This window comes from Acinonyx jubatus, chromosome A3 (genome assembly GCF_027475565.1).
Source record: "Acinonyx jubatus isolate Ajub_Pintada_27869175 chromosome A3, VMU_Ajub_asm_v1.0, whole genome shotgun sequence".
NCBI classification, from domain to species: domain Eukaryota; kingdom Metazoa; phylum Chordata; class Mammalia; order Carnivora; family Felidae; genus Acinonyx; species Acinonyx jubatus.
Window position 1 is genome coordinate 50,697,914 of NC_069388.1, and position 244,208 is coordinate 50,942,121.

At 37.1% G+C, this 244,208-nt stretch overlaps 2 protein-coding genes, 2 non-coding genes and 2 pseudogenes across 19 annotated transcripts; 1 reads left to right on the plus strand and 5 right to left on the minus strand.

Moving 5' to 3' along the window:
• Positions 1–8,960: 8,960 nt before the first annotated feature.
• CCDC138 (coiled-coil domain containing 138) lies at positions 8,961–144,648 on the minus strand. Of its 12 annotated transcripts, none has more exons than XM_053200344.1 (15): positions 144,324–144,626; positions 142,872–142,905; positions 141,298–141,418; positions 139,239–139,366; positions 130,165–130,349; positions 124,682–124,840; positions 117,935–118,054; positions 103,353–103,430; positions 103,148–103,255; positions 99,875–100,039; positions 86,477–86,593; positions 71,571–71,763; positions 50,365–50,541; positions 11,181–11,319; positions 8,961–9,458 (listed from the first exon to the last, which is right to left on the minus strand). In XM_053200344.1, exons 1-15 carry the CDS (start codon positions 144,414–144,416, stop codon positions 9,293–9,295), a joined length of 1,983 nt encoding a protein of 660 aa, XP_053056319.1. In that variant the 5' UTR covers positions 144,417–144,626; the 3' UTR covers positions 8,961–9,292. The 12 variants fall into 12 exon arrangements, 11 of the variants coding, with proteins under 11 accessions (XP_053056319.1, XP_053056318.1, XP_053056317.1 ...); XM_053200343.1 differs by having other exon boundaries at positions 117,935–118,051; positions 142,872–142,929; XM_053200342.1 differs by having other exon boundaries at positions 142,872–142,929.
• On the plus strand, positions 80,284–80,390 carry LOC113602610 (U6 spliceosomal RNA). The gene has a single exon (XR_003424094.1). It is a non-coding gene; the product is annotated as a U6 spliceosomal RNA (small nuclear RNA).
• LOC128311336 (ubiquitin thioesterase OTUB1-like) lies at positions 100,055–102,229 on the minus strand (annotated as a pseudogene).
• Positions 144,649–147,011: 2,363 nt separating the features above from the next.
• Positions 147,012–222,950, minus strand: LOC106977302 (E3 SUMO-protein ligase RanBP2). 5 transcript variants are annotated; one of them, XM_053200341.1, is made up of 31 exons: positions 222,746–222,869; positions 211,926–212,062; positions 203,361–203,428; positions 201,861–201,972; positions 201,215–201,367; positions 195,939–196,169; positions 195,451–195,596; positions 193,162–193,354; positions 189,044–189,131; positions 186,314–186,523; positions 184,508–184,689; positions 184,245–184,420; positions 183,922–184,045; positions 182,853–183,014; positions 182,446–182,583; positions 182,220–182,366; positions 180,310–180,489; positions 180,143–180,226; positions 176,022–176,157; positions 172,606–172,700; positions 167,021–171,644; positions 166,342–166,419; positions 163,380–163,550; positions 162,635–162,727; positions 161,944–162,122; positions 155,201–155,405; positions 153,204–153,305; positions 149,562–149,707; positions 148,596–148,869; positions 147,919–148,253; positions 147,012–147,526 (listed from the first exon to the last, which is right to left on the minus strand). In XM_053200341.1, exons 3-31 carry the CDS (start codon positions 203,420–203,422, stop codon positions 147,221–147,223), a joined length of 9,132 nt encoding a protein of 3,043 aa, XP_053056316.1. In that variant the 5' UTR covers positions 203,423–203,428; positions 211,926–212,062; positions 222,746–222,869; the 3' UTR covers positions 147,012–147,220. The 5 variants fall into 5 exon arrangements, with proteins under 5 accessions (XP_053056316.1, XP_014930267.1, XP_026925203.1 ...); XM_015074781.3 differs by lacking the exon at positions 211,926–212,062 and having other exon boundaries at positions 222,746–222,947; XM_027069402.2 differs by lacking the exons at positions 166,342–166,419; positions 211,926–212,062 and having other exon boundaries at positions 222,746–222,946.
• On the minus strand, positions 210,838–210,974 carry LOC113602635 (small nucleolar RNA SNORA42/SNORA80 family). Its single transcript, XR_003424115.1, has one exon. It is a non-coding gene; the product is annotated as a small nucleolar RNA SNORA42/SNORA80 family (small nucleolar RNA).
• A 4,907-nt stretch (positions 222,951–227,857) lies between the features above and the next one.
• LOC113602615 (uncharacterized) lies at positions 227,858–227,954 on the minus strand (annotated as a pseudogene).
• Between the last annotated feature and the right edge of the window lie 16,254 nt (positions 227,955–244,208).

Genomic DNA, 244,208 nt, shown 5'->3' on the forward strand with positions numbered 1-244,208 from the left:
GGTATGAGCTGGTCCAGGCACAGTGGGGTTGAAGGAGGCAGGCTTGTTTGTGTCTATCTCTTGTGGCTCTGGTGCTCCAACAAGTATTCCTACAGAACATAAAACAAGACGATGGTGAAAAGCTTTGCTCAGGCCTTCCTGAATCACTTTTTTAAATAGCTGACTAATACACACTTCTTCCCACCATACACCCCAGCTGTGTAGATCTAAATTATTCTTCTCTGCAAGATACCTGAAGAGGCAAGAACATGGTCCTGTGTGGAACTCTGTTCTTCTCCGTTCCAGTGACTGCGGTTATTCCTTGCACTTGGGTCAGAATGAAGTTGAACTACAGTTCAGGCTCATGAAGAAGAGGCAAAGGGAAACCAGACCATCACTGTCAGAGCTTTCCAGCACAGGGATCTTTCACATATCACTCTCTGTCACTGATGGAGCCTGGACAGCCTTTATACAATCTCTCATAAAGGCCCTTCATCAACACAGTCTCAAGGGCCACCAAGCACAAAAAAAATCCTACTGTTGGTGTAACAGCAGCCTTACCTATGTCTGCATGATGGTGAAAAATATTTGGGGAAGAAGTTAACAGTGTACCTGTAGCACAATGGATAACTGGACTGGACATTTCCCTGTGCCCTTGGTCTCAAGCCTGCTACTTGCCATGCTGAGCTTTGAGTCTGAAAGCCCAGAGAATCACAGAAAGTAGAAGGGCTGGGTCTGCTATTCAGCTCTTCCCCTTACAGCTTACTTTTCTGAGACTCATTTTTTTGCATCAGGAGGATGGGGATTCCTATGATTCTTCTTCATGAGGTGGTTGTGAGAATAGATGAGATCAAGTATGTGAATGTGGTTGAAGACTGTAAAATGGAGAGATTAGGAATCCCAATCAGTGCCAGCACTTCTTGCCACATGGCTGGTGGGGCTGTTCTGCCTGCATCCCCTTCCTGTGGGTGGGCTTATCACTGTGATTTTCAAAGGAGTCTGACCCTGGGAGTCCCTCCCTTCTCCATTCCCCCCCACCTGATGCTGGTCAGTTCTCACCAGCTTCAGCCAAGCACCTCTCACCTCGACCCTGACCATCCAAGGACTCAGACATTTCCACTGTGGATGCATTACACAAAACACTTTGCAGGGCAGGGCTGCACAGCATATCCACTGTGCCATGTGCATTTATTTCTCTTTACAGAACAACCTAGTGACTCTTTCCTTCCACAGACCACACCTAGAAATTCCCTTCCTCCCCATCCCACATCTATATATGTGTGTCTGTGTATACATATATACATATATGCACATATACACATGTATATACACAAATACTTTGTATAAATTTACACACACACACACAGACACACACACACTACACTTAACACAAAATAGTGGAAGCATTTCTTTTAAAATCAGGAAGATGCCTGGGTGGCTCAGTTGGAGCCAAAAAGAAGCCATTACAATGAGTAAGTAAAAGTATTAGGCAAAAAGAAAGATAGGTTCAATGGAGAAGATTTTTGGAGAAACTAACTTCACTGTCAACAGTAAGATTGGAAATGATACACTGGAGCACTAAATGAGTGCTAAAGTGAAAACTAAACAAAATAAAGGGCCCCTGAAAACACTATGAGTGAATTCCCAAGTTTAAATAAATGTTGGGTACTACTTTGTTCCACTCCTTAAAGGAACAAAATTCAGGCTGGCCAGGGACTTCCTACTACTTTTCACTCCTATTAATATGATACTTTGTGTTGTCTTTTTCTCGTGGACAATCTTGTCAGAGATTTGCTTTAGTCTTTCAAAGCACCAGCTTTCAGTATTGATCCTTTGTTACATTGCTTATCTTTTTAATATTCCTTCCTTCCACTTTATTTATACTTACTTTGTTGTTCTTATTCCATCTTCTCTATATGTTTGGTTCACATATTTTCAGCTTCTTCCTTTCTGATAATTCAACCCCACAGTTCTGTGGAAAAATTACTTCAGTTAGTTGCATAATACAAGGTCTGGCAAGTAGCATATCATCCTTTAAAGTATTTTCTAATTTCCGGTATGATTTTTTGATCTTTCAGTTATTTAGAACAATGTCAATGCTCTCAATGTATGAGTATTTACATTATCTTTTTGTTACTGACCTCTAACAATTGCACATGGTCAGAAAATGTGCTCATTTTGAAATTGGTTCTTTGAAACTTAAGACTTGATTTATGGCCTAATACATGGTTAATTGTAGGAAATGTTCTGTGCACATTTAAAGAATGTGTATTTTGTTCAGTCAACATTCCATATACTCTTATATTAAGTTTATTGTCTTGTTCAAATCTTTTATATGCTTAGTACTTTTTATGACATGATTTATTGATTACTGAAAGAGATGTATGAAAATCTCCCCTTATAATAATGACCTATTTCTGATTTTCAAAAATTATTCACACTACTTGTATTTTAGAGTTGTACTTTTTTTTCCCCTTTTTCTTTCTTTTTCCTTTCTTTTTTTTTTGGATATGTCTTGTCAGCGTATCTTTTTTCTCCCACTGTTTTATTTTCACTCTTTCTGTGTCCTTATGTTTTTAGAATGGCTCTTGAAAACAATTTATAGCTGAATTTTTAAAATCCACTCCAATAATCATTGCAACTGGTGAGTTTAATCCATTTATATTGATTGTGATTACTGATGTAATTGGATTAACGTCTACTATCTTATTTTATATAGATTTCCTTTTTTCCCTTATTTTTTTCATTCCTTCATCGGTAGAGTCCTCTACCTCTTTTATTAGTATAGAAATTATTGTTTTTAATCTTTTGGTGGTTTATCTAGAAATTTTAACATCATGTTTAATATAAAAGTTTGAGTTACTTTGGTAAGCAACATAATAACTTAAAACACTTTAACTTTGGGGCACCTGGATGGCTCAGTCAGTTAAGCGTTCTACATCAGCTCTGGACATGACCTCACTGTTCGTGAGTTCGAGCCTGGCATCAGGCCCTGTGCTGGGAGCCTGGAGCCTGCTCCAGATTCTCCCTCCCTCTCTCTCGGCCCCTCCACTGCTTGCACTCTCTCTCTCAAAAATAAGTAAAAATTAAAAAAAAATTTTTTTTTAAACAAAAGAACATTTTAACTCTAATTCTAGTTACCCCATTCCTGAGTTGCTGTTCATGTCCTGGGTTTTAGTTCTTTTCTAACCAAATTAAATATGGCTATTTTATAAGTCGCTATAGTCACATTTACCATTTTCTTTGGTGTTATCTCACCTCTTCAACTTCCAGAGAGCGTTTTGCTTCTTCCTAAAGTACATCCTTTAGAAATTCCCCTAAATGTAGTTTATTGGTAGTAAATATTTAGTTTCTCTGAAATGTCTTTATCTTGCCACTGTTCTTGAAAGACATTTTGAGGAGTAGGAAAATTCTACTTTGACAGTCATTGTTCTTTAGTACATTGAAAATAGTCCACCATTTAATGGACCAGTTGTTGTTGAAAGTCATTTTTGATCTATGTTGCTGCTTTGAAATTAATCTGTCTTATCTCTGGCTGCTTTTAAGTTTCTACTCTGTCTTTGTTGTTCTTTCATATTCTATATGATGTTTTTATATCTTTGTTTTATCTTTCTATTGATTCATTCGGGTTCTTGAACTAGGGATTCATATTTTTCATCAGTTCTCAATAATTTATTCTCAATCCTTATCATTTTTTCACACATTATATCTGCCCTATTCCCTCCTTCTGGAACCCATTTAACATGTATATTAGATCTCCTTATGCTTTTTCCTTCATTTATTACATCTTTTAGATTTTTGTTTCTTTATAGGCATTCTGTATAATTTCTATAACCAATTTTCTTCTAAACCATATCCATTGAATTTCTAACTCAATATTTTCACTTCTATGAAGTTACTTTTCAAAACTTACTAGCCGTTTTTTCTATCTTTTGTTTCTTCATTATATTTCTAATCACCTTGTTTCTTTAAACCTATTGAACGTACTTTATGTTGTAATTCGGTATCTCAATTGTGAGTCAATTTCTGCTCTCACTTATAGCTTTGTGTGTGTGTGTTCACTGTGAACTCATGTTGCTCTGCACCTTACCTGAGTAAACTTCTAAGGTCTGGGATGCTTCTTCGATCAGGCACCTAAGGGTAACCAGTCTGGGACTCATTTCAACCAGATTCTCTGCTTAACTATTTTGACTGCCAACAGATTCAAGTCCCATGTCGATGTAAATCTGGACAGGTAGTTAGGAATTCCAGGAGAAATTTCCTTCCCAGAGTCAAAGCTGAGACAGGCATTCCCACTTTCTCCCTCTGCAGAGTAGGGCTTTCCCTAATTCTATCACACACACTGTCCTTCAGGAGTCCTAACTTTATGCAGGGATCACTGGTTCAATCTACCATCTTGATCGTTTCAAGTCTTTGCCTTCTGCCCCATATGCCTACCCTGGCTACTAGTGATTGGCAGGTACCTGAGGGGAAACACTGGGCTCCAGTCTTTAATTACCCTTTTGATTTAATATTTATCATCATTTTGGGCCTCCAAGGAATTTTTTTACTTTGCCATTTGCTCAGGGGTGTGTGTGTGTGTGTGTGTGTGTGTGTGTGTATCCTCAACATTCTTAGCGGTACTGCACTTGGAGGATAAGTGTAGCATACCACACTGCTGGAAACAAAAATTTTCTATTTAACTTTATGTACTTTAGAAGTATTTCTTCTCTTATTCCCACAGAATTTGGATGTTGGGAGAGAAGGAAAATGCACGGCCTTGAGCCACAAGTATAATATGGGTAAAAATCTTGTATTGACTTTGTCCCCATTATCTCCCTTTGTGTAGATTACTTCCAGTCATATAAGTAATAGTGGCTTAGTTTAGCCAGCCTCTCAGGTCTCCCCGAGGCTGTTTCTTTTCCAATATGTAAACTGGCAATGATTGTAAGACCCATCTCAAAGTGCTTATAAGGATTAAATCATGCATTTAAAAATGTAGATCAGTGTCCAGTACTTAAAACAGTTAACAAATATTAGCTATGATTATTTTCAAAAACTTCTTTCTCTAATATTGCCTGGTTATTTGAAGTCCAGATACGCTTTAGAATTTTTTTTTCAATTTCTAAAAAGAATTCTTTTAGAATTCTGACTGAAATTAATTTTGGTTGAAATATAGGAAGTAATTTGGGGAGATCTGACATCTCAACAAAATCAAGTCTCTTCATCCAGAAACATGGTATATCATTAAGTCTTCTTTGATATTCCTCAGCAAACATTTGGCAGTCCCTCATTTAGGTTTTGGACATTTCTATCATGTTTGTTTCATATTTTATAAAAGTTTATTAAATTATTAAATGCATTATAAATAAAAACAATTTCTAATTATTTATTGCTGGAATATATAAAAGCTTTTGCTTTTAATGTGTTTATTTTACAATTGGGTATCTTGATGAAGTTTTGTAAGAATCTTACCATTTTCTGGATAATCACATTTATCTGCAAATGATTGTTTTTTTCCTTTCCCAAAGTTACACTTCCTCACTGGACTCCTTAATTTTATTCCTAACCTTAAGCATGTATGTAGTGCTTCATAAATTTGTTGTTGATTTCATATTCCTTTAAGCATATATCAGGGATAGGAGTTGAATTATAACCTTTTAGGCATTTATTAAGACTGTGTGACTTTCCCCCTTTATTATAAAAATATACTAAAATATATTATTCTTACCAGAAAGCCAACTTTGTATTTCTTTTTTTTTTATAGTCAATGATATTTTACTTTATTTTTTTTAATATGAAATTTATTGTCAAATTGGTTTCCATACAACACCCAGTGCTCATCCCAATAGGTGCCCTCCTCAATACCCATCACCCACCCACCCCTCCCTCCACCCCCCCCATAAACCCTCAGTTTGTTCTCAGTTATTAGAAGTCTCTTATGTTTTGGTTCCCTCCCTCTCTAACCATTTTTTTTCCTTCCCCTCCCCCATGGTAGAACACCACTAAGTTAAGTTTCTCAGGATCCACATATGAGTGAACACATATGGAGTCTGTCCTTCTCTGTATGACTTATTTCACTTAGCATAACACTCTCCATTTCCATCCACGTTGCTACAAAAGGTCATATTTCATTCTTTCTCATTGCCACGTAGTATTCCATTGTGTACATAAACCACAATTTCCAACTTTGTATTTCTAGAATGCATGCTAGCCTACTTGGTCATGGATTGTTCTGGTGATACATGTTTGGTATTGACTTGTTCATAATTCTTTAGGCTTTTTAATCTGTTAAATTCTTTCCTACTTCCTTTGACAATTTTTGCTACTGGGTTCATGCTAACTGTATAAAATGAATTAGGATACTTTTTCTACATTCTGGGACAGTTTGAACAGCTTTAAATATTTTCACCTTAAAATGTTAAAACAATTCTCCTGTAAAACACCTGGACTTGATGTCATTTTTAAAAAGAATTTTGGGATGCCTGGGTGGCTCAGTCGGTTAAGTGTCCGACTCTTGATTTTGGCTCAGATCATGATCTCATGGTTGTGAGATCAAGTTCTGTGTAGAATTCTGCACTGACAGCACAGAACCTGCTTGGGGTTCTCTCTCTCCCTCTCTCTCTGCACCTCCCTTGCTCCCCACATGCATGCACACACTCTGTCTCAAAATAAATAAACTTAAAAAGAATTCTTCCATAATTTTATCAAAGACTTCAATGATTTTCTATTGCATATTTCTTAATTTTTTTAGTGTTTATTTTTGAGAGAGAGAGAGACAAGAGTGTGAGTGGGGGAGGGTCAGAGAGAGAAGGAGACACAGAATCTGAAGCAGGCTCCAGGCTCCAAGCTGTCAGCACAGAGCCCGATGTGGGGCTCAACTCACAAACCGTGAGATCATGACCTGAGCCGAAGTTGACACTTAACGAACTGAGATACCCAGATGTCCCATATTGCATATTTCTTGATATGATTTTTATAAATTGTTTTCTAGAAAATAGTTTATTTCATCCAGATTTTCAAATTTATCAGAACAGGGTAATAAAGAATTTAAAATATTAAAAAAACACTTTTATTTATCCTAATAAATATTTTTATTCTTTACAAGTTCCTGGCTTCTATTTTTTGGCTATGACTATGTATTTTCTTTTTCTTCTTCAGTGTTTTGAGAATATTGATCCTGCCTTTAATAGTAGTTACCTTGACATTTTTGACAAACATGTCTTTATCCTTCTTTTCTCTGTCAAAGGTAATTTTGATATGGAACATTTTGACTCTATTTCTCATGAAAATATGGAAGACTTTACTCACTAGCTCTTCCATCTGTGCTTCAATCTCTGGGCTCCATTAATTCTCAGTTTTTAACATCAGTTTATATAGTTTATCCAAATATCACTAAATTATTGCTTTTCCCATTTTTTACCCTTTTGAAAAATTTAACACTTCATTTTACAAATTTACAATAATTAATTACATTTATTTATGCTTATGTGATTTCAGTTTCACTAGTCTTGTGGTATGAGGTGGATTTAATAAATCCAATTTCCCTTCATGTCTAGGTTGGTTGGAATGATCTAAGTAAGCAGCTTCTTGTGTCAAGACATGGTATCCTTTCTAAACACTTACATATCTGAAAATGTCTTTCTTCCATTGTCTTCATCTGTGAAAGCATCTTCACTAGGTATAAATTCTTTAAGTAAAACTTTCCCTCTCCAAAACATGAGAGGGTAGTTTCCTATCAACTTCTGGCATTGCATGAGGCTAACTTGGTTTTTCTTCTCTTGCAGGTAACTGGCTTTTGTTTGTTCTTGCCTTTATCCTCATAATACTTAGAATTAAATTACAGTTCATTTTTAAATTATAGGATGCATCTAATTATAGAATGCTTTTCTCATTGATTTTTCTGGAACAGGATGTGCTCTTTCAATCCATACATGCAGATCTTTCTTTGGTGCCCCAAAATCTTTGTTCAACTATATCTCTGAGCAGTACTTTTGCTCTATCTGTTCTGTTCTTTTCTTCAGAAACATCAAATACGCCAGGCTCAAGTGCCAACCTTTGCTCTTCCATTGGCTGTCCACTCTCTCGTTGGTACCATCTCAAGGTACTTGTGAGAGCTACTCTTTTTTCTCGTGACACTGATTCTATCTTTTGCCATATCAGTGATGGTATATTTTTGTGTCTGCTGTGCATTTCTCCTTCTGCATTCTTTAGTTCCTAAAAGTGTCACCATACTCAACCTGTTCTCTCTTTATGGCTTTCTGTTTCTGCTTCACAAACAGCACATTTTTTATACTCATCTGAAGAGGCCCAAGTGTTTCCTGAAAATTTCTCCATTTCTGGAAATGAGAATATATACTGATACAGCATAATTTAGGACAGTGCTCCTTTTCTGTGTTTCTCAGTATTCTGTCCCAACTCCCACCATCTCCATCCACCTCACCCAGACCTGTGGCTACTTCACCCATCTTGGGTTATATAGCAAGAGATATCCCTGGGTGTTGGGAGACTAAGATATTTTTATGTTTTGTTTTGTTTTGTTTTTTTAAACCCATCTATGGTACATATATAGTTTGGTGATGATTAAATTATTTTGGAAAAAATAATAGAAAAAATTCTTTGTGAACAGCACAATAAAAAATCAGTTTTTGTGAATCTAGGATATACACAAAAGTTATGGTATGATGATGGCAGTTAAAACATATACTTTTGGGGCGCCTGGGTGGCTCAGGTGGTTAAGCTTCCGACTTCGGCTCAAGGTCATGATCTTACGGTTTGTGGGTTCCAGCCCCACGTTGGGCTCTGTGCTGAGGCTCAGAGCCTGGAGTCTGCTTCTTATTCTGTGTCTGTCTCCCTCTCTCTCTCTACCCCTTGCCTCCATTCATGCTCTCTCTCTCTCTCTCTCAAAAATAAACATTAAAAAGATTTTTTTTAACATATACTTTGCTTCTGAAAGGGGAAATTGTTGATATTTTGAGAAGGAATGACAACATGATCTAATCCTCTTTCCCACATAAACACCAATTTTATTCCAAATAATCACATAATTTAAAAAATTTTCCTAAAACACTCTTACAAAAAGTAACCCCAGTATCACTAATTCTGGAAATTCCATTTTGTACATTAGTAAGTACTACCTCAACTGAACTGAAACAGTCCAAAAATTCCATAGCTTCTATAGATTCAACTTAAAAGTGAAAAAAAATTATATTTTTCATGATAAATGATGCTACTGATAACTTTACTTGGTAGACTTTTAGTTACTTTGGTGATTTTTACAATCTTACAAATAAGCAACACATATATAATTTATATAAAATAATATTAAGCTATTCTAATGGCTTGCACTGGAGGCCAAGGAGTTGCATTTTGTTAAACCCAAATTGAACAGAGTTGAATTTAAGTTAATACAGAGAAAGGCATGCTCTGGATGTGTTGTCCTTTGCATTTCTTGAAGCATCAGATGAATTGTAAAAAGTTCAAAGAGCTTCTTATTACTCCTGGAAGAGAATGAATACATTAACTTAATTGCACACACTTAGGGAGTTTATCTGGAATGGCAATGAGCAATCATTTACTTGTAAATGTGGGCAAATGGCACCTGGTTTTCAACATAGTGCAGAAAATATGTAACTAAAGGATTAATACGTCAAGGCAAACAAAAAGGGGTTTTAGGAGAGAAGCCTAAAGTGGAAAACTATTCAAGGAAAAGAAGAATATGCTCTATGATCCTGAAAACTGAACCCTATTCACCATTAAAATGCTTGAGAATATTTCCTTCCTCACAGTTAGAAAAATTAAAATACTTTATCATCTTATTTTAAGTAAGTAGCAGAACATTGGGTTACTTTTGACTTAGGTCAAAAATACCTTTTCAACCAACCTACCTGTAATTATCAGTCAGTAATTTCATTTTCAATCAGAATAACATCTGAAACATTTTTCTCATTTCCTTGTCTATATATATTTACCTCCTGAAAGAAATTATCAAATAACCTATATAACCACCTGCTAAATACAAAATGATTCACATCTTTGTGGTTTTAAAGATTTACTTCAAGACCTGCTTGAGCATCAGCTATTCCCAGCCCTCCATTTAGAGATTTGTTCTAGCTCTTTCTCTCAGTCTGAAATGAACGTAAGCTATAAAACACATCGAGAATAGTAAAATGCTTTGGCTCAAGGATATACTTGCACTTTGGGAATACATAAACATAAACCCGTGAATTAAGAGCCAAGAGCAAATTAAACCCAAGTAATGTTACTGCAGCTTCAAGGCACTACAGGTAAACTACAACATGTCTTCCTGAGAATTTACTGATTACAAATCAAGATAACCATGGTACCGTCAGTCTGCAAATAAAGAAAATTAATTGATAAGTTTACCTGACATTTGTCCCAAACTAATAATGTATGAGGTTTTATTTTGACAATTAATAACTTACTGTGGTGTGGTACAGCGTACTAAGCACCAAGCAGAACATGTGGACCTACTAGCACACATCTACAAATAATTTTAAGATGTATTATATTTACTATTCAAGTACACCAAGGCCAGATAAAATACCTAGGTTCATTACCATGCAAATCACAGGGGAGAGGAAAGGAATGGGGCAGTGGAGCTGAACCAAAATCAAAATTTTACCATTATAAACATGGGATGAGTCAGGTGTTTAATTTGCCTCAAAAGAAACACCAGAAAATACCTCAAGATTAGGAAAATAACGCTTAAAATCTATGTCCTTTATTTATAATTTAGTAACTGGTTATATCGAAGTTTGCATCAGGGGAAAGAAGAAGAAATGCAAAAGCCCTTAATTCTCACAATAAAATCCAAATTAGTGGCGTAACAAGCCCATAATTCTGCTTCATTCTAATTCCCTAAATTCGTTTCAATACATCAATAAAGATTTGCATATATACTTTTATTACCTTTTTTATTTTCACCTGTGGTATTACAGAGTATCCGTGTGCAGTAAGTCACTCTGATACTACCACCTAGTTGCTAAAAACTGCTCTTATTTTTACATACCCTGTGGTACCTAAAGTTTGTTTAGCAGAAATGAACTATGGAAACAAGACGTTTCTAGATGGATACTCCAATTCTCATCTGTTACTGAGTATGTATCTTGGACATGCATTAATATTTTATGATTCTCAAGTTTCTACATCACAATAATACATCTTTCAATACAAAATTTTAGAAATAAAAAAAATCTTACTTGATTTTGGAAAGTTTCTGCAGAATAATACTGAGCTTTTCTAGTATTTGAAGATCAAGCTTAGGGGTTCGAAGCAGCACTGAGCAAGTACGAAAAAATAAAGTGTTGCTACAGGCTTCCAGGAAAGGCTGCAAAGATTCTGCAAAACAAATTACCAGTGCTTTACTGTTAGGGAGTAGATAAAAAAAAATTAAAAACAAAATAAACCTGAAGTATATGGGGGTATTCATAAATATTGGTTTGGATTTTCATTCTTTTCATACTTTGGGCAAAAATATCATCACTTGAAAAATTAAAGTCTCCACTGGCTCTTGTTGAACAATGCAAACCAAAAATAAGATTATTTTCCCTAATATCCAACTTCCATTAGTCAGCACTTAGCAGAAATTCCATGCTTGAAAGAATCGGGGAAAGTCATTTCTTCAGTAAGTTCATAATAGTAGACTGAGTTTAAACAATTAGCAATAAGAAATATTTTTGGAACAGCAATTTTTTAAAAAACCCTACCTTTAACAATTTCATTTGTGTGTTAATGACAATTTACATAATCAATGGCTAGGGAATAACGTTTTAACATAAGAGCAAAAGGGTGAAAAGACTGAAAATATTACAAAATAAAAAATTTTTCACGTCTATGTAAAAAAAATTACAAAATTTAAAAAGCAAAAAGTTCTAAAAAACAATAGCAAAAAAAAAAAAAAAGGAAATCTCAAACTTGAGGCAGAGGGATCGGGAGGAAATCCCCTTGTAATATATTTGCCAGAAGATTGATACTTTTTTTTTTAGACTGATACCATTTTTAAAAAAGCTTTTATAATCAGTAAGAAAAGGATGGACCTAATATTTTTTTTAGTAATGAGCAAAGGGCACAAGCAAGCAATCATGACAGAATAAATACAGAAAACATATTCAACCTTAGGAGGAATAAAATAATTAGAACTTGGCAAATGTGTATCAAAAGTCTTGAAAGGGTATATCCTTCGATTCAGCAATTCTGCCTCTAAGCCTGTGTTGGAATCAGATGTATGCAGAGGTTTGTGCATATGGGCCACAGAAAAGTCTGTAATAGTGAGAACTGAAAGTTCTGCTAAAGTGGTTATGAGCTGAACACAGTAACGTATAAACATACTAAGATGCACATCGCTAGTGGGGCACCTGGGTGGCTCAATTGGTTAGGTGACTGACTTCGGCTCAGGGCATGATCTCGTAGTTTGTGAGTTCCAGCCCCTCATCGGGCTCTGTGCTGACAGCTCAGAGCTGGAGCCTACTTCAGATTCTGTTCTCCCCCTCTCTCTACCCTTCCCCTGCTCACGCTCTGTGTCTCTGTCTCTCAATAATAATAAATAAACATTAAAAAAAAAGATGTACATCACTAGTATTGGTAATTAGGGGGGCTTGAAAAGAAGCAAAAATCAGAGATTTTTAGACCATACATTATCGCCTTTAAAATAGGTAAATTCCCGTGTAAAAAGCCTCTGTAAAATTCAGAGGCTACCACAGTAAATACAGGACTTTATTTCACACAGGTAAATAAGTCCATAGATACAAAGGACAAAAAAATATGAGAGCTTTGTATAATCATTATTTTTGAATCCACAAGAACAGCTTGAAAAACTGTCTTTACTGAGCAAAATATTCAATAATGAAACCAACGAAATCCATTCTAGTAAAGTCAGAAGAATGTTGTGATAACAGATGAGAGGTGATACAGGCTGGCAATGGAGCATGATGACAATGGTCACGTGTCCTCTGCATATTACCATGTGGTAAAAAGTAGGAGAAAAAAATTAATACTTTCCCCAGTATTACAGCAGTCTAACCCAAGTATGGACTAAACTGACTTCACCAAGTCCTGTGTTATGTGTGTGTGTGTGTGTGTGTGTGTGTGTGTGTATGCCTATGTGTGTGTGTGCATGCATGTGTATCTCAGTTATAGAATCTTTTTTTTATTTGATAAAGAATATGAATGTTTAATAAACCAATATTCAAAATAGTTACACACATCTGTTTTCACTTTATGTGAATTAAAAAAAAAATCACATTGTGACAAATCTTATAACCTTAACTTAAAATACACGAATATTAACATTTACTAATATGTTTACACATCTTATTTACATCATCAACAAATCTGATGAAAAACAGCATATGTTATTTTAACACAGCAGATTTTGATCAGTCTTTGAAAATTGATCCAGGAATGTGCACTGCATTTAGTTAAAAAAACATTTCAACCTTTCTGAACTCCTAGAAGTTACCTACTCACACAAAATATTCCAAAGCCTCTGTTTAAAAATTAAACAAAAACAGGAGCAGCTGTATTTCATCTTAAAAGACTATAAAACTGCTTTGTTTAAAAATATGAAAATTCTTATGGTATTTTTTAAGTGTATGCTTTTACTTTTTGCATCAAAATTACTTAAATGAACATTAAGCATCTAATAAAAGTTATAAATATTCTATCATCTGTGATATTGTGTACTTCATGATTTGAAACAGCTACAAATTAGTTCTCATATAATACCTTTATGAGGTAGGGCCGGTAGTAATCCCATTTTACAAAGGAGGAAAATGAGATGTGCCTATACGCTACTGAAAAGACTGAAGTTAAATTTCTTTTCTTAAAAACCACACTTTCTTATTAGCCTACCTAATTTCTTTTACAAGTGAAAAGGCCTGTTTCAAAGCAGGGGACTTGAGAGGTTGGGAGAAGTGTGTCATTCAAGTATTTCTCAGCAAAGTAACTTCTATGTTGTATACTTAATTAAGGGGGGAAAATTAGGATTATGGGTTACCTGAATGCATCTACCTAATCAACGGAAGTTACTAACAGAACTGCAAAATCCTTCACCAACATGGTACTTTACGCTTTTTAATTTTTCCTGAAGTCGAAATACTGTTTCTTTTTTTACTCAGAGGTCTTCTAAAATTAAGATCTGAATTATAATCCTGATGGTACACCAAGAGCTCTTTAGTGCATTTTACTGCTCTAAACTTTAATTAGATACCAATATATTTCCCACCACTGACCACTAGGTAAGTTAATAAAACATTATAAAAATACATTAAAAAAAAAACAACGAAATGAGATCTCTTCTCAGGTTCGTCTCTGCACAAAGATGTTTCTGTAAACACTTTTAAACCAGTATCTTAAAATTCCAAATTATTCAAGTATCTCTTTAAACATATGTCTACACATTAGTAAAAATTGGGGCAAATATGTAAAGTCTTGAAATTCTCATCTGTAATTCCATGGAAATCATTTACAAAAAGCTATTTGCCTTTTTTTAAAGCCGTCTCAATACCATTTCTTGAGAAGCAGAATTCCATCTTGCATTACTATTACTTTGCATTGCAAGTTTTAGCAATTTCTATTGGGTATTTAAACTAATTTTTCCTGAATTCTCCCTTCCCATTTTCTCCCTCTCATCATTGCATCATTGTCACACTGTTACTAGCTGACAAACACTAGGGCTAGTGAGACTCATCTTTCTAAGAAATTAAGTTAAAGGCATGGCACTTTTTCTTCATTGCAAATGCTAAATACAAGGCCAAATTCACCTTCCAATAAGGAGTTTCTTAAATGTGCTCCCAATAGAGGGGTGGGGGGTGGGGGAGAAGCTCCACTGCTACAATATAAACATACCAGAAAAGAAGATCCAAAGAACTGTGAATCAAATACAAGCAAGCATAATTCTTAAGATAGTTCTATTATCCTGGGAAGGGAGGATCAGTTACAGAATCTTCTTAAAGAATGAAATATAGGTTACAAATATAGCACACATAATCTACAAATAGCATTAAAAACAGCTTCATTAAAAGCAGCTTCATTAAAAAAATGCACACAGTTTTATTTCAGATCCTAAGACATATGATTCATGTCAACTCTGAACAGGAAAGTTATATATATGGCTAATATACTTGAAATTAATGGGTAAAGAACAATCATATAAGTCACTGCCAGAAAGACCACTGAGGGTTCTTAACATACCTATAATTTACAATATTGATGTTTTCAATTTAAAAGCGTAGAAACCACATAAGAAAACTATAATGGTTTTTTGTATAGTAGACCCTTCAACTCGGATTTGAACTACACAGGTCCACTTACACACAATTTTTTTTCAATAAACGGTGCAGTACTATAAATGTATTTTCTCTTCCTTATGATAGTCTTAGTAACATGTTTTTCTTTAGCTTACTTTATTGTAATAATACAGCACATAATACATATAACATACAAACTACGTGTTAACCAACTGCTTACATTATCCGTAAGACTTCCAGTCAACAGTAGGCTATTAGTAGTTAAGTTTTAGGGGAGTTAGTTAGAAGTTCTATGCAGATTTTCAACTGCTTGGGGGGTGGGTAGTGTAAAGGCATGAAAGAGTGTATCTTCCTTTATTTTACTACACTGTAAATGTAAATCAAGTCTTGGAATGAACAAAGCACACACATTTAAGGGCTATTACTAAAAGCCCCAAGTAAATATTGCCAAATAAAAGTGAACTTCCTTGTATGACTTCTATAATGGAAAAAAAAACCAAGACCATCCAAAAACTTTAATACATCAGCATACTTAAAATGTGAAGCTTGTACAGATCTTTTAAAAGTAAAAGAGATTCACTGGTTTGATTTCCAGTCACTCTTAAACCTATGAGAAAGCCATAAAATAAAGAGAAAGGAAATTCTGGAATTCTTTATGTACTGGGTTAGGTTTAACTGTATGACTGAAACTCTACAGTTTTAAGATTTTTCAATTCTACAATGTTCAAATTAAATACATTTTTTTAAGCTTAGAAGAACTTCAATTTGAATAAAGGTGGCTAGTACAAGAGTGGGAAAAAAAAATTGAAGGCCCAAAAGGCCAGGTGACTTGTCTTCTAAAATTCATGTAACACTGGACAAATTACTTAGCATGTCTTCACGGATTTCTACATTAAAATGAAAAGATAATGACTGAGATAATTTCTCTCCCCTAATACCTAGTCGTATTGATCAAAAATTGTAAAAAAAAAAAAAACCAGTCCCCTCAAAAACCTCTTACCTATAACAACCAAACACAAACACAGAAACAGAAAGGGGCAAAAATCAAGGTCACAAACTTAAAAAGTTCTCGCAAATGGTCTAGGATAAAAACATAAAGTTCTAGAGTGGAGAAGAGTTAGAAGTGTGGCCAGGATCCTAGCATACCTTCATCATCCTTCTTTCATATCACACACTGGGGTTGACAAAATCTTGGGAATTCTCACTAATAACCCCCAAATCTGAAGAGGAGCAAATAAAACAGCTGTTACCTTTTCATTCTTCTGATTGGGAAACAGAGAAAGGGGTTACCAGGGTCAATTTGAAAATGATGTTCCTGAGCACACACTACACTGGGGAACCAGTCTGAAGCCAAAAGAATTTCTCTGTGGGAATAGGATACTCATACCTCTCACTTTCCTAATTAGGTGAAATAAACCCAAACAAAATATTTAGCCAAATCTCAGAAGTGAGAACACAGTCCTGATAATCTAACAGCATGTCATTACTACACCCATGGGCCACAGAAAAAAATGTATATATTAAGGAAAATGGCTTTTAAACTGTAGCTCAAAGGAGAAAAGAAAACTGGACTTGGAGAGGATGGTAAGAAGACAGTGCCTCACACCCTTCTATGAGGACACACACAAAGTATGGACAAGGAAGTCCAAGCAAGAACAAGATTGATTTAGAAACAGTATGGCAACCTGGCATAAATATTACATCAATCAATCAATCAATCAATCAATAAGAAAGGAACAAAACAAGCACAAGATAGTCAAATGTAAAAGAAGACACAGCTCAAAGAACAGAACAGTTTTCCTAAGAGTTTTGAGGTCTATATTAACCTAATAAAAACATGGCTAATCAATAAAATAGGAAGAGATGACAAACAAGATTTTAAAAAGAAAAATTTTAAACCACCATTAAAAAACTGGTAAATTTAAAACATCACAAAACTGAAATGATACAGCTGAAAATTATATTACTATCATAAAAATCTGAGATAATTATAGAGAATACAAATGAAAATGATGGAAATAAATAATCAGAAAGAAGTCAATATATGGAAGACCAAAAAAGATCCAAAATAAGATTCAAGAAACAAAAAAGATGAATATATAGGAATGGGGGCGAGGCGGGGGGGTGGGAGGACAAGAGAGGGAAACAAACCATAAAGACTCTTCATGATAGAGAACAAACTATGGGTTGACAGAGAGAGGTGGGTGGGAGATGGGCTAGGTACATGATGGTACTAAGGAGGGCACTTATGATGAGCACTGGGTGTTGTATGTAAGTGATAGATCACTGAATTCTACTCCTGAAACCAATATTACAGTGTATGTTAACTAATTAAAATTTTAAAAAATAAGGAGTTAAAGTTAATAAAATAATATATATTACAGTTGACCCCTGAATAACATGGGGGTTGGGGTGCTGACCACCCCTGCACAATCAAAAATCTGTGTGTAACTTCTGACTCCTCAAAACTTAACTATTAACAGCATATTACCGACCGGAACTCTTACCAATAACAAACAGTTGATTAACACATACTTAGTATGCTATATACATTACATACTGTATTCTTACAATAAAGTAAGCTAGAGAAAAAAAATGTTAAGAAAATCATAAGGAAGAGAAAATACATTTATAGTACTATACTGTATTTATTGGAAAAAAAATCCACATAGAAGTACACAGGCATAGTTCAGGGGCACCTGGGTGGCTCAGTTGGTTGAGTGTCCAACTTCGGCTCAGGTCATGATGTCACAGTTTGTGAGTTTCGAGCTCCACATTGGGCTTGCTGTTGTCAGCACAGAGCCTGCTTCAGATCCTCTAACTACCCCCTTTCTGCCCCTCCCCCACTCACACTCTGTCTCAAAAATTAACATTAAAAAAAAAGTGGACAGACAACAGCTCAAACCTGTGTTCTTCAAGGGATCAACTGTATATATGAAATACTAAATGAACAAAGAAATGGATCTGCAGATTGAAAGAGCACAATAGTGATCCAAGAAAATTTGCTTCAGAACATTCAACAGCAAGATATACCCTAAACTTCATAGATAAAATAATTGTTAGCCAACCAAGCAAAACAATAAATAAATTACCACTAACGGAAAAAACAGGTTGTCCTCTGACTTCTCTGCAACAGTAAAAGCATGGTTTACAAAGTTTTGAACAAAAGAAAGGGAGATCTAAACTTACTCTACTCAGACAAGATCTTGTTAAGTACAAAATGCCATCATTTTCAAACATGAAATGACTCAGCACCCCGCAAAGCACTTCCTAAATTGGGGAAAGGGGAGTGTGGGACACACATGGGGGAGGGAGCAATTAAGAGATTGTTCAAAATTATGAACAAAGAAATGTAGAAGTTACAGTAAAAGAACTTGAATAGTGAATATAATTGAATGTAAAATTAAAATAAAGCAAAATAATAAGAAAACTAATATGAAGCACATGTACAAATTGTGGTCACAGAATGAAAAATATAAACTGTGATAATGTAAAAAAAATAATGTTAACTATAAAAATACTCAGAAATGGAGAAAGAGAGATTGAAAGTGCACTATTGCTGATGTCTTCATCTTTTTTGGCTGGGAGTCAATACTGTCTAAAACTGAAAACAGTATTTAAAATCCAGTATACATTTAAAAATGACTACAATGATAAATTTTATGTTTTTATTTTATAATAAAAAAAAGACAATGCTTTTTAACTTTTTTTTTCAATTTTTTTCATGTTTTATTTATTTTTGAGAGAGGATTTTTACCTTGTTCTTAACAGAAGGAATTTTTGATACAAAATATAACTCAAATCCATTTCATCTTTCCTATTAAACAGATTTAAGTATGTACACTAAATGGTTTTAATGTTTATTTTTTTTATTTTTAAAAATTTTTAATTTCTTTTTTTAATTTACATCCAAGTTAGTTAGCATATAGTGCAACAATGATTTCAGGAGTAAATTCCTTAATGCCCCTTACTCATTCAGCCCATCCCCCCTCCCACAACCCCTCCAATAACCCTCTGTTTGTTCTCCATATTTAAGATTCTCTTATGTTTTTGTCTCCCTCCTGTTTTTATATTATTTTTGCTTCCCTTCCCTCGTTTTCATGTGTTTTGTATCTCAACGTCCTCATATCAGTGAAGTCATATGATATTTGTCTTTTTCTAAGTTCGCTTAGCATAATACCCTCTAGTTCCATCCATGTAGTTGCAAATGGCCAGATTTCATTCTTTTTGATCGCTGAGTAATACTCCATTGTATATATATACCATGTCTTCTTTGTCCATTCATCCATCAATGGACATTTGGGCTCTTTCCTTTTTTTTTTTTTAATTAAATTTTTTAATATATGAAATTTATTGTCAAATTGGTTTCCATACAATACCCCGTGCTCATCCCAAAAGATGCCCTCTTCAATACCAATCACTCACCCTCCCCTCCCTCCCACCCCCCATCAACCCTCAGTTTGTTCTCAGTTTTTGAGAGTCTCTTATGCTTTGGCTCTCTCCCACTCTAACCTCTTTTTTCTTTTTTTCCTTCCCCTCCCCCATGGGTTTCTGTTAAGTTTCTCAGGATCCACATAAGAGTGAAAACATATGGTATCTGTCTTTCTCTGTATGGCTTATTTCACTTAGCATCACACTCTACAGTTCCAACCACGTTGCTACAAAGGGCCATATTTCATTCTTTCTCATTGCCACGTAGTACTCCATTGTGTATATAAACCACAATTTATCCATTCATCAGTTGATGGACATTTAGGCTCTTTCCATAATTTGGCTATTGTTGACAGTGCTGCTATAAACATTGGGGTACAAGTGCCCCTATGAATCAGCACTCCTGTATCCCTTGGGTAAATTCCTAGCAGTGCTACTGCTGGGTCATAGGGTAGGTCTATTTTTAATTTTTTGAGGAACCTCCACATGGTTTTCCAGAGCGCCTGCACCAGTTTGCATTCTTACCAACAGTTCAAGAGGGTTCCCATTTCTCCATATCCTCTCCAGCATCTATAGTCTCCTGATTTGTTCATTTTGGCCACTCTGACTGGCGTGAGGTGATATCTGAGTGTGGTTTTGATTTGTATTTCCCTAATGAGGAGCGACATTGAGCATCTTTTCATGTGCCTGCTGGCCATCTGGATGTCTTCTTTAGAGAAATGTCTATTCATGTTTTCTGCCCATTTCTTCACTGGATTATTTGCTTTTCGGGTGTGGAGTTTGGTGAGCTCTTTATAGATTTTGGATACTAGCCCTTTGTCCGATATGTCATTTGCAAATATCTTTTCCCATTCCGTTGGTTGCCTTTTAGTTTTGTTGATTGTTTCCTTTGCTGTGCAGAAGCTTTGTATCTTCATGAGGTCCCAATAGTTCATTTTTTTAAATTCCCTTGCCTTTTAATTCCCTTGCCTTTGGGGATATGTCAAGTAAGAAATTGCTGCGGCTGAGGTCAGAGATGTGCTTTGCTGCATCTCAAAGCGTTTGGATTGTTGTATTTTCCTTTTCGTTTGTTTCCATATGTTTTTAAATTTCTTCTCTAATTGCCTGGTTGACCCACTCATTCTTTAGTAGGGTGTTCTTTAACCTCCATGCTTTTGGAGGTTTTCCAGACTTTTTCCTGTGGTTGATTTCAAGCTTCATCGCATTGTGGTCTGAAAGTATGCATGGTATGATCTCAATTCTTATGTACTTATGAAGGGCTGTTTTGTGACTTGGTATATGATCTATCTTGGAGAATGTTCCATGTGCACTCTCGAGAAGAAAGTATATTCTGTTGCTTTGGGATGCAGAGTTCTAAATATATCTGTCAAGTCCATCTGATCCAATGTATCATTCAGGGCCCTTGTTTCTTTATTGATTCTCTGTCTAGATGATCTATCCATTGCTGTAAGTAGAGTATTAAAGTCCCCTGCAATTACCACATTCTTGTCAATAAGGTTGCTTATGTTTGTAATTGTTTTATATATTTGGGGGCTCCCATATTTGGCACATAGACATTTATAATTGCCAGTTCTTCTTGATGGATAGACCCTACAATGATTATATAATGCCCTTCTTCATCTCTTGTTACAGCCTTTAATTTAAAGTCTAGTTTGTCTGATATAAGTATGGCTACTCCAGCTTTCTTTTGACTCCCAGTAGCATGATAAATAGTTCTCCCTCCCCTCACTTTCAATCTGAAGGTGTCCTCAGGTCTAAAATGAGTCTCTTGTAGACAGCAAATAGATGGGTCTTGTTTTTTTATCCATTCTGATACCCTATGTCTTTTAGTTGGTGCATTTAGTCCATTTGCATTCAGTGTTATTACAGAAAGATATGGGTTTAGAGTCATTGTGATGTCTGTATGTTTCATGCCTGTATCAACGTCTCTGGTACTTTGTCTCACAGGATCCCCCTTAGGATCTCTTGTAGGGCTGGTTTAGTGGTGATGAATACCTTCAGTTTTTGTTTGTTTGGGAAGACCTTTATCTCTCCTTCTATTCTAAATGACAGATTTGCTGCATAAAGGATTCTTGGCTGCATATTTTTTCTGTTCATATTAAAGATTTCCTGCCATTCCTTTCTGGACTCCCAAGTTTCAGTAGAGAGATCAGTCACGAGTCTTATCGGTCTCCCTTTATATGTTAGAGCACATTTATCCCTAGCTGCTTTCAGAATTTTCTCTTTATCCTTGTATTTTGCCAGTTTGACTATGATATGTCGTGCAGAACATCGATTCAAGTTGTGTCTGAAGGGAGTTCTCTGTGCCTCTTGGATTTCAATGCCTTTTTCCTTCCCCAGATCAGGGAAGTTCTCAGCTATGATTTCTTCAAGTACACCTTCAGCACCTTTCCCTTTCTCTTCCTCCTCTGGAATACCAATTACGCATAGATTATTTCTCTTTAGTGCATCACTTAGTTCTCTAATTCTCCCCTCATACTCCTGGATTTTTTTCTTTTTCTCAGCTTCCTGTTTTGCCATAATTTTATCTTCTAGTTCACCTATTCTCTCTGCCTCTTCAATCCGAGCTGTGGTCACCTCCATTTTATTTTGCAGTTCATTTATAGCATTTTTTAGCTCTCCTGCTGTTTCTTAGTCCCTTGATCTCTGTAGCAAGAGATTCTCTGCTGTCCTCTATACTGTTTTCAAGCCCAGCGATTAATTTTATGACTATTGTTTTAAATTCACTTTCTGTCATATTGTTTAAATCCTTTTTGATCAGTTCATTAGCTGTCACTACTTCCTGGAGATTCTTTTAGGGGATTTCTTCCATTTCACCATTTTGGATAGTCCCTGGAGTGGTGGGGACCTGCAGGGCACTTCCCCTGTGCTGTCTTGAATAACTTGCGTTGGTGGGCGGGGCTGCAGTTAGACCTGATGTCTGCCCCCAGCCCACTGCTGCAGCCACAGTCCGACAGGTGTGTAACTTCTCTTCCCCTCTCCTAGGTGCGGGATTCACTGTAGGGTGGTGTGGCCCCTGTCTGGGCTACTTGCACACTGCCAGGCTTGTGGTGCTGGGGATCTGGCGTATTAGCTGGGGTGGATCGGTAAGGTGCACAGGGACGGGAGGGGCAGGCTCAGCTCGCTTATCCTTTGGTGATCCGCTTCGGGGGGGGGGGGGGGGGTCCTGCAGCACCCTGAGGGAGTCAGAGCTGCCACCGGAGGGATGGATCCGCAGAAGTATAGTGTTGGGTGTTTGCCAGGTGTAAGCAAGTTCCCTGACAGGAAGTGGTTCCCTTTGGGATTTTGGCTGGGGGATGGGCGAGGGAGATGGCGCTGGCGAGTGCCTTTGTTCCCTGCCAACCTGAGCTCTGTCGTCTGGGGCTCAACAACTCTCCCTCCTGTTGTCCACTAGCCCTCCCGCTCTCTGAGCAGAGCTGTTAACTTATAACCTTCCAGATGTTAAGTCCTGCTTGCTGTGAGAACACACTCCGCCTGGCCCCTCTGCTTTTGCAAGTCAGACTCGGGGCTCTGCTTTGCCAGTGGGATGCCCCTCCACCCCGGGTCCCTCCCGCCAGTCCATGTAGCACGCACCGCCTCTCCGCCCTTCCTACCCTCTTCCGTGGGCCTCTTGTCTATGCTTGGCTGCAGAGAATCCATTCTGCTAGTCTTCTGGTGGTTTCTGGGTTATTTAGGCAGGTGTGGGTGGAATCTAAGTGATCAGCAGGACGCGGTGAGCCCAGCGTCCTCCTACGCCACCATCTTCTCCCCTCCTCTTTAATGTTTATTTTTGAGAGAGAGAGAGAGAGAGAAGGAGGGAGGGAGGGAGCCAGACCATGAGCGGGGAAGGGGCAGAAAGAGAGGGAGACACAGAAACCAAAGCAGGCTTTAGGCTCTGAGCTGTCAGCATAGAGCCTGACACAGGGCTTGAAATCACAAACCGTGAGATCATGATCTGAGCCAAAGTCAGATGCTTAACCAACTGAGCTACCCAGGCACCCCTTAACTAACTGGAATTTAAATAAAAACTTGAAAAAAAAATAGATTTCATTAAGTAACATGTATAATAAATCCCATTTCTGTAAAAGTATTTCCATCTGCTTATCCATTCATCCATATTTTCACATGTACACAACAACAGAAAGGTGCCCGAAATAACATTTACTTAATGTTAATGATGGGTTTTTTTTTGTTTGTTTGTTTGTTTTTTTTTTAAGGTAGGCTCCACAGACAGCATGGAGCCCAATGACAGGGCTTTAACTTAAGACCTGAGCTAAGATCAACAGCTACAGATGCTTAAGTGAGCCACCCAGGCACCCTGATTGTCATTTCTAAATGATAAAGTTTATGGTGATGCTTAAACAACAACAACAACACGCTTTCTACACTTCTTCTTAACTATATTTTTTTCCTTTAGCTCTAAAAGTTATTTATATTTAATATAAGGTTGTGGTTAAATATGCATAAAACTTAACATTTTAACCATTTTTAAGTGTAGAGTTTGTTAGTGTTAAATACATTCACATTGTTGTGCAGACATCCATCTCCAGAAATTTTCCATTTTTCCTAACAGAAACTGCACCCATGAAACACTAACACCCACCTCCATGTGTTCCCTCAGCTCCTGGCAACCAACACTCTACTTCTCTCTTTATAGATTTGGTTATTCTAGGTATTTTGTGTAAGTAGAATCATGTAATATTTGTTTTTTTATGTCTGGCTTATTTCACTTAACATAATGTCCTCCAGGTTCATCCAGGTTGTAGTAGGTATCAAAATTTCCTTCCTTTTTAAAGCTGAATAATATTCCATTTTATGTATAAATCACATTTTCCCTTGCTGCTTTCAAGATTCTCTCTTTGACTTTTGACAATATAATTATCATGTTGTCTTTACTGTAGGCACTTTGAGTTTATCCTGAAGTTCACCGAGCTCTGGAATTTGGTGAACGTCTTAGATTTGTAAAACCATGTCCTTCCTCAAATTTGATAAGTTTTCAGCCATTATTTCTTCAAATAGATTATGAAGAGGCAGATTATTCTACTCTTTTCTCTCTCTTCTTCTGGAGCTACCATGTGTATATTGATTTACTTAATGATGTCTCATAAGTCCTTTAGGCCCTGCTCTGTTCCTTTTTCTTCATTCTTCTTTTTACTCCTCAGTCTCAATAATGCGTCTTTTTAAAAAAAATTTTTTTTTAAGTTTTTATTTCTTGAGAGAGAGAGAGAGACAGAGACAGAGAGAGAGAGAGAGAGAGAGAAAGAGAGAGAGAGAGAGAGAGTGCATGCAAACGCATGAGCAGGGAAGAGGCAGAAAGGGAGGGAGAGAGAAATCCTAGCAGGCTCCACACAGCGCAGAGCCCGATGCGGGGCTCAAACCCATGAACCATGAGACCATAACCTGAGCCAAAGTTGAGACACTTAATCAACTGAGCCACCCAGGGGTCCCTCAAATGCTCTGTCTTTAAGTTCACGGACTCTTTCTTCTGCCTGTTTGAATCTGTTGAAGCTGTCTAGTGCTTTTTCAACTCAGTTATTGTATTTTTCAGCTCCAGAATTTCTAATTGGTTCTTTTTATAATTTCTACCTCTTTGTTGAAATTTTCACTTTTTCATAGTTTTCCTGATTTCTTTTGGTTCTGTGTTTTCTTTTAGCTCTTTGAGGATATATAAGGCAGTTGCCTTACAATTTTTTTTAAGTTTATTTATTTGAGAAAAAGAAAGAGAGGATCCCAAGCAGGCTCTCTGCTCAGCATGGAGGCCAACGCGGGGCCCGACGTCACAACCATGAGATCATAACCTGAGCCAATATCAAGAGTCAGATGTTTAACCAACTGTACCATCTAGGCGCCCCAAGACAGTAGTTTTAAAGTCTTTGCTGAGAGAATCTACTACATGTTTCTTTAGGGATATTTTCTCAAGATTCATTTTGTTTTGTTTTGAATGGGCCATGTTTCCTGTTTCTTTGTATGCCTTGTAATTTTTGGCTGAAAATTTATTATTTGAAAAAACAGTCACCTTTCCTAGTCCTTGCAGACTGGTATGGAAGATCTCCTTCATTAATTAGCAGTCCTCTGGGACCTTGGGAACAGTGTTGGGTATAGGCCTAAGGTCTTCTCTGGTCTTTTTTAGGCATAAGTCCTGTCTGGGCCTGTGTGTGTGCTTTTTCTTTTCCCAATTTCCCCTGACTGCTTTTACATGTCTTAATTTTCCAGAGTCTCACCCCAGCTTACTCTTGAGACATTAAATGTTATACTGTATTCCTCTGTCCATAATTTCTTGTCCCATGCATCTGTAGGTCTACAGTCCCCCTGCAACTTTCAAGTGCCATGGTGCCTACCACTGCCTTTCTCAGCCTTCAGTCTGAGATCCAAGCTATTAGCAAACATCCTAGTCTGTACCCTAAGTCAGGCAAGAGAGAAACCAATCCTTTGGGCAACCGAGATAGGCCAGAATACTGAAGATTAGTTCTACCTTGTCTTTTCTGTCCCAAGGGAGGGAGCAAGGAATTGAGCCACTTCCTCCCATCTGCCCTGTACCACTCCAGGGATGGGATGGTGCAGAGGCAACAAAAAGGTAACAAAATTTCCTATAATTTTGATTATGGCTTTCTTGAATGTGTATTAGGTTGAATGCTACAGATCTCTGACTGGTTTCCAGAGCTCCTATAAAGTTAATTTAGTCTGTAGTTGTTAAATTGGTATTTATGGGAGGAATGAGGGCCTGGAGCACCCCAGTATCCCATCTTGCTGATATCTATCTTTACCTGAATTTTAAAATAATAAACATATACTTTGAATCCCCCAAAAAAGACTTTAAAGAAAACAGAATTTTTAGAGAGTAAAATGAAATTCAGTCTAAGTATGAAATAAAGTATATGTTGATTCAGTTACAATGTAACAGAAAGTCTAATTTGTAGTAGCTTAATCAAACAGATTATTGTTTCTCTCTTAAGAGGTAGGCACTTCCTAGAACTGGTCAGGTACAAGACTATGCTATCAGAAACCCAAACTTTTCATTTCAGACTCTTTATTTCTTCAAGTGTAATTCATGATCAAAAGGCTCTAGACAAGACAAAAAGAAGGATGTAGACTAGGAACAGTGCCAATCATCTGTTCCTTCTTATCAGAAAATCAAAAGCAAAAGGTTTCCAGGAAATTCTCAGTGAACTTCTAACTTCCCCTTCACTGACCACATGTGTGTCATGCATGTGGCCATTCCTGCCAGCAAAAGAGCTGAGAGAAGGTGAAGGAGAAAGAGGAGAATGGTGATGGGGCAGCCAACCCATAATGTTTGCCACAAGGGGCTAAATTAAATTACCTCTTGAAAACAATTTTTTTCAATGTTTTCTTGAGTCACAGTATTTTATGTAAATTTATACTCCATACACTTGGTGGGAGGTGTTTAAATCTTCAATTTGAGAAAGGATTACCTAAAGACACAATCTCAGTGACAGGTTACTTTCAATAGTAAGGGGAGAGTGGCATAAGAACTCCCTACACCAACATTATACTAATATCTGACAAAATACTGTATTAGTGGGCAACTTAAGACAATAACCACATTCTTATAAATTTAAAAGTCAATCACTGAAATCTCTCAAGAGAATTATTTATCCAAGATCTGCCAACATTTCTAATCGTGGTATGTTTTTAAAAAGTATGTCCTATCAGCAATACAGCACAGTCTTTGATAAGGAATATGTCTGCAAATATTAGACATCAGCTTGTTGATAACTGACTAGAATACTTTACGCAGTTTACACACTAAGAATTTAAGTCTGTATTTCCCAGGTAGCAGCTATTTTAATCTTTTCAGAATTCTAAGGCAAAGTGGTAATCAGAATAAAATTATTTCTAAATCAAACCCTCAACTCTCAGACATATTAACAAGTTATTACATGGGACAAAATGTGTAATATTTTAATAATAAGGCTTTTTTACTTCTAGTTCTGATGGTTCCAAAGTTCTAATATGGCAACATTCAACACCAGCCAAAAAAGTTCAGCTGCCCATCCTTGCACTGAATAAAGGTCACTAATACTTAAACAGGAAACAAGAGCAATAGTAAGAAGGACATGCATAGGTAATCTTTCGAAAACATGCAACTCTACATAAACTCCCCCCTTAAGTATTTTTTCCAAGTCCACCATCATTCTTTTTTGGAACAAGGCAGGTTGTAAAACACACTGAAGATTATTTCATGAAAGACGAGAGGGAGTCTGTCATGGGCCTGAGGTGGGGAAATGTACTATAGTCCAGGGACAAGATCTCTCTCTGGAACAGGACAATCCCACACAAAGTGCTCAAATCCTTGGTCCTCCTTCTACTTCTTCATTCTTGAGAGAATTCCAAAGTTTCCTCCCATCCCCTTCTTTTCTTTCTTTTTTAATCCCTGGAACACAGTAAATGCTACCACCACTCTCTGCTCTGAAATCCCTTGGTTCTGGGGTCCTCAGTCCAAGGGAAGTTTCTCCCTTGTCTCTACCTTCTCCTTCTGAAAGACATTTATTCCTCATCACTGCCCTGGCCATAGCCATGTGATGTGAAACAAGTCACATCATTTCTCAGGGCATCAGGTACCCATTTATCTACAGGAATACCATGTTTTATTCACTTCATTGATTTCACTGATACTGTGTTTTTTTACTAATTAAAAGTTTGTGGCAAGCAAGCCTATCTGTGCCATCTTTCAACAGCACTTGCTCACTTCATGTCTCTGTGTCACATTTTGTAATTCCTGCAATATTTCATTATGATTTTTGGCTATTAATATATTTGCTATGGTGATCTGTGATCAGTAATCTTTGATGTTATTTTAATTGTTTTAGGGTGCCACAAATCACACTCGTATGTAAGACGGTGAACTTCATTGATACATGTTGTGTGTTTTCTAACTACTCCACTGACCGGTCATTCCCTCGTCTCTCCCTCATCTCCTCAGGCCTCCCTATTCCCTGAGACACAACACTATTGAAATTAGGCTAATTCATAATCCTGTGATGGCCTCTACATGTTCAAGTAAAAGGAAGAGCTCAGGAAGGAAGGCATGCTGAAACCAAGATATGCCAAAAGCTAGGCGTCTTACACCAAACAGCCAAGGTGTGAATGCAAGGAAAAGTTCTTGAAGGGAATTAAAAGTACTACTCCAGTTAAGTACATGGATGATAAAGTAAAACAGCCTTATTGCTGATATGGGGAAATTGTGGTCTGTATAGAAGATCAAACCAGCCACAGCATTCCCTTAAGTCAAAGCCTAAACCAGTGCAAGGCCCTAACTCTTTTCAATTGTATGAAGGCTAAGAGAGGTGAGGAAACTGCAGAAGAAAAGTTTGAAGATAGCAGAGGTTGGTTCATGAGGTTTAAGGAAAGAAGCCATCTCCATAACATAAAAGTACAAGGTAAAGCAGCAAGTGCTAATGTAGAAGCTGCAACAAATTACCCAGAACGTCTAGCTAAGATAATGAAGATGGCTACACCATACACCAGATTTTCAGTGTAGATGAAACATCTTCTATTGGAAGAAGATGCCATCCAGGACTTTATAGCTAGAGAGAAGTCAATGCCTGGCTTCAAAGGTTCAATGGATAGATTGACTCTTTTGTTAAGAGGTAATGCAGCTGGTGACTTTAAGTTGAAGCCAATGCTCATTTACCATTCAAAAAATCCAAGGGCCTTTAAGAATTATGCTAAATCTACTCTGCCTGTGCTCTGTCAATAGAACAAAGCCTGGATAACAGCACATCTGTTAACAACATGATTCAGTGAATATTCTAAGCCTATTATTGAGACCTACTGCTCAGGAAAGAAAATTCCCTTCAAAATATTACTGGTCATTGACAATGCACCTGGTCACCCAACAGCTCTCATGGAGATATACAACATCCATTTGGCAGCCCATGTATCAAGAAGTAATTTTGACTTTCAAGTCTTATTATTTAAGAAATACATTTTGTAAGGATATAGCTACCATAGATGGTGATTCCTCTGATGGTTCAGGGCGAAATCAATTAAAAACCTTCTGGAAAAAATTCACCACTCTAGATGTCATTAAGAACACTCATGATTCAAGGAAACACATCAAAATATCAATACTAACAGGAGTTTGGAAAAGGTTGATTCCAATCCTCATGGATGACTTTGAGGGGTTCAAGACTTTGTGGAGGAAGTAACTACAGATGTGGTAGAAAGAGCAAGAGAACTAGAATTCCAAGTGCAGCCTGAAGATGTGACTGAATTGCTGCATTCTCATGATAAAACTTGGAAAGATGAGGAGTTGCTTCTTATAAATCAGCAAAGAATGTGGTTTCTTGAGATGGAATCTACTCTTGGTGAAGATTGCTGAAATGGCAACAAATGATTTTAAAATATTCCATAAACTTAGTAGATAAAATAAAACAGAGGCAAGGTTTGAGAGGACTGACTCCAATTTTGAGAGAACTTCTACTGTGGGTAAAATGCTACCAAACAGTATCACATGAAGGGAAGAGTTCATTGACGTGGCAAACTTCATTGTCTTATTTTAAGACATTTGCCACAGCCACCCAAAACTTCAGCAACCACCACCCTGATCAATCAGCAGCCATAAACATGGTGGCAAGACCCTCCAACAGCAAAAATACTACAACCTACTGAAAGCTTAGATGATGGTTAACATTTTTTGGTAATATGTAATATATATCTATATATATCTATATATATTAGAGTAAATGAGGAGGGAGGGGCAGAAGGGGAGGAAGAGAATCTTAAGCCAGCACAAAGCCTAACACAGGGCTCGATCTCATGACCATGAGATCATGACCTGAACCCAAATCAAGAGTTGGATGCTAAGGGAAGAGCCAGGATGGCAGAACAGCATGGAAGTCTTTTTGTGTCTCGTATCCATGAAATACAGCCAGATCAACACTAAACCATCCTGCACACCTAGAAAAGTGAATGAGGATTAACACAACAATCTGCACAACAAAATTCAGCAGGTACATGGCGTGGGGAGGAGAACTGGGGGAAAGAGAAGCCGCAGAGGGCAGGGAGCTGTTTTTGCTTGTGGAGAGAGAACAGAGACAGGGGGAGAGTACAGGAAAAGCACTCCCCACTCCCCACCCCCCAAAGCAGCTGGAGAGAAAGTAGAAAAGAGGAAACAGCCACAGGGACTGAACTAAAAAGGGAGAAAGGAGAAAGCAAAGGGTGTAAATTCCATTAAGACTCTACAAAGAGGGGGAGTGCAGAGTCTGAAACACCGCAGCTCAGTACCTGGTGGTGCTCTGGTGGGAAGGGCAAATCCCCAGGAGAAGAGTGAGATCCGGGGATCCTCAGGCTACACAGGAGAGGCAGTTCCCCTGCTGGGAAGACATCTGGTAAAGGCTGTGTGGCCACCCCGCAGGCAAAAGTTCCACAATCACTGAACAACCACATTCACTGGTGCTGGAACAAGGTCGTTAAGGTTTGTGAAGCCTGGCGCTAGATGTGTGTTGTGATTTTCCATAATCCCTTAAACACTGCTGCTACATGATCCTATGAACTTTTTCTGAGGCGGGTTTGTACCCAGCAGCAGTGTCTGGGCATCGGTAGCAGCACGTTCCTGCAAACATTCCTGGGTGTGGCCGGCATCTGGCCATTGCTCAGTGAGACTCTCCCTCAGGAGGTCTGAGCAGGTCAAAGTTGCAGTCCCTTAGAGTGAGGGGTCGGGAAACACAGCTGCATCTGACAGAAAACTCAGGAGGGAGGTGCCGCCTGGGAACCTGACAGTTTGGTCACAGACAGTGTAAAAGCAGGGGGCAGGTGGAAGCTGAAGACAAAGGACAGGTGTGTGATTGCTGAGCGGGAAGGGCACAGAGTTCTGATACTAGAGACAGGGTAGCTGGGTGACGCATTTTCACCCCTCCCGCACATGAGCACACATGCCTACAAGCCCCACAACAATCCACCCCAGTAAGCTAATAGAGCCATCTAGTGGAGAATGGAGCTGTTACACTAAGCCCAGCCCAACTGGGCCAACCTCACACTTCAGGAACATCGCAAGACTCTCCGCCTGCTTAGTTAACAGACTACAAAATGCTTCAAAGTTTGACTTTTAGGGGAAAACGATGTAATTTCAATTGTATTTCAGTCTGTTTGCTGGTCCATCTATTCAATTTTCATTTTTCTTTCTCATTTCTTTTCTTTATTACAGGACTAGAAAAAACAATTTTATTTCAATTTTTATTAAAAATATTTTTCTTTTTTTCTACTATATTTTTTACTTTTTTCGTAAAGTTTCAAATTCCATTTTACTTTCATCATTTCATTTTATTCTATTTCACTGTATTCATTTTTTTCAAATTTTCAAATGTTTTCCTTTTTTCTTCCCTTTTTTTCTCTAATCTATCAATCTCCTTTTAACAGCCAGACCAAAACACACCTAGAATCTAGTGTTTATTTGATTTTTATGTGTTGTTGATAATTTTTTAGTTTCAATTTCTTTTACCTTATTAATTCCTTTTCTTCCTTCAAAATGACGAAATGAAGGAATTCACCCCAAAAGAAAGAGAAGAAAGAAAAGACAGCCAGGGACTTAATCAACAGAGATACAAGCCAGATGTCTGAACGAGAATTTAGAATCATGACACTAAGAATACTAGCTGGCATTGAAAACAGATTAGAATCCCATTCTGTAGAGATAAAAGAAGTAAAAGCTAGTAAGGAGGAAATAAAAAATGCCATAACTGAGCTGCAAACTCAAATGGATGCCACAGCGGCAAGGATGGATGAGGCCAAAGCAGCAAATCAGTGATATAGAGGATAAACTTATGGAGGATAATGAAGCAGAAAAAAAAAGAGAGAGACTAAGACAAAAGAGCACATTTTAAGAATTAGAGAAATCAGTGACTCATTAAAAAGGAACAATATCAGAATCATAGGGGACCCAGAAGATGAAGAGAAAGAAAACATGGTAGAAGGGTTATGTGAGCAAATCATACTGGAAAACTTTACTAACCTGGGGAAAGACACAGACATTAAAATCCATAGAGCACAGAGGACTCCCAGTAGAGTCAACAAAAACCGACCATCAACAAAGCATATCGTAGTCAAATTCACAAAATACTCAGGCAAGGAAAGAATCATGAAAGCAGCAAGGCAAAAAAAAGTCCTTAACCTACAAAGGAAGACAGATCAGGTTTGTAGCAGACCTATCCACAGAAACTTGGCAAGCCAGAAAGGAGTGGCAGAATATATTTAATGTGCTGAATCAGAAAAAATATGCAGCCAAGTATTGTTTATCCAGCAAGGGTGTCACTCAAAATAGAAGGCGAGATTAAAAGTTTCCCAAACAAAAATTAAAGGAGTGTGTGACCACTAAACCAACCCTGAAAAAATTTTAAGCGGGACTCTCTGAGGGGAGAAAAGACAAAAAAAAAAAAAAAAAGACCAAAAGCAACAAAGGACAAGAGAACACCACCAGAAACTCCAACTCTACAAGAAACACAATGGCAGTAAATTCATATCTTTCAGTACTCACTCTAAACATCAGTGGACTAAATGCTCCAATCAAAAGACAGAGGGTAACAGAAAGGATAAGAAAACAAGATCTGTCTATATGTTGTTTATAACAGACCCACTTGAGACCTAAAGGAACCTTCAGATTGGAAGTAAGGGGATGGAGAACCATCTATCATGCTAATGGTCGCCAAAAGAAAGCCAGAGTAGCCATACTTAGACAATCTAGACTTTAAGACAGGCTGTGACACACTCAAATCAATGGAACAGAATAGAGAACCCAGAAATGGACCCACAAACGTATGGCCAACTAATCTCTGACAAAGCAGGAAAAAATGTCCAATGGAATAAAGACAGTCTCTTCAGCAAGTGGTGCTGGGAAAACTGGACAGAAACATGCGGAAGAATGAACTTTCTTACACCATACACAAAAATAAACTCAAAATGGATGAAAGACCTCAATGTAAGACAGAAAGCCATCAAAATCCTATAGGAGAAAGCAGGCAAAAACCTCTTTGATCTTGGCTGCAGCAACTTCTTACTCAACACGTCTCCCGAGGCAAGGGAAATAAAAGCAAAAATGAACTACTGGGACCTCATCAAAATAAAAAGCTTCTGCACAATAAAGGAAATAATCAGCAAAACTAAAATTCAACTGATGGAACGGGAGAAGATATTTGCAAATGATATATCAGATAAAGGGGTAGTAACCAAAATCTATAAAGAACTTATCAAACTCAACAGCCAAAAAACAAATAATCCAGTGAAGAAATGGGCAAAAGACATGAATAGACACTTCTCCAAGGAAGACATCCAGATGGCCAATCAACACATGAAAACATGCTCAACATCATCACGGAAACACAAATCAAAACCACAATGAGATACCACCTTACACCTGTCAGAATGGCTAACATTAACAACTTAGGCAACAACAGATATTGGTGAGGATGCAGAGAAAGAAGATCTCTTTTGCACCGTTGATGGCAATGCAAGGTGGTGCAGCCACTCTGGAAAACAGTATGGAGGTTCCTCAAAAAACTAAAAATAGAACTACACTATGACCCAGCAATTGCACTACTAGGCATTTATCCACAGGATACAGATGTGCTGTTTCAAAGGGACACATGCACCCCCCATGTTTATAGCAGCACTATCAACAATAGCCAAATGTCTATCGATGGATGAATGGATAAAGAAAATGTGGTATATATATACAATAGAGTATTAACTCAGCAATCAAAAAGAATGAAATCTTGCCATTTGCAGCTACATGGATGGAACTGGAGGGTATTATGTTAAGTGAAATTAGTCAGAGAAAGACAAAAATCATATGACTTCACTCAGGAGGACTTTAAGAGGCAAAACAGATGAATATAAGGGAAGGGAAACAAAAATAATATAAAAACAGGGAGGGGGACAAAACAGAAGAGGCTCATAAATATGGAGAACTGAGGGTTGCTGGAGGGGTTGATGGAGAGGGGAGGGGCTAAATGGGTAAGGGGCATTAAGGAATCTACTCCTGAAATCATTGTTGTACTATATGCTAATATGGATGTAAATTTTAAAAAATAAAAAATAAAATTAAAAAAAAAAATAAATAAAATAAAAGAGACTTGTCACAAGAGATGAAGAAGGGCATTATATCATAATTATAATAACTCATTGATAATAATACCATAATAGTAGGAGACTTGAACACCCCACTTATAGCAATGGACAGATCATGTAAACAAAATCAACAAGGAAACAATGGCTTTGAATGACACACTGGACCAGATGGACCAAACAGATATATTCAGAACATTTCATCCTCAAGCAGCGAAATATACATTCTTCTCCAGTGAACATGGAACGTTCTCCAGAATAGATCACATACTGAGACACAAATGAGCCCTCAACAAGTACAAAAATATCGGTATCATAACATGCATATTTCCAGACCACAATGCTATGAAACTTGAAATCAACCACAAGAAAAAATGTGGAAAGATAACAAGTACTTGGAGACTAAAGAACATCCTACTAAAGAATGATTGGGCTAACCAAGAAGTCAAAGAGGAAATTAAAAAGTATTTGCAAGCCAATGAAAATGATGACACCATAGCCCAAAACCACTGGGATGCAGGAAAGGCAGTCACAAGAGGGAAGTATATAGCAATCCATGCCTTCCCAAAGAAGGAAAAAAAGTCTCAGATACACAACCTAACCTTACACATTAAAGAGTTGGAAAAAGAACAGCAAATAAAACCCAAAATCAGCAAAAGATAGGAAATAATAAAGATCAGAGCAGAAATCAATGCTATCAAAACCAAAAATAAACAGTAGAACAGATCAATGAAACCAGAAGCTGTTTCTTCAAAAGAATTAACAAAATTGATAAACCACTAGCCAGTTGGATCAAAATGAAAAAGGAAAGGACCCCAAAAAATAAAATCAAGAATTAAAGAGATCACAACCAACACAGCAGAAATACAAATAAAAAAGAATATTATGAGCAATTATATGCCAATAAAATGGGCAATCTGGAAGAAATGGACAAATTCCTAGAAACATATAAACTACCAAAATTAAAACAGGGAGAAATAGAAAATTTGAATAGTAAAGAAATTGAAATAGTAATCAAAAATCTCCTCCAAAACAAGAGTCCAGGGTCAGATGGCTTTCCAGGAAAATTCTACCAAACATTTAAGGAAGAATTAACACCTATTCTCTTGAAGCTGTTCCAAAAAATAGAAATGGAAGGAAATCTTCCAAACTCTTTCAATGAAGTCAGCATTACCTTGATTCCAAAAACCAGATGAAGACCCCACTAAAAAGGAGAACTACAGACCAATTTCCCTGATGAACATGGATTCAAAAATCCTCAATAAGATATTAGCCAACCAGATCCAACAAAACATTATAAAAATTATTCACCAAGACCAAGTGGGATTTATACCTGGGATGCAGCGCTGGTTCAGTTCAATATCCACAAAACAATCAGTGTGATTCATCACATCAATAAAAGAAAGTAGGGATAGAAGGATCATACCTTGAGATCATAAAAGCCATATATGAAAGACCCAATGCTAAGATCATCCTCAATGGGGAAAAAAATGAGAGCTTTCCCCCTAAGGTCAGGAACAAGACAGGGATGTCCACTCTCACCACTGTTATTCAACATAATATTGGAAGTCTTAGCCTCAGGCATCAGACAACACAAAGAAATAAAAGGCATCCAAATCGGCCAGGAGGAGGTCAAACTTTCACTCTTCACAGATGACATGGTACTCTATATGGAAAACCCAAAAGATTCCACCAAGAAACTGCTAGAACTGATTCAAGAATTCAGCAAAGTTGCAGGATATAAAATCAATGCACAGAAATCGGTTGCATTCCTATAAACCACCAATGAAGCAACAGAAAGAAATCAAGGAATCGATCCCATTTACAATTGCACCAAAACCCATAAAATACCTAGGAAAAAAATCTAACCAAAGAGGTGAAAAATCTATACACTGAAAGCTATAGAAAGCTTATGAAACAAATTGAAGAAGACACACAAAAAAAGGAAAAATATTCCATCCATGCTCCTGGATAGGAAGAACAAATATTGTTAAAATGTCAATACTACCCAAAGCAATCTACATGTTCAATGCAATACCTATCAAAACAACACCAGTATTCTTCACAGAGCTAGAACAAACAATCCTACAATGTGTATGGGACCACAAAAGACCCCGAATAGCCAAAGCAATCTTGAAAAAGGAAACCAAAGCAGGAGGCATCACAATTCCACACTTCAAGCTGTATTACAAAGCTGTAATCATCAAGACAGTATGGTACTATCACAAAAACAGACACTCAGATCAATGGAACAGAATAGAGAACCCAGAAATGGATCCAAAATCATATGGCCAACTAATTTTTGACAAAGCAGGAAAGAATGTCCAATGGAATAAGGACACTCTCTTCAGCAAGTGGTGCTGGGAAAACTGGACAGCGACATGCAGAACAATGAACCTGGACCACTTTGTTGCACCATACACAAAAATAAACTCAAAATGGGGCACCTGGGTGGCTCAGTCGGTTGAGTGTCCAACTTTGACTCAGGTCACGATCTCGCGGTCTGTGAGTTCAACCCCATGTTGGGCTCTGTGCTGACAGCTCAGAGTCTGGAGCCTGCTTCAGATTCTGTGTCTCCCTCTCTCTCTGCCCCTCCCCTGCTCATGCTCTCTCTCTCTCTCTGTCAAACATAAACATTAAAAAAAATTTAAAAAAAAAAAACTCAAAATGGATGAACGACCTAAATGTGAGGCGGGAAGCCATCAAAATCCTCAAGGAGAAAGCAAGCAAAAACCTCTTTTACCTTGGCCATAGCAACCTCTTACTCAACATGTCTCTGGAGGAAGGGAAGCAAAAGCAAAAGTGAATTATTGGGACCTCATCAAAATAAAAAGCTTCTGCACAATAAAAACAATCAGCAAAACTCAAAGGCAACCAATGGGATGGGAGGAGATATCTGCAAACGACATATCAGATAAAGAGTTAGTATCCAAAATCTATAAACAACTTATCAAACTCAACAGCCAAAAACCAAATAATCCTGTGAAGAAATGGGCAAAAGGCACAAATAGACACTTCTCCAAGGAAGACATTCAGATGGCCAACCGACACATGAAAACATGCTCAACATTACTCATCATCAGGGAAATACAAATCAAAACCACAATGAGATACTACCTCATACCTGTCAGAATGGCTAACATTAACAACTCAGGCAACAACAGATATTGGAGAGGATGCGGGAAAGAGGATCTCTTTTGCACTGCTGGTGGAAATGCAAACTGGCGCAGCCACTCTGGAAAACAGGATGGAGGTTCCTCAAAAAATTAAAAGTAGAACTACCCTACAACCCAGCAATTGCACTACTAGATATTTACCCAAAGGATACAGATATGCTGTTTCGAAGGGGCACATGCACCCCAATGTTTATAGCAGCACTATCAACAATAGCCAAAGTATGGAAAGAGCCCAAATGTCCATCGATGGATGAATGGATAAAGAAGATGTGGTGTATATATATACAATGGAGTATTACTCGGTAATCAAAAGAATGAAATCTTGCCATTTGCAACTACATGGATGGAACTAGAGGGTATTATGCTAAAAGAAATTAGAGAAAAACAAGTATCATATGACTTCACTCATATGATGACTTTAAGAAACAAAACAGATGAACACAAGGGAAGGGAAGCAAAAACAATAATAAAAACAGGGAGGGGGACAAAACATAACAGAGTCTTAAATATGGAGAACAAACAGTGGGTTACTAGAGGCATTGTGGGGGTGGGGGAGGGCTAAATGGATAAGGGGCATTAAGAAATCTACTCCTAAAATCATTGTCACACTATATGCTAACTTGGATATAAATTTAAAAAATAAACTAAATTTAAAAAAAAGGGCTTGATTCTTAATGGAGTGACTGACCCAGGCACCCCAGTAATATATCTTAAGGTATGTACATTGGTTTTTTTGGGGGGTGGGGGATATGATGCTATTCCATACCTAAATGGCTACAATATGGTGTAAACATAACTTTTATATGCACTAGGAAACCAAAAAGTTTAGGATTCAGTTTATTGCAATATTCACTTTACTGCAATCTCTTTGCCAGCCTGCAATCTCTTCTATATATAAGTAGCTGAACTAGAGGAGCAGTTCCTAATTCAGTGACTCATGCCATCTTTTTATAATAAACATTTTATAAAACATTTTAAACAGTTCCTTTAAAACACAAAGGAAAGGGCGCCTGGGTTGCAGTGGCTCAGTCAGGTTAAGTGTCTGACTTTGGCTCAGGTCATGATCTCTAGGTTTGTGGGTTTGAGCCCCATGTCAGGCTCTGTGCTGAAAGTTCAGAGCCTGGAGCCTGCTTCATATCCTAACCACTAGCACCTGTGAATGTGCTAGTGCTTAGGATGAAAAGGCAAAGACTTTGCAGATGTGACTAAATTAAGGATCGTGAGATGGGGAGAGAGAGTTCCTACAGATACTAAATGATCTGCCTGTGAATGCATCTTCCATATGCAAACCAACCAATCTACAGCCCATGCCCCCCAATCATCTCTTGTGTGGTATTACACTTCAGACCACTATCCACCTGCTCTAATCACTCTCAGGACAGGTACCAACCCCTGTGCCCCGGTACCTACAGAAATTATTCAAAATAGCCAATCCTAAACCCGCTTATTCTGCCTTGCCCATACCTTCCCAGGGGAAGCCAAATAAAGGTTCCTGTTCACAGTTCCCCGCCTTTCCCTTCTCTGCCTGCTGACTGACCTAGGTGCTTCCTGTGTGGCCCCCTACAAATGGTGTGCCCGTTTCAGTTAGCCACTGTAAGTACAGGGGCACCTGGATGCCTCAGTCGGTTAGGAGTATGACTTCAGCTCAGGTCCTGATCTCATGGTGTGTGAGTTTGAGCCCAGTGTCAGGCTCTCTGCTGTCAGTGCAGAGCTGCTTCAGATCCTCTGTCTCCCTCTCTCTCTGCCCCTCCCCACTCGCTAAAATAAATAAACATTAAAAAAAAAAGAAACTGTAAGTATAAAGGATCTTTTTAATGGCAGTTATTTTACATATTAAATGTGACCTAGGAGGCAGATATTAATGATGTAGCCACAAGCCAAGGAATGCTACCTGCTACCAGAAGCTGGAAGAGACAAAAAGCAGACTGTCCCCTAGAGGCTCTGAAGAAAGCATGGCCCTGTCAATGCTTTGATTCTGGCCCAGTGAAACTGATGTCAGACTTCTGGCTTCCAGAACCGTGAGAGAATAAATTTCTGTTGTGTGAAGGACCAGGTCTGTGGTAATTTGTTAGAGCAGCCATACAAAACTTATACAACTAGTAACATGTCCACATCCCAGAGCTTTACACATAAAGTACACTTTACACATAAAGTAAAATAGAAAGAAATAAAACTCATTATTCAATTGTTACAGTAAACATAAATGCTAATATTCAGTCTAGAATTTTGAATGGGTATCATAAATGAGACAGGTTGATTATTTTCTTTTGTGATGCAAACAAAATCAGCAGTAAAGTATAAGAAAAACATCCCATGACTAAATGTAGTTTATTTTAGTAATCTAAAGATGGTATAAAGTCACCATTTTAATTCCCTCTATTGATCACATGATCCTTTTTTGATATATCAAACTCCATAAATACTAAAAATTCATTTGACAAAATTCAACACGCACTCTGTAGATGAATATTTTCTTAAAATGAGAAGACGTATGTATTTCAACCCAAGCCAGCAACATTTTGCTGAATGAAACAACACTAGGAACATTCTCATTAAAATGAAGACTACTGGGGCGCCTGGGTGGCTCGGTCGGTTAAACTTCCAACTTCGGCTCAGGTCATGATCTCATGGTTGGTGAGTTTGAGCCCCATCTCGGGGTGTGGGCTGACAGCTCAGAGCCTGGAACCTGCTTCAGATTCTGTGTCTCCCTCTCTCAGCCCCTCCCTCACTCATGCTCTCTCAAAAATAAACATAAAAAATTTTTTTAATAAATAAAATAAAATGAGGACTATGATGAAAATGTTTACTACCATTGCCATTATTTATCATTGTACTAAAGGTGACTGGGTGTCAATGAGACAAGGCAAAATAAAATTATAAAGATTGTTAAGGAAGAGATAAATTATTTACAGATAATATGACTGTATATCTGGAGACACCAAAAGAATGGAATGAAAACCATTACAAACAATTAGAGAATGCAGATAAACTTTAAATACTCTAAAATAGACTTTCTAAACAAAGGGGGAAAGACAGTTTGTGGAATAAAGGGTGGGTAGCCATCTAGAAAAATAGTTTAATCCATAACACCTCATAGCTTTCACTAAGATAAACTGTAAATGAATCAGAGATCAGTGCGTGTGCATGTACATATGTCAGGTAAGCATTAGAGGATACAATAAAATGGAGTAAGGGGGATAAGGAAAGTGCATGGGGCTCAGTTACATAGAACAAAGAAGGACTCTCTGAGGATGTGATATTGGAGCAGGGACCCAAAGGCATGGAGGTAAGCAAGCCTTGCCACTATCTGGTTGAAAAGTACTGCAGGTGGGAGGATCAGCTGCAAAGACCACTGAGGAAGGAGCAAGTCTGACAATTGGTGAAAGTGGTAAGACATGAACTGAAAAAGGCAGCCAGAGGCCAGACCTTAACAGGCCTTGTGGATCATTTCAAGAATCTCACCTTTTATCTACAACAAGAAGCTACTTGGGGAGTTCTTACACTCATGTTTTTCAAGGGAGTGACATACACTTTGGTGGAGGCACAGAGAATGCAGCGAGAAGAGTAGCAAGGGGGGGAAGCAAGGAAATCAGTGAGAAACTACTGCAGTAGTTCACATAAGATATGATAGTTTGGCAATGGATGGTAGTAAGAATCATAAAAGTACCAGAAAAAAGCAAAAACACACAAGAATTCTATTTTAAACCACAAAACACAGAAGGATTAGCTAAAATCTATAAAAGAACAGAAAATCTGACCTGATTAACCAAGACTCAAAGTAAGATTAAACTTTTTCCTTTCTTAATAATTTGTCTTAAAAGATATAAAGGCAATCTCCAACTCTGATTTTCTAACAATGGCACAAACACTGAAATGGCCATTTCAGTTTCACATATCCAGAAATCAGTCACTGTTCTCTCAATGATCAGCAGACTCAAATATCAAGAGGATAAATAGGTCTTTGAAGAGGGACAGAGGAGGATATAAAGGTGTGCTACTAATACCATTTTGGACTTCTCAAGAAACTACATTTCTGTAACATTATGGTGTCTGGATTTAAATGAAGCTTATAAACAATTATTTTAAACTACAACAAATTCAGATGTTGAAAACAGTTTACATGTTGCTTCGGTAGCTGAATCTGCTTTGGGAATAACCTAAACCAAGGTGTTTTTGTTTTTGTTGTTTGTTTCTTTATTTTTGAGAGAAAGACAGAGCGTGAGTGGGGAGGGGCAGAGAGAGAGGGAGACACAGAATCTGAAGCAGGCTCCAGGCTCTGAGGTGTCAGTACAGAGCCCAACGTGGGGCCTGAACTCATGAACCATGAGATCGTGACCTGAGCAGAAGTCAGACACTTCAGCCAGTCGCCCCCTAAACCAAGTTCTGACTGTTATTTTCTTATAGTGTTGCCTTAATTTCAGTACAATTTCAAACATTGTTGTTCACTCTGATGACTGTTGTTCACATTTGATGACTAAAACCCAAAAATTTAAAACAGGCTCAAACAGATATTTGTACACCTACATTCTTGGTAGCATTATTCACAATAGGCAAAGTTGAAAGCAAGCCAGGTGTCCATCAATGGGTTAATTGATAAAATGTAGCATAACCATCCATACAATGGAATATTATTTAGCCTTTAAAAAGGAAGGATATTTTGACACATGAGGACATTAAGCTAAGTGATTTTCAATCCCAAAAAGACAAATACTGTATGACTCTACCTATGTGAAGTACCTACAGTAGTCAAGTTCATAAATACAAAGTGAAATGGTGGGTACCCAGGGCTAGGGGGAGGGGGAAATGGGGAGTTAGTGGGTACAGATTATCAGCTGGGGAAAATGAAACAATTCTGAAGATGGCTGGAGATGGATGGTTACACAACAATGTGAATGTACTTAACACTAACAAACTATATACTTAAAAATGGTTAAGATGGCAAATTTTATGATATATGTACTTTACAATTAAAAACCTATTTCAAAGAAAATGAACTAAAACTGATATGTAAGTGGCATTTTGGAAATGCTTTAGAAAAGAGAAGAAAAACCTGCTTTTCACCTGTCCCCGATTAAACTTGAAATAAGATGTCTACAGAGGCAGTCCTCAGCCTCCAAACATTGTATCTGGAAACCCCCCAGACTACCTCCTGTACTTAGACTGCTGTGCAACAACCACTGAGAAGCTCAGAAAGCCAAAGTTTCCATGTCAGCAGCACTGCTGTCTTAGCTGGGCAAATGGGCTACCTTCACCCATTCAATGCACTATACTGAGTAGCAGGTAGATGGATTTAGGAGTAGGGAAAGAAGGAGCAAAGAGCTGAAGTGGTAGGGAGGATGGAGTCACATAAAGAAAAGGGTATGGGGTGTAAGAGCTGCCTGAATTATCCATATCACCATACCCACCTATATACTCAATTCTTACGTCTCTGAACTACGAATTATTAGAAAAAATCATTTTGTAAAACATAAAAAACAAAGTAAATGAATAAACAATTTTGTAACTGCCTTTTTGACTTCCCTGTTCTTTTTCTTTTGTTATTTTACCTACTTTTTACTCCATGTCATTCTCACAATCTGATAAATTTTCTTTTGATCCAACAATTCTACTTCCTAGGTATCTATTCTTCTTTCTAGGTATCTATACAATTCAAATAAGCTCCCACATGTGCAAATTTGTTTTTGTATAAAGAAGCACTGTTTGCATTAGTAAAAGCCTAGACAACCCAAATATCTGTGAAAATTAATAAAAGGAAATCTCATTTTGAATGGGGTCAGAAGGCCAGCAGAGGGCGCTCTCTGCCCTAACACTTGTGATCAATTGCAGACCCAACAGAAAGAGATATACCTTGCACATGGATACTTCTTTACTAAGCCAGAAGGTGGAAGAAAGGTTTCCTCCTTCCACAGCAAAAGCCCAGCCAAGGAGAAATGGTCACAACTCAGTAAATGAAACTCCCCTTTACTTCCAACTCCCAGTTTACTCAGATGAGCTTTTTGTTTATAACAGCCCTCCCACCCATCCACCCTCCCAACCCCCCAACCACCAGCACCACTTTCTTGTATTCAGAGGAGAGCTTTCCTCTCCTTTGTTCTCTGGTCTTGCCTGTGGTTTTCCGGTAGCTTGTTTGTTCTGTATTTCAATTCTCTGCTCTTACCAAATAAACCCATTTTTGCTGATAGAATTAACTAGTAGTTTTATTTTTTTAAGGTTAACACATCTATCAATGGTCATCTTAAATGAGTAAGTTTTCATTGAAGAAACTCTTTATGTACTAATACAAGATCTCTAAGATGTATTTTTCATAACACATATAGTATGCTAACATTCTTTTGAAAAAAATGAAGGAGTAAGAACTGGCATGTGTGTGTGTATGTAGAGAGACATGGTACACCTATGAAATAATTTGGAAAAAGCTAGCTAAATTGCTTTCTCAAAGGAAGGAAAAGAAGACTTTTCACTTTTGTACCTCTGAAATGATTAGCTATGTGAATGTGTTATCTTTTAAACAATAAATGCAGTGTTGAAAAAAAATCCTTAAGTTAAATACCCAGAGAACTTTTATTTAAAAAAAATAAATAAAAATAGTATATTCATTACCTGTACATTTAATTATTTATTTGATTTCTTCTTGGCTTCCTCTATCATACTAATTGGCAGGTGGGATTTTACTCCCTAACATACACACTGGTTTCTTTTGTTGTCACAAAATATTGAAACAAGTTTCCTCAAGACAGGCTATATATAAAATAAACCTAAACCTGACCAAAAAAGGGCTCATTGTCATCTAGCGTTACACTAGGAAATCCAGGCTTAGATCTAAAAAAAAAAAAGAAAAAAAAAAAGATTCTCTTATAGTGTCAGACTAGGAAATGGAAACATCATTAAAGCAATAAGCAACTTATAATATACCTATGAATCTGACAGCATTCAGACCACTATCAAATGTAGAGCTACATGTGAACATCAACTGACTCTTAAGTGGACTTCAAAAGGTCATGCAAGGGTCTACTATGTTAGTTCCCTGTGCCACATATCCCTCATGGGGCTGGCCACAAACTACTTGAAAGCTCTTTGATGGTGGGATGGAAGACCAATGAATTGATTTTCTTATCAAATTTCATACAAACTTCCCACAAGAAATGTCTTAATAAATGGTAACAATAATAAATGAATATTACATAAATACATAGTACATGAATATAATGAAAATAAGCAAAAATAAGGGCTATGCAGAAATATACCCAAAAAAGGTTCATAATATGACATTCAACAAAGTGGAATAGAAAGGGAAAGCGTCAGGAGTTCTGGGTTTTTTAATTTTTAAGTTTATTTATTTATTGGGGGATGCAGAGAGAAAAGGGGAGAGAATATCAAGCAGGCCCCATGCTGTCAGCACAGGGCCTTATACAAGGCTTGATCTCACAAACTGTAAGATCATGACCTTAGCTGAAACAAACAGACACTTAACCAAATGAGCCACCCAGGATATTCCCAGGGGAACAAAAGTCCCCACGTCTCACTAATGGGCAACAAGGCCCTTCTGAACAAGTGCCAGACCCCATCTTCTGATTCTTCTACTACTCTGCTTCAGCTACACTGACTTCCCTGCTGTGTCTTGAAAATATCATACCTAATAACTAATACCTACCCTAATGTCTTTACTCTAGCGGTTCCTGATCCCTAGAATAGTTTCCTGAACCTCTGCATGGCTAACTCACTTACCATTTTTATAATTCTATGATAGTAGTATTATTATCATCCCAAGTATACCAGGAATTTGACAAAAATCAAGTAGACAAGAAGTTCCACGTTGACAGGGACTTACTTATCTTGTTCTCTGCTGTATCCCTAAGTGCCCCACTCAGTGCCAGGGATAAATGTGCAGTCTACAGACAGATATTTGTTGAATGAAATAAATCTGTATTTTCTAATCTTTCTATAATGAATATGCATTTCTTATAAAACAAAGTATGCATATTATGATTGCAACTATTTGCAAACTATGTGTTATCAAGGTGGTGGAATTAAGAGGGGTGTCAAATTCTTTTAGACTTAAAAGATTATTATATATTCTTCAGTTATTAAAAACAAATCTTCCCATGGTGTTTTGTTATAGAGAACATCCTTTCATTTGAAAGCTTTTAACGGAGAAAACAGGTTATATGCATGAGGGATTCATGACTAGAAACATGGGTGTGTGCATACTAAGTTGGTACACTATTGGAAATATCACATATACCATTTCATTGAAATTACCCTTGCTTTAATCTCCTTAAGAATAAAAACATAATAGAATGACAGCAAGAAGGGAAGAAATATTGCCCAAATCAAGAAAAATCAAACTGCCAATGAAAAATAGCACCAAACTAAAAAATATAAACACATAATTTCTAGATCCATAGAACAAATTTAATGCATGTAGCATAGTCCAAAGTATTTGATAATTCTGTGCTATCTTTATTATATTTTTTACACATATTCACAATTTAAACAAACTCAAGTATATTTCTTTGCAAAATACCCTAATATTTTCCTGTATTTTGGTATTTTAGACAGATAAACAGAGACTGATACAACTAAATGTACACTAGAATTTAACCATGCTAAACAATGGAAAAGAAAAGAAATACCCAACATCATAAAAATTGTTCATGGAAAAAAAGAGAGAAAGTAATATTCATATGAAGTAAATGTAGGTATCTTTGGATAGTAAGACTTTTTTTCTAGCTTGCAGTTTTCCAATTTTCTATTATTTTTGTAATAAAAATAAACTTCAAAAAGTATCTGCAAAATATACTCAAAAACATTATTGCAATTCAAGTGTTAAATGGTAGCATGTTATCTTAGACAAGGCAGTTTTTAGCCACAAAACAGAGTGAACTAAATAATACAAATACAAACTTAAATCCCTCTATTTAAACTAAGTCTGACAAGAAAAGGAAAGTATTCTTTGAAATAAAATAAGACTCAAGTTCTTACCCAGCTAAACCCAGGTAAATGAATAATAGCTTTTAACCACTGACAGGAAAAAGAAAAAAGAAACCACAAAGTAATTTTCTAAAAGCAACATTACTAAGTTATTATATGATATACACTCACACCCAAAAGAGATATTATCAGAAGCACTCAATCTTAAAAAAAAAAAAAAAGTATTCATAACATGTGTTGAGGTAAATCAATGTACCGATCTCAATTTATACTCAAAGAAATGCATTTTAAAATAGATCTAGGGGTGCCTGGGTGGCTCAATTGGTTAAGTGTTTGACTTTGGCTCAGGTCATGATCTCACAGTCTGTGAGTTTGAGCCCCTCTGTGCTAACAGCTCAGAGCCTGGAGATGCTTCAGATTCCGTGTCTCCCTCTCTCTCTGCCCCTCCCCGGCTCGTGCTCTCTCTCTCAAAAATAAACATACATTTAAAAATCTTAAAATAGATCTAGATTTTTAAAAATGCATTTTACCAGCTTTCAAAAAACAGTAAATACTTAAATAGCATAACACTTCTCATATCTGAAAAGATGAATCTGGGGGAAGAGCACAAGGGTACAAGAGAAAAACCATCAACTATAGCAATACAAACTATATCGTGGCTTAATATGAAATATCAAGTAGAGATGGAGTATCCTATTGCTCCTCAAACTACTGTGGGTCAGCACCAGTCTGAGATTTCCAATCCAGCACAGAGAATATAACACACTTTAACAAAATACGGTTTAAAATAGTTAAACAAAGAGGCTATTACACTGAAGAGCTCTCATGGTACCCTACCTAAACAAATCAAATTCTAAAGCAGTCAATGTTCTTCAATCTAAGAAAACAAAACCCAAGAAAAACTACTCATCAACAGTCAACTAGATTTTCTCAAATCTAGGAAAATGAACCTCAAGAAAAACTATCATCCGGCCAATTAACTAAATTTTCCCAAACAAAGCAAACATTTAAGTTAAAACCAATTAAATAATTTTTTTGTTTTGTTTCCCTGTCTTTTCTATTAAAACCTCTGCCCTAGGCCCCACAGGCAGAGCACATGTAATCATTTCAGATTTGGTGCTCCCCACTAGAATTGGTGTTTGCTCAAATAAACTATTAAGATTTATCTTTTTACAATACCATTAAAAAACACTAGAAATGAAATAAAACAAACATACAAAATAAGGGTCCAAATGTATTTTTTAAATGTTTATTTATTTATTTTTGCATAAGCAGGGGAGGGACAGAGAGAGAGAGAGAGAGAGAGAGAGAGAGAGAGAGAGAGAGAGAATCCCAAGCAGGCTCTGCAACAGCGCCGTCAGCGCAGAGCCCAGCACGGCACTCAATCTCACCAACCCTGAGGTCATGACCTGAGCTGAAATCAGGATGGACCTAAGCCAACCAGGCACCTCACAAGTCCAAATGTTTTAAATTATTATTGAGTTTGGCATACAATTAGTAACTTGACAACTACTACACAGGTTTTGAACACTATTTCTATACTAACCTGTGTTAGAGAACCAGTCCTAAGCACTTTGAGTACTCCCAGGCTAGAGCTTGGTCCACTGACACCTTCCTCCAGCCTTTCTCCAAAGCCCTAAATGGACACTGAAGGAAGCCATAAGGTTCAGCCAGTACTGCAAACACAACACTTGAAATATGTCATCATATTGGCACAGAGCCCAACATGGGCCTAGAACCCATGAACCATGAGATGAACCAGAGCTGAAGTCGAATGCCTAACCAACTGAGCCACCCAGGCACCCCAAAGGTTTACTCATTTCTAACCTTCCAACAGTTTCCCATCACTAAAAATGACATGTCTTTCTAGCACTCTGCATAAGAAATTGCTTTATTTACTCAATTTGAACAAGAAAGGATAACGTTGGATTTGAGAATAATTTGAACAAAGGAAAACATGAGTGAATGAACTGAACATCTGTTGACTTTTTATCTACTATATTTCTCCAAATATGAATGTTACAGTGCCATAAAGTCATTTTACCCAAGTAGGCCCACTATTTCATAAAATTATATTTAGTTTTCCTTTGCATGCTAGATTTCATCTCTGTTAGAAATGTTCACACAGTTTTGTTTCTAATAAACAGACATTTGCGTCTGGTAAAATTTTTGTTCTCTTCATTAAGAAAAATCCTGTGAAACTTAACTGTAAATCTACCCACTTTAAACAAGTAATCTTGGGTGGCTGTGTCTCATTTTACTAATTTTTCACTTTTTTCCTCTATACCTTACATTAGTTAATCAAGATACAAAACCCTGACGTTACTTATCTAGGTAGACACCCAATAGTCAAAAATGGCTAAAAATATTAAATATGTCAGAGAAGACTTGACATTTCGCAGCAGGAAAAAAGCCTCTGGAAAACCTAATCACAGTGCAACAGTAGAATTGTACCTTGTTACATCTAGAATCAGACCTGGTTTCAAGTCTAAGTCCTACCTCTGCCTCACTGTGGAACCATGGACAAGTTACCTAATTTTTCCAGGCCTCAGTTTTTCTATACAGGCCCTTCACAGGGATGTTGTAAAGGAAAAAACAAGAAAGTATACAAAGTGAATTGAAAATGTGAAGCCATACACTGAATGTACCTAGTTAGAAATATAACTATGGTTTATACCCAGCTCTTAGGAAATCGCCCACAAGCAGCATCAAATTCCACAGACTGCTTACTACCACACTGAGCAATGGCTTTCCAATTTTAGTTTCCACCTTCTGAAAGGCATAAACATTTCATTTTTAGAAGTACTGTAGAAGGAAGAAGGAATAGGGAAGAGGAAAAACTAAAGTGAAAAAGAATTACTGAGGCAAAATGGTTGCTTGTTACAAGTCAAGGGGTTACTTGAGTTTCAAAGAGTAATACCAACCAAAGCAAATGAAAATATTTATGTTCAACATCCCCATATATATCAGGGCTAAATTAGGAACCATCAAAATAGTAAGTTTGAAGAACTTGTTATGCCAATATAAAAACCAAAAAGGTCAAATAAATCCACAGGCTACAAATGTTACAAATATGCATGAAAAAGAGTACCCACATATATAGATGAGTGCTCCCCCAACCCCCAAACTCCAACAAAAACAGTAAGGTTGAAGAGGCAATGAGTAGCTTTGTCATTACTCTCACTTTAGATGGAGATACACTTGAACATCTCACTCCCTTTGAGCAAACAGAGAATACAGGGTTACATATGTCAGAATGATTAGATGGGAGAACAGACAGAGAAGCTCAAAAACATGACTAACAATGCAGAATATATCTATATAACTGAAATGACTGAATATTGGAAATTGTGCTTAGTGGAAATCTAGACACATAACTCCTAGTAATGTTATTAATGACTCTACTATACAGCTGCCAAAAGTACATTTAACCATTTCTATTATAAAATACAGTATGTCTAGGTAGAGTTATACATTCAGAACACATGAGGAGAATCATCTTACTGTCCTTTCTTTGTGTATCTAAAAACTTTAAAACTTACTAGATTCCACTGTCATCTGAAGCAAACTATCAATGACATTGGAGAGGAGTCCTTTACTGGATATTCTTAGATGATTTAGTATTACTGGAACAGCTTGATACTCCAAAAACAAGATTTTTCCTTCATCTGTCTTCAAGTCTAAACACAGAGAATCAAACGCCTGAGCCAGGTAGTCAGCTGAAAAAAAAATACATAAAATCAACTGCTGTTATCAGTCAGGAGTGTAGTTGGTAATCAAAAAAAATAAAATAAAATAAAATAAAAAGAAAATACCATCACTTAAATTCAAAAGGGAAAAAATAGATTTGAGGAGGGGAAGATGGCGGCGTAGGAGGACACTGGGCTCACCGCGTCCTGCTGATCACTTAGATTGCACCTACACCTGACTAAATAACCCAGAAAACTGCCAAAAGACTAGCAGAACAGATTCTCTGGAGCCAAGAGCAGACGAAGAGGGTAGAAGGGCGGAGAGGCAGTGAGCTCTACACGGACTGGCAGTAGGGACCGGGGCGGAGGGGCAGCCCTCCAGCCAAGCAGAGGCCCTGAGTCTGGCTTGCAAAAGCAGAGGGGCCGGAGGGAGTATGATCGGACAGCAAGCTGAACTTAACATCTGCTCAGAGAGCCGGAGGGCTGGAGGACAACAGGAGGGAGAGTTGTTGAGCCCCGGACAACAGAGCTCAGCTTGGCTGGAAACAGAGGTGCTCGCCAGTGCCATCTCCCTCGCCCATCCCCCAGCCAAAATCCCAAAGGGTACCAGTTCCTGCCAGGGAACTTCCTTGCACCTCGCAAACCCCCAACGATGTGCTTCTGCGGATCCATACATCCGGTCTGACTCCCTCCCGGTGCCGCAGGGCCCCTGCTGAAGCAGATCACCGAAGGATTAGCGAGCTGAGCCTACCACTCCTGCCCCTGTGCACCTTGCCTATCCAACCCAGCTAATACACCAGATCCCTAGCACCACAAGCCTGGCAGTGTGCAAGTAGCCCAGAAGGGCCATGCCACCCCACAGTGAACCCCGCTCCTAGGAGAGGGGAAGAGAAGGCACACACCAGTCTGACTGTGGCCCCAGCAGTGGGCTGGGGGCAGACATGAGATCTCACTGCGGCCACGCCCACCAACGCAAGTTATACAAGACAGCACAGGGGAAGTGCCCTGCAGGTCCCCACCACTCCAGGGACTATCCAAAATGACAAAACGGAAGAATTCCCCTCAAAAGAATCTCCAGAAAATAACAACAGCTAACGAACTGATCAAAAAGGATTTAAACAATATAACAGAAAGTGAATTTAGAATAATAGTCATGAAATTAATCGCTGGGCTTGAAAACAGTATAGAGGACAGCAGAAAATCTCTTGCTACAGAGATCAAGGGACTAAGGGACAGTCAGGAGGAGCAAAAATTGCTATTAATGAGCTGCAAAATAAAATGGAGATGACCACGGATCAGATTGAAGACGCAGAGGAGAAAATAGGTGAACTAGAAGATAAAATTATGGCAAAACAGGAAGCTGAGAAAAAGAGAGAGAAAAAAATCCAGGAGTATGAGGAGAGAATTAGAGAACTAAGTGATGCACTAAAGAGATATAATCTATGCATAATTGGTATTCCAGAGGAGGAAGAGAAAGGGAAAGGTGCTGAAGGTGTACTTGAAGAAATCATAGCTGAGAACTTCCCTGATATGGGAAGGGAAAAAGGCATTGAAATCCAAGAGGCACAGAGAACTCCCTTCGGACGTAACTTGAATCAATCTTATGCATGACATATCATAGTGAAACTGGCAAAACACAAAGATAAAGAGAAAATTCTGAAAGCAGCTAGGGATAAACGTGCCCTCACATATAAAGGGAGACCTATAAGACTCGTGACCGATCTCTCTACTGAAACTAGGCAGGCCAGAAAGGAATGGGAGGAAATCTTTAATGTGATAAACAGAAAAATATGCAGCCGAGAATCCTTTATCCAGCAAGTCTGTCATTCAGAATGGAAGGAGAGATAAAGGTCTTCCCAAACAAAAAATGAAGGAATTCGTCACCACTAAACCAGCCCTACAAGAGATCCTAAAGGGGATCCTGTGAGACAAAGTACCAGAGATATTGCTACAAGCATGAAACCTACAGACATCACAATGACTCTAAACCCATATCTTTCTATAATAACACTGAACGTAAATGGACTAAATGTGCCAACCAAAAGACATAGGGTATCAGAATGGATAAAAAAAACAAGACCCATCTATTTGCTGTCTACAAGAGACTCATTTTAGACCGGAGGACACCTTCAGATTGAAAGTGAGGGGAGGGAGAACTATCATACTACTGGAAGTCAAAAGAAAGCTGGAGTAGCCATACTTATATCAGACAAACTAGACTTTAAATTAAAGGCTGTTACAAGAGATGAAGAAGGGCATTATACAATAATTACAGGGTCTATCCATAAAGAAGAACTAACAATTATAAATGTCTATGCGCCAACTACGGGAGCCCCCAAATATATAAAACAATTACTCACAAACATAAGCAACCTTATTGATAAGATGCGGTAATTGCAGGGGACTTTAACACTCCACTTACAGCAATGGATAGATCATCTAGACACACGGTCAATAAAGAAACAAGGGCGCTGAATGATACATTGGATCAGATGGACTTGACAGATATATTTAGAACTCTGCATCCCAAAACAACAGAATATACTTTCTTCTCGAGTGCACATGCAACATTCTCCAAGATAGAGCACATACAGGGTCACAAAACAGTATACAAGAATTGAGATCATACCATGCATACTTTCAGACCACAATGCGATGAAGCTTGAAATCAACCACAGGAAAAAGTCTGGAAAACCTCCAAAAGCATGGAGGTTAAAGAACACCCTACTAAAGAATGAATGGGTCAACCAGGCAATTAGAGAAGAAATTAAAAAATATATGGAAACAAACGAAAATGAAAATACAACAATCCAAACGCTTTGGGATGCAGCAAAGGCAGTCCTGAGAGGAAAATACATTGCAATCCAGGCCTATCTCAAGACACAAGAAAAATCCCAAATACAAAATCTAACAGTACACCTAAAGGAAATAGAAGTAGAACAGCAAAGACAGCCTAAACCCAGCAGAAGAAGAGAAATAATAAAGATCAGAGCAGAAATAAACAATATAGAATCTAAAAAACTGTAGAGCAGATCAATGAAACCAAGAGTTGGTTTTTTTGAAAAAATAAACAAAATTGAGAAACCTCTAGCCAGGCTTCTCAAAAAGAAAAGGGAGATGACCCAAATAGATAAAATCATGAATGAAAATGAAATTATTACAACCAATCCCTCAGAGATACAAACAATTATCAGGGAATACTCTGAAAAATTATATGCCAACAAATTGGACAACCTGGCAGAAATGGACAAATTCCTAAACACCCACACTCTTCCAAAACTCAATCAGGAGGAAAGAGAAAGCTTGAACAGACCCATATCTGGCCAAGAAATTGAATCGGTTATCAAAAATCTCCCAACAAACAAGAGTCCAGGACCAGATGGCTTCCCAGGGGAGTTCTACCAGACGTTTAAAGCAGAGATAATACCTATCCTTCTCAAGCTATTCTAAAAAATAGAAAGGGAAGGAAAACTTCCAGACTCATTCTATGAAGCCAGTATTACTTTGATTCCTAAACCAGACAGAGACCCAGTAAAAAAAAAGAGAACTACAGGCCAATATCCCTGATGAATATGGATGCAAAAATTCTCAATAAGATACTAGCAAATCGAATTCAACAGCATATAAAAAGAATTATTCACCATGATCAAGTGGGATTCATTCCTGGGATGCAGGGCTGGTTCAACATTCACAAATCAATCAACGTTATGCATCACATTAATAAAAGAAAAGAACCATATGATCCTGTCAATCGATGCAGAAAAGGCCTTTGACAAAATCCAGCACCCTTTCTTAATAAAAACCCTCGAGAAAGTCGGGATAGAAGGAACATACTCAAAGATCATAAAACCATTTATGAAAAGCCCACAGCTAACATCATCCTCAATGGGGAAAAACTCAGAGCTTTTTCCCTGAGATCAGGAACACGACAGGGATGTCCACTCTCACCGCTGTTGTTTAACATAGGGTTGGAAGTCCTAGCATAAGCAATCAGACAACAAAAGGAAATCAAAGGCATCAAAATTGGCAAAGATGAAGTCAAGCTTTCACTTTTTGCAGATGACATGATATTATACATGGAAAATCCGACAGACTCCACCAGAAGTCTGCTAGAACTGATACATGAACTCAGCAAAGTTGCAGGATACAAAATCAATGTACAGAAATCAGTTGCATTCTTATACACTAATAATGAAGCAACAGAAAGACAAATAAAGAAACTGATCCCATTCACAATTGCACCAAGAAGCATAAAATACCTAGGGATAAATCTAACCAAAGATGTAAAAGATCTGTATGCTGAAAACTATAGAAAGCTTATGAAGGAAATTGAAGAAGATATAAAGAAATGGAAAAACACTCCGTGCTCATGGATTGGAAGAATAAACATTGTCAAAATGTCAATACTACCCAAAGCTATCTACACATTCAATGCAATCCCAATCAAAATTGCACCAGCATTCTTCTCGAAACTAGAACAAGCAATCCTAAAATTCATATGGAACCACAAAAGGCCCCGAACAGCCAAAGTAATTTTGAAGAAGAAGACCAAAGCAGGAGGCATCACAATCCCAGACTTTAGCCTCTACTACAAAGCTGTCATCATCAAGACAGCATGGTATTGGCACAAAAACAGACACATAGACCAATGGAATAGAATAGAAACCCCAGAATTAGACCCACAAACGTATGGCCAACTCATCTTTGACAAAGCAGGAAAGAACATCCAAAGGAAAAGAGACAGTCTCTTGAACAAATGGTGCTGGGAGAACTGGACAGCAACATGCAGAAGGTTGAAACTAGACCACCTTCTCACACCATTCACAAAAATAAACTCAAAATGGATAAAGGACCTGAATGTGAGACAGGAAACCATCAAAACCCTAGAGGAGAAAGCAGGAAAAGACCTCTCTGACCTCAGCCGTAGCAATCTCTTACTCGACACATCTCCAAAGGCAAGGGAATTAAAAGCAAAAATGAACTACTGGGACCTCATGAAGATAAAAAGCTTCTGCACAGCAAAGGAAACAACCAACAAAACTAAAAGGCAACCAACGGAATGGGAAAAGATATTTGCAAATGATATATCGGACAAAGTGCTAGTATCCAAAATCTATAAAGAGCTCACCCAACTCCACACCCGAAAAACAAATAATCCAGTGTAGAAATGGGCAGAAAACATGAATAGACACTTCTCTAAAGAAGACATCTGGATGGCCAACAGGCACGTGAAAAGATGATCAATGTTGCTCCTCATCAGGGAAATACAAATCAAAACCAGACTCAGGTATCACCTCACGCCAGTCAGAGTGGCCAAAATGAACAAATCAGGAGACTATAGATGCTGGAGAGGATGTGGAGAAACAGGAACCCTCTTGAACTGTTGGTAAGAATGCAAACCGGTACAACCACTGTGGAAAACAGTGTGGATGTTCCTCAAAAAATTAAAAATAGACCTACCCTATGACCCAGCAGTAGCACTGCTAGGAATTTACCCAAGGGATACAGGAGTGCTGATGCATAGGGGCACTTGTACCCCAACGTTTATAGCAGCACTCTCAATAGCCAAATTATGGAATGAGCCTAAATGTCCATCAACTGATGAATGGATAAAGAAATTGTGGTTTATATACACAATGGAGTACCATGTGGCAATGAGAAAGAATGAAATATGGCCCTTTGTAGCAACGTGGATGGAACTGGAGAGTGTGATGCTAAGTGAAATAAGCCATACAGAGAAAGACAGATACCATATGTTTTCACTCTTATGTGGATCCTGAGAAACTTAACAGAAACTCATGGGGGAGGGGAAGGAATAAAAAAAGAGGTTAGAGTGGGAGAGAGCCAAAGCATAAGAGACACTTAAAAACTGAGAACAAACTGAGGGTTGATGGGGGGTGTGAGGGAGGGGAGGGTAGGTGATAGGTATTGAGGAGGGCACCTTTTGGGATGAGCACTGGGTGTTGTATAGAAACCAATTTGACAATAAATTACAAAAAAAAAAAAAAAAGAAAGAAAATGGATATTTGAAAAAAAAAAAGGGGGTAACAATTAAATGACCAGAGATTGCTGCTAAATTTAGAATCTGTTAAGATTCAAATGCTTCAAAGGAAGAAGAAAGAGGAATTACACTATGATAGGGTAAATTTCCTTCATATTTTAACACCGAATTAATAATAATATCTATTTTTTATTATAACAGCTGATGTTTAATAGTAAACACCATAAGTAATGTTTATTTTCAATATCTGATAACTACCATATGCTTCCAAATCTTAAAACAGAGCCCTATGTAGGGCTCAAACTCACAACCTGTGAGATCATGACCTGATCCGAAGTCAGACATTCAACCGACTGAGCCACCCAACTGCCCCTAGAGATTGTGGTTTTTATCGCTATGTATTTACTTACTTCAAAATGTAACTTTATGCAAACTTTTAAAGGACTATTTTTGTCTCTTAATAAGGATTAAACAGCCACTGAAAGACTTCAGAAGACTGAATATGCTTTGGTGTTTTACTTTTTTGTGATATACCTGCCATTAACACAGTGAAGTTTTCTCAAGGCCAATATTATGATGACACCCACTAGATCAGACTCCCTGGAACTCTCCTAACGATGTTCTACAGATGACTGGGAAGCTTGCAAAGCCAGAACTGAGACTAATTTAACCAGAATAAATGCAAATGAGATAGTAAGATACTTATATTGTTATACTTCAATACACCAAACAACCCAATCAGTACTCTTACAACAATTTTACATTGCACTTTCAAATGTATAAGAATATTTCAGTTTCCTAAACTCAATATACTATTGAAAGAAAAAAAAAAACTGTTCATGCTGTTCAAATACTAGTGAGTTTTCTCCTGAGATTTGTTTAAAGAAGGCTGAAGAGTACTTTGAAAATATGAACAGAAAATATGACAGAATCTATCCATTAAAATTTACTGTCTTCGGGGCACCTGGGTAGCTCAGTTGGTTGAACATCCGACTTTGGCTCAGATCATGACCTGGTGGTTTTGAGTGCAAGCCCCACATAGAGCTCGCTGCTGTCAGCTCAGAGCTCGCTTTAGATCCTCTGTCCCCCTCGCTCTGTCCCTCCCCCACTTATTCTCTTTTTTTTCTCTCTCACAGATAAACATTTAAAAAAATTTACTGTCTTCTGGCTGATGTGTTACATTTCATATTTGCTGCATCAGTTTACATACACTAAAGATGTAATTTAAGATCCTAATTATCAAGAATAAGAAGCTGAGGATAACTGTGTGAAATACCTATGAAAGAATTGAAATACATACACATTAAAATACATATGAAAGAATTTTGAGAAATTAAAATCTGTGCCTCTAGATCAATTTATAGTACACTCTATTCTTCCTTTCAGTAGAATTTAATTCAAGGAACACTGCCATTATTGTACTTAATTTTTGTAATTTAACAAAATAAAACACTGCAAATTAATGTGTATTTAGGTTAAGCAAAGTTGCTAGATTCTGTTCATATTTGTCTTATTTAGAAACCTACCATTATTTAGCAAAAACTCAGGCAGAAGAGTACAGATGAATCCTGAACTCAATTCTTCACAAAAACAGAAGTTTTTATCATAGTGCCACCTACTGTATTTGACACAGACTTCATTTCTAATTAATACATCATCTGAGATTAAATAGGCTAAATGCTACATGATGCAGCAAATTTGTAAATTTAAAAAATTGTCCTTTATTGAATTTGGGGAGAGGAATAGTATTTGGTTACATTTAAAAAAATTTTTTTTAATGTTTATTTATTTTCAAAGGAGAGAAAGACAGAGCGTGAGCAGGGGCATGGCTCAAACTCACAAGCCGAGAGAGCATAACCCGAGCCAAAGTTGGACACTTAACCGAAGAGTCACCCAGGTGCTCCTATTTGGTTATATTTTTTAAGTTGCCTTAAGTGAAAATTAAATTCTTATTTTAATTTCCCTAATAGTGAAGATTGTCTAAAATCAAGAAAAAATTAACTTTAAGAGTATTTAAAGAAATTTGAGTTATCAATTGTACCAAAGCTGGTTGTTGTTTTAAGTAAGCAACTAAGTATTTGGTGGTTTATTATGAACCAACAGAAATCTAATGCAGTCTAACAGACCTCAATTCTGATCTCAAGTAAAACCAACTCTTAGATGTTAAACAAAAATGTTTATGATGATGATAGCAGCTAGCACTTACTATATGCCAGACTCTTTACTAAACCTTCATATTAATTCTCATTTGTTCTTCAAAAAATTGTGGTGAAACACAGAAAAGGGACATGCCCAATGTCACATAGCTGGTGATGGGACTGAGACCCAAATGTTAGTTATCTGACTGCAAAACTAAAGTTCTTAACTACTACACTGTTCCTGTTATCTGAGAATGGCAATAATGCCTTACATTTCTTTGGGCCTAAAGTATAAATAACTACATAGTTTATAAATATATAAATCTGCATAAGTATAATAAATATGCATAATATATAAATCTGCCAAGTGTTGAGAAGGGCAGTACAGCAGAACTAGCTCTGATGCACACAACTAAAGAGAAGAGAGAGTATATTTAATTAGTAAGACCAGAAATTTGTCCCTAAAATAGTTCCATCAGGTAAGATTCTTTTTTTCTATATGTTTTTTAAATGTTTATTTTTGAGAGAGAGAGAAAGAGAAACAGAGAGAGACAGAGTGAGAGCGGGGGAGGGGGAGAGAGAGGGAGACCCAGAATCTAAAGCAGGCTTCAGGCTCTGAGCTGTCAGCACAGAGCCCAATGCAGGGCTCGAAACCATGAAGATCCTGACCTGAGCCAAAGCTGGATGCTTAACTATCAGGTAAGATTCTTACTACCGCTTTCAGTTCTCATATCTTTATACTGATGAAATTAATGTGTACTGCAAGTTTTATTAATTAAAATGTTTTACATTGATTCCCACATCTGCATACTTAAATCTGTTAATGACACACAACATTCTACTGTCCTCATGATGATATTGTTAAAGGCCTGATTACTTAGGGTCAAGAAAAGATCTAGGTCCCTTACAAGTGCCTGACCCTCCATTTGCTCTTCTGTAAAAATGACAATACTATTTCCTAAGGTTACTGCTAGGAAAAAAATTGAAAAAAATGAATGATTACAAAAATGCCAACAACAGTACAAGAACTCCTGTCCTTCACTACTTTAATTGTGGATTTGTCAATTATTTATCCTTTATCATTATTACAAACAGCACATTAACCCCTTTGAACTTTTTCCTTTTTGAATTATTTCCTTGCAGTAAATCTTATTAAAGGTTATGATACATTTTGGTGACTCCTATAAGCAGAATGCACTTCAGAAATGGTTAAGTTACAATACAATCAAAATTGTACCTGTTTCGACTCTTAACTATAGAGAACAAACTGATGGTTACCAAAGGGGAGGTGGGTGGGGGGATAGGTGAAATAGGTGATGAGGATTAAGGAGTGCACTTGTCTTTTGAGCACTGGGTGATGTATGGAAGTGTTGAATCACTGTATTGTACACCTGAAACTAATAGAACACTGTATTTTAACTAACTGGAATTAAAATGAAAAGTTAGGGGCGCCTGGGTGGCTCAGTTGGTTAAGCATCCAACTTCAGCTCAGGTCATGGTCTTCCGGTTGGTGGGTTTGAGTCCTGCATCAGGCTCTGTGCTGACAGCTCAGACCCTACAGCCTGCTTCAGATTCTGTCTCCCTCTCTATCTGTCCCTCCCCAGCTTGTGCTCTCTCCCAAAAATTAACTTAACGGGCACCTGGGTGGCTCAGTTGGTTAAGCATCCAACTCCAGCGCAGGTCATGATCTTGTGGTTCATGAGTTTAAGCCCCACATCGGGCTCTGTACTGACAGCTCAGAGACTGTAGCCTGCTTCAGATTCTGTGTCTCCCTCTCTCTCTGCCCCTCCCCTGCTCGTGCTCTGTGTTTCTCTCTCTCTCTCTCTCTCTCTCAAAAATGAATGAAGATTAAAAAATAATAAACTTTAAAAAATTATATAAAAAAAATAAAAACTTAAAAAACCCATATTTCTCAAGACAGTTTTGATTTTATATTTAAATTGTAATATTTATATAAATATTACATATTAATCTTACAAGTGAACTATTGTAATTTGAAGTGCTGCATATTGAAATACTGTATTATTAAAGTCAAATATACATGCATTTTACCAGTATACTTTTAGCTGGCAATGACTAAAATTGTACCTATTTCTTCTCAGCAATACATTCTATTCAATCATTTTATTTTTCTGAGTGTAATGGAGAGGTTATATCTTACAGTTATATTTTATTTCAGAGAATCAGTGTAGCACAGTAAGAATGCAGACTTACCCTCTTTATGTCTCAATTTTCTCATTTATAAAATTGAGATGTTAATACTGACATCTCATAACCTTGTTATAAGGTTTAAATGAGTTACTATATGTAAAGTGCTTAGCCTGTAACATAGTAAGTGCTATGTAAGTATTATTATTTCTTTGATTGTCTCAGGAGCACTTAATCTTAGGAAGTCACACAAAGGGTCAAGAGGGTGGGCTCTAGAAATGGAGAGAGGTGAGCTGAACCAGACTGTCCAATACTGGCTGTGTGGCCGTGACACAATTATCTAACCTCTATAAACTAGTAACAACTAATATGGGAACAATAATATTCAGAGACAATCTATAAAGGGCTTAGCATTATAGGGTTAATCACACCCAGTATTATTATCTTTTTGAACAACATATTTGCACTATCCAGTCAATGGAAACCAAGTATCTTACAGATCTATATATATTTGGGTACCAAGTATTTATTATTATGTATATTAACCAACACATTTATCTATTTTTGTCTTTAATTTTTATACTAAATTTATCAATCTTGTAAGGGATACTTTTCTTTTATAAATAGCAAATAATCTTCTTACCAGAGTTAAGACAAGTATTCTAAGTTTTTCCTATGTGTAAATTTTTAGTTCTCCCAAAGTTTGCTGTAGCACACCATAAGACAGGTATATCTTTTATTTTGCTCTATACTTAATAATCATTTCTCCTAATTTTATTTAATACATGTCATCTCTTTCTTTTTCTGGTTCTTCTACCTGGCTTGCTTTGCTGATCCAACAGCTGCCTTTCAACCCTCAGCCTACTGAACTTGTAGAGCACCAGACAATGAAGACAAAAACCACAAGATCAAAAAGAAATAGTTCATCAGCTCTAGAATAGGATACCGATGTGAATTTCACCTTTCAGCCACTCACTTTTCTTAACATTAATTTTCTCTCCTTGAAAGTGTTCTTCAGGATAATGTTAACCTTCATAAGGCATTACACTGGTGCTTTATACACTGTAGGACAGTGTTTCCCAAGTTGTTCTCAGAAAATTAGTGCTATATATCACTCTTCCAAAAGGATTTGGAGATTAAATAAGTTTGGGAAATATTGCATATAGTATATTTGAGTTTTAGTGATTCATAAAGCCCACTGGTAATGAAATTAAAGTATTGGCATTATTAAACTTTAGTTATCCTCAAATTTCTCAAAGGTTTTTAACTACAGACCACAACTCTCTGTTTTTTGAGTCACATCTATTATTTAACCCACAGAGCTGCTTTTCCATGACACAGACTGCTATGATGTTCTAGGAAAACATGCAGATGTCTTTTAAAGTAATAATCGAAGTATCTGGGGCCCTCTCTAGGTTCTCACTCTACTTCCTATGGAAGTTCGCACAGTTCTTAAGTCTCTCAAAGCTTCCACTGGAAAAATAATTTTTAATTTCAAAAAATGAATTCTGAACTATACACCTAGAAAAATGGTATAAAAGATGCATATGTTAGGGCACCTGGGTGGCTCAGCGTCTGACTTTGGCTCAAGTCATGATCTCATGGTTATGGGTTCAAGCCCCACACTGGGCTCTCTGCTGTCAGTGCTGAGACTGCTTCAGATCCTCTGTCTCCTCCTCTGCCCCTCCCTAGCTCAAGTACTCACTCTCTCTTTCTCTCTCTCTCAAAGATAAACATAAAAAAAAAAAAGACGCACATGTTGTATTTCCACATACACCTAGCAGCTCTTAATATTTTGCCATAAACACTTCTATTAAAAAAGAAATAAATTGTTATAGAAAAAAGTGAATTGAACAAAAACTAACCCCAGATGTGTTTGTCACAAATGGAAAATTAGGGATAGTTTTACAACTTTAGGAAAACATATTTGTTGCTTTATGTGCTTTGTCAGTTAATCAAAATTAGGAGAGAATCATGGGTGGTAAGTTTTATACACCATAGGGCAATATATAACTTTTTAAAAAAAGTTTATTTATTTTTGAGAGAGACAGAGACAGAATGCAAGTGGGTTAGGGGCAGAGAGAGAGGGAGACACAGAATCTGAAGCAGGCTACAGGCTCTGAGCTGTCAGCACAGAGCCCAATGCAGGGCTCGAACTCACAAGCTGTGAGATCATGACCTGAGCCGAAGTTGGATGCTCAACCGACTGAGCTATTGATTAGATTTTTAATAACATACCCAACTTATTTTCAGTTAATCATACTCATTCTGCCTGTTTTGTAATGACTTAACTGATTTTTGAATTTTGATTCCAGCTCTCAAATCTTGTCTGATGCCAAATTAGACCTAACAGATTATTTTCAATCATCAATTTATATACAAATACTTCTGGAATCTCCTATGGGATTCTTAAAAACAGCTTTAAGATATATTTCTAAGTGAATTCTGAGAGATTTCTCAGATATTTCTTTAAAAAAATTTTTTAAACCATTTCAGAATCAGAAAAAACACCTAAACAAATAATTTTTCAAATTAAACAAAGAGCATAAATTGTGTATTCACAGATTTAGATGAAAGATAATAAACTTATACAGTTCTTAGTTTCTTAAAATAAATTAATGGGGAGTTTTGTCTAATTTTTCAACTTTCATTTTATATACTAAAGATTATACTTAAAAATATACACACTTTTCAGAAGTTATTAGCTTAGAAATTGGACAAAACTCATAACAAAAACAAACAAGACAGTTATGAGGTGACGAGGATGGACAAGAGATACCATAATGTGAATTCTGGCTAGAAATTTTATTACCAAGTAACACACAGAGCTTAAAATTCACCACACATTGTGCCAGTATGAATGAATTGTAAACACACTGTTAACTAAAAATGGTTAACCATGTAGAAAAACATGGTATAATCTCTGTATGTTTTTCAAAGAAGATAAACCAAAAGTAATGTTTTAAGAGGTTGATATAACACCATTTCAGAACAGCTGTGACCCCAACAAATGTTTTCCTGTTGAAATAACTCACTGGTCTCCTTGTATGTCATGCTTTTCCACAGTTTCAAGCACTGGCTCATACTGTTCCCTTAGGAAAGGTCTTTCTCTTTATTTTCTGCCTATGAAATCCTACACACCCCTGACAGTCCAGTTCAAATGCTAACTGCTTATTCTATATCGTCTCCTGATCCCCTCAATCATACCACCAAAAGTAATTTATCATCTCTCTTTTAAACAGGAGCACATTATTTAAACATCTGTGTGGAAATTATATGATGAAGCAGAATTAAATATTTATAATCTACTCACCCACCAGACTCTAGTGACTTTGAAAGCACTTACGATTCCATTCTTAAAAAAGTGACTTGCACAAGGAAGTCACCAAATTCACTAATTGTGTCATTTCATTCCTATTGCCCTATTTTGAGGTTTTAAGTTAAAATTACTCCTTTTTATAATCTATCATGATTAACTAAAATTTATTTTTTCAAAAATATAGTTGACATATAATGTTACATTAGTTTCAGCTGTATAAAATAGTTATTTGACATTTAAATACACTACAAAGTGCTCACAATGATATTTAGATACCATCTGTCACCAAAGTTATTAAAATATTATGGACTGTATTCCCTATGCTGTACTTTACATTCTCATGACTTATTTTTTTAACTAGAAGTCTGTACCTCTTAGTCCCCTTCACCTGTTTCCTCCATCCCTCTCTGGCAACCACCAATTTGTTCTCTGTAAGTCTGTTTCTGTTTCGTTTATTCATTTATTTAGTTTTTTAGATTCCATGTAGAAGTGAAAACATGTAGTATTTGTCTTTCTATGACTTGTTTCACTTAGCATAATACCCCCTAGGTCTATCCATGTCACCAAAAATATAAAGATTTCATTGTTTTTTTTATGGCTGAGTGATATCCCTCTGTGTGTGTGTGTGTGTGTGTGTGTGTGTGTGCACGCACGGACACCACATCCTCCTATCAATTCATGTATCAATGAACACTAAGGTTGCTTCCTTATCTTGGTTATTGCAAATAATGCTGCAGTTAGTAGACAGGAGTCCACATATATTTTCAAACTACTGTCTTTTTTTTTTTTTTTCAGGTAAATGCCCCAAAGTGGAATTGCTGGGTCATATGGTAGTTCTAGTTTTAATTTTTTGAGGAACCTCCACACTGTTTTACATAGTGACTGCATCAATCTACATTCCCACCAACAGCATACCAGGGTTGCCTTTTTTCCACATCCTCACCAACACTTACTATGTCGTCTTTTTTTTTTAAGTAGGTTTCATGTCCAGTGTGGAGCCCAATGTGGGGCTTGAACTCACAACCCTGAGATCAAGACCTGAGCTAAGATACAGTGGGATACTTAACTGACTGAGCCACCCAGGTACCCCACTTGTCTTTTTGATAACAGACATTCTGACTGGTGTGAGATGATACCATCTCACTATGGTTTTGATTGCATTTCCCTGATGCTGAACATCTTTTCATGTGTCTGTTGACCATGTATGTGTCTTCTTTGGAAAAATGTTCCCATTCTCAGCCTGCTTTTTAATTGGATTCGGTTTTTTTTTGTTTTTTTTGTTTTTTTTGGTGTTGAGTTATAGTAAGTCCCATATATATTTTGGATATTAATCCCTTATCAGATAGATCATTTGCAAGTATCTTCTCCAGTTCAGAAGGCTGTCTTTTCATTCTGTGAATGGTTTCCTTCACTATGCAAAAGCTTTTTAGGTTTGATGTAGTCTCAATTGTTTGTTTTTGCTTTTGTTACCCTTGCCTGAGGCATATTCAAAAACATATTGGTCAGACTATTATCCAGGAGTTTATTCTTTTAGTTTTATGATTTCAGGTCTTACATTTAAGTCTTTAATCCATTCTGAATTTATTTGTTTTATATGGTATAGTAAACTGGTCCAATTTTCCAAGCACCATTCATTGAAGAGACTGTCATTTCCACCATTATATATTCTTGCCTCCTCTGTCACAGATTAATTGACTATGTAAATATGGGTTTATTTCTGGGCTCTCTATTCTGTTCCATTGATCTGTGTGTCTATTTTTGTGCCAATACCAGTCTGTTTTGATAACAACAGTTTTGTAATCAAGTTTGAAATCTTTTCAGAGTACAGGTCTTTCACCTCTTTGGTTAAGTTTATTCCTAAATATTTTATTGGTTTTGGTGCAACTGCAAATGGGACTGTTTTCTTAATTTCACTTTGTGCTTGTTCATTATTGTGTTCTTGATCTCTGATTCATTTTTATGTCTGTGTTAAGATGTCTTACGCTTTTTTTTAATTTTTAATTTCTACATTTTTTTTTTGTTTTTACCTCCATTTTTTTCTCAAGTCCAGTGAGTATCTTTATGATCATTACTTTAAATTTTCTATCAGGCATATTACTTACATCCATTTCACTTAGGCCTCTTGCTGTGGTTTAGTCCCGTTCTTTCATTTGAGACACATTTCTCTATCTCCTCATTTCGTCTCTTTGTCTGTTTCTTTGTGTTAGGAAAGGCAGCTACTTCTCTTGCTCTTGACGATAGCAGTCTTATAAAGAAGAGGTGATATAGTGTCTTGTGTCCCCTGTTCCCCAGGGCCTGGCACTCAGGGAGTGTGTCCTATGTGTGTTGCATGTGCTCTGCTGTTGAGTGTTAGTTTTTTTGTTTGTTTGTTTGTTTTACTTCAGTCCAGTTGTCTGTAGAGACTCTTTGCCTACTGTGTGCAGTGTTTGGTCCCCAGCGGGGGTGGGGAGCATTTTAACGTGTGCAGTGGTTTGCGTGAGAAAGGAGACCTGCCCCTGCCACCAGTGGAACTGAGGTCCTTCAGACATGTAGGTTAGGAGATGTCTTGGCAGGGTTTGTACTGGTCTTCTGGGGGGGAGGGACTGCAGCAAACTAAGGCAAGTGTGACTCGAAAGAGTGGATCCACCAAAGTGGGAGGCCACAGGCTTGGTGTAACGAGTTAGGTAAAAAGTGTCGGCACTGCACTGGTTTTGGCAGATGGCTGTTTTGTTTTGTTTTGTTTTGTTTTATGCAGGAGGGAAATGTGCCTGCCAGCTTCTTTGCTCCTGGAGAGGTCTCCCCATGATCCCTGTCTCTCCAAGCCATGCTTGAAGATGAGCAAATCACTCTCCCTCCCATCTGCCCCTGGAGTTTTTCAAATTGATGGTTCTATGCTGTTATTTACACCAGCTGTCTGTCCTGCTGTCACGTTAATGGTAGACTCTACTTCCTAATGCCCTCAAGGCTCCCCCAGAGCTGAGATGCTGATTTTTAAAATTCCAGGTGTTAAAGGGCACCTGGGTGACTCAGTCAGTTAAGCAGCTGACTCTTGATTTCAGCTCAGGTCATTATCTCAAGGTTCGTGAATTCAAGCCCCTCAGTGGGCTCTGTGCTGACAGTGCGGAGCCTGCTTGGGATTCTCTCTCTCTCTCTCTCTCTCTCTCTCTCTCTCTCTCTCTCTTTCTCTGCCCCTCCCCAGCTTGTTCTCTCTCTCAAAAAATTAAATTAAATTAAACTAAATTAAACTAAATGAAAATGAAAATTATAGGTGGTAAGTCTCACTGGTTGTAAGAAGTCACGAAGTTTGGCCCCTCTTGCTTTCAAAGGCAAATGTAATGGGGATTCATCCTTCCCATTCGTGGGCTCCTCAGTGTGAAAGTCTGTTTTCAACCTTCTCTGTACCACTGGCTCCCTCCCCACCATAGACAGCCATGGTCTGCTTTGCTCCCAGACCATGTCTTTGCCCTTCCTACCTTTTTTAATGTGGCCTCTTTTCTACCTTTAGTTGTGGAGTTTGTTCTGCCAGTCTTCAAATCATTTTTTGGGTTATTTACGCTGATGTGTTCTCCAGTTGTATCTAGGGGATGAGGCAAGCTTAGGGTCCCCCTACTCTTCCATCTTCCCAGTCGACCCTCTAATTTTTTACATTTTAATTATTACATTTCTTGGTGTGGATTCCTTTGGGTTCCTCTTATTTGAGGTTCTCTGTGCTTCCTGGAACTGGATGTCTATTTCCCGCCCCAGGTTAGGAAAGTTTTCAGCTATTATTTTTTTCAAGTAAGTTCTTTATCCCTTTCTCTCTCTTCTCCTTTAGGACCCCTATAATGAAGTTATTAGTATGCTTAATGTTGTCCTAGAGGTCACTTAACCTATCTCACTTTTCTATGGTCTTTTCTCTCTTTGCTGTTCAGCATGATTTCCACTACTCTGTCTCCCAGATTGAAAAGCCACCCAGGCACCCTGTTCTTCTGCATCCTCTAATCTGCTGTTGACTCCTCTAGTGTGTTTGTTCTCCCAAGTTCAGGAGTCCTCTTTATGACCATTATTTTAAACTCTATCAGGTAGATTATCTATTTTGTTTAGATCTTTTTCTGAGGTTTTGTCTTGTTCTTTCATTTTGAACATATTCCTCTGTCTCCTCATTTTGTCTGTGTTTCTATGCATTAGGTAGATTAGTATATCTCCTGATCTTGAAAGTAATGGCTTTACATAGAAAACATCCTGGAGGGTCCAGAATTACAGTGTACTCTGATCACCAGAACTCAACCCTCAAGCAGTGTATCTTTGTGGGCTATGTGCACCTACCTGTTGTGACTGGGCTGCAAATGCTGTGCCAACTGGTGGGTTGAGGTGACCACTGAACCAGCTGCCCACCAATGCCCAGCCATGACTACTATGGACGTACTGGTGGGAGGGTCTGGCCCTGGCACAGCTGGATGAGGGGACCAGCTGTCGATTGCTGCAGGTGTGCTGGTTGGTGGGGCCAACCACTAGTGTGAAGAAGGGCAGGAGGCGCTTTAAAAATGTGCCTGCTCAGGCAAGTGCTTTGGGATGGGCATATTCACAGGGGAACACTGGTAGAGAGCAAGCAGTGCCATTAAGGTAGATAGGGAGTGTCAAAAGACATGCCAGTATCATGCCTTGCTAGGCTGAGGAGGGCAATAAAAATGGCACCTGCCAGCACTTTGTTCCTAGAGAAAGTTCCTATAGATCCCTATCCCTCCAAGCAGATGCCCTATAATTAGTCAATAAATCTCCTTCATTTATGGCCCAGGTGCTTTTCAAACTGTTTCCCCGTGCTTTGTCTACATGAGACTGTGCATGGGCACTTTAAGAGCAGAGTCTCCATTTCCTATAGCCCTTCAGCACTCCTAGAGTTATGACCCACTGTTTTTCAAAGCCAGACATTATTGGGCTCATCTTCCCAGTGCAGATCCTTAGGGTGGGGTGCCCAATGCAGGGCTCGAACCCCTCACTCCTAGAGAGGTCTCTGCACCTGTGATGTCCTTCCTGATTCTTGACCACCACAGCATGTATTTGGTTCTTAAACAGACCATGTCTCTGTCCCTCCTACCCTTCTTGATGTGACTTTTTCCTTGTGTCTTTAGCTGTGGAATAGCTGTTCTCCCTAGTCTTCAGGCCATTTGCAGAAAGAATTGCTCTATTTGTAGTTGCAGCTTTGCCATGTCCCCGAGAGGAGGTAAGCTCAGGATCTTTCTAGTCTGCCTTCTTCCTGGACTCTATCAAGGTTGCTTTAAAATCTTCTCAGGGAAGCCATGACCCATGTTGCTGTTTTACTTGTTTTAAATGATCACATTCATTTCAAGTGTTTTTTCACCTTTCCTGACCACTTTCTCAACTTAAACTATAGTTGAATTCTCATTGGTATTATTACACTACGTCACTTGGAGTATCTTATAGTTTTTAAAATATTTATAAGGAAGAATAAAAGTCCCTTATTTATGTCATTTAACTTCATCTATAATCTTTATTACCCTGTTCATTCATCCATTATTTACCATATCTTTATGCCCTATTATATTTCACAAAGGGTTAAGTTTACAGACACCATACTAGACATATCCATATTTTACACTTTTTGTTTTGTTTATATTAATAAGTCTTTTTAAAAAATATATTATTGCTATTTGTTAGTGATATTCATAGTAGTCATACTATAGCCATAGATAGTCATAGATGGTAATGATAGTTATTGAAAGTCAATAGACTTTGTGAATTTTCTTTGATTTTCTGAAACAAATTCTATCAGGCTGCTATAGCAAATACCACAGACTGTGTAGCTTATATATAACAGATATTTTATTGCTTACAGTTCTGGAGGTGGAGAAATACAAGACAAAGTTGCCAGTATGATCACTTTCTGGTGAAGACCCTCTCCCTGGTTCACAGCCTACAACTTCTTTCTCACTGTGTCCTCAACATGATGTAAGGGGCTAAAGAGAGAGATCTCCATGGAGTATCTTTTATAAGGGCACTAATTCCATTCACAAGGGCTCTACCCTCATGATCTAATAAGCACCTCTTAAAGACCCCAACTATTAACAGCATCAACTCTGGGGGTTAGTATTTCACCACATGAATTTCTAGGGGACACAAATATTCAGATCATAGCACATTATATTCAATATATTTCTTAGCTAGTCTTATTGGATGGCCTCGATTTATAGAGAGTATCCACAAATGTAATAGTTTTTTATTAATAGTTTAAGACTATTAATAGTTTTCTGTATTCCTTTCCAATATTCATTTCTTTCCTTTTTTTTAATGGATCTTGAAGACTGTCAGCATGTCCAATATTGAATTCCACAGAAGGTGACAGAGAGTACCCATTCTCTCTTGTTTTATCTCTATTGCATTAGTTTTATCAGTGATCATTTTATCAAATGATGTTGTAATGTATGTTGGTATGTGGTGAACTTTATTTTGGGCTAATACACCCTTCTCATAAATGACCTTTCAAACCGTTGCCAATGTGTTTAACTATGAGAACCATAAACATAAGGAAAAAATAATTAAGAAGATAGTTATAGTTTCATATTGTTGTTGTTGTAAAAGTCCATAATCAGGTGTAACTAAATCATACACACTTTCAGATATAGTAGTAAAGTTAAGTTATTGCCATTTCCCACTGAAAAAAAACCCCTACACTGAGTTACATAATTTAACAAATAGGAAAGATAAAAGGATGCATACTTAATGTCTGACTATATTGGTATGGCTTACTTTAACAAGAAATCACCTGTTTAGTAACCCAAAAACATAACTCCTTACAGGTATATATCAAAACTATATATAAAATGGTCAACTTTGATTGAAACATTATTTTTAATCCATTAATTTCCTATTCACTATTATACATCAAGCACTATGCTAGTTGCAGGGGGATACAGTAGTAAACAAGGCAATTTTTCTTCAGTCAACTTACAAACTAGTGTAGGGATTGACAAAATTTTGCTGTAGAGGGCCACATAATAATATATGCATCTAGGGGGCCATATAGTCTCTGTTGTCAACTACTCACCTCTGTTGTTATAAGACAAAAACAGTCATAGACAACGGGTAAAAAGTGAGCATGCATGTGTTTAAATAAAACTTTATTTACACAACAAGTGGTGGGGCCAGATCTGATCACTAGGCTATAGTCTGCCAACACATGCTCCAGTAAAAAATAACATATTAGGAATTTCAATACTTTATGGTGAATACAATAATATTATCATGGGAACATGATCTAAGAGAATCAACAAAGTCTTCTGGGAGGGGGCAACAATCCAACTGACTAATCCATTTTCTCAAATTTAGCAAATAAAAGCTTACTATAATATGCCACCATTATAAAATCTCATTCTAAAAATGGAAAACATATTTGACTATGTAAGAGTTGCTTCATTATATAGTATTCTCTTCTACTTGTTTATGAAAAATTATACCATAAGCACATTTGAAAGCTTACCTTGAGTGACTGTTTTGAGAACAATTAAAGTTGATAAAAATCTCAATGGTAAATTGGAGCTCTTAAAGAAAGCAGCTGTCTTTGGTTTATTCTCCACTGAATGGTCTAAAGAATTATCCTGAATTCCCTTAGTTACGACTCCTTTGAATATGTCTTCACCCAGTCTCCTCAATGTTGATGTCATAGTTGAATGCTGTTAAAAATATGTATTATCTTAGTATATTTGTCTATATCCATAATATATTTCAAATACTACAATCAAATATAGAAACTAGAAAAAGTCAAATTTTTTCTAATTAAAAAATGGATTAGAAATATACAAAATTAAAAAGTAGTAATTTTACAATCAACTTTTAAAAATTATTTCTGATTACTTTTCTAAAAGAATGAGCAGTCTGGGGCACCTGGGTGGCTCAGTCAGTTGAGCGTCCAACTCTTGATTTTGGTTCAGGTCGTGATCTCACAATTCGTGAGATAGAGCTCCACACATCAGGCTCCGTGCTGCCAGTGCAGTGCCTGCTTGGGATTCTTTCTTTCCCTTTCTCTCTGCCTATCCTCCCACTCACACACACATGCACTCTCTCTCTCAAAATAAATAAACATTCGAAAATAGAAATAAGCAGTCTACAAGAATTAAGAAATTGGAAATGGTACTTTTCTATGAAAAAAATTAGGAAAACTGAGAATTTGAAAATATTTAAGAACATAATATGATATGTATCTGGCACAGAGAAATCAATTGAGCAGAGAGGTAGACAACTATAGGTTCTTCACTCCTCCAACATTACTGATAAATAGCTTATCGGGTGTGTATCTTACAGTGTTAGCTTATAAAGTGATCATCTAGGGCCTCACTGCTTTACAACTCAGTATGATTATAACCATCACAGTGATTTTGATAACTTTTTTAACAATTGCAGAATAAAATACATGGTTAGAATCATGGATGATTCTCATGGTGAATAAAGACAATGGGCAAAACACACATACTGGCATAAAAATATTTCTAAAATAACACAAGCTTTTATGATATTCGACATATATATTAAGAACCAAATAAAGGAAAACCATTTCACACTGCTGCAGATGAGGGTACATACCCACACTTTGAAGTAACTTAAATATGGGTAACAAGTATTTGTTTAGAATTTCTACATATTAAAATTAAAGAGGTATATGGAGGTTTTATGGGTATCAAAAAAAACAATGATTGGGTGGTGAATGGCGTAACAGATGCAATCTAATTTATTTAAATATATGGTCAGTAAATTCTAAATCAAAAAAAGGAACCCTCATACACTGTGGATACGAATGTAAACTGGTATAGCTACAGTGGAAAATAGTAGGGACATTTTTCAAAAAATTAAAAATAGAAATACCGTATGATCCAGCAATTCTGCTATTAGTTATCTACCCAAAGAAAACAAAAACATTAACTCAAAAAGGTATGTGCACTCCTCTGTTTATTGCAGCATTATTTATAATAGCCAAGATATGGAAGCAACCTAAGTGTCCATCAACAGACAACTGGATAAAAAAGATGTGGCATACACACACACACACACACACACACACACACACACACACACACACACAGGAATATTATGCAGTCATAAAAACAGATGAGATTTTGTCATTTGTGACAACATGGATAGACCTAGAGAATATTATGCTAAGTGAAATAATACTGAGAAACACAAATACCATCTGATTTCATTCATAATGTAGAACCAAAAACAAACAAACAAACAAACAAAAAGAATCAATCTTCAAATACAGAGAACAAATTGATGGTTGCTGGCGGGAAGGACAAAATGGGTAAAGGAAGTGGGAGATATAAACTACCAGTTATGGAAGGAATAAGTCCTAGGAATAAAAAGCACAGCACTGGAATATAGTCAAGGATACTGTAATAGTGTTATATGGTGACAGTAGGTAGCTAATATTTGTTGTAGAGCATAGAATAACGTATATAAAAGTTGAATCACTATGTTGTATACCCAAAACTAATATAAGACTGTGTGTCAATTGCAGTCAAATGAAAAACAATTTTAAATAAGCTTTTAATATCATTAGGAAAAGATAATACATATATGTTTCAAAACCTTGGTATAAAAATAGATGAAAATATTAGAAATTCTAGAAGTTTCTTGATGCCTCATATTTCCCAGACTTGCAGCTGAAAGAGCTGGCAACCTGGAAACTGCAGACAAAAAAGCCCCAACATAAGCCTGCTCTCTCTAGCCAAAGGGCTAAGAAAAGAGCAGCTTTGCAAGACAAGAAACTTTTAGACAAAACCACAATTCAGCCAAACACCACAGAAAAATCTGTGGTCCAATATCCACTTAGATGAACAAAATTTCAAGGACAGCCTACACTTTCCAGGAAAGCCTAAAACCAGGCAGTAACAAAGTGTCCAGGAAGGACATGTGAGGGGTAGTAATGAGGCACTCCATCCCTCCCAGTTAGGGAGGTATCTCAGTGAAGGCCTAATGGGGAATCAGAACTCCTACTTAAGTTGGCAATAAAGAGGAGCCACCCTGTATTTCCTCTCTGCAGGAGCAGTGTCAAAGCCAGATAAACAGAGATCCAAAGTTTTATAATACCAAAATGTCCAGTTTTCAATAAAAAAATCACTAATCACACGAAGAACCAGGAAGATCTTAAACGGAATGAAAATCAGTAATTGGCAATACCAATAGCACAAAGATGTTAGAATTATCTGACAAACAGGGGCAGTTGGGTGGCTCAGTTGGTTAAATGTCCAACTTTGGCTCAGGTCATGATCTCACGGTTCATGAGTTCAAACCCAGAGTTGGGCTCTATGCTAACAGCTCAAACCTTGGAGCCTGCTTCAGATTTTGTGTCTCCCTCTCTCTACCCCTCCCCTGCTCGTGCTCAGTCTCTCTCTCAAAAAAATAAACATTAAAAATTTTTTAAAAAAATTATCTGACATTTTAAAGCAGCCGTGATAAAATTAGTAATTATGCATTTAAAAAAAAGAAAAATAGAAAACTTATCAAAGAAATAGAAATCCTTACCAGAGAAAATATAAAGAACCAAATGGAAATTTTATAACTGAAAATACATTAACCAAAATAAAAAAACCAATAGGTTAAACAGCTGAATGGAGAACACAAGGAAATAATTGGTTAACTGGAAAATAAAACAACTGAATTTACCCAATCTGAACAACATAAAAAAAAAAAAAAAACAAAACTGGAGGGAAAAATAAACAGAAATTCAAGGAACTGAGGAACTCAAACAAAATATTTAACCATCATGTCAATCAGAATCCTGAAAAGAAAAAAAAAATCAGGGGGGACTGAAAAAATATTTGAAGAAATAATGGCTGAAAACTTCCCACATTTAGGGGCAAAAAAAGAAGGTGACCAAACCCCAGAAAGGATAAATCCAAAGTAACCAAGCCAAATTAATCAAATCCAAGATACATCATAGCCAATTTGTGAAAACTAAAGAAAAAGAAAAAAATTGAGAGCAATAACAGAGAAATTAACATATATGAAGAAAACAATTCAAGTAACAGTGGATTTCTTATTGTAAAGCCATGAAAATTGGCTAAAAGAAATTAGCACAACATTTTTTAAGTATTATAAGAAAATAACTATCATCTCAAAACCCCATGCTCAGTGAAAATATCCTTCAGGAATGAAGAGGAAACTAGGACATTCTAAGATGAAGTAAAACTAAAACAATTTGTTAACAGCAGACCTCTTCTAAAAGACTTCCTGAAAGAAGTTCTCAATGGTGAAATGAAATAATAAAAGAAGGAACCCTATAATATCTGGAAAGAAGAAAGAACACAGTAAGGAAAAAATATGGGCAAATTCTGAGTTTTATGTTTGACAGTAGAAGCAAAAATAGTAACACTGTCTAATGTGATTCTAAATGTATGTAGAAGAAATATTAGCACAGTAGTATTATAGAGGAGGTTAATTAAGGGATGAAAAGGCAAGGTTTCTCTATTTTAGTCAAACTGACAAAATGAAAACACCAGTAGACTATGGTAAATTATTTATATACAATGTGCTACCTAGAAAAACTAATAAAAAAGCTATAAAAAGAGAAATACTCAAAATTCTATAAATGAACCAAAATGGAGTTTTAAAAAATGTTCAAGTAACCCATAGGAAAGCAGGGGGAAAAACCCAGAGAAATGAAAAAGAGAAATGAAAACAAACAGTAAACACAAAATAAAGTCAACAAACTTAAACCCTAACATATCAATAACTACATTAAATATAAATGGCCTAAATATACCAATTAGAACACAGAACTTGATAAAGTTGAGTAAAAAGAAAATCTAGCTATATGCTATCTATAAAAAACTCATTTCAAATATAACATTACAAGTAGGTCAAAATTAAAAAATAGAAAAGGACATTATAAATCTAAAGAAAGCAGAGTGGTTGGTCATATTAATATCAGAAAATAGATCTCAGAGCAAGGTTAATTACCAGGTACAGAGAGAGACATTACATAACGAAAAAAGAGTCAATCCACTAAAAAGACAGAACAAGCTTAAATTTATATGTGCAAAGCAACAGAGTTGCAAAATATATGAGGCAAAAAAATGATAATACCAAATAGGACAAATATATAAATTCACAATTATAGCTGAAGACTTCACTGAACACTTGATACAACTGGACAGAATATTAACAAGGACCTAAACTAATTCTAAAATACCATCAACCAGTAGAATCAAATCCACATTTATAGAACACTCCACACAACAACAGCAGACTACATATCTTCAGCCAAACAACATCAACAATACAACCAAACCCAAAAAAACAGAAAGGTAAAAGCGAGATCTATGACAAACTTCTAAATAAATCATGGGCCAAGAGGATGTTTGAAGGGAACTTTTAAAAATACATTAAATTGAAAGTAAATGAAAATGGAACATATCAAAATTTGTGGGATACAGTTAAAGCAGTGCTGAAAGAAAAACAGGACTAAAAATATCACTATGTTAGAAAAAAAGGAAGTCCCAAATCAATAATCTGAGTTTTTACCTCAGTAACCTAAAAAAGAACAAAATAAATCCAAAGCAAACAGAAGATAGGAAATAATAAAGATGAGATAAAAATGAAAACTATGAAACAAAGAGATAATCCTTTGGGGGAAAAAAAAATCAATAAAACAAACAAATTTCTGTCAAGAAAGCCAAAAAAAAGTGACACAGTATCAATACCAGGAACGAAAGAGAGGGCATCACTACCAACACTGAGAACATCAAAAGGATAAGAGAATATTACGAAAAATTTTACACATATATATTTAACAGCTTAGACATAATGGGTCATTCAATTCCTTGAAAAGCACACACTTCTATAAATCACTTATATGAATCACCTATTAGAATATCCTTATAACTATTAAGGAACTTGAATCTCCCAAAAAAAGACATATTCAGGCTGAGTTTCATAGAAGAATTCTACCAGATGTCTGAATAAAAATGAACACTAATTCTATCTAATTTCTTTTAGAAAAGTAAGAGGATGGTACAATTCCCAATAAATTTTATGAACATAGTATGACCCTGATACAAAACCAAAGACAGTATAAAAGAAAACTGTAAATCAATACCCCTAATGAATATAGATAGGAAACTCTTTAACAAAATATCAGGAAACAGAATTCAGCAAATATAAAAAGAACTATACAACATGGCCAAGTGGGTTTTATTTTAGGAACACATGACTAGCTCAGTATTTGAAAGCCATTTGAAAGCCACATTATCAGGTTAAAGAAAAAAATCACATGATCCTATCAGTAAATACAAAAATCCATTTAAAAAACATTTTAACACTCATTCATGATTATAAAAACTCAGAAAAATAGTAATAGAGGGGAACTAAACTTGACAAAAAGCATCTATAAAACTATAGCTAATATTAATAGCGAAAGGACTATTTTCCCCTAAGATCAAGAACAAGCCAATGACTTCCATTATCATTCATATTCACCATAGTCCTAGATATTGTAGCTTATGAAAGACAAAAATTGAAAGCATGTAGTCAAAAAAGGAAAACAAGAAAACTTTCTTATTCATAGATGCATGACTATATACAAAATCCCAAAGAATCTTCAAGAAAACTCCTAAAACTAATAAGATTATGGTCATAGGATACAGAATGAACAACAGGTACAACAAAATTTTAAAAATACCAACTTTAACCACTCAAAAACACTAAATATGCAGCTGAAAATCTAACAAATAATGGACAGGAATTCTATGCTTAAAACTACATAACATGGATGAAAAAAATCAACTTTCTAAAAAAATGGAGAAATCATGTTTCTGAACTGGAACACCCAACACTGTAAAGACGCCAATTTTTCTTAAATTTGTATACAGGCTAATGCAATTTGTATCAAAACCTCAGCAAGATATTTTGTAGATAGTGAAGATTATTCTAAAATGTATAAGTAAAGGCAAAGGAACTATTTATAAACATTTTTGAAAAACAGGAAAATGAGGGGGCACCTGGGTGGCTCAGTCCATTTACTGTCCAATTTCAGCTCAGGTCATGATCTCGCAGTTTGTGAGTTTGAGCCCCATATCAGGCTCTGTGCTAACAGCTCGAGGCCTGGAGCCTGCTTCTGATTCTGTGTCTCCCTCTCTCTCTCTGCCCCTCCACTGCTCATGCTCACTCTCTCTCTCTCTCTCTCTCTCTCAAAAATAACCAAACATTAAAAAAAATTTTTTTTAATTAAATAAAAGAAAAACAGGAAAATGGGTAAAAAAATCAAACTACTCAACTTCAAAACATATTTTATTTTTTTCTTTTCCTGAAATTTATTGTCAAATTGGTTTCCATACAACACCCAGTGCTCATCCCAACAGGTGCCCTCCTCAATGCCCAACACCCACTTTCCCCTCCCTCCCACCCCCCATCAACCCTCAGTTTATTCTCAGTCTTTAAGAGACTCATGTTTTGGCTCTCTCCCTCTCTCTCTTTTTTTTTTTTCTCAAAACATATTTTAAAATTATAGTAATCAACAGTATGGAACTGGTGAAGGAACAGACATACAGATACATGGACATAACAGAGAATCAAGAAAGAAGCCCACATAATTATTCCCAACTGACAAAGGTGCAGAGAAAGGAAAGCCTTTTCAGTAAAAGGTGCTAGAATAACTGGGCATTTACAGGCAAAAATGTAATCTTGATCTAAGTCTCACACCTCATACAAAATTAACTCAAACTGTACACGGACTTAAATGTAGAAAATGCAAACGTAGAAAATTTTAAGAAAAAAACCAGGAGAACACAATTTAGGGTTAGGCAAAAAATCCTTACACTTGACCCCAAAAGCAACATCCACAAAAGGAAAAACCAGTTCACTGGAAATCATCAAAATTTAAAGCTCTGCAAAAAGACCTTGGTTGGATGAAAATACAAGCTACAAAAAAAGAAAAATAGTATTTCCCAATGACATATCCAACAAAGGACTAGTACCTAAAGTATGTAAACAAGTCTCAAAACAATGGAAGACAAATAATCCAATTAGAGAATGGGCAAAAGACAGTAACATACTGAAGAGCATACACATTTGGAAAGCAAACACATGAGAAGATACGTTTAGCCACTGGAGAGATGCAAATGAAAACTCCAATGAGAAAACAATACTACCAGAATGGTGAAAATAAAAAATAGTAACAACATAGTGGTGCCTGGGTGACTCAGTCAGTTAAGCTTCTGACTCTTCGTTTTGGCTCAGGTCATGATCTCACAGTTGGTGGGTCCAAGCTCCTTGTCAGGCTCCACACCGCTCCTGCAGAGCCTGCTTGGGATTTTCTGTTTGCCTCTCTCTGCCCCTCCCCTGCTTGCAATCTCTCTCTCTAAAATTAAAAAAAAACGTAAAATAAAATAACAAAACAAATAAAATAAAATATAAAATAAAAAATAAAACTTAAAAAAATAATAAAAACACTAAATGCTGGTGAGGTCATGGAGAAACTAGATCACTCATATATTGCTGGTAAGAGCATAAAATAATAAAATCACTCTTAAAATTTGGCAGTTTATTAAAAAAATTAAACATGGAGCTACCATACAACAACTACACTCTTGGACATTTATCCTAGAGGAATAAAAACTATTTATACACAAAAACCTCCACATAAATGTTTACAGCATTTATAATGGTTAAAAACCAGTTTCCTTTAACCAGTGAATGGTTAAAATGTGGTATATTCCTATCATGGAATCAATAAAAAGAAATGCCACAACTTAAATAGATCTCCAGCAAATTATGCTAAGTAAAAAGTCAATCTTAAGGGGTTACATACTATATAATTCCACTCATATAACATTTGTGAAATGACAAAATCATAGAAATGGAAGTTCATGGCTGGAGGGATTAAAGAGGGGGTAGACCAGGAGGAAAGTGGGTATTGCTATAAAAATGCAACATGAGAACTTCTGATTTCTGGTTAGGCAGGTAAGGGGGTTGGAAGTTATCACTCCATCCTAACAAAAGTAAAAAGCTGAACAACTGAAAAATTAAACTTTCTTAGATCCAACAGAAGTGAGAACACAGGGCAAAGCCCAAATTTGGAGACAGACAGGTGAATACAGAGAATTACAGCTTACTGCAGCAGAAACCCATAAGCTGAAATCTCTGTGGGAACTGGTACCAGGGTAGGAAAATATGAACCATAACCAAAAATTGCTGGAGTGCTTGCTTCGGCAGCACATATACTAAAATTGGAACAATACAGAAAAGATTAGCATGGCCCCTGAGTATGGATGACATGCAAATTCATGAAGTGTGCCATATTTAAAAAAAGGAAAAAGAAAAGAAAACTGCTGGAGGCCCAATGTGAACAAGTCAGAGTTAAAAATGCTGGCTGTGGCCAGTCACAAGGGAGTTCTCAGATTTTGTTGGTTTTAGATGAGGAGCTCTAACAGTTCTCACAGTGAAGACTGGAGAAAAATCCCCTCATGCTTCAGGTAGGGGGGGTAAAAAAGTAACCATTTGGAAATATGACACAATTTTGTCCTTGTTAAAAAGATCTGTCCTCAAGAGAAACTACCTTACCAGAGCTTAACCTACTGAGATTTTATAAGAGTCTAACAGACCTAGCAGAAAGGAAATACGAAACTCCAGCCCACTCTAGCAATCCTGCCCCACCTCATGGGGAGAAAAACTGAGAGGCATTTATGAAGTTCACAGCCCCGAGACACAAGCTCACCAAATGACTGAGACTGAATTACACAACTACAGAACACTTCCCCTTCCCACACATCTTACCATAGTATTGAAGGCTCATTTACAGCAGTCACTTTTACATAGTACATCATGTCCAGATAACAAGAAAAAATTACAAGCCATGCTAAACGGCAAAAAACACAGTGTGAAAAGACAGAGCAAACTTCAGAATCAGACTCAAATATGGTAGAAATGCTGGAATAATCAAAGAATTTAAAACAACTATGATTAATATTCTAAGAGCTCTAATGAAACAAGTAGACAACAGAGAGCAGAGAGATGGAAACTCTAAGAAAGAATCAAAAGAAATAACAGAGGGGCACCTGGGTGGCTCAGTCAGTTAAGCGTCTGACTCTTGATTTTGGCTCAGGTCATGATCTCACGGTTCTTGAGATTGAGCCCAGTGTTGGGCTCTGTGCTGATAGTGTGGAGCCTCCTTGGAATTCTCTCTCTCCCTCTCTCTCTGTACCCCCCCAAAATAAATAAATTAAACCCCAAAAAACAAAAATACTAGAGATCAGAAACACTGTAAATGCAGAATACTTTTGGTGGGCTCATTAGTAGACTAGACACAGACAAAGAAATAATATCTAAGTCTGAAGGCACATCAACAAATTGGAACACAAGGAGGAATACCCAAACTGGAAAAAATGGAACAGAATATCCAAAAATTATGAGACAATTACAAAAGGTGCAACACATGGGTAATGAAAATACGAGAAGGAAAATAAACAAAGGAATAAAATAAATATTTGAAGTGGGGATCCTAGGTGGCTCAGCTGGTGAAGCATCCCACTTGGGCTCAGGTCATGATCTCACGACTTGTGAGTTTGAACCCCACATTGGGTGATCTTGAGCCCTGCTTTCGGTGACCTTGAGCCCTGCTCTGGACTCTGCACTCTGTCTCCTCTCTCTCTGCACTTCCTGGGATTCTTCCTCTGCCCCTCACTCACTCACACGTTCTCAAAAAAAAAAAAAAAAAAAAAAAAAAAAATATATATATATATATATATATATATATATATATGGAGCAGTAATGACAGAATTTCCTCCAAATTAACACAAGAAACAAACCCCACAAAACCAGGAAGCTCAGAGAACACCTAAGAGGATAAATACCACACACACAAAAATGCATTAAGGCATATCATATTCAAACTTCAGAAAATAAAAGCTTTTTTAAAAAATCTTGATAGAAGCCAAAAAAGAAAAAAAGTTATTTACAGAGAAGCAAAGATAAGAATTACATCCAAAGTCTCCTCAAAAACCATGTAAGCATGAAGAAAATACAATGAAATGTTTAAAATGCTGAGGAAAAAACCCCACCATACTCTGAAATTATCTACATACTCTGAAATTATCTATCAAAAATAAAGGAAAAATAAAGATTTTCTCACACCAACAAAAATTGAGGGATTCTGTTACTGAAAGTAATATTAATAAAAGTTATTTAGAGACAAGGAAAATTATATAGCTTAGAAACCTGGATGTACATAAAGAGCATTAGAGAAGGAATAAGTGCTTTTATTTGTTATTAACTGATCTAACAGATAAGTTTTTTGAAAACAATAGCAACAATGTGTTAGATTATGGATGCCTGTGTGTCTGTGAGCATGTGCATGTGTGCCTGTGTGTGTATGTGTGTATACACAATTGTATTATTGATCATTGTATCATAGACGTAGATATAGATATATACGTTTATGTAGGTTAATGTGTAATGAAATGAATGACAGGAATTATACAAGGGAATAAGAGACAGGAGGAAGACATCAGCAGTATTTTGTTATAGTAGTCCCCCCTTATCACGGGACATGTGTTCCAAGACCACAGTGGATATCCAAAACCATGGACAGTACCTAACCTTTTATATACTGCATCTTTTCCTATACATACATACCTACGATAAAGTTTAATTTATAAGTTATGCACAGTAAGAGGTTAACAATAATAAAACAGATTACAACAACATACCATAATAAAACTTGTATGAGTGTGGCCTCTCTCTCTCTCTCAAAATATCTTATTTGTACTGTACTCACCCTTATGGTAATACTGTAGATGCTAAAATGTCTACAGGATGAGACAAAGTGAGGTAAATGATATAGACATTGTGACACTACTTAGCATTAGACTATTACTGACCTTTGACAATACTTCAGAAGGAGGATCATCTGCTTCCAGACTTTGGTTTACCATGGGTAACTGAAATCGCAGGTAAGGTGAGTCTACTGTATTATAAGATACTCACACTACATGTAAAGCTGTATAGTGTAATTTGAAAGTGGATTTAGAGTAGTTCTAAGTGTATATTGCAAAGTCAGGGCAACCACTAAAAAATGTAAAAAAAGAAGTACAACTGAAGGTTAAGAAAGAAGGGAAAGTTAGAAGCATATAAAAGGTCCAATTAAAACCACAAAAGGCAGGAAAAGACTGAGAGAACAAAACAGGAACAAAGAATAATTGTCAATAAATAAAAAACAGTGACAACTATGGTAGATATTAATCCAACAATATCAATAATCACTTTCAATATCAATAGTCAAAATATACCAATTAAAAGAGATTATCAGACTAAATCAAAATACAAGACCCACATTGTCGACAAGAAACCCACTTTATTTTTTTTTATTTTTTATTTTTTAAGAAACCCACTTTAAATATAAAGACAAATACAGATTGAAAGTAAATGGATAGAAAGATATACCATGCAAACACTAATCAAAAGCTAGCTGGAATAACTATATTAATTTCAGACAAAACAGACCTCAGAGCAAGGAAAGTTACCAGGGAAAGAAAGGCATTACACAATAATAAAGGGGTCAATTCTCCATGAGTGTGTAAGATGCTAGATACAATAAATACTTTTTAGATACCACACTAAAGGCATGATGCACAAAAAATAACTGAGAAATTGGACTTCATTAAAATTAAAAACCACTCTGTCAAGAGAATGAGAAATGAGAAACAGATTGGGAGGAGAAAATATCTGCAAAGACACATCTGATAAAGAACTGTTATCCAAAATTTAGAAAGAATTCTAAAAACGCTATTGTAAGAAAACCCAATTTAAAAAATGGGCAAAAGAACCTGGAAACCTCACCAGAGAAGATATACAGATGGCAAATCAGCATATGAAAAGATGCCCAACAGTATGCCATTAGGGAATTGCAAATTAAAAGGAGACTTGACTCTACACCAATTAGAACAGCCAAAACCCAAAACACTGACAACACCAAATGTTGATGAGGATGTGGAGCAACAGAAACTCTCATTCACTGCTGGTAAAATGCAAAATGGTATAGCCACTTTGGAAGGCAGCTTACAGTTTTTCAAAAAAATTAAACATACTCTTACCATATCTATCTAACAATTGTGCTCCTTGGTATTTACCCAAAGGAATTGAAAATTAATGTCACACAAATCCTGCACATGGATGTTTATATTATTCATACGTGCCAAAATTTGGAAGCAATCAAGAGATCCTTCAGTAGGTGAATGGATAAACCGTGGTACATACAGACAACGGAGTGTTACTCAGCACTGAAAGAAATGAGCTATCAAACCAAGAAAAGACATGGAGGAATCTTAAATACATACTGCTAAGTGAAAGAAGCCAATCTGACAAGGCGACATACAGAATAACTATATGATATTCTGTAAAGGGCAAAGCTATGACATTATGTAAAAAGCAAAGAGTAAAAGGATTAGTGGTCTGCAGGAATTAGGGGTGAGGGAAGTATAAATAGGCAGAGCACAGAGGAATTTTAGGGAAAACTATTTTTAGTATCAAATTATTCTGTAAATGATGGTCATATACCATTATATTTTTGTCAAAACTCAGAGAATGTAAAACACCAAAGTGAACTCTAATGTAAGGTATGGACTTGGAGTGGAAGGACATACCAAGATAGGTTCATCAAGTGTAACAAATTGTAACAATTTGTAACAAATTCTGTTGCAGGAAGCTGATAGTGTGGTAAGCAGTACATATGTGGGGTCAGGGAGTATATGGGGAATTTCTGTGCTCAATTTTACTGTGAACCCAAATATTTATACACACACACACACACACACACATACATAAAAAAAGCAACATGAAGAATCTCTATGGTGATATAGAACTCCTACTATTTTGACTACTATCAATTGTGGCTGTGATATTGTACTAGTTTTTCAAGATGTTACCATTGGGGGAAAGTGGGTTAGGGACACAAGTGATTTCTCTGTAGTAGTTGTATTACTGAGTGAATCTACTATTATGTCAAAATAAAAAGCTTAATTTTTAAAAAGTACATGAACTCAGAGCCTGGACCCACTTCCAGTTCTGTGTCTCCCTCTCTCTCTGCCCCTCCCCTGCACACATTCTGTCTCTCTCACTCTCACAAATAAACAAACATTTTTAAAACTTAAAAATAAACATTAAAAAGAATGAAAAAGTATTTGCAATCAGACAACTGTTAAAACTGAAATATTAGAAATCCATCAATGCTGAATAAAGAAACAGGACCGTGGCAAGAATGCTACTTTTCATTAGAAACATAGATGCAGGCTAGTATCTGTCTAGAATAGCACACAGAGTAGGGTGCAGAGTATATATTTGTAGATAAAAATAAGCTATAAATTATCTGAAGGAAAATGAGAAGAATATTTGGAAGGAAGATAAAGTAAGATTTCATTCAATTTCTGAGCCTAGCCTTTTGTGGCTGAGAGCATTCAGAAACCATTATACAAACAGCAAAATAAAATTTTAAAAAGAAGATAGCAACATTACAAGATCTGATAATCAATATAACTTTGTTTAGTGAGAAATGTAGTTAAGACTAATAAATTAAAAATGATATTCCATGGGGCTGGGGGGTGTGCAAGCACATGTGTGCATTTATGCTCCTGTGTTTACTTGTGCAACACAGAGGCAAAATATATGGAATACCACCTCAGGAAAGATATTTTTGCTTAACCTTAATCATCATACTACATAATAATCACATGACTCAATACTACTTAATCATAAGTACCACACTGAGTGATTTAGCTATGTGCTTCTATAATTCCATAGGACCAAGATTACACTACCCAAGCACAAATTCATTTTTCTCCTTTAAGTAAATGAAAGCTATAACAGCATTTATCAATACTAATTAGGGAAATAAAATTTTACAAACCTAATACAGCTCATAGCACAAATGATTACATATGCATGACATAATTTAAATTGAATGAACCTTATATGAACAGATAACATATAGCATTCATTTTATAATATGCTAGAATAATTTTTTTGCTCTGATTAGGCTATTATAAATATTATTATCTAATTTAGCTAATATGTACTTATTGGCATAAACACAAGAAATCTTACATTTTTATTACCTTCAGTAAAATATGAAATATTATAAAATATAGTGGGGAGGGGGCAGTAGGTTTTAACAATAACCGAACAGTGACACTTATTACATAATTTTGAAACTCAAAAAACAATTTTACATATTGATTAAAACCTATGGCACTGAAAAACAGTATTTATAAAAGGATAAAGAGAAAGTAATAAATAAAGCAGAGAAGGCAAAAAGTTCTGAAATGTAAACAGAACAAAAAACCTGTAAAAGAACAAGATCAAGAAAAATAATTAAAAAACATAGACTATTAATCAATTACCTGTGTTCCAGCATCGAGCTGCCTTAGAGACCAATATATAAATTTTACAAAAGGCTGATGAAGTTTGGCATTCACAAATGGCATCCACTGTAACTGCTCTGTAATCACAGGCAAAAGCTAAAGATAAAATGATGGAAGATAAAAAAGCACAGTAATTTTAGATGTATGAAATCAAATACCACAATTTTCCAAAAATTATCCTTTTTCAAAAGAAAAAGAGTTCTCTAACAAAAACCCTCACTTTGAAACCATAAGCAACACATGTAGAAATATATATTTGAAAATTTAAATACCTATATCCCTTAACCCAGCAGCAGTACACTAAGATTTTAAATGAGATGAACCTATACAAACATATTATCTGGACTTTAAAAGATTAAGTAATTTTAAGATACACATGTAACCACTAAAAATTATAATGGAATCTGTTATTTTATTTAGATGATAAAAGCGGATTACAAAAAAACAAGTGTAATATGATGCCATTTATGGTTTACATTGAAAAAGATATATGAAAGAATATTTTTTAAAAATACTATAAAATTTTAGCTATTGGGGTAATACTTTCCTCTTAACAGGTGTGACTTGCATAAATAATAATTAATAAAGTCAATTTGTAAAAATAATCAAATGTTTAAAAAAGATGTCTATGGGGCATCTGGGTGGCTCAGCTGGTTAAGCATCCTACCTTGGCCCAGGTCATGATCTCATGGTTCGTGAGTTCAAGCCCTGCATCAGGCTCTGTGCTGACAGCTCAGAGCCTAGAGCCTACTTCTGATTCTGTGCCTCCCTCTCTCTCTCTGCCCCTCCCCCACTAGTGCTCTGTCTCTGTCTCTCAAAAATAAAAATATTAAAAAAATTTTTTAAAAGATGTCTATGAACACTGCTTCAAAAATATGTCATTTTGCTAGAAAATGTCAAGACCACAAAGATATATTCTAAGCCTTTGATGGAATCCTACTTCTGGTATAGTAGCCTAAGAAAAACACCTAAAATACACCCCTTCTAAAGCATATGAGGTGCTTCAAAAATGTAGAAGTATCTTAATTACTTAGCAATAGGGAAATGGTTAACTCGAACTCCACACCCAAAAAACAAATAATCCAGTGAAGAAATGGGCAGAAGACATGAATAGACACTTCTCTAAAGAAGACATCCGGATGGCCAACAGGCACACGAAAAGATGCTCAACGTCGCTCCCCATCAGGAAAATACAAATCAAAACCACACTCAGATACCACCTCATGCCAGTCAGAGTGACTAAAATGAACAAATCAGGAGACTACAGATGCTGGCGAGGATGTGGAGAAACGGGAACCCTCTTGCACTGGTGGTGGGAATGCAAACTGGTGGAGCCGCTCTGGAAAACAGTGTGGAGGTTCCTCAAAAAATTAAAAACTGATCTACCCTATGACTCAGCAATAGCACTGCTAGGTATTTACCCAAGGGATACAGGAGTGCTGATGCATAGGGGCACTTGTGCCCCAATGTTTATAGCAGCACTTTCAACAATAGCCAAATTATGGAATGAGCTTAAATGTCCATCAACTGATGAATGGATAAAGGAATTGTGCTTTATATATACAATGGAATACAACGTGGCAATGAGAAAGAATGAAATACGGCCTTTTGTAGTAACGTGGATGGAACCGGAGAGTGTTATGCTAAGTGAAATAAGTCATACAGAGAGAGACAGATACCATATGTTTTCACTCTTATGTGGATCCCGAGAAACTTAACAGAAGACCACGGCAGAGAGGAAGGGGAAAAAAAAAGGTTAGAGAGGGAGGGAGCCAAAACATAAGAGACTCTTAAAACCTGAGAATAAATTGAGGGTTGATGGGGGGTGGGAGGGAGGGGAAAGTGGATCATGGGCATTGAGGAGGGCACCTGTTGGGATAAGCACTGGGTGTTGTATGGAAACCAATTTGACAATAAATTTCATATTAAAAAAAAAAGTGTATATCCACTCTGTGGACTAAAGATTATAAACAAGAAAAATATTAATAATTAAGTAAAAACAATAAAAGCTAGGATACAAAGTCATATGTAATTAGACCACAGATATGATCAATAGGTACAGAAAATAAACATACGAGTTTGGAAGGACATATGTAGCCTTTCACAGTACCATCTAGGCACTACTGACTACTTCCTCCTTTGGAAATACTCATTGGCTTCTGTGACACCAATTTCTCCTAGTTTTCCTTCTACTTCTCTAGTCACTATCAGTCTTTCTGGCCGGTTCATCTTCACTCACTTGGTCATTAAATGTTGGCGTTCCTCAAATTCAGTATTAGCCAACACAGACTAATTAGCCCATACAAACTAATGACTCCCATATTTACATATTTAGCACAGACTCCTCTTTGTGTTGAGCTCTGGTCCCTTATATTGATGTCTATCAGACACATCCATTTTGGTATCTCAAACTCAGCTTGTCCAGAACTTACCAGATTAAGGAGGCTCAAACCCAGATGTACTCCAATATTTCCTATTTTGAGAGAATGCTACTGACATTCATCCAGTTGCAAAAGTCAGAAACCTGGGAACCAACTAGACACCTCAACTTATATACTAGATCCATTACGAAGTCTCATCTGTTTTACCTCCTAAATATTTTCTCAACAGTCTACTTCTAATTCCATAACCATGATTCTAATGCAAATTACTGTCTTAATTCATCTGAACTACTTAAGACTTTCCTAACTGTTCTCCAGCATCTGCTCTGGAGCCTTCACTGCAGTGAAGGATCTTCAAAAGCATAAATCTGATGCTATTTTCTCCTTAAAGATCTTCACTGGTTTCCTACTAGTCTTAGTTATTATTTTCTGGAATGAAATTTCAAGCAAAATTGAAAAATTAGACACCTCAAGGAGAAATGTCTAAACTGTATGTTTATGGGTAAATGGAATTTAATAACTATTCACTATCTTAAGGCCATAATTCCAGTAAAATCTTCTATACTTAATCCCCTTCCCCCTATATTTTAATATGAGATTTAAAATTGGTAAAGAATCAAAGTGATTTGGGGCACGTGGCTGGCTGAGTTGGTAGAGCACGTGACCCTTGATCTTGGGGTTGTGAGTTCCAGCCCCAAGTGGGGAAGAGTGGGAGGAGAAGGAAGAGAAGTATCATCATCATCATCATCATCAAAGTGATTTTTTTCAGAGTGAAATCTTTCAAATGAGACTACACATATGTAGGCAAGATAGAGTACACAGAATTACCTATAAAGCATTTTGCCACACAAGTTACATAATACCAAAAAGAAGGATGCAGAAAAATTAAGAATGTGAGATACTCAACTGAGCTCTTCCACAAACTACCATAAAAATGGGAGGCAAGAAGGATGGTGGAGAAAGTGAAGTATCTTAAGTTTAAAGAGACTCGACCAAGACAACCACAAAGGCCTGGTTATATTTCTATTTTTGTTGTGGTGGTGAATTTTTTGTTAATACGTTTATTGAGACATAATTCATACACCATATAATTCACCTATTTAAAGTGTACAATTAAATGATTTTTAGTATATTCACACAGTTGTAAAACCATTATCATAATCAGTTTTAGAACATTTTCATCACCTACTCCCAAAAAACCCTAACCATTAGCAGTCATCCCAATACTGCCCCAACCACTGATCTGCCTTCTCTATATAGATTCACCTATTCTGGATTTTTCATATAAATGGAATCATACAATATGTGGTCTTTTGTGACTTGCTTCTGTCACTTTCAATATTTTCTTTCTTTTTTTTTTAAGGTTTGAGACTGGGTTCATTTGTTGTTTTTTTAAATGTTTATTTGAGAGACAGAGAGAGAGAGAGAGAGAGAGAGAGAGAGAGAGAGAGAGAGAGAGACTCAAAGAGAAAGGAAAACAGAGGATCTGAAGCAGACTCTGTGCTGACCAGAGAGAACCCAATGCAGGGCTTGAACTCACGAACAGTGAGATCACGACCCGAGCCTAAGTCAGACACTTAACCAACAGAGGCCACTCAGGTGCCCCTACTTTCAATATACTCAAAGTTCATTCATGTTGTAGTATGCATCAATACAGCATTTCTTTTTACCACCAAATAATATTCCACTGTATACATAGACCATATCCATTTATCCACCGATGGACACTTGGATTGTCCACTTTTTGGCTATTATGAATCACTCTGCTATGAACATTCCTGTACAAATTTCTGTGCGTACATATGCCTTCATCTCTCCTGTACATACCTAGGAATGGAAATGCTGACTTACATAGTAATCTATGTTAAATCTTTTCAGGAACTGCCAGACTATTTTCCAAAGGTGCTACAGTTTTATAATTTCACCAGCAGTATAGGAGTTTCAATTTCTTCATTTACATTTTGGTCACAATTAAGATTACCCAGTTTTTTGTTTTTTAATTTGCCATCCTAGTGATGGGATGTGATATATCAAAATGGTTTTGATTTGCATTTCCCAAGTTAGTAATGTTGAGCATCATTTCATGTGCTTATTGACCAACTGTATATGATTTTTACAGAAATGTCTACTCAGATCCATAGTGCATTTTTAATTAGGTTTTCGTTTATATTACTAAGTTGTAAGGCTTTTTAAAATATATTTCAAATGGAAGTCCCTTATCAGATATATGATTTGAAAAATACTTTCTCTATTCAGTTGAATTGTCTTTTGACTTTCATGATGGTATCCTCTGGAGCATAAAAGTTAAAAAGAAAAAAAAGTTTTGTCTTAAATTTCATTTTTATTAGTTAGAATATTCCCAGCAATGGAGGTTTTTTTATCTTCTGGTTTGGTCTTAACAACAATTAACATTTATTGAATATGTGTTTTTATCAGGCACTGTAAGAAGCTAGGGCTGTAGAGATGTAGAAGCCAAATTTGTTGGCAAAACTCCAAAGATCACCATGATTCAACCCTGCTTTCTTCTCCCACTACTACCCATTACTTTCTTCACATCTGGTACTCCAGCCATCCAGACCTTCTGTAAATAACTAACATACATTGCTCTTTTCCCCAATTCCATGTTTTCTTTCATGTTATTTCCATATACCCTTATTACTAAGATAAGATGAGCAAAACTGAATGTATTTAAGGTGTACAATGTGATGTTTTAATATATGTATACATTGTGAAATGGCTACCACAACCAAGATAATTAACATACCCATCATCTCACACAGTTACCTTTTATTTATTTTTGGTGGTGAGAAACACTTGAGATCCTAACAGGTCTGAGGTGAGATATCACTGTAGGTTTGTTTTAATCTGTGCTTCTTGCTCTGAACAATAGCCAAATTATGGAAAGAGCCTAAATGTCCATCAACTGATGAATGGATAAAGAAATTGTGGTTTATATACACAATGGAATACTACGTGGCAATGAGAAAGAATGAAATATGGCCTTTTGTAGTAACGTGGATGGAACTGGAGAGTGTGATGCTAAGTGAAATAAGCCATACAGAGAAAGACAGATACCATATGGTTTCACTCTTATGTGGATCCTAAGAAACTTAACAGAAACCCAAGGGGGAAGGGAAGGAAAAAAAAAAAAAGAGGTTAGAGTGGGAGAGAGCCAAAACGTAAGAGACTGTTAAAAACTGAGAACAGCTCTCTCTCCCTGGTATCTCACCACTGCGTCAGTGCAGTTAGGCATCAGCAAATTAATGAGAGGAGAGAGGAGGCCCCTGCTCTTGAGCACCTGCAGGAACTTACTCCAGCTCCAGACACACCGTAAACACTTTCATCTAACGGAAGATAAGCTGTGAAATCGGATTTCTGAACCACAAGACACTTGTGTAAAAAACTGCATTCCATGCCAGGCCTGAAATGTTCCAAAGCTCAGTTCGTATTTTCTTTTAGAAATTATTTTGGCGAGGAGAGAGGGAAGATGGCGGCGTAGGAGGACGCTGGGCTCAACGCGCGTCCTGCTGATCACTTAGATTCCACCTACACCTAAATAACCCAGAAAACCGCCAGAGGATTAGCAGAACGGAGTCTCCGGAGCCAAGCGCAGACGACAGGCCCACAGAAGAGGGTAGGAAGGGCGGCGAGGCGGTGCGCGCTCCACGGACTGGCGGGAGGGAACCGGGGTGGAGGGGCGGCTCGCCCGCCAAGCAGAGCCCCCGAGTCTGGCTGGCAAAAGCGGAGGGGCCGGCGGACTGTGTTCCGACAGCAAGCGCGACTTAGCATCTGGGAGGTCATAAGTTAGCAGCTCTGCTCGGAAAGCGGGAAGGCTGGAGGACAAAGGGAGGGAGAGCTGCTGAGCCTCCGGACGACAGAGCTCAGTTTGGTGGGGAACAAAGGCGCTCGCCAGCGCCATCTCCCCCGCCCATCCCCCAGCCAAAATCCCAAAGGGAACCAGTTCCTGCCAGGGAACTTGCTCGCTCCGCACAAACACCCAACGCTGTGCTTCTTCGGAGCCACCCCTCTGGCAGCGGGTCTGACTCCCTCCCGCTGCCACAGGGCCCCTCCTAAGGAGAAGCGCCCCTCCTGCCCCCATGCACCTCGCCTACCCACCCCAGCTAATAGGACAGATCCCCAGCACCACAAGCCTGGCAGTGTGCAAGTAGCCCAGATGGTCCACACACCCCACAGTGAATCCCGCCCCTAGGAGAGGGGAAGAGAAGGCACACACCAGTCTGACTGTGGCCCCAGCGGTGGGCCTGACAGCAGCCCCGCCCACCAACTCCAGTGATACACCACAGCACAGGGGAAGTGCCCTGCAGGTCCTCACCACTCCAGGGACTATCCAAAATGACCAAGCGGAAGAATTCCCCTCAGAAGAATCTCCAGGAAATAACAACAGCTAACGAACTGATCAAAAAGGATTTAAATAATATAACAGAAAGCGAATTTAGAATAATAGTCATAAAATTAATCGCTGGGCTTGAAAACAGTACAGAGGATAGCAGAGAATCTCTTGCTACAGAGATCAAGGGACTAAGGAACAGTCACGAGGAGCTGAAAAGCGCTTTAAACGAAATGCAAAACAAAATGGAAACGATGACAGCTCGGATTGAAGAGGCAGAGGAGAGAATAGGTGAACTAGAAGATAAAGTTATGGAAAAAGAGGAAGCTGAGAAAAAGAGAGATAAAAAAATCCAGGAGTATGAGGGGAAAATTAGAGAACTAAGTGATACACTAAAGAGAAATAATATACGCATAATTGGTATCCCAGAGGAGGAAGAGAGAGGGAAAGGTGCTGAAGGGGTACTTGAAGAAATTATAGCTGAGAACTTCCCTGAACTGGGGAAGGAAAAAGGCATTGAAATCCAAGAGGCACAGAGAACTCCCTTCAGACGTAACGTGAATCGATCTTCTGCACGACATATCATAGTGAAACTGGCAAAATACGAGGATAAAGAGAAAATTCTCAAAGCAGCTAGGGATAAACGTGCCCTCACATATAAAGGGAGACCTATAAGACTTGTGACTGATCTCTCTTTTGAAACTTGGCAGGCCAGAAAAGATTGGCACGAGATATTCAGTGTGCTAAACAGAAAAAATATGCAGCCGAGAATCCTATATCCAGCAAGTCTGTCATTTAGAATAGAAGGAGAGATAAAGGACTTCCTAAACAAACAAAAACTGAAGGAATTTGTCACCACTAAACCAGCACTACAAGAGATCCTAAGGGGGATCCTGTGAGACAAAGTACCAGAGACATCACTACAAGCATAAAACATACAGACATCACAATGACTCTAAACCCGTATCTTTCTATAATAACACTGAATGTAAATGGATTAAATGCGCCAACCAAAAGACATAGGGTATCAGAATGGATAAAAAAAAACAAGACCCATCTATTTGCTGTCTACAAGAGACTCATTTTAGATCTGAGGACACCTTCAGATTGAGAGTGAGGGGATGGAGAACTATTTATCATGCTACTGGAAGCCAAAAGAAAGCTGGAATAGCCATTCTTATATCAGACAAACTAGACTTTAAATTAAAGGCTGTAACAAGAGATGAAGAAGGGCATTATATAATAATTACAGGGTCTATCCATCAGGAAGACCTAACAATTATAAATGTCTATGCGCCGAATACCAGAGCCCCCAAATATATAAAACAATTACTCACAAACATAAGCAACCTTATTGACAAGAATGTGGTAATTGCAGGGAACTTTAACACTCCACTTACAGAAATGGATAGATCATCTAGACACACGGTCAATAAAGTAACAAGGGCCCTGAATGATACATTGGATCAGATGGACTTGACAGATATATTTAGAACTCTGCATCCCAAAGCAACAGAATATACTTTCTTCTCGAGTGCACATGATACATTCTCCAAGATAGATCATATACTGGGTCACAAAACAGCCCTTCATAAGTTTACAAGAATTGAAATTATACCATGCATACTTTCAGACCACAATGCTATGAAGCTTGAAATCAACCCCAGGAAAAAGTCTGGAAAACCTCCAAAAGCATGGAGGTTAAAGAATACCCTACTAACGAATGAGTGGGTCAACCAGGCAATTAGAGAAGAAATTAAAAAATATATGGAAACAAACGAAAATGAAAATACAACAATCCAGACGCTTTGGGATGCAGCAAAGGCAGTCCTGAGAGGAAAATATATCGCAATCCAGGCCTATCTCAAGAAACAAGAAAAATCCAATACAAAATCTAACAGCACACCTAAAGGAACTAGAAGCAGAACAGCAAAGACAGCCTAAACCCAGCAGAAGAAGAGAAATAATAAAGATCAGAGCAGAAATAAACAATATAGAATCTAAAAAAACGGTAGAGCAGATCAACGAAACCAAGAGTTGGTTTTTTGAAAAAATACACAAAATTGACAAACCTCTAGCCAGGCTTCTCAAAAAGAAAAGGGAGATGACCCAAATAGATAAAATCACGAATGAAAATGGAATTATTACAACCAATCCCTCAGAGATACAAACAATTATCAGGGAATACTCTGAAAAATTATATGCCAACAAATTGGACAACCTGGAAGAAATGGACAAATTCCTAAACACCCACACTCTTCCAAAACTCAATCAGAAGGAAAGAGAAAGCTTGAACAGACCCACAACCGGCCAAGAAATTGAATCGGTTATCAAAAATCTCCCAACAAATAAGAGTCCAGGACCAGATGGCTTCCCAGGGGAGTTCTACCAGACGTTTAAAGCAGAGCTAATACCTATCCTTCTCAAGCTATTCCAAGAAATAGAAAGGGAAGGAAAACTTCCAGACTCATTCTGTGAAGCCAGTATTACTTTGATTCCTAAACCAGACAGAGACCCAGTAAAAAAAGAGAACTACAGGCCAATATCCCTGATGAATATGGATGCAAAAATTCTCAATAAGATACTAGCAAATCGAATTCAACGGCATATAAAAAGAATTATTCACCATGATCAAGTGGGATTCATTCCTGGGATGCAGGGCTGGTTCAACATTCGCAAATCAATCAACGTTATGCATCACATTAATAAAAGAGAAGAACCATATGATCCTGTCAATCGATGCAGAAAAGGCCTTTGACAAAATCCAGCACCCTTTCTTAATAAAAAACCCTTGAGAAAGTCGGGATAGAAGGAACATACTCAAAGATCATAAAAGCCATTAATGAAAAGCCCACAGCTAACATCATCCTCAATGGGGAAAAACTGAGAGCTTTTTCCCTGAGATCAGGAACACGACAGGGATGCCCACTCTCACCGCTGTTGTGTAACATAGCGTTGGAAGTCCTAGCATCAGCAATCAGACAACAAAAGGAAATCAAAGGCATCAAAATTGGCAAAGATGAAGTCAAGCTTTCGCTTTTTGCAGATGACATGATATTATACATGGAAAGTCCGATAGACTCCACCAAAAGTCTGCTAGAACTGATACATGAACTCAGCAAAGTTGCAGGATACAAAATCAATGTACAGAAATCAGTTGCATTCTTATACACTAACAATGAAGCAACAGAAAGACAAATAAAGAAACTGATCCCATTCACAATTGCACCAAGAAGCATAAAATACCTAGGGATAAATCTAACCAAAGATGTGAAAGATCTGTATGCTGAAAACTACAGAAAACTTATGAAGGTAATTGAAGAAGATTTAAAGAAATGGAAAGACATTCCCTGCTCATGGATTGGAAGAATAAATATTGTCAAAATGTCAATACTACCCAAAGCTATCTACACATTCAATGCAATCCCAATCAAAATTGCACCAGCATTCTTCTCGAAACTAGAACAAGCAATCCTAAAATTCATATGGAACCACAAAAGGCCCCGAACAGCCAAAGTAATTTTGAAGAAGAAGACCAAAGCAGGAGGCATCACAATCCCAGACTTTAGCCTCTACTACAAAGCCGTCATCATCAAGACAGCATGGTATTGGCACAAAAACAGACACATAGACCAATGGAATAGAATAGAAACCCCAGAATTAGACCCACAAACGTATGGCCAACTAATCTTTGACAAAGCAGGAAAGAACATCCAAAGGAAAAGAGACAGTCTCTTTAACAAATGGTGCTGGGAGAACTGGACAGCAACATGCAGAAGGTTGAAACTAGACCACCTTCTCACACCATTCACAAAAATAAACTCAAAATGGATAAAGGACCTGAATGTGAGACAGGAAACCATCAAAACCCTAGAGGAGAAAGCAGGAAAAGACCTCTCTGACCTCAGCCGTAGCAATCTCTTACTTGACACACCCCCAAAGGCAAGGGAATTAAAAGCAACAATGAATTACTGGGACCTTATGAAGATAAAAAGCTTCTGCACAGCAAAGGAAACAACCAACAAAACTAAAAGGCAACCAACGGAATGGGAAAAGATATTTGCAAATGACATATCAGACCAAGGGGTAGTATCCAAAATCTATAAAGAGCTCACCAAACTCCACACCCGAAAAACAAATAACCCAGTGAAGAAATGGGCAGAAAACATGAATAGACACTTCTCTAAAGAAGACATCCGGATGGCCAACAGGCACGTGAAAAGATGTTCAACGTCGCTCCTTATCAGGGAAATACAAATCAAAACCACACTCAGATATCACCTCACGCCAGTCAGAGAGGCCAAAATGAACAAATCAGGAGACTATAGATGCTGGGGAGGATGTGGAGAAACGGGAACCCTCTTGCACTGTTGGTGGGAATGCAAATTGGTGCAGCCGCTCTGGAAAGCAGTGTGGAGGTTCCTCAGAAAATTAAAAATAGACCTACCCTATGACCCAGCAATAGCACTGCTAGGAATTTACCCAAGGGATACAGGAGTGCTGATGCATAGGGGCACTTGTACCCCAACGTTTATAGCAGCACTCTCAACAATAGCCAAATTGTGGAAAGAGCCTAAATGTCCATCAACTGATGAATGGATAAAGAAATTGTGGTTTATATACACAATGGAGTACCATGTGGCAATGAGAAAGAATGAAATATGGCCCTTTGTAGCAACATGGATGGGACTGGAGAGTGTTATGCTAAGTGAAATAAGCCATACAGAGAAAGACAGATACCATATGTTTTCGCTCTTATGTGGATCCTGAGAAACTTAACAGAAACCCATGGGGGAGGGGAAGGAAAAAAAAAAAAAAAGGAGGTTAGAGTGGAAGAGAGCCAAAGCATAAGAGACACTTAAAAACTGAGAACAAACTGAGGGTTGATGGGGGGTGTGAGGGAGGGGAGGGTGGGTGATGGGTATTGAGGAGGGCACCTTTTGGGATGAGCACTGGGTGTTGTATGGAAACCAATTTGACAATAAACTTCATATATTGAAAAACAAAATAACACTGATGCAGTGACAGAAACAAAACAAAGCATAAGGCGGGGGTGGGCGCCTGGGTGGCTCAGTCAATTAGGCGTCTGATTGCTGATTTCAGCTCAGGTCATGATCTCATGGTTTGTGGGACTGAGCCCTGCACTGGACTTCTGCTCTGTCAGGAGCTTGGGAATCCCTGCTTGAGATTGTCTCTTTTCTCTCTCTGCCCCTCCCCTGCTCACTCACTCACTCTCTCTCAAAATAAAAAATACATATATAAATACATAAATAAATAAATAAGAAAGGATATGGGCTTAATTACACAAAAATGTAAAACTTTTATACAACATAGACTACTACTCATTCTAAAATTCATATGGAATCTCCAGGCACAGTGAACAGACAAAAAACAATCTTGAAAAAGAACAAAGTTGAAGGTCTCACACTTCCTGATTTCAAACTTGCTGCAAAGGTACAGTAATCACAACAGTGTCATATTCACATAGAGATATAAAAACCAATGAGACAGAGAGCCCAGAAATAAGCCCTCACATACATGGTGAAATAATGTTTGTCAAGGGTGCCAAGACCACTCAATGGGGAAAAGGACAGTCTCTTCAACAAACGGTGAGGGGAAAACTGGATATTCACTTGTGAAAAATGAAGTGGACCCTTATCTTACACCAGAGACAAAAAACTAACTGAAAATTAATCAGAGCCTTAAATATAACTAAAATTGCACTAATTTCTAGAAGCATTACTTGGCTTATGGCACTTTTCTTCCACCTTCAAAGCTAGCAAACATGGGCTGAGTCTCTGACCTGTTCTTCTGCTTTGTCTGGTTAAAAATTCACATGACTACTGGACCCACTCAGACAACCTGGCCAATCTCTATTGGAAAGTCAGCTGATTAGCAAACAGTAATTCACTTCTGCCATATAACATAACATATAGAAAGGTTCCAGGGATTAGGATATGAGTATCTTGAAAGCCATTATTCTGCCAAGCAGAAAAGGCATTTAGAAGAAACATTTTAGTTACGTAAAGATGAAAACTGGAAATAATTTTGTCAAATGAAACCCTAGCCAATATTTAACAATTATATAATTTTTTCTGAAAACACTAAACAAACAACTTTAGATGTCTACTGTTCAAAGTTTTAATATATTTCTTGTAGAATGTAGTTGTCAACCTCTAATGACCATATATACTAACTAGAAATCATGAGTACTAATATCCAAATTAATGTCTGTAACTTAAGAAAATGGTCATTTCTTTTTGTTAACGAGAAGCCCCTTACAAATAGATTTTTCATCCCTTCATGACAAAAAGTAAAACAAAATTATTTTAGTGGAAATCATGTGTTATCAATCAGGAATTGTTCGTATCACTGATCATTTGCCTAACTCTAGTATACAATTATTTTGCCATTTCTGGATTAAGATGTTAACTTCTAGTCTCTATCTTTAAAAAGAATTCCCATTATTTTAAGAAAAATAAAAGTATGAATTAATTTTAATTAAGTCTGAAATGAATCTTTTCAGAACTATTGGTATGGTCAATTTTCAATCAAAAATATTTTCAATATTTTTTCCCTTATAACATATACAATAGGCTTTCCAGTTTTGATCTTCATAAGTCATATATATCAAATCAAGAAACAAACCTTTATACACTTCTCCTGAATATCATTTCTCTGAGAAGCAAATTTCAGTAGGGGCTTTTCACCATCCATTCCAGATTCTTCGCTTTTTAGTTTACTAAGGTGGTGATCTGAAATCCAGTCCATGAAGACAGTTAAAAGTTCATAAACTTGTGCATTAAGTGGTACCTATATGTAAAAAATTAAACCAAACATATATTTCAGTTCACAACCTGATAAAATTTCAAAGACAAGTTTTAAATTTGGGGATTATAGAAAAAGTTACCTAAAGAATGCCATTAAAATATTTATTGAATGACAAAGCTTCCCCAAACAAAGGAAATTCCAAATCAAACACTTCCATTTAACATAAGAAACACGTTAAATGATGGCTGAGACAAGGGGAGAAAATTCATCTTAAAAATGAAATTGAAAGAACTTTGCCTTATTACCAAAAAAAGAATTTTCATAAAAATTCTTTACCTAAGTTTGATAACATAATAAAATTGGCCTTAACTCAAAAGTACATACCATCATAGCTAAAATATTTTAATAAATTTAAAGATTTAGAAAGTTAAAACAATTTCCACCAAAGAACTTCGTATTTTCTTCTTCCCAAAAAAGTTGTTTCTTTGTTTTTATAACATTCTATAAACAGGATATGAAAATTTTCCTGGAAATCCTCCTCTCTGAGTGTCTATCAAAGCAAAGTAAAGAACAAAATGCCAGAAAAATTTATAGATTCAATTACACTGATTTTAGTATTCCTTCAAATCACTTTTAGTCAAATTCTACATTTACCACACATCTACCTTAAACAGGGAACTACACTAGATTTAGTTTTTTAGAAATCTGAAAAGACAAAGAAACAAAAGCAAATAAATAAAAAAGTAACATTAAGCAGACAGCAATCTACAAAATCAGAATGAGATTAGAGTTACATTATTCTGAACGAGTAATTTTAACCTGTTTTCCTCAAATGGAAACTTTAGATAACTTCAGTCATCATTAAGTACCGAGTAGAAATAAAACTGAGTTAATACAACATGGAAGGCTGTATAAGAGGAAAAAGGTCAGAGTGGGGGTATGAAATATTTCCATTTACAACCACAAAAAATATTTCTGAACATATGTGCTGCCTGGCAGAGGGCAGTGGCAGGCCAGGGCAGTGGCAGACAGGGGCAAGTCCTATTTGTAGAGGAAATCGTAGTTCCAGGAGGTAGAGAAGGTAGATCTTAGGCCCAGAGACTTCAGGAAAGATGTGCAGGTTGGTGCTATACCCTCTGTGCAATCTCCTTCCACCCACCTGGATGGAACCCTGAGGGCGTGGGCCAGCATGATGACAAGAATGTGGTTACTATCCTCATATGTGGCCTCTACCTCCTGGTGGCAGAATTCCTTTACAGTGCACCCACCTTCACTGAAGTGCTCATACTACAGGAAGCCTGAGGTGAACAGTTGCAGGTAGACTAACAGAAAGTCCAAGGTCCTCTGGTTATTGAAGGAGGGCAGCAAGTTGGCTACTTAGGTCTGCTTCTCCATCTGCTCAGTTAGGTCTATAAACATGGTGTGGAAATCTTCAACTGTGAACAGTGAAGCCCTGGGAAACCAGGTCTTCTTTGATCTTGGCAGATACGGGCTTGAACTGCTAAAACTCCCTGCTGACATCCAGCAGCATTTCCACGTGGAGAATTCAAAACCTCGATAGAATCTGTTCATATAAGGGCATCTGGGTAGCTCAGCAGTTAAGTATCCCACTTCAGCGTAAGTCATGATCTCCCAGTTTGTGGGTTTGAGCCCTATATTGAGCTCTCTGCTGGCAGCACGGAGCCCACTTTGGATGCTCTATCTCCCTCTCTCTCTCTGTCCCTCCCCTCTCTCAGAAATAAATAAACATTTAAGAAGAAGGAGGAGGAGGAGGAGGAGGAGGAGGTGGAGCAGCAGCAGCAGCTGCTCACATAAAGCCTGGTCTTGCAGATATATGAGAACTTTTGGTGGAGGTGCTCAATCTTCCAGTGATAGATGTCATCCAGCATATTCCCTGCATAGGATGGTGAGTTCTAGTAGCTCCAAGAAGAGAAGGTTCTGCATAGCAATCTTTTGCTGAATTTCGTCCTGAGTCATGATGTCTTCATCATAAGCCAGACAGTTAACACCTTCAGAGTCACACTGCCCAATGGTGGCTCCTGATTTTACTACTCAGATTCCACAAAAATCTTTAAACAGTGCTGTGTTCCCACTTTATGAAAATAAGTAGAGGATTTATAAAAATTATTAAAAGCCCACATTGAGATATCACTACTCACCCACCGAAAAGGTCAAAATGAAAAAGACTGAAAACAAATGTTGGCAAGGTTGTGGAGCAATCACAAAATTCATAGGAGTATAAAATGGTACAACAGCTTTGGAAAACTGGCAGTTTCATGAAAAGTCAAATATCTATGACCCATAAATTCTGGCCTTAGTTGTATTTCCAAGATGAATGAAAACACATGTCCGCTAAAAGCCTTGTACACAAATATTCTTAACAGCTTTATTCATAATAGACAAAAAATAGAAATAGCCCAGGTGCCTATCAACAGAAGAATAAACAAATTCTGTGATACAGTCATACAATGGAATACTACTGACCAACTACAGAGGAACAAACTATTGATACACCCAATGTTATAATGAGTAAAATAAGCCTTACCCAAATGAATGCATACTATACAATCTCATTGACCTAAATTCTAACATAGGTAAAATGAATTCATGGTAATAGACTGCAGATTAACAGCTACTTCTTACAAGGAAGAGCTGAGAAAGGACAAGGGAACTTTCTAGAGTGATGGAAATATTCTCTATCTAGTTGTAGGTTACAGGAGTATAGGCATTCTTCAATACTGACCAAACTATATACTTAACAATATACATTATGTTACTGTAATTTATGCCTCAATGTAAACAAATCCTTAGGAAAAAATAAATAAATTAGAGCTCATTCAGGTGTGGACTGCAGTCTTGACAGAAAACATTGAAAGCTTATGGGTTCTTAAAACACAATGAATAATAAAGCTCTTATTAAGCTTAAGATCCTGTGATCTGTCAATGTTACTAGGCCTGAAACACTACTGAAATACTTTGTTTTGCTTTTGTAAATAGAAGCGTATTAGAAACATTATACAGCTATTTCTCTGTAAATGAATTATTATGGTGAATCTTTTCATATCAAAAAGGATAGGGAAAAAAAGGTTCAAGAACAAAGAGAAAAAATGTCTTTGCCTTCTATTGGAGAAATTTTCAATCACATCATACCTTGTGAGTTTTTGAGACTGGTACTTTTTCTTGTCTTAAACTTTTCATTTCGTTAGCAGCATGGGAATTTCCTTTCAGTCTCTGTATTGTCATAAACTCGTATTTCCTCTGCAACAGTGCATATCCATGAATTAAAACACAATTTTATTAAATGTGAGAAAACCCAAAGGCAATTATTTAAAATTCACTTGTGCAGGCAGCTTACCTGTAAATTATCTAAACGAGCTTGAACTCTCTTAGCCTGAATCTCCATCTTCTTGTTTTCTTCACTTACTTCATTTAACTACAGTGAGAAAATATTAAATATTTCAATATAAAACTTAAGCTGACTTCATACTAAAGATTTCCAAAATAATCTACTATTTTATCTAGTCTGCCTAACCAAACAATGTAACAAAACAGAGGTAGCATTCATGATTAAAGAAAATCACAGCTGAGGGTAACTAGACTTATCTTGGAAATCATTTTGAAATGTATAAAAATATTGAATCACTATGATATACACCTGAAATTAATAGGATATTGTACGTCAATTATACTTCAATAAAATAATATAAAATTTTTAATTAAAACAAAACACACCTAAAAATCATCATTAGTCCTCAAAGTACTAACAGTATCTAAGTTTACTGCATTCTATAAAAATCTGTTAAGTCTCCTGATATCTTACAAGTATATGTTTTAATGGGAAAGATCTTTTAATTGAACTATTTATTGAACTATAATGTGTGTATAGAAAAGTGTACAAATCATTAAAGCATGCAGTGTAATAAACTATTGAAATAGGATTACTATATAAATTTGGGAAGAACTGTCATGCTTAAAAATATTGAGTCTTCCCACCTATGAGCATAACATAAACTTCAATTTATTTAGGTCTTCTTTATTTTAATAATGTTTTGTACTTTTCAGTATATATGTTATACACATCTTTGTTTAGATTTAACCTTGATAGCTAATATTTTTTGATATTATCTGTATCGTTCAATAAATAATTTATTATCTGATTTTTGGTATATAAAAATACACCTGGTTTTTGTTGTTTTATTTTTTATTTTTTTTATTTTTATTTTTTTTCAATATATGAAGTTTATTGTCAAATTGGTTTCCATACAACACCCAGTGCTCATCCCAAAAGGTGCCCTCCTCAATACCCATCACCCACCCTCCCCTCCCTCACACCCCCCATCAACCCTCAGTTTGTTCTCAGTTTTTAAGTGTCTCTTATGCTTTGGCTCTCTTCCACTCTAACCTCCTTTTTTTTTTTTTTTCCTTCCCCTCCCCCATGGGTTTCTGTTAAGTTTCTCAGGATCCACATAAGAGCGAAAACATATGGTATCTGTCTTTCTCTGTATGGCTTATTTCACTTAGCATAACACTCTCCAGTCCCATCCATGTTGCTACAAAGGGCCATATTTCATTCTTTCTCATTGCCACATGGTACTCCATTGTGTATATAAACCACAATTTCTTTATCCATTCATCAGTTGATGGACATTTAGGCTCTTTCCACAATTTGGCTATTGTTGAGAGTGCTGCTATAAACGTTGGGGTACAAGTGCCCCTATGCATCAGCACTCCTGTATCCCTTGGGTAAATTCCTAGCAGTGCTATTGCTGGGTCATAGGGTAGGTCTATTTTTAATTTTCTGAGGAACCTCCACACTGCTTTCCAGAGCGGCTGCACCAATTTGCATTCCCACCAACAGTGCAAGAGGGTTCCCGTTTCTCCACATCCTCCCCAGCATCTATAGTCTCCTGATTTGTTCATTTTGGCCTCTCTGACTGGCGTGAGGTGATATCTGAGTGTGGTTTTGATTTGTATTTCCCTGATAAGGAGCGACGTTGAACATCTTTTCACGTGCCTGTTGGCCATCCGGATGTCTTCTTTAGAGAAGTGTCTATTCATGTTTTCTGCCCATTTCTTCACTGGGTTATTTGTTTTTCGGGTGTGGAGTTTGGTGAGCTCTTTATAGATTTTGGATACTACCCCTTGGTCTGATATGTCATTTGCAAATATCTTTTCCCATTCCGTTGGTTGCCTTTTAGTTTTGTTGGTTGTTTCCTTTGCTGTGCAGAAGCTTTTTATCTTCATAAGGTCCCAGTAATTCATTGTTGCTTTTAATTCCCTTGCCTTTGGGGGTGTGTCAAGTAAGAGATTGCTACGGCTGAGGTCAGAGAGGTCTTTTCCTGCTTTCTCCTCTAGGGTTTTGATGGTTTCCTGTCTCACATTCAGGTCCTTTATCCATTTTGAGTTTATTTTTGTGAATGGTGTGAGAAGGTGGTCTAGTTTCAACCTTCTGCATGTTGCTGTCCAGTTCTCCCAGCACCATTTGTTAAAGAGACTGTCTCTTTTCCTTTGGATGTTCTTTCCTGCTTTGTCAAAGATTAGTTGGCCATACGTTTGTGGGTCTAATTCTGGGGTTTCTATTCTATTCCATTGGTCTATGTGTCTGTTTTTGTGCCAATACCATGCTGTCTTGATGATGACAGCTTTGTAGTAGAGGCTAAAGTCTGGGATTGTGATGCCTCCTGCTTTGGTCTTCTTCTTCAAAATTACTTTGGCTGTTCGGGGCCTTTTGTGGTTCCATATGAATTTTAGGATTGCTTGTTCTAGTTTCGAGAAGAATGCTGGTGCAATTTTGATTGGGATTGCATTGAATGTGTAGATAGCTTTGGGTAGTATTGACATTTTGACAATATTTATTCTTCCAATCCATGAGCAGGGAATGTCTTTCCATTTCTTTAAATCTTCTTCAATTACCTTCATAAGTTTTCTGTAGTTTTCAGCATACAGATCTTTCACATCTTTGGTTAGATTTATCCCTAGGTATTTTATGCTTCTTGGTGCAATTGTGAATGGGATCAGTTTCTTTATTTGTCTTTCTGTTGCTTCATTGTTAGTGTATAAGAATGCAACTGATTTCTGTACATTGATTTTGTATCCTGCAACTTTGCTGAGTTCATGTATCAGTTCTAGCAGACTTTTGGTGGAGTCTATCGGACTTTCCATGTATAATATCATGTCATCTGCAAAAAGCGAAAGCTTGACTTCATCTTTGCCAATTTTGATGCCTTTGATTTCCTTTTGTTGTCTGATTGCTGATGCTAGGACTTCCAACGCTATGTTACACAACAGCGGTGAGAGTGGGCATCCCTGTCGTGTTCCTGATCTCAGGGAAAAAGCTCTCAGTTTTTCCCCATTGAGGATGATGTTAGCTGTGGGCTTTTCATTAATGGCTTTTATGATCTTTGAGTATGTTCCTTCTATCCCGACTTTCTCAAGGGTTTTTTATTAAGAAAGGGTGCTGGATTTTGTCAAAGGCCTTTTCTGCATCGATTGACAGGATCATATGGTTCTTCTCTTTTATTAATGTGATGCATAACGTTGATTGATTTGCGAATGTTGAACCAGCCCTGCATCCCAGGAATGAATCCCACTTGATCATGGTGAATAATTCTTTTTATATGCCGTTGAATTCGATTTGCTAGTATCTTATTGAGAATTTTTGCATCCATATTCATCAGGGATATTGGCCTGTAGTTCTCTTTTTTTACTGGGTCTCTGTCTGGTTTAGGAATCAAAGTAATACTGGCTTCACAGAATGAGTCTGGAAGTTTTCCTTCCCTTTCTATTTCTTGGAATAGCTTGAGAAGGATAGGTATTAGCTCTGCTTTAAACGTCTGGTAGAACTCCCCTGGGAAGCCATCTGGTCCTGGACTCTTATTTGTTGGGAGATTTTTGATAACCGATTCAATTTCTTGGCCGGTTGTGGGTCTGTTCAAGCTTTCTCTTTCCTTCTGATTGAGTTTTGGAAGAGTGTGGGTGTTTAGGAATTTGTCCATTTCTTCCAGGTTGTCCAATTTGTTGGCATATAATTTTTCAGAGTATTCCCTGATAATTGTTTGTATCTCTGAGGGATTGGTTGTAATAATTCCATTTTCATTCGTGATTTTATCTATTTGGGTCATCTCCCTTTTCTTTTTGAGAAGCCTGGCTAGAGGTTTGTCAATTTTGTGTATTTTTTCAAAAAACCAACTCTTGGTTTCGTTGATCTGCTCTACCGTTTTTTTAGATTCTATATTGTTTATTTCTGCTCTGATCTTTATTATTTCTCTTCTTCTGCTGGGTTTAGGCTGTCTTTGCTGTTCTGCTTCTAGTTCCTTTAGGTGTGCTGTTAGATTTTGTATTGGATTTTTCTTGTTTCTTGAGATAGGCCTGGATTGCGATATATTTTCCTCTCAGGACTGCCTTTGCTGCATCCCAAAGCGTCTGGATTGTTGTATTTTCATTTTCGTTTGTTTCCATATATTTTTTAATTTCTTCTCTAATTGCCTGGTTGACCCACTCATTCGTTAGTAGGGTATTCTTTAACCTCCATGCTTTTGGAGGTTTTCCAGACTTTTTCCTGGGGTTGATTTCAAGCTTCATAGCATTGTGGTCTGAAAGTATGCATGGTATAATTTCAATTCTTGTAAACTTATGAAGGGCTGTTTTGTGACCCAGTATATGATCTATCTTGGAGAATGTATCATGTGCACTCGAGAAGAAAGTATATTCTGTTGCTTTGGGATGCAGAGTTCTAAATATATCTGTCAAGTCCATCTGATCCAATGTATCATTCAGGGCCCTTGTTACTTTATTGACCGTGTGTCTAGATGATCTATCCATTTCTGTAAGTGGAGTGTTAAAGTTCCCTGCAATTACCACATTCTTGTCAATAAGGTTGCTTATGTTTGTGAGTAATTGTTTTATATATTTGGGGGCTCTGGTATTCGGCGCATAGACATTTATAATTGTTAGGTCTTCCTGATGGATAGACCCTGTAATTATTATATAATGCCCTTCTTCATCTCTTGTTACAGCCTTTAATTTAAAGTCTAGTTTGTCTGATATAAGAATGGCTATTCCAGCTTTCTTTTGGCTTCCAGTAGCATGATAAATAGTTCTCCATCCCCTCACTCTCAATCTGAAGGTGTCCTCAGATCTAAAATGAGTCTCTTGTAGACAGCAAATAGATGGGTCTTGTTTTTTTTTATCCATTCTGATACCCTATGTCTTTTGGTTGGCGCATTTAATCCATTTACATTCAGTGTTATTATAGAAAGATACGGGTTTAGAGTCATTGTGATGTCTGTATGTTTTATGCTTGTAGTGATGTCTCTGGTACTTTGTCTCACAGGATCCCCCTTAGGATCTCTTGTAGTGCTGGTTTAGTGGTGACAAATTCCTTCAGTTTTTGTTTGTTTAGGAAGTCCTTTATCTCTCCTTCTATTCTAAATGACAGACTTGCTGGATATAGGATTCTCGGCTGCATATTTTTTCTGTTTAGCACACTGAATATCTCGTGCCAATCTTTTCTGGCCTGCCAAGTTTCAAAAGAGAGATCAGTCACAAGTCTTATAGGTCTCCCTTTATATGTGAGGGCACGTTTATCCCTAGCTGCTTTGAGAATTTTCTCTTTATCCTCGTATTTTGCCAGTTTCACTATGATATGTCGTGCAGAAGATCGATTCACGTTACGTCTGAAGGGAGTTCTCTGTGCCTCTTGGATTTCAATGCCTTTTTCCTTCCCCAGTTCAGGGAAGTTCTCAGCTATAATTTCTTCAAGTACCCCTTCAGCACCTTTCCCTCTCTCTTCCTCCTCTGGGATACCAATTATGCGTATATTATTTCTCTTTAGTGTATCACTTAGTTCTCTAATTTTCCCCTCATACTCCTGGATTTTTTTATCTCTCTTTTTCTCAGCTTCCTCTTTTTCCATAACTTTATCTTCTAGTTCACCTATTCTCTCCTCTGCCTCTTCAATCCGAGCTGTCATCGTTTCCATTTTGTTTTGCATTTCGTTTAAAGCGCTTTTCAGCTCCTCGTGACTGTTCCTTAGTCCCTTGATCTCTGTAGCAAGAGATTCTCTGCTATCCTCTGTACTGTTTTCAAGCCCAGCGATTAATTTTATGACTATTATTCTAAATTCGCTTTCTGTTATATTATTTAAATCCTTTTTGATCAGTTCGTTAGCTGTTGTTATTTCCTGGAGATTCTTCTGAGGGGAATTCTTCCGCTTGGTCATTTTGGATAGTCCCTGGAGTGGTGAGGACCTGCAGGGCACTTCCCCTGTGCTGTGGTGTATCACTGGAGTTGGTGGGCGGGGCTGCTGTCAGGCCCACCGCTGGGGCCACAGTCAGACTGGTGTGTGCCTTCTCTTCCCCTCTCCTAGGGGCGGGATTCACTGTGGGGTGTGTGGACCATCTGGGCTACTTGCACACTGCCAGGCTTGTGGTGCTGGGGATCTGTCCTATTAGCTGGGGTGGGTAGGCGAGGTGCATGGGGGCAGGAGGGGCGCTTCTCCTTAGGAGGGGCCCTGTGGCAGCGGGAGGGAGTCAGACCCGCTGCCAGAGGGGTGGCTCCGAAGAAGCACAGCGTTGGGTGTTTGTGCGGAGCGAGCAAGTTCCCTGGCAGGAACTGGTTCCCTTTGGGATTTTGGCTGGGGGATGGGCGGGGGAGATGGCGCTGGCGAGCGCCTTTGTTCCCCACCAAACTGAGCTCTGTCGTCCGGAGGCTCAGCAGCTCTCCCTCCCTTTGTCCTCCAGCCTTCCCGCTTTCCGAGCAGAGCTGCTAACTTATGACCTCCCAGATGCTAAGTCGCGCTTGCTGTCGGAACACAGTCCGCCGGCCCCTCCGCTTTTGCCAGCCAGACTCGGGGGCTCTGCTTGGCGGGCGAGCCGCCCCTCCACCCCGGTTCCCTCCCGCCAGTCCGTGGAGCGCGCACCGCCTCGCCGCCCTTCCTACCCTCTTCCGTGTGCCTCTCATCTGCGCTTGGCTCCGGAGACTCCATTCTGCTCTACACCTGGTTTTTGAATATTGAACTTATATCCAAAGATTCTCCTAAATTTATTTAATTCTACTAACTTGTCTGTATACTTGTCTGTATACTTATCTTAATTCTACTTACTTGTTTGGATACCTCTGTATATAAGTACATAATCATATCATCAGTAGATAAGTCTTACTTCTTATAATCCTTATTTTTCCAATCCTTATTTTCTACTTTTTTTTTTTCCCTATTGCACTGACTAGCAATTTCATTATAGTGTTCAATAGAAACAGGAACAGTGAGGACACTTTGTTCTGATTTCAGAGGGAAAACATTTCAATAACCCATATTAAGTATGATTTTGCTGTTGGATTTTTTTTGTAGATACTTATCAAAATGAAGTTTTCTTTTATTACTATTATCGACATGGTGCTCAATTTTATTATCAGCAGAAATTATGATTTTTCTACTCTTTTTCTACTCTTATTAGATAATGTGTTAATTTTCAAATGATAAATCACCTTTGTATTCCTGTATTAAATCCACTCAGTTGTATTATTTTTATGCATTGCTAGACTCAGCCTGCTAACATTTAAAAATTTTACATCTATATTCATGTAACTGGTTTGAATATTTCTTTTCTTGTAACATTCTTGACATGTTTAGTTTCAAGATTACACTGGCCTATTACAACAAGAAAGGGAGTTTTTCTCTTTTCCTATTTATATTTAAGACACAGGATGTTTCCTCCTTAATAGTTAGTCATTAGTTTTACTGTTCCTGGTCTTATTTTTCTCTGATCACTTTTAAAATTTTATCTTTATTTAATGTTTTTAGCAGTCTTAAAATTAAAGCAGTGTTCTTCTGTATGGTTTCCCTAAATATGTACCCTGCTTAGGCTTAACATAATTTCTTGAATCTGTAGGTTGATGGGTTTGCTTGTTTGTTTTTTACCGTTTTGGATAGTAAGTGATCATTTCTCTTCCCATATTTTGTTTTTGCCTATTATCCCTCTTATTTATTTTATTTTATTTTTTTAATTTACATCCAAGTTAGTTAGCATATAGTGCAACAATGATTTACCCATTTAGCCCATCCCCCCCCCGACAACCCCTCCAGTAACCCTTTGTTTGTTCTCCATCTTTAAGAGTCTCTTATGTTTTGTCCCCTCCCTATTTTTGTATTATTTTTGCTTCCTTTCTCTTATGTTCATCTGTTCTGTGTCTTAAAGTCCTCATATGAGTGAAGTTATATATTTGTCTTCTGACTAATTTCACTTAGCAAAATACCCTCCAGTTCCACCCACATAGTTACAAACGGCAAGATTTAATTCTTTATGATTGCCAGGTAATACTCCATTGTATATATATACCACTTCTACTTTATCCATTCATCCATAGATGGACATTTGGGCTCTTTCCATACTTTGGCTATTGTTGATAGTGCTGCTATAAACATTGGGGTGCATGTGCCCCCTCGAAACAGCATACCTCTTCCCCTATGATAAATACCTAATAGTGCAATTGCTGGGTCGTAGGGTAGTTCTATTTTTAGTTTTTTGAGGAACCTCCATACTGTTTTCCAGAGTGGCTGCACCAGTTTGCATTCCCACCAGCAATACACAGGGGATCATCTTTCTCCACATGCTCTCCAACATCTGTTGTTGCCTGGTTAATGTTAGCCATTCTGACAGGAGTGAGATAGTATCTCATTGTGGTTTTGATTTGTATTTCCCTGATGATGAGTGATGTTGAGCATGTTTTCATGTGTTGGTTGGCCATCTGGATATCTTCCTTGGAGAAGTATCTATTCATGTGTTTTGCCCATTTCTTCACTGGGTTATTTTTTGGGGGGTATTGAGTTTGATAAGTTCTTTATAAATTTTGGATACTAACCCTTTATCTGATATGTCATTTGCAAATATCTTCTCCCATTCTGTCAGTTGCCTTTTAGCATTGCTTGTGCAGAAGCTTTTTATTTTGATGAGGTCCCAATAATTCATTTTTACTTTTGTTTCCCTTGCCTCCCTTGTTTCCCTTGACGTGTTGAGTAAGAAGTTGCTGCAGCCAAGATCAAAGAAGTTTTTGCCTGCTTTCTCCTCAAGGATTTTAATGGCTTCCTGTCTCACATTTAGGTCTTTCATCCATTTTGAGTTTATTTTTGTGGATGGTGTAAGAAAGTGGTCCAGGTTAATTCTTCTGCATGTTGCTGTCCAGTTTCCTCAGCACCACTTGCTGAAGAGACGGTTTTTATTCCATTGGATATTCTTTCCTGCTTTGTCTAAGATTAGTTGGCCATAGGTTTTTGGATCCATTTTTGGGTTCTCTATTCTGTTCCATTGATCTGAGTGTCTGTTTTTGTGCCAGTACCATACGGTCTTGGTGATTACAGCCTTGTAATACAGCTTGAAGTCCAGGATTGTGGGGACTCCTGCTTTGGTTTTCTTTTTCGAGATTGCTTTGGCTATTCGTGGTCTTTTCTGGTTCCATTCAAATTTTAGGATTATTTGTTCCAGCTCTGTGAAGAATGGTGTTATTTTGATAGGGATTGCATTGAATATGTAGATTGCTTTGGATAATGTTGACATTTTAACAATATTTGTTCTTCCTATCCAGGAGCATGGAATATTTTTCCATTTTTTTGTTTATTCTTCAACTTCTTTCATAAGCTTTCTACTGTTTTCAACATAGAGAGTTCTCACCTCTTTGGTTAGATTTCTTCCTAGGGATTTTATGGTTTTTGGTGCAATTGTAAATGGGATTGATTCCTTGATTTCTCTTTCTGTTGCTTCATTGTTGTTGTGTAGGAATTCAACCGATTTCTATGCACTGATTTTATATCCTGCAACTTTGCTGAATTCATGAATCAGTTCTAGTGGTTTTTTTGGTGGAATCTTTTGGGTTTTCCATATAAAGCATCATATCATGTGCGAAGAGTGAAAGTTTGACCTCCTCCTGTCCAATTTGGATGCCTTTTGTGTTGCCTGACTGCTCAAGTTAAGAGTTCCAATACTATGTTGAATAACAGTGGTTACGAGTGGACATCCCTGTCTTGTTCCTGACCTTAGGAGGAAAGCTCTGTTTTTCTCCATTGAGGATGATATTAGCGTTGGATTTTTCATATGTGGCTTTTATGATCTCGAGGTATGATCCTTCTATCCCTACTTTCTCAGGGTTTTTATCAGAAAGGATGCTGTGTTTTGTCAAATGCTTTCTCTGCATCTATTGAGAGGATCATGTGGTTCTTATCCTTTCTTTTATTGATGTGATGAATCACAATGATTGTTTTCCAGATACTGAACCAGCCCTGCATCCCAGGTATAAATCCCACTTGGTCGTGGTGAATTATTTTTTTCAATGTATTGTTGGATTTGGTTGGCTAATATCTCGTTGAGGATTTTTGCATCCATGTTCATCAGGGAAATTGGTCTGTAGTTCTCCTTTTTAATGGGGTCTTTGGTTTTGGAATCAAAGTAATGCTGGCCTCATAGAAAGAGTTTGGAAGTTTTCCTCCTATTTCTATCTTTTGGAAGAGCTTCAAGAGAATAGGTGTTAACTCTTCTTTAAATGTTTGGTAGAATTCCCCTGGAAAGTCACCTGCCCTGGACTCTTGATTTTTGGGAGATATTTGATTACTAATTAAATTTCTTTACTGGTTATGTGTGTGTTCAAATTTTCTACTTCTTCCTGTTTCACTTTTGGTAGTTTATATGTTTCTAGGAATTTGTCCATTTCTTCCAGATTGCCCATTTTATTGGCATACAGCTGCTCATAATATTCTATTATTGCTTTTATTTCTTCTGTGTTGCTTGTGATCTCTTTCATTCTTGATTTGGGTCCTTTCCTTTTTCTTTTTCAACATTTATTTATTTTTGGGACAGAGAGAGACAGAGCATGAACGGGGGAGGGGCAGAGAGAGAGGGAGACACAGAATCGGAAACAGGCTCCAGGCTCTGAGCCATCAGCCCAGAGCCCGACGCGGGGCTCGAACTCACGGACCGCGAGATCGTGACCTGGCTGAAGTCAGATGCTCAACCGACTGCGCCACCCAGGCGCCCCATCCTTTTTCTTTTTGATCAAACTGGCTAGTAATTTATCAAGCCCTATTATCTCTTTTTGAATTCCATGTTAAAACTTTTAACAAATGTTTCTTATTCTTTCTCCAATGTTTTCATTTCAAGATTTTTTAGGAAATGATCCTCCAGTTCATTAATCCTGTCTTCTGCTGTGACTTATCTACTGTTAAATCCTTTCACTGGAGTTTTGAAATTCAATTAGTGCATTTTTTAGTTTTAGAATTTCAATTTAATTCCTTTTTACATGTTCTGCTTCTCTAATGAAGTTCTCAATCTTTTTTTCCTACTTATTTGAACATATTAATCACTTTCTGAACTTTAAAAATAACTTTTTTTTATGTTTATGTATTTTTCAGGGACAGAGAGAGAGACAGAATGAGAGTGGGCAAGGGGCAGAGAGAAAGGGAGACATAGAATCCTAAGCAGGCTCCAGGCTCTGAACTGTCAGCACAAAGTCCGACGCAGGGCTTGAACTCACGAACCCTGAGATCATGACCTGAGCCGCAGTCAGACGCTTAACCAACTGAGCCACCCAGGCATCCCTATCAGTTTTTTAATTGTAATTATCATTTTAAAGTCATGGTTAGTAGCTCCAATATCTGGATCACTTGCAGGTATATTCATATTGTCTGGGGCATTTTTGTTCTCTTCATAGTCATGTGATTCTGCCCTTAGTGTAATTATTAATTTTGTACAGAATGACTAAGAAAATTTACAAATTCTATGCACATGATATCTTCTTTCAAAGAGGGCTCATTCTAAGAGCTCAAATGTCCATTGATAGATGAATAGATAAAGATGTGGTATACATATACAATGAAGTATTTAATCAAAAAGAATGAAACCTTGCCATTTACATCTATGTGGATGGAACTAGAGAATATTATGATAAGTGAAATTAGTCAGAGAAAGACAAATATGACTTCACTCATATGACGACTTTAGGACACAGAACAGATGAACACAAGGGAAGGGAAGCAAAAATAACATAAAAACAGGGATGGGGACAAAACATAAGAGACTCTTAAATATGGAGAACAGAGAGTTATTGGAGGGGTTGTGGGAGGGGGAAAGGGCTAAATGGGTAAGGGGCATTAAGGAATCTACTCCTGAAATCATTGTTGCACTGTCTGCTAACTAACTTGGATGTAAATTTAAAAAATCAAAAAAAAAAAAAACAAAAAAAAACAAACAGGGCTCATTCTAGGAATTCAAAATGGAGACTGATTACTCTAAACAGGAACTAAGATCATTTAGGAAATTTCAATCAGAGGAGGGTTCCATCTACCTCTAATTGGCCTCTTCCTAGAGTGCAACCCTGCTGCTTTTTTTTTTTTTAGTATATGAAATTTATTGTCAAATTGGTTTCCATACAACCCAGTGCTCATCCCAAAAGATGCCCTCTTCAATGCCCATCACCTACCCTTCCCTCCCTCCCCCCTCCCCCCCCCCCCCCCCATCAACACTCAGTTTGTTCTCAGTATTTAAGAGTGTCTTCCCTGCTGCTTTTTCAACCGAGGTCCTATGTTGTCCACAGGGACTCTCCAGCCTGGTGAGTCCTGAATATTAATCCTTGCCTCCTCAGCTTGCATGACTTAATGGATTTATTATCGCTGATGTTGTTATTATTGTTTCAAACTTATTTATGCCCACTGGTGCCACAAATTACTACTTAAGACAGTCATGGAAATAACTTACCTTTTTACTTAGCAATTTTGAAATGCAGTTGAGCCTTAAACCATGTGTGGGTTAGGGGTGTTGACCTCCAGGCAATAAAAAATTCATATAGAACTTCTGACTCCCCAAACTTAACTACAATAGCTTACTGTTGACCAGAAAAGCCTTAGTGATAACAAACAGTCAATTAACACATAATTCATATGTTTTACTCCTATATACTATGTTCTTACAATAAATAAGCTAGAGAAAACAAAATGTTATTAAGAAAATCCTAAGGAAAATAAATTTACAGTACTGTACTACTTATCAAAAAAATCTGCATATAAGTATAACAGTGCAAATCCGTGTTGTTCAAGGGTCAGCTGTATATATCATTCATAGTGCAAACTATAGCCCATGGGCCAAATCTGAACACTGTTGTTATAAAGTCTTATTAGAACACAGCCATACTCACTCACTTATTGACTATAGTTGCTTTTGCATTATGTCAGAGTTGAGTTATTGTGACAGACTGTATGGCTCACAGAGTCCAAAGTATTTACTATTTCATCCTTAACAGAAAACAAAAAACGATCCCTTATCCACACTAAACAAAGTAACTATAAAAAAGCACCCCTGGGACACCTGATTGGTTCAGTTAGTTAAGCATCTGAGTCTCAATTTCGATGCAGGTCATAAACTCGCAGTTCATGATTTCAAGCCCCACATCAGGCTCTGTGCTGACAGTGGGGAGCCTGCTTAGGATTCTCTCTCTTCCTCTCTCTCTACCCCTACCCCACTTGTGTTCTCTCGCTCATGTGCTCTCTCTCTCTCAAAATAAATGAACTTAAAAAATTGTTTTAAAAAGCATTCTGCCAGTTGGCACCAAAGGGTTTCTCCCAAGCTTTTTCAGTTTGGACATACTAGATCAAAAATCCAATTATCAATAGGTTGATCACTTAATAATTACATATCCACTCCGCTCACCAGATACTGATACAAACACATGCAAGACTATTAAGAATTGTATAACCTTAAAAGATAGGTATAGGCAACAATGCTCCTTGGCTAGTAGTTAAGGAAACCCTTCTCAAAAAAAATGTGCTAGAGTTGTCTGGTGAGAGACAGTACCTACACTTGTGGTAAGAACAGCGTAACATACAAAGTTGTCAAATCATTAATTTGTACGCCTGAAACTAATACAATGTTGTGTGTCAACTACAATTTAAAAAAGAGAGGGAGAGAGCACTACACTGAGTGTGATGGGAAAAAGTAATCTCACCAGGGATAAAGCAGGCTTCCAAACAACCGTAAGTGAAGGCCATACTCCAACTGTGGGAGGCCATAAATGAATTCAGAGAAGCCAAAGAACTTAGATCAAATGAGAAACAGTATCCCTAGTTATCAAGGCCACTGAGAAAAGCTGTAACAAGCCGTGACTACAGGACATCAAAAAGAGAAACTGAAAACATATAGCTACCTAAGGAATTCCAGGATTCATATTATCTCTGAGAGTCTGAGCTTAGAATCCATATAGTTTTCCAGCCCAAAGCTTTAATTTTTTAAGTGACTGGGTTTAGCCCAGTTTCTGCTCATCTACTTCTCCTCTTCCCACAAATACACACACAATCAGTCTCTCATCTCTCTTAAACATATTCTTTCACATCTTTCAGTCAAAAACTGGCAAAAGTTAAACAAAAAAAGAAAAAAGATACAACTCATAAAAATATTTGCAACTTCAGTATTAAGTAGCAACCAAGATTATATCACACACATAATCACAGTACTACATGATAGCACTCTATACTCATGGGACTACAAGCAATGTGTAGGCTTCCTTCTAGTACACTGCCTAGCACATAATAGATACCCAGAAAATAAACGAATGTTAAATAAGCAGTGGTGTAAAATAGCAGTTAAAAGAAGTAGTATTAGATTAGCTAAATGCCTAAAAATCCCCAGGTTATCAAGCAGGTTTTTTTGCTTGTTTTTAATTTTAAAAATTTCAAATTGCAAAAGCATCTCAACTAGTTGCTAAAATAGATGATGAAAAATCAAAAGCTTAAGAATACCATATTTATATTTGGAAGTATTATACAAAATAAAGTTAGCACATAAAGTTAATAAAAAAATTTCTCTAGATAGAATATATTCTAAGACTTTGATAAATAATTTAAGTATAGATGATAGAAGTTTTAAGAATATTTTGAAATCTAGTATATACTAAAATAGATCTTACCTGCTTTTTTAAGTTATCATTCAATTCTTTTAATGCATCAAAAGAGGACCTTAGCCTCTTACTTTCTTTATTTCTTTCCTTAAGAACTTCAGTTAAGTGCTCAACTTCTGCACTGTGCTGCTAGAAGGGGAAAAAAATCTGATTTAAAAATTAGGTGTGGATTCCATGTCACAAACGCTACTGAACACAAAGTAATTAAAAATTAGAACTCTGGGCGCATGGTTGGCTCAGTCAGTTAAGCATCCAATTCTTGATTTCAGCTCAGGTAATGATCTCAACAGTCATGGGATCAAGCCCTGTGTCAGGCTCACCGTTGATGGACCAGAGCCTGCTTGGGATTCTCTCTCTCCTTCTCTCTCTGCCCCTCTGTGCCTCGTGCACATGAGTGCTCCCCCTCTCTCTCAATGTAAACATTAAAAAAAAAAATAGAACTCCTTGAATCAGGACTTTAATCAATGTATTTAAGCATATATGACTAATACCACAATTAATTATAAAAACTATGTCATCAAACAAAGTAATAACTAAGCATTGAAAGCATTTGTTAAGCACTTACTAAAAAAACTATTTTGTGCTTCTGCTCAAAAGGGTCCACTGAAACTCACTAAAATAATTTCTTTCACACCATGGAATGATAAAACAATGAAGGGTTTCTGATCTTTTTTTTTTTAATGTTTGAGAATGTGAGTGAGTGGGTGTGAGAGAAGGAGGGGCAGTGAAAGGGAGAGAAAGAATCCCAGCAGGTTCTCTGCCTCAGTGCAGAGCCTGAGGCAGGGCTCAATCTCACAAATAGTGAGATCATGACCTGAGCTGAAACCAGAGTCAGGCACTTAAACCAACTGAGCCACCCAGGCTCCCTGGGTTTCTGATCTTCTTCAAGAGTCTGGTTAGCAATTCATAGCTTTATAAGTTAAAATTTAAGATTTAAGTTACCCTGAGGAATAAATATCCATAGATATGGAACTAATTTCTTATTCTCATAAAGTAGCTAATTGTTTACATCTCAAATTTAAAAACATATTAATATATGAGTCTTAAACTATTTGACTTCCTTAATCAGTTTTATAAAGAATTGAAATCAATTAACCTTCTAATCACATTTAAACGAGATAGCACTTTTTGATTTAAAGTACAAATACATGTCACCTTTTATTCTCAATTTATTCATAATGTATTAAAACAAGCAAATTTCTATAGGAAATAAAAAAATTGAATTAATTTCTTTCTTCGAAGTAATCATATAGGAACTATTTAAAAAACGGCTGTTATCTTACACTTAAGAATAGCAGACAAATCTAAAGAGAAAAAAAATCAAGAAGTCTAGTATGGAAACCTCTTGAGAATCCAAGCATTTCTTCTTTTGCCCTGTTTAAAAATCCAACCACGTGAAAACATTAGCTTTATGCAATTTTATTATTACATTAAATGATTCTTTAAATAACTTAGTATCTAACCACAAATACAGGTATTTCAAACATTAGGTTAACATTCTCATTGTCCAAATTTTTCCAAATCAAAAAGATGTTAAAAAATAGGATATGAGTTCCATTTCCGGAATGGCAAGATAAGCCCACTACATTCTAGTTCTGTTACTGATTACAACTGAAAACCTTAGACAAAACACAAAAAGTAACCCTAAAGACTGTAAAACGTAAACAGAAATACGGAATTGTAGCAGTCTTGCCCCAGGGCAGGCCCCCAGCACTCTGAAGTGCAGCAGAGCACTGTAGGCTGCTAAACTGAGAGAAACTCTGCCTTTACAGTCAGGGAAGCCAGGAAAAGGGCCACTGTGAGCCTCGGAATGTGTGCAGTATCTCAGAGAAGAGACTCAGAAAAAGAATCTTTTCATTCAGGTGTACAAACACCTGTAGAAATCTGGCTTAACTCTAAGCATAGCACAGACAAAAGTGGCAAAGCAAAGGTGGAGAGATCAGAGTTCGGTTTAAAAATACCACCCACATCTCAAACTAACCCCCAATTCTGCAAGCATGGGAAAGACACAGGCACCATACTGAGGGTCTTGAGAACTGAACTGATTTAAACCATTGCCTGAGTATTAGAGTAAACCTAAGTGGCACAGGTACAACTCCAAAGCTTTGAAAACTGAACTGAGATTGGGTCACTTCCCACAGAAGGTGAGAAAGAACCCTGGCCTAAATCTAATGAGGATGGAATAGGGAAAATGGAGTATGAAGATCCTGAGCTCACCTCCTCTCATGAACACACCAAGGTTGCAACTACATGGACAGCAACTCCCTCTGAGAATGACCTGAAGACTAGCAGGACAGCTCTTTCACAGGTAAAAACATAAAGAAACAGACACATCAAGAAGGGTGAGAGATAGGGCTCCTGGGTGGCTCAGTGGGTTGGGCATCCAACTTTGGCTCAGGTCCTGATCTCACAGCTCGTGAGTCTGAGCCCTGAATCTGGCTCTGTGCTGACAGCTCGGAGCCTGGAGCCGGTTTCGGATTCTGTTTCCGTGTCTCTCTGTCCCGCCCTGCTCACACACTATCTGTCTGCCTCTCTCTATCTCAAATATAAAAAAAAAAATAATAATAATAAAAGAATTTTTAAAAAAAGTACACAATCTTCCAAAACTGAATCAGGAAACAGAAAATCTGAACAGACCAATTACTAGTAATGAAATTGAATCAGTAATCAAAAACTGTCAACAGCTAGCTTCAGAGGTGAATTCTACCAAACATTCAAAGAGTTAATACCTATTCTTCTCTCAACTATTCCCAAAAAAATTTAAGAGGAAGGAACGCTTCCAAATTCACTCTGAGGCCAGGATTACCCTGATTTATTCCAGGGATGCAAGAATGGCTCAATATTCACACACCTATGTGATATGACACATTAAAATAATGAAGGATAAAAACCATATGGTCATCTCAACAGATGCAGAAAAAACATTTATCAAAAGGCAACATCCATTCATGATAAAAACTGTTAACAAAGTGAGTACAGAGGGAACATACCTCAATGTAATAAAGGCCATACATTGGAAAGCTATAGCTAGCATCATACTCAAAGGTGAAAGCTAAAAGCTTTTACTCTAAGATTAGGAATAAGACTAGAATGCCTACTTTTACCACTTTTATTCAACACAGCATTGGAAGTCCTAGCCACAGCAATCAGACAGGAAAAAGAAATAAAAGACATCCAAGTTGGTAAGGAAGATGTAAAACTGTCACTATCTGCAGATGACATTATATTCTATATAGTAAACCATAAAGAATTCACCAGAAACTATTAGAATATATGAATTCAGTAAAGTTGCAGGATACAAAATTAATATACAGAAATCAGTTGTGTTTTTATACTAATACCATAATAGCAGATAGAGAAATTAAGAAAACAATCATACTAAAAATTGCACTAAAAACAATAAGAATACCTAGGAATTAATTTAACCAAGGAGGTGAAAGACCTTTACTCTGAAAACTATATGACATTAATAAAAGAAATAGAAGATGTCACAAATAAATAAGATATACCATGCTCATGGATTAAAACAACTAATACTGTTAAAATGCCCATACTACCTAACGTAATCTACAGATTGAATGCAATCCTTACCAAAATACCAACAGCCTTTTTCACAGAACTAGAACAAATAATACCACAAAAGACCCAAAACAGCCAGAGCAACTTTGAGAAGAACAAACTTGGAGGTATCATCCTCGCAGTTTTCCAACAATACTGCAAAGCTATAGTTATCAAAACAGTATAGTGTTGGCACAAAAACTGACATGGAGATCAAGGGAACAGAACAGAGAGCCCCCAAATAAATTCACACCTATATGGTAATCTACAACAAAGGAGGAAAGAAGATACAATAGGGAAAGAGTCTCTTCAATAAATAGTGCTGAGAAAACTAAAAAGCTACATACAAAAGAATGAAACTTTCCTAATTTAGGAAAACACTCTCTCATACCATATATAAAAATAAATTAGGAATGAATTAAAGATCTAAATGTAAGACCTGAAACCATAAAACTCCTAAAAGAAAACAAGGGTAGTAAACTTCTGGACATCAGTCTTAGCAATGTTTTTTTGGTCTGTCTCTTCAGACAAGGGCAACAAAAACAAAAATAAACAATTGGGGGGGAAAAAACCACAACTGGGTCTACATCAAACTAAATAGCTTTTGAACAGTGAAGGAAACAATAAAACAAAAAAGCAACCTACTGAACAAGAGAAGATATTTGCAAATTATATATCCGATAAATGTGGATACTGGTTAATACTCAAAATATATAAAGAACTCATACAACTCAACACCAAAATAAACAATCCAATTAAAAAATGCAAAGTGGACCTGAACAGATACTTTTCCAAAGAAGACATACTGATAGCCAACAGGTACATGAAAAAAATGCTCAATCCACTAAAATTGTCAGGGAAATGCAAATCAAAACCACAATGAGATATCACCTTATACCAGTCAGAATGGCTTGTATCAAAAACACAAGAAATAACAAGTATTGGTAAGGACGTGAGGAAAGGGTAACTTTGTGCACTGGTGGTGAAAATGTAAGTTGATACAGATACTCTGGAAAGCACTATGGAAGTTCCTCAAAAAATCAGAAATAAAAATACCATATGATCCAGCAATCCCACTGTTGGTTATTTACCTGAAGAAAATGAAAACATTAATTTCAAAAGATATATGCATACCTATGTTCACTGCAGCATTATTTACAACAGCTAAGATATGGAAGAAACCTCAGTGTCCACTGATAGATGAATGGATAAAGATGTGGTATAAATCCACAATGGAATAGTACTCAGACGTAAAAAAGAATGAAATTCTACCATTTGTGACAACATGAAGGAACCTAGAGGGTATTATGCTAAGTGAAAGAAGTCAGAGAAAGACAAACACCGCATGATTTCACTTATACATAAAATCTAAAAACAAAACAAATGAACAAACAAAATAAAACAGAAACAGACTCCTAAAAGAAAGAATTAGTGGTGACTGCCAGATGGGAGGGGAGGAGGTAGGCAGTAGGAAAAACGGGTGAAGGTGGTCAAAAGGCACAAACTTCCAGTTATAAAATTAAATAAATCAGGGATGTAAAGTACACCATAGAGAATATAGTTAATAATATTGTAATAGCATTCATTATATAGTGACAGATGGTAACTAGTTTATCGTGGTGAGCATTTCATAATATATATAAAAGTTGAATCACTATGTTGTACATCTGAAACTAACATAAGGTCCATAAGCTATACTTCAACTTATAAACAAACAACTCAATTGGGTTGACTGCTTAAAAAAAGAAACATTCTCCAGAGGATTATAACCAGATCCAGAATCTGTATAATATCCACAAGGTCCCAAATATAATCCAAAAGTCACTGAACATGCAAAGAACAAGAAAAATGTGACTATGTCACAAGAAAAATACCAATCCTTACATGACCCAGATGTTGAATTTTTAGGTGTGTCCTATGAGGTAAATACAAATTAATGCAAATGTAAAGATAAAAATGCTCATGAGGAAAATTAAACATAATTTTAAAAAGAACCTAATTAGCAATTTTAGAACATAAAATATCAGAAACAAAAAATTCACTAGATGATCTCAGTAGCAACATGGATATGCAAGGATAAACAATGAACACAACGACAGACAACAGAGATTATCAAATCTGAAGAACACAGAAGAAATAGATGAGGAAAAAGGAGCAAAGCCTCAGCAGTTTGTAACAGCAAAAGACCTACCATATGAGTCACTGGAGACACAGAAGGAGGAGAAAGCAGTTGGAACATAAAAAATATTTGAAGAAATACTGGTTGAAAACTTCCCAAATTTGGTAAAAGGTAAACAGGGTAAACTCAAAGAAAAACATGTGGAGATACCTCCTAATTGAATTGCTGCTGAAAACCACAGATAAAGAAAAATCACAATTCTATTTACATGACATTCTGGGAAAGGCAGAAGTACAGGGACAGAAAATAGGTCAGGGGTTGCCAGGGCGGGGTGCAGGGAGCAGGGAGGGATAACTACAAAGGAGTGTAAGGAAACCTTTGGGGTGCTAGAATTATTCTTTATCAGAATTATGGTGGTGATTACAAGACTATATGCATTTTTCAAAACAGAATGAAATTCATTCTCTGTAAGTTACACAGATAGTAATGTATCTATTGATATGAAACAAAGTATACTATATCACCTAGATAATATTCTTGAGAAAAATATTTAACCTGAATAAAATCCTTAGCAAATCCATCCAGGGCATGACATAAGACTGCTGGCCTGGAATCTTCAAAGAAAGGTCTTACAAAAAGAAAACTGGTTGACTGCTCTACATTCAAAGAAACCAAAAAGACATAAAAATCAAATGTAATGCAAGAATTCTGTCTAGTTCTTTGATCAGAAAATAAAAACAAAAGATTTCAAGGCCCAACTGGGAAAGTGAATGTGGACTGTGTATTACATTAAATTATTCAAGTACCATTAATTTCCTAATATGTTAACCATGCAGCAAATGTCCTTATGCTTACTTAGGAGACACATAGTCCTAAGATTAAGTAGTGATAATACTAAGGAAGTATTTAGGGGTGTTGAGTCATGATTTTTGCAAATGAGTTTCAAATGGCCCAGGAAAAAATACGTGGGGGGAAGGGAGGTTGGAGAAGAATGTGACAAAATGCTAAGATCTAGTGAATCTAAATTAAGAAGAAAAACACAAATTATATTACTGTGAAATCAAATGCTATATAGTTACCTCCTTTATAATCTGAAATCTTGTAAGAACCTCTTCTTCGACACCTTTAATTTTACTCAAAGCAGTTTCATGTCTGAAAAGCAGTTGTTCTCTTTCAACTAAAAAACGTTCCCGCTTTTGAAGTTCTTCAGCAAACTCCTGTTGGGCTGCAGTTTCACACTGTATTAAAATGTCAGATTCAAGTGTTTTTAGAAAATATATTCACAAACCCTACAAATTATGTTTTTATTTACTGAGGTTGTAGCTTAATCAAATGGTGTTTAGGACTACATGGGTACAAGTAAAGTGTGGATTACAGTAACAGCCAGACTAGCACAACAAGTAAGCTTGCACAGAAATTCTATCTTGTTGCAAAATGATGTGACAACATAGTGAGATTCTACTATGAGGACTCTAGAGAATTTGAGGTACAAAATGCATCAGTACTATGCAGAATAACCCCCTTTCCAGCTTCAATTCCATGTCGTACTTCAACTTCACCATCTGCTCTTTTCCTATACTCTCCGCCCCCTTCCCTTCTTGTCCTTCATTTGGACTGAAAGGCCCCAGCCCTACATTACAGTACTAAGCACCTTCCCAGCCTCAGTGCCGCACTACTCCATACCAATGGAGAAAACTCACACATCAGGAAAAGTTATACTGTTGTAAATTCATGGAACTTATATCGGATTCCAGAAATCATTTTATATTTTCATGATTCACTCTCTCTCTCACTCTCCACAGTGTTTATTTCAAGCCTTCTCCACTCTTTACTTTGAAACCTCACTTCCCTCCTACACCATTCTGTTCAGACAGCCTCATCTCTAACTTCACAGGGAATACAGAAGACAGCAGAAGATGTAGAAGCTTTCTGGGACCAGGCCTCCACCTGCCTTCACCTGCCTCAGTTCCAGCAGTTCCTGAGGGAGATATACTTAGCCTTGGAAGAGATGGATTCCAATGCAATCATTAACAGATGCACCACCATTGGTCAACTGTTAACAAAAACTTGCTAGAATTCTTTTATCTCAGCATGATGAAAGCCAGAATGTCCTACTATGATGCTTATATTGTTTGATTAACAAAGAATCCCAGAATTCTACAAAATTGCAACTTAACTCCTGAAAACAGAGTTGTCATCTCATATACTTTTAACATTCAGACTTAATATAAAAGAAATTGGTACTTTTACTCAAAGTGGTGGATATGCATCTGCAAATTACTATTCTGGTTCGCTTAAAAATATGGTCTCATTAGTGTCAGAACTCAGAATCATCTTAATGGATTTAACATTCACAGACAAAAAATGCAAACTACATCAGTGAGACAGCTATCAGATTATGGGGGAAAGACAACTCTGGGATGTTGATGATGGGAACGTAAATAAGTAGGCACAGCCACTTTGGAGAACAATTTAGTAGCACCCTGCACATTTTCTTCTTATAAGTTAAGGATACTTAAACAGAACTGTTTGTAAAGTATAAACTCCATCTTATATGTTTATACAGAAATAAATAATGGTGGTTTATTTAGAGGCCGAAATCCTACATGGCAGTTAAATAGGGGCGCCTGGGTGGCTCAGTAGGTTAGGCATCCAACTTCAGCGCAGGTCATGATCTCATGGCTCATGAGTTGGAGACCCACATCAGGTTCTGTGCTAACAGCTCGGAGCTTGGAGCCCACGTCCGATTCTGTATCTGCCCCTCTCTCTGCCCTCCCCTGCTTCTGTTTCTGTCTCTCTTTCAAAAATAAACATTAAAAAAATTTAATGAGTATCTTAAAAAATAAAATGAATGAACTAGATCTACATTTTCCAAACACATAAATCTCAAAAATATAACAATGAATGAAGCAAAGAAACTACAAAAAGAAATCCACAATATATCATTACTTATGTAATGTTTTAAAACATTCAAAGCAATTACTACATGTGAATACATAAAAGTGCTAAAACAGGACACAACGGATCCACACCAATTTCAAGGGAGTGCTTAATTCTGGGAAAAGGGAGAAGAAATGGGAGGGAAGAAGGCTGTTTCAACTCTAAGTTAAATACTCTACTTCTTTTAAAAATAATATATAGAATTATTAATAAAACATTAGCATTATGCAATATTAATGGGTATACAGTTGATATTGTAATATTCCCTATGTTTTTCTGTAGGTCCTAAGTATTTTATAAACTTTTAAAAACTAAAATACAGTGTTACCTAGTCAAATGTTGCAAATGAAAAGATACTAATAATAATAAAGGAATTATTTCCTACACAAAAATTGAAGTTATACATTTCAAAAAAACATTCAAAAGGAAAAAATAAATTTCAAAAAAGCAGAATTCTCTCCTCCTCCAGTTGTGTTCCCTACCCTTAACAAAAAGCAGCATCATTTATCCAATAGCCAAAAGAATAAACCTACATTTCATTCTTGACTAAAACACTACTGAATGGGGTGCCTGGGTGGCTCAGTTGGTTAATCATCCAACTCTTGATTTCCACTCATGTCATGATCTCACAGTTAGTGAGACTGGGCCTTGCATCCAGCTCCAAGCTATCAGCATGGATTGTCAGCAATCCCATGCTTGGGATTCTCTTTCCTTCTCTCTCTACCCCTTCCCCGCTCTCTCTCTCAAAATAAATAAACATTAAAAAGAATAAAAAGAATAAAAAGAATAAAACCCTACTGTACACCTTCCATATCAAAACAATCTCCAAGACCTACTGATCCCATCCCTTAAAAATGTTTAGACTCCATTCACTTCTTTCTATCCATCATCCTAACCCAGGACACCATCAGACTAGTCACATGTCTTCACATTCTGCCCTCTCTCTAGATCTCAGCTACAGGTGACACCTTTAAATACCTATGTGAATGACTCCCAATTTAGTTACACATCCAAGACCTTTGTTCTAAATGCCAAGCTTTTAACTATTATGTCTCCATTAAATTCTCAAACTTAATCCTCCAAACTAAAATCTTGATCTTTCTCTCTATATCTATTCTTCCAAGTTGTGCAAACCAGAAATATGGGAATCATCCCAGACACCTATTCTCTCCTATACCACATTCAACTCATTACACCAAGTCTAGCCAATTTTAACTACAAAAGCAATCTCTAATCTATTCAATTCCATTTCTCTGCCACCATCCAGTCCAAGTTACCATTACCTCTCACCTGCATGATTACAGTAGGATATCCTTCCCAGTCTCCCAACTTCCACACCTATGCCCCTACAACCCATTGATTTAATAAGCATACATTACATTAAGCAATTCCCCTACTCTAAAAATCCTGTTACTTAATACAATTTCCTTGAATGAACATATCATCAGGCTTCTAGAGCTTCTCATACTAGACCATCACAGTCTAGTAGGGCTTATCCCTTACTCTTCCTCCACAGTTTAATTTAAATGTTACTTTCTCAGAAAACCTTACCTGACCTTTCAATCTATCCCAATCAGGTTTCATACTGTACCTATATTATTTACTTAAATTTACAAAAGTATGAGTGCTCACAATTGATTTTAATAAGCTATGTGTGGCAAGAACCATATATATTTTATTTACTTCCATACACTCAACACCAAGCATGCAAATACATATTAACAAGTGTTCAAATGTATGTTGAATAAAATCAAAGAGTAAGACAAAATATGTACACTTAATAACAGATGACCAAAAAAAGTTTAAGTTAGATTCAACTATAAATTAAACTAGATTAATCCACTGCACTTCATTTTTAATTAAATATTTGTATCTATATTGTGTTTACAGTAAATGATGTGTCTTTACAAACTTGCTTATTCTTTTTTGCCTGCTAATTCTTTTTTATCTTATAAATTATTAGTAAAAGAATCTTTCCAATGTGCTATTTGTTACTCTGCCACTCATTTGCTTAAAAACCTGTAGCAGCTGGGACACGTGGGTGGCTCAGTTGGACTTCAGCTCAGGGCATGACTTCACCATTCTTGAGTTCAAGCCCCACACTGGGCTGTGTGCTGATAGCTGAGCCTGGAGCCTGCTTCCAATTCTGCCTCCCTCTCTCTCTCTGCTCCTCCCCGCAATGTGCACACGCTCCCTCTCTCAAAAATAAAAAAACAGGGGTGCCTGGGTGGCTTAGTCAGTTAAGTGTCTGACTTCAGCTCAGGTCATGATTTCATGGCTCATGGGTTCAAGCCCCACATCCGGCTCTGTGCTGACAGCTCAGAGCCTGGAGCCTGTTTCAGATTCTGTCTCCCTCTCTGTCTGCCCCTCAGCCGCTTGCGCTCTGTCTCTCCCTCTCTCTCAGATGTAAACAAACATTAAAAATAAACAAAGACATTAATAAATAAATAAATAAATAAATAAATAAATAAATAAATAAAAAGTTCTCTTTAAAAAAACAAAGCACATTTTTAAAAAGCCTGTAACAGCTAGCCTGGCTGTTCTTTCTTCAGACAGGCTGATAAACTCAGTCTGACAAATCACTCCTTTCCCAAAACTTCTCCCCTCCAACTCCTTGCCACCTGGAATGGCCTTCCCACCTCCTCTCTAAATTTTTTCTCAGTCAACTTTAGACCCTCCTTGAGCTTTTCTCCAGTGATTTTAGGCAAAAATAATTTTTCTGAAATGCTATAGTAATTATAATCTGAATTATTTAGACAAAATGAAATACTGGGTTGTTCTTTTTTTAATACTAGTTTTTAAAAAAATGTGTAACCATTTCATTGTATGCAAACATATGTACAATTCCAGCTAGAACAGTTTCAGTCAGGAATTGTGTATTATACATACTTTTGCTTCCTTCTGTACTCCCACCTAGTGGACACTTGATAAATATATGAATTACATCTTTTAGAAATAAAAAAATCCCAAAGAAGACAAAATATCAATGTTCTGAACTGAATTCTGGTGAGAAGTGACAAGAGAACTTCTTATGTATAAGTATTTAAAACAATGCATTAGGAACACTACTTCAAAAAGCACATTTTACCAGCAGGTATTGTTTTATTTCAGAAGCAAGGATGGGATGGAAATAAAGAAATAAACATAAAACACCAGACAGTCTGAAATCCAAGAAATATACCTATTCATAAAAACACCATTTAGGGGCGCCTGGGTGGCGCAGTCGGTTAAGCGTCCGACTTCAGCCAGGTCACGATCTCGCGGTCCGGGAGTTCGAGCCCCGCGTCAGGCTCTGGGCTGATGGCTCAGAGCCTGGAGCCTGTTTCTGATTCTGTGTCTCCCTCTCTCTCTGCCCCTCCCCCGTTCATGCTCTGTCTCTCTCTGTCGCAAAAATAAATAAACGTTGAAAAAAAAATTTTTAATAAAAAAAAAACACCATTTAAATTTTTCCCTCAGCTATAAAATTTCCCTTCAATAACTGTAATAAATTTGTCCTTTCCCACCGTATCTCAACAGACTTACCTAAAATAATTTAAATGACATATTCTATTCAAATTTTATAAATGTTTGGTATTTAGAACATAAATACATCTGAATTCTAAATTCAGTTTTGAGTTCTTACCTGCAGTTTCTGATGTATTTGAAATAATTCATCATATATCTGATTAATCTGATATGGAAGTATTCTCTGCTTGTTTGGTACTTTAGATGTCTGATAGCTAACACGTCTCAGAGGACAGTCACTTGCATCACTACAACATTCAGTCCAATTTCTTGAATTTGCGGCCAAATTAGTTGGCTGGGCAACTGGTAAAAAAAAATTATCAAGCTTATTAATTTACAGTTTTAAGTATTTCAGAGTAATCTTCAGAAAGTTACTTTAAATGTGAATTATAGTATTGTTAAAAAGTCTCCAAGTATTGGGCTGCCTGGGTGACTCAGTCGGCTGAGCACCTGACTCTTGATTTTGGCCCAGGTTGTGATCTCATGGTTGCGAGATCGAGCCGTGTGTCAGCCTCCATGCTAAGCATGGACCCTGCTTGGGATTCTGTCGCTCTCTCCCTTGTCCCTCCTCCCCACTCATGCTCTCTCTCAAAAACAACAAAACAAAACAAAAAAAGAAGTCTCCAAGTACAGACTTGCAGAGAGAAAGAATTATACAATAAATGTGATAAAATGTTAACATTTAGAAGATCTGTGTAAAGGTCTTACAGATGCTCTTTGCTCTTTTTGCAACCTTTTTGTAAGTCTGAAATTATTTCAAAATTGATTTCAAAGTGCATGAAAACATTCATGTATTAAACCGCCTAGGCCAAGAAATGGAAAATTACCTCAGAAGCCCCCGATCACATTCCCTTCTCTCCCTTAAACCAAATTAACTACTAAGCCAAATATAGCATTAACCATTGCTTTACTTTTTAAATTTTTACTACTTGGGTAAAAAAAAAATTTAAGACTTTGTTTTGCCTGTTTTAAACTTTATATAATATCTGTAATCATTTAATGATGCAATTATGTAATTTCTATAACCTCCTTTAAATATGTTCTTATGTTAATGACAGAATCAGGTCAAAAACTTCACTACTTCTTGTTTTATATTTTTATATGCCAACATTCTACTATAGGTCGATACATGAGCGGTTTGTCTACATAGATGCTCTACGCACATGCCTCCTGTTACACGCATTCAAGAGTTTACCTAGGGTATATGACTAACAGCAACAATGCTGGATCACAGGGTACATGTACATGTTCAATTGTGCTAGTGATGCCAAAATGCTTCCCAAAGTGGTTATACTAATTTACTCTCCCAACAGCAGCAGATGAGCAAGTTCCTCTTGCTTCATTTCTTTGCCAACACTGTATTGTCAGAGTTTATTTTCTGTTAATACTGAAAGCTGTGGTTTTAACTTGCATTAGCCTTCCTGAGAACACCAGTTTTAAGAAGGGGCCTCCTATTTTACTCCCAGAACGCCAGGTTTAAGAAGGGGGTCTCCTATTTTACTCCCCATCTTGGACAGACCGTAGGGAGCCAAAATAAAAATTACATGAATTTTTACAAAGAAAAAGTTTCACTTCACTCAGTCCAGCAAACACCCTTAAAGTGAAAGACACTTTCAGTGCGCTGCTTGCCTTTCTAGATTCCCAGATCACAAGCAGTAGCTTAAATATTCCTTAATTATGTTAACTTTTAAATATATTCACCCTTTACTTATTTATTTTTTTAAATTATCCTATATTTTCAATTGTTTCTCAGGGGGAAAATCCACCATGTAGCCGGAAACACAAGTCCAGGCATAATTATTTTTCATTTTCCTCAAACTGAAATGAATGGAACAAAGAGGATGACAAAGAGCAGGAAGGGAGAAATGAGTGTGTGTTGCATACAGACAATGTATGCCCAGAAAAGATGCACGGAGGCTATCAGAGAGAGAACAGTGCTCTAAAAGTCTTGCAGCCAAGAGGAAGCCATCTCTGGGTGCCCTGAAATCCTGAGAAAACTATGACATGCAGCCATGTACAGAGAGAGTTATTAAACAAGTTCCTGAAGAAGTCGTACCTTAAGCAATCGGCAGTAGTCTTAAAATACTAAGGGATTACTCAAATCTACCACAATATTTACTGACTTTCTAACAAATACTGCTATGAAAAAAAAATAAGAAATTATAAAAAGTACTCAGTTGAAAACTGTATGGAGGTTCCTCAAAAAATTTAAAACAGGGGAAGATGGCAGCGTAGGAGGATGCTGGGCTCACCGCATCCTTCTGGTCACTTAGATTCCACCTACACCTGCCTAAATAACCCAGAAAACCGTCAGAAGACTAGCAGAATGGAGTCTCTGGAGCCAAGCATAGACAAGAGGCCCACGGAAGAGGGTAGGAAGGGCGGAGAGGCGGTGTGCCCTACACGGACTGGCGGGAAGGAGCCGGTGGGGAGGGGCAGCCCACCAGCCAAGCAGAGACCCCAAGTCTGGCTGGCAAAAGTGGAGGGGCCAGACGGAGCGTGTTCGGACAGCAAGTGAGACTTAACCTCTGGAACGTTATAAGTTAACAGCTCTACTCAGAGAGAGGGAAGGCTGGAGGAAAACGGAAGGGAGAGTTGCTGAGCCACGGACAACAGAGCTCAGCTTGGCTGGGAACAAAGGCGCTCGCCAGCATCATCTCCCTCGCCCATCCCCCAGCCAAAATCCCAAAGGGAACCAATTCCTGCCAGGGAACTTGCTTGCACCTCGAAAACACCGAACGCTGTGCTTCGGCGGATCCATCCCTCAAGCAGCGGGTCTGACTCCCTCCCGGTGCCACAGGGCCCCTCCTGAAGCGGATCACCAAAGGAGAAGAAGGAGAAGCGAGTTGAGCCTGCCACTCCCGTCCCCATGCACCTTGCCTATCCACCCCAATAATACACCAGTTCCCCAGCACCACAAGCCTGGCAGTGTGCAAGTAGCCCAGACAGGCCACGCCACCCCACAGTGAATCCTGCCCTGAGGAGAGGGGTAGAGAAGGTACACACCAGTCTGACTGTGGCCCCAGCGGTGTGCTGGGGGCAGACATCAGGTCTGACTGCTGCCCCGCCCACCAACGCAAGTTATTCAAGACAGTACAGGGGAAGTGCCCTGCAGGTCCACACCATTCCAGGGACTATCCAAAATGACCAAACTGAAGAATTCCCCTCAAAAGAATCTCCAGGAAATAACAACAGCTAACGAACGGATCAAAAAGGATTTAAACAATATAACAGAAAGTGAATTTAGAATAATAGTCATGAAATTAATCGCTGGGCTTGAAAACAGCATAGAGGACAGCAGAAAATCTATTGCTACAGGGATCAAGGGACTAAGGAATAGTCAGGAGGAAGTAAAAAATGCTATAAACGAGCTGCGAAATAAAATGGAAACGACCACGGCTCAGATTGAAGAGGCAGAGGAGAGAATAGGTGAACTAGAATATAAAATTATGGCAAAACAAGAAGCTGAGAAAAAGAGAGAGAAAAAAATCCAGGAGTATGAGGGGGAAATTAGAGAACTAAATGATGCACTAAAGAGAAATAATCTACGCATAATTGGTATTCCAGAAGAAGCAAGAGGGAAAGGTGCTGAAGGGGTACTTGAAGAAATAATAGCTGAGAACTTCCTGGATCTGGGAAAGGAAAAAGGCATTGAAATCCAAGAGGCACAGAGAACTCCCTTCAGACGTAACTTGAATTGATCTTCTGCACGACATATCATAGTGACACTGGCAAAATACAAGGATAAAGAGAAAATTCTGAAAGCAGCAAGGGATAAACGTGCCCTCACATATAAAGGGAGACCTATAAGACTCGTGACTGATCTCTCTTCTGAAACTTGGCAGGCCAGAAAAGAATGGCAGGAGATCTTCAATGTGATGAACAGAAAAAATATGCAGCCGAGAATCCTTTACCCAGCAAATCTGTCATTTAGAATAGAAAGAGAGATAAAGGTCTTCCCAAACAAACAAAAACCGAAGGAATTCGTCACCACTAAACCAGCCCTACAAGAGATCCTAAGGGGGATCCTGTGAGACAAAGTACCAGAGACATCACTACAAGCATAAAACATACAGACATCACAATGATGCTAAACCTGTATCTTTCTATAATAACACTGAATGTAAATGGACTAAATGCACCAACCAAAAGACACAGGGTATCAGATGGATAAAAAAACAAGACCCATCTATTTGCTGTCTACAAGAGACTCATTTTAGATCTGAGGACACCTTCAGATTGAGAGTGAGGGGAGGGAGAACTATTTATCATGCTACTGGGAGTCAAAAGAAAGCTGGAGTAGCCATACTTATATCAGACAAACTAGACTTTAAATTAAAGACTAACAGGAGATGAAGAAGGGCATTATATAATAATTACAGGGCCTATCCATCAGGAAGAGCTAACAATTATAAATGTCTATGCGCCGATACGGAAGCCCCCAAATATATAAAACAATTACTCACAACATAAGCAACCTTATTGACAAGAATGTGGTAATTGCAGGGGACTTTAATACTCCACTTACAGCAATGGATAGATCATCTAGACACACAGTCAATAAAGAAACGAGTGAATGATACATTGGATCAGATGGACTTGACAGATATATTTAGAACTCTGCATCCCAAAGCAACAGAATATACTTTCTTCTCGAGTGCACATGCAACATTCTCCAAGATAGATCATATACTGGGTCACAAAACAGCCCTTCATAAGTTTACAAGAATTGAGATCATACCATGCATACCTTCAGACCACAATGCTATGAAGCTTGAAATCAACCCAGGAAAAAGTCTGGAAAACCTCCAAAAGCATGGAGGTTAAAGAATACCCTACTAACGAATGAGTGGGTCAACCAGGCAATTAGAGAAGAAATTAAAAAATATATGGAAACAAACGAAAATGAAAATACAACAATCCAAACGCTTAGGGATGCAGCAAAGGCAGTCCTGAGAGGAAAATACATTGCAATCCAGGCCTATCTCAAGAAACAAGAAAAATCCCAAATACAAAATCTAACAGCACACCTAAAGAAAAAGAAGCAGAACAGCACAGCCTAAATCCAGCAAAAGAAGAGAAATAATAAAGATCAGAGCAGAAATAAACAATATAGAATCTAAAAAAACGGTAGAGCAGATCAACGAAACCAAGAGTTGGTTTTTTGAAAAAATACACAAAATTGACAAACCTCTAGCCAGGCTTCTCAAAAAGAAAAGGGAGATGACCCAAATAGATAAAATCATGAATGAAAATGGAATTATTACAACCAATCCCTCAGAGATACAAACAATTATCAGGGAATACTATGAAAAATTATATGCCAACAAACTGGACAACCCGGAAGAAATGGACAAGTTCCTAAACACCCACACTCTTCCAAAACTCAATCAGGAGGAAAGAGAGAGCTTGAACAGACCCATAACCAGCGAAGAAATTGAATCAGTCATCAAAAATCTCCCAACAAGTAAGAGTCCAGGACCAGATGGCTTCCCAGGGGAGTTCTACCAGACGTTTAAAAGAGACATAATACCTATCCTTCTCAAGCTATTCCAAAAAATAGAAAGGGAAGGAAAACTTTCAGACTCATTCTATGAAGCCAGTATTACTTTGATTCCTAAACCAGACAGAGACCCAGTAAAAAAAGAGAACTACAGGCCAATATCCCTGATGAATATGGATGCAAAAATTCTCAATAAGATACTAGCAAATTGAATTCAACGGCATATAAAAAGAATTATTCACCATGATCAAGTGGGATTCATTCCTGGGCTGCAGGGCTGGTTCACATTTGCAAATCAATCAACGTGATACAGCACATTAATAAAAGAACATTATGATCCTGTCAATTGATGCAGAAAAAGCATTTGACAAATTCAGCAACCTTCTTAATAAAAACCCTTCAGAAAGTCAGGATAGAAGAAACATACTTAAACATCATAAAAGCCATTTATGAAAAGCCCACAGCTAACACCATCCTCAATGGGGAAAAACTCAGAGCTTTTTCCCTGAGATCAGGAACACAACAGGGATGTCCACTCTCACCGCTGTTGTTTAACATAGAGTTGGAAGTGCTAGCATCAGCAATCAGACAACAAAAGGAAATCAAAGGCATCAAAATTGGCAAAGATGAAGTCAAGCTTTCACTTTTTGCAGATGACATGATATTATACACGGAAAATCTGATGGATTTTCATTATACATGGAAAATCCACCAGAAGTCTGCTAGAACTGATACATGAATTCAGCAAAGTTGCAGGATACAAAATCAATGTACAGAAATCAGTTGCATTCTTATACACTAATAATGAAGCAACAGAAAGACAAATAAAGAAACTGATCCCATTCACAATTACACCAAGAAGCATAAAATACCTAGGGATAAATCTAACCAAAGATGTAAAAGATCTGTATGCTGAAAACTATAGAAAGCTTATGAAGGAAATTGAAGAAGATATAAAGAAATGGAAAAACATTCCGTGCTCATGGATTGGAAGAATAAAAATTGTCAAAATGTCAATACTACCCAAAGCTATCTACACATTCAATGCAATCCCAATCAAAATTGCACCAGCATTCTTCTCGAAACTAGAACAAGCAATCCTAAAATTCATATGGAACCACAAAAGGCCTCGAATAGCCAAAGTAATTTTGAAGAAGAAGACCAAAGCAGGAGGCATCACAATCCCAGACTTTAGCCTCTACTACAAAGCTGTCATCATCAAGATAGCATGGTATTGGCACAAAAACAGACACAGAGACCAATGGAATAGAATAGAAACCCCAGAACTAGACCCACAAACGTATGGCCAACTCATCTTTGACAAAGCAGGAAAGAACATCCGATGGAAAAAAGACAGTCTCTTTAACAAATGGTGCTGGGAGAACTGGACAGCAACATGCAGAAGGTTGAAACTTGACCACTTTCTCACACCATTCAAAAAAATAAACTCAAAATGGATAAAGGACCTGAATGTGAGACAGGAAACCATCAAAACCCTAGAGGAGAAAGCAGGAAAAGACCTCTCTGACCTCAGCCGTAGCAATCTCTTACTTGACACATCTCCAAAGGCAAGGGAATTAAAAGCAAAAATGAACTACTGGGACCTTATGAAGACAAAAAGCTTCTGCACAGCAAAGGAAACAACCAACAAAACTAAAAGGCAACCAACGGAATGGGAAAAGATATTTGCAAATGACATATCAGACAAAGGGCTAGTATCCAAAATCTATAAAGAGCTCACCAAACTCCACACACGAAAAACAAATAACCCAGTGAAGAAATGGGCAGAAAACATGAATAGACATTTCTCTAAAGAAGACATCCGGATGGCCAACAGGCACAGGAAAAGATGCTCAACGTCGTTCCTCATCAGGGAAATACAAATCAAAACCACACTCAGATATCACCTCACACCAGTCAGAGAGGCCAAAATGAACAAATCAGGAGACTATAGATGCTGGAGAGGATGTGGAGAAATGGGAACCTCTTGCACTGTTGGGGGGAATGCAAATTCGTACAGCCACTCTGGAAAACAGTGTGGATGTTCCTCAAAAAATTAAAAATAGACCTACCCTATGACCCAGCAATAGGACTGCTAGGAATTTGCCCAAGGGATACAGGAGTACTGATGCATAGGGGCGCTTGTACCCCAATGTTTATAGCAGCACTCTCAATAGCCAAATTGTGGAAAGAGCCTAAATGTCCATCAACTGATGAATGGATAAAGAAATTGTGGTTTATATACACAATGGAATACTACGTGGCAATGAGAAAGAATGAAATATGGCCCTTTGTAGCAATGTGGATGGAACTGGAGAGTGTTATGCTAAGTAAAATGAGCCATACAGAGAAAGACAGATACCATATGTTTTCACTCTTATGTGGATCCTGAGAAACTTAACAGAAACCCATGGGGGAAAGGAAGAAAAAAAAAAGAAAAGAGGTTAGAGTGGGAGAGCTAAAGCATAAGAGACTCTTAAAAACTGAGAACAAACTGAGGGTTGATGGGGAGTGGGAGGGATGGGAGGGTTGGTGATGGGTATTGAGGAAGGCACCTTTTGGGATGAGCACTAGGTGTTGTATGGAAACCAATTTGACAATAAACTTCATATACTGAAAAAAAAAAAATTAAAACAGAACTACCCTATGACCAAGCGATTGCACTACTAGGTATTTATTCAAAGGATACAGGAATGCTGATTCAAAGAAGCACATGAATCTCAATGTTTATAACAGCACTATCAACAAGAGTCAAATTATGGAAATAGCCCAAATGTCCATCGACTGATGAATGGATAAAGAAGATTATATCTATATATACAGATTATAACTATCTATCTATCTAATGGAATACTACTCAGTGATCTAAAAGAATGAAACCTTACCATTTGCAACGATATGGATGAAACTAGAGTATATTATGCTAAGAGAATTACCAGTCAGAGAAAGATAAATATCGTTATGATTTCACTCATGTGTGGAATTTAAGAAACAAAACAGATGCGCATAGGGGAAGGGAAGGAAAAATAAGATAAAAACGAAAAGGCGGCAAACCATAAGAGACTCTTAAATACACAGATGAAACTAAGAGTTGCTGGAGGGGAGGTGGGGCAAGGGGTTGTGCTAAATAATGTGTACTAAGGAGGGCACTTGTTGAGATGGGCACTGGGCGTTGTGTATAAGTGATGAATCACTAAATTCTACTCCTAAAATCAATACTACACAGTATGTTAATTATTTTGGTAAGTTTTGAGAGTATGGGAATACTACTGGAAAATAATGAAGTTTATCTTTCTCATCTTTAGTTTAACAATAAGCACAATTACTGCCTCATGGCTTACACAAATGGAAGATCACAGAAATATACAGAGAACCAGTGTTATTACTACAGGATAAGCTTTATGTGCTCTACTTAACAAAGCTACTTTTTAAATGACTGTTCTAGGGGCACCTGGATGGCTCAGTTGGTTGAGTGTCCAACTTTGGCTCAGAGCATGATCTCACAGGTGGATAGCTGACAGATCAGAGCCTGGAGTCTGCTTCGAATTCTGTGTTTCCCTCTCTCTCTATCCCTCTGGCTCGTGCTCTCTCCCTCTCTCTCTGTCTGTCTCTCTCTCAAAAATAAATAAAACATTAAAAAAAAAAAAGAATGAAAGAAATGACTGTTCTAAAATGAGTATATCTTTTACCTTTTTCTATGTCTTTAAAAGACTGCTTGGTTATCTTGGAGGTACTAACTCCATAATCATTTTCAATTAAGTCTTCTTTTGCTTCTTTTTGCTTCAAATCTTGAAAAGAATCCAGTTCATCATCTAGGCTTTAAAAATAAAAAATTCTATCACAGCATTCTGTAAGTTTTCTACAGTATTTAAAAAAGATAAAAGTGCTTTCCAAATATTAACAGCACAAAAATTGAAAAAAAAGTAACAAGTAAACATTTTAAAGTGGAAAACATAAAAATATGAAAAATAACAGCCAATGGTCTAAAAACTCACTACAAACATCTTCCTACATATTCAAATGGGCACAATTTAAAATAACATATACCTATAGAATGTTCTACAACTGCCAATCTCTTTCCTTTGATTCCTAACATTTCTGTGAGGTCACTATAACAGGTAATGTCAGCTATAATTTTAGCTAAAAAAATGTAATGTCTAACAGAAGAAACCAAACCCTAAAGAATTTAAATAATGGACAGGTGACATAACTAGTAAGGTAAAGCAGAACTAGAATCTCAGGTGTTTTCTCCAAAAACATGATCTCAAAGTTGAAATTTCTAGAGCAGTGCTGTTCAAAGGAATATAAGTCAATCACATAAGATAATTTAAAATTCCCTAGTAGTCATACTAAAAACATAAAAAGACATAACATTTTAACTATGTATTATATTTAACCCAGTATATCTAAAAGATTATTTTAACATATAATCAATATAAAAATTATTAAGATATTTTGCATTCTTTATCCATCTTTGAAATCCGGTGTGTATTTTGTACTTATAGCATTTCAAGTACTCAATAGCCTCATGTGGCTTGTGGCTACTTGTGCTGGACAGTACTATAATTCCAGATTAGATAATAACTAGGGATTGTGAAAAAACTGTCTAATGTTATAAAAACTTTCATAGTTCAAAGGCTTCAAATTATAACTGGAAATTATACCCAGATTATTTATAAAAACAAAAAATGACAAAACTATCAGTTAAATATAAGAAAATAATTTCCAGAAATTCATAATCTGAAAACAATTTTTTACTTTCCTTACTCTATATTCAATCTACCTCATGTCCAAATCTTAAATCTAGATTAACGATGCTACTTTGTGAATGCCAAATTAAACAGTAATAACAACAGTAATAGCACTTTGAGTGCTTTTCTATGTACTAAACACCGTTCTAAGTGCTTTATATGGATTAAATCATTTAAGCAGAGAAAGAAGCAATTATATAAAATATTCAAGCTCTCAAATATCAATTAAATTAATATTATACGTATATTTTAGGCATAGTTAACTCTTCCTCTCCCCACAATTATCTCAACATTTCATTTTGTGTATGTATACATCTTTATGGTTTAACATTATTTCAAAATGTTGATACCCACAGCACTTTCTTCTGCCATGTATTTCTGGCTTTTAATAACACCTAACTTAGAACTTTATTTCATCTTAGCTTCCACTGTTTTTATACTGATTTCACTCACACAGTACAATCTCCTCTACAAAACTATTTACCCCTCACAGACCAACACTCTATCATGCATATTTTGTAGTTACCAACTCACCAGACTGGTTTCTTCCATCTCTTTCTCTCAACTACCTAAAATATAGCTTACCACCCTAGTAGACAATGAATGTGGTGTTAAACATCACTGCCCAACAAACCTGCATTCATTTTTATCCTACATCCTTTAAAAAAAAAAAGGAAAGAAAGAATGAAAGGGAATATGGTGTTCATTTGGGTCCTGGATGAATAACCATAAAAATAACTTCACGTTTTGTACTGTGTAAATAACTTTCCATTATACTACCAAATGTAATGAACGCTAGGTTCATGCTTTTATAACAAAGATCTCAGTAAAAATAAATCAGTCTCTATAACCAGTCAGCAAGCTCCAGACTGCTTGTTACTTCCTAAAAAAAAAAAAAAAAAAAAAAAAGGCAAAGACATAAACAAACCACTCTTTAATCTCCCAGTTTTTTTAGACACTGAGGGGATAACAACAGTAAGGATTCAGGGTACTTTACCAATTCACATTTAACTGTTTGAATGAACTACAAAGTAGTGTTGTGCAATGCTTTCTTCCATCGGAATAACATCTTAATGATGAACCAACTTTATCACCAGATGAGAAGATATCCAAATCATCTGTTAACAAAAGAGAAAAAAGCAGAGATTACTAAAATCAGATACTAATCTCATTCTAGGCTTCTAAGGTAAGATGGCAAAATTATCTAATGATTTCTTATGTGTATATCTCTGTAACGCAAACTTCAGAAAACAGGCATCAAGCCTTGTATTAATATGGCACTTTACTGATTACAAAATGCTCCTTCATTTATTACCTTATTTGATCCTAGCAACAGCTAGCTTACTCTGAAGTAAGCAGAATTGGTGCCTTTAACCCTATTCTAATGGTGGTAAGTCTAAGGACCAGAGAAGTTAGTGAAGTTATCTAAGTAACAGAACCAGCAAGTGGAAAGATTAAAATTCAGAATTCAGCCTTCTTCCTACCTAATCATGATATTTCATCAGTCTCAAACATTAAACATTTTATTTTTTAATTTTATATATTTTAAACATTCAACATTTAACAGACTGTTAGCCTGTATCCAAATTCAGAGACTAAAAGGCAAAGAGAGCTTCTCTGATAAGAAATTTAGAATTTTTTTTTCCTTAAGGTTTTATTTTTAAGTAATCTCCACAGCCAATGTGAGGCTCAGACTTACAACCCCAAGATCGGGAGTCACATGCCCTACTGACTGAGCCAACCAGGAATCCCTATAAATATTTTTAAATGTATGCACCTTTGTCTAATATGCATTTTTACCCCATCAGAAATTAAATGAGCTATACTTTTTGTTACATTGTAGAAAGCTGGAAATTTTAGGCTAAATTTCAAACTAAAATACAATTTTAAGATATTTTTTAGATACTAGACTCAGTAATAACTGGGTCTTTTTTTCACACTGAAGAAATGTTTCAAGAGTGTTTACAAAATTTCAAAATGAAATAAACTTGGAAAAAAATGAAATTCTCTAATCTACTCTGACAAAACTTTTAAAGATACTGTTTTTGTTGCAATCACCTCAAAATTCAACTATTGTACTTACTTGTAAAAACATCACCAAAGAAGTATCAACAAATCAAAAGACTAATGGTTAGTTATACATTACTTCCAGATTGCCACATAATGTTCCAATGCACCCAATCCCACAATATAATTATCTTTATCAAGTACATTTGATAAATTCTTCCAGTGCAACATTATCTCAGTAACTTGGAAAGTCTATGCCTTAAAAAGAAAGCAGTTTTCTTTACCCAACATACTTTACCCAATTTCTAAAGGCAAAAAAAAAAAAAAAAAAAAAAAAAAAATTGTAATTGAAACACCAAAAAAATTAACTCAATTTGATTTAAAGACATCTTACATTTACCCACAAAATCTTCGTTACTATTAGTTTGTTACCCGATTGAAGAAAGCTTAATATCACAAGATATCTGGCACTTAGTCTTAAATCTAAACATTTTTTTTTTAATGTTTTCTCTTAAATTAAATTTGTTAAAACCCCCAAGTATACAAAATACTCTATCAGCTTACCTGGGGAGGTTAGAGATCTTCTCTTCCATTTAGCCTGATCAAAATTTGAAAAATCATACTTAAAAAAAAAAAGATATATTTAATTTGTATATTAAGAATCAATCTACAGTCTCAAAAAAGAGTTCCCCACCAATTATGTACTAAGTACAAGGGTTAATTACAAAGGTTAGAGTGGACAAATCTTGTAGACACTACCTTAACCAACTGGTTAAAATTAATATCCGGAATAACAGGACAAAGCAACATTGCAAGTCTCCTAATGAACAAGCGCAACCCACACATCACTCCCTGTAGTATTCCTGCCAAAAATGCATAACCAGATAGTCACGAGGAACAGCCATCAGAGAAACTCCAGTTAAGGGACAGTCCAATACACAGTTATCCTGTACTCTTCAAAAATAGCAACATTAGGGATGCCCGGGTGGCTCAGTTGGTTGAGCAACCTACTCTTGATTTCCACTCAAGTCATGATCCCAGGGATCAAGCCTGGTGTTGGGCTCCACACTGAGCTTGGAGCCTGCTTAAGACTCTCCCTCTGCCCACTCTCCAGTTCCCGGTCTCTCTCACTAAAAAAATAAAATAAAATATCAACATTATAAAAGACATGGGCTTAAGAACCTGTTCCAGATTAAAAAAAACAAAACAAAAAAAAACCAAAAAACAAACCAAATGCAATGCTCATCTTTAGACTGTATCTGCACCAGAGCGAAAAAAATGTATAAAGGACATTATTGAGATAATTGGTGAAATCTGAATACGAACTATATGTTACATATTATTGTATAAATGGTCAGCTTCCTCAATTTGTTACTGCAAATATAAGAGAATATTCTTATTCCTAGAAAATACATTTAAGTATTTATATTTGGGGGTAAAAGTGTCACAGCACCGGCAAATTATCCTTAGTTAAAAGGAAAAAAATGTGTGTAGGGAGTCAAAAATACGAAGATTAATAGTAACGCAAACGTGGCGAAATGTTAACCAATGGCAAATCCATGCGAAATGCTCAAGAGTTCCTTGTATATTCCTGCAACTTTAAATTTGGATTTTTTTTTCAAAATAGGAAAGTTTTTAAATAAATTAAAATCGCTTTTCGAACTCCGCTCAAGTCACTGTAAATAAAAGTTCAGATACACTTTCAACAGTGTCATGCTATGCCTGTAATAACATAAACCTTCAAGAATTTACAGTGAAGAACTTTTTTATATAAAATGTGTTTTTCCCACATATGGTGCATCTGTGGCCACAAATGACTTCTGCCCCCGCAGCTACCTTTCGCTAACCCTGGTTCTGGCGGAGCTGCTCGAGCCCCGGAGAGTGGCTCCCTCCCCCAGGGTCCTTCCGAACAGCGGCCCCGAGGCCTCTGGCGCAGCTGCCCGGCAGGCCGCTTCACACCGGCAGAAACCGGCCCGCGGGCCCAGGGACAAGGCCGAGGAAAGGGCGAAGCCTCACCTCGGCGAGGTGCCTGGCCCCTAGTCCGTAGAGGCTTTTCAGACGCTCTACTACCAAATCCTGCCCCGGCGGCTTCACTACCCTCGGTTCCATGGTGCACCAAGACTGCCGTTGTTTCCCCGGGAACAGCGTTCAAACCCACCGCGGCCGGACGCGCAGGGGCGGAGCTCGCGCAACGGAACTGCGTCATGACGCACGGCACGCTCCGCCTCTCGGGGGTCAACAGCTACGCCGAAGCGCTCGTAGTTCGACCCGGCCCGGGGCGCTTTCACTATGGTGGGACCCACGCTCCGCCGCAGGCGACAGCGACAGAGGCGCGCGTGTTAGGGCCCCTTGGTCTGGCTCTCTGTACTATGTTAAAAACGTCCTGGCGGTACAAATGTTTTTCCTGCCGAATATTTTAATGACTAATTCCTTCACCACTGTTATTTTGACTGATGGTGTTTTGTCTTGTCTCACAATTTTGTTAACTTAAGTTTTCCTCCCTCGTATCCAAGGCACCAAAAAAAGCAGGGTTGTTCACAGCAGTTACACCTTAGCTGATGTGGCCCCTCAAGAGAGGGAACTCAGGCTTGGCCTCAGGCACCACCCCCACCATGGCGTCAGGTAAGGAGATACCGCTTTCAGGGTGCCAGGATGGCTCAGTCAGTTAAGCATCCAACTCTGGATTTTGGCTCAGGTTATGATCTGGTGGTTTGAGTCTCTTATCAGGCTTTGCGTAGCCTGCTTGGGTTCTCGATGATGTTCAACAGCATGTCTGGACTAGCAAATCCTAGATTCTCTGGATTATCTTTAGTTTTTCAAATGCCAAAGTTTTACAAGATCATCTTACTAAAGTATTATCTGAAAATTATTTAAACCAATACTCTCTGCCATCAAATATTAGTGTACAAATAATGAACATTTTTATATTCTATTTTAAGCAGATTTTTAATGGGACAATATAAAATCGAACCAGTTTGGGGGGGGGGGGGAGTACATCTCAGTGTGGATTTATACTGCATTAGCAATTAAATAAAGAGAAATCAGTCCTTTCTCATTAATGTCCCAAGCCACTTGTAAGCATTTTTGGAATACTAATTCTGGAAGTCAGTTTACATGTCATTTAATCAAATTTTTGGTCCAAGTATTATTAGCTTTTAAAGCTTAATACATTGTTTTAATGCTTTATGATAGCACAGTAAATAGTGTAAAACTGGTTTCTATAATCTCTAAAGCACACTTGCCTTCACTTGGAATTTATTCTAAAATGTCAAAGGGTTCCAGCTCAAAAACAACACACTTTATGTCAACTTATATTACTTACATAGGTCTCCAAAGAAGCCAGTTCTTAATATTAAATGTGCATATATGTCATCCATAGTTGTCTTTAAGGTCCAGGTTAAGTTCAACTGATACACTGGAGTAGGTTTATTTCCGTTATCTGGCTTTGTGGCCAAGTGAATTTAGTGATGGTATTTCATCACTCATTACTCACATACACACCACACATGACATCCCTTCCTCCTTTGGTGGTTGAACAAGTATTATGATAGCCTATTTCCAAATCCCCAAATAATGGAATAAACTCCCACTGTCTTTCACTAAACAAAATGAAATTATTTCACTGGGAAGAACACAGGAGGGTATAGGAAGGTCACTGTTGGTAACTGGAATACACAAAATTTTGTGCTCTAACTAGATTCTTTGTAGTTCTATATTGAATAGGCTGATGAGAATACCTTTCCCCAACCCCCACCCCACCGCCTTTTAAGCAGTTTGCCTAACTTTTGTCATTAGCCAAAATAACATTTATTCCAATGGAATGAATTTGGAACATTTATTCCAAATAAATGTTCAGTGTGTATCAAACTTGAACAGACATCACTTCCTTTGGGAGCTCTGGAGATTATATGGCAGTCTGAGTTTACAGAACTTTAACTGTCCTCCTCACTTTGGCTCTAGAATGAACAAACAACTAGATGCACAAGTAATAAATTTTTTAAATGTCATGGCTGTTAACAATTGTCACTTTATTTTTGCTACAAAATTCACCAGAGAAAAGTACTGCAACAATCTAGTATAAAGCAAATCTTTAACCAAAGAACATGGTATAGACCTTTTTAAAATAGTCATACTTTATCACAATAACTGCAAGGAAAAATTCAAGTTCTATCAGAACCAAGCTGCAGTTTGAGGTAGTAGAAAGATGACAGGAAAGTTAAAAAATAAAATAAAATAAAATAAAAACTAAGGACATACTTAACTTGTTTAAAATGTAAAAATTAATTTAATACCTTTGAAAGGGCACAGGAAACTACATATCATTTTAAGAAAAGAAGGTACTCTACTTAAAAGTTAATTTAACTATACAGGAGGTGCAAGGATTATAGAAGAGCACTTTGGTTAAGTCTCTACCCTCTGTGGCTTTACCCATTCAAAAGTGAGCCTCAATGCATAAATGAGCACACCAACAGTTAAAATTACCAAATATATTTCAAATCTAAAATAAAAATTATCCAAGTTGTGGTCCCTTATTCGAATGGTAAGTTTATCCATGCAGGAAGTCCAATATCTTAAAAGGTAAAATTAAATTGCATATATCATAATCCTTCAATAGTTTGAGAAGGTCTATTGCTTTTAACAAGATTAATATTATTCCATTTTAATACAGATATGTCAGGAGTACATAAACACAAGTACACCTGATTTACACCAGTGTTTAAACTTTTATTTCACACCATGCAAGGTCAATTATAACACATTAAAAAGTGACAACAGCTATAAGCTGCAATTTTACATTTGTACATTGGAAACGTCCATTTTCAAAAGCTGAACATAATTACCATATTGTCATAACAGCTAAGCTTCAATTCAACTGTTTATACAGGTAAAACTTACTATGAAAAACAATGATTTTATATCTGTCCACATTCTGTGATACTAATTCTTCGACTAACAGACCCTTTAGGAGAGCCAAATGATTCGATCTTTTTCACAGTATCCATGCCATCCTTAACAAACCCAAATACTACATGCTTGAAGTCCAAATGTTCTGCTTTTTTCAGTGTTATATAAAATTGAGAATTATTGGTGTTCTGGCCTCGATTGGCCATTGATAGTAAGCCAGGCCCAGTATGTTTGACATCAAAATTTTCATCTTCAAATTTATCTCCATAGATGGACCGTCCTCCTGTACCATCATGTTTGGTGATATCTCCCCCCTGAAAAAACATCTCAGTTAATAGGAATCCTGAATAAAATATTAAAATACACACAGAACTACCACTACAGGATAAATTCTAAACACCCAACTTCTTTGAGAATGTGGTTTGAAAACTAAGAAACATAGTTCTTAAAAATAAGAAAATTTTGAAAGACAAAAATGAAAATGTCTTTTTTCCATCCTCAGTTTCCAGCAGGTTTCAAGATATTAGAAATCTGAACTACTTCAGGTTGAAAGTTTTTGTGGGGACAGGAAATTGGGTGGTGACAACAACTAATGTACAGAAAAGCTAAAGAAATCTTAAAAAACTTAAGAGAAACACTCAAATTTCCTAAGTTAGTGTGGTTCGCTTTTCTAGACTTCAGTTGTGACATACAATTAAATACTTACTTGGCAAACAAAATCTGGAATTACTCTGTGAAAAATGGAGTTTTTGAAGCCAAAGCCTTTCTCTCCAGTGCAGAGTGCTCTGAAGTTCTCGGCAGTATGAGGAACAATGTTTGAAAATAACTCCATGGTTATACGTCCAAGGGGTTCATCATCTGCACAAACATCAAAAAACACCACAGGATTTGTCTCCTTCGATAACTCTGCTGTCAGTGATACTTGTCCTTTCTGGAGTTTCAATAAATTCTGTTGACATTCTTCAAATTTTTTCTTAAAAGACTCAGCCATTTCTTTAGTTTTAAATCTCACTGCAAGCTGCTCCACTTTGGCTTCTCCATCTGTTCAACAACAACAAAACAAAACAGTGACCTTAATGTTAAAATCACTGTTACAATTGTCTTATGTATTTTTTATGTATTTTTAAAAAGTTCAAAAAGTGGGGGCACCTGGGTGGACCAGTCGGTTAAACTTCCGACTCCTGGTTTCAGCTCAGGTCATGATTTCACGGTTCGTTGAGTTCGAGCCGCACTTCAGGCTCCACACTATCAGTGGGGAACCTGCTTGGGATTCTCTCTCTCCCTCTCTCTCTGCCCCCCACCCGCTTGTGCTTTCCCTCTCTCAAAATAAACTTAAAAAAAAAAAAAATTCAAAAAGTGAGAAGTAGCATTGAATGTACTCACCAGCATAATCTGAGGCAGTCCAAACTAAAGCATTGTTTGAAACATTCAAGGGTTTTAATTCCATTGTTTTGGTGATAACATGGTTTGCACACACTTTAAAAACCTGGTCTCTTCTCATTAGGATCCGATAGTAATTCTTCATTGTATGCCACAGTATCTTTATATCTCCAACACCTCGCTCCTTCCACTGACTAACATCTCGATCCCATCTATAAAGTTTGGCTCTCTCTTTAAATAAAATTTCTTCATCTTCTTCTCCAGATTTTACTTCTACCTATGGCAGTAGATAAATAAGCTCCTGCTTTTGACATATTCCATGATAAATTCCAAACATCCAAATTCCTCATGACATTGTCTTTGTAATGACATTAACAGAATTTGAACTATAGTATCAAGATAAATAGTAATATCCAAGGGCTACGAATACATCTGATTTGGATGGAGCAGTAAAGACCTGATTTGTCATTGAACATTTTTCCCTTATGTAGTATTCTTCCTCCTTCTGGAAAGTAATACATTCTTTTATAGGACAGTAAAGGTTTCAAAAAGTATTCTTCAAAAGAAATATTAACCATTGTGGTTGAAAACTGACCAAGTAATTTGCCTAAAACAACATTCCTGTCCAGAAAATGTGGTTTACTTTTTATTGAAAGGATTTTTGCCAAGTATGAGATTGGATACTTTTTTACCACCTGAATTTTGTTATGAAAACAAATGTGATATTCTAAAGACCTATGAAAAAATTTAGTTCTTTCCAACAGTTTCATGTAGGATTTACATATATATATATATATATATATATATATATATATATGTAATATACGTAATAAAGAGCTTCCATTTGAAATTGTAAATATTCTGAAGAAATGTAAACAAAGCTAGTTCTGTAAGTCAAAGCTAGGCTATGTCAAGTTTTAAACTTAAAATGTGACATTGTTAGTAAGAGTTCCATTCTTTAATATTTACCTCTGGTAATGACACTATTGGTTCAAAATGGATATCTTCATTGTGAACTACTTCTTCATCACTACCATCTTCATCTTCACCAACTTTACTGGTTGACTGTGTTCCGAACACAGCTGCTCCAGTATTTGCCCACTGGAAATTTTTATCTGATGAATAAATTAGGATATTTAAATAGTGGCATCTAATTTTATAAGCTTTTAACCCCCCTCCCATTACTTTATCAATCCCTGTAATTTCTAATGATATGACATATACTTTTAGTAAAGATGGTGCAAATTATTCTAGCAAGTTCAACTCCGGGAGCGAGCACACTGTACCTTTAGTACTGTTTGTGCTTTGAGATACAAAGATAAGATCATCAGAGCTTTCGGAAAATTTGATACTAAACTACAAAAGAACTTTCAGTAATGAAGTAGTGTTTTAAAAGTACATACCTTGGAATTTTGAACACTTAGCTCAGCTCCAAAGGTAGGTTATTTCATAGAACATTTTATCAAATTAGAAAAGTAACTTTTGAATCTAAAAATATCCTCTCAGAGGCCAAATTTGCTACTTCCAAAGTAGCCAAAGCAGCATAAACACATGTTTATAAACTTCTCTACCTCAACTTCTCCCTGAAGTAACTAGAGTTGCAGCTTAGATTTCTTGGCCAGGTGATAGATGGTAGCACTGGGAGAAGCTCATGGACTCCCAACTATCCTTAACAGGCACTAGCCTGTTGGGGCTGACGACCTCCCTGGTTCCCATGCAGAGAAAAAAAAGAACGTTACTCTCCCTCACACTTTGGAGTAGATGAAAATGACTTCTTCATCCCCATCTCAACCGAGATGGCTTAGCCTACCTTAGAGGAAAGAAACACCTCTTAACACTTCATTGCTTGCTGATAAAATCGTGTTAGAAAACTCTATATCCAGTACTAGAAATGTTTAAGAAAGCAAAAATATCACAGATCGTTTAAAAAGTAACTCAGCACCTTGAAGAAAGCACAAAATAAATATCTATAACAATAACTCTAAGCCCAACTTAATGGGGAGAAAAAAAAAACTTATATATTGCAAAAGAATGCTCTGAAAACTAGAAAAGCACAACCTCAGGTTGTGTGGAGGCTTTCTCAGAATAATAACCAAAGATCTAGGATGATACATAGGTTTGGGGCTCAAAAATAACTGGTTCAGGAACTCCCAAGCAGAGAAAAAGGTTTAATTACCCCAAAAACCCTTGAGAGGTATGGGAGAAAATTTCAAAATTCCTCTAAAGCAATGGTTCCTAGTGTTGGGTACATTATTAGAATCACACAGGATCTTTTGTAAAATACCAATGCCAAAGCCCAATATAACAGGCATTTATAAAAGAAAAGATCTCCCAGGAAATTCGAGTATGAAGTCAAAAGTTGAAAACCACTGATCTGAAGGGACCAGGAGGAAGAATTTTACAGAAAATAGTATGAAGATATGCATGTCAATAATCAGTATTAATTTCACAGTAACAGTTCTAGGTAATAGTACCTAGGAGGCTTCCACTGTTTCCAGGCTTAATGAAAACATTACAAAATCTGAAGGAAATATGATAAAATAGTGATCACTGACAAAGACAGGGGATCTCTAAATAGGAACTTATTATTCCCTTAGTTTCCATATTAAATATTACACAACAGACAGAATGACTGATAGACCTATGTGAATAGAACTTCTGGAAGAAAATGAATTAAAAAAAAAAGGCAACAACACAAAATGAACAGATTTTTTTTAAAAAGGAATCACCACATTTACAAGAGAAGAGAAAAAAAGATTCCTCTGAGCTTGAAAACAACCAAAACAAAAAGTTTAAGATCAGAGGGGCACCTGGGTTGGCTCAGTCAGTTAAGCATCCGACACTGGCTCAGGTCGTGATCTCATGGTTTTCTGGGTTTGAGCCCCACATCGGGCTCTGTGCTGACAGCTCAGAGCCTGGAGCCTGCTTTGGATTCTGTGTCTCCCTCTATGTCTGACCTTCCCCCACTCATGTGCTCTCACTCTCTCTCTCTCTCAAAAATAAACATTTAAATAAAAAGTTTAAGATGAGAAAGGTCCATGCAATGCCAGAAACAAGTGAAAAAAAAAATGATGCCCACATTCTGGTGAAATTTATGACCTCTTAAAAAAACATAACTTAGGGGCACCTGGGTGGCTCAGTCAATTAAGCTTCCAACTTCATCTCAGGTCATGATCTCACAATCTGTGGGTTCGAGCTCTGTGTCGGGCTCTGTGCTGACAGCTCAGAGACTGGAGCCTGCTTCAGATTCTGTCTCCCTCTCTCTCTGCCCCTCCCCTACTCACACTCTGTTTCTCTCTCTCAAAAATAAACATTAAAAAAATTAAAAAAAAAACAACTAATACCTTAAAGTGACAAAAAAATCTAAAAATAAATCAAAACCACACAAAAAAGGAGAACTGATAAAACCAAAAGCTGCTTCTTTGAAAAGACAGCATAAATTCCTGTCAGATCTAAGAACAAAACAAAGTAAGAAATGCAGTTTAACAAAGAGCTTGGTGAATAATCTCACTGAAAAAATGACAAGTGGTGGTGAGGAGTAAATGTCATGAGGTTTGAGCCTTGCCTATTTTACACTTTACTGTATAGTCCAGACAAGAGTACTTTGAAAGGTACACTGAATTACAAGCAACCTAACACATCAATTTTTATTTAACACTTTTTTTGTGGATAATTGTATCCACTATACTGCTTATTATCCTATGACTTCAGGCTACTATACATTAAAACAAAAATAACAAAATTTGACATCAGTAAAGTTATGAATTCCAACACAACATGACGGTAATTTCCAAAAGTTTTATATGTGTTTCCATTGAGTGGTGAATGCTGTAAACCAGTGTAAGCATGAGAGAGGAAAGAATGCTATTCTGCATAACTAAAGGTATTTGAAAAAAAAAAAAATGCTATTCTGAACTAGATAAATCACGTAAGTATATATCTTCAGTAAAATTCATTTACAAATCAAATCAAGTATCTTGTTTAAGAACAATTTAGGTGATACTATAATCATATATGTAAAAGACATTATAAGAATGAAAAAATAATATGCCAATAAACTCTAAACAATCAAGAAATGTATTATCTTCTGCAAATGATACCAATATGGACTAAAAATAGAAAAACCATGGAAAAAAGATGGGAGACCCCCACCAATTATAAATTTATCACAATAAATTAGCACAACCCTTATATTCAAATCTGATTAAGGAAAATGGAAAAATAGAAAACTATAAAATCACCTCCTTAAAAAATACAGATGCACAAATCTTAAAATATTAAACAAACCAAACCTAAAAGTATAATTAAAAGAACAATGCACCAAAATCAAGGTAATTCCAAAACTGGAAAAGTGGATCTACATTTCAGAATGGGGAAGACTATCAACAGAATTTATACTGATTAAGAAAAAATTCTTAACAGTTATATTAATAAATGTCTAAAGTAATAGTAAAATATAGAGCCTTTCCTATTAAAACACTAAACAAACTGGAGGGTGTAGAAGAGGGAAGAAATGTCCATCTTAGTTACAATACTGTGGCAAAGAACTAGGTCTTTCAGTTGTGCTTGATTCTATAACATGACCATTAAAATCTCTCCTCCTGATCTTACCTTTAGAACCAAAAGCAAAATCCCCAGAATTACTGGAAGCCAAGTCTGCAAATGACAGCCCTGTGGTACTTCCAAATCCAAATGAAACTGTTTTGCTTTCCACTGGCAAAAGGAAAAGAATAATTTAATATTTCATTTAATATATACTGAATATCAAAGCTTTTCCCAGAACCCAGAGAGAATGGGGATAGACATTCTATACTTCCAAGAGGGTCGGGTGTGGGGTGTGCAACATTTGTCTTCTGGTTATTTCTCTAAAAAAAGTTACAGGGGCACCTCGGTGGCTCAGTCAGTTAAGCATCTGACTTCAGCTCAGGTCATGATCTCGCGGTCCGTGAGTTCGAGCCCAGCATCAGGCTCTGTGCTGACAGCTCAGAGCCTGGAGCCTGTTTCAGATTCTGTGTCTCCCTCTCTCTCTGACCCTCCCTCATTCATGTTGTCTCTCCCTGTCTCAAAAATAAATGTTAAAAAAAAAAATTTTTTTTTTAAATTTAAAAAAGTTACAAAATACACCCAATTCTGAACTATTTCAGTATTATTAAGTTTACAGGTACTATTCTCACTGAACGCTACACCAAAAGCATGACAAAAATCTTTTTAAAAAAACAAGACGTAGATCTATACTAAGCTAGATAATAGAACCATACAGTTTCTTCTTTATAGTCTTCTGTAATCTAAAACTAACATTCATTCACACGTGGGGTTTTAGGAATGATCTGCATAAAAAATGTTTGTGTTCTCTATGCTAAATACTAAGCTCACAAAAAATGCATGTCTTATTTATTTTTGGTCACCAGGAGTGTGGGGATCTTAATTCCGACAATGTGCAGCTACATGATCTCTTGAAGTCCTAAGCCTTACTTTCATCATCTGAAAACATGAAATTTTAGGTCTGATCAAAATGAATGAAATCTTGCCATTTGTAATGATGTGTATGGAGCTAGGGTGTATTATACAAAGCAAAATAAGTCAATGAGAGAAAGACAAATACCATATGATTTCACTCATATGTGGTTAAAGAAACAAAACAGATGATCACAGGGGAAGGGGAAAAACAAAGAGACAGAGAAAGGAAGGTAAACCATAAGAGACTCTTCACTACAGGGAACTGAGTGTTGATGGAGGGGATGTGGGCAGGGGATGAGCTAAATGGGTGAAGGGTACTAAGGAGGGCACTTGCAATGAGCACTGGGTATTATATGTTAAGTGATAAATCACTAAATTCTACTCCTGGAATCAACATTACACTATAGGTTAGCCGACTAGAATTTAAATAAAAATTTGAAACAAAACAAAAAAAATAGTAAGAAACGATTTTAGGTCTGCAGTTACTTCCTCTTCTAGAATATGAATACTCTCAGGTGTCTATAAATCTAGTAATTGTACATTATTCAAGACTATTTCTGAAATACATTAGGTAATACAGATAAGCAATTATAAAAGAATAGAATTTTAAAAGATTCCCCTCTTCTAAAATCAATGGAAATAAAAAAACGAGGAAAGCATATCAAACATGAGTAACTATAACTGATTAATATAATGTAACAGGTAGAGCAAAATACATTTAAGTATCATAAAAACTTAACAACCCTACTGTACTATCTACAATTACTTCATACATAAATTTTAACATACTTCCGTGATAATATAATTCAAACAATATTCAAATGAAATGATTATCACAAAGAAAATTTCGATGTGAGCAAACTACTGTCATTTATTTTCAGGTAGATAGGTCAGAGTCACAATGCTTCATATTCCTTAATAACTACAACCCTAACAATAAAAATACATGTTTATTATCTTTGTTGGCAAGGAGTATGATTTTCTGGTTATTATCAGAAATATCTCATGCACCTTTGTACATCTCAAAATGTGTTTTAAGGGAAAAGAGGTTTTAGGACTGACATTTAAAAGCCTATTTTCTCAAACATACAGATGCACCTTATGCAATGCATGCCCTAGAAGGTTTTTGTAAACATTTTATCAAATTTTACCTTGGCTTGTAGAATCTGCATTGTTTTCCTTTCTAGTAGACAAATCTACAGGTTTGTCCACAGTTCCAGAAGAAATTGGTGGTGAACTAATAGACTCAGTAATAAAATCAGGTTCTTCAGATTTACATAAAAATGGTACAGTCACTTTAGTCCCACCAGTATACACACTGTCTGCCAGGCTACTTATTTCCTCATTTTGGGATTTCTGCAAAGAGGAAGTAACAAATAACAATGCCATTAAATACTGACTGACAAAAAGAATCACATACCCTATTTTTTTTTTTAAGTTTTTATTTGTTTATTTTGAAAGAGAGTGAGAGAGTGTGCATACATGAGCAGGGGAGGGCCAGAGAGAGAGGAAGAGAGAGAATCCCAAGCAAGCTCCCTGCTCAGCATACAGCCCCACACAGGGCTCAATCCCCTGACTGTGAGATCATGACCTAAGCCACTATCAAGAGTCAGACCCGTAACTGACTGTGCCAACCAGGCACACCCATGCCCTATTTTGAAAGAAACTGAGGACTTGGGAGTTCTGGACAAAATAGAGTAATAAGCACACTTCGTTATCTCTCCCATTCCACACTCCATCTTATCTTCCCAATACCTATGACTGAACTGGACTGAAACAGATAAAGCAAGTATAAAAAGTCTCTGAAAGGTGGATGAAAACAGGAGGATTAAGAACCTCCAGACATTAGGGATAATTCAGTGGTGAGAATCATGTGGGGTGTTTCCTGCTCCATAAACCTATATTCCAGCCTGGATGCTAGAGAAGCCCAAAAACTGAAGCTGCCAATGACGGAGATGGAAAATCGTCCCAAGAGAAGCCAGCTCTCCCTGGCCAGGAGGTGGGGGATATTATGAAATGATCCATGTGTTGAACAATCAGAAAAAAAATCTTAAAGAAGCTCTTATAACAATGCTCCAAGATATAAGGACAAATACTCTTAAAACAAATGAAAAGATAAGAAATTCTCAGCAGGGAAAAAAAAAAAAAAAAAAAAAAAAAAAAGGCGGCATAAAGGACCAAGTGGGAATTTTACAACTGAAAAATACAGTAACAGAAAACTCACATGGAACATTTACCAAGAAAGACCCATTCTGGCCCATAAAACACACCTCCACAAATTCAAAAGAACAGAAGTCATACAAAGTATATTCTCAGTCCACAATGGAATTAAACTAGAAATCATTACCAGAAATACAGTTGAAAAAAATCCCAAATATTTAAGATATTTGGGATTTCCCAGCATACTTTTAAATAATATATGTGTCCAGAGGTCTCTAGGCAAATTAAAAATATTTTTAACTAAATAAATATGAAGGGGAGCCTGGGTGGCTCAGTTAGTTGAGCATCTGACTTCAGCTCAGGTCATGACCTCACGGTTCATGAGTTCAAGCCCTGTGTTGACAGCTCAGAGCCCGGAGCCTGCTTCAGATTCTGTATCTCCCGCTCTCTCTGCCCATCCTCCACTGATGCTCTATCTCTGTCTCTGTCTCTCTCTCAAAAATAAATAAAAACATTAATAAAACATAAAAAAAATAAGTTAAACAATAAATATGAAACTACAACTTATCAAAACTCTTAGAACGCAACAAAAACAAGGAAGGGAAACTTTAAGTACTGAAGGCATATAATAAAATCTAAAATCAATAAATTTCCACCTTAAGACTAGAAAAAGAAAAGCAATATAAACCTAAACAAAGGAGAAGAAATAATGAAAAGTAGAGCAGAAATCAGTAGAACAGGAAATTAACAGGAAAAAAATGAACAAAATCAAACAAAATTGACCTTTTTGAAACAGTCAATAAAACAGTCAATAAAAATCAACAAACTTCTAAGCAGGCTAACCAAGAAAACAAGAAAGAAGATTCAAATTATTAATACTAGAAATGAAACAAGAGCCATCACTACTCACTTCTAATTCATGAATATTAAAAGGGTAATAAATTTTAATGAATTTCATGAACAGTGTTATGCCCACAAATTTAAGAACTCAGATGAAATGGACCAATTCCTTGAAAGACAAAACCGACCAAAACTCACACAAGAGTTTTGTCTATTGTGAATAATACTGCTATGATAGCCTAAAACATTTGATACATAGACTGATTTATCTTTTCCTTGTGTTTTGGTACATTAAAAAATAAGGATTTTTTTCATTTGTAGTAATTATTTTTTTATTTGTATTTTTTTAACGTTTATTTATTTTTGAGACAGAGAGAGACAGAGCATGAACGGGGGAGGGTCAGAGAGAGGGGGAGACACAGAATCCGAAACAGGCTCCAGGCTCTGAGCTGTCAGCACAGAGCCTGATGCGGGGCTCAAACTCACGGACCGCGAGATCATGACCTGAGCTGAAGTCAGCCGCTTAACCGAATGAGCCACCCAGGTGCCCCCCGTAGTAATTTTTTTATAGAAGTAAAATTCACTTTTTGTTGTGTGTATGTGTGTGTCTATTTTCTAGGAGTTCTTTTACATGTTTGAATTCTTGTAATTCTCACCAGAAACAGGATATGGAACAATTCCAACACCCACCCCCCAAAATTTCCTTCATATTGTCCCTTTGTATTCAAAACCTCTTCTGCCTATATCTTTGGGCAATTGCTGTTGTGTTTTCTGTTTCTATATTTTTGCCTTTTCCAGACTAACATATGAATGGAATCCTACAGTATGTAATCTTTGATACTGGCCTTGAATAGGCCTATTATCTATTAAAGAAACAGATAACCTTGAATAGGCCTATTATCTATTAAAGAAAATGTATTATTAATATCCCTCCAGGTCACATGGTTTCAGTAGTGAGTTCTATCAAACATTTAAGAAAGAAATAATAGCAATTCCTACAATGTCTTCCAGAAAACAGAAGCAGAGGGGACACTTTCTAAAAAAGTACATTAAGCAAAAATTGATAGGAGAAACAGACAAATCTACAATTATGCCTAGCAACAGTCCTCTAATTAAAATGTTAGTCTTATATATGAGACCTGGACAACACAGTATCAACTAGTTTGAGCTAATTAACATTTATAGAACACTCTATGCCAAAAGAGCAGGCTATACATTCTTTTCAAGTGCACAACAATCACCCAGACAGCCTTCATTAGGCTTCTAAGAACTAAAATTACTCAAATTATGTTCACAGACAATAATGGAATTAAACTAGAAATCAATAACAGAACAATATTTGGAAAATCACCAAGTATTTGGAAGCAACATACTATCTAACGCATATATAAAAAAGAGTATCTCAAGGAAAATAAATATTTTAACGGAATGAAAGTAAAAATATCACATAGCAACACTTGTTGGATGAAGCTGAACAGTTCCTAGAAAGAAGCTTACAGCATTAACTATTTATAGAAATGAAAAATGGTCTTAAATCAGTCATTTAAAGCTTCCATTTTAAGAAACTAGAAAAAGAGCAAAATAAATTGGAAATGACCTTCAATGGATCAATGAATAAACTGTGGTACATCTACACAATGGACTACTTAGTGGTAGACAGGAACAAATTATTACTACACACAATAACTTGGGACAAATCTCAAGGGCATTATGCTGAGTGAAAACGGCCAGCATCAAAAATTACATACTGTAGGATTCCATTCATATGTTAGTCTGGAAAAGGCAAAAATATAGAAACAGAAAACACAACAGCAATTGCCCAAAGATATGGGCAGAAAAGGTTATGAATACAAAGGGACAATATGAAGGAAATTTTGGGGGGTGTTGGAATTGTTCCATATCCTGTCTCTGGTGAGAATTACAAGAATTCAAACATATAAAAGAACTCCTAGAAAATAGACACACACATATACACACAACAAAAAGTGAATTTTACTTCTATAAAAAAATTACTACAAATGAAAAAAAATCCTTATTTTTTAATGTACCAAAACACAAGGAAAAGATAAATCATTCTATGTGTCAAATGTTTTAGGCTATCATAGCAGTATTATTCATAACAGACAAAAAGTAAAGTAAAAACAACCTAAATGATCATCAACAGATGAATGGATAAATGAAATGTAATATATCCAATACAACAGAGTATTACTCAGCCATAAAAATTAATAAAATGCAGATATACACTACAATGTAGCTATACCTTGAAAACATTAAATGAAAGAAGCCAGCACAAAAGGCCACATATTATCATGACTTATTTATACAAAATGTCCAAAAAATAGGCAAACCTATAGAGACAGAAAGTCCACCAGGGGTAATGGTTTCTTGAGATGGAAGAGCTCGGGCAAAATGGGGAAGGGTGGTGACTGTTAGAGGTTAGAGGTTTTCTTCTTGGGGTGGTGAAACTGTTCAAAATTCACTGTGGTAACGGTTGCATAACCATGTGAATATACTAAAAACTACTGAACTGTACGCTCTAAAATGGATGGGGTGCACAATATGTGAATTATATCACAATAAACGTTACCCCAAATAAGTAGCCTAGAATTGCTTGGGTGAGAGGAATTGTTTTAATTCAGCTGCTAATGCCATACAGTCCTTGAATGGAAAACTCCACACAGACGAGTCAGATTACTTCTGTTTTGTTCATTACCGTATACCCAATCGTCAGCACAGTGCTAGCTCAACGGTAAACATTTATAGAGTACACATAACCATTTTATGCAAGGGATGCATATTTAAGATGAATTAGACTGAGTGTCACAGTAGGAACAATGCATTCTGAGAGAGTATAAATTTACATCCATTATAGCATATTAGCTTTAATGGTTTTTGGTTTTCTATTTCATGTCTGTATCAAAGGGTGCTTGCTCTCCTGGAATTTTATAATTTATTGTGCCATTTTTTTCAACCTTTATAAAGGTTTATCACATTTAACTTTAGTACCCAAAGTATTTTTGAACAGCCAGTAGTACTGCTATTTAATGAACATTGTGATAATTATAGGATTATTTTATTAAGTTATGACAATAATGAATGTTTTAAAATAACACAAGTCACCTCAAATAAGATTATTTCAACTCCTATAAAAGCATGTTTCACAAAATACTGACAAAAGATACCAAATTCTTGTGTACCAGCTAAAGTGGCACCACAAGGTGGAAAATAAGAATAAATGATGTATAATTCAGTGTGTACATCAGTGCTGAAATTATTTTTCAGTTTAATTTTTTTTTTTTTTTTTTTTAGTTTATTTACTTATTTTTGAGAGAGAGAAAGTATGAGTGGGGTCAGGGGGCGAGAGAGAGGGAAAGAGAGAGAATTCCAAGCAGGCTCTACACTGGTAGCACAGAGCTGATGCAGGGCTTGAACCCACGAACCATAAGATCATGATCTGAGCCAAAATCGGATGCTTAACTGACTGAGCCACCCAGGCGCCCCTTAAATTTTAAAATACATTTTAAATCAATAACTTTAAGTTTTGCACACAAGAGGCCATATTTAAATCATACTGTTTAAATTTGCATAATCTAAATTTATATTAATATGACTACTGCATTTGCTGAATAAATACGTGATAAAGCCTCTAGCAGTTAGTAATTAGAGTAACAGCTATTAAATACTGTGTATGCCCAGTAAGTCCAGGGAAACTGTTGAGTGATTTGAAATACACTCAGTAAGGAGTGGAACACTCAGTAAGGCCACTGCTGCAAAAACTTCAGATTTCCACAAATAAATCTATCTGGTTGTAAATGAGAACATGATTAGCATTACATCAGCTGATGGCCATTAATTGTATGTGTACTTATAGATTAAGTTTAAACCTACACATCCTAGGTGGTCAGCTAGACTGCTCAGAGTCAATGAAGAGCAATAAATTTCTTACAGACTAAGACCATGCGTTACAACACATCTCTCTCTAGCCATATATCCTTTAAATAAACCACCACATTCATAACTAATTCCAGAACTCTACTTCATCTTAATCATCTAAGAATAAAAACAAACCATCAAAAAACAGTGTTACTTGAGGGGGAAAGGAACATTCTGAATAGATGTCAATATTAGATTATGAACAAATTAACTAGACAGAGATCTTGTCTTCTAGTTTCTGTGGAATACAAATTAAGATACCAAGGTGTTGATACCTATTAAAATTATCACTACTTTTAAGCTAAGAAAGTAAACAAATCCAGGGGCACCGGGGTGGCTCAGCTGATTAAGCCTCTGACTTCAGCTCAGGTCATGATCTCACCGTTTGTGGGTTCAAGCCCCACATTGGGCTCTCGGACAGCTCAGAGCCTGGAGCCTGCTTTGGATTCTGTGTCCCCCTCCCTCTCCACCCCTCCCCCACTTGTGCTGTCTCTTCTCTCTCTCAAAAATAAATACATGTTTAAAAAAATTTTTAAAAACAAAGTAATCAAATCATGAAATTTACAAAGCAAGGTATAGGCCACCTTGCTAAGTCTCAAATGCCATTGAAACTAAGTCTCAAATGCCACTTCCTATCCACTCTGCCCACCACAAAATGAACTAACTTGCATGAAAAATTAACTACTTAATATCATTCTTGGTATTATGATAAACATTCTTAAGAATATCTGCACAGTCCATCTCTCCCATCCCTGCAAAAATCCAACATATACACAGGAGAGAACCTTTAAGTCCTCTCTGTAGAACAACATTCCTCCTTCTCTGGCCAAAGCTGATTGGTAAATGCCTAATCCATTTGCTATCCACAACACATTATTACCATTTGGTAAGAATATTCTAATCTACTGCATCAACAATGGCAACTCAACCAGAAGGAAAACAATGGAGATGCTCTTACTTGAGAGTCCTGAACTTTTTGTAACTCTGATTGAAAGTCTTCCCCATTTCCATTGTCCTCATCAGTATCACTGCAGACTCCACAAAAAAATGTAGGTGGAAGCTTTAACGTATCTGCTTTTGCCTTCTCTTCAACTGTTGGTTTCTTTTCCCAAATAATAACACATTCTTTTTCATTATCTGAAAATCCCACACAAGCAAAAGAAAGTTAGAAGTCCAACTACTCTCCAAGAATTGTCCTCCATATAATCTACAGATTACAGACCCAGATAGCAATACCTATGAATGCTAATGGAGAACAAGGATCACCGGGAAAACAATATTTTACACTTCATATTATTTTCAAATATTTTAAATTGCCACAGGCATATCACATAAGTAAATCTGATAATCATAAAAATGATCAGATTAGAAAATGCCTTTTCTTTTTATGTTTACTCATTTTTGAGAGAGAGAGCATGAGCGGGAGAGGGGCAGACAAAGAGGAGGACAGGGGATCCGAAGTGGGCTCTGCGCTGATAGAGGTGAGCCAGATACAGGGCTTGAACTCACAAACCATGAGATCATGACTTGGGCTGAAGTTGAAGTTGGACGTTTGACTGACTGAGGGAGGCACCCAGGCGCCCTAAAGATTCCTTTTAAACAGAAGATTTTTAAAAAACATTTTAACTAGTAATTTTAATTTAACATACCTGCTAGCTTTTCTTCTAATGGTCTACATTTTTCTGAGTCATCCAGATATAATTTTCCATTAAGTTTCTTGACAGCTGTTTCAAAATCTTCATCTTAAAGTATAATTGATTTTATTAAACAAAAAGAATTTCTAGTAAGTTTTAGGAATTTTCCCAGCCATAAATCTAGAAATTATCCTCCAATTTCATACTTTCCCTCACCCCCCCCCCCATTGAAAGAGCACCCAGTTTTGCCAATTCTATACTCCTAATGCCTCTCCTGTCATCACAGAAATTTCATTCAGGCTCTCCTCTGAGCTGCCTTACTATCATTTTGGCTCATCTTCCTATCTCCATGTCCCACAACCCGATCCTCTATCTCACTAACTCAACTGATCCTGCTGAAACTCTTTCTGAACATGCAAACTCCCCTGCTGAAAAACTCTACTGTGGCTCACAAAGTTTTCCATAATCAGACCCCTATCTGCCTCATCACTCTCTCATCCCTCTAAGTCTATAGGGAAATTAGGATTCTTTTCAATTCTCTCAAAATACCTGCTCTGCTCATAGTAGTCATCCAAAACATCCTTACTTAAAAAATGCAGTTGTTTCAATCATTACATCCATTGACTATTTACACACACACTGAGGATAAACATCTACCTATAAGGACAGGAGTTATGGGCTCTAAGAGGCAGGCTTAAACAATTTAAACATTACTAAAATTAGCACAGACAGGATGCTTTTAAAATAACAAAAGATTTACCATCCTCTTCTTCTTCACTAATATAATCTGGTTTATTCTTATAGCAGAAGAAAGTTGGAGGAAGTTTAAGTTTGCTTGCAAGAGCTTTTTGTTCAGGGGTCGGGGTTAACTCATACACAATGAGAACATCATCATCTGAGAGAGAATCTTCAGGCTTTTCCTTCTCTTTTGCTATAAAACAGGTCAAAAAAATTATAAAGACCAGGAGTTAAGTAGGTATTAACATCAATATTCTAACTGAAAATAAAACCACGCCACTTATCTTTAGGTTAAACACATAAACTTTGATGTGGACAGAGCTCTGTAGAGAATTAGAAGCCTGATTTAACATTCCATCAAAAATCCTTAGTGAATATAGAATCCATTAAAACCAAAAAAAACTGCTTTTACTTACTGATCGTTGAAAAAAAAATTGCTATTACTGGCTATAATTTTAAAAGGTATTTAAATAATGCTGCCATAACCGTATTTGGCATATAAACAATAGCTAAGCAAAATATCCATGCATTTTAAACAACTGAAAAAACTTACGTAAATCATGAGCAAGGATTAGTATGAATATGAAATTAATGCAAAAGCTAACCATGATTAGTTACTACAGGGAAAGTTAACAATTGCCAAGGATGGCAGGTCTTCAGAGTTACATCCAGTTTTGTGTAAAACCAAATTAAAACAGTTATCCTAGGGGTAACACTATAAAAAACTAACACAAATTTTTATAGCTGAAAAAAAGGAAGAATAAAGGGATTCTTCATACAATATACTCTGGTCTATAAAGAAGAGTATTTAGCAAAAGGAATGGGTAAAGCAAATCATGAAGCATGCTATGTACCAACTGGTGCTGTCTGATATGGTAGCCTAGCCACACGTGGCTATTAAACACTTGAAATGTGGCCATTCCAAACTGAGTTGTGCTCCAAGTAGAACAATACACACTGGATTTTAAAGACTTAGCACACACACACACACACAAAAAAAATCTTTTTTTTTTATGATTAGAACTTGAAATGGTATTTCAGATATAGTCTGTATAGATTGTTAAAATTAATTTCATCTCCTTTTTTTTTGCACCTGTTTCTTCTTATTCTATTTTTTAATGTGGATATTAGAAAATTCTAAATTATATACACAGGTCATATTTGACCTGATCTAGAGAATTAGAGCCCTATTACAATGTTAAACTTGCCTTTTACTCTCTTTAATTAGAAAAACATAGTTATGACTAATGTAGGATACAGATTCTTACTCCAATTCTGTTATTAACTGGTAAAGACAATTTGAGCATTTCAGACAGCCCACTGTGCCTCAGTTTCCTCATGTCTGAACTCTCCATCTCTAAGATCCTTTGGGACTATGACATTCTTGGACTTGAAACAGAATAAAGCTTTCTGTCCTGCAGTAGTATACTGGCAAATTTGCTCGAGTCAAGGATTAACCTAGGTCCCGCAGACTGTGCATGCAAATATATGTCATTTACAGGAAAAAGTCCACACTCTTCAATAATTTCTCAAAGAATACATCCTCAAGAAAAGCTTAAGGGCTGCTTTAGCTAGTAACGTGATTGGTATACTTAAAAATTGAGGGGCGCCTGGGTGGCTCAATCGATTAAGCACCCAACTCTCGATTTCAGCCCAGGTCATGATCTCATGGTTCAGAAGTTCAAGCCCCACATCGGGCTCTGCGCTGACAGCATGGAGCCTGCTTCTCTCTCCCAGCTTCTTTCTCAGCCCCTCTGCCACTCGTGAGCGTGCATTCTCTCTCTCTCAAAAAAATAAACATTAAGGGCGCCTGGGTGGCTCAGTTGGTTAAACGTCTGACTTCAGACTAGGTCATGACATCGCCATTCCCAAGTTCAAGCCCCACATTGGGCTCTGTGCTGACAGCTCAAAGCCTGGAGCCTGTTTCAGATTCTTTGTCTCCCTCTCTTTCTCTGCCCCTCCCCCACTCATGCTCTGTCTCTCTCTCTCTCTCTCTCTCTCTCTAAAAAAATAAAATAAACATATAAATAAACAAACAAACATTATTAAAAAAAGAAGGATACCTGGGTGGCTCAGTAGGTTGAGTACGTGACTCTTGATTTAGGCTCAGGTCATGATTTCAGTTCATGAAATCAAGCCCCACACTGGGATCTACACTGACAGTGTGGAGCCTGCTTGGGATTCTCTCTCCCCCCTCTCTCTGCTCCTCCCTCACTCATGCTCTCCTTCCCTCTCTCCCTCTCTCCCTCTCTCTCAAAATAAATAAACTTAAAATAAAAATTGAAGGCCCCCCAAAATCAAGGACTGTCACTTTACCATTGAACATATTTGGGTTACTCAAGATATGTTATTAGATACTAATAACGGGTTTTCAATTCCCTAACCTTGCTCTTGAAGGTCTTCAACAGATCCCCCACTTCCTATTATTCCACTCTAATACCAACACTTTTATAACATACTAGCATTTAATGGTGGCTGTTAAAAATGAAGTCTACTTTCAAATATGATATTTTTCTAAACCCTGTCTAAAAGGATAGCCTTAAAAGGAAACCCTGTTCCATGTGTATACATGCTGCCATCACATGTTTGGATACTGGAAACATTACTTACTGGCTAAAGATAAATGTTAGAGAAAACACAGGTCTTCATTAAGCACAGCTGAAAATGACAGAATAATGAAGTACAAAGCAGTGAAAGGTAAAGACCGTATGGATCTACCTCAAAATAATGCTTTGCAATAGTGAGAAAACATGACATCCAAGTACATTAAAAAACAAAAAACAAAAAAACAGCATTAAAGGGTGTTACACACCCCTAGTCAAAAAGTACTTGTTTAAACACACATTCTTTAACATGCACACTGTGTGTTAAATACTTAATTTCATACAGCCAGTTACTATGCTAAGGACTACCAGCTGCTTAAAAAAACAAAAAACAAAAAAAACAACTGATGTCATCTCATACCGAGAATGCTAGCTCTATACCTTTGTTCTCAGGCTGTGAGGAAGGGATGCTGGTCCAAAAAGCCATTGGATTAGATTTAAAAAGGCTAAAATTAAATCCTAGAAAATAAAGAGTATTTCATTTTTGAACATTTTGAGAGTCAAAGTCAATGTGATTTTAAAATATAAAAAGCCAGAATACCTCAATTTATACCAATTTGGGGCTGTGTTACATATTTATTTATCCTGGTAATTTCATTCTTTACTCTTTTAATAATAGCAGCAAGGCTTCCTTACATAACTTATAAACATCTCAGTACCATGTTTTTTGAGTGACAAGAGAATAATATGTTGAATAATGGACACTTAAAAAAATCAGACTCGAGGTAATACTCATGATTCAAGTACATGAGTCACTAAACTTTGGTACTGTATTAGGTTCTTGTTCTCTGCACTAAGCATGATGTAAGTATCTTCCAGTTACTCAAATCTCCTAAATAACTTACACACGCACACACTTTCTATTGCTGTTTAAACACAGGGAAACAGATTTAGGGAGAAAAAAAATCTGCACCAATATTTTTTCACTATTCACAAAGCTATTATAACCCAACTTTTACTAAAATATGTTAGTATCCTACCAAAAAGTATATGCATCAAGCAAAATATTTACAAATTAATGGAAAAAAAATTCTGTTTATACCAAAGACTAAGCGCTTACCCTTTTCTGGTGTTTTAAATGTGTAATTAGTTGAGGACTCTTCTTTTGGAAAAGCAGCAAAGAGATTTTTGACTTTGCCATCTGAAGACTGTTTGCTATCTGAATTCTTCGTCTCTTCGCAATTAGGTTCCACTTTTCTTTCAGATTCACTTTGGACTACTGAACTGGCATCACTACTGTTATTTTTCAAAGGTGCATTAAAACTAAACCCAAACAAAGACCCAGTGGCTGAACTGTTGCCAAATGCAAATGGTTTTGATTTTTCACTACTAAAAATACTTTTAACAGACTCCGAACCAAATACAAACTTTGGAGGAGAAACTACTGCTTTTGTTGTTGTTTCAGATGTGCTAGATGCTTCTCCAACTTCTGAAGTTGCATCTGCTGTGTCATCACCCTGAATTAAATCTGTCCTCTCTCTTGTGGTCTCTTCTAATACAGCTACAGCAATTTTGCCACATGGTGACTCTCTGGGAGTGGCTGAACGAGAAACATGAGGGGTTATCAAAGAATCTTTTTCTTGGGCTATTTTTGCTTCATCAAATATTTTCTTAAACGAATCTGCAACATCCTGTAGTTTAAAACGGACAGCTAAATGTTCTACTTTTCTTTCTCCATCTGCAAAATCACAGGCAGTCCACACCCACACTCGTTCTGTCCCTTTCATATTTTGCAAAGTCATGTCTGGAGTTATTCTGTGATTGGCACAAAGTTTTAATACCTGGTCCCTTCTCATCACTATGCGAACTTGCTTATTATCATAATTCTGTAAAATCTTTATATCACCAATGCCTCTTTCTTTCCACTGACCAACATCTTTATCATACCTATAGAGTTTTGCTCTGTGACTAAAAACAACTTGTTCATTTTCCTCACCACTGGACACTTCCACTAGATCAGGTAAAGGTACGACAGGTTCAAAGTACTGTCCATCTCTCTCTTCTTCTTGAGTAACATCAGATTCTTCATCAGTGCCAACCGAGGTTCCACTCTGATTCAACTTGGCAGGAGATTTAGATGGACTCAAAGCAGATTTAAAACTGAAGTTAAATCCTGTTGTTGACTCACCAAAGCGGAAGAGATTTTTCCTCACAGGGCTACTTGCCAATGGAGAAGCATGTACTGAACTACTACTCACACTATCATCCAAAGCATCTTCCCTTAAATCATAGTTGTCCCACTCCAGTGTGGGCCCCGTGTTTTCGGGGTTTGGCTTGTTAGTTGTATCAGAGGCACTGGCAACACCACCATCAGAGCTCTCATTCTCTCCATCAGTGACTTTTGTTTGATCATTTGTCAAAAAAGTTTTGAAATCTTTTAATCCACTCTTCATTTCTTCCGCTCTCTGGATTAACTTGGCAGCTCTGCCAGTGTCTACAAGTTTATGAGGAGTTTGAAGTGGTATATCTAATAGAAGTCGCTGGCATTCCTCAAATTTCTGCTTGAATTCTTCAGCCAGCTCTGGTGTTTTAAATTTTGCTGCCAGCTGCTCTAGTTTGGCATCACCATCAGAAAAATCGCTCGCTAACCACATCCATGCTCTATCAGACCCAGAGAGAGGCTTCAGGTTCATTGTAGTTGTTATCCAATGGTTGGCACATACTTTCAGTACCTGCTCTCTTCGCATTAGCATTCGCAGCTTGCCATTGACTTCATTCTTGAGAATTTTTAGGTTCCCCAGACCCCTTTCTTTCCACTGACTTATCTCAGCATCAAATCTAAATAATTTTACCCGCTGTGAATAAAGAACTTTTTCATCTTCTTCTCCTGTTACAAGTTCCACTTTTTCAGGCATCTGAACCACTGGTTCAAAATGGATGTCATCACTGTCCTCGGTTCTATAGGCATCATCATCTTTCTCAAGGTCAGCAGAAGTGTCAGCTTTATCAGCCATTTTACTGCTTTGTGATGAGAATAATTTTTCTCCCGCACCTGAAAATCCCTTGAAATTAGGATCTTTTTTGCCAAACTGAAATCCTTCTCCTGAAGTTGATTTTGCAAGATCTGCAAAGGTAAATGTGCTACCAGTTTGACCAAAAATCACACCATTACCATTCTTCTGATTACTGATATCCTGAGCCTGAACACCAGTGTCATTTTCAAGGGGCTTTTCATTCTTCTTCTCTTGATTTCCAGGCTCCTGAATGCCAAATTTAAACCCATCAGCAGACACAGGGACAGAAAAACTAAATCCTTCTTTTGTTGACTTAGGATCTGTATTAGAAGAACCCTGAAATGTAAATGAAGGTGTACTTTCTTGATCTACATGCCCAAATTTAAATCCTTGTTCTGTAGTACCAAATTTAAAAGCTTTTTCTGAAAAATTACTTTTAAATCCTGTTCCAACCTGACTTCCAGAAGAATCATTTAACTTAGTCTTTGAGCCCAGTGTGAAGGCTGAAGGAGCTTCTGCAATATGTTTATGAGTTGGTTTAGAGGAATTACAAGCCACACATTTCAAGGAAGAACTCTCATTTTGCACAGAGCAAACACTACAATCCCACTGTCCTTCCTTCTTGGTGAACATTCCTTCAAATCCACTCTTCGGAGCTTTGCTGGTCTCTGAAGTACTAAACTTAAAAGAGGCAGGTGCTGGAACAGCAGAGGTGGGTTGACTCGGTTTACCCGGATTCTGACAAGCAACACATACTGTAGCATTTGCTTCATTTCGTACTAAGCAGAAATTGCAATCCCACTGTCCTTCCTTCTTAGCAAACATGTCCTCAAATCCACTCCTCGGGGTTTTACTTGTCTCTGAAGTTCCAAACTTAAAAGAAGCAGATGCTGGAACAGAAGACGTAGGTAAACTCTGTTTTCTTGGATTCTGACAAGCAGTACACTTTGTAGAACTTCCTTCATTTTGTACAAAGCACACACTGCAATCCCACTGTCCTTCCTTTGTAGAAAAAGCAGACCTGAAATCACTGTTAACAGACTTTGAAAGATCTCCATGGCCAAATTTAAAGGAAGCTTGCTGAACAAATGAAGATCCACTTTTGTTGGCAGACTTTGCATTCTGGCATGCAATGCACCTAGATATAGTAGGTTCATTTCTTACTAAGCAAATGCTACAATCCCAGTGACCTTCTTTCTTTGGAGTCATCGGTGCAAATCTATCTGGAGTATTTTCTGGGCCAGTTGTAAGAGCAGAAACAGTTTCAACTAATGGCGGACCAAGGAAATCTTTCCTGTTTGGGTTTAGATTCTGGCATGACACACATTTCTTAGCAGTCGCAGCATTCTTTAATGAGCAGCTATTACAATGCCACCAAGACCCTTCTTTCTTTGCCATTTGAAATTCAAAATTCATGTTTCCAGCATCAGATTTGCAAATATCTTTGTTATCATGACTTGTGGGTTCTTTTGTAATTCTCAGAGACTGATTTGTGGTTGAGGCTACATTTGCTCCTAAGGCTTTTAAAATGCTCTGGGCCTCTTCAAATTTGCACTTAAAAAGTGCTGCTTCCTCAGGAGTTTTGAATCTAATAGCAAGTTGTTCTGGCTTGGGCAACTCATCTGCATAATCAAGAGCATGCCACACAAAAGATCTGTCGGAGCCAGCATTTGGCGTCAGTTTCATATCTGGACTGATGTAATGATTTGCACAGATTTTCAGTACTTGCTCTCGTCTCATTAGAAGGCGAATTTTACCAGATGTTTTATGTCTTAGGATTTTTACATTGCCAATTCCACGTTCCTTCCATTCTTTGGATTCTGCATCAAAACGAAATAATTTTGCACGGTTGCAAAAGAATTCTTCTTCATCTTCCTCACCAGTTTTTACTTCAATCTTATCAGGAAGAGGTACCACAGGCTCAAAGTGAGGGCCGTCATCATCATCATCACCATGGGCACTTCCTCCATCTGTTTCATGACTCTTGTTGGCCAGCTCTGGCACAGGTGTTCCAAATACTGATTTCCCTGGACCGTGGAAAGTAAACATGTCATCACTTCGACGAAAACCAGAATTTTTTTGCTGATTTGGACCCATGTTTTCAGTAAATGAAATTCCAGGCACATTTTTACTTCCGAAATTGAACGTATTTCGAGGTCCAATGGTTTGACTAGCTTTTGGTCCACTATAGCTGTCTCCTTGCAAAGGTTTATCTGAAGTTAGGAGACCTAAAAGACTTTCATTATTATTGTAAGCTGTAGAAGGGGGCTGTGTCACAACCTGGGGTGAAGAAAAGGTAAAGTCACCATCATTTGACTTGAAATTTGAGTTAAATTTAAAAGGAGTTGGCTGTGTTGTATGTGCGGGTGCTGTCAAAGATGGTCTTATTCCTTCACCTGGCACAGGCTGAACAAAATTAGTTTTTCCAAATTCTATAACCTTAGATTCTGCAGATCTTGAAGCATGAGCTGCAACTGGGGGTTTTGTGAAATAACCTGGTTCTGGCAAAGGTGGATTTGTGCTTGTTTGTTGAACATTGTAATTAAAGTAATCATCACCCCTGGGTGATAGAATTCCTGTTGCAGGAGACTCAAAACGCAACGGAGTACCATACATCTCTTGAGAGAACATACAAGCAGATGAGCTTTGGACTGGTGGTGTGTGCATCTGTTGGGAATAGGCATATATGTGTTGTTGAGGTGGAAGCCTATTCATGCCATAAACTGGACCCTAAAAGAAAAAAAAAGTTAAAATTTTTTGTAGGTTGTCTACAAAATTACAGATAACTAGATGCAAACCAATTCTCACAAACCACAAATATGAGCATTATAAGGTAAAAATATCATTAGGGTATGTAGCACATCATCAAGAGAAGACAACATTACTTACAAAGATACTTACAGTTATACTCCTTTCTTTAATAAAAACTGTCTTAACTAATGACAGAATCTTAAAAATACAATTCTACAATAAATGCACAGAATAAATTTCTTCATTCCTAAATAATGTGTAAAATGATGTTAACAATAATGATGATGATGATGGAGACTAACATTTATCAAGCATTTACTAATGTGCCAACTGGGCACTGTTCTAAGCACTTAATATAGTATCTCATTTTAATATCCTCAAAAACCCTATGAATTAAGGGATTATTATCCTCATTTTACATATGAGGCAACTAATGCATAGAGAGATTTAAAAACTTGCCCAAGGTCACAAGCGAGCAGAAAGCCAAGGTCTAAATGCACCCAAGCCATCTGTCTTCAAAGCTTTATAATTCAACTATGGTTGTAATACTGGGTGTTAATCGACACCTACATAGCCACTTTAGGCCTGAAATACTTACCACATAGTGGTTCAGCAAGGCCATTCTAGTCCTATTTCCGCCAAAACAAAATGATGAAGGACCCATCATCACCACCACCACCACCATCACCACTACCACTACCACCACCACCACCACCACCACCACCCCATTTAGAAAATATTGTAAATGTTCACACTCATTGTAACATAAAAATAAGATGAGTAGGAAGCATAAATTCTGTATCTGGAGAGAAATTTAAAATATCTGTATCTTATGGGACATATAAGTTTTAATGCTGAACTATTTCTTGAATTTCTTTGAAGGAAGCCTGAACAATTAAAAAGGAGATATTTATAAATGTATAAATTATTCCTTTGTTACCTTTGTGGGAGTAACATTAGCTGCTGGTCTGAGAAGATACTGGGAATTATATGCTGGTGACTGACTATAATATACTGAAGGGCCAGTAGTTGCAACTAAAAAAAAAAAAAAAAAAAAAGAAAAGAAAAGAAAGAAAACAGTTAAAAAAGTCTATACTATAGTTAAGACTACCTAGGCAAGAACTATAAATTACAAAAGCAATAGAAATCAAAGAAAGATTTAACTGTAGATTTTTAAAAATTTCTATACATCAAAATATACCATAAAGAATACCAAATGACAAACTAGGAAAAACCCCTAAATATGACACATGAGGAATAAGAGAGCAGCACCACAGTGGTCAACAAGAACAAGCCCCTCACAACAAGCACCAAAAAAGGAGCCAAGAAGAAAGTGTTTGATCCGTTTTCTAAGGAAGATTGGTATGATATGAAAGCACAGTCTACGTTCAACATCAGAAATATTGGGAACACACTAGTCACAGGAAGGATTTAAGGAACTAAAATATACATCTGATGGCCCCAGGGCCACATTTTTAAAGTGAGACTTAAAAATATGCAGAATGACAAGGCTGCATTTTATAAACTGAAGCTGAAAATGTTCCAGTCAAAAATCACCTGATAAATTCATGGAAAGAATCTCACAAGTAACACAAAATGTGTTCCTTTGCTTAAAAAAAAAAAAAAAAAAGGCACATCATGACTGACACTCATGCTGATGTCCAAACTATTTGCTCCACCTGTTTTGTATGAGTTTCATCAGGAAACCAACACCTAGAAGACATTCATGTTCATGGCAAAGCCACCACAATCATTTGTTTGATCTGTTTTATGAAAGTTTTATCAGAGAATAAACCTAAAGACCATTTATGCCTTAACATGGAAGAAATGGAAATCGTGATCCAAGAGGTGCTAAACAACTGATTCTAGAAAGCCCTGAAAAAGACCTGAAAAAGACTAGCCAGTCTATTTATCTTCTCTTTATAGGGATTAGAACAGTAAAAATTGCTAAAGAAGCTTGTTTGAATTTGGAAAACTAATGGACTGCCTGGTAAAGATGGTTATTTTGGAAACACTCTGGGGGAGAAAAAAGAAACAGAACACAGAACAAGTTGATGGATATGACCCAAGAATCGAAATTTAACTAGTGACTTTATCAGTAACTAGTGACTCTTAATAGTGAACAAATAATTAAAGTTCTTATAAACCTACTAAAAATAATCTAGTAGAAAAAAAGCACCAAACAAACAGATAATTCAGGAAATATAAAAGATTATAAAGTGTTGAACATGCCCAGTATTAAAAAAATGAAAACTGATACCATTTTTGTTTTAAAAATTGGTGGTTTTTAGAAACTGGTAATAATTAACACTAAGCAAGAATGCAGTGAGGTAGGCACTATCAGATATTGGTGATAACAGTATAAACTGGCATAGCTTTTCCAGAAGGCAATTTCCCAACACAGAAGTATTTTTTAAATACCCTAACAATCCTAAGAATGTGTTCACAGCATTATTTCTAACAGCAAACTGGAAATAATAAAGAAATAAAATTTGTAGTACTTCCACATGATGGGATACCTTGTATTCATTAACAGTATTTTCAAAAAATATTTAAGAAAAATGCTCAGAACTCTAATATTTAAAAAACAGATTACTCATCTACATATAAGACAATGATAAAAATATCACTAAAAATTCTTTATGCAAACAAAGAGAAAGAACCAGAAGGAAATGCTCCAAAATGTTAATAGCACTCTTTGTGGTACAGTTAGTTTTTAGTTTATTTACACAGTTCAGTACTTCATTTCCTATAAGCTTATTAATCACTCTTTTTTAATTATCTTATTTAAAAAGACAAGAACTATCTTGGTATATTTTTACTGTTATTAAGAAAAACAAAATCTATAAACACAGGAACGGCAAATGGGGGACTTGAGCTCTCCACCTTGTAGGGCCACAAAACTGCTTTGTGACCTTGTCAATGAGGTGTTTGGGGTCTCCATTTTTCTCAATTGTAAAATGAGGATGTGCTGCTTCTACACATTTCATAGGGTAATTGCAAGAATAAAATGAGACAATGTGAATGTTATGTTTAACAACCAGAAGACCTTTTATGTCTGTACATAGAAGAAATGGAAATTATGACTCAAAAGCTGCTAAATGATCAATTCCACACAGCACTCAAAAAACCCTAGAAAAGGCTAGCCGGTTTACTTATTCTTCTCTATGCAAGGCTCTATACAGTGCACAAGGTTTTTAAGTGAGCAGTGTTTGAACTCTTGACATCTCATGTATTTACCTATGACTTGTGACATTTAGTAAGTGTGACTTTACAAAGATTTTTCCTATTATTTTTCCTGCATTTAGAAGACACTGTCACACGAGGACAGTGAGGCTGCCTTCAATATGGCCCTATGGACCATCACATAAATGTGCTCATCTAAACTGGAACACACTATTCTAAATCATCCCTGGTTAAAAAACAATGGGGGGGGAGGGTACTAGTACCATTTCAGAATCTATCTCATTAAAAAAAAAAAAAACATTTTTATCATTTCTGGTGGTCTGTGGGCAACATAATCATACTGGTGAGTGGCTTTAAAGTGAGACCACTGAAGTTTAAACTCTGGCTCTACCAATAACTAGCTGTACAATAATGGATAAATTGCCTAACCTTTCTAAACCCACTTCCTCAACTATAAAAATAGGATTCATAATGGTAGCTACCATTCTGGTTACTATGATTAAATAAAATTACATGCGCAAAGCACTTTTGCACACAGACAACCCACAGGAACACCCTTGGTTCATTGTTTACTAAATACTCTAAAGTAAATGCCTAATATCCACACATATACAAACGCTCACATAATCATGTGAGGCAAAGTTTCATCTCCACATTTGAAACACACAAAACGGCTCAAGAGGTCAGTTCTAGAGACCACAACTTCAAATTCCAATATGGTCCAGCTCCCCCTCCTTCCTTTGTATAACCAACCACTGTATTTCAAAATAAACAAGATTTCCTATGAATGTCATACATCTAAGTATATCATCAAAGTAATTCCTGAAGAGGTTTTAATTAGCCATCTCTTAATGCACAACAACATCAGGTAACATTTCCCAATTATAAGAAATTGTTCTATCTCAGTCTCAGCTTCTCTGAGGTATGTATGGAGGGGTTCTTTCAGTCTTTATATACACAGGATCATAGAAAGCTTGTTTTGTTTCTACTTGGAGTTATGAAAAATCTCAGTAATACCATACACAGCTTAAGAAACATATAAGCCGACATATATAAACATGTATATAAACAAATGTATATAGACAAGGTGAGTTCACAAGTTATCTATGTAAAGGAGGGGGAAGTACAGTGATTTTACTAAAAACTGGAATTATCCAGTTGCCAACTAACCTGTTAGTGGAGCCCCATGAAAAGTCTGTGATCCCTGATATCCATCAGGCACTGAATCTGGTCCATAATTCTCTGTAGGCCAACGATGAGGGGACCCTGAGTTACTGCTATTTAGTTTCAACTCCTGCATTTCTTTCTGTTGGAAGAAAGAAAACAACCATAAGCAATTTTATCATGCCAGAAACAGTGCTAGAGCAAACACATATTTTAAATGTAAATACTCGATGATGCTTTTTTAGAGTTTTTATATTCCAGTAAGATCTGAGTACCAGGTACTGATTTAAGAAAATCATCCTTAATTTGTTAAAACTTATTTGTTCCCATTCTTTCATTCCTTAGTACCATTACCTAATGCATTCGAGGTTAGTTAGAGTTAGCTATCACCTAAACAACTGATAACCTCCTAGATGGCCTCATCTCCACTTCCTTTCCACGCTTACCTAAATTAATCTTTCTAAAGTTGAGTTCTAGCCAAGACACTTCCCTGTTCAAAAATACAAGTACCTATAAATTACACTTCTCTGATATTCTTGATCCTCAGAAGTACTGTCCCAACCGTCCTTCTACCGCCTCCTTTCCACAATGCTTTCCTCTCCAGTCCATCTGGGCTATTCAATGTTCCAAATTACCTCCCACCACTAGCTTTCTGCTTACGCACATCTGATGTAACAAAACACTACAAATCCTTCAAGGCTGATGCTCTAATGATCCACTAGGAAAGGGAAAACAACTGATATCTTCTCAGAATATATTATATACATATAATAATATAGACCAGACACTGTACTTAAGTTCTCAATCCTTATACAAATAAGCAATATTAACTCACTTCTTAAAATGAGGGGGAGAAAAAAGACGCAGAAAACAGCAGCTGAATTCAAACCAGATTTTATTCCAAAAATGTTTTCATAATACCACCCTGCTGCCTAGACAAAACACCAGACACACTGCTTTCTAATAATAGCTATGTAGCTGGTTATCAAACCGCTGTTTATAGACAACTAAATGACACCCTCCACAACCCCAAGCTACAAAATGTCCCTTTCAAAACAGGTACTTATCAAGAAACTATTCCTTTTCCAAAGAAACTACAGTGGTATCAGTCGACAGGTCACTTTTTTTTTTTTTTTTTGACGTTTATTTATTTTTGAGTGAGAGAGACCGCACACAAGCCAAGGAGGGGCAGAGAGAGAGGGAGACAAAGAATCCAAAGCAGGCTCCGGGCTCCACACCGTCAACACAGAGCCCGATGCGGGGCTTGAACTCATGAACTGTGAGATCATGACCTAAGTCCAAGTTGGACACTCAACTGACTGAGCCACCCAGGCACCCCAACAGGCCACTTTCTTAAAAACAGTATCAAATATTTGTATATAGGCCCAGGTATCTGACCAGTTATGTGAGGTCACAGATCCAGGATGTCTGCGTTCTTCTTCAAGTGTTTTCCAATAGATATCTCAAACTTTCAAGTTAAATAAAATTTTCCCTATCCAACTATCTACCGTGTTTATTAGCCCAGATGCTGAACATCCAAAAATAAGAAACTGATAGAATCACCTGGAAAAATTTAGTAGTCTCTACTGGTATCTGGACTGTAGTTTTGAACATGCAATTATACAATAATCATAATTTTTAAAATTCAAACAACTAGAAAATGTGCTAATAACTGGTTTCAACAATTCTCACTTTATAGATGAGAAGCCAAGCAAACAGAAAAGAACTGCTTGCGTCAAGAGCATTAATTAGTGGCAGAGTTACTACTAGAACCCAGCTTTTCAAGAACATAGAGTAATGCTCTCCACTACACTGCCACAGAATACAATGCTGGGTGCCTGAAACCCATTTAAGGTAAGAAAAGACTGTACAGAATATCAAAATAGGCCATGATTATATAAAATTAGCATACAAAATCTCTGTGCAAATTCGAAATTTTGTTCCCTTCCAAACAGTATTTTTGTTAAGTCTCACACATTGCTGATAGCACTGTAATAACTGAACATGTATCAGGATCTCTTTGCTGTAACTTTAAAAGTATGACCAATTTAATTCTTGCCCAATGAGCATGAAACAACCTACTTACAGTTCCAATTCCAAAGAAGTAAATAAAGCTCCTCTGAGCCTTACAGTTAAGGTTACTCTCATACAGCTAAAATAAAATCATGAATAAATAAGCATTTCCTTACATAATTAAGTCCAATTCATTCGACAGGATTAAAAAGATAGACTGTCTGAAACTTAGACCAATACCTAGCTATAAAATATGACACACACAACCAGTCTGAGAAATGAACTAGGTCAAAGTATAATTAGTTTTACTAGTTCAATTCAATCACTTGGGAACCACCTCTACATCAGGAATGCTGCTATGTTTTGGATAAAAGAGTCTTTCCCTTGGAAGAATTCACACCTGGTGAGGAAGCAGAAACAAGTAATTTCAAAAATATGGTTAAGGCCAAAAGACACATGACAAGATGCTCAACATCAATCATCATCAGGGAAATATAAATCAAAGCCACAACGAGATATCACCCCACCTGTCAGAATGGCTAAAATCAAAAACACAAGAAACAGTTAAGTGTTGGCAAGGATGTGGAGAAAAAGGAACCTTCACACAATGTTGGCAGGAATGCAAATTTGTGCAGTCATTGTGGAAGACAGAATGGAGGTCCCTCAAAAAATTAAAAATACAATTACCATATGTTCCAGTATTCACACTACTGGGTATTTACCAAGAATATAAAGACATGAATTCGAAGGGATATATGCACTCCTATATATACTATAGCATTATTTACAACAGCAAAATTATGGAAGGAACCCAAGTGTCCAATGATAGATCAAAGGATAAAGAAGATGTAGTGTATGTGTATGTATACACATACACATATACACTGCGGAATATTATTCAGCCATAAAAAAGAAGAAAACTTTGCCATTTGCAACAACATGGATGGATCTGGAGAGTATAATGCTAAACAAACTAAGCCAGAAAAGGGCAAACACCAGACGATTTCACGCATATGTGGAATTTAAGAAACAAAACAAAGAAATGGGAATGCAAGCTGGTGCAGCCACTCTGGAAAACAGTATGGAGGTTCCTCAAAAAACTAAAAATAGAACTACCCTACGACCCAGCAATTGCACTACTAGGCATTTATCCATGGGATACAGGTGTGCTGTTTCTAAGGCACACATGCACCCCCATGTTTATAAGCAGCACTATCAACAATAGCCAAAGTATGGAAAGAGCCCAAATGTCCATCGATGGATGAATGGATAAAGAAGAGGTGATATATATATGTATATGTACACACACACACACACACACACACACGCAATGGAGTATTACTCGGCAATCAAAAGAATGAAATCTTGCCATTTGCAACTACATGGATGGAACTGGAGTGTATTATGCTAAGTGAAATTAGTCAGAGAAAGACAAAAATCTTATGACTTCACTCATTTGAGGACTTTAAGAGACAAAACAGATGAACATAAGGGAAGGGAAACAAAAATAATATAAAAACAGGTAGGAGGACAAAACAGAAGAGACTCATAAATATGGAGAACAAACTGAGGGTTATGGGAGGGGCTGTGGGAGGGGGGGATGGGCTAAATGGGTAAGGGGCACTAAGGAATCTACTCCTGAAATCATTGTTGCACCATGTAAATTTTAAAAAATAAGAAATAAAATTTTAAAAACAAAGAAACAAACCAAAAACACAGACTCAACTATAGAGAACAGATAGTCTGTTACCAGAGGGGAGATGAATGGGGGGGAATGGGTGAAATAGGTAACAGGAATTAAGAATATATTTATCTTAATAAGCACTGAGTAATATATGGAATTACTGAATTACTGTATTATACACCTGAAATATAAATGCTATGTTAACTACACTAGAATTAAAGTTTAAAAAATTAAATTAAAAAAATTATAATTAAAAACACAGGAAAAATATGGTTAAGTATCAAGGTAGACGTATGCAAAACAATACGCATAACTCTATTGTAGCATGGCAAAGGGTCATTTTGAATGGCTTTACAAAGATGTGAGGGAGTGGTGAAGGAAGAAATCTTGGAACAGAAGAGACACAGTTTAGAGATATTAAGTGATCTACCTTAATGGCCTCTACTTGCTGGCAGATCATTTTCAATAAAGAATTTTGATCTTCTGCCCATCGAGGTGGTGTTTTGGGAGAATACTAAAAAAGTAACAAGATAATATTTAAAACATTTAGAATAGAAATATATTCTGCAATGGAATAATTCATTTCTTTGTACTTACCTTGTAACTTTTACTTGGTGATAAAGAATATTTGGTGGGAGATGGTGTAGAATGTTTTACTTCTGAATCTACATTTCGAGAAGCACCATTTTTATAAAGCAGGCCTCCTTCACTATAATCATCAAGTTCCTGCATGACTGAGTTAAGCATCTCTTTTACAGACTCCAGCGGCACAGGCAACTAAAAACAAAAGGCATGAATCAAGTTTGCAAAAATAAACAACTCTGAAACAAATACAAAGATTTTATCTTATGGATGTGCTTCTATTTTCTCGCTCTTGTATAATAACCACTCTACATAGGAACATAGGTGAAACTGCTGTGTAATCTAAAGTCTTCTGATTCTAAAGTGTATGATATATCTACCCCTGCTATTAGCCATAATAATGGTAGAGAAATGTTAACTTAGGAAGATTTTCCCACATGAACAAAATAAGCTACTGATTTTTATTGATTGTGAATGGGGAGAGAAACACAGGTGCTAGAATGCACCAGACAATATCAATCCTAATTTAAGAGCAGCAACATGAATTAATCAACAAAATACTTGGAAAGTTGAGTACAACTAAAGTTAATAACATCATGACAGTCTAAAACTGCTGATAGTTAAAAAAAAAAAAGAAAAGAAAAAAAACACAGTTCACAGCAAATGGTAAAGAGGAGAAATAATCTGAAAAGTGTCAGCAACTATTTCTGATTTCAGTGAAATGTTTAACTGCAAAATTCATTAACAGCAAAGCATTAGGCTGCAATATTTACTTTGAGTACACTGCCAAGGTAACAAAAATAAATGTTCTGCCTTAGAAATCTTTTATTCCCTAACAAGTATTTTTGTTAAGAATAAAAAGCTAGGTTCCCAAGTTTAAAAAACACCACACCTAAGATAGAGCAATGTTAATTGAACATTTACACACACACTGTTCTGTGCATTAATAATAGGTATATTACTGAGTATTTCTGAAATTATCAAAATATAAAACCAGGGGTGCCTGGGTGGCTCAGTTGGTTAAGTGGCCATCTTCGGCTCAGGTCATGATCCCGCGGTTCATGAGTTCAAGCTCCACATCGGGCTCTGACAGCTCAGAGCCTGGGGCCTGCTTCAGATTCTGTGTCTCCCTCTCTCTCTGCCCCTCCCCCACTCACACTCTGTCGCTGTCTCTCAAAAAATAAATAAACGTTAAAAAAAAAATTAATGGGAATGCAAACTGGTGCAGTCACTCTGGAAAACAGTATGGAGGTTCCTCAAAAAACTAAAAATAGAACTACCCTATGACCCAGCAATTGCACTACTAGGCATTTATCCAAGGGATACAGGTGTGCTGTTTCTAAGGGACACATGCACCCCCATGTTTATAGCAGCAAATAGCCAAAGTAAGGAAAGAGCCCAAATGTTCATCGACAGATGAATGGATGAAGACGATGTGGTGTACATACATACAATGGAGTATTACTCGGCAATCAGAAAGAATGAAATCTTGCCATTTGCAACTATATGGATGGAACTGGAAGGTATTATACTAAGTGAAATTAGTCAGAGAAAGATGAATATCATACGACTTCACTCATACAAGGACTTTAAGACACAGAACAGATGAACATAAGGGAAGGGAAACAAAAAGAATATAAAAACAGGGAGGGAGACAAAACAGAAGAGACTCTTAAATGTGGAGAACAAACAGAAGGTTACTGGAGGGGTTGGTGGGGAGGCGATGGGCTAAATGGGTAAGAGGCACTAAGGAATCTACTCCTGAAATCATTGTTGCACTATATGCTATTTTGGATGTAAATTTTAAAAAGTAAAAAATAAAACAAGTAAAAAAAAATTTTTTTAATATATATATAAAAGCAAAGCATAAAACACTTATTAACCAGTTATCAATAGTAAGAAAGTACAAACAGCCTGAAGCTTACCTTCCTGGTCACTGAAAGATTGGAATCACTGTCATCTAAAATCTTTATTAGGTAGTCCCTGGTCTTTCTCAGATAATTTTTGCATTCTTCTTGTTCTTCAGGAGAAAGGGCATCATTTTCGATGTCTTCTGCTCTTCTGTGAAAAATCTATCCAAAGAATGCTCTTATGAAAAAATTAGGTTTTTAACACAAAACACTGTTAACTCACCTACCACCATCTACTTACCAGTGCAAGATTCCAGTAAGAAACAACGTTTTTTATAGATTCAAAAGCAGTGATAGCATCTTCTATATTTCCATTAACTACATCCAATATAGCAAATGTTATGTTTGCTTCTTCCTCGTATTCACCAACTTCAGATGCCTAAACACATTTAGTAATTTTTAGTCCAACTGCCTCTCTCCAGAATATCAAACCCAAGTGATTCCCCAAAGATTTTACACAATAATTTCTAATGAAATTAACAGCTCAGCCCTCTTTTCTGCCATGTTTTGCAACAGATAGTGGATTTCGAAAACAAGACAAGGATCAAGTAGCCAGGCAATTAATTTAAGCAATTTATACCTCCATTTTTTTGTTTATAAACTAGAAATCCACATCTCCAGTTCATTCACAAAGGGATCCTCCATTACCTGAATGTCTGCACTATGAAAATGTCTAAACAAAGGGTCTGTAGGTTCAGGAATACTGCTCTTCTTTTTGATTGTCTTCAACATTGGCAAAACCTTCTTCCAATAATGAACACTTCTGCCTATGTATTCCCGTTGATCATAAAAGGAATTAAGACCACTGCCCTAAAATAGAAAGAAGCACACAACCTAAGGAACACAAATGACAGAATCTAAAAATTCCTTTACAAATGGTCTAAACAAGTGGTTAAAATTTCAAATCAAGGCAAAAAGAATCTCAAAAGTCATATGCCTCACTCTCTAAATGTTGGAATAACCAACCATCTTGATACCAGTGATCATTCTAGACCCAACTTTTAAACACTTTCAATGATACTACCTAATGAGGCAGCCCAATCTATTCTTTTAAAGTTGCCATTTTAGGGCCATCTGGCTGGCTCAATCAGTTAACCATCCGACTCAGGCTCAGGTCATGATCTCAGGCTCAGGTCATGATCTCATGATGTGGGTTCTACCCAGCATCAGGTTCTGTGCTGGCAGTACAGAGCATGCTCGCAATTCTCTCTTGCACACTCTCTCTGTCCCTCCCCTGCTCATGCACGCTCTCTCTCAAAATAAATAAACTTTAAAAGCTGCCATTTTACATAGCCCAAATCAACCATTCTGTAAGTGTCACAGTTTAGTCACAGAGTTAAACATCTACAACTAACCTTGCCACAAAACAGATTTCAAATATTTACAAAGATCTGTATTGGTCTTAACCTACAAAGCCTTCTGCTACTGGTATGTAAAAAAAAAATTTCAGGCTGGATAATCATTATCATTAACATAATTATTAACTAATAATAAGAACAGTTAATATTTATGTAACATTTACTGTGCCAGGCACTGTTCCAAATACTTACATGTAAACTGTTAACTATTTCGTGGCAAGATTAAAAAAATACACTTCACCTAGCATAACAGGAACAAGCTGATACTGTTTCTTTGAACTAAAAGACTCAGTGAAAAGTTTATTATTTTTAAACATTACATAATGTTCTTAAAAATGCTTACACTTTAACGAACTCACCGTTTTCTGAAGGCATCTTGCCCAATGTATAAGCAGGGCAGGCTGAAGGCCATGTTTTTCCTGGCCCCTTAGAGTGTTTATGTCATGCTGAACAACAAGTCGCAATTTTGCTGAGGTTCCAGGTCTAAAAAAGTTTTATTTAATAAAACTGATTTAGAAACGTGCATTTCAAAACTTACATGTATGTTAATCATCACATGAGAATTAAACTCAATCTTCACATGAGAGTTATATACCTAGGCAATAAGTTTTTAAACTAAATAGGTTTTTAAGTTAAAAACTTAGGCAGTAAGTTAAAGGAATATTTTTATTTTACTACTTACATTGCTTTTCTGTGAATTAGATTACAGACTGCATCCCACCAACATTTTTGTCTTTCTGTACAAAGCTGCTTACACACAGGAAGTGGCAAGCATAGAGGCTGATAGAAGCTATGGTGAGAATTATACTTCTCCTTTATTTGTAAGTGGCTGGTATATATCACCCCAAGTAGAAATACCTGGTTTATTTAAAGAAAAATCAATTTAAATTAGGCAAAAAATTAAACAAAACACAAAATATTTAATTTGTTAAAATCTTTGCTTACTTCAAGATCTAAAACACATATTGATTCGGGTGCATTTGTTTCAAGCCTTGAAGTTTCCTGGGGCAAATGATGAAACAGCTGCTTTAGCCATTTTCGAATTGCAGGTAAGGTGGGCAGTGAATTCCACTGTAAGCCAAGCCAGGTAAGGTGCTGAAGACTACCATTATGTGCTCTAATGGCACCTGAAATAGAAAAAAACTGGACTGAGGTTTTGGAAATTTTGCTTGTGCCATCAGTTTCGCCAATTACTTATAACAAATGTATCTTGATTTTAGAAATGTTTTTCTACATGAACAGGGGCAAATTCTATGATAAGCAGAGTCTCATTTTCTTACTAAGGATATTCACACTTTTTGTCTAGGAATTTTAATAACAATAGTTATGAAGAAAGCTCTTTTCAATTCCATCTAAGGGAAAAAAGGTACTCACCAGAACTCAATGAAACACTGTAGTGACAAAAGCCACCCAGTAAAAAATCCTGAAACAATGGATTTTCCTTTCAGTAAAGAGTCATTAGGGGCACCTGGGTGGCTCAGTCGGTTAAGCGGCCGACTTCAGCTCAGGTCATGATCTCGCGGTCCGTGAGTTCAAGCCCCGCGTCGGGCTCTGTGCTGACCGCTCAGAGCCCGGAGCCTGTTTCAGATTCTGTGTCTCCCTCTCTCTCTGACCCTCCCCTGTTCATGCTCTGTCTCTCTCTGTCTCAAAAATAAATAAACATTAAAAAAAAAATTAAAAAAAAAAAGTCATTAAAACAATGGGATACCACTACATTAATCCCTTGGAATAGTAAAGAGATCTTTTCTTCTACAAGAAACTGAAAAAAAAAATTGTTTCATGTTTATTCATTTTTGAGAGACAGAGACAGAGCGCAAGCGAGGGAGGGGCTGAGAGAGAGGGAGACACAGAATCCAAAGCAGGTTCCAGGCTGTGAGCTGTCAGCACACAGTCTGACATGGGGCTTGAACCCACAAACTGTGAGATCATGACCTGAGTTGAAGTTGGACCCTTAACTGACTGAGACACCCAGGCACCCCTCTTCTACAAGAAATTTAATACTGAAAAAGTTATGAGCTTTTGGAAGCATAAAGAGGTACAACTCTTCTGTCAATACGGCAATTGGCAAGAGATTTAAAATTCATCAACTTTACCCCGGTGATTCTGTCTTTAGGCAACTCTATGGGAAAATATGAAATGGAGATATATTAACAGTGAACAAACTGAAAACATCCTAGATACTGAACAACAAAAAACTGGCCTGAAAATTATGGCTAATTCATACAACAGATTGTACTGGCATTAAAAGTGGCATTTACCAAAACAGATAAACAGGGAGGGAATTCATGAGTGAAAATAATCATATGTACACTATAAACAACTATTTAGAGAAAAAACATGGGGCACCTGGCTTAGTTGGTTAAGCGTCCAACTTCAGCTCAGGTCATGGTCTCATGGCTTGTGAGTTCGAGCTTCACATCGGGCTCTGTGGTGACAGCTCAGAGCCTGAAGCTTGCTTCGAATTCTGTGTCTCCCTCTCTCTCTGCCCCTCCCTGGCTCCTGCTCTGTCTCTCTCTCTCAAAAATGAATAAACATTTTTAAAAATTTTTTAAAGTATAGAAGAAAAACATGCCACCATTACCAACCCCTCATACCTGCCTATACCACCAAAAACCTCAAAGGAATACAGGAAAATATTAAGTCAGTATTTTGAATAATGAGATTATGAGCAATTTATTTCTTTCTGCTTTTATTCTTCTAAAATAAAAGGATTAAAATACAAAATGTTTACTTTAAAAGATAACAACTTACCAACATCATATCTAGCCAAATCATCAGGCTCTGGTGCTTGCACAGCAATGTTTCCAATATCATCTTTACCAAGGAAAGATCTATCCTTAGGTGACTGATTACAAAACAGAGCATCATACAAAGCAGACTGCCCACTTTTATTGGCAAAGGATTCTACAACCTCTTTTAAAAAATCTTGCTTGTCACGACTTAAGTTTAGCAGCATGTGTCCTGAAAAACAAATTATTACCATCAATTAAAAAAGACTGTTCTTATTTGTATCTCTCAATAGTTTCATGCATATACCCTAAGGAGAAAAAAACATGACTACCTCAGAGCTAACCCTCCAACCCAGCAACCACAACGGAACAAAAAGGGTTCTTAAGCAAAAAATGGACACAGATTACAAATTTAACAGTTAACTATATCTACATGCCAGAGTGAAAGGAAAGAGGAGAGTATGTGAAAAACTCCAAAAGTATTTAAAGTATTTACATTTTAGATGGAAAGTGTGTCATTTAAGTGGCCAAAGGAGAACAGAGCCAAGCTCAAATTCTCTGATCTGATACACCAATTTCTAAGCCTAGCTGGTAAGACTCATCCTTGAAAAAGCTTTTAAAAAACAATTATTTCCAGGGGCACATGGGTGGCTCAGTCAGTTAAGCGTCTGACTTTGGCTCAGGTCATGATCTCACAGTTTGTGAGTTTGAGCCCTTAATGGGGCTCTGTGCTGACAGCTCAGAGCCTGGAGCCTGCTTCAGATTCTGTGCCTCCTCTCTCTCTGCTCCTCCCCCACTCATGCTCTGTCTCTCAATCCTTCAAAAATAAACATAAAAATAAATATATATATACATACATACATATATATATAAACAAAAACAAAAACAAAAACAAAAAATAATTATTTCCAGGCCACACTCCCAGAGACTCTGATTCCACAGGTTTGGGGTAAGGAATCTATTTTTAAAACACTCCTTAGATAAAGTTCTCGTACCTGCTGTAACATGGATGCACCTTGAAAACACTATGGTAAGTGGAAGAAGCGTCAGTCACAAAAGACCACACAGTGTACAGTTCAATTTATATAAAAATGCCCAGAATAAGGAAATCTAAAGAGATAGAATATGAATGGGTGTCCAGGACTAGAGGGTTTGGGGGAAAATGGGAAGTGACTACTAATGGGTATGACGTTTCTTTGCAAGGTGATGAAGATGTTCTAAAATTGTGGTGATGGGTGCACAATTCTGTGAACATACTAAAAACCACTGAGTCGTACATTTATATAAATTATATAGTTATGTGAATTTACTCTCAATTAAGCTGTTTAAAAAAAAAAAAAAAAAACCACCACTCCTTGAAATAATTCTGCTAGTCAGTCAGGTTTGGTTACCACCAGACTTATCTCTCCAAAAATTTGCAGAGACAGATTCAGGAATGCCCAGATCAAAGACATTAAAATACAGTTCATTTTACTAACTGTAATCCTGCAAAAGCATCTGTGACAGCCTTGCAAGGCAGACAGGAGACATAAGAAGAAAATACAAAGTTACTTCTTTAAGGACTGAAAGTCCACCTCTCACAAAAAAGCAAGCTATGGGATAGAGGAGCAATATAAGCTTTGACCAACAGCCTAACTACAGACAAAACTTAGAGTAACTTTAATTTAATACTACTACTTGCTCTTTACAAAGTTCATTCAATTTTATATCAAAATTGCTTCTTATATAAAGCATTATGCTTCTTCAGCTCATTGCCTGATTCACTGGCCATATGAACATCTTGAAGTTTCTGCCTCAGCAAAACCAGATAATATGTAATAGACCTTTAAGATCCATCCCAAATAGTCAAAAGTGGAAATAAATTTACAAATTCTAAAAGCCTAACAGTATGTAAGTATATATCTTTTATTTTCTTTACTGTGTGGTCAGTTCCTTAAGAGATCCATTACTTCACCTTTATATCCTCCACAGCATTATCTTAGAAACTACTGATGTTAAATGGCTGACAAATCAGTAATTATTCTTAGTTCAAGAAGCTCATTAAAATATCAAATGGAGGGGCGCCTGGGTGGCGCAGTCGGTTAAGCGTCCGACTTCAGCCAGGTCAGGATCTCACGGTCCGAGAGTTCGAGCCCGCGTCAGGCTCTGGGCTGATGGCTCAGAGCCTGGAGCCTGTTTCCGATTCTGTGTCTCCCTCTCTCTCTGCCCCTCCCCCGTTCATGCTCTGTCTCTGTCGCAAAAATAAATACACGTTGAAAAAAAAAATCAAATGGAGGCTCTAGCAGCTAGATAAAGGAGGGATTAAAGAGTTTCTCCAGGGGCGCCTGGGTGGCTCAGTTGGTTAAGCGTCAGACTTCGGCTCAGGTCATGATCTCACGGTCTGTGAGTTCGAGCCCCGCGTCGGGCTCTGTGCTGACAGCTCAGAGCCTGGAGCCTGTTTCGGATTCTGTCTCCCTCTCTCTCTGACCCTCCCTGTTCATGCTCTGTCTCTGTCTTAAAAATAAGTAAACGTTAAAAAAAAAAAAAAAAATTAAAAAAAAAAAAAGAGTTTCTCCATCCAGAAGCAAACAATATCAAACATTTGTTACCTTCTGAAGAAGACACTTCTAGTTCTCTTTCGCCCTCACCAAGATGGCAAAGAGAAATGATTATGCAAAGTATCTCCTAAACAGACAGGATTATCATAAGGTGTACTCTAACAGAGAAATTTCTTTTTCTTTTTAAAATAAAACTAATTAAACGTTACCATTACCTGATTGGCTCAGACGATCATAGGCCATCATTTCCAGTAGACTTTGTCCAACTTCTCCTTTTATTAATTTAATCTTTGGTCTTGGAACCTGATAATTTTAAAATCAAGTCTTAATTTAGTGATACCCATATTTCTAACAGTAATATGTTCCTTTCTGTTACATTGCACTTTTTTGATGATGAACAATTAACCAATGGTTAAACTGAGTAGGAGTTGCAGTTTTTCAACTGAATAAACCGGGAAATCAAGGATTTAGTTAACATATAAAAGTTGTCTACAAACATTAACGTCCAAGAAATTACTTTCTACTATAAAAGCGTCTTCAAATGCCACACTACACACAGTACGCTTTCAAAGAGCATGGATAATATGGGACACCACTGGGATAAAGTGGTACAGCCAAGAGAGGAAAAGGGACTCCAAGCTGTGTCCTATGAAGAGCTGAAAAAATGATGAAGAAAATACAATAGTTCCCTTCAGATATTAAGAAAATCATTCACAAATGAGTTCAATGTTTTTAAATAGTACCAAAAGAAAAACACCAATGGGTAGCAGGCTGAAAAATACTTTTGCTACACATAAGGAAGCACTAAGACCCAAACTATCAAAAATGCAATGGGCTATCTTGAAAAGTAGTGAATGTTCAATCACTGAAAATATTCAGTCACACACAACAGGCACTTACTAGAGATAGCCCTTTAAAAGGAATACATGAGTAGTTAGAGTAACTGCTTTTAAATTTCAATGACTTTCTTAATTGGTAGTGGTCTGGTGCAACTTCTGTAAAGTTGGAAATTTGGCAAAAGCCCTACAAATTATAAATGCATAAATACACTTTGATTCTTCTTTCAAGAATTTATTTTACCCATAAATTTTCACATGTGAAATACCACAAGTTATTCATTAAAGAATTATTTGAAATAGCATAGCAAGAAAGTAAAAGTAACCTAATGACTTGGTTTTAGGGAACTGTTTAAAAAAAAAACCCCAAAATTACAGTACCTTCATAGAATGGAATGATATGCAACCATATCAAAACAAATGAGGATGCAATACTCATGCTATGTTTTCTATACCAACATGGAAATACCACCAACACGTATTTCATTAAAATAAGCAAAGGAGGGGCACCTGGGTGGCTCAGTCGGTTGAGTGTCTGGCTTCAGCTCAGGTCATGATCTCACAGTTTGTGAGTTTGAGCCCCGCGTCAGGCTCTGTGCTGACAGCTTGGAGCCTGGAGCCTACTTCGGATTCTGTGTCTACCTCTCTCTGCCCCTCCCCCCGCCTCAAAAATAAACATTAAAAAATGTTTTAAAAAGTAAAAAGCAAAGGAAATAAAAATGTACAGAATGTATCTATCTGTAACTTTTTAAGGGAAGTAGGAGTGGGGCAGTGTCTATTTGCTTATATATGCACAAAACATTTCTTGAAGAACTCACAAGAAATGAGTATTATTAGTTCCCCCAGGGAAGAGAAAAAATGACTGAAAGAACAGAAGTAGAAAGGAATTCTCACGGTATACTCTTATACACCACTAGAGTTTTAAACCGTATGAATACAATCACTTTTCCAAAGACATTAATTTTTCAAAATATATTCCTTGAATCTAAAATCTTCTTATTTTGAATTTTAGAAACATTAGACTTATGCTTTTATCCATAAGTTTTCTAAACATGATGGCAAACTGTTTCTGAAGATGTTGAAGAGCACACAAAATGAAAAACAAAATGTGATATAATTCATTTTGCTTTCAAACTGACCTCAATTCATAAAACTGGCCCCTTTTACAGCTATCATTTGTGACTAATTAGTTATCAATCCACTCAGTCACGTCATCCCAAGCCAACATATCCTCATCTGAAATTAAACAGTTTCAAGAAAGACTGTGTAATGCCTACCTGAAACGCAGATACACTTACTAAAACCACAACATTCCCTTGATCAAGAGTCTGAAAATCCTACCATTAAAAATGCTAGCCTGACAGGATTCCTTAAGCACTCCTATGCAGTCTACACTTCCTCTGTATGCTTATAATCATTTGATAATTAAGCTTTACAACACATGGTAATATAAAATTCAAGCATCTAAGAGGTTTCCATTATTTATCCATTCAATGGAAATGTGTAGTAGGTAAAAGAGAAGTACTGAAGTGGACGTCTATATGCTGAAATGAGACAATGGAAAAACAGTGAAAAAAGCAAAATGTTAGACAGTAGATAAAGCACACCTTCACTGAGGCAAAACAGTTTTAAAAGCAAAGAAAGGAGGGGCGCCTGGATAGCTCAGTCAGTTAAGCACCTGACTTCGACTCAGGTCATGATCTGTGGTTCATGGGTTCGAGCCCCACGTAGGGATCTTGTGCTGACAACTCAGAGCCTGGAGCCTGCTTCGGATTCTGTGTCTCCCTCTCTCTGCGCCTCCCCTTCTCATGCTCTCTTTCTCAAAAAATAAACATTAAAAGAAAAAAAAAAGTAAAGGGTGTGTTTTATGCTTACATATGCAGAAAAACTTCTAAATATTCAAGATACTGATAATAGTCTTTGTCTTGTAGGAAAGATTTGAGTGAATGGTTTAAGAAGGAAATTGAGGGGCACCCAGGTGGCTCAGTCAGTTAAGCATCTGACTCTTGATTTCAGCTCAGGTCATGATCTCATGGTTTGCAAGTTCATGCCTGGCACTGGGCTCTGCACTGACAGCGTGAAGCCTGCTTGGGATTCTCTCTCTCTTCCCCTCCCTGCCGCTCTCTCCCTCTCTCTCAAAATAAACTTTAAAAAAAATAATAAAGAAAGAAGGAAATTTAGTTTTTACCACTAAAAAGGGTCAAAGTTTAAAACAGTTGACCACATTAACTTAAAAATATATATTTAAAAAATTAAGAGTCCCGTTTCCATTAAAAATAACTCACTTCTTTGAAGATTCTTTAATAATATTAACCGTAAGAACCTTTTAGTGCCTACATAAATTAGCAACTTCATTAGCTTCACTCTATTTTAACTAATACATGTATTCTTGATGAACCTAAATGCTTCTGCTGAGCAAACAGGAGCACTTAACATCATGGGATGAGTATCAACAGTGTTTAAAAAAAGATCTATATAATATGAACTAGAAGGAGGAAGCTTCCCTAAAAGTACAGTGAATCCTTTTTTCTTTCCCTCAAGCAAAGGATAGTTCACTAAAACTAACAATTATTCTTATAAGCCAGGCCCTTTGAATTTTGGGGCAGACTGCTTATTTCTTTTCATTTCAGAATATTAGCTAACTAAAGAAAACATTAAAACTACAAAAATGGATTGGGGAAGGGTTAATGGCATCTCATCATCATAATGGTTCACATTTTGGCATCTTTCCTTCATGTCATATTCTTTAAAAAAATTTTTTTTTAATTTTTATTTATTTTTGAGAGAGACTGAGAGAAGGCTTAAGTGGGGGAGGGGTAGAGAGAGGGAGACACAGAATACGAAACATGCTCCAGGCTCCGAGCTGTCGGTCCACAGCCCAATGCAGGGCTCAAACCCACGGACGGTGAGATCATGACCTGAGCCGAAGTCGGACGCCCAACTGACTGAGCCACCGAGGCACCCCGTTCGTGTCATGTTCTATGTATAAAGAAAGGAATTACATTTCCAAAGATGAAGAGATACTGTTATATACTGTAAATAATATCACCAATGTTATATACGTATTACATACATTATGTGTTTCAATTAACATGTTAAACACATTCTTCTATCACAGCTTATGTAACCATCCCCAAAACTTACTTTTCTGTCCAAGTTATGCATGCACATCTTTTTGAATCAAATTTTATCCATATTTGAGATTATTTCCTTATTACAGGTTCCCAGAAATGGCAGAGTAAAAAGATCAAACTCTTCAAAGTGGTCTTCCAGTAAGTCAAGCAATAGAGACTGCCACCAGCAATGCATCAACATACCTGTTTCACCTCACCAATACTGTATAAATATTCTTATTTTTCACCTTTCAAATAAACTATTTCAACTTCAATTTTACAGATTTATTCATATTTTCAATATATACCAGGACACATCTCCATGTAAAATACAACAGAGTCTCAGTGAAATGTCAACTACACCCAAAACTAGGAAAAGCTTACCTGAAACGCTATAAGATAGCACAATGCAGCCAGTTCAGAGAGAGCTCGCCATTGCAGATCACTATGCTGACCCATCTTCAAAAGCAGAGAACCAGCATGCATGTAGAAATGCCCTTTTACTTCTAAGAAAGTAGTTGAGAGTTCATCATTTCCACCCACACAAGATTTCACAGACTGAAGAGCACTATCAAAACTGTAATATTAAATTATTAAACAGGTATTAAACCTATTGCATTGTGAATAATCACGGTTTCATGACTTAATTAAAAATTAACAAAGGAATTTATTTCAAGCTTCATCTTTCACATTCAAACTAATAATCCTTTCTCTATTTTATAAATCATGAATCATCTAGTGTTTGTTTTTATTCAACATACTTTCTATACTTCAAGCTTAGCCTCGAGAATATCTTATTCCAAACAGTTATTTCCAGCCCTCCAATCACAGAAAAGCTACAAATCAGAAGATAAGATTACTGGGGCACCTGGGTGGCTCAGCTGGTTAAGCATCTGACTCTTGGTTTCAGCTCAGGTCATGATCTCACAGTTTCATAGGTTCAAACCCCACATCAGATTCCATGCTGACAGTGCAGAGCCTGCTTGGGATTCTCCCCCTCTCTCTGCCATTCCCCCACTTGTGCTGTCTCTGCCTCTCTCAAAACAAATAAATAAACTTAAAAAAAAAAAAAAACAAAGATAAGATTACTGTCCATGGTGTATGTTCCATAACTGACCAGCACAAAACTGGAAAACTAAAATATTTTCCAGTTTCTCCTAGATCATATGGTTTCACTATTTAATTCAAAGGTGGAATTTCTCAAATTAGACATGCCATTTTCAAATTATAAGTAAATAACTGATAAGATATTTGGGATAACTACAGGCTTAAATTGAATTTCTATTATTTGTAAATGTACTAATTAGTGCTTCTAAATTCAAATGGCCCTCAGCATCCTCACTTTGTAAGAAAAGCAACACTTGATAAAAATGTGAAGCATGATTTCTAAATAGGTTATAACAAGTAAGTTCCAGGAACCCCCTGGTTTCTCAAGACCCTTTCAGGGTATCCATGAAGTTCATATTATTTTTTTAAGTTTTATTTATTTTGGGGGGTTAAGGGGCAGAGAGAGAGAGAGAGAGAATCCCAAGTAGGTTCTGCACTGTCAGTGTGAAGCCCAATGTGAGGCTCGACCCATGAATCCTGAGATCATGACCAGAGCCAAAACCAAGAGCCAGATGCTTAACTGACTGAGCCACCCAAGTGCCCCAAATTTAAATTATTTATAGTACCCCTAAGAAATTGTCTTTTCCACCCTCATGTTCTAAGGTGATCAAAAATGTTTGAGTATATAACCCATATAAAAGAAAACATCCTAAATATTTTCTAAAATAATCTGAAAGTTGAAGTGTTTTGGATACCACCCTTACTCGCCACTTAGAACACTAAGAAATTCTTCAAGAAACTACTGTATCCCCTAACATCAGATGGGGAACAAAAACTACTTTTCAAGCAAATGCACAATCTATACCAGAGACTGACAAACTACTTCTATAAAGGGCCACATACTAATATGGCTGGGCAGGCATATAATCTCTGTCACAGCTGCTCAACTCCAACACTGCCATATGTAGGCAGCCACAGATAATACATAACAAGAGGCACAGCTGTGTTCCAATAAAAGCATATTTACAAAACCAGGCAGTGAGCCATATCTGGCTTAGAAGCTCTGGTCAACCCCTGCTCTCAACTAACATTCTCATACAAATCCAAGTGATGTTTTTGTTCAATGAAATTTATTTTAATAAATGGAGATATGATCCTGAGAATCAAAATTTAGGAAAACAGAAAAATCATACATTATATTTTAGTTATCTTGTTTCTAAGCAAAAACATTAAAAGTTTTCTGAAATGTTGGGGATACTAAATGCTTCTACTAAAACATCTGACAGATGGAAGTCTATTTTGATTTTCACTCAAGATTATATATCATTTTTGAAATAAAATATGAAATAGCAGAACATTCATTTGCAGGACTACTAAGCATGCCAAAATTGGATACATAACTATAATAATGTAATCAAGTCTGTACAGTAACACAGTTCTCTAAAAAATCAAAGTCATACAAAACCAATTATAATATCCCCAAAAAAGACGTTAGAGAGTTAACTATCACCCCTGGGTATTTTATAGAAACAGTGACCCAGTAAAGATGGTTAGACCAGTGAACTGAATCACTACAAAAAGAAAATCTACAATTGACACCAAAGTACTTTCCTTAAGTCGACATACCTTTCCAATAATTCTCTACTTTCTTGCACATCTCTGGTAGAGAGCGTAAGAAGCATAAGGTTAGCATAGGCCAGAAGTAGATCTTTATTGGCACTTTGCCAGCTACTTTTATCAGACTCCAAACACTGTGAAGATTCCATATATTCCTGTTTTGTAGAAAAAACACTCAATTACAAAGCTTTACCAAGCATTTTAAAATTAGTTTTATGTCTAGTTTTAGGTCTATCAACGCTTTTGCCCATCCTTATACTCATTAAACCACTGATTTTTACATCAACCTATGAAAACACCAAAAGCATATATATTTATTGCATTTATCTCTCCAATCTACCCATTATAAAACTGAAATCATCCTAGTAAAAATTTCATTTCAGAGTTGCTATACATAAATGGAAGAAATTTAAGTCTCAGAGAGCACCGCTAAAATACAAAAGAATGTATAGTAATTATCTACATAGAAGCATAGAGACCCAAGAGTTTTTACCTACCTTAAGGGTCTGTACAACACATGAATTCCATTGTAAACTTGAACGCAAAGTTATGTTTTTCTCTGCCTCATGGCAGTGGGCCACAGCATCCTTCAATCTTTTATTTGAGCGATATAGCTCTACTAGTCGGATGTTTACATAGACATCATCAGGTCTTGCATAAAGTTCTGACTGAATCAAATCAAAAAGTTTATTCCATCCATCTTCACCTTTGCAATCTAAAAGCTGTTCCTATTAAAAAAAAAAAATCAATGATTTAGAGAAATGCCTGTGCACGTTTAAGCACATCATGGTTCCTATGAACACCATTCCACTGTGTATGGCTTTAGTAAATTATCACAACTAGTACCATCCTATATATCCCAACTCTCATGGAAGAAAGCTGCTCCCAGCCAGAAGCTAAACCTCAAGAAACTTAGGTGGAGAGAAACATCTGGGATTACATAATAGCAATGGTTGCCCACATAAACCTCACAGATGGCCAGGACTATTGCCCCACATCCCCGTACATCCCAGTCACCACTAGAAGCATAGCTTTCCTGTCAATCCTCATACCAAGGTCCTTATCCTCTAACTGTTCTGCACCTCCATAATCTGACTCAATCCCTATCCACTCTGCTCCCACTTTAAAGCTTCTATTCTGCTATCTTCTCAGAGTCCTCACCATCTAGCCTTAACTAAATGGAGTATTACCTTGAGATAACCCCCATTACTTCTCTGCCAAGGTAGCCTTTTCTCTGTTAGCCTACATACAAGTAGAGGAGGTACAGTTAGTGACCTACTCACCTCCAAATCATATATCCCCCCCCACACGTTTATAATCCTGTCTTCCAAAGGACATGCTATCTAATTCTTCCACTCATTCCTCATGAGCAGCTGGAATACAACACTCTTCCTCCATTCCTAATAGCCAACTAGTATCAGCAATTGAAAGATGAGCAAAGATATACAATAGCCTGGCTACTCGGTTCTTTAATTACCTCATCTCCATGGCTTTGCTCTACACTCCAGCCTCAGCCATCCATTGAGCACTGACTTGGGTCTTCAAAGTCTGTATTTTGGTCACACTGGTTAGATCACTATACCCCTCTTATTCTTTCACCTCACTGTGGGCACACATACCCTCACTGCCACATATATTTGTCTCTACCACATGGAAAGAAAGCTGTCTTCAATACACTGATATCACCAAGTTTTAATTTTCTACAAAACACATATTTTCCTTCTCTGTCAAACTAAAATGCCATAATCCCTAATATTCATAATCACTGCTTGCTCACAGATGCCCTCAATTAATTCCCTCTACCTTTCCTTAGAAGAACCCTACTATCTGCTTCCTTTGAGCCTTATATACTAACAGTTGAGCAGTAGGGGACAGGACATTTGGGAATTTGGGGAAATCACAACCAGCCTAACTGACTTTCATAACCTCGAGACTCCAAACCGGTAATGCCTAGAACAAAACTCTACTTGACCTCTAACAGATTCACTTTCTCCATTCTCTGAAAAGGTTACTTCAGAGGTACCTGGGTGGCTCAGTTGGTTAAACATGAGTTCAAGCCCTCTGTTGTTGAGCTCTATGCTGCCAGTGTGAAGCCTGCTTGGGACTCTGTCTCCTTCTCTCTCTGCCCCTTGCCTGATCTTTTTCTCAAAATAAATACATAAACATTAAAAAAAAAATCTGTAAGTAAAAGATCAATACCTTCATGGCTGCTTTTCAAAAACTCTACTCTCATATCCAAGAGAAAAAGCCCTCTCACCAATATTTTCATTCATTAAACAAATGCCAAAAAACTACTTACCTTAGTTAAGTCTTAAATTTTAGAAAAAATAGAATTGCATTTCAAGCTCAAAAAAATGGGGGAAAATCTGATATAAGAAAGGTTTAGCTTTAGACAACAGTGTCTTTAAAGTTACTAAAGAAAATCACCATCCTTCAGAAGCAGCTCATTTTTCTTTTTTTACAATACAAGAAAAATAAACTCCTACCAATATATATGTTCCTTAATGTTAATGTCATCAAATAAATTGGATTGTCAAGGCCAATAAGGAAATTATATTTCAGGCATAACACAAAGACAATAAGGTAAAGAAATCTACACACTTGGACCTGACATTTCAGATTAATATTTAAAACCCAGCTGCTTATTATAGGAAGAGGAAAACAATGTTACTAGTTTATCTCTAGGGTTGTTTTTATATTTTTTTAATTTTTATATTTATTTTGAGAGAGAGAAAGTGTGTGCAAGTGGGGCGGGGAGAGAGAGAGAGAGAGAGAGAGAGAGAGAGAGAGACACAGAGGAGAGGAGAGGAGAGGAGAGGAGAGGAGAGAGGAGAGAGAGAATCCCAAGCGGGGTCCACACTGTCAGCATGGAGCCGAATGTGGGGCTCAAATTCACCAACTGTGAAATCATGACCTGAGCAGAAACCAAGAGGCGGACACTTAACCAACTGAGCCACCAGGTGTCATGGAGTTTTTTAAATACTTTAGATTCTAAAATCTGTACACAGTTGTTCATATGAGGTAAAAGCCAAAAACTGGAAACAACCAAAATATCCATCAAAAGTAAATGGTTAAGGGTGCCTGGGAGGCTTGGTCAGTTAAGCATCCGACTTCAGCTCAGGTCATGATCTCGCGATTTGGGAGTTCGAACCCCACGTCGGGCTCGGTGCTGACAGCTCAGAGCCTAGAGCCTGCTTCCAGATTCTGTGTCTCCCTCTCTCTCTGCCCCTCCCCTACTCATGCTCTGTCTCTCTCTGTCTCTCAAAAATAAATGTTTAAAACAAAAAAGTAAATGGTTAACCTGTGGAATATATCCACACACAAAATACTCAGCAATAATAAAAAGAACAAACTACTGATACACCCAACTTGGATGGATCTCAAGGACATTACATTCAATGAAAAAAAGCTGACCTCATAAGACTGTATACTGCATGATTCCATTTATATAACATTTTGAATTACAAATTTATAAATATGGAGAACAGATAGTAACTGCCAGAGTTAAGGATGATGGGAAGGAGAGGGGTGGGTAGGACCATAAAAGGTGAAGCTTGAGGGAGATCTTTATGATGATGTAGCAGTTCTGTACTTTTAATTGCAGTAGTGGTTATACCAATCCTTACATGTGACAAAATGAAAAAGAACTATACACGCACATTGTACCAATGTCAAATTCCTGATTTTGATATTATACTATAGTTACATAACACATAACCAGTGCAGAAAGCTGGGTGAAGTATACATAAAACCTCTCCGTACAATCTTTGCAATTTTCCTGTTGAAAACAAATTATTTCAAAATAAATTCTATCAAAAATATGTATAATGGGGCGTGACGGAACTATTAAAAACAATATACAATTGACCCTTGAACAATACAAGTTTGAAATGCACAGGGGTCCACTTACATGTGGATTTATTTTCAAAAGTAACAGTATAATACTATACATATATTTTCTCTTCCTTATAATTTTCTTAAAATTTTCAATTTATTTCAATCGTAAGAATACAGTATGTAATACATATAGCATACAAAATATGTGTTAATTGACTGTTTATATTACCAGTAAGGCTTCCTTCCAGTCAACGGTAGACTGTTAATAAAGTTTTTAGGGAGTCAAAAGTTATATGCAGAGATGCCCAGCTGGCTCAGTCAACAGAATATGCAACTCTTAATCTCAGGGTTGTGAGTTTAAGTCCCATGTTGGGTGTAGAGATTACTTGAAAAAATAAAATCTTAGAAAAAAAAAGCTGCATGCAGATTTTTGACTGCATAAAGTGGGGGGGAATCATGGCCCCCAGCCCCCATATCGTTCAAGGGTTAACTACACACTTAAAATGTTTGCCTAACAAATTTGTAAAGACTTGCTCCACAAGAGTTACTTAAGTAAACTACATTTACTCAGTAAAAAATAACAATTAGAATTGGTCAATACATTAGCAAGACCTTCCTATTATTTTTAGTAATTATCTGTAACATACTGGAGAAACTACCTTTTTTCTTTTGCTTGAAAACATCACTATCCCATAACATAACACTATCCTTTTTTTCCCAAAAGATTTTATTTTTAAGTAATCTCTACACCCAACGTGGGGCTCAAACTCACAACCCTGAGATCAAGAGTCACACACTCTACCAACTGAGCTAGCAAGGTACCCCAATTCCTTCCATTTTTAGGTAATAGTTCTTAAAAAGCTTTAAAATAGGGCGCCTGGGTGGCTCGGTCGGTTGAGCGTCTGGCTTCTGCTCAGGTCATGATCTCGTGGTCTGTGAGTTCGAGCCCTGCATCGGGTTCTGTGCTGACAGCTCAGAGCCTGGAGCCTGCTTCAGATTCCGTGTCCCCCCCTCTCTCTGCCCCTCCTCCACTCATGCTCTGTCTCTCTCTGTCTCAGAAATAAACATTAAAAAAAAAAAGGCTTTAAAATAACACTAACCTGTCATTCTTTTCACCCAATAAAGCAAAATTTTCTATCAGACCTCAATTTAAGTCTTAGCTCTGCCATGTAGCTACAAAACTGTAAAATCCCTAAAATATTAATCATTTCATAAGGGTAAATGAGATACCACTTGTAAAACATAATAGTATCTTAAAAACACAGCGTATGCTCAGAAAGGTTTTGAAGAAAAAAAAAATTTGTTCTGCCATTTTTTACAGATATGACATATAACTCTGTATTAGTTTAAGGTGCACAATACAATGATTTGAGACATGTATATAGTGAAATGATTTCCACAGTAAGTTTAATTAATATCCATCACTTCACATGGTTATAAATTATTTTTTTCTTGTGATGAAAACTTTTAAGATCTACTTGCTCCCTTCACAGCTTTCACATATACAATATGGTGTGGTTAACACTAGTCACGATGTTATCCATCATATCCCTGGAACTTATTTTACACACAGAAGTTTGCACCTTTTGACCACCTTCATCCATTTTCCATCAACTCCTACACCTACTGGTTTAAGGTTTGCTACTGAAAAGTCACTTAAACTCCAAATATCAGAAATGGTTGTGACTTAAGTTTTCCCTGACTGCTTTATTTTTTTAAGTTTATTTATTTTGACAGGAAGTATGAGGGAGAGAGGAATAGAAAGAAAGGGAAAGAGAGAATCCCCAGCAGGCTCCACAATGTCAGCACAGAGCCTGACACAGGGCTTGAGATCATGACCTGAGCCCCAAATCAAGAGTCAGATGCTTAACCAAATGAGCCACCCAGGCACGTCCCCAACTGCTTTTATTATGATTTATTTTATTCAGTTTTTTACCTTTAGTTTATAAATTGCAGGACTTCCTGGGAAAAGTTTAGCTGCTCTTTCAACCCAATATTTTGCTCTTCCATCAGTAACATCATTTTTACAAAGCAATTCTGCAATCTTCAACACAAGATCTTTTTGTGTTGGGTTTAATTCCACTGAACGCTGATATCAGAAAAGAAATAATAAAATTAGTACGATTCCTAAGGTACCTACACTCACCTATAAAAGCTAAAAAGTTATTATTGTCCACACTAAAAACTTTTCTAAATGACAATGTGTTACTTAAAAATTGTTAAAATTAAAGTGCCTTGGAATTTTTTTGCAGATGAATTAAATAAAAATTATGTTTTTATTAGGTAAATATCAAAAAAAAAAAAAGAAAGAAAATCACTTACAAGAACAGCATTTCTGACCATGTTAGACTTAGAATTTATAGGTGTTAATCTTTTACAAGTGCTAACTTCTTAATGATTAAATTACAGTGTACATTGGGCCAAATAATTTAAAATCTGTTCTAATCTGTATTGCTTAATAGTACTATGATACCAACGCTTATTTTCATGGCATCCATAAAATATATTTGAATTTATTATATAAACTACGCTGGGCATATGTGTGGTGGTGCAAAGGCTATATTTTAATCTTAACAGTTTACCTTATAACATTCAACAGCCTTGTCTATATTTTCCTCAACTTCATAAAGAAGACCAAGAAATCTGTGAGCTTTGGGATCCCTTTCTTGCACATTAATATATGTAGATATATATCTGTATAAAAATAACAATATAAAAATAAATAATCTTTAAATTTTCACATTCAGAACTCTATGTAAATACTAACCAAAGAGAACATCTTAAACCAAAGCAACCACTAAACTAATTGACATTGTTATTCTAATTATTGCCTACCACTATTTATTTACAGTAGAATATGCAGACAACTCAAAAGTATCCATAATAAACACAAACATACATACAAAAGTGACAATAAATTCATTCTACCATTAAATACTACATTTACCAAATGTTTTTTCTAATGCTACTCACACATAAGAAATGAATGCATAAATTGCTTTTTCTTCCTGATATTTTGGTAAAGCACTTAAAGGGTTTTACATAGGAAGCAGAAAATGATTATAGTAAATATTTTTAAAGTATCATAATGCAAAATACTAGGAGTAACAACTTCCCAAATAACAACCAAGAGAATGTATTTACCTTTTTTTTTAAAGTAATCTCTACACCCAATGTGGGGCTCGAACTCATGACCCAAAGATCAAGAGTTGCATGCTCTACTGAGTGAGCCAGCCAGGGTGCCCCAAGAATGTACTATTCACCTTCTAAATAAAAAAATAGTATCTAACAGTACTGTTCCCATCTAAAATAGAACAGAGGAAAACTTACTAAATAAACTAGTAAATGTAGGTAATTTCCATTTCTTACATCAAGTAACAGCTAAAAAATAAGTTAAACATCTTCAAGGCTCAGTGAGTATTATCTAAGAGAAGTTAGACCAAAGACCAAATCTGAAGGAAAAAGTGTCACATTAATAAGGAACAGTATTGACAGCCCCACTGCTGTTAAATAAAGGTGTTATCATTTTCCTTACTTAATAGCATTTCCATCTTCCCATTAATGCTTTAACCTGCCTGCCTTCCCTTCTAATTTCCTGCCTTAAGCCACTCCCAATCTATCACCAACCTTCTTTGCCTTACAGATGAGACAAAGCTTCAGAGTGTTACCTACTGAGTCAATTAAAGATCTTTTATAGAAGCTATTCATTCTCCTGCCCAGAAATCACAGTTTAATTTTATATTCATTGGTAATTTTCAAACTGATTAAATAGGTATCTAACCAGAAAGAAATTAAAAATAAACACGGTTCTCTTTTATTCCTTAGAAGTGTTTTAAGCCTAATGATTTCTTGTCCTGAGTATAAACAAGCAGCAGGCATGCAGAAAATACTCATTCTAGGCTCAATCTCCATGGAATTGAGGCTAGTTCTTTATAACAGTCTGAAGTGATCGAATACTTTATTTCCAGGACATGGAAGAAGAAGAACTGCTAAAACATCATATTTTCAACCATTTCAAGTAAGAATACAAGGGGAAAAATTGATTTTAGAAAACTAAAGTATGTTTACAGTTTGGTACTTACTTTTTAGCAAGATCGTATTCTTTTACTTCATAGTACAGCTTTGCAAAATAGAATCCCTTCATTGACTTCTAAAAAAAAAAATTAAGAGTTTTTACTTTTCATATTTTGAACTTAAAAATTTGTCCTAATGAGATTAATATTAATATATTTGATTTCTGTTCACCTAAAAGGTAGGAAAAAAACTGCCTGTAGAAATGCATACATATTGTAAAAGTCATGACTCCATGTTTTATAATTCTCATCATAAAACAAAAAATAAATTTAAAAAACAGCAAAACAAAAGACGATGTCAGAAATTAAGAATTTATTACCAGCAAGAAACCTGAAAACCATGCAGTGCCACTCTCTCACTTTAAAGATAACTAAACTGACAGAAACCTGTTTTCTTAAGGAAGGTGCGGTATACTAGAAACCTCTCTTCTCTGGTCATATGTAAGCCTTTATGGGGAAAAATAAGCAGGTACTTCCATTCCAGTAAGGCACCGGGGACTCTCTGGTCCAGGTACTGTTATCTCTACAGATCACTATTTTACCCTCAAGGAATTAAAAAGGCAGAAATAAAAGTTGAATTCTTCCAGTAATAAGCCAAGTCCACATGCTGGCTCTTTTATTCCCAAGTTTAAAATGCTGGGACACACCAGATAATGTTGTACACACATGATAAAAGAGTACACAGCCATCAAACACCTAATCTTTGAAAACTATACAAGGACACAGGAAAAAAAAAATCAATATATTAAGTGAAGAAGTCTACTACAAGGCAGTATGTTTTCATTTATTCTTTTTATTCTAAAAAATGCAGATTTAGGATTTGTTCGTTATGCCTACTATTATTCACCAGGCACTGTTCCAGGCACTGGGGAACCAGTAGTACACAAAAACATCAGTCGTCACGAAGCCTGCATTTTAGGAGTGGTGACAAGCAAACTGTTATCCATACAGGAGCAAAACAGAGTGCTATTTTATACTATTTCATCTATTATTTACAGTATGTCACATTTTAAACAAAGCTAAAATCAGTATTCATCTCACAAATCACAGAATCCTAACTAACATTGTGCCCATTTAGTTGTTTCTTCTTTCCTAGTTGGTAACGGTGCTGGGGCACAAATAGATTCTATAGATTTTATAGATAAAAAATTCTATAGAATTTATAGATTCTATAGATTTTATAGATAAAAAATTCTATAGAATTTATAGATTCTATAAAGTAAGAGAGAGACAGAATTGTCAGAAAAGGTCTCATCAAGGAGATATTTGATCAGATACCTGAAGTGATGTGGTTATCTAGGGCAGACTAGGCAGCACCTCAATTACAATAATTTAATCCCCACTGTTTACTATGTTTCAACTTTTCCTTTTCAATGAAACCTACAGAAAATACTCTTAAATCACATTCATCTTCTTACTCTTCTCATGACTTCAAAGATACCAGGCTCTCTAGTTTGACTTCTACCTTAGTAGCACTCCTTCTCAGGCTCTTCCTCACAGACCTCCCCTAGTCCTAAACCCTCTACCCTTTCAGGAGAGCTCATCTGCAACATATACTGAATCTCACCTATGACCACTGATATGTTGACTATAAAATATAGACCTTTGGCTCTCATTTTTCCTGAGCTCTAAACTTATGTGCAAAATATAAAATATCATCACCAAAACCTGTCAGTTCTATGTTATCTCAATCTACTAGTTTTTCTTTCTTTTTTTTTTTTTTAATTTGAGAGAGAAAGAGAGAACAAGGGGGGGTGGGGGGAGAAGGACAGAAGGAGACAGAACTCCAAGCAGGCTCCACACTCAGCACAGAGCCTAACATGGGGCTCAATCCCACAACCCTGGGATCATGACCTGAGCCGAAATCAAGAGTCAGATGGTAACCATCTAAGCCACCCACGCGCCCCTCAATCCATCCATTTTTCTACAGCTCTGTTGCTATCACCGAAGTCTAAGTCTAAGTCTCTCTAGGACTTCTGAAAAAGTCCTAATTCGTTCCTGCTTCCTTGTATATATTTTTCCTCCCATCTAATTCATTCACCAAAGGGGTATAATTTCAAACGTAAGACAATTCATGTTATGCCTTTGCTTAAAACTTAAAATCCTGCCATGGCTTCCAATTATACTTTGAAAATGCCCAAATCTCTCACCAAAGACTAGCATGATATGGCTCCTATCCAGCTCTTTACTTCAACTTTACTTCATCTGGCCTTTGCATACTATAGTTTAATTTTAGCCAATGACTAAAACCAGAATGCATCTCTAAACGGGGGCAGCCCTGAGGAATGTTTTAAACAATCTGGCCAACAGCAGGCATTAATGTGATATGATTTCCATCCAGTGTTTTCAATGTCATAGAAATTCAATGAATGTATGTAAATGAAAAAGAAACTATAATTCCCTTAAAGTAGACCAATGCCTCATCATCTAAATAAACACACATGAATGAACAAACAAGACTCTCACTATCCTAATTAAACCACAACTAAGGGGAAATAAGTTTCAGAGAATCACCTGGCCCTCCAAAAAAACAAAAACAAAAAAAATCACTCTATTGGGCATGACTCCAGTCTGGCACAGTGAAACAACGAGAAGTGTAGAATAAGAGGGAGGCCACCTGTGCCACTCACCTCCCTCTCACCTCCCCTGTACACGTTGGGGAAGCAGGGCTGGGTCCAGTATATCTGTCAAAAACATAACACAGGTATCCTTAGCTGAGTAAAGAGAGCAAACTCCAGTGAAGCAAAAGGGGGAAAAAAAGAAAAAAAAACTACATTTTCAGTAGGAATACAGACCCAGAAAGTGGGGTCTCTGAATCCTTCTGATCTTTTTCAGTTTTGAGGAGATGTTGGAAAAGTTACCATACTAACTTTGGGCAACCAAACCCTCAGAAATCTCACTGTTTGGTCCCTGATATCACTTCTTCCTATCTTCGTGAAGCAGAAGTCACCTATCACTGTATTGTTCACTCACTAAGAGAACTAGGTTTATTGAGATCTTCACCCAACACGAGCTGAGTTTAGACCTTAAGGAGACAAACTGATTTGACTCTGATGACAATGGGTTGTTTACATAATAATCTGCTCAGTACAAAGAGGAGCCACAGTTCAGACATCAACTGCCTGCATGAGCTTACCAGATGAGCAACTAAGACATATGAGGTTCTGACTAAACACTTACAGAATCCCATCTAGGCAGGACAACGCAGCAGCACAGTTGTGGTTCAGACAATTCTGGACAGCACTCTCCCACTGTCTTCCCTGACTGAAGTACACCTTCTTCATTATTTCTCACAAAATCCTGTTTATTTCCTTCACTGAATTCATACAGGTCATAATTATTTTTGTTATTATGGGTGTCTATCCCTCAAAACTGTAAGGCTCCACTAAGGTAAGGCCCCTGTGGCTTGTCCACCACCATGGAACCAAGAATATTAACTGGCAGGTGTCACATATTCACGATTTACTGAAATACACATAAATTTGTGTACCCCTGATTATTTCCTAATAAATTCCTAAAAACTAAATAACTAGTTCAAAGAATATAAATATTTGAACCGTTTGCTATACTGCCAATTTTCCCTAAAGTGTCTACCTATTTACTTCCCTACTCAGTATTTGAATGCCTAAGTCAGAGTGCATATTCTTCAAAATTAATTTTTCCCATTTCTTCAATCACTAATTTGGTAAGTAGAAGAGGTATGACTAAGTCAACCTGGTATTTCTCTGATTAAGAAGATCAGTTTCTAATATTCACACTGAAATATTTATAGTATCAGTTCGCTGCTAACATACTTTAGCCATTCTCAACTTTGAAAGGACAGAGAAAAGATTATCTCACTAATTTTTAAAGAGTTCTTAAAACCCTTAATGGTTCTTAAACCATACTGACATTTGAGGGCTTTTTACAAAGCTTTCCCAGGTTGCCACCTTTAATTCAGTGTTTAATGTGTTTGTGAAATAAAGCTTCAACTTGTATGCAGTAAAAACTATCTTTGCTGTTCATTTTTTTCAAATTATATGGTAAAAAGATCTTTCTCATATGAGATTAATACTCATCTATATTTTCTTTCAGTTTCTCTAAAATTACTTTTAAGTCTAAAACTTAATTTGGTCAATAATACAGGCTAAAGCCCAATTTTTTTAAATAAGTTATTAAACCAAAAAAATTCATTAAGTGGCAACTGTTCAAGTAACATCTACTAAATGATCCATATGATCCATATTTTCTCCACTGCTTTGGAATGTCACTTAGCAATGCCACAAAAGTCTTCTGTTATAGCACCTTAACTTAATAAAACCCCTTTCCCAGGACTCCTGGGTGACTCAGTCAGTTGAGCATCCAACTTCAGCTCAGGTCATGATCTCACATTTCATGAGTTCGAGCCCAATATTGGGCTCACTGTTGTCAGCACAGAGGCCGGTTCAGATCCCCTGTCTCCCAATCTCTCTGCCCCTTCCCTGCTTGAGCTCTCTCAAACTAATTAATTAATTAATTAAACATCGCTCACAAATGGGGGAGGGACACAGAGAGACAGAATCCGAAAAAGGATCCAAGCTCTGAGCTGTTAGCACAGCGCCCGATGTATGGCTCAAACTCACAAACTGCAAGATTATGACCTGAGCCAAAGTCAAATGCTTAACACCCAGGCGAGGCCCCCAAGCAGTTTTTTCAACTCATAAAAGTATATATACAAATTTTCTATTTGGATATCACACTCTTTCTTCTCTTAAGGAACCAATACTGCTAAATCATCTTTGTTTTTTCTTCTTAATGTTTATTTCGGGGGGGGCGGGGAGGAGGGAAGAGAGAGAGAGAAAGAGAATTTGAGTGGGGGAGGGGCAGGGAGAAAAGGAGACAGAGAATCCAAAGTAGGCTCCGTGCTGTCAGCTGTCAGCACAAAGACAGACGTGGGGCTTGAATCCACCCACCGTGAGATCATGATCTGAGCTGAAGTTGGACACTCAACCGACTGAGCCACTCAGGTGTCCCAAAATCATTTTCAAAGAGCCTAACAAAGTGAGGGAAGAAACACGGCAATGACAGAACATGGATGTGGACAGTTATTAGGACAAAGAACATGAATGTGTTTTTCATGCTAAGGAAAAACTGCCAGTTGAGAATTTGAATGAAAAAGGAGAAATCAGGGCTCAGAAAGCTGAAAGGGATGAGAACAAAAAAAAAAAAAAGGCGTCAGGGAGGAATGTTGAAGAGGAAATATACAGAGACTCATAAATATGGAAAACAAACAGTTACTGGAAGGGTTGTGGGGGGGATGGGCTAAGTAGGTAAGGGGAACTAAGGCATCTACTCCTGAAATCATTGTTGTACTATATGCTAACTAATTTGGATGTAAATTTTAAAAAATAAAAAATAAAATTAAAAAAAAAAGAGGAAATATATGGATAACAGAATAATGAATAGGGCCTGGTGGTTCACTGCCAGTAGTCTCAGTTTACCAAAGAGGCAAGGTAGTTTGATGCATAAAACTTGTGAAGAATTTGAGGTGGACAGTGAAGTTCTAATACAGTGACTGAAAGGAAGAAGATAAGGTGGTGGGTGATCAAGGACTGGTAAATGGCCCAGAAATAAACACTCACATGTATACATAATCTCTAACAAGGTTGTCAACATCATTCAATGGAGAAAAGACAGTCTTCAACAAATGGTGCTGGGAAAACTGGGCATCCACATGCAAAGGAGTAAAGCTGGACCATTATTTTATACCATGTGCAAAAATTAACTCAAAATGAATTAAAGACCTAAAACTACGATTCAAAACTATAAAATTCCTGGAAGAAAACACTGGAATTATATCAGACTGAAAATTAAAGTAACTATGACTAATACACTAAAGATCCCAAAGGATAAAGTAAAACACATGAGCAATGTAAGCAGAGAGATAAAAATTCTAAAGCACTAAAAAGAAATTCTAGAGAAGAAAAATAGAAATAAAGAAAGCCTTTGATGGCTGAAGTAAGAATCTCCAAGCTTGAGGATATCTCAAAAAAAAAAAAAAAAAAAATCTACAAAGTGAAAAGCAAAGAGGAGAAAAATAAGGAAAAATAAAATAATATCCAAGAATTATGGAACAACAAAAGGAAGAACATCCATGAAAGAGGACTACAATAAAAGAGAAGAGATGAAGGAATACGAGAAATATCTGAAACAATAATTACTGAGAATTTCCCCCAATTTAATGTTACACAAAATCCCACAAATCCAGGAAGCTCAGATCCAGGATGCTCAAGGAACATCAAGCAGAATAAATGCCAATAATATTAATTCACCTACATATATCATATTCAAACAACTGAAAATAAAAGACAAATGACATATAAGCTAGAGAAAACTGACCTCACCTATAACAGAAGCAAAGGTAAGAAATTAACTTCTCAAAAATTACACAAGCAAGAAAAGAGTGGAATGAAATATTTAAAATTGAGAGAAAAAAACAACAACCTAGAGTGCAGTACTCCATGAAATTATCCTTCGGTAAGAAATATTTTTTTTCTCACACAAACAAAACTGAAGGAGTTACCAGTAGAGTAAATCTTAAGTTCTCATCACAAGAAAAAAAATTTCTGTGGTGACAGATGCTAACTACACTTACTGTGGTGACCATTTCACAATATATATGAATACTGATTATGTTGTATGCCTGAAATTAATATATTTTATGTCATTTAAACCTCACTAAATACATAAATCGGTAAAAATACATGGTTAGAAAAAGATATACCAATCTAACACTAATCAAAAGCAAACAAGCAAGAATAGCTACATTGATTTAAAAAAAAAACACACTTCAGAGCAAACAAAGTGATCTGGGATCAAGAGGAGCATTTTGATAAAGTGGTCAATTCTTCTCCTAGGAGACATAGAAGTTCTTAACGTGGTATGTATGCACTTACACACAGTACATGTAAGGTAAAAAACAAAACACTATGTGTGTGTATATATATATTAAAGATATATATATATAACATATGGAATATATATACATATTCCATATATATATATATATATACAGAATATATATATATATGGAAACTTCTATTTCCCTCTATCAGCAATAGACCCAGCAGGCAGAAAATCAGTAAGGACATAATTGAACTAAACAGTATCATCTATCAACTGGACATAATTGACATCTATGGACTACTTCATCTAACAACAAAATATACATTCTTCTCAAGCTCACATCAAACATTCACCAAAATACACATTATGGGCCATGAAACACACCTGAACAAATTTAAAAGAACAGAAATCCTATAATGTATGATTTCAAACCACAATCGAGTAAAAGAAAGATAGCTAAATAATTCCATATTTAGAAATTAAGCAACAAACTACTAAATTATCCATGGCTAGAAGATGTCTCAAGACAAATTTTTAAGTAGTCTGAACTAAAAAAAGAAACATACTTATCAAAATTTGTGGGATACAGCAAAAGCATTGTTTACAGAGAATTTTTTTTTCACACTGTACAGTCCCCTTCAGTGCTCACAGCCCACCAGTGAGGAGGCTGGGCAATGGTTCAGGGCTGCACACTCCTCTGGCACGGGTACACTATGAAAGGCCCACAGAGAAGGGTCTGCCATCATTCCATCACCATGCACTAGAGAGAAATTTACAGCAACAAATACCCATATTAGAAAAAAATGTAAAATCAATTATCTAAGCCTCCACCTTAGGAAACTATAAAAAGAACAAATTAAATCCAAAATAGGCAGAAAGAAAATAAAAATTAAAGAATAACATGAAACACAGTAAGAAACAGATAAAACCAACAAAACCAGGGGCTGATTCTTTGAAAATACCAATAAAATCAATAAACATACAGTCAGGGTAATTTAAGAAAAAAGACAAAGGATGGAAATCACTAATATCAGAAATAAAAAAAGGGATCACTACAGACCCCACGATTAAAAAGAGAATAAAAGGCACCTATGTGGCTCAGTTGGTTAAGGGTCAAACTTCAGCTCAGGTCATGATCTTGTGGTTCATGAGTTCAAGCCTTGCATCAGGCTCTCCACTGACCAGGCAGAGCCTGCTTGGGATTCTCCCTCTGCGACTCTCCCACTTGCACTCGCACTCACACGTGCTCTCTCTCTCACTCAAAATACTTTAAAAGCAAAAAATATTTTTTAAAGATAACACTATTAATAATTCAATGCCCATAAATTTGGTAACCTACATGAAATGCATCAATTCCTTAAGACATAATCTGTCAAAACTCACACAAGAAATAGATCTATATCTATTAAATAAATAGAATAAATAATAACCTTCCAAAACAGAAAGCACCAAATTCACTAGTGAATTCTATCACACATTTAGTAAGAAAGAATTTCTGGGGAAAAAAAATATATACAGAGGCAGAAAACCCAGAGTAGCCAACACAACACTGAAGAAGAAAAAAGCTGGAAGAACAGACACTACCTGACTTCAATACTTAGATAAAGCTAGAGTAATCAAGACAATGTGGTATTAGGTGATCCCTTCTCAAGTACTGACAAGATGGCAGAAGTGGAGCAAAAGAAGACCACCTTCCACAAATTCACCTACCGTGGCATGGACCTCAACTAGCTGCTGGATATGTCCAAAAGCAGTTGATGCAGCTGTACAGCACCTAGCAGCAGTGGAGGCTGAATTGGGGTTTGCGGGGGAACAGCACTCACCGGTGACACAGAGTCAACTGAGGTCTGACAAAGGAGCAAATGAAATATAATGGAGAAAATAAAGGGTTTGTGAACAACTGACATCCACATGCAAAAAACAAAAACAAAAAAATCTAGACACAGACCTTATACCCTTCACAAAATTTAACTCAAAATGGATCACAAACCTAATAGAAACATAAAACTATAAAACTTCTAGAAGATAACACAAGAAAATCTAAATTGACCTCAGGTTTGGTGATGACTTTTTAAGACACAACACCAAAGGCACATTCCATGAAAGAATGGATATGCTGTATTTCATCAAAATTAAAAATTTTGTTCTGGAAAAAAAGTTTTGTTCTGCAAAATACACCATCAAGAGAATAAAGACAGGTCACAACTGGGAGGAAGTACTTGTAAAAGAAACATTTGAGAAAAGACTATTATCCAATATACAATACTAACAACTGACAATAAGAAAACAAGCCAATTTTGGGAATGCAAGCTGGTGCAGCCACTCTGGAAAATAGTATGGAAGTTCCTCAAAAAACTAAAAATAGAACTACCCTTCCACCCAGCAACTGCACTACGTATCAGAATAGCCAATATCCAGAACACTTACAAACCAAATGCTGGCAAGACTGAGATGCTACAGGAACTCTCATTTATTTCTGGTAGAAATACAAAATGGTACAGACACTGTGGAAGACATTTTGGCAGTTTTTTATAAAACTAAACATATACGTATATATGATCCAGCAATGATGCTCCTTTGTATTTACTCAGAAGAGTTGAGAACTTAAGTGCACCCAAAAACCTGTACAGATGTTTATAGCCAAATCTTCAAAGCAACCAAAATGTTCTTCAGTAGATGAATAGGTAAATAAACTGTGATACATGTAGACAACAGAATATTATTCAGCACTTTAAAACAAATCAACTTTTAGGGTACCTGGGTGGCTCAGTCGGTTGAGCGTCTGACTCTTGATTTTGGCTTAGGTCATGATCCCAGGGTCGTGGGAACAAACCCACACTGGGCTCCAGATTGAGTGTGGAGCCTGCTTGAGATTCTCTCTCTTACTCTATCCCCCTCCCAGTCTCTTCCTGGCTCACAAACGTGCTGTCTCCAGTAAAATTTTTAAGAATCTTTAAAATAAACGAGTTATCAAGTCATGAAGAGATATAGAGACTTAGGTGTGCACTGCTGAATGGAAAGAGCCAATTTGAAAAGGCTACATACTGTAGGATTCCAACCATATGACATTCTGGAAAAAGCAAAATTATAGAGACACTAAAAAGACAGTGGTTGCCAGGGAGGAGGGGGAAAGATGGATGAACAGGTAGAGCACAAAGGATCTTTAGGGAAATAAAACTACTCTGTGTGACACAATAATGGTGGATACGTATCATTATACATTTGTCAAAACCCACGGATTGTACACCTTGAGTGAACCCTAAGGTAATCTATGGACTTTGGGTGATAATGAGGTGTCACAGTAGGTTCGATTGTAACAAGTACACCCCTCTGCAGGGAATGTTGATAATGAGAGAGGCCAAGCATGTGTGGAGAAAGGGAGTATGTGGAAAATATCTGTACCTTCTGCACAATATTGCTGTGAACATAACTGCCCTAAAACTGTACAAAAAATTAAAAATTTTTAACTTTAATTCTCAACAAAATACTCTCATCAAAATGAATCCAAAACACATTAAAAGTATTATACACCCAATATATGGCCAACTGAAGTTTATCCCAGGAATGCAAGGAAGGTTCAATATTAGAAAATCAATCAAGAATACATCATTTTGGGGCACCTGGGTGGTTGTTGGTTGAGTGACTCTGGACTTTGGCTCAGGTCGTGATCCCAGGGTCATGGGACTGAGCCCCACGTCAGGTTCTATGTGGAGCCTGAAGATTCTCCACCCCCCACTTTGGATTCTGTGTCTGCCCCTCCCCCCCTGTGCTCTGTCTATATCTCTCAAAAACATTAAAAAAATTTTTTTTAATAAAGTGAAATGGCAACATACAGAATGGGAGAAAGTATTTGGAAATTATATCCAATATATAATTTCTGCAACTCAACAAGACAACAAATATTCAATTAAAAGCCCAAGACAAAGAACCTGACAACACATTTCTCTATAAAGAAAATATACAAATGGTCAGTAAGCCAGAAAAAGATGCTCAACATTATTAGTAATCAGGAAAATTCAAATCAAAACCACAATGAAAAACCACATCTATCAGTATGGCTAAAATTTAAAAAGAAAGATAAAAAAAAGAAAATTACAAGTCTTGTCAAGGATGTGGAGAAACTGGAACCCTCTTACAGGCTGGTGGGGATGTAAAACGGTACAGCCACTATGGGAAAAAGTTTGGGATTCATCAAAAGTTAAACAGATTATGACCAGCAATTCTATTCCAGGAAATATACCCAAAAGAACTGAAAACAAGGTCACAAATAGATATTCATACACCCATGTACACAGCAGCATTACTGCAAAATTCAAAAGGTAGAAACAACCCAAGTGTAAAACAATCTAGATATGAAAAGACAAATACTGTAAGCTCCCACTTACATGAAATATCAAATACAGGCAAATTCATAAAGAAAGATTTGCGGAGGGGCGCATGGGTGGCTTAGTCGGCTGGGCATCTGACTTCAACTCAGGTCATGATCTCATGGTTTGTGGGTTCAAGCCCCGCATTGGGCTCTGTGCTGACAGCTCAGAGCCTGGAGCCTGCTTCAGATTCTGTGTCTCCTCTCTCTGCCCCTCCCCAACTTGTGCTCTGTCTCTCAAAAATAAATAAATGTAAAAAAAAAATTTTTTTTTAAAGAAAGATTAGTGGTAATCAGAGGGTAAGAGGAGAAACCTGACTAGTTACTGCTTAATTGTCACTAAGTTTCTACACAAATTTTTTTTTACCAAGTTTCTACCTGAAGTGATAAAAAGTTTCTAGAAATAGTGATAGTAGTTGAACATTATGAATAGAACTAATACAACTGAACTGTACATTTAAAAGTGATTAAAATGAAGGAGCATCTGGGTGGCTCAGTTGGTTAAGTGTCCAACTTCAGCTCAGGTCATGATCTCACATTTCATGAGTTGGAGCCCCATGCTGTGCTCTGTGCTGACATCTCAGAGCCTGGATCCTGCTTCGGATTCCGTGTCTCCTTCTCTCTGTCCCTTCCCCACTTGCACTGTCTCTCTCTGTCTCTCAAAAAATGAATAAATGTTAAAAAAAATAAAATTTTTTAAAAAGTGGTTAAAATGAAGGCTGGGAAGATGGTGTGGTGGTGAAAGAGGACCCTAACTAAGCCTGCCTCATCCCACAGATAAAACTAGAGAACACACACATCAGTGTAAATAACCCACAAAATGGTCCAAAGACTAGCAGAACAAATTCCACAACTAAAGGTTGAGAAGAGGCCACATGGAATAAGGTAGAAAGGTGAGGAGACCTGGTTTAGGAGCAAAATGGACCATGGCCATCCACGGCTTGCAGGGAGTCAGTAGTGTAGTGAAGGGAAATAGTTTATCACACCAGGGAGCCCTCATGGGGCAGATGAATTGCCATAATAGCTGGCTCTGAAAGAGGGGCCAAGGAATTTAAAAATCAAGATCTAGCTCTGAGAACCTGGTGAGCATTAGGAAGGGGAGTCCCCACCCTTAAAGTACCACAGTGTACAGAGATACAGCATAGAAGCAGCAGTTTGAAAATCATCTGGGGCATATAGGTGAATGAGTTATTTATTCATCTCAGGGCATCCAAATTGGTAATGAAAAAATAAAACTTCCACTACTTGCAGATGACATGATACTAAACATAGACTCCACCAAAAAACTACTAGAACTGATAAATAAATTCAGTAAAGCCAATATGCAGAAATCTGTATGAAGCAGCAAACAGAAATTAAGAAAACAATCCCATTTACAACCGCACCAAAAACAACAAAATATCTATGAATAAATTTATCCAAAGAGGTGAATACTATAAAACAATGATGAAAGAAACTGAAAATAACACACTCAAAAAATGGAAAGACATTCCACACTCATGGATTGGAAGAACAAATATTAAAATGTCTACTGACCCACAGCAATCTACATATTCAATGCAATCTCTTTCAAAATAGCAACAGCTATTTCCACAACAGCTCTAGCTCTATTTCCACAGAGCTAGAACAATCCTAAAATTTGTATGCAACCACATAAGATCCCAAGCAGCCAAAACAATTCTTGGAAAAGACAAAAAAATTGGATGTATCACAATTCTGGAGTTAAGTTATACTACAAATCTGCAGTAATCAAAACAGTATGGTACTGGCACAAAAACAACACACAGAATAATAGAATAAAAAATCCAAAAACAAACCCATAATTATTTGGTCAATCTCCAACAAAGGAGGAAAGAATAATGTAATGAGAAAGTCTCTTCTACAAATTGTGTTGGGAAAACTAAACAGCTACATGCAAAAGAAACTGGACCACTTTTTTATACCAAACACACACACACACACACACACAACCTCAAAATGGATCAAGGACCATTTATGTGAGTCCTGAAACCATAAAAATCCTAGAAGAGAGCGCAGGAAGTAACTTCTCTGACATTGGCAATAGAAACCTTTTCCTGAACAGGTCTCCTGAGACAATGGAAATACAAGAAAAAATACACTACTGGGACGACATCAAAATAAAAAGCTCCACAGTGAAGGAAACAATCAACAGAATAAAAGGCAACTACTGAACAGGAGAAGATATTTGCAAATGACATATCCAAAATATAAGAATTTATACAACTCAACACCCAAAAAACTAATAATCCAATTTAAAAATGGACAGAAGACAATGTAGTAACATTTCTCCAAAAACGCCATACAAGATGGTCAACAGACACATGAAAAGATGTCCAATATCACTCATCATCCAGGAAATGCAACTCAAAACTACAATGATATCATCTCACCCCTGTCAGAATGGCATAGGCGCACGCGTGCATAGGCGCACGCGTGCACGCGCGCACGCACGCACACACACACAAGTTGACAAGGATGTGGAGAGAAAGGAGCCCTCTTGCACAGCTGGTGGGAATGCAATTGTGAAGCCAATCTGGAAAACAGCATGGAGGTTCCTCAAGAAGTTAAAATAGAGCTACCATATGATCCAGTAATAGCAACTATTGGCTATTTACCCAAAAAATACAAAAACACTAATTCAAAGGGATACATGCACCCCTATGTTTATCGCAGCATTATTTACAAGAGCTAAGTTATGGAAGCAGCCCAAATGTCTATCAATAGTTAAATGGATAAAGATGTGGGGGTGTGTGTGGAGTAACAATGGATTATTACTCAACCATAAAATAAAATGAAATCTTGCCATTCTCAACGACATGGATGGAGCTAGAGTATATTATGCTAAGTGAAATAAGTCAGTCAGAGTAAGACAAATTACCCTATGATTTCACTCACATGTGGATTTAAAAAACAAAACAAGCAAAGGAAAAAAAGAGAGACAAATCAAGAAACAGACTTTTAACTATAGAGAACAAACTGATGGTTACCAGAGAAGTGAGAGGCAATGAAATAACTAATATGGATTAAAAACTTAAACTTATCATGATAAGCACAGAATAATGTATAAAATTGTTGAATCAATGGGGCGCCTGGGTGGCTCAGTCAGTTAAGCGTCCGACTTCAGCTCAGGTCACGATCTCGCAGTCCGTGAGTTCGAGCCCCGCATCGGGCTCTGGGCTGATGGCTCAGATTCTGATTCTGTGTCACCCTCTCTCTCTGCCCCTCCCCCGTTCATGCTCTGTCTCTCTCGGTCTCAAAAATAAATAAACGTTAAAAAAAAATTTTTTTTAATAAATAAATAAAATTGTTGAATCACTATATTGTATACCTGAAATTAATATAACACTCTATGGTAACAATAAATTAAAATAAAACTTTTTTAAAAAGGCATTAAAATGGCAAATATTGTTATATATATTTTACTACAATGTAAAATATCAATAACATAACATACCAAAATTCATCACACTATATACTTTAATAAACGAGTGGACTATATGGTATGGGAATTATATCTCAATAAAGCTGTATAAAATATTTTATTTTATATCAAAATAGTGACATATACTCAGAAAACTATTCCATGACCTTAGTATGACAGTATTGTGTGTACATCCTTAACAGGATATATTTTAAAAGAACTACAATCTTAAAACTTCATTCAGTATTAACAAATACCTGAGAAAAACAAGTCAAGGACTGTAGTTCATCATAAATATTTTTGAAAGCAAAGAATGAATATAGCAGAACTGGGTACACAAGGCCTCTATCCCCCTCCCCAAATTCATAAATTTAAGATAAGAAGTAGTTTATGACAACTTTCTTCCCCTTTTAAAAAATGAAGATTCCCACAAGTTAAATGTCAACATATAATAGAAAAACCAACTCCACTATTTTGCTTCCAAATATCTCATTAAAGAAGACAACCTTAAGATAACTGAACAGCAATTATTAAAGAATAATCTATAGAACAAACGGCGCCTGGGTGGCTCAGTCGGTTAAGCGTCCGACTTCAGCTCAGGTCATGATCTCACGGTTCATGGGTTCAAGCCCCACATCAGGCTCTGTGCTGACAGCTCAGAGCCTGGAGCCTGCTTCGGATGCTGTGTCTCCCTCTCTCTCTGTCCCTCCCCCACTCACTCTCTCTCTCTCTCAAAAATAAATAAACATTAAAAAAATTTTTTAAAGAATAATCTATAGAACCATAAAATTGGGGGAAACATGATAATCTTCTGTCCCCATTCTGTTCATTTTATAGAGGAACTAAAGCCTTAAGGAAGGTAAGTGCCTTTTTTAAGGATACATAGATAGGAAGAAAAGAGCCAACATTATCCATAATTCAGTCAGTCCATGATTCAGGACATCCATGAATCAGTCGCTACTTCTCTTCATGACATTTTATGCCACTGTAAGCAAATATTTGAATTCATCTAACCTCCTATCAGAACAGATGTAGGGCTGAAAATAAAAACACTGAGACCTGGAGAGATGCCACATTACCCTCATCTTGAACAGCCAACTGACTCCCCACTCCTAGGTCCCCAACACCTCCTGGAAAGAGCTTACGCAAATGGATTTGTTCTCAGTACAAACTAATGGGCTCCAAACTTATGGAGTCCTCTGAAAAGTATGAGGGCAGGGGTTATAGAGGCAGATATGCAAAGTGAAGATACTGAAATGATGTGTTCCCCAAACCCCTTCCTGTCTCAGAACTGAAGGAAATACGTTTCCAATTGAAAGGAAACTTCCAGGGGCGCCTGGGTGGCTCAGTCAGTTAAGTGTCCAGCTTAGGTCATGATCTTACTGTTTGTGGGTTCGAGCCCCACGATGGCTTCTGTGCTGACAGAACTGAGCCTGGAGCCTACTTTGGATTCTGTGTCTCCCTCTCTCTACCCCTCCCTCACTCATGGTCTGTCTCTCTCTCTCTCTCTCTCTCTCAAAAATAAATTTTTTAAAAAATGTTTTAAAAGAAAGGAAACTTCCAGAAAACCTACAAGATATCAATAACAAGAATCACATCACATTTCTAACAATACAAATGATCAGAAAATGAAGCAATACTTTTAGAATCTGACAAACAAAACTATAAATTAGATAAAAGACTTCTTCAGGCATACAATGTTAAAAAAAAAAAAAATTCCCAACCATTCCTTCTCAAAGCAAACATGATTGTGCTACACCAAAATAGAGGAAGTCAAGAGGACATGAGTTACAAGAAACCAAGAGTTTAATACAGAAAAAAAGTGAAGGGAATTCTAAGGATGATGATAAAGCAAAGTCCCAGGACTAGAACTGTGTAGCAAAGAGAAGCAGAAGTCAGTCCAGACTCCAGGAGTAAGACAAGAGTGCTCCAGAAGCAAGACTCTTAAAAAATTTTAAGCTGATGAGCACCTGGGTGGCTCAGTCAGTTAAGTGTCCAACTTTGGCTCAGGCCATGATCTCACAGTTTATGAGCTGGGAGCCCTGCATTGGGCTCTCTGCTGTCAGCACAGATCCCACTCCAGATCCTCTGTCCCTCTCTTTCTGCCCCTCCCCTGCTCTCTCTCTCTCTCTCTCTCTCAAAAATAAACACTTAAAAAAAAATTAAGCTGAAATTGACAGATTATGTGACCTCTTTGATCACACTTGAGAGTTAAACTGAGTTTGGGTAAAGAATTAGTAATACATCATTGATAACTAAACAAACCAAAACATAAAGCAAATATTAACTCCAGGAAAAATAAAACTACATATTAAAGGTGATTCAAATGTAAAAATGTGCTATGATATGTACCTTCCCATAACTACATAAACACAAACTATTCATTTAACTAAAAATTACAACAACAGAACTAGAAGAATAAGGAGACGAAATAAGATCTGTGGACAGAAATCTGGAGGAACAGTGTAGAAAGTGTCTAAAATGTTAAAAAGGAGATGGAGAAATAAAAGCATGTATATATGTTGTTCACAAGTCTGAAGTATAGATGGTAAGTGGCAGAACAAACAACTAAGAGCTGTCAGTTGCCTCTGAGCAGTAGGAATTAGGGGTGTGGAATGGGAAGCCAACTGAACAGAAATCTAGGAAAACTAAATAGAAGCGAACTAGAGAAAGAAAAATTAAAGAAACACAAGTGATATTTTCAATAAGGACAAAAGCAGGTGTGAAGGAACAGAAAATGACAAAAGAGGAGACAAACAAATGAAAGCATAATGAAAGCCTGGGAACATAGGACTATGGACCCATCACTGCATTCCAGAAGTCGGACATCACAGAAAGCATAGTCAGTTCACATTTGGTCAGTCTCTACCAAATTATGAGCCAAGTAAATACTAATCTTTCTACTCTTCACAACCAGTCTCTGCCTCCTCCATCTCCCTTCCAAAGCACCCTGTTTTGTCCCTTCACTTAGACTTAAGTTTATAGAATACCACCACCTGTTATAAAAGTTACTCACTTGCTAATCAAAATCCCACTGAAATCCCCAGGTTCTAAAGTAAATGATTTCTCATGTTTGAAGAAAAACATCTGATTAAAATACTACTCTTTAAATGTAAAACAGAGGTAGCCATAATAACCAGTCCTTCAAATTTTGCCCCAACCCCTATTTGATGGAAAAGTTAGGTAGTTCAAAGAACATTCTAAATTCTGTCTAGACCAGTGCCTCTCAATCTTTTGGGAGTTAGAATCCTCACTAAAAATCTCATGAAAGCTCTAAACTTGCTTTTTTGTTAACAAGTGTATTAGTTTCAGTGGTACAGAAACCCGTAAAAAGTTCTGTTTTAGACTCTGACACCACGTTTGTGTTTAGGACTATGCCAGCAGCTTGAAATTACAGTCTCTATGTAGGTACTGATTTCTCTCTTCTGATGGAACAGGCTACTCCATTACTCCTATAAAAACTAAAACAGACCTACTACCAAAATCCTACAGAGACACCTATTTGACCTTTAACAAGTACCTTAATCTCTCCAGGTTTCAATATCCACTGGATTGTTGGGAACACAGCATACAACATATGCCTAGTAAATGATCGAAGAAACAATTATAGCTATTATAATCATGTCGGTCCCTGGACTTTTTTTAAATTTCCTAACACCTCTTTATTTTCATAGGCCCTCGCCGAGAAGAGATCTTGAATGACTGCCCTTACTATGTGCCAAGCATGGCTCTAAAGGTTTAACATGGGTTATCCTATATACCTATATTCTCCTATCAACACCATTAATTACTCCATCTTATTGATGAAGCGTAACTTGCCTGAAATCATAGTTTATAAATGGCAATGCTGTGATTCAACTCCCAAGCAAACTGACTCAAGATCTTGTGCACACCACCCACCCTTATCCTTTTTCCCCACCCGCCACATTCAATCACTAAAATTCCGATGGATCCAAAATATATCTGGCACACTATCTTAAAAGAAGAAATATACGCTGACCATGTTGTCAAAAAGCTTAAAAATTTTAAGCCATAGTAACAATGGCCCGTAAGAAACTCAGAATTCCCAAGACTGCGTTTGTCAAAAAGGCAAATAGGCCTCTTAACAGCGGTGGGAATGGGAGCGAAGTGTGAAGAGTAGGAGCAGAACCGTTTCATAAACGCACAATGACAGATGCCTCAAAATGGGACTTCCAGTGTCATGTGCGTGGTCAGGGAATTCCAACTGTAGTTGCCCCAGCTCCGGTCTGCTTGATGCCTACGACGGTCGCCCGTCAAAGCAGGAAAAAGCCCACCCAGGAGCTGCGTCAGTCCCCCGCTAGGTTCCATCGACCTCCAAAGCCTGAAAGATGCCGCTTCCACCACAGCGGGTAAGTGTCCGGGACACAAGAAGAAATCCGCCGCATATGGCAGGCGCCTGAACGCGAAGGACGAGACCGCGCGGGCGCAGCCAAAGAACCCCCGGACGGGATGGGCCCTCGAGCGAAGACCGTCAGGAGCAGGCCAGGAGGAAGAGGAAGAGCAGGCGCCAACGGCAGCCCGCCGCGGACTCCCTCCTCCCCCTCCAGCTCGCGAGCGCCACGCCGCCCACCGGACCGCGCGAGCCGACCGGCGCCTCAACGCGCCAGGGAGCGGCGGCCGCCGGGAGCCATGACGCCGGCCCTGCGCCGTGCCACGGCAGGGCCAGGGCGGAGGCCGCCCGGCTCTCCAGGCCCCGCTCACCTCTCGGGGCGACGGGACAGAGCTCTGCACCGAGGCGATGTACCGCTCCACGTCGGCCTTGCTGCGCCTCATCGCGCCAGCGACCTAACTCCCAAGGCGCGGGAGGCCAGAGCCGAGGCCCACAGCGGTCTCCGTCTCCAGGAGCGAGCGAAGCGCCCGAAAGCCAGTGACGCAGCGCCGTCGCCGACCGAGGAGAGGTTCAGCCCGCGTGCGTGTTGCGACAGCACTGTGCGCCACGCCGACGTCGGCGTCGCTCCCGCCGCGAAGCCGACTGGCCGGCTCCGCCCTAGGCTCCGCGCGGTCCTTCCGAGACCTGGTGGGATTTGGGCTGTCAGAGCGTGGGTAGTGAGATGCCGGAAAGGAGAGTTCAACGCCGCGCTGGTTCCAAGGATTAGTCACTGGATCAACGAGATAATGTTTTCCCAGATGGGTTCTCAAAACTTTGGGCCGTTTCTTCGTAATCTTCATTACGCGATGCCGTGGAAAGAAAAAGCATTTTCAGCCCATTTTGGTGAGCGGGTAAATTGAAAAAACCTTTCTGGAGGCTGTTGGTTAAATAGATTATGTCGGACACGTGTGAATACGAAGCAATACATGTTAAAAATCCATGTTTTTTAAAAAAGAAGATGCTATATGAGAAAATTTAAAGTGCATAATTAAAAGATAGGCCATCAATACAGTTTTTAGACTATTATAATGGAATAATTTGAATAGCCCCCCAGATTTATATATATTTCAATAGCAGAGCCGTATATACCCAAATATTTACAGTAATCATCTCAGGTTGAGTCATCTGTATTTTCCAAATCTTCAAAAATGTTTACTTCCACCACCACGCTACTCCTCCCCCACGACCCTGAGACTGCTTTTATTGCATGGTTTTCTCAGAACGGGAATAAATCAACTTCTTAAGTCAAATATTCTGACAATGATACTCCTCAACTTATATACAGGTCTGGAAAAAACTTATTTGAATTTAAATTATATTTCAACAATAAAGAATACATTTTCCATTTAGGGGCGCCTGGGTGGCTTAGTTGGTTGAGCGTCCCACTCTTGGTCTGGGCTCAGGTCATGATCTCACAGTTTGTGTGTGAAATACAGCTCAGCATCTGGCTCTGCGCTTACAGCTGGGAGCCTCCTTTGGATTCTCCCCCTCTATCTCTTTCTCTCTCTCACTCTCTTTTTCTGCCCATCCCTTGCTCACCCTTTCAAAATAAACTTCAATAAATACATTTACCATTTAAAAATAGTACTTTGTTTTGATTAATTTATCTAATTTATGAAATTACACAGTTTACTTTGAAACGGGAGGTTTTCGGTTCTTTGTATTTCTGCGGTCAGATACATCTTTCATACCTATTCTTTATAAGAAAAACACTACTGTTTTATAAATCATTCTGTTCTTGAGAGCAATTCAAAATGAGCAGAATTCTATAATGAACAAAAATTGTTTTTCTTACTGCAAAACCATTTTTGGTCAGGACCACTGAACCAGTACAAATGAAGTGAGCCATAACACCTACTAACAGTTTATGTGCATATAAGTGGGCGTCCCTCAGTTGTTCTACCTCGGATGAAGGCAGGGAACTCTACAGTAATCTACACAGCCCCTCCATCCATCCTTTCGTTACAGAAAACAATGTTACCAGCAGGCTTTTTTAGAATATCCAGTGTAGGGGCGCCTGGGTGGCTCAGTCGGTTAAGCGGCCGACTTCGGCTCAGGTCATGATGTCGCGGTCCGTGAGCTCGAGCTCCGCGTCGGGCTCTGTGCGGACAGCTCAGAGCCTGGAGCCTGTTTCAGATTCTGTGTCTTCCTCTCTCTGACCCTCCCCGTTCATGCTCGGTCTCTCTCTGTCTCAAAAATAAATAAACGTTAAAAAAAAATTTTTTTTTAAATAAAAAAAGAATATCCAGTGTAATACCAGCTTAGAACAAGTATCAGTGGAAACAATGAACAAGAAAACTTTTAAAAATTGAATCATTATCCTCAGGAATATCTGAGTATATATTGTAACCATAAAACAAAAACAAGTCACTAAAAATGTTTACTTTTGAAATTTGAATTTTAAAATCTTAATTTAAGGATGCCTGGGTGGCTCAGTTGGTTGAACATCCGACCCTTGTTTTTGGCTCAGGTCATCATCTTGTGGTTTGTGAGTCCGAGCCCCACATTGGGCTCTGTGCTGACAGCTCAGAGCCTGGAACCTGCTTCAGATTCTGTGTCTCCCTCTCTCTCTGTCCCTACCCCACTCGTGCTCTGTCTCTGTCTCTCTCTCAAAAATAAACATAAAAAATTTTTTTTGTAATCTAAAATCTTAGTTTAAAACAAGTTTTATGGGGTGCCTGAGTAGCTTAGTCTGTTAAGCATCTGACTCTTCATTTTGGCTCAGGTCATGATCTCACAGTTCATGGGATTGAGCCCCTAGTCTGGCTCTGTGCTACATCAGGGAGGCTGTTTGGGATTCTCTCTCTCTCTCTCTCTCCTCTCTAAATAAATAAACATATTAATCAATTTTATAAAATATTTTCAGTGGTGAAGACATTAAGCATAAAAAGATCATATCCCTTTATACGTAAAGTCTTAATTATCTGGAAAATATCAAACAAATGAAATATTTTGAAATTTTTAACCGGAAGTTTATAATGTTATGGTTATGGATGATTTTTATCTTTTTTTAAATGTAGATGAAGTACAATTTTATCCAATCATTTAAATTTAACCTGGCCTCTTACAGGCCATCTCAGTCTCTCGTTTTTGGTTTTTCCATATTTTCCAAATTTTTTGAAGTAAATATTGCCTTTATAAAGAGAGAAGAGCAGCATTTTGTTTTGTTTTATCTCAATCATATTAGATGTGAATAAGAGAAAAGGAAATGGTTCTGAGATTAGTAATGTGACTAACATACATTAGAAATAACATGTAAAGAGAATATGGTTTGGGATGGAAGATCCTATTTTAGAAAGTTAATTTATTTTTCTTTAGGTGCCATTTATATATCCAAGTGAGGATGCCTAGTAGGTAGATGGAATAGTGGGATGAAGATCTGTGATGGATTGGAAGTCGTAAACCTTAGGTGACAGTTGAAACTATGAGTTTGCCTTGGAAAGAAAGTTAGTAGTAACAGCCATAGATAACAAGTAAGCACTTGCGCTGTTCCATGTCCTTTTCTTAGCATTCACATGTATTAGTTCATTTAATTCTCAACAACTTGAGGAGGGTACTATTATATATTATTATTCTTGGTTTTACAGATACAGAAACCAAGGAAGTGAGCAGTAAGCAACTTTCCCAAGCACACTTACCCAAGCACACTTAATTTTACTATATTACCACCATTAATCTGTTTTAGTCAAAAATTCTGAAAAGGAATGGGCCAAAAAGAGAATCTTCTTGAGGAACTTGGATGACTTTTCTTAAGTACAATTTAGTAAGCTTTAAAAACCTCAATTTTCACCAAATGAGAGGATGAGTCCGACCTTCTGGTCTTTAAAAATAGACATTCTTCTCCATGATGATGTATATTCTAGCCCACATCTTTTCCCAGCATAAACCAGTTACACCCAAATTTATTCTCAAGTAATTACCCCTCCCCCAAATTACACATCTAACTATAATGTTCTCTACAAGGAACTCCTTAGCACGGGGATGAATTGCACTCTAACAGCTCCATCAGTCATGTCGATGCATTGCAAATTCAATTTGAATAAGAGTTGAATTCATAGAAATATTTGGCTTATGACATTTTTCATTAGCAATGGTTTTACCTGATTAATCTGAGTCCTCAACTTCTGAATTAGTTGAGCTAACAGGCATTTAACATTGATGCTGATAAAACAAGTTTCTTTCATCTCCTCAAACACCTCTAGTATCTGTTGCTAATTAGCATCAATTGCAGACACAGCTTTCATATATCACATGATTCCTTTTTACTTCAGAACCATTCATACTGTCAGTTTATCCCATCATTTTCTCAGTGCTACCAATTTGAATGATCCTACAGTAATCCCAAACTACTACTTTGTAGACAGCATTTTGAATATTCTCATGGCTTTTGAACTTAATAGACATGATGATATTTAAAATGTTCATAAAGAACCTTAGGAACAAGAGAAACCAACATGATTGCACATTGCCATTTTTTTATTCATGGACATAAGTTATTTTCATTTTAAAACTTTTGCTTTGGTTGCATCTCTGAAAATAAAGGTTTTTGCATGTGCTGCTCTTGACATCCATATAACCTAAACTGTCATGTGCAGAAATTGATCCTTCACCCATCAACTGAGAAAGGATTTGCAACTATCACATGACAGCACAACCCTGCCTGGAATCATGTGAGGCAGAGCTTGTATAAATAATAAATTGTGAAATACATATATGTATGTATATTCTTTGCATGTATATATATGTGTATATATGCACATACATATGTGTGTCTGTATGTCTTTGGGAACTGAAACTCCCAAATCAGTGCTATCTAATATAATGTGACCCAACAAGTAACCTAAAATTTTCTAGAAACCACACTTTATTTTTTTTATTAATTTTTGTAATGTTTATTTATTTTTGAGAGAGAGACAGAGAGAGAGAGAGTGTGAACAGGTGAGAGGCAGACACAGAATCAAAGCAGGCTCCGAGCTGTCAGCACAGAGCCCGACGCAGGGCTCAAACCCACAAACTGTGAGATCATGACCTGAGCCGAAGTTGGACGCTTAACCGACTGAGCCACCCAGGCGCCCCTAGAAGCCACACTTTAAAAAGTAAAAACAAACAGGAGAAATCAGCTTTAATAATCTTTCATTCAACCCAATATATTTAAAATAGTGTAATTTCAACATGCATTTAATATAAACATTGTAAATAAGCTACCTTACATTCTTTTTTTGTACTAAGCATTTAAAATTTGGTGTATATTTCACATTTACATCTTAATTCAGATGCCAGGTTTTCATCAGTAATACTTGGTCTGTATTTAGATTTCATAAAATTTAGGTTTGAAAAAATAGATTAATATACTCAAGTTGTTCCAAATATACTTAGAAGTTTTCAGTAATTGTATATCAAGTTTCTTTGCTTACTTATTTACGTATCTATCTAGTTATTTATTGTTAAATATGGAACACTTCATGAATTTGCGTGTCATCCAAGCGCAGGGGCCATGCTAATCTTCTATCATTCCAATTTTAGTCTATGTGCTGCTAGCAGATATCAAGCTTTTAAATTAAATTAAATCAGAGGCACCTGGATGGCTCAGTCGGTTAAGTGTCAAACTTCGGCTCAGGTCATGATCTCACAGTTTATGGGTTCGAGCTCTGCGTTGGGCTCTGTGCTGATGGCTCAAAGCCTGGAGCCTGCTTCGGATTCTGTGTCTCCCTCTTTCTGCCCCTCTCCTGCTCATGTGCTCTCTCTCTCTCTCTTTTTGAATATAAACATTAAAAAAAAATTTTTAATGAATAAATTAATTAAATCAAATTAAAAATTTCATTGCTCAGTAGCACTAGCTACGTTTCTAGTGCTCAAGTGCCATATGTGTCTAGTGTATTGGACAGCACAGTTCTGTATAATTCTGTTGCTTGTTGTTCAGATACTAAACATGAAGAGGAACAGGTTATGTAAGAAAATAGATACTACCTGTAGCACTCAATGTGGCTGAGGGAAATTCCAAAACGTACAGCATCCCAGAAGCTAAAAACCAGAGCTTTAAGGAGAGAATAATTAACAGCATAAAATGCTGCAAAAAGATCAGGAATGATGACTGAGAAAAAACTATTTTGAGAGAGACAGAAAGAGAGAGAGAAAACAAGTGGGAGAGGGGCAGAGAGAGAGAGAGAGAGAGAGAGAGAATCCCAAGCAGGCTCTGCATTGTCAGCGCAGGGCTGGACGCAGAGCTCAAACTCACAATGAGATCATGACTTGAGCCAAAATCAAGAGTGGGATGCTTAACTGATTGAGCCACTCAGGCACCCTGAAAAAAACTCTTTAGACTTGCTTCCTAAAAGTTCATTTTTGAAAGAAATGGTGCAGACAAAAACTAGCATGCAAACTGTGAAGGAGGGATTAGGTGGTAAGGAGATAAAGGCTCAAAATGGTGATTACTGTCTTTTTTTAAGACTTGGAGAGAATTGGTTTTTAAGAATATTGGGAGAATTGGAGGCACCTGGGTGACTCAGTCAGTTGAGCATCCAACTTCAGCTGAGGTCATCATCTCATGGTTCATGGGTTCTAGCCCCCCATCAGGCTCTGTACTGACAGCTCAGAGCCTGGAGCCTGCTTCAGATTCTGTGTCTCCCTCTCTGTCTGCCCTTCCCCCATTTGCTCTCTCTCTCTCTCTCTCTCTCTTTCAAAAATAAACATTAAAAAATTTAAATAGGGGGGCGCCTGTGTGGCTCAGTTGGTTAAGCATCTGACTTCAGCTCAGGTCACGATCTCGCGGTCCGTGAGTTCAAGCCCCGCGTCGGGCTCTGGGCTGATGGCTCAGAGCCTGGAGCCTGCTTCCGATTCTATGTCTCCTTCTCTCTCTGCCCCTCCCCCATTCATGCTCTGTCTCTCTCTGTCTCAAAAATAAATAAAAACGTTAAAAAAATTAAAAAAATATATTTAAATAGGGAGAATTGATGTTGGTATTATTGGTAAACAATCATCTCAAAAAACTGCCCATTTGGGGGCTGTATAGTTTATGTACATTTATGAATTTTGATATGTATAGATTCATGGAATCACTTCTACAATCAGGATACAGAACAATTCCATCTTCCACTAAGATTCATTCCCATTATTAGAGTTGCACCCCCAACTGAGCCCTTACCATTGATCATTTCTGTACACTTGAGTTTTGTCTCTTCAAGAATATCATATGAATGGAATCATATAGTATGTAACTTTTTGATATTAGCTTCTTTCACTCAGATAATGACTTTGAAATTCATCCAAGTCTTTGCTTGTGTCAATAGGTTATTCTTTCTCATTGCTGAGTAATATTCCGCGGTATGAATGTACCACAGGCTTATCCATTCATGAGTTGTAGGACATTTGGGTTGTTACCAATTTCTGGTGATTATAAGTAGAGCTGCTATAAACATTTGTATACATCTTTTTCAATGAACATAGTTTTCATTTCTCTAGTGCAAGAGGTAGCAAACTAGGACTGGCTGCCTATTTCTGCAAATAAAATGCTAATGTAACACAACCTTGCCCACTCATTTATATACTATCTTACAGCTGCTTTTGCACTACAGTGACACCATTGAGTAGTTGTGACAGAGACCTATGTTCTTAACCCTAAAATATTTACTTTCTGGCCCTGTAAGGAAAACTTCACTTACACCTGCTCTAAAGACTCAGGAGAGGGATCATTGAGTCCTATGGTGGGTGTCATGTTTAAAATTCTAAAAAACTGCCGAACTGTTTTCTAAAGCAGCTATATAATTGTTGTATTCCCATCAGAAATACACGAAGTCCAAGGGCTCTGCATTATTGTTATCATTTTGCCAGTGTGGAGTAGATCTCATCATGATTGTATTTTAGCCCTTAATAGGCAATATTGTTGAATGTTTTTTCTCAGGCATATTTGCCATCCACATATCTTGTTTGGTAAACTGTGTTTTATTTGTTGCCCATATTGTAATCAGGTTGTTTGTTGTCTTAGTGTTGAGGCTTGAGAGGACTTTATGTATTCTGATTGCAAGTTCTCTATCAGATATGTGGTTGGCAAACATTTTCTTTCACAGTCTCTACTTTATTTCATTATCTAAACAGTGTCTTCTACAGAGTAAACATTTTTTATTTTGGTGAAGTTCAACTTCCAATTTTTTCTTTTATGAATCATGGTTTTGAAGTCATGTCTAAGAACTCTAGTGTAACCTCCAGTCACCAAGGTTTTCTTCCACATCTTACACTTTATATTGATATATATGATCCACTTTGAGTTAATTTTTGCACTAAGTGAGAAATTTATGTTAAGAACTTGGGGCTTAAGGGTGCCTGGGTGGCTCAAGCAGTTAAGCATCTGACTCTTGCTTTCGGCTCAGGTTATGATCTAAGTTTCATGAGTTTGAGCTCCGTGTCGCCATCTGCTCTGGCAGTGCGGAGCCTGCTTAGGATTCTCTCTCCCTGTCTCTCTGCTCCCACTCGTGCTGTCTCTGAATAAATAAATAAGTAAATAAGTAAATAAATAAATAAGATTTTGGGTGTTTTTTTGCATAGTGATGTCCAGTTGTCCCCGCACTATCCTTTCTCCATTAAATTGCTATTGCCCCTTTGTGTAAATCAAATGATAGTATTAACATGAATCTATATCTGGACTCTCCATGTTGTTTCACTAATTTCTGTATTTTTTGTTGCAGATAATACACTGTCTTGATTACTCTAGCTATATATAAGTCTTATAATCAAGGAATGTAATTCCTCAAGTAGTATGACTCTTCTTTGTCAAAATGCTTCTACGATTCTACCAATATTTTGTCATTACATCCTGTATATGTTTTGTTGGACTATAGTTATTTCATTTTTCATAGAAAAAATGTAAATGGTATTATTTTTTAGATTTTGGCTTTCAGTTGCTTATTGCTAGTATAGAGAAATACAGTTGATTTTTGTATGTTGACCTTATATCCTGTGACATTGTTAAATGCACCTGTTAGTTGTAGATTTTTTGTAGGTTACTTGGATTTCACACACTGACAATCATGTAATTTAATCTGTATGCCTTTTATTTCTTTATTTTGCCTTATTTCAGGTCTAGGATTTTTAGTAAATATTGAATAAGACCAGTGAGAGAGAACACTCCTTGTTTTCGATCTTAAGGAGAATGACTTTCACTGTTAACTTGATGTTAGCTATAGGTTTAGGTAGATGCCTTTATCAGGTTAAGGAAATTTCTATTATTAGTTTGCTAACAATTTTTATCATGAGTGGACACTCTTTTTTTTTTTTAATTTTTTAACGTTTATTTATTTTTGAGACAGAGAGAGACAGAGCATGAACGGGGGAGGGGCAGAGAGAGAGGGAGACACAGAATCGGAAACAGGCTCCAGGCTCTGAGCCATCAGCCCAGAGCCCGATGCGGGGCTCGAACTCACGGACCATGAGATCCTGACCTGAGCTGAAGTCGGACACTTAACCTACTGAGCCACCCAGGCGCCCCATGAGTGGACATTCTTTAAGCTGCTAATATAATTACATTGATTCATTTTAAAATATTAGACCATCCTCAAATACCAGGATAAACCCCACATGGTTGTTATGTGGTTTGCTTGTTAGTTTATTGTGGTAAAATACACATAACATAAAATTTACTACTTTAACCATTTTTAAATGTAGAATTCAATGACATTAAGTACACTTACAATGTTGTGCAACCATCACCACTATCCATTTCCAAAAGTTTTTTTATTGCCCCAAAAAGAAACTCTGTACCCATTAAACAAGTAGTTCCCATTCCCCCCATCCACTGGTAACCTCTATTCTACTTTATGACTCTATGAATTTGCCTAGTCTAGGTACCTCTTGTATTTGGAACTATCCAGTATTTGTCCTTTTGTGTCTGGCTTATTTGGCTTAGCATAATGTTTTCAAGGTTCATTCACAGTATAGTATTTTTCAGAATTTTATGGCTTTCCATGGCTGAATATGTATTAACCTTTTGTATACTACTTGATTTGCCAATTTTTGTTGAGGATTTTGCATCTAAATTGAGGGATATTGATATTTTCTAATTTCCTTTGAGATTTTCTCTTTGATTCGTCAATTATTTAGAAGTCTGTTGTTTAATTTCCAGGTGGTTAGAGATTCTCCTGTTCCATTTGCTTTTTCTACTTTCATTAAGGTTAGAGGACATGATTTGCATGTCCTCTTTTAAAATTGTTAAGGTTTGCTTTTTTTTTAAGGTTTGCTTTCTTTTTATTTTAAATTTATTTATTTATTTTGAGAGAGAGAGAAAGAGCACAAAATGGGGGACGGGCAGAGAGAGAGAATGAGGGAGAGAGAGAATCCCAAGCAGGCTCTGCGCTGTCAGCACAGAACCTGATGCAGGGCTCAGTCTCACAAACCATGAGATCATGACCTGAGCCAAAATCAACTGAGCCACCCAGATGCCCCAAGGCTTGCTTTCTTTTTTAATGATTATTTATTTATTTGAGAGAGAGAGAGACAAACAGCTTGAGAGGAGAAGGGACAGAGAAAGAGGCACAGAATCCAAAGCAAGCTCCAGACTCCGAGCTATCAGCACAGAGCCCAATGTGGGGCTTGAACCCACCAACCGTAAGATCATGATCTGAACCGAAGTCGGATGCTTAACTGACTGAGCCACACAGGTGCCTCCCAAGTTTGGTTTCTGATCCAGGATATAGACTGTCTTGGTGAATCATATATGTGCACTTGAAAAGAATGTTTATTCTCCTGTTGAGTGTTCTACAAATGTCAATTAGATCCCATTGGTTATGGTCCTGTTCCATTCTGTGTCTTTACTGATTTTCTATCTACTAGTTATATTGATCATTGAGAGAGGAGTATTGAAGTCCCAAAGTACAATTTTGGATTTATCTATTCCTTCCTTTAGTTCTCTCAGTTTTGGCTTCATGAATTCTGAACCTTCGGTGTTAGATGAAAATACATTTGGGATTGTTGTGTCTTGTTAGTGAATTGACACTTTTATCATTATGCAATAGCCTTCTTTATCCTTGATGATTTCTCTGAAATCTACTTTGTCTGATACTAATATGGCTACTTACTCTATCACTTCTGATTAATGTTTCAATGGTATTTCTTTTTCCATCTCTTTACTTTTAACCTACCTATATATCATTATATTTAACGTTAGTTTCTTATACAGCGTATAGTTAGGTATTGTTTTATCCACTCTGATAATGTATAACTTTTAGTTGCTATATTTAGTCCATTTATACCTCATATAATTGTTGATAGTTTGGATTTATGTCTACTGTTAAACTAAATAAATGGTTTCTGTTTGCTCTATTTTTTATTTCTCTGCTAACTTTTTTCTGTATTCTTTTTGGTTATTTGAATATTTTGAATACTAATATTCTCATTTTGTTTTAATTTATTATCTTTGACTATATCTCTTTGCATAGTTGTTTTTTAATTTTTAAAGTTTTTTTTATTGTTTTGAGAGAGAGAGAGAGAGAGCAAGTGGTGTAGGGGAAGAGATAGAGGGGAGGGAGAGAATACCAAGCAGGCTCCATATTGCCGGTGCAAAGCTGACACCAGGCTTGAATTCATAAACCGTGAGATCATGACCCGAAGCAGAATCAAGAGTTGGATGCTTAACAGACTAAGCCACCCACGTGCCCCACATCATTGTTTTATAAATGGTAGCTCTATGGATTACAATATACTTAATTATTTATGGACTACTTAGTATGAATACTTTATCATTTCAGGTAGACTATAGAAACCTAATGACCAATTAGATATCTTTACCTTCCTCTCCTTATGTTATAGATGTCTCAAAGTACATTTACATTCACTGTAAACTGCACTGAGCAATCTTATAATTTTTCTTTTAGTCATCAAATATATTTTAAAGAACAATAAAGGTAGATCCACTAGACAGAGATCACCAAGGGAATAAAATACTCTAACAACACTGTAAACAAATTAGATCTAAAAGACATCTACAGAAAACTCTACCCAACACAGCAGAATGCATGTTACTCTCAAGTGTACACAGAGCATTCTCCAGCATAGACAGTGTGCCAGGGTATAAGACAAAACTCAAGAAATTAAAAAAAAAAAAACCCCTGAAATCAAACGAAATATGTTTTCTTACAACAATGGAATGAAGGCAGAAATAAATTACAGAAAGAAATCTTAGAAATTCACAAATATGTGCATATTAAACAACATACTTCTAAAATAATCAGTGAGTCTAAAGAAATCACAAGGGAAGTTAGAAAATGCCTTAAGATGAATGAAAATGAAGACACAACATATCAAAACTTATGGGATGAAGTTAAAATGGTACTTGGAAATTTATAGCAGAAAAGTCCTATATTTAAAAAGAAGAACGATCTCAAATGAATAACCTAAACCTGTGCCTTAAGACATAGAAAAAGAAGAGACAACTAAACATAAAGCAAGCAGAAGGAATGAAATAACAAAGATTAGAGCTGAAAATGGTGAAATACAGACTAAAAAAAATAATAGAGAAAACTAAACAAAAAAATTCAATGAAAAAATGGACATAAAACTTACACATTTCTCCAAAGATGATATACACATGGCCAAAAATCATATAAAAAGGTGCTAAACATCACTAATCATTACAGAAATGAAAATTAAAATCACAGTAAGATCATTTTATACCCATTAGGATGGCTACTATGAAAAACAAAACCAGGAAATGACAAGTGTTGGTGAGATGAGCAGCAGTTGGAATCCCTGTGCACTATTGGAGGGAGCATACAATAGCGCAACCACTATGGAAAACGGTATGACAGTTTCTCAAAAAATTAAAATTAGAATCACCATACGATCCAGCAATCCCATTTGCGTGCATATATATGAAAGCAGTGGAATCAGTATCTTGATACTTGTACACAAATCTTCCTAAAAGCTTTATTCACAATAGTCAAGAGGTATAAGCAATCCATACATCCATTGACAGATTAATGGATAAACAAAATGTTGTTATATATACAATGGAACTTTATTCAACCTTAAAAAAAAGAGGAAATCCTGTCACATTCTATACCATGAATGAAATTTGAAGACAATGTGCTAAAGGACATAAGCCAGGCACCAAAAGGCAAATACCGTATGATTCCACTTGTATGAGGTATCTAAAGTAGTCACAGTCAAAGTAACAGAAAGTTGGATGGTGGTCACCAGGGAAGGGAGGAGGAGGAAATGGAGAGCTGTTTAATATGTGAATGTAAATTTCAGTTTTGCAAAATGAAAAAGTTATGTAGATCTGTTTAACAACAATGCAAATATACTTAACACTACTGAATTGTACAATTAAAAATGGTTAAGGGGCTCCTGGGTGGCTCAGTCGGTTGGGCTCAGTCAGTTGGGCGTCCGACTTCAGCTCAAGTAATGATCTCACGGTCCGTGAGTTCGAGCCCCGCGTCGGACTCTGGGCTGATGGCTCAGAGCCTAGAGCTTGCTTCCAATTCTGTGTCTCCCTCTCTCTCTCTGCTCCTCCCCCATTCATGCTCTCTCTCTGTCTCAAAAATAAATGAACGTTAAAAAAACATTTTTTTTTAAATGGTTAAGATGGTAAATTTAATGTTAGGTATTTTTTACAACAATTAAATTTTTAAAAGTTACTTGAAAAATAGTAGAGAAAATCAAAAGTTAGTTTTTGAAAGGTTTTTAAAAGTGACAAAATTTTAGTTAGATTGACCAAGAAAAATAGACTCAAATTGCTGAAGTCAGGAATTAAATAAGGTATATTAATATTGACTTACAGAAATAAAAAATATTGGGGCACCTGGGTGTCTCAGATGGTTAAGTGTCAGACTCTTGGTTTCAGCTCAGGTCATGATCTCGTGGTTCGTGAGTTCGAGCCCTGAGTCAGACTCCATTCTGGGAGCCTGCTTGGTATTCTCTCTTTCCCCCCTCTCTGTCCCTCCCCCACTCATGCTCTCTTTCTCTCTTTCTCAAAATAAATAAATAAACTTTTTTTTTTTTTAAAGAAGTAGTAGGGGAGTCTGGGTGGCTTAGTCAAGGGTCTAACGCTTGGTTTCAGCTCAGGTCATGACTTCTCATGGTTCATGAGTTTGAGCCCCGCATTGGGCTCTGTGCTAGCAGTGGGGAGCCTGCTTGGGATTCTCTCTCCCTCTCTCTCTGCTCCTCCCCCCGCTTATGCTCTTTCTCAAAAATAAGTAAATAAACTCTAAAAGTTTTTCAAAAAATTAAAAAAAAAGAAAAAGGACTATAAAGGAGTATTATGAACAATTATATGCTTGTAAATTAGATAATTTAGATGAAGTAGATAAATTCATAGACAAAAACTACCAAAACAACTTAAGAAGAAATAGAAAATGTGAACAGATCTATAATAAGAGATTGAGTTGGTGATTAAAAAACACCCAACAATGAAAAGCCCAGGATCCAATCGCTTTCCTGGTGAATTCTACTAAACTTTTTTTTTTTAATGTTTATTTATTTATTTATTTATTAAAAATTTTTTTCAATGTTTATTTTTGAGACAGAGACAGACAGAGCATGAACGGGGGAGGGTCAGAGAGAGGGAGACACAGAATTTGAAGCAGGCTCCAGGCTCCCAGCTGTCAGCACAGAGCCCGACGTGGGGCGTGAACTCACAAATCACGAGATCATGACCTGAGCCCAAGTCGGACGCTTAACCGACCAAGCCACCCAGGCGCCCCTGTTTATTTATTTTTGAGAGAGAGAGTGTGTGAGCAAGGGAGGGGCAGAGAGAAAGAGTGACAGAAGATCCCATGCAGGCTGTGTGCTGACAGCAGCAAGCCTGATGTGGGGCTCCACCTCACGGACCATGAGACCATGACATGAACTGAAGTCGGAGGCTTAACCAACTGAGCCACCCAGGTGCTCTTCTACTAAACTTTTAAATAAGAATGGATGTTTATCCTTCTTCTTCTTCTTTTTTTTTTAATGTTTTTATTTATTTTTGAGAGAGAGAGCACAAGCAGGGGAGCGGCAGAGAGAGAGGGAGACACAAAATCCAGAGCAGGCTCCAGGCTCTGAGCTGCCAGCCCAGAGCTCGATGCAGTGCTTGAACTCACAAACTGCAAGATTATGACCTGAGCCAAGTCGTCCACTCAACTGACTGAGCCACCCAGGCATCCCAGATGCTGATCCTTCTTAAACTCTTCAAAAAATTAGAAGAGAATGTAACACTTTCTAATGTAATCCATGATGAAACTATTACTCTGATTCCAAAGCCAGAAAAAGACAACAAAAGAAAACTACAGAGCAATATCTTTTAGGAATACACATGCAGAAATCCTTAGCAAAATGGGAGCAAACTGAATCCAGCTTCTACAATAGATTATACCAAGTAGGGCTTATCTCAGGAATGCAAAGTTGGTTCACATACAAAAATAAAACAATTAATTGCAAAATATTAATAGAATTAAAGGAAAAAATCACATGATCATCTCAACAGGTTCAGAAAAAGCACTTAAAAAACCCCAATCCCTTTCATGGGGATTGGGGAGGGATTCATCCCTCCATCAACAATGAAGGAATAGAAGGGAATTTCTTCACCTGGTAAAGGCTATCTACAAAAAACCAATAGCTGACATCATATTTAATGGCAAAAGACCAAAAACTTTCCCCCTAAGATCAGGAACAAGACAGAGATGTGCTCTTTCACTACCTCTTAAAAAAAATTCTTTTTTTAATGTTTATTTTTGAGAGAGACAGAGACAGAGTGTGAGTGGGGGAGGGGCAGAGAGAAAGGGAGACAGAATCCGAAGCAGGCTCCAGGCTCTGAGCAAGCTGTCAGCACACAGCCTGATGTAGGGCTTGAACTCACAAACCAGGAGATCATGACCTGAACCAAAGTCGGATGCTTAACCAACTGAGCCACCCAGGTGCCCCTCACTGCGTGACTCTTTTTAACATTGTACTGAAGGTTCTAGCCAGGGCAATTAGGCAAGAAAAACAAATAAAAGGCATCCATATAGGAATGGAAGACATAAAAATAACTCTTTCATAAGTGACTTAATCCTATACATGGAAAACTCTTTAAGAGTTCTAAAAAAAACCTATTAGAGCTTAATAATAAAGGAATTCAACAAGATTGCATATACAAGGTCAATTAAAAATCAATTGTCTTCTGTAAAATAGCAATGAACAATCCAAAATGAAATTAAGAAAACAATTCCATTTAGAATAGCATCAAAAAGAATAAAATACTTCTGAATAAACTTAAAGAAGTATAAGATTTATAGACTCAAAAGTACACATTTTTAAAGGAATTAAAGAAGACCCAAATAAATGAAAAGATACCCCATGTTCATGAATTGGATGAAAATGTGTCCACACACAAGCTTACATATGAATGTTTATAGCAGCATTATCAAAACAGCAAAAGGTGGAAACAACTCAAATGTCCATCAACTGTAAATTTATAAACAAAATGTGGTATACCCACATAACAGTATTATCTAGGGGCACCTGGCTGGCTCAGTTGATACAATTTTAGATTTAAGAACATAGGACTCTTGATCTCGGGCTCATGAGTTCAAGTCCCACGTTGGGCGTGGAGCCTACTTAAAAAAAATATTAATCTGGCAAAAAAAGAATGAAGTACTGATGAACCTTGTGGTTCAATGTGGATGAATGTTGACAAAATTATACTAAGTGAAAGAAGCCAGTCAAAAGACAACATATTGTGTAATTCCATTTATGTGAAAATGTACAGAGTATGCAAATTCATAAACACAGAAAGTTGGCTAGTGGCTAGTGGTTGGCTAGTGGATGAGAGTGGGTATTGGGAGTGACTGCTAACACATATGGGGTCTCTTGGGGTGATCGAATTGTTCTATAATTAAATCATGGAAGCGCTGACCAACATTGTGAATATTCTAAAAAGAAAAAAAAAACTCATTAAATTAAATTAAATTAAATCCTCTGGAGAGTGTGGGTATTTTTGTTAAGGCAGACAATCTAGCTGGTTAGGTTCAAACCACAAATTCCAACTCGCCTTCTGTGGTCTATGGTTCCAAAGTCAGTTCAGTTTCCAGAGTGCTGACAGGGCTATTCAAGTTCTGTCCCACTTGTGTGCCATCTAGTGGCCAACTGAGGACCGTGGACGGTGGTCTGTCAGTTCAGCTCAGTTCTTTGGTATGTGGAGCAGGACCAGGTCCGTCCAGGGGTCGCTCCGAAAGGGGCCCTGGAGTTCATAAACAGGTTTGTAGGGTCACTTCCCTGAGCAACTCTCTCTGGGAAATTTCCCTGTTACTTTTGTTTCCTGCAGGTTCTAGTTTTTAGTCTTCTGATCAGAAAACTGAGGTTTTACCTAAGCAGCTCTGCCAGGCATTTTGCATTTCCGGCCAAGCAGCAGGAGGACGGAGTCGGAATAAAAGCAACACCATTTTTACCCTCTTGGGTTTCACCCTGTTGGGCCTACAGCTCAGTTGGAGAACTCTCTCCCCTTCAGAGTTTTGGCTCCTGGGACCCAACTAAATGGGAATTCTCACAGGTTCTTTTCACAGGCTGTTCTCTTTGCCTGGAAAGCTCCTTTCCCTTTTCTCCCTCAGGAAAGCTCTGCAGTGTCTTTCAGCCCCAGTTCAGCCATCACCACCTTTGGAAAATCTTTCTAGACTCCCTAGAATTAACCATTTTCTCCTCTGAGAAATTTCTCTGCATCCTACTCCTATTTCTAATGTTGGTTCTTACTGCTCTATGTTCTGAGTCATTTTTTAATGGCCCCTGGTACACTGTGAGCTTTCTAAGGCCTGAACGTTTATTGCTGTTTCACTGTCTTCCAGTGCAGTGGCTGGCAAAAGTGTACACTCAATAAATGTTTCTTGAATTTGTTTACTTTTAGTTTACCCTCTCTCCACTTCTATTTGGTGTCTTTTTATCTGGTATGGGAAATTCATTAAGCTCATTAGAATTGTGTGTAGGGGCACCTGGGTGGCTCAGAAGGTTAAACTTCCAACTTCGGTTCAGGTCACAATCTCACAGTTTGTGGGTTCGAGCCTACATCGGGCTCTGTGCTGACAGCTCAGAGCCTGGAGCCTGCTTTGGATTCTGTGTCTCCCTCACTCTGTGCCCCTCCCCTGCTCGTGCTCTGTCTCTCTCAAAAATAAAAATAATAAAAACATTTCTAAAAAATTTTTAAAAGGGCACCTGGGGGCTCAGTTGGCTAAATGACCAACTCTTGGCTTCGCTCAGGTCATGGTCTCACAGTTTATGAGTTCGAGTCCCACATCAGGCTCCTCAGCTGGCAGCATGGCAACTGCTCTCTCTCCCACTCTCTCTCCCACTCTGTCTGCCCTTCCCCCTCTCGCTGTCTCTGTCTCTCTCAAAATAGATAAACTTAAAAAAAAAAAAAAGAATTGTGTGTAAACTAAGCAGGTGACAAGCAAGGGCCTAAGAGATTTTTCTGGGTAATGAACATTCGTGCATGGACTTTATATATCTTTGGTGTTTTTAAAGCTTCTGTTTTCTACTTTTTGCCTGTATTCTGGCAGAAGTTGCCAGAAAGCTTGGTTCCAAATAGTTTAGAACTCATCACTGTACACAAAATTAAAAGGCCTTAGCTGTCCTCTGAAGGAATTTACAACTTGAAACAGGGAAATAGCCATGTCAAGTTTTCAAAAGTAGAGAATAATATTTAAGAATGATACCTCCTGATTAAATGTGGGGTTTAGAGGGATTATTAATTGGAAAGCAGTAGGAATAATTTTCAAAATGTTGATATGTTGACCCCAATAAACCCTCTTATGGGATGTTAAAGATATGTGCAAATGAATATCCTTTTACTAAGCTACTGCTTTCATGCTTGTCTCTAACAATTTGGGGATTGAGATCTTCTTCTTGGTCCATATAAACAAAACTTAGGTTTCTAGTAGGAACACAAGCCAGTCACCTGCGGTACAATTTTAGATTGAAGAAGCTACTTGCCTGTTGCCCGGATTAGTGACAGTCATCAAGTGGAGGTTGCCTACTTGATCTTGTGGCATCAAAAATTCTAATATGACAGTGGGATTAGAAAGTACAGAAGGAAATTCCAAAGTTTTAGACGTGAGAAAAAATGATGTTTTTTCCTTCTGAAACACTGGGGTCTCCCCAGTGGAGTCAGGTGAGGCAGGTCAGGACACAGGAGCAAGTGCACTTGTGTGGCCCCACGGTGACTGGAGATTCTAGGTGAGGGGGTGTGTCTGAGGCACTGAACTCATGGTCCACCCAGTAAAGTCTTAAGATTTAGGTGATCACAGTATGGTTTAGGGAGCACACCTGGAACAGACCTTTACTTTCAACTCTACAAAGTTAGAATTTGTGAGAATTTATACAGGAGAGGCTTTTAGCTCACCATTGCTCCACAGGTGGAGGAAAAATTGCCAACAATATCAAAAAAGATGTAAACAATAACCAATTTAACAAAACACATTCAAAAAATAAAGTTAGCATTTTGGTTACTATAGTATAATACTAATTTTGGCAAACCAGACAACACTACCTGAATTGGAATTGAGTAAAGTCCCCCTTTTTCCCTGCCAAAAAACTCCAAACAAAAAGTTTAGGAACCATCTTAATAACATTTTTATGCATTTTTCTCCATCTATTTAAAATGGCTTTTTGTACCTTTTATGATGATATTGTGTAAGATTTTGGATCCTGCTTTTAGTATGTATTATAAGCATTTCCTAAGAGATTTTTTAAAAAGGAAGGGATGGCATTTGTGTTTTTAGAAAGAAAACCCTAGGTGTGGACATTGTGCTGGTTCTTAGCTTTGAAAGTTCTTGTAGACTAGCTGACACTGGTAATGGTGTGATGTATGCCCAGGTATGTGGTCAGTCATTTAGCAATCGCTGAGCTCCTACTGGGCACTGGGCCCTGGAAGTGGCTGGAAGGTACAGGATGAAAACAACACAGTCCTTTCCTCCCAGAGTCAACTTTCTGGTGGGAACATAAACCAATATGCACAGACAGACCTGACAATAGGTTAGGGCCTGACTTCGAAAGTCCTTGACACAACATTTTTTTACATTTTTGTCAATTGATTAACACAGATCTTATTATTTTTTTAATGTTTATTTATTTTTGAGAGAGAGACAGAATGCGAGTGGGTTAGGGGCAGAGAGAGAGGGAGACACAGAAGCAGAAGCAGAAGCAGGCTCTAGGCTCTGAGCTGTCAGCACAGAGCCCAATGCGGGGCTCAAACTCACAAACCGTGAGATCATGACCTGAGCCGAAGTCGGATGCTCAACCGACTGAGCCACCCAGGCGCCCCAAAATTTTTTAAAACATTTATTTATTTTTGAGACAGAGAGAGAGAGACAGAATGCGAGCAGGGGAGGGGCAGAGAGAAAGGGAGACACAGAATCTGAAGCAGGCTCCAGGTTCTGAGCTGTCAGCACAGAGCCTGATGCGGGCCTCAAACCCATGAACCCTAAGATCATGACCTGAGCCGAAGTCAGACACTTAACTGACTGAGCCACCCAGGCGCCCCTGGGAACTTTCTACAGTTGAAGCGATGGAGTGTGTACATGTGGGGCAGGGAGAGGTTGTTGGGGGTGGAAACAATAGAAATCAGCCTGTACTAGCTCTACATTCTGGACAGATGGTGGTGCCACTACAGGAAATGAGGAAATGCAGACTTTAGGAAATGAAAGTGGGCCAGGGTGCCCACCCCTGGCCTCCTCCCCTGCCTGGCCAAGTGGTATTCCCCTCTGAAGATCCAGCTCCTCTAGGAGTCTTTCCTCCCCGGCTGCAGGGGCTGCTGCTGCTGCTGCTGCTGCAATCTAGCAAAGCCCTAAGCTCACCTTCACAACACTTCCCATGTGGTGCTGTAATTGCCCATCTCTCCTACTTGGGCTAGAGGAAGCCAAAGATCTGACCTGCCCAGGGCGGGAAAAGACTGTGAGACTCACATCACAGAGGCCCTGGAATCTCTACGTTTAAGGAGGACTAAGGCTCAGGGAGGGAGGGTGCAGTGGAAGAGGAAGAGGTGCCCCTTGAGAGCACCATACACAGTGCCTCAGGGCTTGCAAAGTGATGTATTAAGATCTCTATCTCTTTTGTTAAGAAGTTCAAAATAACCAGAATTATGGTGAGTAGCAGGAAGACTCCACCCCCATTCTATATGGTCCCAAGATTTGGGTTATACACAGTAACTAGATCATTTTCTTTTATTTATACACGAGTATATTTTATAATTAGAACTACTTTAATTTTCTCTCTCACATACACAAACACACACATATATACATCTCACCCCCCACCCAAGTAACAGCGTAGAAATATGTATAACTTTGGAACCACAGGAATACTTGGTTCAAATTCTGAATATGCCACTTTTAAGTCATGCAACCTCCAGGACCTACTTAACATCACTGTGCAACTCCTCTGCTATGAACTGGAAAGAATTTTAAGTAACTCATACAATTGTAAGGATTAAATAAGATAGTATTTGTGGAAACCGCCTTGCGATCTTTATGTAGAGAATGTTTAATTTGATATTTTTACATGGATGTAGATACAGGACTACTTAAATTGTGTTCCAAAGAAACTACATTTAAAATTGGCTTTAAGTGAACCTTTTTGAAAAAAATTGATATAATTGACATATAACATTATATTAATATCAGATGTACATGATTCAATATCTACACTTGTAAAATGATCACAGGAAGTCTACTTATCTATTACCATACATAATTATAAAATTTTTTATTCTCATGATAAGAACTTTTAAGATCTGCTCTTGGCAACTTTCAAATATACAATATAATGTTATTAACTATAGTCACCTTGCTGTATAGGACATCTTCATTT

Coding starts and splice junctions, on each gene's coding strand:
- CCDC138 (XM_053200350.1), bottom strand. CDS start 144,513: ATGACGCAGTTCCGTTGCGCGAGCTCCGCCCCTGCGCGTCCGGCCGCG. Junction 130,350..139,238: donor TTTTAAAGACATAGAAAAAG/GTAAAAGATATA, acceptor TTTTTTTACCAG/TTGCCCAGCCAACTAATTTG. Junction 100,040..103,147: donor CAGTCTCAAAAACTCACAAG/GTATGATGTGAT, acceptor TTTTACATATAG/GTACCACTTAATGCACAAGT.
- LOC106977302 (XM_015074781.3), bottom strand. CDS start 222,817: ATGAGGCGCAGCAAGGCCGACGTGGAGCGGTACATCGCCTCGGTGCAG. Junction 184,046..184,244: donor CTAATTCACAGAAAAGCAAT/GTAAGTAGTAAA, acceptor AAACTTTTTTAG/ACCTGGAACCTCAGCAAAAT. Junction 149,708..153,203: donor TTTTGCTTTTGGTTCTAAAG/GTAAGATCAGGA, acceptor TTTATTCATCAG/ATAAAAATTTCCAGTGGGCA.